The sequence below is a fragment of the Tachypleus tridentatus genome, chromosome 9 (genome assembly GCF_004210375.1).
Source record: "Tachypleus tridentatus isolate NWPU-2018 chromosome 9, ASM421037v1, whole genome shotgun sequence".
Taxonomy (NCBI): domain Eukaryota; kingdom Metazoa; phylum Arthropoda; class Merostomata; order Xiphosura; family Limulidae; genus Tachypleus; species Tachypleus tridentatus.
The window spans coordinates 43,305,363-43,593,720 of NC_134833.1; the positions used below are offsets into that span (position 1 = coordinate 43,305,363).

The 288,358-nt window shown below is 33.4% G+C and overlaps 4 protein-coding genes across 28 annotated transcripts; all 4 read right to left on the reverse strand.

Annotated features, from left to right (window-relative positions):
* Positions 1-1,674: 1,674 nt before the first annotated feature.
* On the reverse strand, positions 1,675-113,191 carry LOC143225154 (transmembrane protein 220-like). 24 transcript variants are annotated; one of them, XM_076454074.1, is made up of 9 exons: positions 111,739-112,349; positions 88,563-88,657; positions 26,192-26,297; positions 25,001-25,030; positions 22,669-22,729; positions 9,005-9,143; positions 6,325-6,390; positions 3,218-3,322; positions 1,675-2,437 (listed from the first exon to the last, which is right to left on the reverse strand). In XM_076454074.1, exons 1-8 carry the CDS (start codon positions 111,910-111,912, stop codon positions 3,247-3,249), a joined length of 747 nt encoding a protein of 248 aa, XP_076310189.1. In that variant the 5' UTR covers positions 111,913-112,349; the 3' UTR covers positions 1,675-2,437; positions 3,218-3,246. The 24 variants fall into 24 exon arrangements, 23 of the variants coding, with proteins under 23 accessions (XP_076310189.1, XP_076310201.1, XP_076310193.1 ...); XM_076454082.1 differs by lacking the exons at positions 1,675-2,437; positions 3,218-3,322 and adding exons at positions 4,871-5,190; positions 112,793-113,191 and having other exon boundaries at positions 111,739-111,765; XM_076454081.1 differs by lacking the exons at positions 1,675-2,437; positions 3,218-3,322 and adding exons at positions 4,871-5,190; positions 112,548-112,656 and having other exon boundaries at positions 111,739-111,765.
* Positions 95,152-106,409, reverse strand: LOC143225153 (adenosine receptor A1-like). Its single transcript, XM_076454071.1, has one exon. The coding sequence runs from the start codon at positions 97,674-97,676 to the stop codon at positions 96,675-96,677; it is 1,002 nt and encodes a 333-aa protein (XP_076310186.1). The 5' UTR covers positions 97,677-106,409; the 3' UTR covers positions 95,152-96,674.
* Positions 113,192-148,865: 35,674 nt separating the features above from the next.
* LOC143225152 (xylosyl- and glucuronyltransferase LARGE1-like) lies at positions 148,866-232,230 on the reverse strand. The gene is made up of 14 exons (XM_076454070.1): positions 232,185-232,230; positions 222,326-222,503; positions 214,443-214,571; positions 212,684-212,751; positions 200,071-200,234; positions 195,143-195,263; positions 192,418-192,582; positions 187,500-187,622; positions 180,909-181,062; positions 175,921-175,999; positions 167,049-167,166; positions 164,333-164,422; positions 161,104-161,185; positions 148,866-152,023 (listed from the first exon to the last, which is right to left on the reverse strand). Exons 2-14 carry the CDS (start codon positions 222,389-222,391, stop codon positions 151,928-151,930), a joined length of 1,455 nt encoding a protein of 484 aa, XP_076310185.1. The 5' UTR covers positions 222,392-222,503; positions 232,185-232,230; the 3' UTR covers positions 148,866-151,927.
* Positions 232,231-253,248: 21,018 nt separating this feature from the next.
* LOC143225157 (coiled-coil domain-containing protein 137) lies at positions 253,249-288,265 on the reverse strand. Of its 2 annotated transcripts, XM_076454098.1 has the most exons (6): positions 288,021-288,262; positions 279,992-280,140; positions 276,353-276,593; positions 271,384-271,466; positions 261,110-261,192; positions 253,249-255,800 (listed from the first exon to the last, which is right to left on the reverse strand). In XM_076454098.1, the coding sequence occupies exons 1-6, from the start codon at positions 288,191-288,193 to the stop codon at positions 255,594-255,596; spliced, it is 936 nt and encodes a 311-aa protein (XP_076310213.1). In that variant the 5' UTR covers positions 288,194-288,262; the 3' UTR covers positions 253,249-255,593. The 2 variants fall into 2 exon arrangements, with proteins under 2 accessions (XP_076310213.1, XP_076310214.1); XM_076454099.1 differs by lacking the exons at positions 253,249-255,800; positions 261,110-261,192 and adding an exon at positions 261,213-261,963 and having other exon boundaries at positions 288,021-288,265.
* Positions 288,266-288,358: the final 93 nt, after the last annotated feature.

The window sequence follows — 288,358 nt, forward strand, 5'->3', positions numbered from 1 at the left end:
AACCCTATGCACAAGTAAGTCATTGCTTTCTTGTTTGTGTTTAATATTAAAACTTTTTCATTGGTTGGCTACTGTAATATGATAATTATTTTGTTAGCTTTCATATAGTGCATATGGAAATATTAAAGTCCTCACCGCAACGAAAGTGTTCAGTATATATGGACATATTCTGATGCATATTGTTAAAGCTTTGTGCCCTAGTGACAGACTTGTTCTTTTTTTGAATATCAGTGTTAATAGACTCTGATGTTCGATGCATTTAAACAGGTCACTAAAAACTGTTCTTGATAATGATGCTCTTCTAAGTAATCACTCAGTATCATTTACAATTTTAAAGTTCTAAAACGTTTTGCTTTTCTTCGTTGCAAATGGCCAGTCGATGCAGTAACGCAAATACAAACATTGCTAATCTATATAGTAGTAGTAATAATCATTTTTCTGTCTTATAAAACTATATATATTTGTGTCTGTGAAAGACGTTCACTAGAGTTGACACTCCTGGTGTGACTGAATAAACCAATTCGAGAAAAGCATGTTCTCTGGCGTCTGTTACATGTATAACTTGAGTATTCTGAAGTTTATCGCTTAGCTTTTGAATTTTTCCGAAATGTTCTCTCCCCTTCTGTCTCTTCATTCATTCATTCCTCTTTCTTTCAGAGGCTCAGCTTTACTGAATGCTACCAATTACTCCTGTTCTCAGCAGTTTTTCTTACATGTCTGTATCAATGTTCATAAACTTTATGTCTGTCTTGCAGGCATTTTTGAAACAAAGGTTGAGGAGTTCTTTTGATCTTTTTCATGTAGTCAGCTCACAATATAAAATATCTTTGGAAATACGTACATCGTTTATTATTCGTAAGTAGCCAAGTCTCTTGGGTCTGTGCTGACTGAGAAGCAGATACATGCCGCACATGATGTTCAACATATGAAAGAAGAATCTCAAATGAAAAATACTTAATCATCTTTTTTGAGAAGAGTACACTGTCCATGTTTTACTTCCATGGTTTACAGTGATGAACGCATAAGATTGATATACCATGATCTTCATACTTGTTATCAGTTTCTTTTATAAATGCTATCTCCCATGCTGTTTCTACATTGCAAAAAGCTTGGTCACTTGTTAAGGAGGTTCTGGGTTGCCCATACGTAAAGAGTTTCCTCTCGACCTGGCTGATTTACTCCAAAGGAAAGGAAAAATCCAACACTTTTAGAGCCAAGCAAGTTGCAGGAATTAGTGGACCAACTTGGGGAAATTCGCTTGTATGCCTAATAAGGATCTGCTCCTTAATCAATGTTAAAGAGCTTGGTTTTCCCTGTCATGCCGTAGTACATTAGTACGTGTACCTAAACAACATTTCCTATACTGATGGTAATAGCCAACCGATGTATTAATGGAAACATAAACATGGCCAGTCAGTATGGTAGTGGAACTAAAACACGGGCAGTTAGTTTGGTAATAGAACTTGTTACGTATTATAATTTATTCCGGGCAAGTCTCCGATTTATTATGTTATGTGCCTTACCTATTATGATTTCCAATAACAGAAATTCTGATTTGAAGTTAGAAGTTAATTGAATGTCGATATGTATCAAATTTATTATATTTGTTAACACGATTGATACACACAATTTTCTTTCTTAACACAAATGTACTTTAATATATAAACAACAATACAATTTATAATAACGTTTATTACAAATAATGGTTTATATACAAAAGTTTTACAATCATACAAACAATACTGAGTCGTCTATTTGTTCTAGAACTGAATATTTTACTGGCGGTTAACGAGGAGCGAATTATTGTTCATATTGTTACACTTCAATTAATGGCTAGCCTCATGCTGTTTACAAGCTGACTTTTCTCCGAAGACGATATCTAATGTCATCGTAAAAATACTAACATCCGATATTAATTCACTGAGGTTAAACGGATCGTAATAATAGAAATCTTTTAACTTTCCCGGGTAGTTATCTGTAGTTTTCCAATTAAAAAGCGTTTGTAACAATCTGTCCCTCTGTGTGTAGCGATGGTTACCTTTTCTACTCATTAGGCGATGTTCTCAAAAGTTCAGTTGGCCCAACAATACTTGCATTTGCGTACATATATAGACGTTGTTGATTCGTATACTTGAGAATCTTCTACAAATTGAGAGAACAGGCGAGTTTTTCGCAAGACACATTTAAGAATATACATTACATGTATTTCTAAATATATATTAGACTGACATAAACACATATATTAAGATAAATGTTTAATAGTAAATACATTACAAACTACAAACATGTTCATTCCGTTTGGTAATAGAACGACAAACATATATGGTCAAATGGATAATAGAACTACAAGCACGGCCAGTCAACTTTGTAATAGAACAACAAACATGGACAGTCAGTGTGGTAATGGAACTGCAAATATAGTCAGTCAGCTTGGTAACTGAAATACAAATGCGGCCTATTAGTGTGATAGTGGAACTACAAAAGTTTGAAATACCTAAATGACCTTAAGAAATGCTTTTAAAACAATGCTTTATACCAACGCTACAATATTCTCTACTAAATGTGACAAAATGTGTTTACATTTCCCTTCTGCAAAGGAGCGTATATAAGAATTATTTGCACTGTGTGATTGTGCGTATGTAAGGATAGAAAAGCAATAAATAGGTAGCATATATATATATGTATATATAATAAAACACTGGAAAATCAAACTGTTACGTTTCTCTCCTCGTGACGTCAAAGGTCACTTTCAGAATGTAATTTTCATGAGAATCTATAATTATAAAAAAATTCATAGAACGCTTTCCAACTACATATAAATAACCTAAATTAAATGCATATGCTTTCGAAATGTACAACTATGTAATACACTCCATGTATGAATTAAATATATTAACAATGCTCAAAAGTGAATAAAATTAAAGTTTATCCAGTATGTTATCCTTATTATAATAGAAATTCTCTTAATATTACAGAAATGTAATCTGTTATCCTATAATTTTTACCTCCTTAAATCTTTATCATAATTCTTACTAGCTTTGCATAACCAATTGCTTCTGACCTCTTACTTTTATTTATTTAAAGTATACGGTATAAATACATGTACTATTGAAGAAAGTAGGACTTATCTTGACTTTCTGGGAATTTCATTTGCTAGTCGTCAAACTCTTATATTTGGCACAATAATAATTCGCAATATAAAACAAAAAGTATTTACTGGTAGTTAAGCACAAAGCTACACAATGACTATCTGTTCGCTGCCCACCATGGGTATCGAAATCCAGTTTCAAGAGTCGTAAATCCGCAGAGATACCGCTGTGCTCTAGAGGAATGAACATAGTAGTATGAATAGATGTGTAAAAACTACGTCAAAAGATCTTCCACGTAACAACGCCGTACCGCTACAACACAAATCATCAATCATATTGGACTGGCATTACTCAAAATAACAGCTCTTTACTGACCCAAAGATCTTATTACCCTGTGTAAACTACCATGATTTCGTGTTCCAAGTATATTGATTCAATAAATTTCCCTTAAGACTACTTCTTGAAGTTGTCTTCCAGCAGCTTTACTTCTGTTATTGTGAGATACGTACAACAAATCTATTTTACATGTTTCTATACATAATCTACTCCATGTTTCAACAGTTCCTTTTTTTATATGAAATGTCTTCTCTCACGTGGTTAACGTCAGACTTCGCCCTAATATTCCCACTTGTAAAATGAATTTATAAATACTCTTCCTGCCAAATTGGGATGATGTGTTTAAAACAAGACATTGAGTGTCTTGATGTATCTGATCATAAAAATATCACGCAAGAATTTATAGAAAACTAGTAATAAAATTTCAATATAATATTATTTCAACTTTCTTGTGTCCTTCAATCGTGCAGGTATAATTTAAGTTAGTCAACAAATCCACTTCCCTCGTCGAAGGTTACAGAAATCGCCATTTGGAATTAGAATAATATGGATATTTCGTCAGACGTTATTGACTCCATCTAACATAAATGCAGTGATGCGTCACAAGTAGTATACTGAACCACCAAAATTAGCAAAGAACTCACGTTGGACGATAGCTTAAATCATTGGATCAGATTAAATCTTTAATTGTACAAAAAGTGAACAGTGATTTTAAATGTTTCGTTTGAAGAGGGGCTGGAGTGATATTGTCACATTGAAGGATACAAAGTTTGAGTAACGTATTAATACCTTTCTAGTTCCCCATGAACGCACAGGGATAAGCGTAAGCATTAGTGAGCACTGTACACTATTGAGTTTAAAACACGCATATCAGCACAAGGCAATGGTGCAAAGTTTGGAAAATCTGAAGCTTTCTTCATGTACCACTAACTCCGTCTGGTAACGTGTAAAATGGTACAAAAATTAAATGTGTATCTTGACTGATAACCCACTCTGTTCAAGTACCACGACATTCATGTTCTACATATTTCGTTCCCACAAAAGAACTTGCAATGAGATTGAATAATTCCGGTATTTAGAATATGAGAGGAAACTAGAGAATGTTGACATTGTAGTGACAAGAGCTATGCAAGTGTTTTGTTTTTTTTAAACGGATATCATTTGCTAATGAAAACAATGTATGTAACTAAAAGAATAAGATGTTTTAGCAAACAGTTAAAGAGTATAAGTTGTATTAACCACAAATATTTGATTTGTACCCACAACTTTGGAGCTGTAGCGCCATTACGGCATAAATGAAAGGTGTGCTCCAATTTAAACCTGAAATAACTCAAACATGTAAAAATATGCGAGTGTGTTTCAAGAATGTGTTAATGATATGCAACAGGAAATTACAAAAAGAAAGAATTGATGTTGTACCCGAACACAGTAACTGACAAATATCATTAAGATTTATAGATTTATTTGTATAACATTTGCATTTAAGACATTAGTACTCTTTTCATAAACAGCATCATGAAGTGCAAAGTCGAAGTAAGATTACCCTCGAAGCTTTTACAGCACAGTCCGTCATGGACTACTAGTATAAAATAAAATTACTCTCAAACTATTTCCAAGCTCAGTCTATAATGGAAGGTTAAATCATAATCCAGCATATGATGGTAGGTTCTCTAGATAACACAGAGCCCAGAGCAGCAAGAGGAAGAAGCTACAAATGATAAGGAACGCAAGAAGTATGAAGTTCTGAAAGAATGGTCCCTGCAAACTGTAATAAAAGAGACAATTTGTAAAGATACGTATAAGTGTGAAATTTGGTATTATTTTAATTTATATGTTATTTTTAAATGTTATTCAATTGTTACATGAAGTAAATTTTAAAATGTTTACAAATTTAGAAGATCTACATGACTTATAATAATAATTTTTGTTTTCTTGCTCACTCTTTTATCATGAAACGTGTTCCGTCATTGTTTGTAAACTTATCCCAAAAATAAAGAACACACTGCTGGTAGACGAGAACAATTACACTTAGGGATAAGAAAATAAAACAGGCTAGCGTTATGAAGGCTTTATTTACTTGTTTGTTTTCAGTGCATAATGGGCTACCTGCGCTATTCTACCTTGTCCTGAATTCTACCTCTATAAGCCTGTAAATCTTCTGTTGACGCACTAGTGGGCGATTAGGAAGAAAAATATGTATTTGCTCAGGGATGAATCATAGGTGACGTAGTGTAAAAAAATCAGCAAATATATATCAGCAAAGAACACAAATATCAGGAATAGAAGTGTATTTTCATAGAGCAGCTAATATAGATCTGGAAGAAAGAAAAATAACAGAATATTTAAACAGGTAAAGACAAGGATAATGAGTATAAACATATGGGAAGCAGGGAAATATAAGTGGATAAAAGAACGTAGAAAATACACATGAGAGAAGTAGGAAGAAAGAAAAATAACAGAATATTTAAACAGGTAAAGACAAGGATAATGAGTATAAACATATGGGAAGCAGGGAAATGTAAGTGGATAAAAGAACGTAGAAAATACACATGAGAAAAGTAGGAAGAAAGAAAAATAACAGAATATTTAAACAGGTAAAGACAAGGATAATGAGTATAAACATATGGGAAGCAGGGAAATATAAGTGGATAAAAGAACGTAGAAAATACACATGAGAGAAGTAGGAAGAAAGGACACATATATATGATGTAAAGACCTGGGAAGCTAAACGCATTTATAAACATGAATATGGTAGAAACGTTTAAGTAAAAATTAAGACGTAAGAAATATGTACATAACATTAAGTTAAGTTATGCTACAAGTGTAATAAAAGTATTGACTAAAAACTCTTTAAATTACAGAAAACAGAAACTCTAATAACATATTAAGCAAAATATACCTTGAAATAGGAACTTCTTTACATAATCTCAGCCAAACCATGATAATAAACACACCACATAGTTCTCTAGAAAGAGAAAACAACTTCACCATCAGGACGGATTATTCTGTGTGAAAATATATGCATGTATGCAGTGTATTTTTACATATTATATAGCATTAAGTGTTCAAATATCTTTTGTTTTTGAAAGGAAGCGATGATAAATAAGTTCTGTAAAATGTTTATTCTGAAGTGTGTTTTTTTAGAATTCAGTTAAAATTTATATGTGTATTCAAATATTATAATAAAAACACATTACTTTATACTCATAAGTTTACTTGTTTACATTTTGAGATATTATTACAGTCATTTTTCATTTTATTTCCACATACAAGTAATGCAGTAGTCTTATATAATAAAAACGTACTGTTTGAAGGGATAAACGTTCTACAGAATATTTGTTAAAATTCTTATACATCTAAACTTAAATGAAAAGCATGAACTGTACCAGCCACCTGATAGGTCATCAATTTCTTTCTTTCTACGAGTGAAATTAAAATTTTAGATAATAAAACATTAAGTAGTTATCATAGCCATAAAGTTGTGATCTGTCGTTCATATTAAAATCGTATAAACAGTTTTACTAATTCTACGTATTAGTAAATTTTGTTAGGCTCAACAAAGAGAGACGGGAATGTTTAAGTATGAAAAATGTATTAAATAAGTAACATAAAACAGTTACATTTTTGTAATGTACAAAACTTTATACTGAGTAAATTATTTTTCCCATAGAAAGTGTACTGCTCTATTGAACTAGGGTTTTAAAGTTAAAGATCTCAGAGACGACTGTTTGATGGAAATGCCATCCCCAATACTTATACCATGTTTTCTCCATATTGTCTTCATGAATTTATCATTTAATACTTTTTATTACGAAAGTTTTCTCAACGGTTACTCAAACTGGAAAATTTAATGTTTTTTAAACGACTTATTTACCGCAGCTACTGCATAATAGCTTTATCGAACAAAATCTGTAGTAAATTAAAAGAAACTTTAACTCAAAGTATTCATATTTTCCATAAAGTAAATTATTTTTTTAATTTTACTTTCGTTAATAACACAATGTAACACAAATTTTGTTCCTGGATAGTATGTGTTATTTCTTAATTGCTTATGTTGTAAAAGTACAGAAACTGGCCATTATTCCCTTCAAACTTTGCTTTTGTGATCTGGATAATGAAATTTAGAAATTAACCTATTTTCTATGTAAAAACTAGCAAATTTGCACATTTTCATTTACATAAGGTCTGAATAAAACAACATATGAATCAAGGTTTACATGTATTTATGCTAAAGTTATACAAAAATGAACAAAAAAGTTTAGAAGTGAGTAGTTTTTTTTTTAGATTTGCGACTGTAATGTAAATTACTTTCACATATCATCCCCCAAATATAGTCTCTTATCATGTTTCGTTATACGCTCCCAGGTCAAAAAAGCAAAGTTTGAAGAGAAAAATAGGTCTTTTCCATGTACTATAGGCATAAGCAATTGGGAAATAACATTTTCTCTCCAGGAACAAGTAAAAGTAAAAATTTTGTTAGTGGTTAAAAAAAATTATATATGCTTGTATTACCAGGATTATTTTACACTACCTGAAGTACTTATCCGTTGGACAGGTGAAATAAAACCTCGTTTGTAATAAATCATAGAAAATTGTGCTTTTTTTTTCTTAACATGTTAAATATATAAAAGTGCAATACAAACACATACATATATCAATACTAAAAAGAAAGGCAAACTGTTTTCAATAATTCTATTAATATGAAATTAAATGAGGGTCACCCTCCCTCTCACGACTTTACTCATGTCATTCTGTATGTCAAAGTTTGGTGGTAATTGGTCAAATTACGTAGAAATGTATAAGGAACAAACACACACTCATATTGATGTTTATTTATAAATATTATTTGTATATATGGTTGTACCACGAGAGATACTACTGGATTACAGCCGAACGATCGCTAATTCGTGGTTTGTTTATTTCTTTTGTTGTTATGCACAAAGCTACACAAAAAGCTACTTTTGCTCTGCTCCTTGGATATCGAAACTCGGTTTCTAGTAAGGGGCGCTGTCACTCAAGCACGTGTATGAAGCTGATGAGGTAACGTGTTTTAATATTTATAATTATTAAGCTATAATCAATACCAGGTTGAGTTTTGGTTACTATCTACGTTCGTCACTTGCTTTGAACAGAAATTAATATTAATTAAGACTTCAGGTTTGACCCAATGAAAAGATGAAAGTTATAAGACAATGAATAATCTAAAAGCAGTGTTTCTAGCTGTATTTTTTATTTATATCAAACCTACTAGGACAATCTGCCACTGGTATAATTATGAGCTACTGATCAAAGGGTTTGCTTGTTTCTTTGTTTTTTTTTCTATTTCACGCAAAGCTACACGAGGGCTATCTGCGCTAGCTGTCCCTAATTTAGCAAAGACTACAGAGAAGACAACTACTCATCACCACCTACCACCAACTCTTGGACTACTTTTTTACCAACGAAGTAGAGCAGCTCACGCCCAAGATGAAATATATGGGAAGTAATTCATTTCTAGCGATATAATTTGTTTAGAGTTTAAGTAAAGCAAAAACAATGCAAAAAACATAATTAATACGTGAAGCAACTACAAGACGTGCCTGCCTTTTTCGTAATTCACTGGATTGATTCCGTAGAACTGGGGATCCATTACTCTGGCAAACTGAACAAGTAGGTAAAGAAAAAACCCAAACGAAGTTATAAAATGTAGAAAACAAGCTAACCTCCACATGAAGTTACCTGTATTCAAGAAAAGAAAAAAGACATTTAATATGCAAGCAGAGAATGGTCATATATTATCTATTTTTCTAGATAAGTAGTACAACATTTTTTCTCAATCTAAAGAAACAGACACCATATACCAACTTCCCTATTATGCATTAAGTTTTCTCATAACAATAACTTAGGACTTAAAACAAGTAAAAAATAAAAATGCCTTAATTTATATGTACTAGCAATTCGATATATTAAATTATATATAACACATTGCTCATAGAAAGATAAAAGCTTTTATTTTCAGTTAGTCAATTTAGCTACAAGTTTTGTCTCTTCAAATTTCTCTTTTCTTATAACTAGAGAGAAAGATGAAGAAACACCTCTTTTGAACTTCTAGTAAAAACATCCTAACAAAACAAACAACACTTCAGAATGTATAGTATATCTTTTACTAGAAATTAGCTTAAGAACGAATTTTGAATAAAAAGAAGAACCAATAATACATTTTCAAGATGGTAAGTGTTATCAAATGCATATTGAGCAACTTATCATTGTAACGGATTTACCATTATGTATTTTTTTATATTTGATGTTTATTTTAGTTAAATACATATTTATACGTGTAGTCTTTACTGTTAAATGTGTATTGTGAAAATCCCGCCTATTCTCTAAAATTGTTGAAAATTCTCGAGCGTAAGAATCAATAAAATATATATCTATGTAAATACAAGTATCGTTGGGCCAACTGAACTTTCTATAACCTCGCCTTAACCCTATAACCCTAAGCGTCAACACGGATTTAATCAACGCCATTTTGAAACTACTATTCATATTACATTTAAAATTTATTTAAACCACTTTAACATGAATGTATTTTAATGACATTGTTATTACCATCAAGTACTTTATGACCTTATTTTTATAATATCTGAGTTTTATTCCTGTATTTTAAAAAGAAACATTTTAAGACTGCAGGTTTTGTCAGGTGACCAACTAAACTTTATGAGCTATTATACATGATACTGCGAGAATATAATAAAAACTGTTGGAATCAAAGGCAAATTAAAGTTCCACCTGCCTTTCACCTCTCTGGAAAATTTCCAAGAATTTTTCGATGGGAAGATTACATTTTGTACAATTTAATATTTTTTAAGCTTAAGGTCAGCAACGCCCATTAGCAAAGTGTTGCTAGATGACGGTTTAAAGCTCAATGACATGCGTACAGCCAATAAAAAGAGGAGATTTCACACTATTCAGTTATATCCTGAAGAAACCTCTACCAATGCACGGATTTATAACATGAGATAAACGTAAGCTTAGTCCATTGTTTTCTTAAAGTTTACCTAGTGCTTGAGAAGTGCTTCTCGCCTTATATGCATTAGTTTGTTAAGCAGTTAGACTGCATTTAGATTTTGAGTCTGTATTTTAATTAATTATGTATTATTTATGTTTATCAATGTATATTTGAAAATGTTACTTCTTTTTTATACTTAACTTGATGTAGTTTGACTTGTGAAATAATATGGCATTATTCGCGTTTGCAAGCTTTTGTAAAAGAGTTTGTGGACGACCTTGCCCTGTAATAACTATTAATAACAGTGAATTCATGCTAGAAGGAATTAGACTGGCATACATGCATCAATAATAAAAGACAAATAATTGAAAAGAGAAATTAACAATAAATTATAAGTGAAAAAAAGATAAAATGTGAAATTGTGCATATAAGAAAAATGCATCTATTCTAGTGAATTTCTACAAAGAATTGAATGGTACATATGTATTTTCATTGGTTTGCACTTTATGTTGATGATAACAGATAAAGTTAAATATAGTAGAGAACATGGAAAATAAAAAATTACTTTTAAAATATTTAATATAATTTATACATCACCACACGCGGAGAGATAGTAATACTGGTTTTCTACAGTCATTATACTATAAATATTGGAAGCTATAATTGTTATAAAATCTTAATAATTCGAAAACAAACTACAGATATTTGACCAGAAACAGTTAAATATTTCGAGCATTATAAACCGTTCAACTTCAGATAATTAAATTCCGACGTTAGTATTTCTCCGAGGACATTTGATGTCTTCCTTCTTGAAAAGTGAGCTTATAAACCACGTTAGGCTAGCCAAGAGTAAGACTATCTAGCTATTCCAGTCAAGACAAGTGTACCCGTGTATCAACATAGAATTAATTTGCTCTCCGTGAACCGTCGATAAAATATTCAGTTCCAGACCAAATAGAAGACTCAGTATTTTTTGTAAGTTTGTAAAACTCTTGTGTTGTTTGTTTGTTTATGAATTTCGTTCAAAGCTACACGAGGGCCATCTGCACTAGCCATCTATAATTTAACAGCGTAAGAATAGAGGGAAGGCAGATAGTAATCGCCAGCACCAGCAACTCTCGAGCTACTCTTTTACCAACTATCCGTTGTAATAACCGTTATTAAAAATCGTATTGCTGTTTGTATATTAAAGTACAATTCTGTTATAAATAAAATTGTGTGTATGAATCTTGTTCGTCAATATCATAAAATTGTTACATTACTTCTAAATTTGAATTAAAAAATAAACTCGTTTTCGGGCTATTTGAAATTGTAATACGTAACACAATAAATCGGAAACTCGTTCTAAATAAATTATAATACGTAATAAACAGTAACTGTCTAATTATTATCATGTTTTATTTAGGATGCACAATCTCATTGGATGTAGTTCACAACGCTTGAGAACGAGAATCTTCCACTCAAGCATATAGGTCCGAAAAAGTCAACACAAGAACACGCACAAATACTTTACGTTTTCAGCACAGGTCCAAGTAAATCAACACAAAAACAAACACAATTATTTCACCTTATCAGCACAAGCCCCAAGAAATCAATATAAGAACATGTACAATTATCTTACCTTATCAGAAAATGAAGAAATAAACTAAATAATCTGCACAATTTAAAGAAACCAACTCAAGAGCACACAATTAAATATATTACCTTATCAGCACAGATCTGAAGAAATTAAAGAAAACACTCTCACTTATTACTTTATTAGCTCGGATCCGAAGAATTCGATACACACACAAATATCTTACTTTACCAGCACAAGTCAGAAAAAATAACACATCAATACTCACAAATGTGTTATCTTATTAGCACAGGTTCAAAGATATTAACACAGTTTCGAAGAAATAAACACAATCATCATCACCGTTAAATAAAAATAAGAAACCACTATAAGACATAGGAACAGCTTGCTTCCTGATACAGGAGTGCTACAGAAGTATGTTCTTTTTTGTGATTTTAATATGTTTGCTTGATGTGTTGTTTTTCTTGTTATAGAAGAAATCAATAGAATGGTTAAAAGGTTATTATGTATTACAATTTCAAATAGCCTGAAACTGAGCTAAATGATAATTTGGACTTAAAAGTTAAATAAATGTTAATATGTATTCAATTTATATTTTCCAGTAAGATTGATACACACAGTTTTCTCTTTTAATACAAATATATTTAAATATACAAACAGTAACACAATTTACGATAACAGTTTTCACAAATAATGATCTATACACAATAGTTTTACAAACCTACAAGTAATATTGAGTCCTCTATCTGGTGTGAAACTTCCTTGATATCTTATCGAGGGTTCAAGATGAGCAAATTAAACATTACTTAACAGGGAGCTAGTTAGCTCTGCGTTCGTCGTTCTTCGCTGATCACATGTCGAGTTTTTCACCACTGAAGTTATATAATGTCTTCGTAAAAATACTTAAGCCCTATGAGAATCCATTATATAATGTTCGAAATTTATAAACTTTCCCGTCAAATATCCGAAACTCCCCATTAATAAGCATTAATCACAGTTGTAGCTTCTGAGTTTTATAACATACTAGCTGCAGCCAACCAATTATATATACTGTCCTTTGGCGCGTCACTTTGGTTATATTTATTGGCGTGAGACGAGTTTCTAGAAAGTTCAATTTAGACAATAATATATATGCTACACTACTTTTTACGTATACACATATGTTGTTTATTCTTACACTAGAAAATCTTCTACATTTTAGTGAATAGGCGGGAATTTCGCAATACGCATTTAACAGTATACGTTACGTACATTTCTAAATATAAATTTAACTTAAACAAACATCGATATTAAAATAGATGTATGATAGTAAATTCGTCACAAGTTAATCAAGTGTATCATCCTGCAATAGATTTGTGTGTGTATGTCACTTGTCGTTTTTCATACGTTCTTTTTTCTGTGTGTTTTGCATATTTCCATCCTCCAGTTTGTTTGCCATATGTTGCTTCACTTTTGCGAGGACGTTTTCTTTATTCGTTTTTAGGTAGTCAGTTCTGATAGCACTAATAATATGAAGACTATAGTGAGGTACTCCTGGGTAAAACATTTGATTCTAAGGTAAAGTACTGTAAAGAACTAAATAAAACAAATAATTTGTTAAGTCTCAGAAACCTGAGCCGTCGATTACACAGATCTGTTGTCCAATTTTTTATGGCACTTCAAAACAAATTACTCAGTGAAATTCTTTTTAACTTTAGAAGAACTTTATAAAGAATATGTATTTTCTGCAGAGTATGTATTTTATATGTAATATTTATATGAATTTGCGCTTTCTAAATTTTGAAAATATTTCATCAATATATTTTTAACAATCAATCAAAATACTTACCTCTGTCGCAGCTTTCGAACGCTGATATTTTATAACTTCCAAAATCTTTTAAACCTTTCTTCTAAAGTTTCTGTTTCCCAAAATTGTAACTCTTATCTATGTTTTAATTTGTAAAACCCTGCACACAGTTCTACTCCATTTAAAACTACTGATATACACTGTACAATGAAAATCACTTTTTATCATACTAAGATTATAGGTTTGTTTGTTTGTTTGTTTGAATTTCGCGCAAAGCTACTCAAGGGCTATCTGCGCTAACCGTCCCTAATTTAGCAGTGTAAGACTAGAGGGAAGGCAACTAGTCATCACTTTTGTTATGGTTTTCTAATCATGTACGCTATTTAATCACTTTCATTTTACTTTATGTTGATTTATTTAAATAATAAAATGTAAGGTGTTTTTGTATAAGACATTTTTAATGACGTAATAAATATACACCCATATCTCTTATTTAAATTTTAATGAACTTTAATAAAGCATCCTAATAGTGTGAGGAAGATTGTTTATTTGTTTTGAATTCCCGCAGAGCTACTCGAGGGCTATCTGCGCTTGCCGTCCCTAATTTAGCAGTGTAAGACTAGAAGAAAAGCAGCTACTCATCACCACCCACCGCCACCTCTTGGGCTACTCTTTTACCAACGAATAGTGAGATTGACCGAAGCATTATTACGTCCCCACGGCTGAAAGGGCGAGCGTGTTTGGTGCGACGTGGCTTCGAACCCGCGACCCTCAGATTTCAAGTAGAGCGTCCTAACCACCTAGCCATGCTGAATAGAATGAAGTTTGAAACAACTCAGGGAAGTTCATTTTGTTTCACGAAACCCATACTTCAACCTCACAATTGTGAGGTAATTGTGACACAAATTGTTCACAAATATCCTTTATTCTAACAAGATATCACCAAGTTACGTTTATATCACTGAGTTCATATTTCCATATAAAACTTTGATAAACTAGAAATACTTTAAACAGTTAGGAAAAGGCAAAATAAAAAAGTGTTGTCTTCACTTGACAAAATACAAACAGATTGTGTCAGTACTAAACTGTTACATCATACCAAAGAATGAGAACAGTATCCAACAGTCTTAAATTACTAAAATGAGTTATTATTCTTATTAGAGTTATACTCAAAACTAATACCCACTTCACTATAACTTGTATGGACTTCTGTTCTTGAGCTTAACCCATATTCCAGAACAATAATGATAAAGACATGGCTAAGTAAGTGTAAACTGTCCGAATTATACACCATGACATGTAACTTCAGTAACAGAAGAAGGGGTTGAAAGGGCAGGGACTCATTGACGACATTTTCAAGTGTTGTAAGGCGGTGCTTTTTTCTTTCAGGAAGAGAGTGGTGTTAAAGGTGATTGTAAAAAAGTTGGGTTGTATCTGGTACACATAATTAAGCCATAAGAGACAAACAGATGTTCCTCTTTTATTCCTAATTATATGGTTTTATAAGATGTTGTTGTTTTGTTTTGAATTAAGCACAAAGCTACTCAATGGGCTATCTGTGCTCTGCCCACCACGGTATCGAAACCCAGTTTTAGCGTTGCAAGCCCGCAGACATGCCGCTAAGCCACTGAGGGGCATAGTTTTATAAATACTTTTAAAATATGAAACAAAGAAAATGAATTATTGTGCATTAACACTCAATAACATATCACAACTATTATTATTTTCTTATTGAAAATACCTACAAGTTTCTGTACGTCATTCATATCAAAGATGAAGTTTTTTTTAATAGTTTTTGTTGTTAATAAAGATTCCAGAAATATTTTATATTTAATTATCTAAACTGTTCGAAGAGCATATAGTAAATACTATTTGCATAACACATTTAAAGGTTTCTAGTTTCTATCGTACGGAGTGCGCGGTTTCAAATTAAGGCATTGTTCAAAGTTTTAGAAGGTTTGATGAGGTTGTAGAGATAATGGAACTTCGGTATAAAGACTTTAGAAATCAAAATCTGCTACTTGTCAATGAAATGTGGGATGTTTTTTGTCCATGTTATCAGAGCTTTTGTATGCTGAAACAATCCAAACTGGATATTTGTTAAGATCACGGTTAAAGAGAAAATAGGTTGGCAACAATAAACGCATTTTCACAGATGTGTTTTGTGTATTTTCGGCAGTACGTAGAGCTGACGAATTCTACCTTTTGTGCATTTTAACCAGTTTCTGAGTTCTTGGGTTATGTGACCTTCTTAAAAAGTGTGTCCATTTGTTTTATGTATGGATTGTTGAGTTTTTCACCTATTTTTAAGTATTTATTGACGTTACTTGAACCTTCATTCATTAGTGAAATGTGCAATGTTTTATCCATTGACACTATATTTTGGCCTTTGTTTCTCAATGATTAGGTTAAGATTATTACGTAGCTTTATTAATTTGAGATTTTCGTTTTTGAATTAGTTTTGTTTTATTTTTTCACGTTTCTAAGTGTGTGTTTTGTTGCTGTTTTTCAGTTTAGTGGAGAACTATTCAAGAACCTCTTTTATGTAATTCATTTGAGGTTTAGGGGGAAATACACTTATGGAACTTTAGAACGAGTGTTTGTATTTGTCTCAGGTGTCTGAACCTGTTTATGCAAATCGATTTATTGATCACTGGCAGTATTTTGGTTCTCATGAATACGGTTCACTCTCAAAATTAGTTTTCTGCTTTGTTCTTGAAAACTTATATGTGTGTCATTTGTAGGTAGTTTAGGTTGTGTAATGGCAAAATTTAGACATTTTTAAGGCATGCAATATGATATTCATTCAAGGATGCGTCAAATAAGCTGATGGCATTAGGTTTGTAAAATTTGATGAAGAATTTGACGTTTCGCTATTTTCGTTTCACATTTTATAATTTCTTGTTTATTTGTTGTTGTTTTAGTTTCAAGTTCTGTTTGTAAACATTTTTGTTAATAATTTGTTAAACAAATTTTTGCGAGATCAGTTTGTTGTGTCATCTTAAGTTATTTTATTTATTTGAGGTCAATAAATTTCAGGAGTACGGTGCATTTAAGAGGTTTGTGTTTTGACCTGCGTTAATTATGTTTTAAACTTTAGGTTTAGGTCTGTTGTTTTGAGTATTTGTAGCAGTCTCAATTTTAAAAACGTTGACGTGAGATGGTTTCTTCAACAGACCTATTCCTTCCAGCTTGTTTTACGTAATCTGTGTAGTATATGAGGATGGTGAATTCTCAGCGCTTGTTTTAACAGTCTAGTTGCACCAAAATGCATTGGTACAGCATCCAACAACTTCACCCGTATGTTTTATATATAATAGCATGAATTCTCGCAATATTTACTACATGCCTGAAATGCAACAGTCGAACAGATATATTGTGGAAGCAGACGGTGTACACGTGAAATGTATCACCTTTCCAAACAGATCTTTCTCAGTAATTTTGTTTACTGTTGGCTTGGACACGCTTACGGTTTTGCTACTGACCTTTGTGTTTATGGTTTCTCACTTGTTACTAGACACCACACTTTTTCTAACCGTAGCAGGGGTGCAGCTTTTTGCAGAATTTATTCTGTATAGTCCTGATGTCCTAACATAATCCATACACCCTTAATAACGTCAAAAAGTACAGAAGAAACCTAAATCTTACATATGAACACATCTTTATGGCCTGAATGTACGGATGTTTTTGTATTGGAAAATGCTGTTAAATACCGTTCCCAAAAGCAATGAATTTTTGGTGGTACTACACTCTCTATGAAATATCAAACAATATCAAAATGTATTTCTGATATATTCTATTCTACCAGAACTTTATATTCGTTGTAGGTTTTACTTTCTTCACGATTTCGTATTCATAATTGTTTTACTATAATGTATTGAACCTTCTCAATACATATTTAATTATTACACATATCTATGTTATCATTTTACCCCTTATTTTTTCTTTTTTATTACTCTTTTATACATTTTAACATAATAATCTCAGTAAGCATAAGTAAATTTTCCGACTTTCTAACACACATATATATTCATTTGTATGCACATATATATTAGCTTAAATTTTAAGGACACCAATTTCATGTTATTTTTTGCCATAAATGTTGTATTGTCTTTTAAATAAATGTCATTGTTTCAAATATACAAGATTTATGATATTTAGCTTCATAAATGTTAACTCAGTTTATGTACACGAGTTCTGACTCGTGAATTGTTTGTTTGTTTGTTTTGGAATTTCGCACAAAGCTACTCGAGGGCTATCTGTGCTAGCCGTCCCTAATTTAGCAGTGTAAGACTGGAGGGAAGGCAGCTAGTCATCACCACCCACCGCCAACTCTTGGACTACTCTGTGTACCAACGAAAAGTGGGATTGACCGTCACATTATAACGCCCCCACGGCTGGGAGGGCGAGCATGTTTTGGCGCGACTCGGGCGGACTCGTGAAAGGGTCATAATGTCATTCTTCGTTATTGCAAATCAAACATCAGAGAAACGAAATTGGCAAAATCACTTCTTATTTCACAAATAAATCCAAAGTTATGTTCATGTTGTCCACACAAAAATTAAGTAATAATGTTAAAACTAGATGTAATAACACAATACTTATGCAAAACAGCTACCTTGTTCAAAAACAATATTAGGATAAAACATTCAGTAAATGAGTGCAAAGTTCAAAGACAGTATAATTTTAGATATAAGCGTTATTTCTGTATCAACTGTTATAATATGACGCTTAATCTCACTATTTGTTGGTAGAAGAATAGCCCAAGAGTTGGCGGTGGGTGGTGATGATTAGCTGCTTTCCCTCTAGTCTTACACTGCTGAATTCGGAACGGCTAGCGCAGATAATCCTCGTTTAGCTTTGCGCGAAATTCCAAGACAAACAAACAAATTAACATGTAATTAATAAACCATTAATTCGACATTAATTATTAATAAGCATATCATTTCATTAATTATGTTTGACATCACACTTCCATCCTCATGGCTAAAAGGGCGGACATGTTTGGTGCGACCGGGATTCGAACCCGCGACCCTCAGATTACGAGTCGAAAGCCTTAATCCACCTGGCCATGTCTGGCCCTGGAATTACTGCAACTTTATCACGCATACATCTCAGTATTCATGCCAAATTATTTACCACAGCTTTAGTGTTCATATGTATTTTAAATTAATACACGTAATTAAATATAAAAAAAAAAGGTTTCGTGCATAGTGCAAGATTCCCCGGCGTCAATATTTAGTGCTAAAATCCGGGTTTCGGTTTCCTGGTGTGGACGGAATGCAGTTAGCCTACTGTGTAGCCTTGCTTTGAAGCAATAACAACATAACCTTAGATACGCACTTAAGCATTGCATGTGAACCAAAGTATTACTTCAATACATGACGTCATCATCCAGTGGCAATCCGGTAACTCGACGCCAATGTCGGTGGCTCTTCGCATGAATAGAACAAACGTGGGGTTTTCAGACATCGTCTATTTAATGAGCACAACACCAGCGAGAAAACGATATTACGAAAGTAAAGCAACCACAGAGAGGCATCATAAAAAATGACTAAGTCTGACAAAATTCACTATCCAGTCGCAGACATCACCAGCAATGGTTTCTAGTATAATTCGCTATCCAGATGACAAATAGACATTACCAGAAGTAGCCGCTCCTGATAAAATTCATTGTCAAGATAACAGACAGACATAATCAGAAATGGACATTGCTAGTATGATTCACTATCCAGACCACACGTCGTGCTGTTAGTCTTAAAATATTCGTTTACACGTACAATCGAGTATAAAAGATGTACTAGTGAAAACAGTAAAATTACTTTCACCTTCATAATAGAGCAGCCAGCTAGAGTCACAGGACAGTCTAAAACACTTAACGTCGCTTAATAATGTGTTTAGATTCAAACCCTTCGCATATAAACGCTGCATAATTCAAGGTAGACACGTACAAATGCCTAACATAAAAATAACTGGGCATTTGCAGTGAAGAAACACACTAAAAAAAGTCATGATAATACATCAATGTAGCTTTCCGAGAAAAAGGTTTAAAGTGCTTATATTCAAATCTTTCACATAAAAACATTGTACAATTCATCGTAGGCCCAATATCTACAGAGAAAACAAAGGAAATTTTCACTTAAGAAAACAACAATTTCGATGAGTATACAATATTTCTGTTTTACTTTCTCTCACTGACAATGTCAACGTTTTATATTCAAATAGGGCTGGAATTCTCTGCAATAAGTGTCTGTGATTTGTTGGCGATAAATTCGAGCAATAAAGAAACAACACCCAATCCACTTGTTTTAAAATAATATATTCAAAACAAGTCAAATATATGTACAAAAATGCTTTACACTGTAGAATATCTGAAACTTCAAATAATTCTCCTTCTTGTTAAAAGTCCACGCAGACTCATTCAATTGCCTTGTGATCTAATTGACAAGATAAATTATTTGTGTCTACTTTGTTTCTTACTGTATACTCAGCAGATAGCCCAATGTGCCTTTGCTATAAGAAAACACACATACTCTGGCTGTATAATCTTCGATATAGCAACTTGCATTAGTCTGTGGGCTTCTGTAGTTGTATCTTGAACTTTAAATAATTGTCTCATATTCTTTAAGATCCACAGTTACTTTAAAACACCTTTTGAAAAGAAAATTATTTTCCTTACCTCTGTTAAACTGTGAAACGCATTTTAAAATATCACCCATTAAGACTAATCAGGCACACACCACCTAACTTGGCTTTTGTTTTTTTCTGACTGAACTTCACTTTTATTAACTCTTTACTTGACTTGAGCTCGCTTGGTCACCTATATTTACTTGTTTTTTTACTGAGGTTTGGAACTTTATATAAATTACGTGAACGACGTGATAAGAATACACACTTAAAGTAACGATAAAAATAACGAAAATTCAAGTAAACCTGGCAGCAATGAAATTACTAAGGCCTCGTGCAACACTTCAACTGCATACACAATTTACAACTCGAACAGAGTTATATTGCGAAATTTGTCATAACTGGCGTTTTTAAAACAATCAACTTTCAATACTCCTGTCATGAAAAATTACAATAATTAAACGCTAGCGAAAGCACGCGGGTTTACTCTGGTTATTAGGTTAATAATGAAAGTATTCTAAACCCACTTTAAAGTAACAGTATAACCTATGTATTATTTTAAATCATCAACATGACACGAAAGACATTGTTGGAGCTCACTCTTACCAAAATGCACTGGTTTCTATGTACATCAAAAGATGTTATATTAAAAACACTTATTTTCTAGGTGGTTTTTGTTTGCTATCGTCATTAAAAAGATGCATGCACGTGCATTAATAAAATGAGAAACAAAACCCAAGTGCACACCTTCAGTGTCCATTTCGTGCTGATGGTAAATTTTAGATTTCTAGTTTCTTTACTCTTGGAGCTATGACAATTACATATACTTTTATATGTGGTATTTGACTAGCTTGCCTCATAAAAAGATGTGCACACGCATGAATGTACTTACGTAGCTAATAATAGATGCATTCTCAAAATCTACTTAATACGTATGTAAAATTTAAGGTTTGTAGATTCTTCTCTCTTTGAGCTATAGCGACCACACACAGAAAGCCACACGGACCCATAGGCATGTCCTTTTATTATTACAGTTGACTTCGTTTGGATTATTAAGTTGATTATGTGTTTATTCTAAACCCGTTTTAACATAAAAGTATAACCTATATACTTTTGTTGCTAAGCAGTATGGCATGAAAACCAATGTTGGAATGCATCATTACTAAAATGTATTGGCTTTTCTATATATTAGAATTTGATATATAAGGAGCCAATAATTTTCTGTGTGAGTTTTCGCTATCGTTTCTCATTAAGAAGATGCACGGACGCACATTGATAAGATTAGTAATACATAGGTGCAGACGCTCAGGGTTCACTTAGTACGGATGCAAAATTTCAGGTTTGTAGATGTTTTTCTCTTGAAACTATGGTGATTACACATACAGAGACATGCACGTACGCAAGCACATACACACACACATAATCCTGCAGTCTGTGCTTCTGTGATTTCTATTTGTAATATAAGGAACCACATCTCTTTATGCGGTTTATCGGAAACTCGCCTCATAAAAATGATGAACGCACATGGATAAGTAATAATACCCAAGTACACACCCTCAGACTCCATTTGATATGGGTGCAAAAATTCAGTTTTCTATGTTTCTTCTCTTGAAGCTTTGATGGTCACATATTCTTTTCTATGTGGTTTTTCGCTAGCTTGGCTCACAAAAAAGATGCGCACCCACACTCACATGCACACATGAGGATAAATAATAATATTGAAGTGCCCACCCTTTTGGTCCATCTAGTATGTGTGCAAAATTTTAAGTTTCTAGGTTCTTTTCTCTTGGAGCCTTTTATAATATATATATATATATAGAGAGAGAGAGAGAGAGAGAGAGAGAGAGCGTAATCTATAAATTACTATTAACTTCTGTGTGTAATGTGAAGTATTTTTGTATGGTAAATACGAGAAGTTGAAAGATGCTTCAATAGATAATATCTTTACAAATATAACTTGTTATCATAGTACGACCAAGAGATATTTCACCTTCTTGATTCTCAAACAGTGTGAATACAATCGCTGCTGAAAGATTATTACACTACGGATACACTATATAGTACAACAAGAGATGGATAAGCTGGTGCAGTTTATATTAAAATAACAACAAGCAGAAGATCGAATAAAGTCGCTAAGTATTTGCAGCACATACTTTTGAACATAAAATAGATCTGTACTTATACATACATAAATAGAATTTATACTCTATAGTACAAAAGTAATGTTTGAGAATAAAACAGGAATATAAAGAAACGCGCTACCTACCAGTCAGGAAGGGGTGGATCGCTAACAGCAGGCTCAAAACGGAAGGCACAACATACACCACCTATCAAACAAAAGCACGTGAAAAATCGATAAGTATACTGGATTGTATTCACTAAAATCATGCAATACCCTAATGAAAATAAGCTAATATATGCACGTTTAGATGATTGGTTTAATGTTGAAACTGCCATCATTCTGTTTTGTTTTGATTTTCAAAACACTTATTTATTTATGTCGGCGTAAAATACTTATAGGGTAAGTGTTAAATATATTTCCCAAGTTTTGTTCCTAAGTGGAATTATAAACGGAACTGTAGATATGAATTTAGCAAATTTAGTTGTTTTTTTAACTAACAAGATAAATGAAGCATTAAACCTTTATGTGTGACTTCTAGATTTGATTTGATTTCTAAATGAAATACATGGCGTCAACAAGACAGACCTATGCAAAGTTTCATGTTTTCTAAAATTCAGGTTGAATGTATTCATTAAGGATTATAACAACAATTTGTTAGATATTTTGACCAATATTTGAATTTAACATATATATTCACGGAATGAAAACAAAATATATATTATTTATTTATTTCAATACTGATATACAAATATTGTTAAGAAAAAAAACTAGTTCGCATTCTACTAACGCTAAACTGCGGCCCACAGTGATTATATTATTCGGTCTGTATTTGTTCACTGTTGGTTGTTATGCAATATATTAATACCATGCAGGCCTCACAAAGCTTGATAAATAACGACAGCTATAGAGAAATCCCTAGCATGTGACGCTGCATTTTAGTAGAACCTCAAGTACAGAATAAGAATTTTACAAAGGAATTAAATATCAGAATTGAAGTAAGAGTGTACTTTAGGTAATTTGAAGGTGAGTGTCCTGTATTTATAATGGTAGAAAATTACAGATAAACACGCAGTTGATAACCCGCTCTTCATGGCTAAAACACAGGCTGCGTTGTGTGTCCGATGTATATTATCAGGGCAATGAAAGAGCTAAACCACCTAATGTATTACACAATTGTGCTTCAGAGTTAGTTTAAAAGAATCCCTGTGAAATGAGCTGTATACGTCCGCTTGGCGGGCTCTGAAAATGTTCATAAAGTTGATGTCAATGTATTTCATTGTTTTCAGAAGCATTTTATTTTTCTGGAAAGAATAGCTTTTCTTTCAAAATCAGGTTTCATCAGATGAAGCATATAAGATAGAAAGTTAATACAAACAGGTCAAAAACGGCCTTATATGATCATATACAACGGCAATGAAAGAAAACAAAGAATGATCATACCAGTTAGTACATGGCATAAGCAGACAAAACCTCCAATTTTGTTATTAATTTATAAAATAAATAAACATATAAAAGATAATCAAACACTCCAGAGATCACGCCTTCTTGCCGACGTTTTCTTTTAATACTTCGTCAGAGTAACTAGTGCAATATTTGAATTATTAACGCAGACTTATCTTGAGTTTAGTTGAGTAGATATTCTATAATGTTTAACACCACTGGTTATCTCTTCCATAACGCACTTTCTTAGAATGATACAGGGTATTCGGAAAGCCACTGTGCAGTTTTGTAACAGCATTTATTCAGTCTATTTCAAGCCAGCAACTGATAGCGGTGTTTAGAAACAAAATAAGAAGGATCCAAGCCTGTATTGATCCCAACGGGGGGTCACTTTCAACATTGTTTATAGTTGTCATTCATATTTACCTCCTGTATTCTATATTGAAACATGTCTGTTAATAAATATAGAAGTGCACAGTGACTTTTTGAACACCCTGTAGAATATAACTAAACTCCTTGAATCAAGTGTTTTAAAGAAATACAGTAGTAATTTCCCTTCGACAAATCACGTGATCTTGTTCATTTCTATTGCAATTCTACAATTGTAGTACTGAAACTTGTGTTTTGACTAGACTTTGTAGTAATTTTAAAAAATGAATATAAGCAATACCATGAACTGTCTTAAGACAATCTTCGACTAATTTTCCTTAAACAGACAAAACTAACTACAATGTGACAATTTCATAAATAATTATGTTTGTTTGTTTGTTTGTTTTTTGGAATTTCGCACAAAGCTACTCGAGGGCTATCTGTGCTAGCCGTCCCTAATTTAGCAGTGTAAGACTAGAGGGAAGGCAGCTAGTCATCACCACCCACCGCCAACTCTTGGGTTACTCTTTTACCAACGAATAGTGGGATTGACCGTCACATTATACACCCCCACGGCTGAGAGGGATAAATAATTATACTGAACAATTTCTCATTTTAATTAATTAATATTTTATTCTGATAATATGAACTCTTGACGTGAACTCACCATCCACAGGAGAGGATCAGGGTCATTTACCTTCAAATAAGTAAAAAAAAAATAACGGATTAATATTTTAAAAAATCAACCAGTAAATGAAGTTCACATTTATGATTCACATGCATCAACGATGTTTAAAAATCGGAATGTTATAAATGAACACAAATACCCAATGTATCAGTCTATCTACCTACATAACTTGTTTATTGAAAATTCAAGGAAACATTGAAGATAATAAAAACTCAACGTTAGTACTTAAGAAGCTACATAAACTAAATCATTGAAATCATGTGGTATAGAAAGAGATTGACAATGTTGAACGTCTTTTTGCAAGAAATTTATAATTTCTATTGTAAATTACATCAAGTTTACATTCATGAAGCATTTAATAAATAGCATCATATCATGGTGCACTCTCACACTGATGATATACGTACAGGATATCAACACAAATGAATGAATCAAGCATGAGCTCACGCCTCTTTGTATGAAAAAAAGCACATGAAGAAGTAGAAAAAAATGTTGTTTTTTAAATGTAAAATGTAAAATTGGATATTGGATATGTTGCACATAGGAAGTTTTATTAGACCATGTTCAGTTTTAGTCTTATCTATTAAACACTATATTGACATTCTTGTCCTTGAGTCCATTTTAACCTGGGTTTTCAAGGTTTGCCACAAACAAACCAAGCCTATGTATAAAGAGGACACAGCAGCAACTAACATTATGTTAGTGAGTTGCCAATGATAACCCCACCATTAGGTAAAGGAAAATCTTTACAAGTGTATTGTTTTTGTCAAGCGGTTTCATTCAATGCTGATATATCAAATAATTTGTATATACCGATTTTCGTCTTTAACAGTCAAAAAAATTAAAATATTTTTCTTCTATAGAAAGCTACAGCATTCATTAAGAACGTATTGTAAAGTGTATACAGTTTTATACTGACTAACTAGAGATCTCACTTGTCGCTGGATTAAAACACAACTCAAGAGTAATGAATTTTATTGACAAATAGATAACGTTATACTTATACTAATATATATACACATTTTGAGTTGTTACGTAAAAACATTTAATGCATAAGAGGAAATTTTGACATTTCTAAGTCAAATTACTATTATTCAAAAAAATCTAATTAATACTTAAATAGTAAATACTTGAAAATGGTGCCAAGGAAAATAAGAATAAAATCTATACCTGGGCACATGTGGCAAAGAAGAAAAACAATGACATGAAGAGGTTGACACATCTCCAGATCATTAATCCACAACTGAAAGGAGTTCTCTGTTTTGATGATGCTTTGCTGAAAGAAATAATGGATCTAAAAATACAAAGTGATTTAAAATACATATTGTACTAAATATATATATACTTGCAAATGTGAAAACAGTATATAAAAATTAAAAACCATTAAGTAAGTTGCATTAATTTGAACAAGGCAGTTCCTCTATATGTAATCATGTGACTTTGAAGAACTATATCAATAAATTCTGTTGTGTGTTTTCTTGGGTAGGTGTCTACCAGCCTTATACAATAGGTTAATGTGAGTTTTTTCACCCATTCTTCCTGTTTTTTCGCTAAAATTATGACAAGTTCTTTGGGATCGTTGATGGACTACAATCTTCAAGTCTCGCTGTAAATTTTCAATTGGATTTAAGCCAGAACCTTAACCGAGTCATTCCAGGACTTTTACTTTCTTCTTTTGAAACCACTCCAATGTGGTTTTGGCCTCAACTTCAAGCCATTGTCCTAATGAAATGTAACTTTTAACCCAGTTTTTGTTTCTTGGCTGCCTCAGGAAGGTATTTCTCTAGGATTCGTCTGTACTCTCCACCATTCGTCTTAAGTGATAAGCTTCCCAATTCTTGCTGAAGAGAAGTGACCCATAACATCACCTGGCTTGACATTTGGGATGGTATTGACTGACTGATGTGTTGGGCTTGTGCCAAATGTAACATTCTGAATTTAGACCAAAAGGATCTTTGTCTTGTCTGACCACAAAACTATCTGCCACATGTTTACAGTATCAGTTACATGCTTTGTCGCAAAATGCGTACGAGATTTAAGATGACTCTTTTTTAGTAAAGACTTCTTTCTTGCAATCTGCCCATACAGTACAACTTTGTGTAGAGACCGGGATATTGTCGATGTATGAACACTGACTTGTGTTTCAAACACGAAACTTTTCAAATCTTTCCAAATCACTACTGGAATGACAGTGGCATCCCTAACCAATTTCCTGCTTGCCTGGTTGCTTAGTTTCAAAGATCGACCTGATATAGGTAGTGACCGAGTGATATAAAGTAGATTTCACTTTTTAATGATGAATTTTACCATACTGAAAGGAATAATCAGCGATTTTACAATTTTGAAATTTTCTTGTAACCTTCGTCTGGTCTGTGTTCCTCTATCACTTCAACCCTGACTTGTTTGGAAAACTCCTTTGTCTTAATGATTGATTTGTCGTATCACTTTGTAAGTTGTGGCTTGAACAGATGTAATTACTCTGAAGTCAAGTTAAACCACTTTGATTACACACAGAAATAGATCATTACACTAATCTGATGACCTTTCAAACTAATATTTTCTACATTAATTGATTTGGGGTTGCCGTAGCAAAAGGGTTAAATACTTATGCAATTGAAAAGATCCTAATTTTCTTTGAAGAGTTAACTTATTTACATAATATCAGTGTTTTTCTTTCCCAGTTTGAAGTAGATTGTGTAGGTTCTAAATATAAAGACACATTCGAAAATTTCGTGATTGCACGTAAAGTCGGCAACAAAATGCAGTAACTTTGCAAGTGGGGGTGAATATTTTTTGCAACTCATTGTATTACTTGAAAAGCAACTCCAAAAAGAACATTAAGTTTATAATAACGTTGTTATTTTACACACACACACCTTAAAAAGAATAATTTTTATCAACTACCTTTTGCTATCCACTTGTGTGGAATAAACTTGTTTCTGTTACTTTTATCTAAATTTTGCTGTACATATATTTCTCAAAATTCATCGTATTTTAAGGCAAAGATTGTGACATTCAAAACCCTAAATACAGTAATATGTATACTACGAAGAAATGGCTTAAACTATTGAAAGTACAAAATGCAAAAAGAAAAACATCAAGTTATCAGTAAGAAAACAGAAATTTGTGAGAAAATGAGTATGATATGATCTAAGCTACATTTGATGTGCATACAACATTGGTGAAGTTTAATTTCTGATTACATGAATCACAAAGCAAGGAACTTGATTAACTCTTTTGTTAGTCGTAGCTTACTTCTTCGAGGGTGAATTAATCTCTGAGACTATATTGTGAACAAATACAGAACTTGTATTTGAGTACGGAAAAAAACATATATATAAAAACTAGAACAGCGGAAAAAGCACCGACTAATATAAATTTCAACAAGCCAACGGAAAGAAAGAAAAAACCTAAACCTACGCGTTTATTGGATCAATATTAGTTATTAATAGCAATGTAGTCTACAGCTATTAATCTAGAAATGTTGTTATATTAAAGGCAAATAACCAGACAAGGATAATATTATAAGTATCCCACGATGGTTCATGAGATGTCATAATCACATTTTTTTAGCAAGCCAGTCGTAATAAGTAACGACTATTTGTATGATAACCACCATGATTTTGTCCCAGAGCTATATTAGTACATAGAAATTTGTCCCTTGTAAGTAGATATGTAACTATTAAACATGCGTTTAATTTGTCCCTTCTAAGTAGGTATGTAACTACTAAACATGCGTTTACCTAAGTAGACTTTGTTTATTGCTTTTTGTTATTGTTGTTTTACATTTCCGTAGTTGTTTATTGTATGTTATTATCCGGTAGGGATGATCTCAACAAATAACACTGCTCTTTAAATTCCTCTATAATTGTCATCCATGCCCTGCACCTGACCTTCTCTTTTAAAAACGCGTGACTCATAAGTAACTGACAAAAAATGAAGATGTTGAAGCTAGTATTCACACAATATTCACGTTCACTCTGAACATAACATTTTATTTAAATTTTATATTACTAGAAGAATGTGTCTAAAATTCGACAACGTATATAGTATATTCGCGCTCTTATCTAACCACAAGAAAATCGAGACGTGTTCTTTTTAAGATTTCTCTCTGACAGACTTCTCAGAATTCATTAAAACACTGAATGTATTGAATAACATTTTAGAAAATTGCACAAAAGCACCTAGTCAGTTTTTCTTGTAATTAAGTACAAATTTACACAATGTTCTGCTTATCGGGATATCAAAACCTGATTTTTAGAGTAGTATGTCCAAAGACATATCACCGTGCGACTGTGGGCTAACCTATTCAAACCACAGAAACAAAGCATGTTTAAACACGCTAAGTGTACGTTCACTGTCTTTAACATATAATATTATAACTTATATTTATTAGCATAAAACAACAAAAACGATACTCTGAAAATTTTCTTTTACAAATCATTTTGATGACACAACATAAGACGAAGATTATGACTTTTAAAAAATTACAGTGGCAAATTATTTTCAATTTTAACAACGCATACACACGAATCCATAAAAGTAGCTCTTGGTAGACATTGCACGTATACGTTTGTTTATCGCGTATTTGTTTTTCTCTTCTTTATATTCATAGCAATAACGGTTCATTTGTTCGTTTGTTGCTAAGCGCAAAGATATGCAATAGACTGTCTGCTGTGCTGTGCTTATTACAGGTATCGAAACCCTGAATTTAACTTTATATGCTTTCAGAGCTACCGCTGAGACACTGGGAGAGGGGGACGCATTGGACGGGCGAACGTAAGTTTTTATAAATGATATTTATGTACTAGTCGAAATTCTACAAAATATATAAAATTATGGTTTTCAAGCCACGCCCTAAAACTAAGGGCCTTAGAATTCATTCTAGAAAAGTTTAAGAAACTTCCTTGTAAAGGATATTTTCAATACTTACATTTTCAGAAACATTCATGTTTAACGGATCGGATAAACGTTTCCTAAACGAAGCTACTTACGGCTGACCCTGAGAGAAAATTTTCCAGATGGTATTATACGTATATAACATGTCTGTACGTCAAGAAAACCGGTGATTATTTACTCTACTGAGCTTTGTGAAAGACTCGCATAAAAATTGAGAAATGTAAAATAACATCTCTTATCATTGAGAGAAAATCTCCCTTTAACCTTTATTCATTTTTGGTTTAGGTTTCACTACAATCCTGTTTAATTAACAAAACTTCCTGGATGGAAGGTTCTAAAACAAACAATATCAGATAACCTCGCTCTCAACCTTTGTTTTCTTTCTTTTTTTTTTTTTTGTCTGTTTCTCCAATACGTTACATGGATCATAAACATATGTTTAAATGGACCAACAATATGAAAACGAAGGTCCACAATGTACCTAAATATATCCAGAATATCTCCCATAAAATCCATCCATAATTAGATATTAATGAAGTAAACAGATATTACTCTATACATTTGGTAAACAATAATCCACTTGAATAAGAGATTTACTTATAGACAGTTGTAACTGTGGTTCTCAGCCTATGGTCCGTAGAACTCTTGGGTTCGCGACAGTGAAGTTCGTGCTTCCATATAGTTTAAAAGAAGGGAATATATGAAATGGAAAGAATGTTTTATTTGAGAATTTCATTAACTTATATACTTATGCCAGTACAATAGCACACACTATAAAATCAGTTTTCACATATCGATTTATTTGAGCACGACGTTTTGACAAATTGCTCTTTGTTCAGAATAAATAAACTATATGATGAATCCACTCATATCAGAATATGATTATAATATCAGCTAAAAAACTAAAACTGATTTAACCACTAACTGCATAGAAAACTACGGTTAGAAAACTACATTTAATGTTATGAGAAAGAGTTTCAGTTTTACAGAACGACAAATTAATTTCTCTGTTTGTTTTGTTCTGCCACTGAAATTAAAATATTAATTAATGCACCCAAAATATGGTAACAATCAGTAGCAGTTTTAGTGATGTTCCTAAACACAACTACTACGTATGTAATGAATATAATTTATTTCAATCACAAAAACCTATACACGACATTTACTTTCCACAATTCAAGATAATCCAACTTACTATTCAGTTATCATTTCAAAGTGTTGTATGGTTGCAGAACACATTACAGAGTATTAATTTTTTTATCTGCTTTCCGGAAATTTAGGCAGTGAATATTATACAAAAACTTTTATATATATGAACCCTAGGTACACCTTTGACTTTGAACTTGGAATATTTGACAAGGTTCTAGATTTACCATTTCTTTCGAACTCGGAATACTTGAACAAGGTTTAAGGTAAAGTCATGTGAAAAAGTCAGGACACCCTATGAAAGCCTGTGTAGTTGTGTAACATTTTTGGATATATAAATATTTAGTCTTAATTTCAACAATACTGAGAGATTATAGGAATATAACTAAACAATTAAAACTGAAGAAAAGACTTTTCAAGATATTCTGTAAATGTAATTCTACAAAAATGTATATTCTAACTGAGGAAAAAGTTAGGACACCCTACCCCCTTACAGCTAGTGTTACCCCCTTTGGCTGAAATAACTGCAGTGAGACGCTTCTTGTAGCTATCTACCAGTCTCTGACATCGGTCTGAAGAAAGTTTGCTCCATTCCTCAATGCAGAATTCTTTCAGCTGTGAGATGTTTGAGGGGTTTCTTGCATGTACAGCCCGTTTCAAGTCACTCCACAGCATCTCAATGGGATTAAGATCTGGACTATGACTTGGCCATTCTAGGACTCTCCATTTCTTAGTTTTCAGCCAGTCCTTGGTGGATTTACTGGTATATTTTGGGTCATTGCCGTGTTGCAGGGTCCAGTTCCGCTTCAGCTTTAATTTTCGTACAGATGGTCTCACATGATCCTAAAGCACCCTCTGATACACAGTAGAATTCATGGTGGATTCTATGATTGTGAGGTGTCCAGGTTCTTAAAGCAGCCCCAGACCGTGACACTTCCGCCTCCATGCTTCACAGTAGGTATGAAGTTTTTTTCCTGGAATGCCGTATTTGGTTTACGCCACACATGTCCTCTGTTCTGGGTCCAAATAATTCAATTCTGGACTCATCTGTCCAAAGAACATTATTCCAGAAGTCCTGGTCTTTGTCTACATTCTCTCTGGCAAACTTCAGTCTGGCCTTGATGTTTCTCTTTGAGTGCAAAGATTTCCTCCTTGCACACCTTCCACGCAAGTTAAACTTGTGCAGTCTCTTTCTGATGGTAGAGGTATGCACTTTTACATCAACAGTAGCCAGAGCCTGCTGTAGGTCTTGTGATGACATGTTAGGGTGTATGGAGACCTCTTTTATCATCTTGCGGTCTGCTCTCGGGGTGAACTTGCTTGGATGACCAGACCTGGGCATGTTGGCAGTTGTTTTGAAAGCCCTCCACTTCTTGACTGTTTTCCGGACAGTGGAATGGCTGATTTCAAAATCCTTAGGGATCTTTTTAAATCTCTTACTAGGTTCATAAGCTGCTACAATTTTCTTTCTGAAGGTCTCAGACAGCTCTTTTGCTCTCACCATGGTGCTCACTCTCACTTCAACAGTCAGGAGCACACCGAACTAAATGTCAGAAGTTTAAATAGGGCAAGCCTCATTCAAAATGCTGCGTAACGATCTTCTAATCATATGCACCTGGTGTGATACACCTGTGTGTGAGTTGAGCCATTTTAAGTTGGAATAAACGTTTCCTCAGTTAGAATATGCATTTTTCTAGAATTACATTTACAGAAGATCTTGAAAAGTCTTTTCTTCAGTTTTAATTGTTTAGTTATATTCCTATAATCTCTCGGTATTGTTAAAATTGAGATTAAATATTTATATATCCAAAAATGTTACAAAAATAGCTTTCATAGGGTGTCCTAACTTTTTACATGACTGTATATCCTTGAATTTGAACTTGAACTACTCGAACAAGGTTCTAGGCAAACCTTTGGCTTTGTGCTCGGGGTGTGATATCAAAGCTACACAGTGAAGGCCAAGCTGTTACCTGCTTTCTTTCACAAAGTTTTCGCTCCATTTCTCACTTTACCAAATCAGTAGTAAGTCTAAGGGCTTATGTCTCTAAAACCCAGGTTTAGATAGCGGTGGTGAGCACACACAATGTGTAGTCTTATGCTTAATAATAAAACAAACAATCGATGAAAGTAGTTTTATTTTATTGTTTATATTAAAAGTAAGAAAAACAGAATAATGTCAGACAACATTTTATTATCATTTAGACACTGCACTAAAATTCGACAAGTTAGATAGGTATAGATAAATAAAGATACTTAATTAGTAACAGTGTAAAACTACTTATGTAACTGTTAAATTATTTTTTTCTTTTTAGCAAATTTAACATTATATACCATGTTGATTATCTTTCACGCTACCGTAAAGTTTGTGTTTTTAAAAAAGTAAAAATGAGGATATGTGTATAACAACACTTTTCTAAATTATTATTTTACCTTTGCTCCCTTTCTTCTATGTCAAAAGTGAATGTGCATGTGCCTCAAAATTTTGTAAATTTCTTTGTAACTTAACACTCTCTTAAATTCTTTCTCTGTAACACATGGGCGGATTGATAAAAAGTATCACCTCATTGATATATAAACGCGTTCTAAGGATTTTATATAAAAATACCAATCTTCTTTGATATAACCTAAACTTAACTAGCAAACAAGTCATAAAAAACATTTAAGAGCATTAAAATAAGCATTAACTTACTTAGAAGTACATAAACTCTCGTTCATTGTTTGTTTGTTTTGAATTTTGCGCAAAGCTACGAAGGCCATTTCCGCAAACCGTCCCTAATTTAGTAGTGTAAGACTAGAGGAAAGGCACTTAGTCATCACCACCCACCGCCAATTCTTGGGCTATTCCTTTACCAACGAATAGTTGGATTGATCGTCACATTATAACGCCCCCACGGCTGAAAGGGCGAACATGTTTAGTATAACAGAGGTTCGAACCCATAACCCTCGGATTATGAGTCGATTACCCTAATCACCTGGCTATGCTGGACCCTTCCTCGTTTATAACGGACTGCAAAGGCAGCTAACAGAAAATTTCTGGCAAATTATAATGAAAACTTCGAGAAGTTAAAAAGAAACAAAAAAAAACACTACAAATAACAATAAAAGATTCCAGTACATTACACTAGAACAAACCATGCACTAAGAAATAAAAATAAACCCAAACTAGAAAAATGACAACAAACTATATATTTCATAGAAATACTAGTACTTACTTCAGATTACTACAGTCAGTTCCTTCCATGCCTTTTCTTTTCAGATGAATAAATAACATGTATCACGTACTTCATTTAATATAACAACACCAAATGCGTTCCGTAACTATGTCTTTTCTGTGTTTTTAAGTTGGGCAATACTTCTGTCGGTTTCAGTCGAAGACTTTAACACGACGCATGCGCCCGAACAGGCTAAAGAACCTAGAAATGCCGATTTGAAAAATCGATGTACATTAACTCCATACAAATATGTTAAGTCATTTTAATCAAATAAAAGCTAATGGAATGTTTGTTTACAAAAGCACGTTTTTAAACATTAGTAACGAAGTTGTGAGAATAGTTTTGTAAAGACTATACTTATGTGCAAGCGTTTACTGTTTAGTTTATTGGGGTTGGGGAAATCCAAAGTGCTTAGCTTCATCTATACCATGGCTTAATAAACTTTCACCATAGAATGATTGTCTATACTGTTAGAATCTGTTTCTTTAGCGAGCATGCGACAACTGCTAAGTAAATGAATATCCAAATACTGATACATTAATATGTATGCGTATTTTTATAGACCTCCAGATGTAGATGGATATTGTATTTGAGAGACATACACTTATACATATGTTAGTAGGTTGATAGACTGTGTATTCTGAACCCATTTTGGCATAAAAACATAATCTATATATTTTTGCTAACCAACACGGCATAAAAGTTATTGTTGGAGTCAATTGTCACCAAAACACACAGGCTTTTCTATATATGTTGCAAGCTGTTATATAAGGAACAACTTCTTTTCTCTGTGGGTTTTCGTTAGCTTGCCTCATTAAAACGTTGCGCACAAGCGCGTTGATAAGATTATTAATAATACTCAGGTGCACATCCTCAGGGTCCATTCAGTATGGGTATAACATTGCGGGTTTCTTTCCTCTTGGAGCTATGGCGATCACACACAAACACATAGGCTAACAGACACGCCCTTTTATTATTGTAAACTAAGCAAAATACACAGCTTTACTCGGATTATTAGGTTGATTTATTCTGGAAGATTATATCAGTGTATGTATTCTGAACTCATTTTAGTATAAAATTATAGCCCTTTTATAGCCCTTATAACCCTTTATGGGATATGACCTATTTATAAAGGTAACCTTCCTTCTGTCTTGCCCTACGATTTTAAACTTAATGAATGGAAATAAATAATAAAAAACTTCTTTAAGTAACGAAGCCTCTAAATTGGAAAATAACAAATATTTCTATAATTTTGTAGTTTATAAATTTCATTTCATATTTCAGCAAATAGTCTCTTAATAACAATATTAGGTTGTACATTTATTGCAAAGCAACATGATATAAAAGACATTGTTAGTACGCATTATTACCAAAATTCGCTGGGGTTTCAACATATTAGAAGTTATTCTTTTCTATGTGGTTCTTTGCTCGATTGCTTTATTAAAAAGATACATACGCACGCAGCGCGTGTCTGTCTGTGATTATATCTATGATTTCTAATATAAAGAACCACTTATTTTCTTTTTTTGCAAGCTTACCTTATTACAAAGATGCTCACGGGCATGCATGCGAGCACACACGTGGATAAGATAAGTAACAATACCTAAGTAGGTGCACATGGTCCACGTAGTATAGATGCAAAATTTCAGTTTTCTGGGTTCTTTCCTGTTGTAGCTATGACGGTCACACATATACAGACACGTTTGTATCTGTCTGTGATTTATATTTGTAATATAAGGTCCCACTTCTTTTTTATGTGTGTTTTTCTACCTTGCTTCATTAAATAGATTCACATGCGCTCATAGACGTGGATAAAATAGTTAATAATATCCATGTGCACTCACTCATGGTAGATTTAATAAAAATTTCAGGTGTCTAAGCTCTTTGCTGTTGGTGCTGTTTTGTTTTGTTTCTAGATTGTTTGCTTTTAGAGCTATGGTTTTTCACTTGCTTACCTCACAAAAAGCTGCGGTTGCACGTGAATAAGTAATAATACCCAAGTGCATACTCTCAGGGTGTGCAAAATTTCAAGTATCTTGGCTCTTTTATTATTATAGATTATGAGCTTTATATCATTATTAATTGGAAATTGAATAAAGACATAACTTACTTACAGTTGGCTATGGTGTTAATTTCTAACTATTTTTAAATTAACAACCTATGTATATGAAACGCATTAAAATAACTATTTTTTGTAGTTACAATGTAGGCTACAATATCAGGTTTAAGCGTTATGTCAATTACACTATTAAGTTCAACGTATAAAGGTGAGAAGGAAAATGACAAACTAAATAACAGGTTCTACAAAAGTGATATCGGATACTGCAGGTAAAGTGATAGGCTCTACAGGTATGAACATTGCTATACAAATAATGAATGGATTAAATGCCAGGCAAATACCTTGATTTAATGCTCAACAAGTAAGCAAATTGATTATTATAAAGTTAAAATGACATCTCGTCCAGTCTGTGTAATTCGCTACAGATAATATATTGGTTAAACTATGAGATGTTATAGATTATACATGAGTTAAAATAACAGCCTTTGCAATCCATGGATGATGTATGGGTTAAACAATGAAGCACTGTTAATAATGCATGAGTTAAAATGACAAGTCCACATACATAGTACGGATGAAATAGTCGTATTTTACAAACATGATGAACAAGACAAGCATTAGTTATAAAACACATTTTAAAAATGACAGGTCTTGTGTGTTCTAGTTGTTGAAATTACAAGTCATAACCTGTGTCATAAGAGTTGCAGGCGTACACCCATCAAATTTGATACAAGTGAAAAAATTTATCTTAAAGCACAATGAAGATTAAGTTAGCAGGTTATGTGGAAGCAATGCATATACGTAAGTACAGTGGAGTGCCCCACATATAGTTAGTGTCATAATGGTAGATATAAACTCTATATACATTCCACACAACAGCTTTTACTCCTACTAAGGTTTTTCTTAGCATATCAATCATTATAATTGTGAATTTGCAAATCAGTTTTTGAAGTATCTCGTTCGTTCCGGCACTGGGCTACCTCATGTAGCCAGCATATCTAGCGGAGCAGTACAGCATGGCTTGCTGTGCCCAAACTTCTAGCAGTTTTAGTATAGTAATATTTGTCTGGAAGGTGTTTTTATGGGTTTGGTTTTGTTATTGTTTTAAAATGTGCAACCGTCTTGTAATAATTTGTCATGTTGTTCACTTATTCTGAGGATTACTTTGACTAGTGGTGTATTTTGTTTTGTGTTAAAAGAAATGATTCATTCTATTTAAGTTGGGTATGTAACCTAGTGTTTGAAGCCAATTGTGATTTCGTTACCTTCAATGTCGAAATCGATATATCTTATAACGATGGCTGGCTGTAAAGTGGTAATCTTAGGTATTTATATTGTGGCGTTTTTATGACAGTATTTGGCCAGTGAGCTAAAATGTGGGCATAGTCCTAGGGAAAACCGCACTTAAGTATGATTCTTCCTTTCGGAAGTCTTCATATATCTATAAATCGCAGATCAGTGAAAAACGTTTTTGTTTTAGTAACCATCTCTAAGTGACTGTAGAGCCATCTCAATAATTAAAGCAGGAATATCGCATTTTTTTCTTTTTCGTGTTAAGGTATATTGTATCTTATGTGGTTGGTGTTTTTTATCACCAGTCTTAATACTATTATCAGACGTTTTCTTTACTGACGCTGTCTTCTATTTTATTTATTTATTTATTTTATTGTTGGGAAACCGTCGTGGTTATTATTTTCTGGCAGCGGTTGTAGTTTGAAGTCAGTTGAGAAGTTTGGGTCAGTCAAGTCCTTGATAGAAGGATCGTTCAAAGCGGCGGCGTCACTATGGTTTCTAGTATCATGGTCAGTTCGTCAAGAGTCAGAAACTGACCCACATATCTGGTTGTTGCGCCCGGTATATTCCTTGAAATTTAAAATAAGGAGATCAGCTTTAGGATGTATTTAATATTCTCTAACTGAAACTTACTCCAGCGTATCAGTAATCTGCCTTCCCGATTATATGCCATTCGTTAGACCCATCAAACAAGAGTGCAGGACGCAATACCCTTCATTTTATTTTTTATGCCTGAAGAATTAGAGTCTGTCACTCTTATGATGGGGAGATACACGTGGTTTAAAAGGTTTTATCATTTTCGGTTATACATGTTATAAAGAAATAGTAGACTATAAAGTAGATCTCGTAATCCTTCTGCAACCCTATGCATATAAAACGAACCTCTGTTTCAGTATTTGCAGTAAAAATAACCCGTATATTAACGTGTGCACGCAAACCTCCAATCTTAGCTTTGTTTATTAATAATTCAGTTCGCTCGAATAATTCACATGTGCATAATTACTCTGATCCTTTAACCACATTGTCCACCTGTTCTTCAGGCCTGATTCGAAGAAAAGCAGCTGTGTTTTTAAAGTGCAACTATACAAGCAAGCTAAAACGAAAAAGTGATACTGACTGCACTAATAGAACCGGACTGCATACTGCCAATAAAACAGTGGTTAATGTATTATAATATTAGCTTTTATGATGCTGTCCACTTCAATGTCCTTTACATTATGCACATGTACAAACAGTAGACTAGTGAAAAACATCTGTTAATTGGGTATGAATCTTTTAGGCTGAAACTGACTGTGGCGTATACTTTTACCAAATATTTACGTACAAAAGGAAACTGGTTTGAAACTGAATTTTCTTTCTCTGTTACTTTAAAACACTTTTCGACAGTACATCTTTTACCTTGGTGTCAGTTTTTTCTCTTAGTTTATATAATTTAAACTATTTTCATCAAAGTGAGTAACAAATTTACCAACCATAGGGATTGAACTGAACTGTGAATCGCATTAGATATAATGACGTATCGAACATTTCCAACAGAGTAGAAAAGTCCGGAACCACCAAAATAGAACTTTCGCCTAGCTTGTATGCGGGTGTATTTCCCGATAGGTGTGATTGTTGGGCCAGAAAGGATAAGACAAGATACAGGTTTATACGGGAAACAAATACTTAATACAAATCTTCACAGTTTATAAAACAAATAATAATATACTATTATATAATATGCAACAACATAAGTTATGGTAGGCAAGTAGACGTATATTTTTTTCGTGTGACCAGAGAAGGGTGTGTGGCTAGTATCAGCAAAAATAACTTTTTGACTATAAAGAGACTTACTAAAACAGAGTATCCCGAAGTTCAAATGTGACACAATAAAAGTAATAATTGCTTTAACTTCTGAAAAACCCAATTTTCCGCCCGGATGTAATCTCAACGATAACAAATCATATTTTAAACATAAACCTATGGTTCGCTGTCCTATGAAGCAACTTCTAAAAAAAGCATTCGCTTACTAGCGAACTCAAACAAATGCTTAATTAAATTACAGACAAAAGTCAAATGGTTCTCACACAAACAACAATGGAAGTTAACCCTAAAGTCGCGAGGGAACTTGTGTTCCCGAAGAATAAAATCACATAAAAAAATATCAGCAGTGAACTTGAATAAAAATTCTCCTGTAATATTTGCTTAACCATTAAGAAAACTGTTTAAGATAAGATGAAACTAACTGGTATTCTATGTAAAGATCTACAAAAGTCCCTTTAAAATTCGTGTAGTTGAAAAGTCATGTAAAATGTTGTATCTGTATAAAATTCTCTCGAATATCTAATAAAACCATTATGCCATACATGCTTTCTCAAGAAAGCAAGCAGCATATTTGCTAGCTTATACCTCTGTTTTAAATTAAATATAATACTAAACTCTCAGGTCTGACACAAGAAAACGGGATTGGTGTCTATTAGATAAACTGGCCAATGAGCAGAGGAAGTCGTGAACGAGTCCACCAAAAGCTACTGCCAATTCGCTAATAAGAATAACATGGCATGTTAATTACAGGTACATTGTTGTTCTTGCAAGAGAATTAGATAAAAAGGCCTAATCGTCACTCTACTCAACTATCAACTAAGGAAAGTTGAACTTGGAAACTTAGTTGAGAAATACTATGTTCCAGCCTTGGAAACTGCAGAGAAAAAAAAAGATACATTTTGTAAACTTATTGTTTAAGCTAAAATGAATGGAAAATACTTAGTACAGCCCAGGATCATAAAATTTATTAAGAACACCTATTCATCCATCTGGATGTTCCATGCTTTAATACGTTTATAAGAATTTTATGTGGTTTTCATATATTCTCTTTTAACTTTTTCAACTATACTTCTCCTGTTTTGTAGATGCTATATATGTTTGCTTCTGTAGAATACACGTACCCCATCTTTCCTGAGACAATCAATCTAATCCAAATTTCGACCATTAAATTTTGATATTTGAAATACAAAGATTTTCTGTGATCGATTTACAACACATAAAATAACTAATTTTAATACTATAAGAATCGTTTGTGAGCCCTCCCGCCCCCCAGCATCATATCCTTCTTAGGCTGATTTATCCTAAACAACAACCATTTGGTCTTTAAAACAAATGTCTAGCACATAGAATTATAAATCAATTCTAAGCATAATATTACAGTATTTCAATCCAGATATCAGTGTTAATTATGCATCCTCAGAATAATCCATGTAATAAGCTCACCACCAACCCATAGAAACACACACACAAGCACAACTTCTGTTCCGTTCTGCTAATGGCCCGGCATGGCCAGGTGGTTAGGGTGCTCGACTGGCAATCTAAGGGTCACGAGTTCGAATCCCCGTCACACCAAACATGTTCGCCCTTTCAGACGTGTGGGCGTTATAATGTTTGGTCAATTCCACTGTTCATTGGTAAAAGAGTAGCCCAAAAGTTGGCGGTGGGTGGTGATGACTAGCTGCCTTCCCTCTAGTCTTACACTGCTAAATTAGGGACGGCTAGCGCAGATAGCCCTCATGTACCTTTGCATGAAATACAAAACAAACAAGCAAACAGATCTGCTACTTTCCTAAGCGCCTGGGACTTTTAACGAAGCCAGTAGGGTAACTATGAATTTGACCTATTATTAACTGTTTTTATTACATACCGGTGTGAGATACGTATGCATGTTTCAAGAATATAAATTGATAATCATGATACTTGTATAATATTACTGTTAACTTATTAAGTCGCCAGAAAGTATGTAAATATGTATGGGTTTAATTTTATCTGTAATAAAAACAGTTAAGTGTGTTCAACTGTTATTTGCCTTCCGTTGGCTCAGCGGAAAGTCTGAGAGCTTGTGACGTGAGGTATTGAATTTCCAAACTCACGATGGACAGAAATGTATAGTACATTTTGTAGCTTAAAATAAAATAATACTCACAATAACAAATCGAAATAGCTTACTCTTAAAGGTTCAAGTGATAATTAACCCATTACATGCACAAGTGTGTTGTTTATTAAAACCATTTAATAGAATATAGAATAAATAATCAGGTTTAAATAATCTGTACATGTTTCAATTGGGCCACCAAATATCCCTCAAGAGAACAGTAAATTTTACTTCCTTTTTTTCTTTCTGTTTTTCTCAGTCCATACCCACTTTATTAGTTCAGGGTTGTTCAATTTTCACTAATATAAAAATAATACTAGTAGTAGTATTAATAAGTAGTCCCATTTCCTTGTTAATAACGTTATTTTTAAATCTTTTAATTTCTGTACATTTATCAAACATTTCATTGATTGCGAAATTTCATTTACACTTTTCCTACTGTGTGTTACGGTCTGTGTTTATATAATCAGCTATGGTTGATATTTGTTTCTATCCCCTTTACAGTGCTCTTGGTGTTATTTTATTGTCTATATTAAGGATCGATTTGTCTATCTAATATATACTTTCCCATATGAGCATAGAATGCTATAAATGTCTTTTATTTCTTTTACTGAAAGTACTACTCAATAATTTAATTGGTCAAAAGATGATTGTACTATATAGCTGTACATGTGAACTGTGTGATCCTACGAACATTGTTGAAACATGTAGAACTGACAGAGAAAGAATTAACAAATACCTTCAAGTTATACCCACAATGAAGTCAGTGTTTTGGTTAAACGTTTTGTCATTAAACATGATATCAACAGCAAATCATCTTACTCTCTGTCACAGGTTTCTAGATAGAAAATGCAAAAAGTTCTATCAATTTCAGATAATAAGCCACAGTAAAAGAAAAAAAATCGTCATAAAATTTTAATTATTATGCTTTGATCCAATTAGTGTAACAACATATTATACATGTGCTTTAAATTGTATAATTCTATTCGTTTGCATGTACTTTCAACTTCTCAATGTACAAAAGTATAATTTTCCAAAAAATTATGTTTATTTATTCTCGCGTTAAGTCCATCTTATAACACAAACTCGAATTATTTTGAAACCTTTTCTACAAGTCTAAATCAGTTACTAAGTGTCTTGTTTTCCTCGATGAAGCCATAATACCAAAACGTTGGCTTCAATAAAACTAATTATGTTTTATGGTGTAACAGGTCGTGTTTTATTTCTGTTTAGGCTTATCGTCATAAACACACAGAGGACTCGTGTTTGTTTTTGTTGTTGCTTGGCAACTTGAAATTATAACTGTTCCCTAAAACCGTATTGTATACTAAACGTCTCGAAACTGTAGAAGGTTCACGTAAGTGAGAGCGAAAGTTGAAAACATAAAACAGCCTTGAGATAGTCCAAACAAACTCACTGTGTGCACTCTATTCTTGTTTCATTTTCAAACTTCATTCTCCAATACCAATACTTCAAATTCGCCATTGAGTAAGATATAACCAGTCTCTCTAACTAAATTTAAATAGTCCTCGAAACTAACAAATAAATTGTCGCGAGCAAGGCGAAGGGAGATATTAATATCCCTAATAACATAATTTGACAAAGTTTCTTTCCTTTAGAAACTAAATTCCCTTCACGAAAATTTTTGTTTTTCATCCTGAGACAAAAATCAAAATGAGGCTTTTAACGCATTGCGTACAGACCAATGGTATACAAGCAATGTCAACTGCAAACAAAGCCTGAAGTGTAATAATAAAGAAGATGACGGTTGGTAAAGCACAAAACATTTCGGAATTTCCACACTATCTGAAAAGCCGTAGAGTGTTGTTTCGACACCGGCTGGTTAATAAAGACCATTGATGAAACACAAAACATGGACTACAATGAAACAATCTTACTTTTGTTAAAACTAGAACCTATCTGATTATTTCTGTGCTCCAAGCACCATTACCATTCAGTGGAGTTTCTACATACCAGTATAAAGAAAGGAAACTCTCTCCCCATCTGAGCTAAGTGCCCCAGACCCCAACCCATTGTGTGTTCAAATTGGTTATGTGAGTGAATGATACTACGTTGATGAAAGTTTCCTTAACCAGTTATTCTACCTACATACGGCATTTCATTTGTATTTGTTTAATAAAACTGATCACTTGATCTGTTATATATTTTACAGTAAAAAATTAATGAACAAGGTTGTGAGTCGTATGTTGTAAAGTACAAATGCTTCCAGTCACAGAAAGAATATCATACTCCTTGTGCTACAAGAGTACAATTAAGTATTTATGTCTAATAAAAACCAAGGAAAGTTTTGTGTTCGGAAGCGATACTTCACAATAACTATTAACACAGTAATATCAAAAACAAATTTAACTTACGGAGGTTTCGGAATTTCCCGAACTTCCATCATCGGCATTGAAATCTCAAAAAAAGAAGTTAGTTCGTACATTCGAATTACAAAAACCAACATTAACATTGATTGAGTTTTCTTATTCAATCGTAAATTTAAGAAGAACAGATACTGTAACAATACAAATAAATATAGAATAAAACATGTGGCATATACATGTTTAATAAATAAATTTATAGAGAAAAATTTAAATATAAGTATAAACCCTGTATCTTTAAAATAATAATAATTATCAAATAAAAAGACTAATAATCTTGAATGGATCACTTTAATGACAACAAGGAGGAACTGATGTTATTATTTAGTGTTGGATGATTATTGTTTGTTTGTTTTGGAATTTCGCACAAAGCTACTCGAGGGCTATCTGTGCTAGCCGTCCCTAATTTAGCAGTGTAAGACTAGAGGGAAGTCAGGTAGTCATCACCACCCACTGCCAACTCTTGGGCTACTCTTTTACCAACGAATAGTGGGATTGACCGTCACGTTATACGCCCCCACGGCTAGAAAGGCCGAGCATGTTTAGCGCGACGCGGGCGCGAACCCGCGACACTCGGATTACGAGTCGCACGCCATACGCGCTTGGCCATGCCAGGCCGGGATGATTTTTGGAAAGAGAGAAACTTTCTTTAATAAAGAGTTCGTAATCCGTGATTCCGGAATCAAGAATTTTAGAATCTTCTAAATGTGTGTGTGTTTTTCATAGCAAAGCCATATCGGGCTATCTGCTAAGCCCACCGAGAGGAATCGAACCCCTGAGTTTAGTGTTGTAAATCCGTAGACTTACCACTGTACCAGCGAGGGTCTTCTAAATGTATAGGATGGTTCTTATTCTCACCATGCAATCGGACATTAGTCAGGGTTGGATTAGCTTATATCCGCTTCCAGCTGAAATTCTCACGTATATATATTTATTTGTAGTTGACATGTAGTTTTACCAAGAAAGGTAGCTTTGCAGCTATCAGAAGTGCATTAAGTGATAGAATGTTTTTGGTTTTAAACATATTTTTGATTCTAATTGTTGACATAAATACAAAACGTAGCTTTATTTGTAATTAATATGTTTTGAATATTATTTGAATTTGATATTTGAGTTAAACAATTTGTTTGCCAATGAAAGGAGTGATGAGAACTAGTAGGTATTTTTAGACTGTGTGTTAGAGGATAAGAAATTAACAGGATAACCATTACTTGGTAATATACTATGAATTATTGAAAATCTTATGTGAAGATAGAAGTAATCAGAACAGATACTGTACGCTTTATTTAGAAAACTAAGAAGAAGATTATATTTGAAGAAGACTGGTATGGAACTGTCGAAACGAACGTATAAGCTAGTAAATGTTTTACAGTAAATAGATGAGGCAAAGAGACTGTTTGTTTTTTGAAGGTTTAAATGAATAAGTTATTGTCTTCTTCCTTCTTACATATAAAGTTTATACTATGCATACATTTTGTTAGTTTAGGTATTCTTAAAACTTCTTGGGGTGATCAGTGTTGTAAAAAGAGTAGACAAGTGTCATTAACGTACCTTCTACATACCGTGTTTCTCCGAAAATAAGACAGGGCTTATATTAATTTTCACTCCAAAATATGACACTAGGGCTTATTTTCGGGGGATGTCTTATTTTGATATATTAAAAAATGAAGTTACAAAGTAAAACTATTAAACTAACCATTTAAAATAAACTATTATTAAACTATTAAACTAACTGATTAATACTTAAAGAAACTAATTAACTAACTATTAAACTAATTAATAAAATAATTTTTTTTATTTGTTTCCTCTTCCTGCCACTCTTAACTAGGGCTTATTTTAAGGGTAGGGCTTATATTAAAACTATCCCCAAAAATCACACTAGGTCTTATTTTATGGGTAGGTCTTTTTATCGGAGAAACACGGTAATACTGGTTGGTAACAAAGCTCTCTAGACATGAAAACCCAGGCCATCAGGCCTGGGATAAGTGAATTCTACTTCCTTTTTCCCCTCTCTTTGTTTTCTCACCATGTTCCACTGCTGTGCAAGGGTAGACGGTTCATAGCACTTTATTAGTTAGAGTTAATCAGCCTTCACTAATATAAAGAAAAAAGAGTGCCAGTAGCTGTGTACATTAATTTGTCACGTCCCCTTGTTGATAGCATTAGTTTCAAACGTTAGAATTGTTATAGTTTATCGAACGAAATTGTGTGCTACTTTTATATTTTTAACACAACATTCTTCATTTAGTCTCTTAAGGATTTTCAAGAATTAGAAATTTTTATTTTTATTGGTAGTTAAGCATAAAGCTACACAATTGGCTATCTCTGCTGTGCTAACAACGGTTATCAAAACCCGGTTTTATAGTGTTATAAATCCGCAGACTTACCAGAGTGTATAAAAATGATATTTTAATTTAAATATATTTCTCATATCCATTACTATTATTTTATACTCTTCTATTTATTGAAAATCCAGAAGGGCCTGGATAAAGCATGTAGTGTTAAAAATATAATAGGCCTAATATTAATATTTAATAACAGGTGTAAAAAAAGCATCATTTGATTTTTAATATTGAAATCGTGTTTTAAGGTATTGTTGCACTGTCAACATTCTTGCTCTGTTTGACACTGTGTTTATAAGAGAATAATTGTAGTGGTAGATAGTTTGATAATAAAGTTAAAAAATCTACCTTTACGTACCATATAATTATAATAGAACTTTCATTGGAATTGACGTTTCGCCTTTGCGGGCTTCTTCCGTGTTAGTAGTACACAAAACTGGTAGACATAGAAGCCTAAATAGTGAGTGTATTATTATTTTTTTAATTCAACCTCATTTTTCAGTTTTCATTATTTTTATTTCTGAACGTGAGTGATATTTTGGATTTTAATTTTCAATTCTCAATTCTCTTCTAATTTTTGTTTCTTCTTTATTTATTGTTACCGTAGTCTTTTCGTTTTACGCCGTGTGACATGACGTTGGCAAAATAGGCCGGTCGAATGCTCGAAGAAACAGGTTTATGTATTACGTTACCCACTTTAGCTGTTTTACATTTTGCATTTTTTTTTGAATTGTTTTTCTTTGAAAAAGACTCGGAATTTTACTGCATTTCTTTTGTGTTGAGTAATTAATGGGTTTTTAAATTACTTACCTAGACAGAGTATTTTCTTTTATCCACCATCATGACCTACGTTGAACAAAATCGAGGCCTAACTAATTAATTAATGAATACTTGCTATATAATTCTTATCGATACTACAAGTGTAACTACCAGTTTAGTCGCCAACTTTTGAATTCATTCTCTTAAGTTGCATGCTCAATCCTTTCTTTTTTATACCTTTTATTCACACCTGAGGAATTTTTCATTAGATTGTTGCTAATCGCAAATGCTTACTATTTCCACAGGTTTTACTACGTACTAAATAACAGTATGAAACAAAGGTGAAAATCAACCTCTCGCTCCTTTCAAAAAGCGAAGTCTATAAGATACATACAGACACTAACAGTAACCAAACAAACAAAACAAAATAAATAACAAAAAGTCCTTACTTACAACACGTGATACAAAACAGAAAAACAACTTTACTGATATAGTCAAGATCCAATTTTTCTGTTCCATTTTTTCATTAGTTCAGAAACTGTGCAATCAAACACAAGTAAACGAAAGGCACATATTGGCCAGGCCCCAAGCTTTCGATTTAGGTTGGTCCTCAGCGGTCCTTTTCATCCTCTGACAAACAAGCACACAAACATAATTTAACTTGTTGAGTTGGTTTTTTTTCCTACGTTTTGTTAAAATTTCATACATGAGACTGTATTTGTTAAGGAATGAGATAAAACGTGGTTATAACAGAAATTTTGCTATCTTGGTTGCTACTTGTTGAAAACAAGAGATATTTTAAAATGTCCGACTTACTAGCGATTGGCTCTTTAGTATTTTAAAACCTAGCATCGAATAATAGTTAGGACACATTATTTATAATTTGGAAATCGTGGGTTCGAATCTTATCACCAAATATATGTATCCTTTCACGCGTTTGGGTGTTATACTGTAACGGTCATTCGCACTATTCGTTGGTAAGTTTTATTTTTGTTTGTTTTTTAATTTCGCGAAAAGCTACACGAGGGCTATCTGCGCTAGCATTCTCTAATTTAACAATGTAAGTGTAGAGGGAAGACAGCTAGTCATCACCACCCACCGCCAACTCTTCGGCTATTCTTTTACCAATGAATAGTGGGATTCACCGTAATATTATAACGCTCCCACGTCTGAAAGGGCGATCATGTTTGGTGTGACTGGAATTAGAACCCGCGACCCTCAGATTACGAGTCGACTATCTTAACCACCTGGTCATGCCAGGTCTCGTTGGTGAAGGGAAGTCCAATAATTATTAGAAGATGGGTGTTGACTAACTGAACTGCCTTCTGACCCGCTCGACACGTAATCAGAGGATCGCGGGTTTGAATCCCCGTCACACCAAACATGCTCGCTGTTTCAGCCATGGGGGCGTTATAATGTGACGTTCAATCCCGCTATTCGTTGTTAAAAGAGTAGTCCAAGAGTTAGCGGTGGGTGATGATATCTAGCTGCCTTCCCTCTAGTATTTCATTGCTAAATTAGGGACGGCTAGCTCAGATAGCCCTCGAGTAGCTTTGTGCGAAATTCAAAAACAAAACAAACAAACAAAAACAATAACTTTGTAATTAGAATCGGTACATATAACCCTCTTGTAGCTTTGCGCCTAACTAAACAAGTCTATGTATCTTCATTGGGATATTTATAACTTCACCAACACGTTCATAGAAATGTTCTTTGACTACTGAATTTTATTCCTGATTTCTTCCACCTCTTGATTAACGATTTTTCTGACGAATAGAATCCACACTTATCTGTTATTCACCTATCTCATTATATTCGTAGTTTCCCTCATTAATGTTGACAGAAGCAAAGTATTCATATTCCACATTCAAAAAGAATGGTCTTGCGGACACTTTTTACATCTACAAACGCAATTAACATCTATTGTAGACACAGATGCTTAATCCGTAGTTCAAAAGAGGCACTTACTTGCCCTATTGAAGCATAAATAAGGAATATAGCAAAATATATCTTTGCCATCACTTTTTTTCACTCACTATTACGCATATTATACAACCTTTTCAGTTCTTTCTCTACTTTAAAATGTTTAAATCAAATACGCGAGAAGTAGTCGAACGCAGAGTAATATTTCAAAGGAATAGTCCCCCACTGGGAAAGCGGTAAGTCTTAGGATTTACAGTGCTAAAATCAGAGGTTTGATTTCCCTTGATAGACACAGAAGATAGCTCAGTGTGGCTTTACTATAAGACAAACACAAACTCAAAAGAATAAAATCATTTTCCATCTGCATTAATATATTGGTATGATCCAGGCAGTGACTACAATTAAACAAATTGACAAAATATGGAACGAAGGGGGCGAGAACGAGGTTCTTTACGACTTAGCACATACTTATTCAGTACTGGAATGCGTTTTTTCTTGTTTAAAAATATCGTTTAAAAAAGGGCAAGTCTGATAGATATTAAGATTGTTACTTAATAATGAAATGACACGCAAGTCGAATAATGCTGCTGCTGCTCTAGAAACAAGTTCAATTCGTAAGAAAATATTTTGTTATAAACTTAGATGTTCTAATTATTCTCTAGTTTTTAACAATCACGTATGGTTTTGATTATTTAAAGAGAAATTTACATAACAGATATATTAGTTTGTAAGTGTAGACCCCCAGTGGCACAGTAGTATATCTGTGGACTCGAACTCCTAGAAATAAAGTTTCGATACCCGCGGTGGGCAAACACTAGACAGCTGCTTGTACAACATTATGCTTAATTTCAAAATAAACAAAATCACAATTGTAAAAATATATTTTTCGTATTCTTGAAACGAATTTGAGGGCATTTAAACCTATTTGGTATACTGCTTTCCTTGGGTATAATGGAAGCCAGACCAGCAAATGGCATTTTGTCACTCTTGTCGAATAGCTTTGCATATGTCTTATATCATTTTCCAAATGTAAAGAGAAAGCAAAGATTAGTGTCTGTTGCCTTCTGCAACTGGAAAAAAGGCCATGAGAGATTCAGTTCACATGAAAAACACATGTTCATAGAGAAGCTGTGATGAAAGTTAGTAACTACACATCAGTAGCAGTGTTTTCAGTATTTTGTCTACTACGTTAACATAAACGTTTTTGTATACATTTCAGAATCATTGCAGTTTTTACCCAAACGTTGGCACCGTGTTTTCTCTACGGACTTATAACACTGGAAACCGATAGCCCATTGTGTAGCTTTGTACTTAATTTCAAACAAAACCAGGTCAAAGTATGTCAAAAAATAAAAGAATTTCTGATGTAAAGAGCAACTTCTATCAAGTGTTTTACTTTCGTATAGGAGACTCAGATGACCTCCAGTTGGGTGAAACAGAAAATAAAATTAAATATTAGAAGTAATGTCGAAAATATCTTGTGTATGAAAAGTTGAATGAATCAACGTCACATTACGTCATTTCGCTACTGGTGTTTTATTTATAAAATCTGTTTGTTTACATAGCACAGACAGAAATAGTGCTGCTACATTGATAATTTGATTAGGGAAACGGTTAGGAACAAAAGTATTTTAGATTTACTGTTAGCTGGGTTAAAGTGATACTTGATTAGATTTGATGTTTCCTGCATATGAAGATAAGAAATGATAAAATTTTGGAAACAAGTTCCAAGAAAAGCAAATTTTGAAGGCATGCAACAAAAATTACCTGCTGTGAATTTGGCTAGTGCATTAAAGTTAGATACCGATCTTTTGTGAAAATTTTAAAAATAAAGTTTTAATTAGTTAAGATGGGCATATTTCTCATAGAAAAGAAGTTGTGGTTGTAAGTAAAAAAAAGGTTTGTTCACAAAGGGTATAAAGGGTGAAAGTGAAGAAAATCAATATAAGAAGTTTAAAATGATTATAATGACAGGAGATTTGGAGGACTCTTCAGCAAATCCATTCAATGGCTGATCTTCCAACAATAAGCCCTTTAATATGATGGAGATGGCATAGCCTGGTGATGATTAGAGCGTTTGACTTGCAAATTCTTGTTCGATTCCCATCACGTTTGTCGACAAAGTATTATAACAGTGTTATTAATGCACAAACCAAGAGAACTAGTCAAACGTAAAATCAGGAAGTCATAAAAATATCATATCAGAAAGTTGGCTGAAATATAAAAGTTTTTAGTAAAGATTTCTTCCAGTATGTTAGGGGTAAGGAAATGCTATGATGGTAGTAGGGCCTTTAATAGTTTATACAGGAAGGATGATAGCTAAGGGGTGACCAGGTTAGTAAATACTACTTTTTCTTCAATTTTTACTCTTGAAGATTAAAGCATATTCCTCATCCTGTAGAGTTGTTCAATTTAGAAATCAGATTGAACAATATGATTATATTATTTCTGAAATTCTTAAGAAAAATTTGGAAATGTTAGGGTTGATAAATTTCCTGGGCCAAATAATATTTAGATAAAGGTTTTGAAAGAAGTTAAGGATTTGTAGCTGTTTTCTACTGATTTTTTTTCTAAGTTTCTGAATAGTGGACAGGTGACCAAACAGTGGAAGTTGACTGTTGCTTCTCTTTATCAAGTGAGCTAATTATAGTCCTATTAATTTTACAGCACTAGTGGAAAATATTTTTGAAAGTCTGATAAAAGGTGCTCTAAAAATCATTTAACAAAATTTAAATTTTTTTGATAGTCAGTATCATTTCACCAGGGGAAAAAAGTTTTAACATTCTTTGAAGAGGTTACTGCTTACACAGATGAGATTACGAGTGCGAATTTGGTGTATTTGGATTTTGAAAAACCAATGTGCCATATAAAAGTGTTGTTAAAAGTTATTCATTTAGGTTTTAGATGTTAAGGATAGATTAGCTCATTGGATCGAAAACTGGCTGGATGGAAGAAAGCAGAGAGTTGATGTAAATGCATTTCAGTCAAAATGTATTAACGTTATGAGTGGGGTACTTAGGGCCCAGTGTTAGGAGACTTGCTCTTTTATGAGTTACGTCTATAAGACAGAAGAAGGAATGGTCAATAGAGTGTTTAAATTTGTTGATGATATTAAAGTTTATGGTATTGCTAGCTATGAGTAGGAAACTACTATTTTAGAAAAGGATTTAGATTATTTTGTAAGTTGGGCAAATAAATTGCGGACGGCTTCTAATTATAATAAATTCAAATTAACGCATGTGAAACATCACAATTGGTAATATGTGTATAATTTTAATGATAGTAACCTTAGCAGTGGTTTAAGAGACTGATGAAAGTAAGCATAAGAAATCTTTCTTTCATAGCACTGGTAAGGTTATTATCATTAAAATAGATATGACCTAAAATCCTATCTACAGGAAAATTGAATAAGAAGCTAAAAAAGTTATAATATCATTGTTTAGGTCATTGATTAGGCCACATTTGGAGTCTAAGTTTAGTCGTTGGCTCCTTACCTTAGGAAAGACATTGAATTGTTGGAAATGGTTCAGAGAAAGTCTATTAAAACGGTACTTAAGACAGAGAGGTTGTCATACGAGGAAAGGATAAGTTCTCCGAACATCTGTTCTCTTGAAAGAAAACATATTAGAAGGAATTTGGTTGAGATGTTTCAAAATTTTTGAAAAATAAATGGTGTTGATGCATTATCTTTTCCATATTTAATGGTGAGAGTGGTAAGGCTAGGGGCACACGTATAAATGTTGACAAGGTCAGAATCATCAGCAGCTAAGACAACCTAGTTTCCTAACACAGTAGTTGGAATTTGGAATGGATTGCCATCATAGGTAAGTTACTTTAAAGGAGTATATAGGAAAGCTTGGTAAACATTTGAATGATAAGGGCTGGCTTGGAGTTTTTATTAATGTACACAGGTACAAAATTATATATTAAAAAACGATTTTAACATGCATTTTCTGAAGAAGAGCTTTGGCTTTAAATGTTATCAAACTAAAGTAATCCTAGATTTTTTTTCTCATTGTATCTAGTGGAATTTTCTTTCTTAAACTGTCCCTATTGTCAGAAATACTATATATTTTGTACATGACATTGCAGAATTTTTGTGTAGTTTCCTCCAAATACCTGGCAATTTTGTCAAGCTAGCAAACTGAAAACCATTCAGCATAACTGACAAAACTGTGTCCGACCATATGAAACATGTATAGCTTGTTTGTAAGAAACATGTTACAAAATAATAAATAATTTTTGACAGGTAGTATAGCGAATATCAGACCAAAGGTAGTAAAACAGCAGGACTTGTTCGAAAATGTGAACAGTTCCAATCTTTTATATATCAGAATCCAGTTCAGCTTCACAAAAAAACTCAGAAATTAGTGTATGCAAAACCATTATGATCACTAACTGTTGAATAAAGACACTAGAAAGTTTAAGAAAGTAGATTCAATTCAAACTCTGTGTGGTGAAGCAATAGAAAGAGCAGAGTATTTTAATTTGAAGGAGCCAAACATGCCTCAGAGAATAAAAAACAACCAAAAAAGTTGAGTGATAGTTTAGACAACTCTTTTGTTTTGCAAATTTAGAAGAAATGTTTAAGAGTATTACCTGGCTACTATTAACTAACATCTTAGTAAGTGCAATAGACCAAAGGTATACCAGTCTGGAGACATCAGTGGCAGCATTTCTGAAGCAGTTATCTTGAAAGGATTAGGAGAAAACAATTTTACTTTTTAAAGTTAATGTAATTGAAGACAAACTATTCAACAGATGTCGAAATCTCACGCCTTTAAACCAAACTAATCATGCTTCTACAGTTCTAAAGAGTTTACTGGTTTTACATTCCTCATCTATCTCAGCTGTAAGAAGTCTCTCAGGATTAAATATATCCAAAACACCTGAAGAGCAGATTGTCACAGTAACAATTAATCACTCGCTATTTTTACACACACGCCAAAAAATGACTGGCTTCCATGACTTTGAAGTCATAGAAAATGAGTTTCCATGCTGCATAGTAACGTTTGGAACTTTAAATACAAGATATATTAGTGATTTGATTTGATTTGATTTTCACCTGCAACATGAACATTTAGGTTATGAAATAAAAATAATCTAACCCGAGCACTTTCGAAACGTGGACCTTTCTTCTTCAGGGGTAAATTGGGAGTGGTGGGGTTATTCGTAAAACATTTTTAAGTTTAAACCTCTTATTATTACCTATCAGTTTAAACTCAGAAACATTTCAGGAATTCTGAAAAAACCCGTTGTCAAACTTGCAAATCTATAAAAAAACTACTAACTCATTTTCTGGCAAGTACAATAAAAGAAACTTTAAAATATTTAAATAAATCACTTATGAAAAAAAAACATTTATCTTATACACAGTAAAAAATGCAGACACCAAAATGCAGGACGTACACAAACAATTCTGAGAGAACGTTTCAACAACCATGAATCTCCCTGTTGCTCAACACTTTAACCAACCGTTCATTCCATTAACTATGTTACTCTCATTGGCACTGAAACAGGATTCAAAACTAAAGCAGTTAGAGAAATAAAAGAAGATTATTGGATTGCTAATCTAAACACTGTTCAACCTTTCAGAATTAGTGATCTCCATTCATTGGTTTTATCTTTCTCAGAAAAAGAAAAATAACTTTATTATTTGCTTATTTTTTCCTTTAATATGAAAGCTGAATTTTCTAAACTTGCTATTTGTTTAAGATAATTTTTCATAACTGCGTTTATAAATTGGTTAGTATGACATATGTTTTCCATTCAGTCTACAAGTGTCACATTTATTTTACTTAAATACCTAAGTATAGTTTTAAATATATATTTAGCCATTTCTAAATTAAGATATCTCTAACACCTTTTCACATACACTCTCGCCGTCGGATACATTGTACTGGAAATGCATAGCTTACAATAGTACATAAAGAAATAAGCATTTCCTAAAAAACCAGATGACCTTCATGATGTCACTAAACTACCTCTCTATATATATATCACTCGTTCGATTATACCACCACTCCCAGTTTACTCCTGAAGAAGAGAGGTCCACCTTTCGAAAGCCTTTGGGTTAGAGGGTTTTTTTATTTCATTTGTATCAAGACTTTTTGGACGTACGTGTTTTTCTAACATTATGAACATTTATGCTAGATTTTAATGATAATAAAGGCTTTGATTACAGAATTGAAACACCTAAAAACAACAATGATTCTGACATCCTTAGTTTTTGTATTTGTCATTCCTAATGTGATTTTAATGCTTCCCTTTAATAAGCTATATGCTAGAATTACAGGCATAACATTTTATAGATATGCAACTGTAATTTAACCTACCAGCTGCTGCTACTTGTCTTTATGTTCAATAAATACTGTTAGTACCATAAGCTGGCAGTTTATTTTAACTGCGTATTTACTTACGTTCCCCAATTCTCATGTTTAACGATAACAAAATTTCTCCAATATACTGCATAGCCCTTAACACTTTATAAATTGTTAGTTATAAATTTTTCTAATAGATCGTGTTTATCTTTTGGATATACGAACGTTTGCTTAAGAGACGAACATGGTCTGATAGAAACTAATATTAGGTGAGGAGAAACTCTAGTAAGCATTTTGTTTAGTCCTTCGATTTAAATAAGATAATGGAGTTTAATTTCTTTAGATGTTTTTAGGCAAGACTACATATTCTTGGAACGCCTAAGAATATACATTTTTATTTCACTGAGTTTGTGTGTTTCTTTTTAAGCATAATTACAAATAGCGTCTGCTGTATAATATAAATTAAGAACTACTTCTTTTTGAAAACGTGGATGATGAGAGATAAAATCCTATAACTTCTTTCTATGTGTAGTTTTCAAAGAGTCTGAGAGGTCAAAACATCTTAAAAAAGATATATAATTATTTATTTCTCTTTTCAAAGTAAATTATTTTGATTAAATTCGATTTTAGCATTTCAATGTATCGTAAAACTTGACACAGCTTTCTTATCAATGACTGCAAAGAGATTATGGCCAGGTGATTAGAGCGCTTGATTCGCAGTCTCCACTAAACAGGCTCGCCCTTTCAGCCGTGTGGGCGTTATAAAATTACGGTGAATCCCACTATTCATTGGTAAAAGAATAGCCCAAGAGTTGGCGCTGGGTGGTGATGACTAGCTCTCTTCCCTCTAGTCTTTCATTGCTAAATTAGGGCCAATATAACCAACGACAACTCTTAGGTTACTCTTTTACCAACAAATAGAGAGATTGTTCATAATTTTATAATTATTCCCACGGCTGAAAGGGTAAGCACGTTCGGCTACGAGGTTCGAACCCCGGCGTCCAACATTTTTTCAGATCGATTACCCTATACACCTGGCCCATAACTTGTAATATCGAAATACTCAGCGCCCTTTACCTCACTGTGATTGATTTTCGACAACTTGAAAAAAGAACAAACGCATCAGCTGCCCTTTACAACTGGTACAAATGTAATCTATAGAACTGTAGATTATGCAAATCACAATATCCTGTGTTGATTTCCGGTTTACGTAATTGATGTTAACGACATTATTAATTTTATGAAAACAAAACACGGGCTTAATTTCTAAGGTAAGCAAATAGTGGGTACCAAATTAGACAATATAAATATGTTCGTAATTTTATCAAAATGATATGGGAAGATAAAGTTTTGTACTCGTTTTCCCGAAATTTTGCTAACAATGCATGAAAGATTTTTTTTTTCCAATTTAACGCGTTTGTACATTAAATGTACTCAAGCAATAATAAAGTGATTAAAGACAGGCGGAACATAATGTTACTAGTTATATTTTTGATGTTGTAGTTTAAATGTTAGAGAAAACTGCGGGTTTTAATGGCAAAGTTCACACAAAAAGTTTAATTCGCAGGTTTAGAACATCTAGAAAACTTCAAGAATGTGGTGTAAGGTGTACCATTCAATTCAAAGTTAGATTATAAATGAGATAGTTGTGAAGATAAATAGCATGCTTTCAAAATAAAGAATGAAGTTAGTTTATACTAAACTAACAAAACTCTGAACTTCTTCTTGTTTCTTGTAAATGTAGCTGTCCCATCAGAGAACATCCCAATAAAACTAGTTCAAGAAAGATTGTCTGTGGTAAAAAACTCACCAACAAGATGGCTTTCTCAGTAGCTCTTCCTTCCAGTGCTTGGCAAAACAGAAACTATTTACACATTTCCTCTTCGTAATACTATAGTACAAATACCAAAAGCTAAGATAAATTTGTAACATCTCTGATCCGATCAAGTAGTATGGCCAATTTCGAACTTTTCTGACTTGTATTATCAACTGTTTGTTGCAGTAACTTTTATGATGTGAACACCATTCACGGTGTGGATGAAATATTTTTCTTACATAATTTTTTTCATTCTTGAAAATTCCTAAAGGATTAGATAAATAAGGTAGAGTTAAAGATATAATATGCCTAATACTAATGTTGTAGCCCCCCGCTAGTACAGCGGTAAGCTTACGGATTTACAATGCTAAAATCAGGAGTTCGATTCCCCTCGGTGGGCTCAGCAGATAGCCCCATGTGGCTTTGCTATAAGAAAAAAATACAAATACAAATGCTACTGTTGTAAGACAAGTACAATTAATAGTGTTATAACCATGCTTTACCAGGTTGTTTGTTTGTTTGGAATTAAGCACAAACCTGCCCATCACAGGTATCGAAACCAAGTTTCTAGCGATGTGAGTTTGTAGACATGCTTCTATGCCACTGGTAGACTTCCCAGCGTGTAAAGGACGTTCACACCATAAAAATTGTAATATGTTGAATAATACTTCCGGTTTACCGTTTCTAATGCATCTCTGCGCCCTGAGCATGGGTTTTTGAATGATTCTGGTAAAATTATATTTTTAAACATTGCACTTGTGGTGTTTAAACAGTGTAAATGGCTATTTTACAAACCAGATTTCTTATTTAGTTAGCAGCAAAAATAAAATATGCACAAAGAAAACAATAAATTGATTAGGTACATGGGTTAAACAGGTTGAGGAACGACGGATCAACGCTACCTGTCAATCAGTTCCACTTATAAACTAAACACTCAGTGTTTTGGAGGGCAGCTATCCTTATTCGAAAATCAAAACTTTAAAATATAGCCGGTAAACAATGAGGTGTAGTATTTTGAAACAGCCAATATCCACTACCCAGAAAAAAATAACAGATTTCCTTTTGCCCATTTGTTCGAAGCTGTTTGAATGCAAAACTTTATGTATATGAGAAATTTATCGCGTGCTGAAAAGTCATAAGAAAGATAATAAAATACACAACATTTAGGCTGTGTAATTAACCTTTACGTTTTCCTTTTACAGCTCTGACATTGATACAGTTCCTCACTCAAATATATTTATGTACGTACCGTACATGTCACGTTAATTGTTGTTACATTTACACAACCGGTATCAATATTTATATGGTAGTTTTTAAAATATCTTTATATTCTAGTTTGTACTTTCATTTATAGTTTATTTGCTTCCTCGGTTGGTGAAAGCACCAAAGCAGAGAGAATTAGCTGTAGTGTCAACATGCTCGTTCTCAATTGTACTCTCATATACAGTCATAGTTGCACCCTACAGTTTATACACCATGGATCAATTGTGCAGTTCTGCGCTAATAAACAAATAAAATAAATTATATTTTTCAGTATTTCGCTTCTTTTTGGGCTGTAAGCTTATTATATTTTCATAACACTGACTTTGCTTACTTTCATTATTACTCTATACCACCTCTGAGTCCGTGTGTGTGTGTGTCTGTCTGTGTTTCGGCGCGCGTATCTTACAAACTAATATACCCATTATAATGGAGAGATAGGACATTTTCGCGGTTTTGGATGAATAACTCTGACTCTGTACCCAACTTCATAGGCACGTTGAGGCTGAGACTTCCTATTACACTAGAAAAAAATTATCTGGATCGTTGATCATTTTGGATCTCAAAAGAACTTTCTGAGTTAAAATTTGACGTTATCCAATATAACACCACAAAAGGAGTGGTAAAGCAAGTGTATGCTTTACAATGAAATATCTGTTTTCAATCATGGAAAAAAATATATGTTTTCAAGTTAGGTCAACTGGCAAGTGGATTTAATTTGCTTTGAGGATAAGCCAGCTCTAAACTGGGATGACAATGATCTTCTTATGAGCAAACTTACATTTAAAAAGAGGCTAGAAATAAAACCTAGAGAAATCCAAGATGACCCATTTAATTTGATACTCAAGTTTCTTTTATTTTTTCTTACAGAAATATTACAGGCTAACCTTAATAGTTTCGTTTCATGGCAACAGAACTGATTTCTGATTTTCTTATAGGACTGGAAGTTCGATAATTCTTGTTAGATTATGTTTCACCAACAGCAGTATTATATGACTAAAGAAACACACGATCGAAGGCCTTAAATTTTATTTGAAAGACATTTAACATTGTCGTTAACGACGTAATACAAGTAATTTAAAGGATAATAACCTAAATAATAATATCAGCATTAACAACTAAAGTAATAATGTTTAACTGAAACAGAACAGGAAATGTTAATGGCAAAAAAGTATTACGTCCTAGAATATATTACGTAGACGTAGTCTAAGTATTAACAACAAAGTAGGAATAATTCGTATTTTAGCACTTAAAATCATTTTTGTAACGTAATGTATCACGATCTAATAAATAATTACCTTTCAATAATGTTTTCGTGACACTTATGTTTTAACACACAAAAGCAGGAACATTAATTATTACCCTTAGCTTAACAGACAAAATATCTAACAGAATCAACATTATATACAACAGTCACATAATGCATTCCAATCGTTCATGGAGGAGAAACAACTGTGGACCAGTACTTGTTTGCTGATTAACGTACAAAAAGTTGAATCTTTCAAAGAAGTTCTCTAAAATTTACAATTTTTCTAATGAAATCGTCTGAAAGACTTATGACCTCATTCTTTTTAAAAAACCAGCTTGATTTTCATTTTTGGTAAACCTAACTAACGTTAATTTAATTCATAAACTGACGTTCGCTAGAAAACCTACATTGCGTATTATGGGCATATACATCCACAAAATTACAAGTTACTTAATTTTTCGAGATTTACTGTTAACTAATGGCATTTGTCGGGAACTTTAGTCCGCCCTAGAATAGAAGCTATTTCTAACCGTATGTAATGTGTGCCATTAAGACTAAAATACAGAATAGTCCAAACTTACCTTCCCTTTCTCCCCCCTCAGTGGCATAACAGTGTATCTGCGGACTCACACCGCTAGAAACCGGTGCCTAATTCCAACCAATCACACTTTTCCTGTTTTAAATTCATTTTCCATGACTAGAAAAAATATTTCATTGTCAAATAACGTAAGAAAAAAAATCAATGTTATAAAAATGGAATAAGCTTACAGCCTGAAGAGTATCAGAATATTGAAAGAGATAAACTATATATAATTGTTTGTTTGTTTATTTTCTTAAAATTATACAATAAATCCAAGGTGCGCAAGGTATGAGGCGTGATTCCCCTGTGGGTTTGCAACTACGACTAGAGGAGCATATAAACTTTTCTCAATGTGGATTCCTGTACGTATTGAGGGGACCTCCCAGGGAAAGTTCTGTATCTTCAGTCTACCGCCTCTGAGATCCAAGCATCCATTCCACGTGTTTGTAGCATCCCATGAAGGAAAGGAGAAGTTCCTGGTGAATGAGTGGTGTTATTGATGGGTAAGTTTGTGCCAGTAGCATTTTACGACATCACATTGCTATAAATTCCTGTGGATGGGTGGCCTTGTGGTGGATTTCCTTAAGTGAATACACTGGCTCTGTTGGGCTAGGATCAATTAAGTGCCAGTCTTGGACATTCTCCGTGTTGTGGACATGTTTAATGCTGGTATTTGGTACAATGCCCACAAAACTTCGGCATAGCTACACTGTCAATGTGTGGTGTTTTAGTATATCTTTTCATATCAGTCAATGGCACTGATTTTTCTTCATTTTTATAGATCATGCACCCAGTTACCTAAACAAAACATTAAAAGTCACTGATAGTAAAGCGACCACATTTGAAAAACCTTCAACAACAATCCCAACCCAATCTGCCCTTGTACTTCATTATTTTGTTGTATAATTTTTATCTGACAAATCTTTAGGGTAAATGTCTTCCTTTTCCATTCAGAAGACATTAGAGGGTCTTCTTAGATCTTGAAAGTCAGTTAAGAAGCTACGTTCTAGGGACAATTTGGTGGAAACATTTACATCAAAACACAGTGCTCCTCCTGAAATCAAAGACTGTTGAGGATATACCTATTGAGGTTACTCCTCATGATACCTTGAAGTACTCTCAAAAAGTTATCAGTGAAGGTTATTAAAGAAACATCCGTGTGTAGGATATCCTTGGATGGAGAAAACATACGTGTGACGTATCTCCACTTATAGAAATGGAATTATGTTGTCTATCAGTGTTCTTTTATTGTCGCGTACGTCACCATGTGTGTCTCCACTTTTAAGGTAGGTTATCTTAACTGTTAAGTACAGCCTTACATTCATAACCCTCTCTAATGTTTTCAGTGTCAGTGGTTTGGACATTTTAAGGCATCTTGTTGTGGTTCTTTGATATGTGCTTGTTTTTTGTAGCAAAGACCATGATGCCTACGAATATAAATTGGCCCCTACTGTGTCAGTTGAGATTAGGAAACCCTTCCTACTTTGGTTCTTGCACTAAATGTGTGAAGAAAAATAGGTACAGCGTTTAAGGACTGTAAAAAAACAACAACTTTTCTTTCCTTGAGGCTCGGAAGTTGTTGTCCGCTGTTCCATATTGGACATGCGTTGCTATACATCTTTCTATTGCTACAGTGAGGTTGCAGAAAGATCTTGCTGTGCCTCTATCAGAGCCTTTCTAAAATCATATATTTTGCCCTCTGTGGATGCAATAGTTGACAAGTCTAGTCCAACTCCTGTCTTTGTAGCCAACGTCCCTTTCAGTGACTGCTAATCTCCATTTTTTTTCGGCCTCGAGTTGCAGATCCATTATTTGGTCATGTACTCTGTCACTGGAGCTTCTCTCTTCCAACTCTAATCTCCTAAATCATCCTAAGACAGATTACGTGGAGGTCGATAGAACTCTTTCTAGTAAAGAAAAGCATCGTGATCATGAACTAAAGATTTCACTGCTTAGTTCTCGTCTTTCTAAACAAAAATGTTCACTTTAACACAGTAGAACTGTCGAGGTTTTCTTTGTAATTTAGATAACATTAAAACCTTGATCGATAATTATCATTTTATTTGTCTTTCCTTGCAAGAACAAATTCCTTCAACTTGCTGATACTTTCACCATTTGGCAGTTTTTCTTGTACAGGAATTACAGGTTGTGTGATAGTCAAGTTTAATGAAGTATAGTGCTGCTGGTTGAGATGCACATATACACCTTATCTGTCCTAATCAGTACGCCCCTGGAGACTGTAACCATCCATATTTCCGTAGGCCATACCCTCATTGTATGTTCTTTGTTCCTGTCTCCAGGAGAGACTTATAAATCAATCACACCTCAATTATTTTATCAGACAGTTACTGTCTTTCTTATTTCCTGTTGGGAGACTTTAATGGACACAGTCCCTTCTAGAGTTGTGCTAATATTGATGAGAGGAGTTGTTCTGTGAAGCATCTGCTCTCAGGGCACAACCTTTCTCTCTTCAGTACTGGTTCATTTTTCTATTTACATGCATGTGGTCGGTCTTTTACTAATATTGATATAGTTTTCTCTTTGCCTTCATTATGTTGTCTCTATACCGATGACTTCTAAATTTCTTGTCAATAATTGAACATGGGGTTTAGTGAGTGGCAGTTTGGGTGAACAAAGCAAGTGGTTTACACCCTGATCCTGAGCCACATCTCAGTGGTGTTGTTCCCATGGTTTCTGATGCAAAGTTCTTCGAGCTTGTCTTTTACCACAAACTTACTTTTATTTCTCATTGTCCTCCCACTAGTACAACGGTAAATCTACGGACTTACAACGCTAAAATCAGAGGTTCGATTAACCTCGGTGAGCTCAGCATCACTTCTCATTTTATGGCAACATGCTGAGTTATTCCACTTCTAAAGTTATCTATTGTTTATGCAAAAGTATTAATGTTCAATATAATTTTTTGAAATTAAATAGTATGTAATATTCGAAATTTATAAATGTTTCTGGTCAATTATTTGACGTTTCCAATTAATAAGCGTTAATCACAGTCATAGCTTACGATATTTACAGTATACAACTAACAGTAAACCAATAATAAGTAGAGACACTGGCCGCGTCGTTTTGGTTACATTTATAGGCGTAAAGAGAATGTCTAGAAATTTTAGACTGCACAACAATACAGTAGTGTTTACGTACACTCATATAATGTTGATTGTTACACTTGAGAATCTTCTACATTTTAGAGAATAGGCGGGTCTTTTGAAATACACATTTAACAGCATAATTTACGGTCATTTCTAATTATAAATTTCACATGTTTGTTTTTGAATTTCACGCAAAGCTACACGAGGACTATCTGCACTAGCTGTTCCTAATTTAGTAGTGTAAGACTAGAGGGAAGGCAGCTTGTCATCACCCCAACTATTACGCTACTCTTTTACTGTCGAATAGTAGGATTGACTACACCATTATAACGCCCCAACAGCTGAAAGGGCGAGCATGTTTGATGTGACGGGGATTCGAACCCGCCACCCTCAGATTACGAGTCGACTGCCTTAACCAAAATGTCATGTCGGGCATAAATTTGACTTAAACAAACAGCGTTATAGAATAGATAAATGACAGTAAATCCAAAATTAAGTTAAAAAACCTTGATGCAGTAGGTGTTTTTGAAAGATGACCACTGTTATTTAGTCTAGTGTAGTGTAGCGAGTGTTGCTGTGGGCTAAAAAGTTTACAATGTTGATACGATATTTACAAGATATTATGGTGGATTACAAAAATATCTTTTATAAGAGGGTTATCGTAAAATACATGAAAATATTTGAGTATTATGTATGCAACCTTGATATATAGCAAGTGACGGCAAGTTTTGTTCTGTAAGCATAAAGAGATAGTCTGTATAATTTCGGTTCTGTGTGTTATTTCTTGCATAAGGTTTCTGGTGTTGTTTAGAATAGCCACAGTTACGGAAAATCGTTTCTACGTCCATTTCACGTGAATTTTATCCATTGTTTTCGATACAGATTATTCACGATCTCGTAAATTGTGATATCGGGATATTATATTTTGTGTGAGCTGAATGACATATGTAAGTAAACATGCGTATCAGCGATTTATAATATACAGTAGCGTTAAGTTTGACGGTGTTAACAAAGAGGATTAGACCAATAAATTGTAATGATGGGTTGAATATGTTCGGTGTGTGTATTTTGTGAAAGATAGTGTCTGAAAGTTTTAGATTCGACTAAATAACATCCTAACACATCATCAATGTACCTTTTATCATGAAGTGTTGATGACTCATGACATCGATTGAACATACATTCCTCGATATAAACAATGAAATTATTAAAGAAATGTTGTTGGTCCATTTGCTTATCCAATGGCTAAGCCGCAATCTGTTCACGGAATTGTCATTCGAAATAAATCTGCTATACATTTTAAAACTAGTTCCACAAGTAGGATTAGTGTTGACATTATACACAAGTGTCAAGAAATAATACTCTTAGGATTAGTGTGTCAGTAAAAAGATCAAGTACGAGACATTGTTTTAAGGCAGTCAAACTCTCCATCAGAAGTATGACATACTACAAGGGTTTGATGTCAATGGCGAACAAAAGAATATTGTGTGAGATAAGGTCAAAGATTAGTGTATGGTTACTATCTTTAATACAGTTGAGGAGAAATTTAACAAGTCGATACATTGACTCTGTTTGGGTGGTTAGGTTGTACTTATACGCTAGTATTTGTATCAATGGCTCGAACTATTAGATTCTCAGCCGATGTGGGGAATTTCTTTTTTTTTGTAGGTGAGGTTATTTTTCCAGATCTGAGTTTCTAAATTTTTTGAATTGATGATAAAGTTTGCAAAAAGTTAGTTCCTTATGCAGTGTATTATTAAGAAGTGTAGTTTCATTATGTATACCACTAGAGTTATAATTGTAGAAGTTTGGCTTTGAGCTTTAAAGATTGGAAAAGTAGTTCGCAGGTTCGTTTCGTTGAGAATTTACTAACACTTGAACATTACAAAGTTTAGACCATTTTTCAGTACAAATTTTTCAACGTTAGAGAAAGGGAATATCAAATGGAATAGCCACATTTTTTTATCATGAACAGCTTTGTTTCTTGTTAAGCACAAAGCTAAACAATGGGTTATCTGTGCTTTGCTTACGTTAGATATCGAAATCTGATTTTTATCGTTGTAATACCTCAGATACCGCTGAGCCATGGAGTGTGTGAACAGCTTTGTAGTGAAAATATTTTAAAGTAATTAAAAGTGCTATGTTTTAGAGTTCGAATATATAAAACGAGATTTTCTAATGCACAGTTAAAGAAAACGGAAAACCTAAGATCAAAAAAATAACTTTGTGATTTTCAAACACCTTCATAACAAAATTTCAAAAACTTAACAACCAGAGGCGCCACTAGGCACTGACATACGGGCCCATATCCCAAACCCTATTTGGTATACATTATTTAAAAATTAAAACAAAAAATCGTGTTGGATATTACACTAAAATGCCGAATATTCCTGCACCTAAGGGACCAAGCTGTGAATATTTTAGGTACCTAGTGACGCCTGTTTACAGTCTGAGTGAGGAATTATGCATATACTGAATCAAATTATCTATATATATATATTCACGCAGATACTCATTAAATGCTCTCTAAAACTTTTTCACCAAGTTTCATGTAATCTACTTCACTATTTTCATTTCGAGGACGTAGAAGACCTGTAACTTCTTCTGTGGTCCGTAAAGTGTTATGGAGTCTATTAGACACAGCATTCATGAGTGAATTCAAACATTGCTGTAACAGTCATTCCTAATGTCCTTTTAAAATTGGGCGTATAAGTCCAACTACGACATACACTAAATGACAATATCCGTACCAAAATGTTTAAAAAACAAAAAAAAACTATATGAATCCAGACTATAGGGCGGTTTAGTTTATGTTTAGAAAACCTACCACCGTTTGATGACATATGTGTATTTTCTTCAGACTGTCATATTTTAAGATGAACTAGCAGAACAACAATAATGCTCTACTATTACATTTTAATGGCCAGTGTATGAGCACATGTATGACAAGTAAAATTATACTCACTAGATGTAGAATGTTTCCACAAACATAACATGTTCAATAACTACATTTTGCGTGATACTTCGACACGTGAAAATGCATGTTATGGTATACTAACAGTTATAATAAAAGGCTTGTGATCAAATAAAGGATTATCACCGAAATATGGACAAGTAAAAGTTAACACCAAAATATTTATTACTGCATGGATAACCTGTATCTAGAAGTTTAATTAAAGTATTAAACATCAATTCCATCAGAAAAAAAGATGATAAACACAGTGGCTCTAAGTGGAAAAATAACAATATATATAATAACATACTTGAAAACAAATGGCACTCCTGTAGTTGTGCTAATAAGAAATGAAATTGAAACATTTCCGAAAAGATTTTTAATTATGTCGCAAAATTAAATAATGGACTATCTACTCTCTAATCACCATCAAGAATTAAGTTCCAGACTTTATCGTTGTAACTTGGTAAACTTACCTAACCCACTGTCATCTCAGCTAGTTTAAAATTATATCTCATTCCGAATTGCCTTTGCTTTCATTCAGTTTTTGTTACATATTCTACACTGAACACTAACTTTTCAAACCTCATTGTTAAAGAACATATTAAATCAATCCTGGTAAGTTCCAAACGAACAGCATTAAAACAGGTATAAGAATAGGTAGGCTATAAATTCAAAGAAAATACACTGATGATTCAATTAAGATCGCGCATACAATTCGAGTAACCAAGAAAGACACTGTGTTAAAATATTTTAGTAGCTTCTGACGTTTTTGTTTTATTTGAACCTGACTCATCACTATTTAAAAATAAGAAGAATTACAACCTTCCATTTTAAACCATTCAGTTACTTTAATAACACTAACATATTTTCTAAGTATTCTTACTTGATTTGTAAACTACTATCATGTACAAGTATATATATAATAATTTAAACAAAATTTTACAGTTGATCATAATAATAGTTAATTAATATTACAGCGAATCAGTTTTAAATACAGATTATTTAAAACCCATTCAAATAATCTGAAAATGTAAATTAATATTAATAGTTATTCATTAATATTAAACTGATTAGAATAATAGTTCTTTAATATTGAAGCTGATCAGAATAAAAGTTCATTAATATTAAAACTGATTAGAATAATAGTTCATTAATATTAAAGTTGATCAGAATAATTATTAATTAATATTAAAGCTGATCAGAATAGTTGCTCGTTTATATTAAAGCTATGCCTCAGTCATACTGATACTAATTTCCAATGCACCAGTTGTAGTTCCATATGTGCTAAATACTCGAGAACAAACTTGATATATGATACTACATGCTTTGTCAATAGCAATGAAAAATATCAGTGCGCTAAGTGACAATGTACACTGTACTCATCAGTCGATACATATAAGAGGTAATGAATGTCTTTTATTGTTGAATTATTCCTTACTGTGTTAGCTATCATTAGTTTAAAATTTTCGTAAAATTTCAATGCTAGTGTTGTAGATAGTATACAGATGTTTGATACAAAAAAAAAAGTACAGACTGTAAGATTTAATCAGGTAGACGTGGTAAGCAAACTATTATTATCACCGGAATTCGAACCCGCGACCCTCGGATTACGAGTCGAACGGGCCCAAGACGAAAGGACAACAAAATTTTAGAATTTGGTTTAGAAGAATATGAAATACCTTTTCTATTATTTTTTCTTGTGCAAACCCTATATCATTATTCGAGTATTTTTACCAACACACGTAGATAACGAAACAGCTATTAGAGGCAAATAAAATTACCTGACAAAGTTTTGAGCAACATCTCTTGCAGAATGAAAGTAAATAAACCAGAATACGTATTATCAAAGTTTTATAAATATAAAATATAATAACTATAAATGCCTTAAAAGCACTTAACAACAATTTTTTTTTATATATAATGTCATTAATATGGTTGGCAGGCTAAATCGATTTTTGTTAGCGGGTGTTACATTCAACAAAAATGGAACAAGGAAACCAGAAGCAAAATCTCAGGGGACTTTGTCATCTTGCTCAAATATGTCCAAAATTATTATCGGTGAGAATATACCCAAACCTAAGTAATGGCGTTACAGATGATTTTTTCCAAACATGTTTGGTGTCTTGTGTAATCAGTAGGAACATGACATTCACGAGGACCCTGGGTCCTTTCCATTTTATTAAATTTCAGAAATAACACTACATGAATTTCATTCAACATGACCGCCACGTTAAAGCCATGTTACCACACAATGGGGTTTAAGAAGCTTTTGTCCAAGCTGGGGACACTTAGACTGAAAATTACGTGTTTTTTTTCTTAATGTTATAACGAGCCTGTAGATTATCATTGCTAAGGTCATTGTTCCATGATGGAAGTTGACGGAATAATTGCATAAAAGAAATGCAGTAGTGACCAAAGCCAGGAAAGAAACCTTGTAGATTGATACTATTATTTTAGGTACTGATGGAGGTGTTTAATGGGTTTTATTTACTAGACACAAAACCATGCGATCGAAATATTTATTGTAATTATACTCGATCAATCAATCTACTTAAAGAGATCCCTTATGATCCCCTGGACGACTAGAGATATACTGCTATACTTCACTAGTATCCAAAAGTACATATCCGGGAAGTTTAAGCAGTGCCAGTTTACTGATAATTCCGGATGTTGTGTGGAGAAGAGTAAGAGATGTGCTCAGATTCTTCAGTGTGGCTTATAAAATGCGTTCGATCGCTTACCATAATTCCACAAGTTTCTGGTTTCAAACTCATTCAAATAATCTGAAAATGTGAATTAAATCTTACCTGTATAAGCCTAGCATGGCCTGGTGGCTAGGGCGCTCGACTCGCAATCTGAGGGTCGCAAGTCATTAGACATCCTCGCCCTTTCAGCCATGTGGGCATGATAATGTTAAGATCAGACCCACTATTCGTTCTTGAAAAATGGAACCCAAAAGTTGGCGGTGGGTGATTTTCTTCTTCTCTAACACTGCTAAATTACAGACGGTTAACATGGATAATCCTCGTGTGGGCTACTCGCAAAATGCGAAACAAACCAAATCAAACTTACCTGTGTGGTAAAATGCTAAAAACATTTTAACGTAGTCATTTGGATTAAAGTATATTGTCGGAACTAAATTTAACAGAAGTTGCCAGATAAAAACAAATAAAACTAACTTTTACACAGAATTAATAGGCGCATGAGTGTACTGGTTGATCAATATCAGTTTCAGTGAAACTCGTAAGTTTTATAGGTATAAGTAGATAGAACAGTTGGAAAGTGCATGTTAATATCCTAGGGCGTAAAATTTGCCCGTTAGTTTCAACTACTAGTGTTATTATACACGTTAAAGTATAGATTTATTTTCTTCTTTTTTTTTATTATTATTTTATTGAATGTGATAAACTAAAGAAAAGGTAGCTAGTCAACACTCCCTTCCTAACTGATAGGTTACCATTATCAGGAACGCGATTTAAATATCTTTTCGCGATAACGGAACGTGAGCCTCGGACTTCTAATTCAGTCCGCGCACTAACCACTGAGCTGCATTGGGGAAGAGGCCCTGCATGGCCTAGTGTGTTAAGGCGTTCGATTCGTAATTCGAAGGTCGCGGGTTCGAATCCCGGTCGCACCAAAACATGCTCGCCCTTTCAGCCGTGGGGGCGTGGTAAAGTGACGGTCATTCCTACTGTTCGTTGGTAAAAGAGTATCCCAAGAGTTGGCGGTGGGTGGTGATGACTAGCTGCCTTCCCTCTAGTCTTACACTACTAAATTAGGGACGACTAGCGCAGGTAGCCCTCGAGTAGCTTTGCGCGAAATTCAAAAACAAGTAAACAAACAAACAAGCATTGGGGAAAATAATTTGGTTCTTGGAGATCAATGTTACTAGACAGAAGTAAATGACAGCGAAACTGAAACTTAACAGATATTTAATTGACGTAGTCTTTCTCTCTCTATCGGAATGACCGAAAATTAAAGGCATATTTGAACTGAAATGTACAAAAATACTGCGCTTTTTTCGCTATTTAAAAACATATTTTTGTTAAATCGTCGAGTTACGCCAGAAAACGTTTTCCAATCTCAAAAAGAAAAAAAGTATTGAAGAGGCGGCACTTCCCGCTAATACCATCTTTCGTCATGAACGTGAACAAATCTCAAGGGCAGTTCTTCAATAATGTGGGCGCGTTCTTGCCAGAGCAGTGGACAACAATACGTAGCTTTCAGCAGAACTCGAAATCAAGAACGCGTGAATGTTCCGATTGGTAATCACGAAAATCAGGCAACACTCATTGCAAACCGCGTATTCACAAGAAATGTTGTATTTAAGAAATTTCTGAATAAAAATTGCGTTTGTGCAATAACCATTCACGATTCATATGTCCATTTCCTTCTCTAGCCATTTTTGACATGTATAACGTTAATGTTTTTTATGATAACTATAATAGGATCACAGTTAATTTCGTTCGCTCGCTTGAACCCCTTTCAAGGCCGTATTAAATGTAGTCAAAGGGAAACTGTTTAAAGCTTTGAAAGTAGCGCTGAAAGTTATAATCGTGTTACCACTGGTTATTTGACTGTTAGTTGGGTCATAGCGGTTCTGACCACAAAGTAATCAAGATATCTTCTTGATTAAGCCGCACAAAGTTTTTTAACGTTCTCACAAGAACTCTTTACATTTCGTACATTTTGCAACGACCATTTTTCTCCGTGCTTGTTTACGTTCGATTAACTCAATAGTGTTCTTTTCTGTGACATAATATGATATCCTAACGGCAGATCACTTTCGACCAAACCCACTTCATACCCTGACAAGTCTAAGGACTAAGAAAGTCGTGTAATGTAACTTGAAAATTCAGGACAAACCTATTGATCGTGATAACTTGGCAACGTTAAAATAAAGTAATCTAATGCGTCGGACATCTTTTACACACGAATTAAAGTTTGACTTTAAAGACCCTATGTAATTATTCCAGTTGCTATAGTCTAACCACTTCATCCATTGAGATTTCGGTTTGGTTTTAAAACGTTTTTAGAGCTTTTTTATAAGTTCATGGGTCACTGACTTCGCGATTTCTTTCTCATTGATAATAATACTGTAATTAGCTGCCTAACGTTTCATGACACAGATCCGTTTTCTTCTCATTCAACAATAGCCTTTATGTTTCTATCTGCTGAACTCGCGTCCATATCTACTCGCCAGCAGGACCTTTATCCAGTCATTCCAACCTGTAGTGACAGAGTACGTGACAGTTAACAGTAAAAAGCATTTATACAGTTTAATATATTTTTTAGTTTTTGTTAAGCTGATAATTTTATTCTGAATTTAATCAACTGTTGCTTCTCTTGTTAAACAATAACGTAACATTACCTTACAACATATTAAACGCTTTAAAACTGACACTTTGCCTACAGTATTTTCTTTAAGTAAGGTTGACCTAGTACACGCTCATTCCATCAGTTTGGTATGTTTTAGATTGTATATATCTATTTTCGAAAATCGCTTGGTTTGTTTGTTTGTAGTTTAGCACAAAGCTACCGATTGGATTATCTGTGATCTGCCCACCATGGGTATCGAAACTCGTTTTCTAGTGTTATAAGTCCGCAGACATACCACTGTGACACTGGAAGGCTCGAAGATCGCACCTAACTAAAACGTTTATTCAGCAAATGAAATACTTCCTTCAATACTTGTCAGTAAATATACAAATTGAAGCATCAGATTCGCTGGTTCTTTTTCTTTCCAGACTAACAGTCCCAGACAGAGCGATTTAATTTTAATAGCATAACCATGCCTAACTGAAGTGAACCGGCATGCATCATTTCCCTTATCATATTCCAAAACCTATACGTGATAGCCGAACGCAGCCACACGTTGTGCATCACAAAGCAACGTAAGTGTAACTTGATCTACCCAGCGTGTGGAGGAGAAACTTGGTCTGTTGTAAAAGCGCCGCCACTCGTGAAACATTTGATAAAGAGCACGCTTTTCAGCAGCGTCCACTACCAACATCATAAAACACTACAATACTGAATTGCACAATCGAACTAGCCAATGTATGTTTTGTGTCAGTCTACGAATGAATAGGCGCAAACACTGTCTGGGTGAGGAGGGAATGTTCTCTGTCGCAACTTTATCAAGTGCCCTTTCTAACTCCCTTACAATTCAAATACCCGTGTCAAAAAATCCGTTTTACTTATTTAACCGAATATACTGTAATTACTTATCGATCTTTCTACATGGGGGTGTTAAGTTTGTTTTTCTTTAATTATTTCTAACGGTTTGTATAAAGCGTGTATGTACGCATTGTAAGCACTGTAAACTTGCCGAAAAAGGTGCGTATATACTCAGTTGCAGCGCATTCCGTACTCTCTGTATAAATCGTACATATACACTGCAACAAACTCCATTCTAGCAGTATAAATTGTATATACACACACTGCAAAACACTCCATACGTACTTTATAAGGCGCGTATGTATTCAGTACAGCATATTCCATGCTTTCTGTATAAAGCGCGTATATACACAGTATAGCAAATTCCATGCTTGTGTACAAAGCGCGTACATGCACTGTACAAGTCCACAGTTGTTTGAAAAACCGCTTTTACACATAATGCATCAAACTCCATGCTTGCTAAATAAAGCTCATATATACACAGTACATTACACTCCATTCTTCTTTACAGGGTGTCAATAATGAATATATCAAAAATAAAGTTGAATAACTTTATTACTATTTGAGGTTAACAAAAAACTAACTGAAAACTTACTACTATATAATGGTGCGAGGGATTGAAACAGGAGTTAAGTATCTTATTGAAGTTATTAATTCACAGAATGTCCTGTGAAAAAGGATATACGTATTTTCAACACACAGGACTTCATAAAAATTTGTCTCTTCTCTCTCCTTCCCACATTTTAGCTGTAATTACACCTAAAATAATTAATGTGTTGATTGTTATTTGTTTTTTTCTGAACTATTTTTATTTTAAACATTATTTTTAACTTATGAAAATTACTGTAGATGTGACAAAGATTTGTTTTCGCTCGGAACTGTTACTCATTGTATGATGTGAATAAATTACTAGTGTTCATTATTAACTCTTGTAACATAAAATCCGCTACCAACCGCCTGAGTTTGACAAGCGACTGAGGAAGAGAAGGGCATAATTTAACTTCAGTAGAATCTTTGTTCTGTTACTAGTGTTTTGTCTCTGTGAAGAAATTAAACTTTTAGAGATAATTTACCTTAACTGTAAAGCTGGATGTTATTTCCTTGACAAAGTAACGAGCAAACGGTCATCTTCAAACCTGTTGGTTTATTACACCTAGAAAAACGTCTTTTTCTCAAACCAGGAACATGCCTGTTGGTTAATTGCAACTAGGAAAACGTTTTGAAAAAAAAAAAATACACAAGGACAGAACGTAAAACGAGATTGATTCACAAGAATTTAACAATTAGTAATAAAAATTAAAAAAAACCGAAGAAATGAGCTATTGATTAAAATAAAGTTACAAAAAGATTTAAAAAATACAACTGCAAGTTTAAAAAATTGAAAGAAATAAGTTAAACAATTTTAGTGGCAATAAATGATAGTTATTTTAAAAATAATAAAAAAACTGAACCGTTCTTTAATACACAAAAGCTTCCCCCCCGTGGCAAAGAGGCATGTCCACAGACTAAACTACACTACAAACCGGGTTTCGATACAAAGATAGCCCACTGTGTAGCTTTGTGCTTAACTTCAAAAGAACAAATAATACACAAAAGACTTAAACAACCCAGTTTGAAAATGATTTATTTTTCTATTACGATTCTTTCATAGAGGTTGGAGGGGTCATGCTGTACGGTAAGTACGTTGATATTATAATTCTTTGGTTGGTAATGGATGGGTCATGTTGTAAGGTAAGTACGTTAATATTATGATTATTTCATTGGAGTTAGAGGGGTCATGCTGTAGAATAAATACGTTAATATTATGATTCTTCAATTGAAGTTTGAGGGGTCATACTGTAGGGTAGGTACGTTGATATTATGATTCTTTGATTGGAGTTAGAGGGTTCATGCTGTAAAGTAAATACGTTAATATTAGGTTCTTTGGTTGGTGATGGATGGGTCATGCTGTAGGGTAAATACATTAACATTATGATTCTTTGATTGGAGGTAGAGGGATCATGCTGTGGGGTAAGTACGTTAATATTATGATTCTTTGATTGGAGTTAGAGGGTTCATGCTGTAAAGTAAATACGTTAATATTAGGTTCTTTGGTTGGTGATGGATGGGTCATGCTGTAGGGTAAATACATTAACATTATGATTCTTTGATTGGAGGTAGAGGGATCATGCTGTGGGGTAAGTACGTTAATATTATGATTCTTTGATTGGAGTTAGAGGGTTCATGCTGTAAAGTAAATACGTTAATATTAGGTTCTTTGGTTGGTGATGGATGGGTCATGCTGTGGGGTAAGTATGTTAATATTATGATTCCTTAATTCGAGTTAGAGGAGTCATGATGCAGGGCAAGTACATTAATATTATGATTCTTCGATTGAAGTTTGAGGGGTCATGCTGCAGGGTAAATACGTTAAAACTATGAATCTTTGATTGGTGTTAGAGGAGTCATAGAGTATGATAAATACCTTAATATTACGATTCCTTGAATGGGGTTAGAGGGATTATACAATATGGTAAGTATGTTATTGTTATGATTCTTTGATTGAGGTTAGAGGGGTCATGCTGTAGAGTAAATACGTTAATATTATAGTTATTTCATTGGAGTTAGAGGGGTCATGCTGTAGGGTAAGTACGTTAATATTATGGTTCTTTGATTGAAGTTAGAGGGGTCGTCCTGTAGGGTAAATACGTTAAAATTATGATTCTTTGATTGGGGTTAGAAAGTTCATGCTGTAGAATAAGTACGTTAATATTATGATTTTTTTTAATTGGAGTTAGAGAGATCATACTGTAGGGTAAGTAGGTTAAATGATCAGCTTTGTTGAAGTTCGAGCTACAGATCTATCTTGATCTTCAATGAAGATGCTACATGTGTTTTCGTGTACATACAGCGAGCATTCGGTTGCTTTCTCCTACGTAAATCTAGTCGAAGGTGTTACAAATAATACAATAAATTAAATATTTAGATGTGCCGATGAAATGGCTATACACAGAATACGCTGACTTAGGAACTCTAACAGATGTTTTATGATTAGTGTAAGGGAAAATTTTGAATTTGCTCGTCTGATAACTGTAAGTACCAACTTGAGTAGCAGATGATAGTTGTATGTTGTTCAGAAGTTGACTGTGAATGAGAAAATATTTGATGTTAATGTCTTGTTTGTAAGAAATTGGAAGTTTACAAGGAAACATATAACTGAAGGCATTTTCCTGTGTTACGGTATGAAAGTTGTCCAAATTATGGTGGTGATCAATGGAAGTACAATTGTTCGTTGATTTGAGGCTGAACACATGTCACTGGTGATTTTAAATTGTCTTTGGTGTTTTAATGACTGATGTGACTTAAGCTAAGCAACCTCTGAAAACTGAATTCGAACGTTTATAGTAAGAACGCAGATAATCTTTAGTATGATGAAGAAGAGATGTATTGTAGTCACAGTTTTCGAAGAAATGGAACATGTTGATAGATTTAAAGTTATAAACTTGGTCGTTACTGAAGAGCCTACATCATCTGGTGAGTTGTTATTTCGAAATATTCCTCTTGATGATTGGAGGATGAATGGAGTGAAAATGTCAATAGCTATGTTTGTCCGTCAGTTTGTAACGTAGAAATGTTGCTAGGTTACCAACACTAACAACGAAATTGTTTGGAGTGATAGCGAAAGGATTTAATGAGCTGAAGACAATACCAAATTCATCATTAGTGCATGTAGCCATAATGAACATATCAATATACATAAAATATAAGGTAAGGAATGGACCTGTGCAGCTACGAGAAATACAGTCTTCGATGTAACAAAGAAATATGTTGCTAAGGAGGTACTCATTTTGGTTTCTATGGCTACACTCTTCACTTGCTTTTTTTGCTTGTTTGACGTTACGCACAAAGCTACACAATAGGTTATTTGTCCTCTGCCCTCTACGAGTTTAGAAACATTCAGTTAAATCATTTGGGTTTTAACGAAATCATCAGCTTTTTTAGAAATTTTAAAATAACCTTCATTTATTGGTGAAGTAATTTATTTCGACGTTTTTAAACTTATTCTTATTGACTGTTTTATATTTTAATAATTTTTATTAACTTATTTTTATTCACTAGGTCTTTTGTTCAAGGAAATCTAGTGTGCGTGACACACACTGGCTTTTATATAACTTTAATTTTCATTCACTAACTTTTTCTTCGACTTTAATAAGTTGTCATTAGTATCTACCCTACAGGTTGTGGCAAATAAACAACAACAAAACAGAAAAACCAATGTAAAGTCACTTGATAGGATGTTGGGCCACTACGTGTGGACTGTATGTGCCGTGGCACAGACAGAGTCTACCAGTGTTTGAAATTCTGCTGGAGGAATACGACCCCATTCTTCCACGCGAAAGTTAATCAACTTACATCTAGCTGATGGAAGTTGAAAATGCTATTTCAAGCGTCGTTCCAAAATATCCCGTACATGGCCGATTGTGTTCAATTTGTTTATTTGTTTGTTTTCTTTAATTTCGAGCAAATCTACAACATGAGGGCTATCTGCGATAACAATTCCTAATTTAGCAGTGTAAGACTAGATGGAAGGCAGTTAGTCATCACCACCCACCGCCAACTCTTGGGCTACTCTTTTACCAACGAATAGTGGGATTGACCATCACACTATAACATTCCCACAGGTGAAAGATCGAGCATGTTTAGTGCGTCAAGGGATTGTATTCAGACCTCGTGACTGAGAAGGTCATGACATGTGGATAACGTCAATGTCATGCTTATCAAACCATTTGGCGACTTCTTGTGTTCTGTGAACTGGAGCATTGTCATCTTAAAAGACAACCCTCTCTACAGGAAAGAAATGCTATAATATGGGGTGACGATAATCACTTAGTACCATTAAGTATGAGTGAACCCAAATCATGGCAGGAAAATACGACCTACACCATTACGGAACTTTTAGAACCCTTCATTGTTGGAACAAAGCACTCAAGGCTGTAGAGATATTTTGGTTGGCACAAACATATTTGTCAAGAACAAAGAGATTGATGATTCATCTGTCTATATCACATTTTTTCACTGTTCGGTAGTCCATAATATGTGTTCTCTACGTCACTGGACCCTCAACATTTCATTGCCAGGTGCAATGAGAGGTTTGTGGACTGCATACCGACTATAGTATCCCTCCTGTGGAGTTCTTGGCGAACCGTTTCTGATAAAACCAACTGCTTTCACCCTAGGTTGAAATTTACGGTCAACTGATCAGCGATTGCTCGCCTGTTTTGGCTTGCAGTTCGAACTACTGCACGGACATCACGATATTATAGTATGCTGGTGATACCTTTCCCTCGGGGTTCCATGCTGACATCACATTAGACACCGCTGCTTATGGAACATCAGTAAGAATAGCTGTTTTGGTAACAGAAACTCCCGCCAAACGAACCCCAAAATCACTCCTCTTCCAAAGTCAGTGAGGTCCCCTTTTCCAGCATGCTAGCCGTCATTATAGGCAACCTGGCCTGTCCAGCATTGTTATACATAACCCTATGCATTGTGGGATATTATTTGCTTAATTAATGGATGAGCCACACTTTTATGGTAGCCTTTGTATTATATACACTTCTTGACTCTAAGGTGTTTCAATTTTTTTGTCACTGCCTGTATATAAAAAGTCAGTGTGTGTCACGTAACGCTTAATATCTCAAAATAGGTGGAGTTATAAAAGCCAAAATACCTTTATCCAAATAAGTTTCGATTACGTTCTTCCTATTACGATTTTAATGGTGTGGTGCAGGGAAGCCGTGAAGAGGGTGTGTTTGCCGCGAAATCTTAGAAGTGTAGTGAGTGTTATTGTAATAAACCGAAAGAAATAACTTTAAATTAAGAAAATTCATAAAATAAATTCGTGGCGTATTCATGGAACAATTATTGACAAAAATCAGATAGATTAACGACTATTACTGTTTTGGTAACACTACGTTCCAACAATTGCTTTTATGTCATGTCGCTTAGCAACAAAAGTACAACGTAATATTTTTGTTGCTCTATGTGCTGAAAGTATAAAATGAAACGCATAGGCAAAAAGTGGAAAAAACTATTTCTGGATTTCTTAACTTAGAATCTCCGTTAATTAAAGAAGTTTGGGTGTTTTTAACTAGAAATGTTGGTGGTATAACAGAAAACAAAAACGATTTAGTTTAAACTTTTTCATGATAAGTTTTATGCACGTGGCTCTAGGCTAGGTGATAACACACTATACTTTTCTTCAGGCTTATCATACCACCACTCGCTACAATTATATTGTTTCATGGCACATACATACACCTCACGGCCACCATTAAAATCGTAATTGGCAGACAGTAATTGAACTATTCTATCTGAATAAATGCATTTTGACTTTCATGACTTCTATTTCTATAAATCAGCGCTACGTGACGTGACACACACTGGCCTTCATATAGGTTAGATCATTTGTTTAGAAAGATGATTGTTTTAAAACAGAAAAAAATTCACACAAACACACGGTGAATCTTACGTTACAAGGCTTATTTGGTCTACGACAGAAGCTTCCATAAGAAGAGTTTAATGTAACATAGAGGCATATTTTATCATGGTCCAAGTGCAGCTCGGTGGCTGGCGAGCGTGTCGAACAGTGAAGTTAAAGTACCGTGTTCCACGTGTTATTACTTCTAAGAACACAACTGTTTTTTTTTTCACTTTTGCTGTTTCTTGGAATATCTGTACATCGAAGTTAATCTTCAAAAAACAGTATTAGTATGTACTGTAATGAACCTGGAAACAAGTATTAATAGTCAAAAAGAAAATATTCTTAGATTTAAAATAAATATCAAATCCATTTTATCATTTTACTCACTGCTTATCGCCAAGATATACCAGTTTCGGAAAATTCTACTGCTCATCAGTAACTTTGGACAAAGGCAAATCAGGACAAGACTAGGCTTCAGAAAGTGGTATCGTGTATATTATATTTAGAGACTGTGATGTTTTAAATTGTCTTTTACTCTGCAAAGTCAATCTATATATACTGGATTTTTAAAGAAAAATGTGAAACAAGCAAATCATTTTGTTGTTTAATTTATTTAAACAAAATAAACTTCTTTAAACTCAATACACTTCTTCCAACGAGTTGTAAGTTTATAAATGCCATCTTTAAAGAAATGGACGTCCTTTGACGCAACGAAGTCTTCGAAGGCACTTTCAATTAACCTTTGGTTTACAAACTTTTTCCTTAAAATAAAGTTCATATATTTAAAAAAGTTATAATCTATAGGAAAAAGATCTAGTGAATATGGCGGAAGAGGTTAAGCTTCGTACTGAAGTTCGTTTAGTTTTTGGACAATAACGCATAAGACATGAGGTCGAGCATTGTCATGAAGTAGTACAGGTCCGCTGTGATTGACTATTGCTGGATGTTTTCGTGACAGCTTTGATGCATAATTTCATGTTCACAACAATACTTTTCTACCTTGATTGTTCCTCCTTGGTTTAAGAATAAATAATGGATTATACCTACTGACAACCATCAAACACTGACCATAAGATTCTAAGGGTGAAGAGCTGGTTTTGGTGCTTCTTCGCAGTCAAACCACTGTCCGGATCGTCATCGATTGTCGTAAAGAATCCATTTTTCATCACAGATTCCATGGAGCAATGGGCCGTTTTTTTGTTGTTGTTGTTTTTTTGGTGTAAAGAGTGAGCAACAAATTTCAGCTCGTCTTCTTTATTGGTTTTCAGTCAATTCGTGATGTACCTATTTATCGAATCTTTTCACTTTATCGATTATTTCAAGATGTCGGGAAACTGTTGAATAATGAACATTAAATTTGTCGACAAGTTCTATCACAGTTTGGAAAGATTCTGATTCAACCAAGGCTTTCAAGGCTTGTGAAATCTCTTAATCTAACACTGTGCTGTGCGCTCATTAACTGTGCCATCACCAGATAGATGATTGATATTACGAATTGCTGTCGCTGCAATGTGAGCAAGCTTGAATTCGTACGAGAGAATTACACGAATATCAATTTTATCCATGTTGAAAAAAATCAATATAAATATAATTTAGTTTCTGAAATAAAAAAAATAAAGTGAACTTGAAATGAACCTGACAGTATACTATATTATTTCAAAAAATTTTACTGATGTTTCTCTTTCAGCCACTAAACATCGAATTTCAAATTTGAACATGAAAATCCCACATTTCATATGCAACAACCTGATACATCCTGTGTAAGTACAGATTCACTGTGGTGAGTAAAGGATAATTAGAAAAGAAAATGCATACGTAAAATACATATAACTTCCTTCATGACGACAATACCCTGTCTGGTCAACTGCGTAAAGTGAGAACTATCTCGAAGATTTAATTCATGAAGTAAGGCCACATAATGTGTATGGTGACAAAGTCGTTCGTAGTCTTCGTCCTTTATGAAACACCTACGATGATGACTTCTATTGATAAACAAACGGGTAGCATATTCACCTATTTTAGTAAATCATCTAAGATAACTCACGAAGGGCAGTTTGAATCTACCCTCTACAAATCATTCTAAATAAAACAAACTTTAGATTTTAAAGGTTCGTAAAGTATTTAACTAACTGCGTTTTACCATTTTCTGTAATTGCAGTAATAATATAGATAAAAAATTTTACATTCATTTTTGAGGAATTAAGACTTTTACATCAGTTAAGTGAAAAGATTACACATTATCAAAATGTATCTCGCCATCCCATGATATATATATATATATTTCATAACTGTAAAATTAAAAACAATAATTAAACTAATCGGTTGAGAACATGTAATAAATTCAGTCCTACATTTTGTCTTCTGAAGTAATATCCAATCAAGGAAGTTCTAGAGTTTCATTGGATGGTATCCTACTTTACCTTACTACGACAATCAAATGAAGCAAAGATATCTCCGGGCTCTTATAATCTAATTTTCTGATTAGTCAGGTTCAAAGAGAAGGGCAATTATAAATGTAATATTCACGTTTTCTTACGGATTTATAAGAGTCCAGGCTCGCGGTAACTATATTCTACTGTCAGCTGATCGTGCGAGTAGCATTTTTAGTTCACTCTCAAGTAAAGTTTATTTTAATTTCTTTTATTTAAATACAGCTTTTTTCATTCATTTTTCCCAGTGAATCTGCGGTAAATCTCCAGACTTAGAACGCTAAAATTCGTACCTCGATTCCTTTGGCGAACAAAGCGCAAATAGCCCATTATTTAATTTTATACTAAAACATATAATTATTGTTTTTACTTGTCAGTTGATTACAGTTATTTATTTGCTTCAATGTTCATATTATATTTCAATAGTCCTACCACTAATAGCTCAGTTTTTTACCCATCAGTTCTTCAGCATATAGTTTCAGCTTCATATCGTGTATTATTTTTTAATTCCACCTACAACAAATCGCTGTTCTTATCTCGACATGATATTCGATGTATCTCTTTACTTTAGGGATCAGATATCTTCGAGCACTTTTACCACTGGATTGTTGTATCCGTATTCAGTTTTTTGCACACAGTTACCAAATTCTAACGTTCGTATAGTGTTGTTGAGAACCTAAGTTAATGAATGGTCTTTCGTGAAAAAAATAAATGAGTTCGTAACTGACATCTGCTATACTTTTCTTTTTTTAGCGTTTCGAACTTACATCACTGCTAATCATTTAATTAAAGTTTCACATGCATCAGGTTCTCCGTTTCATCATTTGGATTTCGTGGGAAAGAAGTGAAAACTTTAAGCTCGTAACGAAGCAAATTCACGTGTGACAACTTTTTTTCTTTTAAGACGAAAGGCGGAAGACTTTCGAAACGTCGTCCTCTACACTTGTTTCTCCACAACATACAGTTGTTGTCCTTTCTACAAAGTTTCATCTTTTTTTTATTACCAAGTAGTTCTAAATGGATGTCTTCCTGCATTTTATCAAATCAATCACTTGAGCATCAGATGCTTTTCCTACTCGGCTTCCCACAATCCTCATTAGTTTTAAAATGGGCGTGTAAATAGAGTTTTCGTGCGAGATTAAATTTAAAAATAGATAGTTAATTTCATCTACGCCACACAAGTTAAATCAATTAACCATCGTCTTTACCTTTACTGCAGCGCAGATAGCCCTCGTGTAGCTTTGCACGAAATTCAAAACAAACCTTTATTGCTAAAAAAGGACCTGAGCTTTTACTGGTAATTTTTTCTAAAGATAATATTCGACATTTCAGCGACACTTTTGTCTTTTGCTGAGATAACGAATGATACCAATAGATGTTTGTTGATAACTTTTAACGTCACAATCTTCATATACGTATATGCATCATTCTTCCATAACCCAAAGTGTCTAATCAGGACAAAGAACAGAAATCAGTTGCTCTTAATTAACCATTATAAAGTTGCAAGAGTTACGGATCACCTTAGAGAACATATTTCGCAGCTGTAATAAGCTTTCAAGATTAGTGCAGACGTAGATGGGTCAGAAATTGTTTTCTGAGCACTCGGGAGAAATTGTACGACAAACAGTGATAGATAATATGTTTATGCTAGAAATCACGTAAACTCACTTGTGTGTATGAAAACGCTTAGCTTAATTTAAATTCTATGAACACGTATGTGAGACTTCTATAGATGATTTTAAGGATGAAATGTGATAAATCTTAGTGAAAAAGTTCTTGTTTCAGTAGAACTTGCCTGTATTAATTTTTCCGTGGAGCTTATTTTAGTGGGTGGATCAACTCACATCTGATAGCATTATATGTGAACGTTAGGCTGCTGTGTTATGACAGTTTAGAAGAATGACTGTAACTTATTGATGAACCAGTTGGAGTACTCATTCCTTGAATGGAAGTTATGTAAACTTATGATTAATGAAAGGTTATCTTAGTCCATGAAAAGTTGCTTTCCTTACATGCAATTGTATAAAACGCAAAAACGCCTATAAAAAGTGCAAAACACAAAATGTGAAGCCGCAAAGCCCATAAGCCCAATAAACCTTCATGCTAAATTTGGTGAAAATCCATATACAGGAGGCAAAGTAGTGCTGGAAACGCCCACAAAAATCGCAGAACGTAAATGAAGAGCTGAAATTGTGTAGGTATCCCCACATGGACCTAATACATCTCCGACCACACATTGCAAAGTAGTTACAGGAACATATAACAGACTACTATTACGATCATGTACATATGTATTTAGTCTACGCCAATCTTGGTGTATATTAAAGTGTCAAAATAAATCATTAAAATTCAATGTTTTACTGTAAACAATTAAAATATGTTTATCAGAATTGTCAACGGCCTTCACTTAAAACTACTCATGTTTCAATGTAATTACGTCATCTTCAGGAGTAATTTACAAGACAGGTTTCATTATTTATACTCTTAATACAAGTCATGCAAAATTATTATATTTTCCTAACTTACTGGACAATCTTTGCAGTAAACTACGCCAGATACCAATACGATGAATAGCTGGATCTTAATCTTTAAATACCAAGTTCCTTTTTTCTTTTTTACTATTATTGTTCACATTCTTAATGATTCTCGAACATTTTTAATAGTCATACAATGAGACGAAGTTAGAATTGTAAAAAAATACAAAATTTTAAAAGTTTATGTTGTTCTAAGTTAAATGGTTAGCTCTTGAAAACAAGCTATAATAGTTTCATCCCATGAACTTGTATTACTGTTAGTACATGTTCTGCCATAAATGAATTTTCTGTGTTATTATTATTCCTTATGTAAACTTTATATTATTGTAATATTTAGATTCTTTTAGTTTGACCTATATAATACATTCATATTCCATTTTAGAAATCTCAGTTTTTGTCTTTGGCCCGATTATTTTTCCTCAATATTTACTTAATCTTATTCAAAGGTATGACAATGAGATGGGGGAAGTCCAGTTAATCCAAGAATGTACGATAATTTTAAAAGTTCTTTTTTTAGTTTTCTTATGGAAAAATATTAACACAGTATTTTTAACTTATACTAAACCAATACTAGATTTATTAAAGGATCATCATAAAATACTGCCACACTAGTAACTTAGCGATAATTCTATGCATTTACAACGCTAAGAACCAGGTTTAGGTATCCATGGTAGGCACATCACGCATAGCCTATTGTCTAGTTTAGTGTTTAATTACAAACGACCTAAAATATTTGGATTAAATCGTCTTTCAATTGATAAATGTTTAATTAATGATAATTAATCCCTTAAATATTCTTCATCATTATACATTTCTGGGGTGGCTCAAGTCTAAGTTTGAAGACTTTTAACGTTAAATACCGGATTTCAAACCTACGATGGGCGCAGCACAGATATCCCATTGTGTAGTTTTGTGTTTAACTGTAAACGAACATATTTTTAAATCTCTGTAGACAAATTGCAGATTTATTGGCGTATGTATGTTTGTATTCTTTTATAACATAATATCTAGTGTGTCTGGATGGCAATTACCTAATCCTGTTCATGAAATATTATGGTATATATAGCACCTAGACCATTGTTATACCTGTTGTATCTCAGTCAGCCTAATAAGCATGCATTATGCGAAAGGCCTCATAGGCATTGTTTATGGCAGGTGTAATGTGGTTAACGTGTTATATTTCTATTTATTTTCACTCATGTGTTCTTAGAATTATTAATATATTTTTGTCCTGTTCACGCTGCTGTTGCCTCATCCTCTTCAGGAACAAGAAGACTAATCTGCAGTTGGCTAGTTCTTGTGAATTATAGTAAAGTTATTCAAATAAAATTATAATAATAAATATATGATTTATGTCAAAAATAATATAAAAAGTTGTATTAACAATTATTACCCTAAAAATCTGATTTGTTGATGCTTGAGGAGAAATGGTAATTCACTTGCCTAATCTAGTACACCCCATAATAGTTGTTTATGAAAATTGATGATAAATACAGATAAAATGTTGACCACTACTTTGTCTTTCATATGCCAGCCTGCCTGAAGTGCTTTGGTACAGGAATAAAGGACTTATCAACAGTGGATATGGCAGAGGTAGTATGGTTGACATATTTTAACATACTTTCCTTTTCTCTCCAGTGGCGAATTATGGCTTGGGCGACCACTGGGGGCCCAAAGAGAAACATAAAAATTGTAAATCAGATGAAATGTTTAAATGTTATTATGCTAATAGATTAAAACTCTCTCAACACGGGATCGGTACCAGAGACTGACCACGCATCTAATTCGTACTAGTATATGGTTTTAATGTTACAACATTTAATGCAGTAAGTGAATATCAAAAAAATTTGGCAGTTTGTACCAAAAAAAAATAAGATTTTTTTATTGATTTATTTTTATGAAATGTTTGCCCATGAATATTTATAGTTTTTTTTTTACTACTCCGAGTTCAAAGTATTGTTCATATTACGAATAAAAATACTTTTATTTGTCTCACATTTCGATTGTATAATCTCTAAAACGTCAAAAATAAATTTTAAATATTTTAATAACTGAAACTTCCTATTTTATCTGTTATTTCTTCTACCCTCTACTCTATACAGGGCTGGTCAATTTGACACACCTCGTAACCTCCCCCACAAATCGAAATAAATCTAAATAAGCCTTAATCTTTCTAGAGCGGCTTCAGACTGTAACATGAATCTATATTTGTTTAACCTAAATTCTGATAAACACGTAAGAATATATATATATTTACATTTAAATATTATTGTTTTATTTCCATTTGAACTGTGGGTAACCATTATTGGAGCCATTATAAGTCATAAATCACTGGCGAACGTGAAACTCATGTTACACTTTCGAGTTATACTACGCATGAGCTACTTCCGAGTGTACCTCGTGAAATGTTTCTATTATATTCTTATTATTTATATTACTTAATATAATTTTAAATAATTCCACAATATAAATCACTTATTAATTAGATGGTGGTTGAAAAATCTTATATAGACCTAAATTAATGATCCTCAGCATACATACACACAAAAAGTTTGTTCTGAATTTCGTGCAAAGCTACTCGAGGGCTATCTGCGCTAGCCGTCCCTAATTTAGCAGTGTAAGACTAGAGGAAAGGCAGCTAGTCATCACCCCAACTATTAAGCTACTCTTTTACTGTCGAATAGTAGGATTGACTACACCATTATAACGCCCCAACAGCTGAAAGGGCGAGCATGTTTGATGTGACGGGGATTCGAACCCGCCACCCTCAGATTACGAGTCGACTGCCTTAACCAAAATGTCATGTCGGGCATAAATTTGACTTAAACAAACAGCGTTATAGAATAGATAAATGACAGTAAATCCAAAATTAAGTTAAAAAACCTTGATGCAGTAGGTGTTTTTGAAAGATGACCACTGTTATTTAGTCTAGTGTAGTGTAGCGACTCGGGCGCGAACCCGCGACCCTCAGATTACGAAGCGCACGCCTTAACGCGCTAGGCCATGCCAGGCCCTACACATAACGAACAGTTCGGTTTATACAAATCATACATTTCACTCATGCTTAACTTACACAAAAACAGTTTACGTGTAATAACCTTTTAAATCTATATATAATTTTATATTAGTCCAAAACTTGTGTGAATTTTATGGTTTAGTATTAGGTTTGTTTATTTGTTTTTGAATTTCGCACAAAGCTACTCGAGGGCTATCTGCGCTAGCCGTCCCTAATTTAGCAGTGTAAGACTAGAGGAAAGGCAGCTAGTCATCACCACCCACCGCCAACTCTTGGACTACTCTTTTACCAACGAATAGTGGGATTGACCATAACATTATAACGCCCCCCACGGTTGAAAGGGCGAGCATGTTTGGTGCGACCAGGATTCGAACCCGCGACCCTCGGATGACGAGTTGAACGCTTTAACACGCTTGGCCATGCCGGACCCCACACAAAAAGAGAGCAAATTACTGTACATACTCTGAAATATCTGTTAATACAATATTTGTTATGATCTCGCGAACATCTTTCAGGTCGGGACTTCAGTTTGAAAAACGTTGGGGTAGAGTATTCTGTCACATGGGAGGGAAGTTCTCATTTGAAAAGATTCAGGTGGTGTTTGTTTATAAACTTTTTCATCGACACACATACACACTTAGGAGAGCCCAAGCCTCTTATAAACCCCATAGGATTGTCAGGTACTACATTTTAATTATATCACTTAAAAATGTGTTTGAAAAATATACTTTTAACAGTAGTAATAGGGCTTATGTTTTTTTCTCTTTCATAATGTGTGATTAAGCGTACACTTGGTATTTATAATACTTAAATTATATTACGACATTATATAGAAGCCTTACCTGGTACTTTAATACTAGTAATTGCGTTAATGGCATACTACTGCTAGGATTTGCGTCCTAATATCCAATAATTAATCTTGGTTTGAGATTTTGGGTTTTATCTGCACTCGCAGATTCCTTTTACATGATTGATTCTGCCGATATATTGTGAAAATCATAGTGTTTATTTTATTTTAATTGTGAAAACCCTAAAATTTAGTATGTACGTGTATATTTTATGTTATATATGTTGCTTATAAATAAAGTTGTACTTTGTAAAACCAATACTCATACTACCTACGTCATGTACTTTTGGTCCTTCTCAATCTTTAATGTTAGGCAATATTATATTTCGGTTATAATATGTATGTGCACATTGCTGGACAGTAGCAAGAAGGTGACCGCACGCTTTTGCAGTATCTTCTCCCCCCCTTCTGAAGCCCCCCCTTTTGTTTTTTTGGCCAATAGCTGGAAGATAGCCACATACCCGTATTTCAAGAGATATCCAGTTTTTTTGTTGTTGTTGAGACTGATTGAAACTAGGTCTAAATTGGTAATAAAAATATAATAAACTGTTGATTTATTATCGTAAGTTATGGAAATCTTCTAAAAGGTTGGTTTCATTATGTTTCCTTGTACGATGTTCCACTAGTGTACTTAATACCCTTTGATGTTATCCCAGACAATGGTTAAGAAACGTATCCGTTTAATTACTGTATATTTTGTTACATTTGTAACACATTGAATGATTTTATCAAATACGAATTTGTTGTAATTTTTGTCATTTAATATGAAATAACAATACGTGTGGTATACTTCAGTTTTCTTCGACTAATGCAACTGGCTTATTAACACGTTTGTTTTTTCTTTCAAAAGACTACTGGCTACTTTAGCCTACCTATTTAAGAAGCCTCCAGTGCTTTGATGGTGGAGAACAAGTAAAGGAAGACACCCATTCCTGAGTAATTCCACTATACTTTCATTGCTTTCCTGCTGTGGGAAGTCATTACACAAAGGCAATAAAAACATATATAGTCAGAGGTACAATTTTCTTAATATTTTGTCAGAATTACAACCTAAATATTTATACAGTATTCCCTCGCTATTCGCGGGGGTTACGTTCTTACCCCCCCCCCCCGCGAATAGCGAAAAACCGCGAATATTGGATGCAGTTTTAAACTTCTATGTATGAGATTATATACGGTACTAAATGCTTCCCAGACACTCTTACTCATTAATACAGTAATAATGTAGTAATATTGCATGCAGTCATGTATTTCACTAATGTAGTAATGATAATGTAAACACATTTTAATTTTGTACTGCAACAATATTTTAATCGAAAAGAAACGTAAGTACAGGAGGACAGTAACACCGCATAGTATAGTTACCCATACTGTATTACTGTACCGTAAAGTCATTTTCTATGCGTACAACACATGTATTAGAATTGACAGAAAGTGGAACAAATTTAAAGGCAAACTTAGACAGATAAATACAGTACGCACAGTTCAGGTAATAATAATACAGTACAGTACAATCAGTAATAATTGTTCGATAAAGACGTCAATCGATAAAACTACTTGAGAGAGTAAATACAGACATACCCTCGAAAAGCGCTTTTAGTCTCTATGACCTACAAAAACCCGGTTTACCGAGCATTCGTTTTTATGACGTTATGACGCTAGCCCGGTATACCGGCATACGATGCGATAGGGTTAAGAGCCTAACCCGCGAATATGGGGAACCGCGAACAGGTGAGGGTATACTGTACTTCAGTTATTATATTTTAAATACTACTCACATTGTTAAAATATGCTGAGTTAAGCACAAAGCTACACAATGGGCTCTTCTTACCACAGCACATCCTTGATTTTTGCATTTGAAATCCATAGACATTCTGCTGTGCCACTTGGGGGCAAAATATTTTGTGTAGTAGTAATTATTTTGACTGAAGTTTTACTTTGTACAACTGCCTGTTACATAGCAGTAATGGCACATACTGATGCATAAAGTGGTGGGATAAGTGTACCACTCTTCATTATTTGTATTTATTAAAACTTTTTTATGTAAGTAAAACTAATATTTTGAATTATATTTAAGCAGCTTTGCCAAAAACGTTTTTCTAATACTTGTATAGTACATTTTTGCAAAGAAAAGAAAATGTTCACACCTACATTTCTGTACAGCCCAGACGTTTCACCTCTAAAATTTATTTTTTAGAATTTTCTATCTATCTCAAACTATATTTTTATTTGCTAAGAAACTATGACTTTGTAAGAGTGCAGTTAGTCAAGTATTGTTTCTAATGTAAATTTTCGTTTTCAGTTTCACATTTTCATATTACATGCTTCCATTCCCACTCCTTTATGACCTCATAGCATATAACTGCCAATCAAACACAGCTAAGAAAATAGCAACTAAAAATAGAACAGACTATAAATTATTTTGGTTAATTTAGAGTAATCAAAGTGGTACCAGAAATACTTTAACAGCTTTATGAAAAGTATGAAAGATACTGCAGAGAAGAAAAGCAAAATTCAATAAGAAGTTTGGAATATTTAGGAACAACCACAGATACTGAAATTTATTACAGTTTCTTTTGGTACTATTTTCCTTCTGAAAATGTTTATGTGTTACATTACATTTGTTTGGCTGTTACTTTAGCAAGATTAATTACCATTCCAGTGCCATCACATTTACTCACCCTGCTAAAAGATGGTTGCATGTTGCTTTCAGTTTCAACTTTGCTAGAGCCTCTGTCATACAGCAGAATTTATTCACCAAAAATTAGCAAATGTGATTTGGTTGGATTTTCCTAGTAGGCTAGGTTAATGGTATGTATGTTGAAAAGGACTAGCAATACTGTAGATCCTTGAAGAAAACTGTTATCAGTGGTTGATCTAATCTCACTGCCAGCTTCCATGCATCATGATACATCTTTTGGTAGTTAATGTAGCTCTTACCAATCATACATATTACACTGATTCCTATTCTGATTATTTTGTCTGCAACAATGGGGAGTTGGGCTCTAATTTAGGCATTTTCTAGACCTAAAGCTACTGCCAAAATGTTCTGACCTGGTTTTTCTTCCACAACAATAACCATCAAATGATGATGTGGCAGTGGTTCAATGTGATAGGCAATCTTCTAGCTATAACGTCTTTGGGACCTTACCAAAATGTTTTGTAGAATGATGATTTGATAATTTTTAAGACAAGAGTGATCATTCATTGATTCATTAAGGATCTTATAAAGGCATCAGTCCATCTTTCTAAGATGTTACTGTTGCTATGCTATGTTGATACTCCAGCACATACTTCTACAGGCTACTTTTTGCCAGCTTCTTAAAAGTAGAGATTTTTTCACCATCCAGACCTGCAGTTCCATATTTAGATGTATTTAAGATCTGATATATTTGATTCAAGATATAGATGAGTTCAGCATATTTACATGTAATTATAGCTCAGAATGGGATTGTTTTAGCCTCTTAAAGAGGCTATATTATAACAAAGCATGTAGATAGGATAATCTATGGAGTAAACAGGGAGAAAAGAATTAGATTATACTACCCAGGGGCACAGCTGAAGGACATAACTGACAAAGTAGGAGATATAATAAAGAAGACTAGCAGAGATGCAGTTTTGGTGGTGCATGTGGGGACTAATGATGTTGGGAAAGGTAGACCAGAGGAGCTAATTAATAAGTTGAACTGGCTGACAGAAGCATTTAAATAAAAAGGATTTAATTTTGTTAGGCTCATTGAATTTGTGATATCAGTTCTTTGAAAGAAAGGAGCTTTTTGAAATGATTTGATTTGTTTTGAATTTTGCACAAAGCTACTCGTGGACTATCTGCATTAGCCATCCCTAATTGAAAAGTGTAAGACTAGAGGGAAAGCAGCTGGTCATCACCACCCACTGCCAACTCTTGGGCTACCTTTTTACCAGTGAATAGTGGGATTGACTGTCACATTATAATGCCCCCATGGCTGAAAGGGTAAGCATATTTGGTGTGACAGGGATTTGAACCCACAACCCTCAGATTATGAGTCGAGTGCCTTAACCACCTGGCCATGCTGGGCCATTTTGAAATTGATAGTTTGCATTTACATAGAATAAGGGCTGGCATGTTTGAAAGGACTATTAACTCAATTGTAAAGGAAGTATTAATCTACAACTAGACAGTGGTGAGGACCAGGATAAACTAAATGCAAAAAGGTATAGAGAAATGTTTAGCATAGGAAATTGTTATAAGTGTAGGCTTAAATTATTTCTACTGTAATGCTAGAAGTATCAGAAATAGAACAGGTGACTTTGGAACACAGGTAGAGTAAAAACATTTTGATATAATAGGAAGAACTGAAATGTGATTAAACATACGTGCTTTTAGTAATAGAAATTTCTTTGAAATACAGGGTTACAGGTTATTTAATAGGGACTGAGTACCAGAGATAGGGGCATAAGTGGCTTTATATGTAAAATGTGGGTTACATCCTGTTGAGGTTGAGGATATCAAGAATAATAGCAAGGAGATTGAATTCATTTGGGTTTCTATTAGTGAATATACAGGAAAGAGGCTTTTAGTGGAAATTTGTTGCACACTGTCAGATGATACTGTTAAGATTAGAGAAATTTTACAATTATATTAATATTTCACCTGTTAATTAAGTCATAATTATGCATGATTTTAACTTCAGTCACACTGACTGGAAAATTCTAGAGTCAAATTTTGAGGAAGAAATGGTTTTGGAAACTGTTCAAGTTGGCTTTCTTTACCAATTGTTCATGGAACCTGCAGAAGAAATGCTATTTTAGATTCACAGTTAACATCTAATACAGAAATGGTTAAGAGAGTGTTTATTGGGGAATATTAGGGGTGCAACTGATCATTACTCTGTGATGATGTAGGTTGCCTAACTGTTATGTGCTAAAATATGTATTAAGTTAGAGCAGGGATGTGCATTTCTGTGTCATGTGGTAATGTTCAATATAGATTAATATTTTTTCACATTAGACAAAACTGCAGATATTACTCAGACTCTGATGGAAAGAAAAAGTAGTCTTAAACAAGTAGAAATACAAAACAGAATTTAAAGGTTACTATAGCTAGAATTCTGCCTCCAGAACCACCACTAAAACACACCAGTAAAACCATTCAGGGCATCTTCCCTGGTTTCTGCCACTTCTTTCCAGGGCTGTCTTTCATACACTTTCCATTATTTAGGAATTGTTACTACTAGCAAAAGTATTTTTATTTTAAGCATTATGCTAATTTAGTAAATAAAAGAGAAGTTTATTTAAAAACAACAATAAAAGTAGTATTAACTGTGTTATATGAAGTTCTTTTCAGTCCTGAACCAAGTCTTTTGAGTTTCCTTATTAGTGATACATATTTTATTAGATCTGAGAATAACTTGTGTTCCAGATAACAAAGTTTGGCATTATTTTGACCCTTGCAAAACTACTTTTACTTTTAAACTTATCAATAATACTTACATATTTTTATTACCTAACATATCAAAAGGCTTTCAGGGAATTGAAATCTAGGCAGATAAATGTAAACATAAAAAAAATCCAGTAACTGGTCATAATATTTAATCTTAATTGAAAAATAATGCCCAACTTACATGTATTCCCTGAAACCTTTCTTGTATGAATAAGAGATTTAAGACTGAAAACTAGTAAAAAATATATTTGGTGTATTCACAAACAGATACAGAACTATCAGATTACTTATTATTCATTTGTTACAGAGCCTGTTCAGATGAATTCAAACTGAGATTTTCAAGCATTAGTATGCACTTGTGCTGATATGTTTTGTATTTTGCTTTGAAATGAGTGTTTATATTAGATACTTAACAGATGGAGCACATAGATACTCAGAACATCTTTGTTGATAACTATTAATATTACCATATTAGTTACTGTTATTTTTTATTCAGCAAATGCTCCTCAAAGACAAGTGTTACCAACAGATCTACTGTAGCACATTCTACACTTTTTTCTTTTTGTTTTGGTCAGCATAATAATGTCATTTGCTTCATTTCCAATGGGTACATGCAAATCTCAAAATAAGATATTCTTTTCTAACTGTAAATTGTCCTCGTATGATATACATTTACATGAAAATAATCCATTTAACTAAAGTTTGGTTCTCTATACCGAAAAAAGAAAGTGAAAAGTATGATTTACACGTGTTTTGAAGCTGCGTATCTGCTGATAAAATAAAATTGATGATTTGTACTGTTGTATAATAAGCAAGAAACTTGCAAGATATCCAAAACATTTACATGGGAGTAGGGTGAATTATTTAGTTATGATATAAAAGCTAAATTAATCTAGTCATTTCTTAAACATACAGTACTGTGATGAATGAATGTTCACAAACAGAACTACATTAAACAACTTAAACAGACCCTCTTTAAGTACTATTTTGAATTTTTATGAACTGCTATATCAGTTATTGTAATAGTAATTTTTTTTAGAAATAAATAATGATAGAGATAGAAAATTTAGTATTTTAGCATTTACCTACTGCCAGTATAATACTCAGAAAATGGCATATTGTTTGCATTATATATTTAACTATCAGGTTACTTTTGTTTATCTTCAGTCCATGCAGTGGTCAAGATTTAGAAGAATTGTTCTCAGAACATTTGTGTAATCAGTGGGTTCTGAACAAATCACTTTTCACTAATTTTATACTGTATTCGTGATCTTTACAAATAATGACCCAAATTATGTCTTCTATGAGGTTTCTCATATATTCAACTAAGGCAGAATGAAAGTTTATGCGAAATAAGAGAATTGACACATTATGAGTGTACTAATCTCATACACACCTGTAGCTGCAAGTTTCTTAATATAACCAGTTAGTTGTATTACACAATTATTACAGAATCTGTGATGAAGACATTCTGGTTAAAAAATTTATCCAAAAGTAGTTGCTTACTGTGCAATTATTGGAAATAACAGAAGAATGTGTATGAGGAGAGGGACAACTTTATTTTCATTTGTATGAGTACCATTAGTCTATAAATAGAACACACAGGAAGATATTCATAAGTTAATTCTATCCCTGACGATACTGTTGCAGCACTGATGAAAAATGCATATGTTTTTGATGATGACAAAATGACCATTACATTAGCTGGTCCACTTTATAGAACCAACAAGTGGAAATATAATAATCTTGTTTACATTAAAGTAACTTTTTTCCCATGTGATTAACATGATTCAGATTTATGTTTAACTGTATGTGTGAACATCAGGGGTTTGTTATATTTCCTAGTTCTTCAAAACATTTTTAAAGTAGCTTAAAAATTCACTGGTCAAATTAACAGTCCTTCAACACATTGCCACATCAATAAACAAATGCAACTGATACACTTCTGGTGCCTTTAATTAGTTAGTATATTACAATCATTACTCAAGATTTTTGGAGAGGATATCCCACTTTGAAAAACTTGTACCATCTGGTCTGTATCAAGTTATATCTACAATATTTATTACCATAATTAACTCAGGTGTAAATTAAAAGTTAGATATACATTTAGCATTCATAACAAGTTTATCAGGACTTTGTCAAAGAGTAACTGAAAGCTTGTTAATAACAAACAGAATCATGTCACTAGTATGGAATATTTTATTCCTCCAATTTAGAGAAAAAATGCAAAAAATATCTTAACTTTTTTTTTTCCATTTTGTTTGAACATTTTAAACATGAAATGAATAAACAACAGTAACATTTTAGAGTATTTGTCAGCTTTAATAATTTCTACACATTTTTCTTCCTGGCATTGTTTAAAAAATACATACAAGAGTATACTGTCTCAAATAAATAAGAATTAAATAATCTTAATCCCAACACTTCATGTTTATTATATCAAAAATGTAAATGTAATCATTATCTAAATGACAAAAGTTACTGCCATAAAACAAAATTCTATACTGGGAAGAAATAAATAAGTTAGAACATTACATGTAATAACAATGAGATTGGAAGATAACATCACAACTATTACAGTTTTAACCTCAGACTAAAATAAAAGACGTGTAGAATAAACAGCATAACGTTAATGAATAATAAATAGTTAAAACTTGATCATTTGTCAAATGTACTTATAAAAAAATCTATAAGGTAAGGATCTTTTCAAATTAATGGTCATCATTCCATAAGATCAATTAAGTGATCAAGATTTTTCCGACAGCTTTTGTGAAATCTTGTTACAAATCTTTTCTGATGATAAAAACCTGAAAGTGTGTGTATACTTGTCCATCAGATTTAGCCATGAGTCTTAAACAAACATGTTTATGCAGATAAAACACAACAACATGGGGTTACTACACACGTGCATATATACTCAAAATTCATTACCACAGATTCACTATTAAGTTACACCTTACATCCAAACAAAATGCCACATTATGTTACTGAAACTAAATAAGAAAGCAGGTACATATACAATTGTACTACAGCATATGTGTACATATATCCAAATACCTCTGTACAAAATATGAAATGCAATTTGGAAAAACAAAAGGTCTTCTTAAAGAAACTTATCAGTTGTTATAACATATTAAAATATTAGCCATATTCTTTTTGTAATAACCTTTGTTTAGCTACAGATTTAATTTATTGAATGACCATATTTTTTACATGTATAAGTTATATAAACAGAAGACTTACTAAATTTTAATGTGTGGTATCAGACTCATTTCAATTAAAATTTCATTACCCTAATTAAATATTATTTAAGCTACTGAATATTAAAATGGAACATTTCAGAGTTTGTTAAACAATGCACAATGAACAGAGATCAGGAGTTTGGCAATAAAACAGAAATATCATCAAAAATTAAACAGTAAATGATGAGATCTGATAACTGACTAAAATTTCATAGTAGAAAGTGATAGTAAAATGTATCCTACCAAAAAGTGGATATAAACATTCAGTCTATGATTGCTAAAAACAAAAGCAATTTTTAGTCAGGTAAAACAGTTTATCATTAAGAAGTGGATACTTCAGGAGTCAAAATTTTTGCTGTATACACAGGTCTAAAAGTTAGTTGATGTCTGGAAGATGATCCATATCCTAAAAGAGAAAGGAGAGCTTGTCTGAAATGTCTGTTTCTCCAAACATAAATCAAAGGGTTAACACATGGGTTAAGAAAAGTCAAAGGTACCAAAGCAGTGTATAGCTGATGTAGTTTCTCACTCTCCATGCCAGACAAGATCACTATCAAAACCATATGATATGGAAGAAAGGATACACAGTAACTGATAACAATAGCTATCACTGTAACAGCTGTCTTGATTTCCTTCTGTAGACTATACGATTTGTGAATAATAGCAATGGTATGATGCAGCAGTCTTCGAACTTCAAACCATATACGTGCATGCACAAATGTTAAAAAAGCAAAAATTATAAATGCAGGAATGACCATAAAACAGAGAATATACTCTTTTGGAGCCACTTCAAGGTAGTCACACTTCTGGTCAGGAGTCCACTTGTTCCACACCAGTAGCAGTAAGGCAAGTATGGTAGATAGAAACCACACAAATAACACAGCTGACTTTATTGTACGAGGATTGGTCAACTGAGTGTAGTGCAAAGGGTAAAATATAGCCAGATACCGATCCAAGCTTATGGCAGCAAGATTATATGCTGTAGCATAGGCTGGAAGCAAAACAAGAACATATCTGAGCAAACAACAGTATTTGCAGCTATCAATATGGTCAGGTACAGAAAAGTATGCAGCATGATAGGCCATGGATACTCCAAATAATAGGTTGGCAATACACAGACTGACCACTAGTTGACTTGTGACTGTCCTGAGGCGACGATGAAATAAGATGACCAAAACTGTTAAAATATTGATGACTACTGTCAACAGAGTCCACATTATTTCCACACCCATAACAACAGATGTTTTCCATTCCAGTGTTAAAGTACAACCATTACAGGTGCTAGATGTGTTAGAAGTAGGGAGACTACTGTTGGAAAGCATATCAGAAAAGTTAATGAGATGCAAAAACTGCAACCTAATATTTCGTACTTCTAACACTCAGCGTTTTCACAAAAATATCTTCTTCAATATTGTAGCAACAAATCTTAAAAATCCAGCATGAGGAATGACTGTTCCTTATGATAAATGTAATTAGACCATGATCAATTCTCACAATATACAATCAGTTTGGCTATACCTACTATGAAGTACTAGTCACTTGTTTCCTACAGTATTCATATAGTTGCTCTAAAAGTCCCTCTCTAGTTAACAAGCATGTATTCAACTGCTCTTACAAAAACACACACATAGGTTGTGATGAAATAACCAGTCAGTGCCCACTGATTTACGAATACAGTCTCTTGTAAGTTCTTTGCCAGACTGGTTGTGCCTGGGTCTGGGAGAGTTCCAATGAGGATATTTGATAGTACCGGCTAGGTCTATAAGTCAAGTAATTTGACACTAGAATAAACATCACTCTTCAGTGCTGCCTGGTCACAGAGGAGCTATTATATACTATAGGTGGCATGATTGCATATAAGAAGAGAGCTTCAGCTCATCTACGTGAGTAGCTACACGTGTGGTTTTATTTTTAAAAATTATACTTCTTTATATATTATAGTACATTAACATGTGTGCAGCTCTCATAGTCACTTCTTAATAGTTTATAATTCACTGTGTATCCAAGTTAGTTGGAAAAAGCACCTACCCACAATCATGTCAAAGTAAAATTTGTAATCCTTGGAATCTATTTTGTTGGTTACAAGTGCTTACTCACAACTTTCTATTAAAATACAGATTCACAGAAACACCCACACATTTACTTTCTTAACTGTATGTCATCAGTATATTCTATCCACACACAAAAAAAAACTTTTCCTGATCTTTATCAATATAAATCTTTGTGGTTACTTTATATAAATTTTTTGAGTTTTGCAGATAAAAAGACATCACTTTTTTTGCAATTTTCTACACATTTTTATAGAAAACATTTTATACCAGGTCTGAGTAAGATATAGTAATTCCATAATATGAAACAAACTAGAATGTCCATCCAACCTAACATCTTGTCTATATATAAAATTAAATGGGAAAATACCACAAGATAACACTAAAACATTCTTTTTTACAAGAACTAACAGTGCATTAACAATAGTAATGTTTTGTGTTAATGTAAAAGTTGAGCATTCTGACTTCTGGAACATGGTAGGTACGATTTTTTGGCAAGGTCCATAATTTAATTTTCTTTCTTTAAAACTATATTTCATTTTAAAGAAAATCAACCATATTTTTAGTGGATGTAGACTACTTTTCTTAAGCCTGGTTACAAGTAAAGTGAATAATTAAACAAGTATCGCAAATGAAATGAAATAGATTTGCCAGTAAAAGTACAGATATATTTATTCATGACAGGTAAAGCAAGTTAAAAAATTACTTGCTAAGTATTGCTCAAACAGAAACTAGACACTTGCAGCAAGCAAAATGAACACTGAAATTAGTAAATTGTAGTTTACAAAATTAACAATACAAGTTTATATGACTTATTCCTAATATTAATGGAAACTGAAGTTTATTATGAGATAAATCTATTATGTTAAATAAAATAACAGTCTATGTTTCCATATCTTTATACAATAGTTCACTCTTACAGCTTCATGAAGCACCATCTGTATTTTACATGTCTACTCATTTGAGTGAATTACCAAACCTGTACGATATAGATAGTTCTTGAAAAAATTTCTATAGTAAAAGATTGAGTTAATTTAGAAAATATTACTTTAATTATTACTAGTGTGTTATAATACCTGTAAAAAAAATAATCAGTGATTCAACACAAGATTAACAATCTTACATGTTGTGATGAACATTATACTGTAAGCAAGATTTAAGCATTACTGGAAGTATGTTCGGATGGCTTCTTAAAGTAGCCATACATGCAACTCCAATAAATTTGGTTTACATGTTTCTCTGCTCAACAAGTACATTGAGAAGTAATGAAAACAAATGCAAATGTACATGTACCTCTTGAGGTTGGTCTAAACATTTACACAAGTGTCTTGCCCTCTTTAATGCCCCTCCCTCACACACACAGCTGAAAGTCTAATAAATCACTTTCAGTGTTAAAAAATGATGTAATACAAATTGTGTGTACAAGCGTGTATTGTAATACTTTTTCATCAACAAAAAAAGTTAAATACAGTAACTGAAAAAATAAATACAAGAGCACTTTCTTATACAACATTTTCCAAGAATCTATAAAGTTAATGAAAATTACAGATAGTATACTCATGAAAAGCATTATAAAATTCAAACAAAAGTGTAACAATACACATTTATTTCACGAGACAATCTTAATACATTGGGTTTATTTTTTACAAAAAAGTAACAATTTTAATATTATTTTTTCTATCTTATTTTGTCAAACTTGTAAGCCACATAAATTTACTTAAATAAAGCAAGAAAAGTACAGATACAGACAAACTGAAAGAAAGAACTGCAGTTACTAACACTCAGCATTTTATGCTTTTATTTCAAACCTGAACTAAACACTGATACATGCATGCAGGTTTGAGATAAACAACCAACTTACTACAAGTTTTAACAACAGTGAATAACTTGCATATTTTATACACATAAAAATGAATGACTTTATACAAATATACATATATTTTATTGTAAAAGGCTGGGCTGTCAGTTTTAGTTACTGAAAAGTAACTGATAATTAAGTTTGGCCTGGGTCACAGGAATAAGAGGAGGAATTTATACCAATAATATTTCCAATATAGTGAAAGTTATTTTCTATAGTGAAAATATATTTTTTGTAAGTACTTTCCTCTTCTCACAAAATTAACATTTCCTATTTCCTGCTACCATCTATATGCAAACTTTTCAAAAAATTTATAGCACAAGCCTTCTGCACCACCACTACTGTCTTCAGCTCAAGCCTTCAGACTGTGGATGTGAAGAAAACACCTATTCCAAGACATAACACAGGATTAGCATCGAGTTAGAGTTCAGGAATGTGTCATCTGGTATCCAAAGGGAAGTCTGTTCCATGTACTCAACTCCCATGACTGTATTTTAGGTGTTTGTAAGCATTGTTATACACTTTCGTTTGTTACATTGTCACACAGCCTTTCATTTAGAATGTTTTCATTTACGAATTTACTGTTCAGTTTGTGATACTTGAAGTAGAGCATTGCCTGAAATGCTGTATCAACAACAGTATATATATTTAAAATACATGTATGTGTGTGTATGTCTCTGTAGTTAACTTCTTGGTTGTTTTATCTTCAGCATTTTTCTTTTATTCCATGACTGTGAGACTAGTCCAAAACAACCAAAGGTCAAAAACATCTCATGTACAACCTCTGTGACCCACTACAAAGAAGAAGGATGGACAACCCCAAATCTGTGCAAGTTGATTGGTTCACTCAATATCCAAAACCAACTTGCGGAGTACTGACATTTGTGAGAGGGTAGGATGAGGGCACTCAACTGAAGGGGAGAACTACATTGAGAAGTCTCACTCTATGGCATGTGTCACTCATTCTCGAGGATGGTATGCTTTCTACACTGGAAGAACACCACCACCCTACTCTGAACTGAATGGTTATAGCCATCTGTGTGGAACCCATTCAGCAAGATGTCTCCATGGGGTGGTTGACCACTTACCTGTTCCAAGGACTCCCATAATCACTGGATGAAACGGGTAAAAGAGTATTGGAGAGTCAGGAGGAATGGCTACACCTGAGAATGTGCAATGGGTGATCATGAAACCCTATTTTGAAAAGCATATCATACCGATTTATTCAATTGAGATATAGTAGGGATGGGAAGTTTTTTCCTTCTGCTTTACCCATGTAGTCTATGGGTAGTACTGTCCAGGATGAGCCTATTTATGAAGCAAATACCATGAGGTTATTGACCATTCAGTAATCTTGTAAAACTCCCCATCTCAAAGATGAATGTGTGGAACCATGAAAAACAGCATGGAGTCAACAAGCTGTAGATTAGTTGGTTGGTTTGGTGTTTTATAACACAATGCAGCTAGACTATCTGTGCCAAATATCTGGTAAAAAGTTAAAATTAAAGTAAATTTAGTAAAATTTATAAAAGGAAATTAGGGTAAAACAAAACAAAGTTTAAGAAAACATAAATAGCATTAAAACCAATGTTTACGTCTAGCCTACAGCAGTAAGAGAAAAACTACAGTAGTACAAGTTGAAAAGACCTTTCTGTAGCATAATTCTAATTATCATAGCTTGCCAGGAGAACTAACAGGTAAGTTCAAAAACCACTGTCAGTCACCTGAAATTGGCCTTTCCAGTCCTGGTTCCGAGTTATTTGACATTGTGGCCATTTTCAGAAAGTAAAGTAATAAAAGTTTTAAAACACTTGCAGCTAAATTTTAATTATAACTCACCAGGATGACTAACACGTAGTTCAAACAGCAATGTTAGTCACTTGAAGTTGGCCTTTCCAGTCCTGGTTTTGAGTTATTTGATGTTACAGCTATTTTCTGATTTCAAATCAAACTAGATGGACTTTGATTCTCAAAAAGGAATCACATCAAAAAAGGTCTAATGTATAAATTAAAAAGATTAACAGCCTTTAAAAAACTAAAAACATTTGCAAGGTGAACAGTGTCACCATCGCCTATAACACTGTATAACATTATGGATAAACCTTGGAACAGAACATTTAAAATGGTGCCATTGTTGCAAGTCATAATGACAGCAAGACAGTAAAATGTGGCTTATTGTGACCTAAGTGTTACACAGACAACACATTGGTGCATCAGTCCCAAATAAAAGAAAACAATGAGTTAAAAAACTGTGACCAATGCATAGCCTAGTTAGAACAACTTCCTCTTTCTAATCCTTATGGAAGCAACACCGGAAATATCCAATATAGGGTTTCATTTGGAAAAGCTTGTTTTCATGTTGCTCACTCCAAGTCGACTGCCAACTGGCATAGATCCAACCCTTGAATACAGGACTATAGTCCATGTATGGAACAGGAACAGTGGTGATAGTACCAGAACAGATAGATTTAGCTGCAGTGTCGGCAAGTTCCTTCCCACAAATATCAATGTGGCCCAGTATCCAGAAAAAAGAGAAATGTGCCAGTCGATTTTGAAAATCAGCGAGAACAGGGTGTGAACTAACATGAAGCGATTCCAGGGTCAGAAGAAAACTAAGCGAGTCAGTATAAATAGTGCAGTTTGAGTACTGCTTAGCTTCTGTGATCCAGGGCAAGAGAAATGGTGTATAGTTCAGTAGTGAACACAGAAGCTGTATATGGGATTCTGTGAGCAACCACAACAAACCATGGCAGAACCCACACAGTCACCTGATTTCAAACCATCTATATAAATAGTAATGGTGTGAAAGATGTTCAGCAAATAGCAGACAGTGTTTCCAATCAGGAGTGTCTGCTTTTCTCATATGGCTTACAGATAGGTCACATTTTGGGTCTGTAATAACCCATGGTGGGACAGGCTGACCAGTGGATACAGCAATGTTATCCAAGAACAAACCCAATTCATCTAACTGCACCTGGATACAAAGACAAAAAGAAGCAATGGCAGATCATCTGTTCTGAAAATGCATCGCCCACCAAGGAAGGTAAACACAATCGCAGGTGGGATGCTTTGGTAAGGAACGAAGTTTCGAAGCATATAGTAAAGACAAATGCAAATGACAAAGAAGGTTCATGAGACTCTATGTATAAGCTCTGAACTGGGAAAGTGCAGACAGCCCCAGTGAAGAGCTGAAGTCCTTGATGATTAATTGGGTCCATCATCTTTTAGGCCAAAATCCTGGCAGAGCCAGAGACCAGTGATCCATAGTCTAGTTTCAATCAAATAAGAGCACGATACATCTTTAGCATAGAACATCAATCCACTCTCCAACTGGTGGAAGAGAGGTCATGGAGGATGTTCAGTGCTCTTGTACATTAGATCCAAAGTTACTTCATGTGTGGTATAATGGTAAGCTTATGGTCAAAGATAAGCCCCAAGAACATTGTCTCAGGGACCATAGGCAGCACAACTTCTCCAATATGGGGTTCAGGATCAGGGTGAATACCCCGTTGCCAGCAAATGTGCACGTTAAAGCTGTTTACTGTGGTCCACTTCAGTAAACAATTAAGGACAGTCTGTAGCTGCCGCTCAATATATATCATGTTTGACGACCAACATGAGATGTGAAAGTCATCGACATAGAGCCCATTTGCAACAGTAAAAGGGAGTTGTTCAGTTATAGCATTAATCTTTATACTGAAAAGTGTAACACTCAAAACACAGCCCTGTAGAAAGGAACGGGAAAGTGTCAAACCCACACAAACATGGAATCTCCTGTCCATTAAAAAAATTTTAATAAAAATAGGGAAGTGGCCAAGTAAAATATGGAGGTCTCACAAAATGCCATACCTCCATGTTGAATCAAAAGTCTTCTCAATGTCAAAAAATATTGATACAAAATGTTGTCCTTTGAAAAAGGCTTTTCTGATTGACATTTCAAGTCGAATCAGATGGTCCATGGTGGAGCACTGTTGTCGGAACCCACACTGGGTGGGTGAGAGGAGGTTGTTTGATTCGAGGAACCAAACAAGATGAGAATTAAGAATCCTCTCTAAAGTCTTACAAAGACAGCTCGACAAAGCAGTTGTATGATAGTTTGAAGGAATCTTGGAATCCTTCCCAGGCTTAGAGAAAGGTAGGAGAATAGCCTGGCATGAGTAATCAAGAAAAAATATTCTCCTGCCAGATACAGTTAAAAGCAATCAGAAGAATAGCAAGAGAAGCAGGACATAGATGGTGCAGCATTTCATAGTGTACATCATCAGGTCCAACCGATGAAGAGCCAGTTTGAGTTCCACCAGTATAAAGGGACAGTTACAGTTATAGAGACAATCAGCTAAGAGGTGATCACTCTGCCTGAGTCTTGAAGGCTAAGAAGGTAGAGAAAGAAGCAGAAGTGCTAGATACCCAGCAAAAGCTTTCACCTAGAGTATCAGCGATGCTCTGGGTATCAGCTTCTTCCTGGCCAGAGAACAATATCAAAATGGGGACAAAATTATGTTGTCCACTGACCTTAAGAACCTTGTCCCATATGACTTTAGAATTAGTGGCAGTTTGTGAACTTAATCCTAGATTGCTTCTGGCTTTGACATCTTAGCCACTGAGCATGTGCAAGGGCCTGCTGAAAAGTGATGAGGTTTGAGAGAATGGGATACCTACGAAAAGTATCCCAGGCCCATTTTTGAGCCTTCCGTGCCATGTGGCAGGCAGAATTCCACCACAGAGGAGAATATCATGGAAAACATATTGAGGTTTTAGGAATACATTAAGCAGCTGCTTGTATAATACAGTTAGTTACTGCTGCCACACAGTCATCTATTGATGGCAGGAGCAAGCTCTGCAAGAACAGTGAAAGAGGGCCAGCTTGCTTGATCCAGCTTCCACCGGGGCACTCGTGTCAGGTGGCATTGACCACAGCCAGTCTCTCTCAAAATTATAGGAAAATGATCATTGCCTTGTGGATTATTGTCAACCCTCCATGAAAAATGGGAGAATAGTTAAGGGAAGCAAATTAAGAGATAGTAGTAGTAAAGGACTGACTACATGCATGGAAATAAGTATAAGAACCAGTATTGAAAAGAGAAAGGTTGCAATCTGGGAGCACATGCTCTGCAGAGCAACCCCTCCCATCAATGTTGGTACCTCCCCAGAGGGGTTATGTCCATTAAAGTTACCCAGGATTAAAAGGGGAGATGGCAACTGTTCAACGAGAGCATCAAGGTCTGATTGATCATTGGTCTCTTCAGGAGACAAGTAGAGAGAACAAATGGTGATGGTACAACCAAAGGAAATAAGGATGGCTACAACCTCCAAGGGTGTGTCAAGTGGCAAAGGCACAAAGGCAGAGTGGTTACATGCTGGTCAACCAACAGTGCCACCTCTCATGCACTCATTCATCACACAGCCTGCCATTTCTGTACAAGGAAAACTGCCAAAAGGTGACTGTATCCCAGTTTCAGAAATGTTTCCTGTAAGGAAAAACATACAGGATAGTAGGAATCAATCACTGCTTTGAGGTCACCAGATTAGAATTCAAACCTCAACAGTTCCATTGTATCAAGGCAGCCATTTTTGTTTATGTGTATACAAATTGGGTGGAGAGCCCTTTCATTTCTGAACACATCCTTTTTCTTTATTTGAGGGAGATCTATCAACCTCCATGGACCCTGCCCTGGAGAGGATTCCAGTGACTGAGGATGTGAACAAATGATCGTTTTGCATCTTGGGACAGGAGAAAAGATGTACCTGAGGAAATGTCTGTATCCTGGAACCAAAGGAATTGGATCTTGGGGTTTGCTGGAATGAATGTTAGAAACAGAGATAGGTGTTGACGTTGATTCATCAACTTTTTTAACCACAGAGGTCAAGAGACTTTTCATACGGTTTGAGAATGATTCTTTTGGAGGCATAAAAAGGTCCATCTGAACTCCCTCTGTAGTAGTGAAACAAAGTGCAGCAGCATACATCCAAGATAAAGTGCTGGACAGCACCCTTCTGGCCTCAGAGTAAGTAATATTTTGAATCATCTTCAAATGCAGCACCTCTTTCTTCCAACCACTTTGTGCAAGAATGAAACTAGGATGAGTGAGAGGCATTGCAACTGATGCAATGAGGGTCCGTTTCACACTCATAGCCATCGTGGTCCTTGCCACTGCAACGAGCACACGTCAAGGAACCACAATATGAAGTCTTCGGGTGACCAAACTGCTAACACTGGAAACATCTGAGAGAGTTTAGAAAGTATAGCTGTTCTTTGCAATTAAGATAAACTGTCTTGATGATGGCAGGTGGACGTGGTTATGTAAATGTTAAAATGAGGACATTGGTCGACATCATAATCACATCTTTGTGGGTGGAGATATGCCTCACTGCAGAAACTCCTTGGGTGGAGAAACCAGCGAAAATCTCCAACTCAGGGATGTTCTTCAAATCCCTCTCAACAATAACTCCTAGTGATGAATTGAAAGTACCATGATGCATAACCTCAATGGGTATATCCCCAATTGCCTTTGAATGTAAGAGAAATCCACTGTTTTTAGTTGTGAATGTTTCCACCAATGTCACCAGAGCAAAGCTTTTTGACTGATTTTAGAGAGCCAGCAAGTCCCTCTAGTCCCTTCTGAGTAAAAAGGGAGACAGTTGCCCTAAAGGTTTGTCTGGAAGAGAATGTAATACAAGAAAATGACGTATAAGTGTTACAGATGTTGAAGACTGATGGTCAGAATCTTAAAGATGTGGTCATTTACCTACAGATTGTTTTTCATTATTTTATTTAAGTTTTTATTTGGAGGATCCATAATAATAAGACACTATTTTGATGCCCATTGACCCTATCCACCCTACAATGGAGCCCTACAAGAAGATGCACTACAACACCAAACAAGGACACTGCAGCAATGCCAGAGTTTCATAAGCAATATACCCAAACACCAGCATCAGATACAATGTCCACAACACCTGTTGAGAACATCCAACCCTAGCACTTGGTTGATCCTAGCCCAAGTGGACCAGCTGATTGGGAGCCACCCCAAGGCTGCTGCCCGTCTACAGGAATTCAATGCCAAAGTGGTGTGTTAGGGTTAGACTCCTCAACCACGAGGATCCTCTTCTCCCCTTCACAAGTCACCATGGCAAACACAGTGGATGTTTAGATCCCAGAGAAGGTAAACTGAAAGAACAGAACCTTCCTGGAAGGTCCCCTTGCCACGTATAGGAATCCATACCAAGGGGGGATTTGTTTGTGTATGTAAATAATATCTGATCAGGCACCACTTGCCAGAGAGCAAAGCCCAGGAGACGAAATTCACAGCAAGGGCCCTGGAAAGAGAAGAAAGCATTAATAAAGACTTAGTGGCTTAGCTACACCAAAGTCTGAAATGTATCCATAGGTGGTAGGCAACACCCTAAGGAAGCAAAAACCACAAAATGATACAAGTAATGGCAAATAAACATCTGAGGGGTTGTCTACATGCTTGAGTGTAGAATCTCCTCCACAGGCAGACAAAGATGAAAAATAAAGGAAAAGGTGAAGAGAGGTATCTCAAAAGTATTGGCATGGTAAGACCAAAATGGAAATACTGGGCATTGGTAAGATGAACAGGAAATTCAGGTCCCTTCCACCAAATGAGCAAATCTGAATACAACAATTATTGATCCAAATATGGACAGTCCACCCTATGATAAAGAGGGTGGACTGATCCTAAGCCTACAGGAGATGAGGCATACTAATGCCATTACCTAACTGACAGGCAAAACACTTTGTGAGAACTTGAATATTGGGCATGGGAAAACTAAAAATGGTTGAAAGGCAGAATTATGTAACAGGGAAGGACGTGGGTCATCAAAATATCACATGGCTGATAAATGCAAACCCAGAAAGCCAATGAGGGCCTAAAAGAATCATCAGGTAGGGTTTGGGTAGGCATAGTAAGCTCCAGGGAATAAATAAACAAACAAAATCCTCAACAGCCTGGTGGCCAGGCTCAAAAGATTCAGGAGAAAGAGGAGCAACAATAGGATACAAAGGCTGTCCCATATAACCCTCAATCTCCCCGAGAATAAAGGCCGATAAATCCCTTGACGTCTGAACTCAAATGAGAAGTAATGATTTGGTAGTGACATCATATGATAGTAGTGCTTTCCTATTGGTGGAGAGATGGCACTTTAATTTGCATGAGAGACATGTTGGAATCTTTAAATCCAATAGCAGAGTGCAGAAGGCTTATGACATGTGTTTTAAAAATGTTTGCATACAGGGAGTAGCACAAAATGGGAAAAGCTAACCTTGTGAGAGGAGGAAAGTACCATATTGGAATTATTTATTTTTATTAACAGATCTCACTTGAAACACTAAGTAGCAGCCCACCAGAGATTTCCTACTGACTATTATTAACAGTCTACTTCTGGTACTCTCAAAGTACATTAAATAAGACTTTTTTTCAACTATTTACTAGTTATGCACAGACACATATACATATGTAATATTATACATTACAAAACAACTGTAAAATTGTGGTTATATCAACATTTATAGTCATCCTAACCATAATTATATTTTTATTCTAAAACATTCCTGGCGAGCAACCATTATACTGCAACTTTTGATAACTTTATTTCTTTATCAAACTTACAATAAACAATAACTTAGGCTATGCTGATGTACCACTTCATAAAATTTAAAATTACTAATGAGCATTCAAACACAGAACTTTCTGTAGTTTGTTTATATATGTAAACCATACACTTCCACATGTCAAATATCAAGCAGCTAGTTCATTTATCAATCACTCTAATTTAGCCAACAGCAAAGAATAGTTTAAACCACTCTGAACTGATATCAAACAGACTAAATGGGTTTAAACCACTCTGAACTGAAATCAAATAGACTAAATTGGTTTAAGCCTGTCTGAACATACATTAAAAAGGCTGGATTGTATAATAACATATACATATAGCTTACTAATGTAAGGTTTTAATTTTATTTTTTATTTTATCCTATTTCAGAATACACACTGTATAAAGTTATTTTAAGAATATATTTTGTGACTAGCCAAACAAACATCAAGATGTGGCTTACAGTTGCTGAACCTCTATACAGACATGGATTTTATTAACAAGGACCTTTCATCTACATATACACAGTAAATATAATGAATTCTTGACAACAAGAAACCCACTTGAAATAAAAATGTATCTCAGAACGACTGGTATGGGTATTAACACTTTTATTGATAAGGAGAGAACAATGTTTTGACCTTCCTAGGTCATCCTCAGGTTAAGAAAGATAACATTTTAACTTAACCTGAATATGACTGAGGAAGGTCAAAACATTGTTCTCTCCTTATCAGTAAAAGTGTTAATACCCATACCAGACATTCTGAGATACAAATATAATGAATGTCCTAAATTAACAACTATGTATCTGTATGTGTATACATAAATGTGCACATATATATATATGATCCATGTTGATCACTTTACTTAAAATTATATCAACATTTTTAAAACAGCGGACTATTGTATGCCCTTCTTTTACCTACCGAAATGTAGAATTAACCAATATTCTGAGGCATAAATTAGTTTTGAAAATAATTATATAAGCTATCACTTTCATTTAACAAATAACCTTACATTTACATTGATATTATACTTATGGGAAATTATTTTAGAAATATTGATTGGGATTATATAAAATCAATTAATAAAAGAAATTTTGTAAAGGGATTCAAGATGGTTTTCTACAAGTTTACCAAATGTTTACAGAACCTTGTTGTCTGTCATTTTAGATATTATTAATTACAAATGAGGGTGCTATTGCAAGAGTAGAAGTGATGAAAGGCAAGCACCCTAACCACTTGGCTATAATCTCATTCCAGTGATTAAAATTATTCATAAGATGGAAAACAAAATATTACAAGAAATGTTAAAATCCTAGTAATATTAAAAAATATTTGCAATTATAGACGTTTTTTCAAAATTTTAGAGCTACTTAGTAAAAAAACTGAAAATATAAATTTAAATTGTACTATATTCATCATAACTTTACAAGTTATGAACCTAAAATAATATGGTTAACATCCTTTTTTTTTCTTACCCTTTTCAGTTAAAACAAAACAACAAAAGTAAATATACATAATAATAAACATTTGTTACAACTTGTATAAAAAATGTTAAAAGCAGGAATATATTTTACTGATTTATTTTATAAATGTTAATTAACAAGTCATGGTATATATTTCATTCTACATTAAGAAAATAATTACATCAAAAGTTGTTTTTTTAAAAACAAACCTCAAACTTGTTACTAATGTGGAAAATAATTGCTATGTTCTTGCCTCTAAACTGAACAACAACCCTTTACAGCTATCATGTTTCTGTAAAACACCTGGTTACATTTACAAAGTGGTATGTGTATATCCCTTACTATCATTACGGCATCCTTAAAGTGCAAAATAAATCATTGTAATATGATAGCGTTGAAGTGACAAGTTAAAAAGAGATGGTAAAGCATAAAATATATATAGATAAATATATAAATAAAATTTAAAATGTCTAGAGAGAGGCTTCAGTGATGATTTTGATCTTAAGTTCTTAACCTAAATACACTTACGAGAAGATGGGTGATAACATATTCTTTGTTTTCAATCTAGTCAATAAATAATATGCACATTCATTGGTTTACTTTAGAAATGACAGTCTATACAGAGCATGAAACTGCAACTACCGACAGATTTATGAAAGTTACTTTATTTTAATTTATTATTTTAATTCTTCATTGTATTCTGATGAAAGTCACATTCTATTATTTAACAGTTTTTGATACCAATACTTAGGTCATAAATACATCAAGATATTGAGAAAGCTTTTCAACAATGAAAGCTATTATTTTACAATTTTATTTTTAATAAAAAGTTTACTATACATCACTTATAACAAGCTGGTAAAACACAAAACAATGTACAAGTTTTATATTTTTTAATTTATATGTGTATACAGAATTAATACTGAAACACAATATAGCCCTTTATAGCACAGCTATAGCTCATGCTACTAGAAACCAGGTTTTGATATATGTGGCAGATAAAGCTTTGCACTTACTTCCAAGTATAAAATATACATGCAAATCACACTTTTCTTCATATAATATAAATAAAAATTAGTTTATAATATTTTCTAAACAAATATTTCACTAAAGTTTGTTAACATGATCCAAAGTGATTGATACTCTATAAAAGTCATAATTAATTTGTTACTAAAAGGCTCTGGAATTTCCACAGACAACCTGTATCTGTTTATTAATTCTGAAAATGTTTCTAATTCTTTACAAGACTTAAAGTGAAATGACTCAGAAGACACAATTATCCTTAATATTTTTTGAATCTTGCAATTAGGAGTTTCTGTAACAGTATGTACAATTTAAGATCATCTTTTACATTCTGACACAGTACATAGAGAATTATTTGAAAGTAGATTACATACCCACATTTCATGCTGCATTACTTGAAGCTGAAGGTAGAAAGAAAGATAATTATGGAAAGAGTGAATCTGTTTGCTCTTTGGCGACTTTGTACAAATAAGTTTACATTGTACAGTCCTACACGTTACAACAGTGTTTGAGCTTGTAATAGAATTAAAAGAATAAACTCTTTCCATTTAAGTTGAGTAGAATTATAATTATTTTTCACCTGATTAGTTGCAACACATGATTCATGTAAGTTCCACAAACTTGTATACCAAGTTCGTGTCATTTTAAATTATTGTATAATTAATTCATGTCAACCTAATAACCACATATCAGTTGTACATGACTTTTCTTATTATACACAATTATTGCTTATCATAACACTACCACATTCATCATATGTAATTACAAGCCTAGTAATGTAATAATCTAATATGCTTTGATAATCTTAATATTAATATGAGTAAACAATAAGTCTCTAGCAAACTGCATATTCCAACTTAAAACTCGTAATGGACCAAAAAAAGAACCTTATATGCATTTAAAAATTAAGTTAAAGTTTAGGCCTCATACAAGTAAAATGTTATTACAAATATGCACTATAAATTAAGTTTTCACATCAACAACAACGTACTATGTACTAGTAGTACTCCATCTCAGAAAAAAAAAAAAAAAGTATACAAATAAACTAATTAAATTATTCGGCCATAAACATAGCTATATTCCAATACAGCTATTTCTTAAGCATATCTAACAATTTTTAAACGCTTCCGTAATCACACTTTGCATTTTATACAACTGTAATCTGCATTGCTGTTACACTTACAGTATTAGTTGTGAGAACAAGCAAAGCGACCAAAAGCTTACTTGATTTAATATAAGATTTAACTCAATTTATATCATGGCCAAATTACCATTCATTAAGGTTTAGTGACATTTGCACTCTTATTTTAAACCTTAATCATCCAATTAACGTGAAAATGTACCAATTTTAGGCAAGTTTTAATGAATGATTATAATAAGTATTAAAATTTGAAAATTAAATACGATGATAAGGAATATATTTCTTACGTCTTTAAAAGTGTCTCACACAAAACATGATTATTTTTCACAATAAAAATAATTAATGAGGTACACAGTGGAAAAACAATTAACAATGTCCATAAAATAATCCAAATCTATGTTTTGTAAACCGAGAAAAAATATTTCAAACGCTGTTCTGTAGCTTAACGTCCGTTGAGTTGGTCACTCAGCCAACTCAGTTAATAAAGTTAACTCGGGTAAGGGATAAAAAATCTCGTGTCCATAAATTAAACTTCGTTATTCCATAACTGATAACTTGCTGGAGAGTAACGTATTATTTAAATGAAAGAAACAATTATGGTAAAACACAGACTCCAAGATAAAGTGGGATTTTGCGTTATTAAAAATCAACACGGTCGATTACAGATAGGTAATTAACTACCTTTATCAGTATTACTACTAATAGAACTTGAAAACCCAGGGAACGACAAATGTTCAAGTAATTTCAACACAGATTTGAGTAACGTGTAAGAGTCAGATGAGCTTTCAAAACCAAACAGGGTAATTTTAATTAATAAACCTAAATGCGATGTGTCATTTCAATACTCTTCGTCTCTTCAATAATAATCTAAGAAAACTGTGTACAGATTAAGTATAATTTGTGTTCAATATCACATAAAAAACCTCTTAGACCAACATGTATTTAACCAGACTGGTAGTTATTTTAAACTAAATATTACACGTATAAATGTCTCTCGATTATTTCAACTATATTTTACAATGCAAAAAAATTAAAGTTTCATCTCCAAATCCGCTAAAGTTTTTTTCTGTAATATGAAAAAAAAAACTTTATAGGTCAACAAAAATTTGTCCGCACAGGGAAATTAATTAACACTGATTGGTACAATTCTTATTTCATTCGATCACGATAGTTCTTCCTTACACATCCCCATCGTACCAAACATGCTCGCCCTCTCAGCCGTGGGGACGTAATAATGCTCGATCAATCTCACTATTTGTTGGTAAAAGAGTAGCCCAAGAGGTGGCAGTGGGTGGTGATGAGTAACTGCTTTCACTCTAGCCTTACACTGCTAAATTATGGACGACTAGCGCAGATAGCCCTTGTGTAGCTTTGCGCGGAATTCAGTCCATTACATTATAATTTTTAGCAACGGTAACTACATGACATTTAAGTGTTATAATTTTTTAAAATCTAGAAGTTTGGAATTTCGCACAAAGCTACTCGAGGGCTATCTGTGCTAGCCGTCCCTAATTTAGCAGTGTAAGACTAGAGGGAAGGCAGCTAGTCATCACCAAGTAGCCAACTCTTGGGCTACTCTTTTACCAACGAATAGTGGGATTGACCGTAAAATTATAATGCCCCCACGGCTGGGAGGGCGAGCATGTTTGGCGCGACGCGGGCGCGAATCCGCGACCCTCGAATTACGAGTCGCACGCCTTACGCGCTAGGCCATGCCAGGCCCCTGAAAGTCTAGACATTTTACCGTGTAATCCAAACCAATCAGAAATAGTTTCACTTTAGTTCTTTATGAGTATCCCGACAGTGGTATGTCTGCGAACTAACAACGTTATAATCTGAGTTTCGATACTCGCGGCGAGCAGAGAACATATAGCCCATTGTATGGTTTTGTGCTTAACAGGCTGATATTACATACAATTCTGTGGAATAACATTCCAGGTGCCAAGAGTGATCACCCACTTTTCAATGACTAAATTCGTACTGTGTTTTCTCACATCAAGTCGGAACAGAAAAGACGAGCAGGAAACAACATGGTTTAAATTCATACACGCCGTCTGGCAATATGTATGGGTTGTTTTATAAGTCCACTAGCTTCAGTTTATGTAGATATCGCTGCCGATGTTTTCCCTGCCGATCTTTAACATTCTGAGGTAATGTCAATGACAAAGTATTTGACATAATTTATCACACTTTCAACTCTCTTGCGTTGATTTCATATGCAATTTATAAGAGTACTGTAGACTCTAGTGTGACGTCTGAAATGATGGATAAGCGCGCATCACGTGATTTTGGTCACATGCATGTAAAACGTCCTTACATTTAAGGTCATGCTGTTCTTGAAAAACAATGATTTGCACGTTTTAGATGTTGTTTTGTTTTCTTTTTTTGTTGTTGTTGTTGCTAGTTTACATTTAACACCCATGAGGAACGTGTACTTACGTTGATTTGAAAATCTTTAAAACTACATTTGACAGGAATACCATTATGGTTTGATAATTAGTTTGTCGAATTAACAATTCCAGTCGTACTTTAGCCTGGTTAATATAATCCTTTCTATTGTTTTGGAAAACTACATCTTTAATGACTCCAGAGTAATTAACTTGTTCCCAGATTAACTATCTCTGCACTTTGTTATGTCGTCAGAAAGCAGCACAACACATGCCCTAAATAATTGTTTGTTTGTTTTTGAATTTCGCACAAAGCTACTTCAGGGCTATCTGTGCTAGCCGTCCCTAATTTAGCAGTGTAAGACTAGAGGGAAGGCAGCTAGTCATCACCACCCACCGCCAACTCTTGGGCTACTCTTTTACCAACGAATAGTGGGATTGACCGTAACATTATAACGCCCCCACGGCTGAAAGGGCAAGCATGTTTGGCGCGACGGGGATACGAACCCGCGACCCTCAGATTACGAGTCGCACCCTTAACACGCTTGGCCATTCCGGGTCCCCTAAATAATTTTCAAGTTTTATGTGTGAGCTGGATGCAGGGGCGTAGATTTTTTTTACACCCGATTGGGGGGATGATTTTTGCAACCACTTATGTGGACTGTTCAATTTGCAAATTGGTAATCTCTGATTACGTGAACCTGAAAGCTGTAAACATGCAGTCATAGAGTAATCTTGTTGCCACGATACTTCAAAGTTTCCATGTAGGTTTGTATAAGTGAGGTGTTGTGAACAGTTTTCAAAATGTTAATAGAATAAAGACAAATGTGTCACAAATTAACTGCCGCATGAATTTATTCCTGCACACTGCACAGTATGAAAGATGGCCATTATACTTAACAAGGTTACTAATAACTTTCATTGCATGAATTACGTTTTCAAATATTAATAAAATTAGTAATTACCCTTGATAAGTTTATATCTACTGAAAAACTGTTCATGTTGTTTGATAAAAATAATTAAAATGTCTTTGCGAACTCTTAAAATTACATATCAATACAATGTAGCACATAATTATTCATACTTTTCATTGAAGTAAGATTCATTTAGTCCTCTAGTCTACACATTCCCAAACGTAGACCTCCTTTGTGATGATCAATTTATGAATTATTTTATAAGCTCTTCTATATTTATTTTGTCGACCTAATCTTTGTGGGTGTGACAAACTGCCACATGGTTGAGGCGGCACTGAGACATAGTTGACCTTAACCACGTCTTCAACAGTTTAATGCAGAAAAGCTGTGTTCACATTCGCAGCTGGATACTGGACGTGCAAGCAAAATTTTCATGAGAAGAAACACTTCACTGAACATCTGCTGGCTTGTTTCATGCATTTTACAGTAAGCATCTTTCGCACCTTACAGAGATACTGATTTTGTTGTTCCTTTGAACATGGGCAACTGAAACTCGAGCCGTTGTGCAGAGATTTCTGAATAAAAGCTTATAACCGAGTTGTAAATCTTGCCAGATGTGATCATGTTCTCAAGTGCCAGATATTGCCTCAAGTCATTGTTGTCTGCATTGAATCTAGTGTTCGTTGGTGTTTATTGAATTTCTGTTTTGCCTTTTTCCAGTTGCAAAACTGGTGGATATGAAGGTATACTCCACTGGCCTCTCCAATTTCCCTGTAAAAAGGCCTCTATTTTCTGCCTTGGCACAATGAAAGCATATGACTTTTTGAGTCTCATTGTCGAAGTGCAGCCATGGGAATTCATCAAACTACTTGCTCTGGAAGTTGGTATTTTGATATTTTGCTTTCGGTCGTGGTGTTAATTGTGCGTCTGGATGATATGACTTTCCACACTGTATCTGTGGAGTGTCAGATTTTTAATTACTGCACAAACTTGTTTCACAACTATCTGGTGGCTCATGATGTGCTGTAGTTGCACAAGCGTTTTCAGTCTCGTCCTCAAATGAATATGGTATTTCCTCTGTATGGCAAGTTTCTATTCCTTTGCTTGAGGTTGTTGGATTATCTGCATCTGCATTGTCACTTGTAGTAGTAGTAACTAGCTTGCAGAACTGTCTAATATCGGAAAGTTTCAGACGCTTGCTTGTCATAATTGGAATCTCTTTCCCAGATGACTCAACAGGCTAAAATACAGTCTTTATTGAAAAACTCTAATGTACAACGAACGAAGATAGAACAGAATGGAAGTAGGACTGAACTGTACAATGTATTTAAGTCGAACGCACGAACCTCACAGTGACTACCGAGCCGACTGACCGTCTGGGCATCGCTGGGACAATAATGTGTGCTAGTTAGAACACAAGTAATTGCAAGTTTATCGAAAAATACTTAAACAATCACAAATATATTATATTCCTGTTAAAGCTCATCAAAAGGTAAACACGTTGTGATATAATGTCTATAAGCACGTCTATTAAATAAAAACACCTGAACAAAACTATCAATACAATTCAAGTAGAGGCTTCAGGTCGTTGAAATCACTCCTTTTGTGTTCTAATTATACAAGAAAATACAATATTTTTACTATCTATGATAAGAGAATATATTGTTATTTTACCATAAAGCACCAGCACTTTATTAGAGGGCGGTGATAATCTGAAATTTCATGGATTAATGAGGGCCACAAACACAGATCTAATAAGCCCTGTTGTAAAATCGAGGCTCAGACTAAAGGGAGCGGAGGGGGATGATGTAGGGCGCGTCTGGATCCGAGCGTATTGAACCTGTCGTTAACTGTACACTAAACGTACACTATGGTCAGCGAATTCGGCAGCTAAGGAGAGTAAGGCGTTCGACAATAAAACCGGCTAGACATGCATAAGAACAAATGGCGTAGGAAAACCGCACAATATACACATAAGATTGATGCAGCTACAAGCTACAAATGGCCTGCCAGATCTTGATCACAGGAGTTTACGCTTGGGAGTAATATTTTCGAATTTCATGCTCTGTTCAATCTGTTGCGATGAAAATTTTACTTAATCTTACACTACGTACAAGACGTAGGTAGATTCTGTGATTGTGCTTGCAAGCCTTGCATGCATACTTAGCCCTACTGACTGATACTTACGAACTATCGCTTAGATCGAAAAGCTTAGAAGCACGCGTATATTAAAGATGTACATTTCGGCTGCTGAAAAAGCCAACATCTAGGCCTAACTATGTAATTCGATTGGTGAGAACACGAGAATCACAAGAAAAAACACACAATTTGTAGGCCTGTGATGCAATAAAACAATTCAACAGACCAAACTGTAGGGGAGATGAATGTATGCACCATACTCCCCATCTAAAATGAAGGGGGATGTATCCCCATCCCCTCAGAATCTATGCCCCTAACTAGATCATTTACAGTAGGTGTCTGTGACTTATTGTCGGTAAATGTCAACAATAAACAAATAGTGCTCAGTCCACTTGTTTTAAATAATATCTTAAAACAAGTCAAATGCTCATTACAATGCTGGTCAACAGAGTTATATCCCGAGGATTAAATAATCGTGTTTGTTTGTTTTTCCATCAAAGTCTACACGAGCTGGTTGAGTTACGTTAGAACACAATTTGAAAAGCTGAATTATTCTTCTCTACTCTGTTATTACAATACAATCTATGATAATATCACTTTAAAAATCACCATTATATGCTCTTTATGACTAAACTCACAATCACAAGAACTAGAACTAATTATCTTTACACAGACTAACTCGAACTACGTTTTGGACGCATATTTATAGCCCAACAAAGGTCTAGAATTCTCCAAACACACTTTAAACTATTATAATGTAATAATATTTAATTAAAACAACGAGAAAAACTTGGAAGGTTGCAACTACTTAATGCAACAATACAACAATTAAAATAAACAATGTATTATTCGAAAATAGTTGCATAAACAAACCTGTGATAAACTATTATTTCTATAAGTAACTAAGTTTAACACTCGTCCATGTCATAATTCCAATTAAACCTACATAGCCGCATATATCTTAAAATAAGCACCTCTTAAATTTCTTTCAATATCTACATCAAACCTAATATTGTTCTTCCATGCAATATCTCAAGAGATGTAAATCTTTACTCGATTATGGTAATTCTAAGTAAGCATATAATACTGCCTGCATGTGCCTGTCTGGGTCATGTGATCTCTTCCAGCACATATTTTAATACTGTATTGACTCTCTTACAAAGTTTATTACATCTGGGATTTTACAGGGTAGTAAAGAGTTGTTTAGTGCTAATGAGCCGCATATGTTTTGCATCAGTTCTGAGTTAAATGGGATCCCTCTCACGTTCAAGAATTCTTTTGGAAAGCCTAATCTGCAAACCCTTAGAGAAGAGCTTTTATTACTCCGTATGTCTCTGTCTTTGGCAATGCTCTAACTTCTGAGGAATGTGTCGCATAGTCGACTATTGTCAGCATGTAGCAGTCACTCTTGTCAGATGCAGGTGCTAGTAGTCGAATCATTTCCACAGCTACACTGCTAAATGGTTCATTTATGAGAGACATCTTACCCAGTGGTACCTTTGCTACCCTCTCTCTAAGTACTGTTATTTGGCAGACAGAATTCAGTAACATCTTTGGTGATCTTCAGCCGATGGTGATTCTTTCTATCTTATTTTTCGCTATTAGTCTTCCACAATTGACTCATGAGTCAACTTCATCATTTGATGTCAGTATTCTTTTAGTACTATGATATGTTTAACTTCCCCAGTAGCACTGCCTTGATAGCTCTAGTACAGCATTCTCTTCTGGTTCTCTATAATGTTTTGTGCTTGACTTTCTTCCAGGCACTATTCCAGTGTTTTGGCAGTGAAGAGTCTTTCTTCTGTACTTTCGTCTGTTCTCATAAACTCACATTTGGGATGCTACTTTTAGAGACGTGCATGGCGCTTTATGTCTTGATGTTCTTCTTTTCTTTAGCTATTGTAGTAACTGCAGATGCCTCATCAGTTTCCTCTCTGTCTGGTTCCTCTAAACTTCTACTGTCTACTGTCTATTGCTAATCACAAAGTCATAGTTGGCTGCCTGCAACTTTATTCTCCTCATGGGAAACTTTCTTACTATCTCATCAATCATCATGTAAAGATATATCTTTTCCGTTATCTTGTAATCAGATACTATATTGTTTCTCACTGCACGCCCAGCATCCCCTAGGATTTTCACTTTCTTTTCCCCGATATAGCCTTCACCTATTGGCATGTTGTGGTTTTTCTGGTGCATCGAAACGTTTTTCATATGCTCTAATCACCATTGGCACTGTTGACCCATTTGCTAACTTGAGCTGACCCTCAATCAGGTACTGTTTAATCATGGTGATAGCACTTCTTCCTTCTAATGAATATGACGAATTGTCTATATTCTGTTATATTTTTCTGGCAGCAACGTCCATGGTAGCAGTCATTCTTTTCTTGTAACTTGTCAAAATCATCTTTGTAGGAACCTATAAATGCTAATGTTAAGATTTCTGCAATTGCTTGTTGGTAACAGATTCAAGCACGATGTATCTCATTTTATAAAAGCACAGCATCTCTTTTCCTATTTGTCTGTTGATTTCTTGTCACTCATGGTAATATCCTTCTTCTGGTCAGCCATACCTGGTTTCGAATTTCACCGGCTGTTCTTGGGCTCGCCAGTTATACTACCTATATGGACTTCTATATACTGTTCTGCTACTTGATCACCTCGTACACATCTTTTGGTGCTCGCTCTTTTAAAAACAGTGACATGTCAGTGAAGCACATGACCATAAACTATTCATGTATTAGTAGATCTGCCAGTGGTTCAGTACTGTCTTCAAACATGGCTATGTCAATCCACCTTGTGAACTATCACTTTAGACGTGCCACAAACTGAAATACAGTATCAGGTTTGACTTCTCTGACTTCTAGAAAAATCCTTCCTTGGTAAGTTCATAAAATTTCAATAATGTTTATTTTAGCTTGTTATAGTTTAGTTAGCTATCACTATTAGATTCCATCTAGGAACATAGGGCCGCAGTCGCTTACGGATTCTTCAACAAGTATTTAAGTGAGCAGGTTGTTAGTCCACTGTACCGAGCCGTCCCTAATTTAACAGTGTAAGACTAGAGGGAAGGCAGCTAGTCATCACCACCCACCGCCAACTCTTGGGCTACTCTTTTACCAACGAATTGTGGGATTGACCGTCACATTATAACGCCCCCACGGCTGGGAGGGCGAGCATGTTTGGCGCGACGCGGGCGCAAACCCGCGATCCTCGGATTACGAGTCGCACGCCTTACGCGCTTGGGTCTGAGGGTCGCGGGTTCGCATCCCTCAGGCAATTATTCATCACTTTTGTTACGGTTTTTAATCATGTGCGCTATTTAATCAGTTTCATTTCTACTTCATGTTCATTTATTTAGATAAGAAAATGTACGACGGTGTTTTTGTATAAGACATTTTTGATGACGTAGTAAATATACACCCATATCTCTCATTTAATTTTTAATGAACTTCAATAAAGTATCATAATAGTGTAAGGAAGACTGTTTGTTTGTTTGTTTGTTTGTTTTTTAATTTCGCGCAAAGATACAAGAGGGCTATCTGCGCTAGCCGTCCCTAATTTAGCAGTGTAAGACTAGAGGGAAGGCAGCTAGTCATCACTACCCATCACCAACTGTTGGGCTACACTTTTATCACCAAATAATGAGATTGACCGTCACATTATAACCCCCCACATCTGAAAGGGCGTGCATGTTTAATGTGACGGGGATTCGAACCCGCGACCCTCAGATTAAGAGTCGAGTGCCTTAATCACTTAGCCATGCCGGGCCGCTGAATATATGGTTCCCTGTTGTTTTATTGTGCTGCATACTTTAAAGGAAATTGAGTTGCGTCTTTTCTGTTTGTTTGTTTGTTTGTTTTGGAATTTCGCACAAAGCTACTCGAGGGCTATCTGTGCTAGCCGTCCCTAATTTAGCAGTGTAAGACTAGAGGGAAGGCAGCTAGTCATCACCACCCACCGCCAACTCTTGGGCTACTCTTTAATTAACGAATAGTGGGATTAACCGTCACATTATAACGCCCCCACGGCGGGGAGGGCGAGCATGTTTAGCGCGACGCGGGCGCGAACCCGCGACCCTCAGATTACGAGTCGCACGCCTTACGCGCTTGACCATGCCAGGCCATAGCGTCTTTTCTTTCGAATTAATTTACTACTAATGTAAATAATCTCAAGTAAATTTGGTGTGTATATATTTTCTTTATTTGGAATGGAATCACAAAATGGAAATTAAGTTTTTAATATTACCTCATTATTCTCATGTCTAGAAAATTTTGCCCCTCGGTGGGCTGAGCAGATAGCCCGATGTGGCTTTGCTATAAGAAAAACACAAACACAAAACACACTAGAAAATTTTGAAGGGGCTTCTGGACTAGAACATTTCACACTTCACCACTGATTGCGCCGTAAAAATGCTTTCTTTCATCTTCAAAAAAAATATTTTTAATGGGTGTTACGTTGCGGTTTTAGGCCAATTTCTGTAACAGTTAAATGGAGCGTGGACTACAATAACAATAAACAATGGAATAAACGCTTCTGTGTTTAAACAAATATATACATAGGTGTGTGTGTATTGAAAATACAAGTATTCATTTACGCTAATATGATTAATCAGAGTTTTTTTTAGCCAAGTCCCTATATATATATATATATTATATCAGTGATAAATGAGATGTTGTGAGAGATCAGTAGATTCCTATACACCAGGAAGAATTATACTTCAAACATATTACATTATCTATTGTCTTGATTTACAAATGGCGTGTAATTTTTCTGGCTTTGTTAATTTTAATCATTTAGTCGAGAAAGGAAAGACGGTGTATTAATTGTTCAAAAGTAAACGGAATGCCAAGATTTTGTTTGTTCATGTGATGCTAAGAATTATCTAATTGCTTAGAAAAATGTATCCAGACACCACAAACATCACCAATACTAAGAACATAAAGGTTCGATTGTAGAGAGGTGTTATGTAAATTCTTTTATTTCAGGACTTGTATGAATATTATTGCAAACGGGGGAACAAAACGATTTCCCAGTTGGTACAGCAGATGTTTGCATGCATTAGTTGTTTCTAAACTAAAATATTTAGTGGTGAGAACAAATCTTAGCATGCTTTCTGAGTTTGTTAAATTGAAACCAATAGATGTTACATCAGATTTATGTAAATTTAAAAATTATATAACATATTTTATTTTCACCTGTACTGCTGTCACCCGCTGGTACAGCGGTAAGTATAAGGATTTACAATGCTAAAATTAGGGGTTCAATTCCACTTAGTGGACACAGTAGACATCCCACTGTGGCTTTGCTATAATAAAACACACACCAATATCGTTTTTTGTTGGGGGTTTTTTTTTTAGAGTACTCTAAACTGAAGAAAATATTTTCCTGTGGACGGGTGTTAGGAAATTTCTTATGCTGTTTATCAAGAAATTCAGTTGAACGTTTTATACATGTAAGAATAAAATGTAACAACTGCGTTAAAATCTCCTCAACCAATCGTGAGATATATTCGCAAAAGCTGTTAGGGGTGAAGAAGATTGGTCTTAAAGGTACGTCTTCCTTACGAACTTTAAGTAAATCATTCTTTTCAGAACGTTGTAAACGTCCAGGCTTAAGTATATGTAATTTGTCATCTGTTTGACTTTTAATGTTAGATGTTAATGAAACTTCCTCTAGATTTTTTTAGTTGAAAAATTATTATAAAGTTCAAAATCATGTGTATCCAAAAGCAAATAATTCACTTTATGGATTAATCTTTTGTTCATAAAAAGCAACACCCTTCCCTTTATCTGTTCCTTTGATTATGAGAACTGTTAATCTAAAGCAAAGTTCTCTTCTCTGTTGAGATTAGATTATAGAGTCAAGCCAAGACAAATGGGTTTACGTTAAATCCTGTTTACGTCAAAGTAATCGCCTTTCGATGCGATAATAATCAGCCGTTGGTGATTGTTTGGTAAAGTATCTGAACACTTACTATCAGTAGAACTTGTATCCGTTAAGTCTACGTTATTTGCGTTTATTTTGGTGATATTTTTCTGGTCTTTATTCATTTAAATCTTAACAGTTAGCAATTTTTTCAGAGCCTCTTTCAATATCAATAAGAACATTTGAGTTTGCATTACAAGTGATGTTACAAAAGGAACTCACCTGGCGGTAGAATCTCACTACAAAATCTCCATCTTTCAATCCTTTTACAATATAGTTAACTAACTGTGAATAAAGGAACATTCGATTGTTTAAACAACAGTTTCTTCCTATCCTTGTAAAGTCCTTACATGTTGTCTGGCATTTTGAGTATGTTTTCTGTGCTTGGCATTTATTTCCCATCAAACAGGCTTTCACCATGTATTTAGGCACCATGAGGTGTCGAAGAAAATTATCTTGGAAGTATTCATCTTCATGTAGTAATATTTTAATATCTTAAATCGCAGTTACCAACTCCACATAGTTCCTTTTTTCAGATAAGATGTTTGAAAAAATACAGTTTACAAGCAATTACATCTGTGGTGACATCCATCCATTTTATTAATCGTTTTAGCACAACATTCATGGTTTCTGGCACATTGGTTGTTACTGCACCAATGATTCTGAAAACCCAAGCCTTCTACAACCACCCACCAAGAAGCAACTTCTTTATTTGGTCAAAAACACTGGGGCACCCACTTTTAAGTACATTTCACTACATTAAGACCGAGTTACAATATTATACAAATTGAGAAAATTAATTCGTACTTGAAACAACTGACATGTATTTATATGCAATATTTCATTTAAAAAACGTTAAGAGAGCTGACTTTTCAAACAGAACGTGATAAATTATACATAAACAATCTACTCTATAGCAGTTGCAGTTATTTTGTAGGACGATAGTGTGATAGTATTGACCATTTTGTTTTTTCCATATATAGCAGTGGTCTGAATACTAGACCCAGCATGGCCAGATGGCTAGGGCACTCGACTTGTAATTTGAGGATCGCGGGTTCGAATCCTCGTCACACCAAACAAGTTCACTATTCAGCTGTGGTGACGTTATAATGTTACGGTCAATCCCACTATTCGTTTGTAAAAGAGTAGCTTAAGAGTTGGCGGTTGATGGTGATGAGTAGCTGCCCTTCCTCTAGTCTTACACTGTTAAATTAGGGACGGCTAGTGCAGATAGTACTCACCCAGATCTACGCGAAATTCAAAAACAAACAGACTGAATATATTACCGAATAATTATAGCTTTAAGATTATCAGTAAATGTTACCTGCAAAATTAATGAAAAGTGTCTGAGTACGCACTCAGTAATCTAGTAAGGAACATTACATGATGTAAAAACTTAACTTGTTTTTCGTAAGAGTAAATTAATATTCACTGAATAGATACTTAACGTTGTACACTAAAATTAATAGAAATGCGTCAGCAACACAAAGATGGAAGCACTATGCTGCTGAAACATGCAGATAGAATCATCATACTGCTGAAACACAAAGACATAATCGTCGTACTTGTGAAACACATAAATAAAAATACCATGCTGCTCAAACACACAGATGCAAACGCCATGTTACTGAAACAAACAGATGGAAGCACCATACTGCTGAAACATACAGGTGGAAGCACTTTTCTGCTGAAACACAAAGATAGGATCATCATACTGATGAAACACATAAATAAAAGCATCATTCTGCCGAAACACACAAATGGAACCACCATACTGCTGAAACATTCAGATGGAAGTACTTTGCTGCTGAAACACACAGACGGAGGCACCATGTTACTGAAACAAACAGATAGAAGCATCATACTGCTTAAACACACAGGTGGAAGCACTATGTTGATGAAGCATATAGATGAAAATATCATACTGCTGAAACATATAGATGGAAGCAAATGCTACTGAAACGCACAGGCGGAACTATTATACTGCTAAAATATACAGATGGAAATATCATAATGCTGAAACACATAGATGGAAGCGCTATGCTGCTGAAATATATAAATGGAAGGACTATACTGCTGAAACACACAGATGAAGGAAACATTTTGAGTGTTTTATTTAAGGTGTTTATTGGATGGTTTGTAATAATTCAGGAACAATATATTTCTCCAATAATCCGACATAAAGAACTATCTGAGTGTTACAAATAATTAACTTTCAAGAGTTGTCGTGAACATGTTGCTTGCGTGAAAAATCTATCGATTGCATATCTGTGATAGAATCTAACTAATTTTAGTTTAGTTTATTAATCTTGTATCTCACCAAATGTGGTAAAGCCAGCACATGTTAATTAAGGAAAATTGGCGTGCATTAATATAAAATAAAGATTGAAAATGAAATATTTATGAAGTATTTAAATATACTTTGGTTGTTGTTAAACACAAAACTACATTAAGGGATATCCGTGCTCTGCCAGTTACGTGTATCAATATTTAAATATGACAAGGGAATAAGTGAGAAGATAATAAAAGTTGAGTTTATTAGCATTTACAAAGTTTACCACACTAATGACTTGCAAAGTTTTAAAATATCCAATACATATAAGACCATTGTCTGAACATATCAATAACAGAAGTTCTTTATTAAACTGTATAAAAGGAATGTGGTATTTTGAATTAATTCAGCCATAACTAACTTCAAAAGTTGCTGCTAATATTTTGTTTAGTTCAAAAGCTCTCTAATGTATCTTTAGGATATATAGAGGTTAAATAATTGCTTGAAAGTTTCATTTTTCACAATGACATTCTAAGTTTTGTAAGGCCATAATACAATATTTGCGGTTGTTTTTTTTCTTGGAGAACAGTAAAAGTAATTTTTTTACTCTTTATTTAAATTTCAGAATGGTTTCTTTGATATTTTTCCAAACCAATTACACTCTTGCCCAGAAAGGATGTCTGTTTTCTGATATTACAGGAAAATGGCGAATGATATGTATTAATTACTTTTGATAACTATAAGGGACAGGCAGAGCAGTTGAATTACATGTGATATGTGTCATTTAGCGTGTCCATTCGTGGTAATACTTTCTAGTTTAAGAAGGTGTTTGTATATTACAGAAACGTACAAATATTTAGCAATATTTTTCTATGATATGCTCGTCCGTCTTTTTACCATTTCCTGTTGATAACAGGCAAAAGCAGTTTAAGCGAAGTTTAAGTTCATATGAAATGTGTTGCGAAGAGAGAAGTTGAATAGCATGAGTAGATTGTTTTAAATGAGGAACATGAAGAATGGTATACCACTCCTTGTAATATTCTCTACATTTAGAATAGTTTTTAACTCCAGTTTTAAATAATATCCTTAAGAACCTAGATAAAGAAGGAAAGATTACTTGAAACATTTCAATCAACTAAATTTAAAGTTTTAGTTATGTATCAAAAATTAATCACTAGAAAGATACACGCTTATAACGTGCAGGTTTATGTGTACAGTGCTTTAACGTCATGGACACATTTTATTTAAAATAAATATGTTATGACTTTGATCCTTCAATCTTTTCAAGAACTTTGCAGATACTTGCATAAAGAATGATTGTCTGAAAAGTGATTGCCAAACCTAGCGTGCCTTGGGAACTGTCAGTATTGGTGTGAGTGGATGTTTCGTTATCTATTATCAGAAGACTAGTAATTTATATTGAGACGTGTAAAATGTTTACCCTTAATGTTAATTTTATGGCAGTTAGATTCCATGTGTTTAGCATTTAGGCCTCCAAGGATTACACAGCATATAATTTGATTTAATACTGAGTAGAAAAGTACAATGTCGATGTAGATGTGACATATATTGTGTTCGCTGGTATCGTCTAATGTTCCTGGGGAATGTTACTTTTAAATCTTTTTCTTTTTGTATCCCTCGTGTAATAATGGTTTTAAGTTTGGATATTAAGTTAAAATTACTGTTACAGTTAAGTAGTGTTTCATTAATTGTTATTATATCCGTTTTATGTTCACTACTTAAGTTAAATAATGTGTATTTTTTTGTTATGTAAACCACCTTGAATAACAAAGTGTAAAAATCTGTTCACTTTACCTTTTCTTGGGTCGGGGTGATCGCTTTCCTTTGATTTTCTTCACTCGATTAACACTTCTAACGTTCCTGTGTTAGGTTTCGCAGATCGGAACAAGATTCTTTAATTAAGTCTTCGGATATAGTTAAGTCTCTCTACACGTAACTTGTAGAATCGTGTCTCTGATGAATGTGATGGTCTTTATGTATGCGCTGGGTTGGTGACTTCATCGTATGTTCGGGTACATCTTGAGTCCATGTGGGTATAGGTGTCTGTATATCTTTTGTTGATGTCAAGAGGTTGTCGCTGAGGTTTTTGATTGAATGATCCTGTTGTCTTGGTATTTAGAAGACCTGAAGGTACGTTGAGCATGCTTGATAGGAGGCTGTGTGTGATCTTTCAAAGTTAGCAAAGCTTTTGTCCCCTCCTCCACACATACATCAAACGTGTCCTACCACTGACATATAACCAGCTCAAGTATATACAACTGAAGAATTGGTGCAGATGGTGGTTTCACTACTTCTACTTTAATGAACAAACCAAAGGTTTATTTTGTTCTTGATTAAATCTTCTGAACCTTTTGATTCAGTCGCCGTTACTCTTGTGAGAGAAGTAAATTGATCAGTCTCTGTGGACTTTATTCGGCCTGCTTCTGTGACTTGGTATCCTTAAAATCGTTTTTCGTCCAAAATTTCATAAGAAGTATCTCAATGGACATTACGACACAACCTTCAAGGTACCAAGCTTGCGTATGGCTATGGAGTTAGTAGTTTGGCATAATCTTGGGTGTGATTTGTTTTGACACACAAGCCTTCTTTGGGGATAGTTCTTTCCAGTTCAGCTACTATTTCTGGTTGCATGCAGGTTACTGTGATGTTTTCAACTGTTATTGGAAGTGGGATCTTTATTTTCTGGATGGTGTTGGCTACAGCATTTGTGGAAGCAACTGTATTGACGGATTCGGAAATGGAGAGTGATTTGTTATGCTTATACATGGTTGGTTTTGAAGAGTGTGAAGTGAAAAACTAGAAGCATGCCGATTTTTGGTCAGAATTGAATGGATCTAAACTTAACACATCATTTGTGCAGTCCTTAAGTGTAATAACCTGCGTTGCCTGGAATAGAGGTAGGATTATCGACCTTGTCTTGGTCAGATAAGAGAGTAACATTAGACGAACACCTTTTCATGTCTGCTTTTCTGCTCTCTTGTCTTCGGGTATTTTAGATAATGGCATTGTTTTAAATATTATGGTGAAACTGTTTCTAAAAAGGTCCAGGAGCTCGCTTCAGTAGCATTTGTCTTTTTGATAGTTGATCTAACAGAAACTGAAATACATCTATTGCTTAAATAATAAAATTTTAAGTCAACGTGCTTGAACATCATTACACCTTCATGATAAAGGTTTGGTAAATAATTTCATATGTTACATATTAAAATTTATTTCGAAAGAGCCTCCAATTTATTATGTTACGTAGTACAATTTCAAATAGTCTGAAATATTTATTTAAACTAAGAAGTTAATTTAATTTCGATATGTATCATATGTATGATATTTGACAAGACTGATATACACAATTTTCTTTCTTACCATAAATATATTTTAATATACAAACAACAATACAATTTATAATAACGGTTACTACAAATAATGATTTATATAAAAAAGTTTTACAAGCCTATAAACAGTATTAAGTCTTCTATCTGGTCTAAAACTGAATATTTTATCGACAGTTTAAGATGAGCGAATTAATTATGAGTTGATAAGCTAGCTAACTCTCTATTCTTGGCTGGCCTCACGCCATTTATAAACTCACTTTTCTTCGACGAAGATATCTAGTGACTTCGTAGAAATACTAACGTCCGAAATTAATTCTCTGAAGTTAAATGGCTTATAATGAACAAAATCTATGAACATTCCTGGTCAATTAGCTGTAGTTTTCGATTGATAAGCGTTTAATAAAGTTATAGTTCCAGAGATTTATGTTATATTAACTGCAACAAACCGACAATACAATGAAAACTGTCTCTTGACACGTCGATTTATATACTTTAAGTGAAGTTCTCGAAAGTTCAGTTGGCAACATTTCACTTACACACATAATACATTGTTGATTCTTACACTCGAGAATCTTCTACATATTTATAGAGTAGGGGATAATTTCACAACACATATTCAATGCTATAAATTACATGCAATTTTAAATATATATTCAACTAAAACAAACATCATTATTAAAATAAATATATGATAAATAATCCGTTACATATGCTAAAAACTTGAGATATTAGCTTGGAAAAAATTTGTGAAAGATACTGATGAACCACTTCTTCATCCTCAGAAGCGTTATGATATTTAGGAAATACTGGATGCATATCATGTGCTAAAATTATGTAGAAATACTCTATCAGATTTAATAGGATTCACAAGAAAAATTGAATGGAGGTACTTGCAAAAACATTGTGAAATCAAAGAAAAATAAAGCCTCAGTTTCAGTAATTGATTAGATGTAGGCTTATACAGGAAGTTGGGCAGAAAATGATCGTTTCTCTTAGTTGCAAGACGTTAGTTATTCAGTGGCTGATGATTTTATTTTTTTAGGTATGATTTTAAACATTCTAATTTTGATATATTTTTACTCACTGAACTTGACCCGTCGAGGAGGTTTATCTATTGTATTATTGACATTATGATGTGATATATTTACTACACATGTCTATTTCAGTGTTCATAAATGCAAACACTAAACCTACAAGCATTAGTTTTACTGTTTAGTTTCATAATTTTAGTATGAAATATAAAATATGTTTTTCATTGATAGCTTTCTTTTCCTTTACATCCCCCGCTGGATAGGAGTAAGTCTATAGATTTGCAAGACAAAAATTAGGGGTTCGATTCCTCTACGTGGACAAAGTAGACTGCCCGATGTGGCTTTGCTATAAGAAAATACACACATACATACACTTTTGCTTCAGATGATTAAAATTAATTCAGACTATTTTCACTATATTTCACTTTTCATAATTTCGAAATTGCATATTATTTAATTTGACCTTCTTTTTGTTTGTTTGTTTTTGTGAATAAGTTGTAAACCACACAATTTCTTCTCTGTATAACTTTTGTGCGAGATTAATAACTAGAACATATCTGACAGTATCAGTTTTTTTATTGTTCTATTGACATTAATTTATTTATTTCTGGGTTACTTTATTGTATACGAGCTAACAATAAAAATAAGCATCCGTATATGTTTCAAATTAATCTCATGCTTGTAAGAATAGACAATTTCTCAACTATATTCAGTTTTGGTGTTTGTGTATTCTGGGACTAATTAAACAGTATATATTTTTTTATTTGATGTCATAATACAAATGATAATTTAGAAATAACGTCTTATGAAATGAATGGCCAGGTGGGTTAAGGCGTTCGACTCATAATCTGAGAGTTGCGGGTTCGAATCCCCATCGCAGCAAACATTCTTGCCCTTTCAGCCCTGGGGGCGTTATAAGTAACGGTCAATCTCACTATTCGTTGGTAAAAGAGTAGCCCAAAAGTTGGCGGTGGGTAGTGATGACTAGCTGCCTTCTTTCTAGTCTTACACTGCTAAATTAGGGATGGCTAGTGCAGATAGCCCTCGAGTAGATTTGTGCGAAATAAAAAAAAAACTTATGAAATTAAAATTCTCAATTTCATATTAAGGTGGACACTGAATCAAATATTGTACGCTCGATAGATATCAAAACTTCATGCTTCAGAATGGCACAAAAGTACGATTGAGAACTGATCATGCTAAAAACATATTCTAGAGAAAAATATTACGCCCAATTGATCTATATTGTGCAAACGCTATATAGATGGTACGTTGTTTCTTAAAACTTACAGGTTCCCTGCCTCTCTCAATGTTACTGTTTACCTTCGCAAATATTCGTGACATTGTTCTCAAATACTGACATTATACCTATGTTACACATCTGCAATTTTCAATAAGAAATTAACAATATTTTGTGAAAATTCTAGAAAGTTAATGAGTAAACTACGTTAGATTGTTTCGTACGTATTACGTGTGATCATTCTTATGTAGAGACGACATCTCTGGGATGATTACGTCAGCACAGGTGCAATGCATATATATTACAAGATATCTATGTCAGACACTGACAGCGTGCTTTCAGTCAACGATTAGTAGTTGCCCTTGACCTTAGAGAGAGAGCTCAGTGGTTACATGCGCTACATATTCAGATACTTCCGTAACTTCTCTATATATTGCATTACTTTAATTAATTTATTATATGTATTATTTCTCAAAGCAATTAATTAGTCTGTTGTTTCCATAAATATTATCTGTTCATTTTCTCATACTGGTGTCACGGGTGTGTAAAATAGTCAGTGACAGAAGAACGATATATTTCGTTCGAGAGGTGGCTAGTGTTAAAGACATGCAGGCGCACAGTGTATTAGAATATTAACAGACGAAAACAGGATAAATTAACTTAATTATGATTGAATAGTTATATATATTACTATATGTTAATTTTTTCCTGGGTTATTATGCAGGGATAATGTAAATGTCATCCCTAATATGTTGTTTACATTATTTTTGAAAGATAGATATTAACGATCCCTACTTTTACTTCCTTTTCTGAAGAGTTTTCTTCACTTGTGTTATATTTGTTCATGCTTCATTCTTCGTACATTGATAAGTTTTGTATGCCTAACTTTAAAACAGTTGATCTATTTACGTCCTTTTAAATAATAAATTATCCCATTTTCAGTTAGCTTCGTTAAATCTAATTGTTGTAATGTTTAGATAATTTCTTTAATCATAATTACGCTTGTGAAAATTATTTTTATATTGTTTGCTTAGTGAGTATATTTTGATAAACTAGCTAAATAAAAGGTATTTTTCAACTGAAAATGATATTAATACGGTCATGATGGCTCATTCATTCAGTCATTATAAGTTTTAGTTTCATAATTTATTCGTTCATAACGTTAATTACATCTAGTCAGTTTCTTGAACAGGATCTTCTTCATTATCCTGATACACGAGTTTTACTGAGCTTTAATTAAATACATTTTTCAGCTAGTGTAAGTTGATGTAGCATGGGGGGTCAATAGAAAATGCATTATCTTTCTTTGAAGGGGGCAAAGGCCGTATGCACAGCAGTACAGCAGTGTATTGTCTATCATTCAGTCCGTATACATTAAAATGACGTCACATAAGCGACGCTTAACATTGTCATGACGCCGGTAAAACGTGCACATGCTATGAATCACGAGAGGAACTATGAAGTCTATAGGCTACAACACAGGATGACGTGAATTTCAAAAGCAAGAATTAAGAATATTTGTTGCTCTTGATTTGGGTTTTATTCATTCTTTAAGCATAGCATCTTCAGGAACCCTGCGGAAGTGCTTCTAAACTTATATGTGTACAAGTCATCTTGTATAATTTGCAATATTTTGAACTTTTGGCTTATACTTTGTTTAATTTTACTAAATGATAGAGTATAGGTGTTATTTACCGTTACATTTACTTGTGATTATTCTAATAACGATATAAATCTCATATAAATGTATTGTTAATTTATCGATTGATGTATGAGAAACAGAAGTGTGAACCAAAATGTACATCTCTTCCCTTCGCTAGGAAGTACGTATAATAAATCTCAGCACTAGCAGTATTTGTTTGTTTGTTTATTTTTGAATTTTGCGCAAAGCTACACGAGATTTATCTAAGCTAGCCATCCTTAATTTAGCAGTGTAAGACTAGGCAGCTAGTCGTCACCACCCACCGTCAACTCATGGGATGCTCTTTTACTAACGAATAGTGGGATTGACCGTAACATTATAACGTCCCCACATCTGAAAGGGCGAGCATGTTTGGTGTGACGGGGATTCGAACCCACGACTCTCACATTACAAATTGAGTGCCTTAACCGCCTGGCCATGCTGGGCCCAGTAGTATTTGTGTATTTACTTTTAGCATTCTCTAAAGAAGCGATGAAAAGATTTACTTTCTATAAAGTTTAAGGGTTCATACTTGCACCTTCGTGAAAATAAGTTTCAAGTTAATTGGATGAAAGTACACCAGCCAATTTTAACTTTTGTTTTTGTTGGAGAACATCGATATTAACATTTTGGTCTCTTTTTTTTTTTTTTTAATTTCATGAAATATTTACAAACATTCTCTGACTAGTTAAAATTTTCCTGATTGAGAAAGTTTTGTATATTTAATAGCAGAAATTATTCAAATGCAAGAAAGTCTCTTATATTTAATCGTTGAAGTTATTCAAATGCAGTAACATTTGATTTTTAGCGCAAAACTACACAGTGAGTTACCTACGTTACGTCCATCTTGGAAAATCGAACGTCGGATATCAGTGTGTAAAAGTCTGTAAACGTACCGCTGATCTTCAAGGTACATTTTTATACGTAGTAATTACAGAAACCATAATTCTTTTTTAAAGTTTGCATGACCTATATTACAAATATTAGTCTTCTTGATTTCTACTGCTTCGTCAGTTTCAGCAATTAAACCTTACCATTATTATATTGTTTATATATGTGAGTCCTTCATCGTCCAGCTTATGAATTATTGTAGTGAACAAAAGACCTCTGAACAGTGACTCGTAGGAGGTAAGAAATTGGTCTAAACTGCTTATTTTATACATATATAATTTGAAGTCCCAGATGGACAATTTAAGAAGAGGAATGGTATATGTAACATCTGCAGTTTACGTTATTCCTGTCACAAATACTCAACCTATTGATGTCAAAAGTTAATTTACAGGGGCACAATTATAATCTAAAATACACCTTCATTGATGATTTATTTAACCATAAGCATCAACTTCTTTCCTTTTTTTTCTTGGGAGTAAAAGAATTGAAGAAGCATAAGCATTAATTGAAATTTGTATGTGTGTATCTTATAACAAAGCCACATCGGGCTATCTGCTATGTCCACCGAGAGGATCAAACCCCGATTTTAGCGCTGTAAACCTGAAGACTTACTGCTGTCCCAGCGGGGTACAACTGGAGTTTAGAACGCGAGTCCATTAAAAAACTTTCAAACTATTTCTTACTGGTTAAGTAAAAGGTCTAATTAAAATGTAATCGCAAAATAGAAGCGCCAGCACTTGCAAGCGAATGCAGTATGTCTTCCCCCCCACCGACCTTATTTGATAAGATTTTCAGAATAAAACGGATTTCAAGACTGAATGTGTTCAAAACAGAGGAAGTAGAAAAAGTTTATACTTCAGGGGGTTAGACATTTCACACAGTATCAACTTCACACATTTTTGTGAGGAATATTGACTGAAAGGATACTAAAGAGTGACCTCATAATACGTAGAACCAGGAATGGCTCTAGGGGTCCCCAAATTATAGTCATAATAACAAAAAATTATCCAATGTTAAGCATTAGGAAAATGGATTATATATATTCACCCCTGAGTTACTTCGCTAAAGGACAAGTAACATGAAATGTTTGAAATATCACTGCATGTAGAGGCCAAAAAACATGCACATATGATACGACTCCCCCCTTCGAAGCGTTCCTGCATAGAACATTTAGTTTATATGATATATATTTATCCACAGTGACAAAACTGAGCAGATAATTTTTGTGCAGGTAAGACCTATTCTTTGATATGTTACAAGAAATTCCGTGTATTTATGAATCAAAACACTATTAATGTCATTAAAGTTGGTTGGACAACAATACAATCAGCTTATTATTCATTATTACATCTGGTTACTCTTGAAATTATTTCGAACTGAGCCATATATGCATCCCATGGTACTTTACAACATAGACTGTTGGTATCTTAGTCGGAATTAGTCAACCAAATTCTGGAACTGGATTTGGTAGAGGCATGGCTGTGGTAGGCGAGGAAGATCTTCCAGACTCACAGCTTCTGCAAAAGATTTATTCACCTCCACAGTTATATTTTAATTTCGTCACCTTTTGATACATGACGCCTTATTACACCTCATTTATACAAGCCTAGTAAGAAATGATACAAACTAAAGAATATTCTAGCACATTTATTTATCAACTGTGGAATGACATTTTTACAATATTAAACAAGTTTTCTTATTAATATTCATCCACTTGTCCTCACTTATATAGATGAATTTATAAATGTATAAATATTTTTACAGATGCACAATTTATCATTAACTACACACAAGGAAAACCTCTACCTGCAGTAAAATATGTCACAGCAGTAGTCGTAAGAGGTGTAAATCAAGTAAGTTTTCCTATTCCATATTTTGTAGTAAATGGTACTTTATATTGTAATTCTTGGGAAGCTACAGAAAGAGTTGTGGTTTATTTTGATAGTTGCATTTACTAGTTCATTTTTCAAATGTTTTAATCTGTCATTGATTTCTTTTTGTACTTCTTTGAATTTGTCATTAGAGCCTTTCTGTACTTCGCTTATGTGTATTTTTTACTTCTTCAGTTATGCCATTACAGACTTCCTGTACTTTGTTGCTACCTTTATTTACTTCAGTATTATTGTGACAGTTTCTTGTATTTCTTTAGTTTTGTTGTAATACCTTTTGTACACTTTAAATAGCTTCATCGATTTTGTTTCAATCACCTTTATTTCTTACTTTAACTCTTCTACAAATAGTACGTCTCTTATTTAAACTCATCTCTTAAATTCCAGTTTCGTTCCTTTAATTTTCTGTATTTTTCTTCGTGATCTAATTTTGTTTCTTGTTATTCTGTTAGTTTTCGTTCTCTTTCGTTTTCACCTTCTAACTGTTTCATCATTCCTAGCAAAGTTTCGATCTCGCTTCATACCCATGTCAGTTCAAATTCCACCAAAATAATCTCATTTCTGATACGAATGTTCAAACGTGTTCAATAGCTGAGCGTTTTTTGTTTTTCGTTTACTTGATAAAAATGATTCCATATCTAGTCCACATAACGATAACAAATTAGTTTGTATCTCCTAAAATGTTTTTGAATGCAAGTTGAAATTATTTTTAGGCTTAAGTCTATACACATCATTGCAACTAGACTGGCTTAAAGATACAAAACTTGCATAATTTCCTCTCTAATCGTTCAATAAACTGAATAAACATGATAAATCTTACTTATAACACTGAGCTGCGAGACACTTTTCATACATTGAAATTACAGATTCACTGACTGATTAACTTCGTTAACTGATTACTTGTATTTATAAACAATGTACAATAGTATCTAGATATCAGACGTAATTTCTTAATTTTTATGTTATCAAGGTTAGAAGTTCCCTTTATAAACAGTTATATTGAAACACTGAATGTACAGTTACGTTTCTTTCTACCTATGGGATAAGCATAGTAGATAAAACACAAGCTCACATGCTTTATACACTTTTTAATGAATCGCGTTTGGCCGTAATATGTTCTAAGTTTGTGTTTCTTTTTTGAACTTTCAGTTTCAGTGAAAATATGACATTTTGATACTGAGTTAAATTTATTTCCCATCTTAGAAACATAAAAGGAGTCTACATAAAACACTGACTTTTTAATTTATTATTGATAATACTATTATCAAAGCCAGCAATAGTTTAATTGGCATCCTAGGCATAAATTAAGATTGCGCCACTACTCACATTGGAACCCTTAAGTATTCGTTAGGCTTAACAGTTAATTTAAACGCAACAGCACTGTTTCGACGTGTAACTACGTTGTTTGTTTAAAATACAAAGCTACACAAGAGCTAATTTGCGCTAGTCGTCTTGGAGAAAAAACTGCTAATAAATAGCACCCTCTGCTAACTCCTCTATTCTAGTAGTTAGATTTGACCATCACTCTTATAATGCATCCAAAGCTCTAAAATAGATAACAGGGCTTAGTTGCAAAATCAAGCAGATCACGAACCATTGGACTCACGGGCCATTACGTTAACTGGTACATCACGCCCCGCCCTTGATCATTTGAAAACATTGAAGTTGTTCACCACAGGTGATACACTTATAACTTGTGGTATTTCCTGTGTAATTACTCACACCTCCAGAGGTGTTGTTACAATAAAAATCATGGGGGGATACTAGACCATCTATAAAAACTTAATCCCATACTAAAACTAACAAAGTAAGGTCAATCATTTTACACTATTATCACGAAACTTCAAAGAAAATTGTCCGCAAAAATATATTATATTGGGTTGAGGTATAATTCGTGAGCGTTTTTTCAAGTTAAAAAAAAATATTCATAAATGAAACGCTTTCGCAAAATATTTCATGTCATTTGGTAGATAATTTTTTGCTCTAATAGATGGTGTGTTTGATTTTCATATGTCTTTAATTTTTGCTTTCATTTTCAGCTCATTAAATGGAATGTCAAGTGGACAAAATCGAGCATTTTCGACACCATCTGCTTTTCGCATTTAATTTCTTGCAATTTCGTTTAAAACAATGCATACTATATACCTAGGTATTACATGAAATAAAGTGTCGTAATAAATGTTTTGGGTGTAATGTGTTCATGGATTGAAGTATTGTATAGTCTTGCATGTAATGCTTGAATGAAATTATTTAAAAACGCTCACGAATTATTCCTCAACCTAATACAATATAACAAAAACGTTTTTCAGTATACTTTTAATCGCGTTATTCAACTACATTAAACTTATTTTATTTGAAACAAATACAATTTTTGTTAGTAAACATGGATATTGATGGCAATGTAAATCTTCAATGAATAAAAGTTAATAACGTAAATTAAAAAACCGTGATATTTACAGCTATTAAGAGTGTGTGTGAATGTTACAGATTGACGACATTTTATAGCCAAAAGACAAAGAAATTACTTCACGTGTAGCCCTGTAGTAATTATAAATGCTAACATTTTGAACCAGTGGTTTTGTGTGCAAATATTTTTCGTTTCAGTTAATCTGTTTCTGCTAGGAGTCAGCTGTCGCAAACATACGCGGTACAGAAGTCGCAAAGAAATTGTAAGTGTTGGAAATATTTCTTAAGGATCGCAAATGCCACATCTGAATACTTATTTCATGACAAAATCACTCAGCTTTCATAAGGTTTGGTTTGTTTTCAATTTCGCGCGAATCTACAAGAAAGCTACCTGCGCTAGCCGTACATAATTTAGCACTGTAAGACTAAGAGAGAAGACAGCTAGTCATCACCACCAGCAGCCAACCCTTCGACTACTCTTTTACCAATGAATAGTGGGCTTCAACGTAACATTATAACACTCCCATGGGTGAAAGAGCATGTTTTGGTGTGACTGGAATTCAAAACTGCGGTCCTAAGATTGTGAATCTAGCGACCCTAACCACCCACCTGACCATGCCGATTCCGCTTTTATATGACATTTCACAGTATCTTAGTGCACAGCTATATTGTTTTATGACGGAAGGTGATTGAATACTGTATTCTATGTATTGATAAACTAATATAAAGATGTTATATAAAGATCGATTTAAAATAAAATATTAAGTAAACAGGGAACTAAAAAGGAAAAAAAAAATTAGAAAATGGTAATAAATGAATAATAATTATCAAGAAATATTAAGAGTAAAAATGAATTTACACTATACGTGAGAAATGAAAAAAAAGTTATTTGTAAGAGAGAACTAATTAATGATCACAACTATTGATTACAGGATCTAGATTTATTCGACAAGGCTGAACAGTGTTTAAAGTGGTAATCCAATATACTCATTTTATTTCTTTGTCAGCTTTAGTTTCGGATTTGGTTTCAATTCATATGAAAGTCATATCATTAATATATTTGTCGGGTTGTTTCAAGAGTTGAGTCAAATTCTTATTTACAATCGTCGTTTGTTGTTTATTAGTTTGACTGTCCTTGCTGTCAACAATGATACATCGATTCCACTAAAAGATGATTAAAAGCGCCAATGAAACAATGTACTAACCTTAAATTCAATAAGAGTACCTGAATATACCCTAATAGCACGAGGTTGTAGTCCAGCGGTTCCCAAAGTGGGCGGTACCTCCCCCCTTGGGGGCGTTGGGAGAATCCATGGGGGATATAAAAGAAAAAGGTACATTCAGAGAAAAGGGGACTGCAGGTAAATGCTTAAGAGCAGCAAATGTTTTTTTTTTTTAAAGTTATATTAATAATTGAAGAATAATATCATAAAAACAATGCGTAGAATTGATAAGTAAATGATTATAGGCATAAAATGCGGTTTTCTTTTGTACGGCGCGGTGTGAAGGGGTGTTTCTTGGCCGGCACCACTGTTGTGCGCTGTGACGTTAGTGGGTGTGTTTCGCACCGCACAATATTCGTGCAGCGTGACGTAACTAAAACCGTTTGTTTTTTTTAAGAGAAATATACCACTTACACAATTCCATCTGCAGTGACGGTGCCAGGATATTTTCGTTGGGGGGTGGGGCTGAGGTAAACTGTGGAGGGGCTTCCTAAAATACCATCAATATGAAGTACAGATGGTAAATTATAATAATGTAAATACCAAGGTACATTTCAGAAAAGTGTGCTATTTTGAACTGCGTTTTCAATGCAGTTTTCATTGGAAACTCATACTCTGATTAATAATTCATTATTATAAATTAGAAATAATCTGTTTATGAAAATATGCGTATATGTAAAAGAGGAAGCTCACCTAAATTCCACCCAAGGTAATACATAATAATAAAGAAAATCAAGATTAGCTTAGATTGAACATTTAATATACCATTAAAAATAAAGCTACAAATCAAAAGAAATATAACGTAAAGACATAGTTTACACAGCAGAAACGAATTATCCCATGTGAAATTAATACACTCTGAGGAAAAGTAAGGTCACTATCAGGCTAACTATCTTTCATCATGTTGTGTTTACAGTCAATATTACTTCAAAACAATACACCTGTTCTGGTGATTGGCAGCAAATGTGTCTATAACAGTATCAATATCGAGTTGTTTTGCCTTCCTGGAGTTTACTGATATGACAGCAAAGTTGCTGGTGCGGTTGTTACCACTGCTGTTGCGCAAGTATGACTTGAGAAGCTTCAGACATGAGAAACTTCTCTCACAGGCAGCTGAAGTGACAGGCAGGGTCACAGCGATGCATACAAGTTTTTTGGAGATCCATGAAGGCATCCTTGTATGGCTCCAGCATGGTTGCAAGCTCCAATGGTGTGGATACTTCCTGCCCCTTGTCTTTCTTTCTGGCAATTAGCCGGTTCAACTGGTGGACTTCCACTGAGAGGTCATCCTCTGCCACACCACAGTTTGCTGCCATTCCTAAGAGTGCTTGCTTGTCCAGAAATGTGAAATGTTTGGGGTTCAATGCAGTTGCACCCATCAGAACACTGCAGGCATCAGAGGAGAATCTCCTATTCAGCTCGTTGAGCATCCTGTCTATGATGACATAGAAGGTGTGTCTTCTGGCATCTGGTGTTGGTTCATCTCTTTGGCCAGTACCAGATGTGATTATGAATTCGTCCAGGTGTCTGGGGGCAGATCGCTGTCCACCTTGACGCACCGTCTCAATGCGTATTCTCACTTTCTTACATATATCCTCAACAGACTCTTCCAAGTCTTTCCATGCTGCTTCAGGTCTTATTTCCGAGAGACCAGAGATGACAGATTGTACTAGGTCCTCTGCAGAGGCCAGCTGCAGGTCAGGTGACTGGAGGTGGTCTGATAGCTGTTATGTCATCAGCAGTAGTCTTTTTATGGCAACTAGAGTGGTTACAAACTACTGATCTAGGAGGATGCACAGGCCCTTTGATTCAGTGGCTATGTGGACATTGTCTCCCTCCACAAGACGCTTTAGGGTTGTCATAATGGCAGGGAGGGTTCTTTTCACAGCCAGACAAGCAGCATGTTGGCAGACCCATCTTGTGTCTCACAGTCGCTTCAACTCTATGTGCTAGTTTACGGGTTCAGCTCCTTCTGTACCTTCAGAAATTCTTCATGCACAACCGATGTAGAGAAGAATTTGTACAGCTTCTGAATTGCCACAAATAACTCTGCTGCAGCCTGGATGTTGTGCACACAATCAACAAGCACAAGGTTGAGCGTACACCATGGTCAGCGGCTCAGCGATCATACGCTTAAGGCGTTTGAGGCGGGAATCGCGCGCTCTTACAAAGCAAACCCGCAGCCTGGATAATGAATGGTCATAGTAGCACCAAAACAAAATGTCTAAATTGCAGTTGACCTTCACAGAAAGGCTGGTTTCTTCATAAGTTCACATTATTCATACAGGCCAATCTGTGATCGTGATATTGTTCTTATTATCATAAGTGTGACAAGCGCGTTACAAAAATGTAACTACTATATTACATTAAATTAGGCACTTCTAAATAGCCCAATGACAATTTCAAAATTCATTCTAGAATTGTTTAGAAATATTATTTAGTAAGTTAACATGTAAGGTTATTATCTAATAAGTATAACATTAATTGGATTGTAAGTCACAATTTTAAGTGTATGCCACAATCATCAGTACAATTTTCGATGGCTAATACACAATGCAAAATGATCTCATAGAGGTCACAACACCGGCTAAATGCTTCATAATTTTGACCTATACACAATACACTTATACATGCATGCTGTGTTTAACTTTTCAATAAAAGATAAATGAAATTAATGGGTAAATACCTGTGAAACCTTTGGTTTATCAAGTAAAATCCCTGATGATCTGTTGTAACTTGAAATCAACGTGGTTGTCTAATCTTCGTCAAAGCACAAGATAGAATGGCATTACACAAGGAGCGGCAATACAGCACAAGAGTTTCAGCGCATTTAGTACGTTGCTATGGGACGTATGACACATACTTCCGTCTTAATGAAGACGTTGAGTTATACAGATCTATGTCTCTTTGATGTTAATTGTTAAGCAACAACGACGATTGTGTTTTCCATATTTTATGAATATATGTAGGTAACAATATTGTGGGGGCTTGGCTCATTTGGGGGGGTCAAGCCTCCCTTGGCGACGCCACTGTCCATCTGAAATATTTTCGTGTCCACGCTTGAATGTAAGCGACCGCTTAAAATTTTAATTCCTTTTCCTGTCGCCATTTTCTGGCTGCCTTCGAAACAATATGGTGAGATTTTTCCTCGTTTATGTTAATTGGTTTGGTTTGTTTTGAATTTCGCGCAAAGCTACACGAAGGCTATCTGCGCTAATCGCCCCTAAATTAGCAGTGTAAGACTAGAGGGAAGGCAGCTAGTCATCACCACCCACCACCAACTCTTGGGCTACTCTTTTAACAATAAATAATGGAATTGACCATCATTTATAACATTAACTCTCACAGTTGAAAAGAAGAGCATGCTGCGAGAGACGGAGATTCGAACCCACGACCCTCATATTGATAGTCGAGTGCTTCTAACAACCTGGTAATGCCGGAACTAATATATTAATTGCATAAAGTGAGGTAGTTTCAGAAAAAGTTAATATGAATTTACAACACAAATTTAACAAAAATATATAGAGAAAAATAAAGTTTAAATAAAAAAATTTAGATTGAGTGTTATTCTAATATCACTTTTTGTATTTTCACATAATATATATATACATGCAATGCAAGTAAAATACATAAACTGAGTAATAAGAACTAACAGTTTCAGATTTCTAAAGAAGTCCAAAGTCATTTTGCTACTGTCTGGTTTTGTAAGCTAGATTCTTTACTGTAGGTGCCTGTGATTTGTTGATAATAAATTAAATTTCAACAATGAACAAACAGAAACGCAATCCATTTGTTTTAAAATAACATATTAAAATAACCCAAATGTGCACACAAATGTTCGTTACATTGTTGGTTCTAACGGTTGTATCCAGACCTTTATAGAACTGTCTTTTATTTTTGTCAAAGTCCACATAAACTGGTTCAATTACTTTAGAATACAACGGACAAAAGGTATTATTTTATACTTTGTCATTACAATACAATTCATGATCATTTTACTTCAAAAATCGCCACTATATGTTCTTCATTGTTAAACTCACGCTCAAGCAGTATAAATTTAAATAATAATATTTCGACACGTATTCATATCAGACAGAGGTCTAGAACATTTCACACAATACTGTATATTCTGGTGCAATTATACTTAATTCAAATAATTAAAAAACTTCAGAAAGATCTATGAACATGACGCAATAACATAATAACTAGTTAAAAACAATTTAATGCACACGCTACACAACATATGATTCTTAAACAATTACATGAACAATCTTATCATAAACTATCGCTTCTAAAATTAACTAAATATAACACGTGTGCTATATAAATTATCCAATTCATAACACTTGTATTAATCTTGACTTGAAACAGTCGTGTATACCTAACATCTAAACGTGGTCTTGAACACAAACAAGCTTATTTGTATCAAGAAAATAGAGCTATAAAGGAATTGTGGTTTTAAGATTTACGATTGTACAGAGTTGTTTAAGTTAGTAACATAACTTAGCAGTTAATATCTACTTCGCATGTAGACAATAAAATACTTTATGTAATACAACTATAATTTATGCTAATTAAAGTCTAGCTCTTTATACAATGTTACAATAGAATTATTTGTTTACTTTTTACTAGATGTTTATGGATTGTATGTGAACAGCAATGCAATTGTTTAAGTTTTTTTTTTTTTTTGTAAAATTGACCCCATATCTCCTAATACCTACCCTTTACAAATTTTCTGGATAGCACGCGCAATCTCTCTGTATACTGGCACAGTAGATTTTGTTCCTCTTTTTCCTGCTTGCCAGTCACTTCTTCACTGATATTAGCACCTTTGTACATCTTATCTCCACAAAATGGTTTTAGGCCTAATAGATCTTCAAAACTATGCTCACCCGATAACAATTAACGATGAAATCAACAAAATAAAACAACCACTCATCAACATCGACAAATTTCCTCCAGAAACGTTTAAAAAATTATACAAACACAACAAACAAACAATTATAAAACTCAAGAAACAACAAGCTACAAAACTTTACACTGCTGCATACCATATATTCCGGACTCGGCATGGCCAGGTGGTTAGGGCACTTGACTCGTGTCGCGTGTTTGAAACCCCGTCACATCAAACATGATCGCCATTTCAGCCACGGGAACATTATAATGGGACGGTCATTTCCACTATTCGATGGTAAAAGAGTAGCCCAAGAGTTGGTGGTGGGTGGTGATGACTAGCTGTCTTCCCTCTAGTCTTACACTGCTAAATTAGGGACGTCTAGCACAAATAGCCTTCGTGTAGCTTTGTGCAAAATTCAAAACAAGCCATATATTTTCGATATCAGCAATAAAATAAGCAATATTTGTAAAATGTTATAACAAATTACAACATTCCAGTAAACACCAAATTTATTCAAAAACAAGGTACAAAACTAAAGTCCATACTATGTAAAAATTGCACTAACAAATACAACACCAACATAATTTATAAAATACAATGCAATATCTGCCACGACTTCTATATGTTATTGGAAAAACAAACAGAAAAATGAAAACCAGATTCAAAGAACAAAAAACACCTTCACACGTTTTTGAACACTGCAAATCAAACATAACCATAGAAAACGCCTAGATATTAAGTAAGGAAACAAACATAAACAAATGCAAAATTAAAGAAACCCAACTTATACAACAACTCAAACCAAAATTAAACCAATATAAAAGAATCCCTTTATACCTACGCTATTTAATAACCTAATATATACTGCAACGACGCCTACAATCCATTTACACTCTCGTTTCTCAGACATGTGCCCGGCAACGATCAGTTGCAAACTCTTTGTTAACCTGAAGATGACCTAAGAAAGTCGAAACGTTGTTCCCTACTTTATTTTAATAAAAGTTTTAATACCCATACCAGCCATCTTGAGATACAGATCTTCATCTTCTATAATGAAATCGATATCTTCAGCTTTCACTTCTATGACAGCCATAATTGTTACGATATCTTTAGTTCAATAACTGCATCCATGAGGTTTGTTTTTCTTTAATTCTCAAAGTACCTCTTCAACAGATTGGCATAACAGATTTTGGTCATCCCATTCACTTTCATCTTATAGTGCATTCTATTTACCACTTCCTATTCTGCAAACAGTCCTTTGCACTGCCAAGTGAGTTTCTTGTTGGTTGCACGTTGCATAACTAAAACCATTTGTCCAACCTTGAAATGTCAACCCTTAGACTTCTTGTTATAAAAGTGTTTTTGACTGTATTTGGTGGAATTGGCTTACCCAGTAAAACTTCTTTGGTAGATCTGGTTACATACTTTCCATTCCTCTGTTCTGTAAGTATCTTCCTTCTTTGTCTGTGCCATACTATTGATCAGGAATTGTCCCAAAGTTTGTGGGGTGAAAGTTCTTCCTTCTGCACTTCCTTCAGCTTCCAGAAAACTATATGCAGGGTGCCACTTTGAAACTTTAAGAAGTTTGACATCCTGCTTGCTCTATTTTTCCACCCTGAGCTCTTGTGATGACTGCAGATGCCACATCATATTTTCTTCTCTCTAGTTTCTCTAAATTTCTACTATCTGGTAAGTTTCCAATCACGAAGTCATATATTGGTGCCTTGATACACATAGCTTCAATGTCTTCTACATAATTTGAATTATTCACCTTTGTATTTGGTGCAGAAATATTCCTCACTGTCCCATCAATCAACACACATATGCATACCTCAACTGTCATCTGATTTTCAGACACTATACTAGTTCTCACTGTTGCACTACAGAATCATCCAATATATCATAAAAGCCTTGACTTTCTTGACCATGACATAGTCTTCATATAATTTCTTGTGATTTTTTGGCATGTCTCAATATATGTAGCTTGCTCCAATCACTACTGGCACTGTTAATCCGGTGTCTAACATCAGCTGACCATTAGTTGAACACTAATCAATCTGGAAATTGGCACTTCCTTCTGACGTGTTTCCTTGATTGTTTCTTTGGCAGCAGGATCTATGGGGACAGTCACTCTTTTATTGTTTCTTAGCAGCACTATCATTTTAAATAGCTCCAGCTGCTTTATGTTGATATTTCTACTGTTGCTTAAAGGTAATGAACATGCACTCTTTTGTGATAAAGCCTGTTTTATAATAAATATATCTTTTGTCCCTTTTATCTGTTAACTTTTTGTCACCTTTGATGGACTCCTGCTCCTGGTTAACCATCACTGGTTTCAACTTTAATTGGATATTCTTGGACTTTTTATTCAACCATGTGACAAATCTCATATTCATTAAACTTCATAGTCCTCTGAATCAAAACTGGGAACCAGATGACTCTGTACACAATGACTTAGGTGTCATTATTCAGCAATTAATACATGAACATATGTAGCCAAGTCCAAAGAGCTCACTGTGGACCAAGTTTGGAAGTTCTGTTAATAAGCCATCCAGAAATTCAGAAGTTCAAGATAAGACAAAATTAATTTTCTATTTTAACAATTTCAATTTAAAGCTACTATTTCTGAAATATGTTTTATGTATGAAGTAGTAATATGTAGTAACACTTTTGAATTATGCTCCTTCACTTTTTTATTTAGCACAATGCCACTGCAACTGACATTAAGATCTTTGAAGTTTATTTTACCATTGAGAATATACTGCATTTAATTAATGTAATTTAGTTTATTATAGTTAACAACATCTGTACTTTTATTAAGTCAGGTAACAAAAATATTCCTTTAAGTTAAGGTAGAATAGTCTTCATAAGTGATGATAAATCAATTTTATGGGAGTTGTAATGAAAATGAAGACAAAACAGCATCTTAGAATCTGGTTCTTGCAAAGCTTTCTAAGTTCTGGGGACAATATCTATTGAAAATAGGATAAGATTTCAGGGCTTTATAAGTGAATGCAAAGGGGGACAAGTAATTAAAAGATTAAAGTTTATGGAAAGGAAAGCACAATTTTAGGCCCTCAGCTAGAGCACTTGTAGAGGGTTCATCAAGTACAATACATTTTACCCTTATTCAGTATGGCTTGTTGAAAATGGAATACCTATTTCCTAACCATTCAAGAATTAAAAGTTTATTACCATCACAAATGTGCCAATTATTTGTTTTTCTTTGGGTGGTATTCATCATTAAATAATTATGATGAAACTTTTGTTCAGGAAATAAAAAAATAATCAATTTTTCCATATTCCTAGAAATATTGAAATCTATCAACTTTTTTTCCTTGCAATGTATATAAAAAAATTAATTTTATTTGCAATTTTTATATCATCAATAATGCAAGAAGAAAAGTTTTACTGACACATAGTTTACACAGGTTATGTAATTAAGAGGAAATGCAGAGTACATTGTTACATAGGTTATGTAATTAAGAGGAAATGCAGAGTACATTGTGGACTATCATTGATTTGGCATCTACTGAGGAAAAATACTGAGTTGGAATGTTGTAACCAGGGGGTTTCAGTTGTTAAAATGTCTTGATAAAAGCAGTTAAAGGGAGGAAACTGCTTAGATAGGTTGAGACCACTCACTTGGTAATAACAAAAATCCTCATTCCTATTTTTGTTTTGTTAATATGAAGATTATTCCTATTAGGTTTATTCTTTGTACAGTTCCTTCTTTGATTACTATTAATTTATGTACCTTCCATTATCTATAATACTGTCAGTGTTATTCTAATTTACCAATATTTCATTTAATGCTATTCTAAAGCAAATATTTTCCACAAATTTCTTACACCTTTTATACTTTTGGGGCAGTGTATTCACTTTTCAGTGCTACTCTTTTTTTTTTCTTTTTTTTTTCCTTTCACAACTGACTTTGGGTTCAGTTTATTTGAGTTCAGTATAGTGTAACAGTCCTTGGTTCTTACAGTAATTTTCTTCTACTGTGTAATTTAGTGAAAGATAAACATTATTAACATTTCTAGAACACCTCCTTTATAAATTAGGATATACTTCTTCAAAGATACATGAACAATAATGTTTTACTCAATAATTCAGAATGCTAAGATACATTTTATTATGACCTTAAGATCAAATACTGTTAAGGATTAGAAAGAAATACTATCTCATGAAGTATAATAATTTTACATTAATTATGATTTGAAATAAATTACCAATCAAAAATATAATACATACATTTCTTTATACAACCAATCTCAACTTCTATACCAGAATATTAATACATGTACAATGTTTAAGTAATTAACATTTTAAAATAATTTTCAAGAACTTATGCAACAGAATAATTGTATAGGCTATATTTCAAAAAAATATGTCAATTATACAAGTAACTTTCAAGTGCATCTTTGAAACACTCAATTCTTAAAGATGTAAATAACTGTTAAAAAATTTTCAGTTATGCTATATTTAAGTTAGAATCTTACTTACAATGTATTTATGTGAAGGAAAATGTAATCTAATGAAAAACAATAAAACTACAGAATAACTGTACTTAAATCTCACTGAACTCTTATATAAATACTAAATATAAATTCATCTGAGAGCTGTCTTTAAAAATGTATCACATAAATAATTTTTTCTTCCATTCAAAAAGACTGACTTCTGACCCACTTTGACCAAGGACAATTTCATATAGGTGTAGTAAACATAAAACTGCCTATACTAGTAAAAGAAAATCAAACTTCATTTAACTGTACACATCCATAAATACACAAAAACTTCCTAAAGAACCAGTCACCTTTTATCATTTCCCTGCTCCTCTGCTATCTTCACATACATAGTCAAGTTACTGGACATATCTCCACAACTGACTTTAAAGGTTTAGCTACAGGCTGCAAAGTCTTGGAATTTATCATTAAAGAAAGTCTACTTACTAAAAAAATCTTCCTAGCATAAGTAATAACTCAACTTCTGTTCAATTCAGCTTGTTTTAATTAATTCTTACTAGCTATACAGATACATTTACTAAATCAATGTGGTTCTTTATTATATTCAATTCATTCACTTCTTTTTGCTGTTGGTTTTTTAGAATCCCTCTCCTATTTCAGTCATAACATGGTCCTTAGAAATGTTTATCATAGATCTTATTTAACATTCATATAATTACTTGTAATTAATGCTTTGCATGCTGTAGAAATTTGTGATGAAATCTTTATATGCCAAAACATCCAATAAACATGTTTTTATTCATCACTTCTGTGGTTATAAAGTTCATCATACATTGTTACTTAAATCAAAATACGAAGTTGTGAGATAGCTGTTTGTTGGATAATAGAATTCCGTAAAACATCTTGTCTCCAACAGTGAGACATTATTACATACAACATTTAACGTACATTTAAGTCAAAAATACATCTAATCATATAACTTGGTTTACAATACTAGTTCTCTCTGATTTTAGAGGTAATTACTTTAATAAAAAATATAATGGCCTTACCTATATTTTATTAATGTCAGGTTTTAGTACTTTGATTATTAGTGCTTTCATTTTATATTTTTGGGTTTTTTTCTCTATATTCAGTATTTTTAATATTTTTAAAGTTTATTTCATGTTTTCTTTCAATTATATGTTCATTTACATTTGCTCCTTTTCATGTTCCTTACATCAGGTCATTATTATCCTACCTGTTTCTCCTATCCTATTACCCCATAAACAGCTGTCTCACAATTATGTACTTTTCATAAGTGGGTACCTCTTAAAAATTTAAACCTTGTTATTTGCATTGTAAAGAGTCATTACACAGCAAACTGAGCTTACAGCTCTTTTGTGCTAAGATGATTAAAAATATTATAAATTAAAAATTTTAAAAATATTGAATATTAAAACCTTGTTACTTGCTTTGTAAAGAGTCATTACACAGCAAACTGAATTTACAGCTCTTTTGTGTTAAGATGATTAAAAATATTGTAAATTTATTGTTAATTTATTCATTTTTCTTGTAGATTTACACCTTACACTAATTTATGGATGGTGAATTACATAAAGTTGATAGCTCAGTTTCTGTATCATTCATGACTGTAAATTTTAAGAAGTATAAAACATATCATTATGATCCAAACATAGATTAAACAAGGTTTCTAAATAATGGTTATCCAAAATCCCATTTAGCTACAAATGTTCTAATTTTATACACATAAAATAGCTAATTCACAAAAATGATAAGTTATCAAAAGCAAAGTATTTCTTCACATGTTATGGTACAAGTGTTCTGAAAAGTTTAAATACTATTTACACAGACATGCACATATTGCATGATACTAAGTGATGATTTGACTATAACAGATTCATATCTACAGACAGCAGTACCATTTATTACATACATAATATATCTATTTTTCTCATAACACCAAGGATCCAAATAAAACATCCTGCTTCTTTTTCTACATGTACAAACAGAAGTAACGAGTATTTTTTTAACCTCCATGCAAATATATTGATGACATAAAAAGCATCAAAAGGTTTTTTCAGGATTCTTCTATACATTTTTTTTTCTGTTTCTTTGTTTCAGAATTTTCAAACAAAGCTAAAAAATAGCTGGCTCTGATTTTGAGATGATACACTGGACAAAAAACAGCTAGTTGCAGTGGTATACTACAAAAGATGGACTCCAGCATAAAAAGTAATTAGGCCCCTACAATTTCCCTACAATTATAGTTACAATTCTGGCTCATTTAGCTCTGTCTTACATACAATTGTGAGGGCTGCAGGAGCATATCTATGCCATTGGTTAATTGGAAACACCAACTATCAACTTTTGAGCTACTCCTCTGACAGAATAGTGGTATTTCAGCATCACTGTTATAATTCATTCACAGTTACAAAGTTCAGAGCTAATTCCTGTTATAATGAAAGGCAAACCACAAGTTTTCAAATTCCAAGTATGGGAATGCTCACCAGTAGGTCATTACCCCCCATGCTTTTTCTGTGTAATAGATTTCATGATGACTTTAAAATAAATTTCTTTACAAAAAGAAGATGAAAGGCAAAATAAATGAGCTGTATATTTGAACTGGAAATATTATAACTTATTAAATACCGTGACAAAATTACAAATGTCAACATACTTTGTATTGTATACAATTTCCTCTAAAGAACACATCACGTTTTACTCTGATAACATATATGATACTTTTCATGCACTTCTTCAATAAATTGAAACCGTTCCAACCTGTTATACAGCCTACGCTGAGGATTCTAAGGGGAAACAAAAGGCAAAGCAATTAACATCATATTTTTTGTAAATAATATTATTTTAAACTTGTCATAAACAACTGAAATTTTATAAAAGTCAATTGATATTCAGTATTTTATGAAAACAGGTTATTTTTTTCTTGATTGTAAGTAAGTCAATCTAAGTGGAAATCTCACTATGAAAATTCTCAAGTTCATAAAGTAAGTTTATGTATGCCTTTTACATCAATTCAGAATTCAGTGAAGAATTCTAGTGGATTTCTTGAAATTGAAGACTGAAGTAGTCCTCATAATGAAAACCTCATTCTCAAACAAACAGTGATAAAAGTCCTGGTGTTTATTAGGAAAACATTACTGGATTTATTTTCAAGAACAGTTTATCTTTATATTTTTTTAAAGAAAACATTTTTTTATTTCCTATAAAAAGAAAAAGACAGCAAAATATTATATGTTCTACTAATTGTACTTATGTAATATTTATGCCTAAAATAAGTTAGTTGCTGCTACTGTAAAGAAAAAAACCTCTAAACTTGATGAATTGCAAAATAACAACTAGGAAAATATCTAGAATTTTCATGCCAAAAGTTAAAAAAACAAAGATAACCACAGAAGATTTCAAATAAAATCATCAGCTGAAACTCTATACATAATTCTATGGCTATTTAAGATGAAATGATATTACATTAAAAATTACTAGAATAATAAGCTAAACCTACCTTCAGAAAAAAAACGTTTATGGGTATCTAACAAGCAAGTAAGAGAGATAACAATGTCACATGAAGCTTTCACTATGTTACATCTACCGTACCTACTATTATTAAGGTACATTTTATATGTCTTAAAACGCACACACATACAGATTATATAGTATCACAACATTTTACTGCTGACAAATAATTATGTTTTCAAAACAAAACATTTCCTAGCACAATGAACAACTTTATTCTCAAAATTTAAAACAACAAACAACAACATATAGCTAAAAATTATTATAAACATAAAAAGCATTATGACTTTGGCTAGTTATAGTATTTTTAAAAAAAACTATAATTTTGCTGCTATATCTAGTGTTTCTGTATCATTAGATTGTGTATATGCAGTATACCTATATCTTGTTGAAAACAGAATCTGTATTAGAAGCAGGGAAAGCTATTCATACACATTTTTGTGACTACTTTTATTTTCATAATAAATACTGCCTGAAAGCTGTATGTTTGCTCCAATATATGAGAAGAATGAGAAACTCTTGCATTGGCTGCCATGGAATCATGATGTCATTTACTGTGAGTATGCATTGTTTAATAATTTGTTTACATAGACAGGTATGTGTGTTACTGTTTGCATACCTTATTTTATATATGGACTACTTATGCACACAGATTTAAAAATATACAACAATAAAATATTTCAGGCAAATAAAGTATTTGGCTTGAACATTGAGACTTGTGCATATACACAGAGTTAATTAGGTTATATCAAAATGTTTTTCAATATACAATTCAATAAGCCAAGTGACCACAGTCACTATAAAATTGAAGTGAAAAAGAATGTTTCAAAACTAGATTTACACTTTGACATTTAATGACAGTAAAATGTCAGCTACTACTGATCATTTTTGAAAAATGTGTGTAACAGCTCTTTCCTACACAGAATATTCATATATTCAAATCATAAATTTAGACACACCTAGATCAGGGATTTATAATTTCTAAGATGGGGATATCTATTGTATTTAATGATATTGAAAAACAATGGAAAATGGCTAACTTGAAACACTAGAAGCAGCCACACAGAGACCTAAATAAGATGTACCCCTACCATGGTAAACAAAGTGTGCTATATTGTGACAGGTGAGAATCCAGAAACACAAAGGTTAGAGACAAAAACAAAAACTGTTTTCATGTTCCAGTAAAATATACACAATATAATCAAAAATGATCTTCATCTGCAAAAGTAACACAAATCACATGTACATAAATTGATTAGATGACATACCAATTCAGCTATCACATATCTCTGATGGCTAGAAAATGAAATTAGTAAAGATATTCCATACAAAAATGTATCAATCAAGTTGATATGGTCTATGAATGTGTATGACTAAACTGCTGAAATAGGCACTGTGAAAACTTAAACTAGAATAAATATTAAATGCTAATAGAGATGTGTGGTAAGCTTTGGGCAAGACAGTCTTCTAATCAAGCTGTTATTAAGATGCAAAATCATCAGATAGTGTATGTTCAAACAAGGTAGCATAGGTTGTAATGATGTGGTAAGGTTTTGCAATTACTGTAACATAACATACTCAACATCTATAATAAAGGCTGCAATAATTAGCTTAGATCACTTTGAGAGAAAAGTACAGTACATTTACTTATTAATAAATATGTACAGTTTGGTCCCAAGCTGAAACATCTGCAGACATATGATTTTATGAAACACAAAAAGTTTAAAATATTATTGAGAGTCTGTCAAATAAGAAATGTGGTAAACCCACTATTTCCACTAGAGTAACTATTACGATATTTATAGATATTGCAACTTTGTCTTTATAAGGTAAAATCATGACAATTAGTTCATTCATAATAAAGGAAAACAGTATGCATAAATGGCATGAAATAAGTTTAAGTATCAAACCCTAGGCAATGGGAGAATTACAAACCTACAGTTTTGCCACTTGGGAAAGGTGTATAAAAACATAGGGTCATTCCATGCCAACTCACACAGATAAAAAGAATGTTTCCCAATTCGTGTCATAGATTTTCTTGAAACAATTCAAGCAAAAACTTCATATTGATTTATTCATCCATGTAAAATCCTAAAGCTTCACTCCAAATATCTTTAAATGTGATTTTTTAAAGATTGCCACTCTCAAGCAAAAATCTGACCTTGTTTTTTATTGCAAATCTCTGCATCTGAAGCCTTTGTAAAACAATAGCTATTACTACTAAATCTATGAATACTGTTCTTTTGTAACATATCCCAAGAATAGGGCTAGAAATTTGCTCCATACCCGTATCCCTGCATCCAGTGGCTTGTAGCGAGTGTCGAAAAATGGCTACAAAGCTGATTTTCCTTCTTTTCTTTTTTTTAAATTGCACATTAAATTTTAACTTTCATTTTTTGTTGTTCATTTATTACCAGCACTTCGTCATCTATTGATGAATTTTCAACAAATTTGGCATGAAGGTTTATAAGGTCAATGGAAATATACACACAAATTTGTATCTTAACATTTCGTGTTTCTGCATTTTTTTCTACAACTAATATCAAAGAGGGAACTTTTCATGTCTTAAGCTGAAATTTTTATTGGTTATAAATAATATTTCACTTGCAATAAACTGTTTTTATTCTAATAAAATTATACTGCAAGTTGATTCAATGGATAGTATCCATTTTTCATACCTGAGTGTGAAATCTCGTATTTTTAAAATTTAATATCTTAGTCATTTTTGGATATTTTCAAACAAAATTTTGAATATATGTAGTATTACCAAATTGTATCAAACCTGCAAGTTGTACCTTGTTACATATATTATTCAAAACTATATTCTGACTTGAAAGAAAATGGCTTCAGAATGGAAAATTCTTTTTCCAAGGGGTTATTCATCCTATATCTTGAAAAAACAAATCCTATTCACTCCAAACTTTTCCTTAGTAAGAACATTTGCTTTTCTCCAATATATCCAAAAATTACAAATATGCTAAAACCCCTTCATTATTTGTTTATTTATTTTTTAATATAGCATAACATCAACAAAAACAACATGGAAATTCAAGAGATTCATCAATAGTAAATTATATGAGTGTCCATTTACATTATGTTAGGGTTCATAAGTTTGTGAAGATAAATCTCCAGTTTTTGGAAACGTACAAAATTTACATGAGAGTTACTGCTATTAAACACATTTTGAAGAAGCAATGTTGCTGTGGCAGATTATCACTGATAATGCTCCAAGAATTCTTCATCCTTTTTTGACAGGTAATACTGTTTTCTATTTTTTGTTGTTGGAAGATTTGTCAGACACAGAACTTCTTGCAAAGACACCCAACAAGTATCTTATCTTGCTTGCCATTTAAATGATTTTGTTGTGCCATAAGAATATGGGAAATTTACCAATATGTCACCATCATCATATAATGTTTCCACAATGGATCCTAGCCACCATTTTCCATCATACAGGTAGGAAACAAACTTTTCTGGGTTGCACAATCTCTGACTAATTACATTTGAATTCCCAGACTCTACAGCTGGTGCCACTTGTGTTTTCAAGATCTGGGCAATGTATGAAGTGTTGTCTCCTGATGTTTTCATAACTTTCAATGTTCTAAAGTTGGTATGTAACAATGATGACTTTGAGTACCAGTGACTGTTTTGGCATAGCTTAAATTCATGGATAATTATATCCTCTTTTGGAACATAGAATAACTGCATATTTGTGTAGATTACACCAGCCCCAGTCATTATTGCTTTGGAGTTAGTATGTGTCCAGTAGTAACAGCCTGAGGACTTACCTTTGCTGCTTCATGCTGACTTTATCCCTTTGGCTTACAGTGCTATGTTTCAGAAGAAAAAATACAGCAGATGTCAGGCTCTCATTGAAGCTCTCCACTTTTAAAGCATATAGTGATGGCATAGTTGCCGCTTTATCTCTGCTGGCTGTTGAAGTTGGTTTATATACTTCCCAACCAGTCATGTCTGCATCATCACCATCATTTTCTGTACTAGTAAAGTCTGAGTCTTTCTGAACACAAGAAGGGCACCACTTCTGTCCTGGTTTCACAACTTTATCTGTTTGTGCTGTAAGTTCCTTGGCCTTTTCATTGTTTATGTTCCTCAGCAAACCACTACGTTTGATATTGAGATGCAGATCAAAAGCATCACAAATGTCTTTGAAAAAAGTTGTACTTCACCAAAAATGACTTTTGGTGGTGCAGACAAACTGTGGCATCATCCGTAAGGTTAGCATACCCATTTCTCCACGTCAGTAGTTCTTTTCCTTCTGATTCCAATTCTGCTAAACTTGAAAGAGCAATTTTTCCATTGGTATAGCTTGTCTTGTGACAATTGTCTTCCTTTTGTAGAATTTTCCCAACAGAGCAGGGTTCCATGATCTGATCTTTGCATTATAACACTGAATGATGTGATTAACAGAATCTTGTTCTTGTATACTGCATGGTATTTTGCAGTCTCTGGAAATCTGTCAAAATCTGCTGTAGACTAGGATTTACCCAAACTTGCTGAGCATGAAGCAGTGGACACAATGGTTGTCCATCTTGTCCAGACATGTTCAAAATGATTGCATCACAGTGAACTAGTAGGTGATAAACCATCCTAGGATGAGCATTTAACTGGTTAAAGTAATCTAGCAAATGAAGCAAAATTCATCATAATGAACAACAAGCTACAGCCAGCAAAGGGTACCAGAATGCTGTATTTTCAAAAAATTATTAAATCATGAAGGAGTCTTAGCACATTTGCAATTTTTGGATATATTGGAAAAACTAAATGTTCTTACTAAGGAAAATATTTAAAGCAAATAAAATTTGTCACTTCCAAGATACTGTCAGGTAAATAACCCCTCAGAAATGGAATTTTCCATTCTGAAGCCATTTACAAATCAAAGTATAGCTTTGAATATTAAATGCAGAAAGGTATAACTTGTAGGTTTGATACAACTGTGTTAATACTACATATATTCAAAATTTTGTTTGGAAATATTCAAAAGTGACCAAAATATTGAATTTTACAAATAAGCGATTTCACACTTGGGTATGAAAAATGGATACCATCCATTGAATCAACTTGCAGTATGATTTTATTAGATTGAAAGCAGTTTATTGCAAGTGAAGTATTATTTGTATGGTTTGATTTATAAACAGTAAAAATTTCAACTCAATACATTCAGATTCTAGAATTCTGTGAGCAGTTAAAGTTAAAATGTAATATGCAATTTCAGTAGAAGAAAAAAAGGAAAATCAGCTTTGTAGCAATTTTTAGGCACTCACTACAAGCCACTGGATGCAGAGATATGGGTATGAAGCAAATATTTGGCCCTACTCTTGAAATATATTATAAAAATCAGTATTCATTGTTTTACAAAGGCTTCAAATGCACAGATTTGCAATAAAAAAGGTCAGGTTTTCACTTGAGAGTGGCAGTCTTTAAAAATCATATTAAAAAAAAAACTATTTATGGTACAGTTTTAGGATTTTGCATGGATGAATAAATCCAAATGAAGTTTTTGCTTAAATATTTTCAAGGAAATCTATGACATCAACTGGGAAGTCCTAGGTGAGTTGGCATGGAATGACCCCATATGTGAAACAAATTATTTAATTCCTGTAATGCATATTAATGTATAGAAGACATATCAATGCCAGTAATAAACAACCTTATAAAACCAAAATGCTGTTTTTATTTCATTAGATGCTCAACATTTCACGTTACAGCTTCTTCAAAAGTGTTCACCAACACACAGACTGGTGAACACTCTTAAAAAAAACTGTGAAATGAAATATCAAGTGTCTCAATAAAAACATCATTTTGATGTTGTAAGATCATTTATATCTAGTATTAATATGAAAAACACAAAATTTATTAAAAAAGTGATCACAGTCACATATAAAACCAAATGAAGGAAATAATTTATATATACTTCAACATGTGTAAAAGGACACCTTGTGATAAAGATGTTAGCATTTCCTGTTCAGCATAAAATGAAAGAACAATGTGGACAAAGGACACTACTATTAAGACATTTGTAGCCAAATATAAATAATTTCTCTGTCTTGATAGCAGTTACACATAGTGCTAAAAATTACCTTAAGCTACACAATTCTTTATCATGTAATATCATTAGTAATTACAATAAGTGTGAGAAGTCACTCACTCATAAAACTTGAAACTGCTACAACTATCCAGTGTTAAAATTTGAGAAAAAAAATTCAACATTATGTATGTTACTAAAGATATGCTTTGTGCTGTTGTGTAGCACTTCTTATTCTCATACACTGTTTCTGAAATAGGGGGCTACTGAACATTTGATGTGACTTGCATTGATACTGCCACATTCTTGATATAAATTTCTGTCTTTCAAGGTCATCTTGCAGCACCTATGATTATTTTCTTTATAAAAAATGTTCATCATATGTTTTTATGTATTTTTAGAAATTGGTAAAGCTGTATATTTGATAGTTCTTTGATATACATACCATGATTGTTGCCATGTGAATAAGAGCAGGCTGGTGAACCAAAACTGGTCTATCTAGTGAAATTAGCTCTGGCTGCCTCTAAAGGCATTATCTAGTAAGTGGTATCCACAGTATTGAATGCAAATCTCTATGGCTTGCTACTGAATCCAGATCAATTAGGTTCAATAAACCTACAATTGACCATACCTAAGCAACTTTTCTTCTGCTTTTTCAAGTTCAGCTGGTCTTCTTAAGATGGGCAGATTTGACCACTATTATCTGACAAATTACAGCATGACTCGGCCATCTCAATATATAGAAAAAACTAGACCATTGTTCTTAAAGCAGGGAAACATTAAAAACAATAGCAGCCCCCTCTAAGTCAGTTGAGGCTACTATGTTTTCACCATTGGACTGAAATTTATTCCACAGTACAGAGGCATCTCTAAACAAATTTATCACAAGAGCACAAGAGACAGATAGGATGAAAATACTGAGTATACAAATAATTTAACTAATACTTCTGTTCCCAGTAACAGCACCAATACTTATTTCATAAATATTATCTGCAGTTAGCCAATCACCACAAAATAGGAGGTTCTTGAATAAAATATGCTGAAGAAAACTGATCTGTGACAAATGAAATGAAAGAAAGAAGACATGATGCTGAAATCATGTCAAAATGGAACACTACTTAACAAAGACTGAGAAAGTTGAAAATAAGCACAAATGACTGTCTAAGCCAGAGGAATAGGAAAGAAGAATATATTACATGATTACCAGGGAGAAAATGTATTAACACAAGAACAGGACTTTCACAAGTGAGTCTTGATTCTTTTAGGATGAAAAATGATCTGCCCTCCTTTAAAATCAGACAACAATCTCTCCTAAATGTTCTAGAATGACATAAACAAAGCACATTTTCTCTAACTATCCAATCAGAAAAATATAACCAGAAGTGAGAAAATATCTCTGCTCCATGTAAAAGCCACATGGTATCCCCCCCAACATAAGATCAAGAAAGACACAGAAGAACTATTCCATGAAACAGAAGCTGAGTTACTTGGCCAGTCCAGCTACAAAGTACATCACCTCAGGCCACAATTTATAATATTATATGAATTAGGTTTATAGAGTTACAAAACTAGATCTTAGTAAAATTTAAGAATTCTTTAGATAAAGAATATACACTGTATAAGAGTAAGATTATGGTACTTCTTATTACACTGGAAAGGTGGTTCATATAATGCTAAATAGCTCAATTATCTTTGTAATTCAACATATTTTTAAGTAGCAGCAAATATTAATGTTTAAGAAATGGTTTCTATCAACTTAATTTAGTTAACTTATTTTGTTAAATAAAAATGGAAACACTTGAAAACAAAATAAAATCAAGCTGAAACAACTACAGACTGGTATGCAAAACTGATACAACTAAAGAAGTTCTGTATTAAGCATAAAATAAGAAAGAAGTGATAGACTTCTTAGCTTTACAATTTCTTTATATAAAAGTAAAACATGCAGAAAGGATAAACTTTCTTGTTTCTTTACAACTGTTACACACAGCCATCCTTAATTTTGAACTGACAGGTTAGAGTGAAGGAAGAGAGGCAAAATATACATACTTCCATCTCTTGGACTACTTTTGACAGATTGTGTAAAGGGCCCTGATTGTTGCTCTTACAATGTATTCATGGCTTCCAAAGAGTGATGCATGTTTTTATCTAGTGGAATGTGAGCCCTCAGATAGGGAGTTCAGGAATGCTAACCATTAGCTGCATCCAGTCCAACAATATCAATGAAAAATGCACTACTTAAATGTCCATCTTCTATTAGTTACCCTGTTAACTTACAGTTCTTTAAAAGTGAAACTATAATACAAAACTGACCTGAAGAAAGTCTACTGATGGTATTGATGCACGATGTGGCTGGTGGATAAGCCAGACATTGGGCAGTACAACAAATGAAAAGCTAGCAGTACATAAAAAAACAAAGAAACTATGGTTATGGAAACATATGTTACACATTTATGATATAGGATCATTAATTGTTGCTAAGTTTAATAAAAAAAACATATAATCGAATGTAACATAGTATGTACAATACTTTTCAATGACTTCACAGCCTGATCAACTTAATATTATAACATGAAAAATATATTTAATTAACAAAGGAACTATATACAAAAATATAAGCAATTGAATGAATGAGAAAACAGGAAAGTAAATAAAGTTTATACAACAAATATTCAAAAAATATCATTAGTTTTAAACTAAATTTGTAATTCCAGTATTACTAAATGCAGTCAAACAATAGATTGTTTTTTTAATTTTATGTACATTTGTGTAATGGTATGACTCCATTTTATGCAGAGGATATATTAAAATAATTTTGAATATGCAAATAGGAAAACTACGTAACACAGCCAATATACAATCATGATGAAATGCATGTATCAGAAATACATTTTAACATTTTTTAGCATTTTGTACAAAATGTGATTCCATTTACCCTCACATTAAATTTAAAATTATGTTTAAGCCATTGTTTCATTTAAGTAATTATTTTAAATATAAAGATAAGATCTCAGTTATGCATTGCTCTTATGTCATGTATCAATTTACATGTCCAGTGCATAACTTTAGTTATGTGGACTTTCAACACATTGTTTGAGCTCACACATTAAGAGAATGCATAGAATACAGTATATAATCAGTAATCCATTCTTCACCACTGCTTACAGGACTGTGACATAAATGTCCTCTCTAAACACTTCAACATCCTGAGGAGTACATATCGTGGAGAGATGCCACACATAGAAGAAAGTTTGTGGATTCACAAGATACATTGTGAATTAAGCATTAACCACAAACTTCATCTTTCTTTCTTTCTAGAATGAACGCAAGTTGTAACTGGAAATCACAATTGTTTATCTTAAATAGATTAAAGCTCATAACAGCACACCTCTTTTTATACTTACTTTTATAGTTGTATTGACTGTCAAATCCTGTCTACCTAATAATCCTACCACACAAGTTGTAAATCATTTGGTGAATATACAACTCACCATATCAAATTATGTAATGTATGATTTTTTCATTATCTTATTAAATCTAACTTTATTTAACCCAATAAGTTCCCTTTTTTTCATTTTAGTTACTTTTATAATAATATTTAAATATTACAAATGAAAAACAAAAAGATAAAATACTTATCTGGGATTTTGTTTTTTTCTTTCAATTAACAAAGAAACTTAAGCCTTACCTTTTTCTTCTTTATACTAAAGGTACTATTACACAAAATAAATGAAACTAAATAACAAAATATACAATGCCCTTTATAGAAAACAATATTGTATACCATTTGCTAGACTGACTATAATGTTCAATGAGTTACAAATAAAACTGTATAAATTGTCAAAAAGATGGCTCCATAAAAAAAAAAAAAAAAATTGACAGTCATAAAAGTTATGTTTTGCCTGACTGATATTCATATTATGATAAGTAATTTACAATAAATTATGTAAGTCTTGGAGGAATGGTAAATAAATTACAGAAGGAAGACAGATAACAAATGTCATAATTCTGATACTAGGGGAGATTGAGGATATTATAAACATTTCCTTTTAAAATGAAGAGCTTAAAATTTGCATAATATTGACATCCTGTTTATTAACTATTCTTTGATGCCAAGTTTTTTTATGCACATTGATAATAAAGTAGTTTAATTAAATTTGAATGTAGCAGGTTGTGAAATGTACACTTTGACATATCCAATGTGAAACAGTTAAGGTGAGTTTTATGCAATCTCTTGCCCATTTCTTAGATTTAATTAATGTCTAACAAACTTTACTTCTCTTTGCATTAGGTTACCTTTATTAATGCTCTTACACTGAACTCTTCCAAACTTTGATGTTTCCCAAAAACACTCCCATGATGTTATTCACAAAGTTTAATAAATCATAATTTAAAAAATCCAAGGTAAGCTTTCCTTCTTTTTGGACAGGAGAAGAAAGGTCTTTCTGAAAATACTTTTTCAAATATTAAAAATTCAAGTAAATAAGATATGGGTTCCCATTTCAAGCCCCTCATTCTACATTCCATTAACCATTCAACTGAATCCAGACAACCAGAGGTACAGATTGAAGACAAAAAGAAAACTATTTATCCTTTATGTTTGAGATTCACTTCTTACAAGTGCAACTAATTTGCCAAGTCAAATAAACCTTTAATGGTATATGGCCTTGATCATTATATGGTAGGAAAAAAAACAACAGTACCTTATCGCAACTTCACAACTAAAAATAACTGAAAAAAGTTAAGAAACATCATTATATATAGTTGGGAGTCACATAACATTTCTTTCATAAGAAAAATATACATTTTAAATATTAGGATGAGAAACAAGATACTACATGGTATTCAAGTAAGTTAATTTTAAGTATTTTTAACACTCAAAATGTTTTAACTGTAATAATTTAAACAATTAGAAGTATACCACCATCTAATGAATAATAAAATGATGTAAAATTTTCTCCTTTAACATTTTGCTTAATATGACTTGCACTTTTTAGGTCAGACCAAAAATAACTGAAATATAATGTTCTAAACATATATTTCACTTATCATAAAAGCTTTTAAATACTTATTTAAAATGCATCTTTAATGTCTCATTTACCAAAAGCAAACTTTTACTAAAATTTAATTGAAACAAATTCATGAGCTGATAAATTACTAACCATGCTTCAAATCTAGTAAATTCATTAATGAATTTTACTTTGAATGAAGAGTTTAGTCAATGGTTAATTACCAATCCTAACGTGTTTGCTTTTGTTCAACATGTAATAAACAACACTGATAAATAAAAATTTTCACCAACATTCTCAACAGTCTACCTGCAATGTATGGAAGATACTGGCAATGATGATGAAGCATTTATCAGAAGAGGATTAACCTGATTTTATCAGGTTTATAAAAAAGTTTGCAATTATAACATATGTATATGTAAATGTATCATAAAAATTTTGAATAATTGATAAATATCAATAAATTTATATTAGGTATATTTTAACCTACATATAGTAGCTATTAACATCAAACATATCATAACTGTTCTTACCCTTTGAGGTAAAGTTCTGTAATGTGGGTGACTTTATTCATTCCATATCCAAAAAATCGTTCATCATAAAGAGGAAGTCTGTCATTTTTTCTAAAATAATATTCATAATAAAAACATTATTGAAAATAAATGTTTAGTTAAAATTTCACTCTGTCTTCAGACATACGTGATTTTTGGTTTTACAATGGTAACAGCAAAATCAAAAACTTAGTTCTACAAAATAAGCCATATGCTCTTCAGAGCTAGAAATAACAATTCTGTCAAAAATATTTACAAATTGCCTATCTAGGAAAAAAAAATCATGAAGTGTTTTCTAATTTTCCTCACAAACCTGATGTGGAATAAAAGTAACTTTTATACTTTTTCAGAGGATCAATACATATTTATTATTTATAACATCTTTAAGCAATGGTACATTACAAAAAAGACGTACTATATTTCTTACTTAATTTGTTAAGCATATTCATTAGTCTAAAAGGAAACTAAAATCAGCACATATCTTTGTAATTGCAAGTTTGATAGATTTAGCACTGGCCTACTATCATGTTGAGCTAAGTTTAATTTCTTAAATTTAGCCCTTAGTACAAAACACATACAATGTTCAAATAAAAAAAAGTGTAAAGATAAGAGAGTTAATGTTGAAAATGATTAGTAAAGTATTGGATAAATATAAATCTATAGTATTTCTGATAATTATGAAGACAAAGTAAATGATGTAATGAAACAGTGGTTTGAATCCTCTAAATTTTCTTTAAAAAAATTAATTCAAGAAAATAGTAATTCAAGGCTCAATTATTAAAATCTTTGAAATTTCAAGAAAAAAAAGATTAATGGAACAGAAGAGTGGAAAGTAATATGAAGGCCTTAGGGATTTAGTAAATAGGTATTAAATTTAGGTTACACAGACCAGTGTAACATGTTTTCATGTATCTACTAGATAAGATTTCAATCTATATAATCTCAGAGATGTGAAAATTTAATCTACCGACTCTGACCAAAAGGCTGAATAATATTTCTTATGTGAAATTGTTTACTGAAATCAAATCTGCAAGTCTTAGGTATATTCAATGGGAGAAAAAGCTTACAATTTGACTTTGAAGTAAGATACCATCATATCCAAGCCAAATTTGTCTGAAAAATACCCATTTCTGTTGTAACACCAGAACTCAAAGAAAGCTTGTAGTTACAATATAAATGCTTTTTTCTTAATGTCACAATGTATCATTTTAAAATAAATCAATAAAATTCAAATATTACCCTCAAACAATTATTAACTGTGTATGAGAAACACATACACTCTCACACACACACACACACACACACACACACACACACAAAGTACCTAAATACTTCCTCAATAAAACTCTTTCTATTCACAGTTTTCTCTATCATTTTGTTTTTCACTTTCAGAGATGCCCAAAATATCTTCCTGTATTTGAATTGTGTGAAAAGGAAATAAGGCACTAACTTATGCACAAAATGACTAGTTAGCCTTATATTAACAATGAGAAATTTCACAGAACCACTTATAACAACATCTCAAAATCCTGAAGCATTTAGCTCTCCACATTCCCTAGGTAAAATGACAGTCATATAACTTTGCTGAATTGTGGAGAGAAATATAAAACATCTAAAATAGTATTTTACAATCATACATTTATAAAATTATAGTCTCTGTCTCTCTCTGGAGGTGCAACATCCAATTTGAATGCTGGCAATCATGGTTCTCCACAGGTTCCTGTCTTTTGTACATTTCAAAATCTGAGTCACACTGACATCCATCAGTTTCCTCTGTGTCTCTGCTCTTTTCAGTATTTCATCATTAGTTATATATTAATTTCTGTATCACTTATTCCATCTGGTGTTATAATACTACCAATATATTTAAATCTTTCCACTTGTTTTATATCGTAACAACTGTCCCTGCACAACTGTAACTTTTATACTTCCATTGATCAGTCAAACTATGCAACTCTGAAGTGTCTCAAGTTCTTGATAATTTACATTTAGGATTACAGGTGACCTTACATTCAAAACTATGGTAGCATAAAAATATTGTATAGCTCTGTTTAAAGCAATTAAAAATATGTCAGAGCATTTTACAGATTTTATTTGCTTCTATTTTTTTATTTTTATATAATAGAGTGCTAATAATAAATTGACCTTTTAGTTTCAATTAGTAATTGTTTATAACTCCTGCATAGGTGTTTGCATAATCAATTCCAATATTGTATACCATAATTTACTTCAAACATTTTGTTTCTAGAAACCACAGTGGATCTTAATCGTAAGTGTCACACTAATAGCTATTATTCTATTTTCAAAAAAAAACAAAAAAAAACATAGATAATAAGAACACAGAATAAATATTAAACAAATACTTAACAAATAACCAGAACCAGACTATAATTTTAAATAAACTGAAATTAATTTGTTTGTGTTATAGCAAAACCAGATTAGGCTATATTCTGTGTTTACTGTAAGGAATCAAACCCCAGATTTTAGTTTTATAACTTCATAGACTTATTGCTGTCTCGCTGGGAAATAAATTAAGTAACTGCTTATATATATTATACATACACTGATAGCATATTTTAAACAAAGCTATTATAATTACTAAAATATTTGTAAAACAGTTTTGTAAAGATAGGTTGTTTTTAAACAACAATGTAGAGTAACAGTAGATTAAAACAGAAAAAAATATAATTTTACTTACTCAAGCACAATATATGGTTCAAACTTGTCACTGAATGTATGTACTTTATATGGCTTGTCTGTTCTATACCACTTCCAATAATCAGTCAAACGATGTGATTCTGAAGACTCCGAGATTCCTGATAATTTGCATTTAGGATTACTTTCATAATCAATATAAAGTTTATAGAGATTATCTTTAATGTATTTCATATCATAATTTGTATTTTAAGTAAAATGACCTTGAATTACAGTTGTATATGCAAGTTTAATAATTAGAACAGAGGTAAACAAAGCATATTCTGCTGGTTCAAAGTGGACTTCATACTCAAAGAATTTTTAATTCTTGTTGATCCTTAGCTAAAAGAACTATTATTAATTGTTTCACAGAATACCATGAACAATTCCAGACAGAGTTTTATAAAAAAGAAGTTTTATTTTACATAAGTAGATAACTAGCTGTTAGTGGGTTCCTTTTTGTGTGGGCTTTTAACAAAAAAAGATGAATAACTTAAAGCTCTAAATTCAATTGTAGTAAACAATTGTGTAATTATTTTTTTTGTATAAAAATATATTCAACTTGTTTTGGATACATATTATTTTAAATAAATGTTTGCTGTCCTTCTATCGCTAACATTTATCTCCAACAAATCACAGACATCTATTATAAAGAATTATAGCCCTATAAAGCTTGACAAGTAGTATTAATAATGAATCAGTTTAAAACCAATAGCAGACTTGTCCAACCATAATGCCTAAAATCAACTCAGATTTTACAGGAATGATTTTAGATATTGTACTGACCTCATCAGTATGCACCTAAATAAAGCCTTATATATTTTTATTTGCAAAACTTAGTTTGGAAATATTCACCTTCTGAGTTAAATTTAGAACTCAATTTTTATTTCACCTCTCAGTTTTGTCAGTTTTAAAATGAAAATATATCAACTTGCATAAAGTAAGAAAACTGTATCATGATTAGCTTTATAAGCACTTATCAACCAAACTAAAGATCATCAAATGCAGCTCTGTATCATTTACATTTTCCAACACTTAAAATGTCTTTATGATAGATAATTACCTCTGCTTACATAATGAGGTTTCTAAATTTGTGCAGCTTTCTATATTCTCAGTTTTCACTCACCACTAGTCTTGAGGCTTCCACCTAAATTCATGTGATTGCACACGGTATAGCTGCATTGTAGCATACAAATGGTTATGAGACATAGCCTCCTAGCACAGCAGACTTCCTCTAAATTGTATAACATAATCACCACTTTGAGATTAGGCAAGAAAAGGAGCACCACAAGAGTGGAGAATGGATGGATAGTATAAATAAAGATGTCTATTGAAAATACATTTTCATTCAAGGAAAATGTTAACTTTGATATAACACCATACCTCTTCTCATATAACAGCTAGAATCCAGAGTGAAATAGTGGAAAAGACTGGTGCAAAATTCATCTAGATGAGCTCCCCTTCAGAAGGCACTCAAATAGAACCTATTAAGCATGATAACCTAAAATTAGAAGGTTATCTTTGGTAGATTGCACCTCATCTATTCCAGTGTATACTCTTCACTTGAAAAGAAGTTATACATCTCAAAGCATGGTACAAAAAACAAAAATTCAGGTTTGGAAATGGACCCACCAAATGGTGTAGAGTGGCTTGGGTATGTCAGACCATACTCAGTAGGTCAACTCCGGTCCAAAATGGGGCAGCATCGGATATTTGTCTTCCTGTCAGTGGTAGAAGGAGGGTCCCAACCATATTCACCTCAAGACCAAGAAGCAGAAGAGAAAAGCAACTTCTGTTCTAACAACCCAGACAGGGCACGTATGCAGACATAATACACAAAAAACACTAGGCCACTCAAGAACCCAACATTCTGATACTGATAGGAAATGGGGATGAAAACTTGATTGGTCAACATGAATCCAAATCCATGAGGTGTCAGAAATTCTCCATCCAGTCTGTGGAAAAAAAAAAAGAGCCCCAAACAACCAATGTATGACAACTTACTTATATTGGTTGGTGCTGTACAGAATATATATCAGACTACATGCAGAGATGGGATGAATACTAAAGAACAAATAAAAATACTTCATACTTTTTTAACATACGAATAGAAAAAACAAATAAAAGCCAAATGTTAAGTATTTTAATATGAATATATAGAAGTGTATTCTTGAATATTTTGTCAGGTATATGCAAATAATGATAAGACAGCAAACAGTGAGACATCAACACTTTTATGTTTTGAAACAAACTTTTCAGAAACTGAATCAAACAAAATTTGAACAAATAACATTTCAGTACTTTTAATTTCAAATGCAATAATAAGATTTTATAACAAAAAACCTATTTTTTAAAGGAGACCTATATAAATTATAACTGTCCATCTATGTCAGTCTTTCAGATGTTTCCTTGTTAGGGAAGCGATAGTAAATATCTCTTAGGATTTTGCCTCCAATACCAATTAAATGCTCAATGGAGGCAGAGGATGCTGGAACACTCAGGGTAGCATTTGACTAGTAGAAATAGGGTAGAAACGTTTTGACATGTATCTACTATTAATCTAGAGAGTTTTTTTTATCTGAAATGCAAGGACTGTCAATGTAGATGTTGATCTTTATATCCTCTGAAAATGAAATGACTGGTTTCTGGGAGGCAGTAGAAAAACTGAAGAGATTACTTCTTTTATGAGGGGGAGAATATATACAATCCTCCTTCGGTTCCATGGTTGTAGGATTATTTCTTGAAGCTTTCTTGATTTCTTGCTGCAAGGAAATTTGATCAGATTTATACACCATAGGTGCAGTGAAACACTAGTCAAATTTAAATCTGGAATTTGATGCCACAAATAAAGAGAAAACACTTTGTTGCTCATACATGACGAGTCAGGTGGGCATGACCAGATTTTTTCAATGAAGAGACAAGACTGAAATTATATCTCAACTACATGCTATCCATCTCTGTCATTAACCTATAAACATGTCACACTACATAACTGGAGGTAACAATGTTCTGACTAGTTGAAATCTGTTACCTCTTCAAAAAGTGTCAGTATTTTTGCAAAATTTGCAAACACAGTTCATTCATGAAAAGTAAGGTTCAATGTACCAGTATCTAAATTATATAATGTCTTCTGTGGAAACCTCAGTAATGATTTAATTATTTTACTTTCTGAGTTCCATCATGTTGATTTTACCAAATGAACTCTGGTTTCTCCCTCAAGTAGATCAGTTGTATGTGTTGATTTCTGAATGTACAACACAATGGCTGATGCTTTGGAAATTGCTTTCAGCAGTGGTCCAGTTTTGTTTTTTTCATGCTATCCCTGACTACAAGCCAAAGCACGTGGAAAACCAGGGGTCATGTTCAAGGGAAATATTTGGATAAATTCTCTGCTGATTTAGATTCATCCAAATGTTCATTTTCTGAGTCACTACCTGTATGTGAGCTACCACCATCTTTCATACTAGGTAGTGTTTGCAGTTCAAATCCAGACAAACAGAAACTTTGATCATATTGGATACATTATCAGGTGTCAAATATGGCATCTTGTTAATGTTAAAAGATTTATTTCATCATACTGAGCTGCATTTAATCAAACCTGCTCTATAGAAAGACACTTGCAACTGGGAAGAATATATTGAGAATACATAGTTGTCACTAGATCCTTAAAATCTTTTAACTCCACCAATGAGAAGTGTTGCAGTGTACCAACAATAAAATTGACAAGTTTGCTAGTGATATGCTTCTGGCTTATACTTAGTTTATTCTGTATAATTAGTTTCTGTTGTAGGCTGCTTCACCTGGTCAGAAGTACCAGAACCAGATGTAGATTTCTGCAGTTGTGCTTCACAATTACACTAGAAATAGAAACATGTATATCAGATATATATTAAATAGTATAGTTTATAATAAAAACAATACAGATATATAATACTAAATAAATGAAAATAATAAAAAAATATTGTTTAACATGCACAAGAAATTTTGTTTACATATATTACATTGTATATTTTATTTAGAATATAGTTCATATTAATAAATAGCTTACTTTCAGATATGTCAGTTGGTCAGAAGCGGCTTTTTCTAAAGTAGAAATAGTATTCTCACAATATTTACACTGTTTCTGGATGTGATCAGATCTAGCAAAAGGAAGTATGAAGGGTTTATGTACCACTGAAGGCATTTTAGTAGCCATCTCAAATTATCTGATTTGACTGGATTAATAACCATGGAATACGATAATGAGGTAGCTGAAGAGTAATGACCTGATTTAATCTTCTCCTCGTAAGCAATTTTGCTCTGCATGTCATGATATTTAAGTAAGTTACACAAAAATTTAATTACATTACCTTTTTGGTCATTTTATACATGTATCATGAAATTGTAGCTGATAATCCATATTTTAAAAGTTTTAAGTTCTTAATTCTATAAGGCAATATACTAAAAAAATTCTGAATTTACCCTGGTGTGAAAAATGACTTTTCTTCTTCTATAATTTATCACCCCTCCAAGAAGACAGAAAATTAACATAAATTATGTATTACAATATTGTCATCACTCACGTATAAAGAGACAGAACCTCCAATACAGCAAAGGAAGGAGTGTATATGGCATTGGAAACTAAACACTCCATATTCCTCAAAAAAAAAAAGAGAAGGCTGAGCCCTATGAAGAGGTAAACTAAGAAACATCCAAAGAATGAGAAATGACCAATCAACCCACAGGCACTCTCTCCCAAAGGAGAAGAGGAGGATGGCTGTAAGAGGATCATTGGGATGCAGCCAAATGAGATAAAATGCTTCTGAGATAACCACCTCAGTTGTAACAAGAGTGGGACAAAAGACAACTGTAGTATAAAATAGTCCCCCTAGAGAAATTGAGGAAAGATGAGAAACTGAAAAATGAAAGACCAGACACCTATCTACAAATTCCTTGGGAACGACAAAAAGACAGGAAGAAAATCCTGGAAAAATATGAGAAACCCATCCAAACAATGACTATAGCCATTAGAAACAACATTGCTACAAACAAATGTTGGCAATAAACAAAAAACTTGTAGGAAGAAAGGTAATGGGAATAGGAGACAATAGAGAAGTAGGGGGAGAAATGAAAGTTAAGGCTCTCTGACAGAACTCCTAGTAATTAAAATTTGATTGCAAATGGATGGAACAGATATGTAAACCAAACAAAAAGGCCCTCTTAACACTGAGCCTAGAGGACAGTTACCTTCAAGAATGAAAGCACTGAAGTTCACAAGCAATGGAAGAATGAATGGAAAACAGAAGAATGGAAAGTAGTGACAGAGCAAAAAGAGGAAGCAGAAGGATAGGACAGATAGTAAACCAGTGAGGATAAGGATTAACATTAGAATACAGCCCCAACACATGACACCAGAAAATCAAACACACCAGTAAAAGTGCACAGGTAGATGAAAGGAGCTTATGGAGACACATGAAATAAAATGAAAGTAAAAAAGAAACTGAGTAACAATGTCATCACACACTAACTAACTCCAAAAACAAATCAACAATATGTGAAGATAAGAGACCAAGAAAAGAAACATACCACTGTAGAAAGAATAAGTGAATTAGAATCTGCTAAAAAAACCCACAAGAGAATGGTTAGTTATCGCACAAAGGAGGATAAAAGAAGAAAAAAAAACAGAAAAGGGAAGAAACTAAGATTAAGGTAGGAAAACCTGAGCCTAAAAAATATGAAGAAAAGACAGAGGATCTGACCCTCAAGTTTGAATAAAAACATTCCATAATTTAGAAATTAAAAAAAAATACACAAAGTTGTGCCAAGTCATATGAAATACTAAAGGAAGGAGGATGAGGCATGTATGTCCCAAAGCAATGGTTAAAAGTAATTGAATATGTACTTGTATATCTGGATAGGAAGTACAAAAGTGTACCTGGGAAAAAACAAGCAAAATCCATTACTTCATGAATGAGAAACATAGGCAGACGTATGTCAGAAACAAAAGAAGGCTCAGGCCACATGAAAGATTTCACCACTCAGCAACAAAAGCCATCACCTCTCCTAACCAACAAAGATCAACTGGACACCAATGTAGTTATTAGACCAGTAGAAACAAAAAAAATGTCATGTTTTTTACAACACACAAATTGAAAGTTACTGAAACTCATAAAAGGATAGTGTGTAAAGTGAAGGACACAAAACCTGCAAGTGCAGAAAAAAAAATGGAAATCATAAATCCAACATATAATATTTCCATAACAGGTGATGTCTTTGCAGAAACTTCCACTAAAAAAACACCTTTATTCGAAAAATTCTTGAGTAAAACAGAAAAACACAAAAGTGCCAAATCAAAAAGTGATGATTGTGCTCTACAGCATGTATGTAAACAGCTGTGCTAGAGGGGTGTCTCTCATTCCTATTTGTAAAGGGGTCTTGCATGGTCATTTCCATGATATGATGCAGCTAAACCATGTGTATTTATATGAAGTTAACTGGCAGCCTCAAGGCTAGTGATGAGTGAAAGTTGCACATACAGAGAGCAGCACAAATTGAGGAAAACTAAGATGTAAGGGAGGATAATGTACATCAGAAAAGGGTTTGTTGTAGTTCTTTAAAAATAAAGCAATTGAGCATAATTCAATTATTTAAATGCACAAGGTACATTTACAAAACACATACTTAAAGAAATCATTAACAATAAATTTAAATAAAACAATATAAGTTCCGTATTTTACACTATTGGTCTTATGTGATAATACGTTTTATAAATATATGATATCACATTTGTATAAAATCTTTTAAACTAATGTTTTTTTCTTTTAAGTGTTCAGTCTCTAATAAACTTACTGTTGTCTTTTAACATATCATCATCCTTATAAAAATGATAAGTAATGCATGTCCCTTACTTGTATTGGTAATAATGAGATAAAGAAAAGTTTTATATTCTTCACAAGATACAGTTTAAGATATGATTGAAAGTTCATGTTATTGAAATGTGACAAACCACATCAATACAAAAAGAAATTTAACCATCTCTATAAAAGAATTAAAAAGAAAACAAGTCTTAGCAGTAAAGAATGATATTAAAATATTTTCTATTAATTTAAATGAAACAATGGTCTATATCTCTATAACATATCTTTATTAACTCAAAATTTCACTATGACATGTTTCTAGGAGCTATTGATTGAAAGACACTAAAGTAAATGTTGTTGTTTTTTAAAACACTTATGATCACTTTGCCTTGTAAGTTTTCCAGCATATTTGTACAAGACCTATTAATAAAGAAAACTTAGTGTCAAAGAAAAAGGCTAAGCATAAATTTGCACAATAGTTACATATGTAGATGCACTGATGTCATAGTTATACCTTATTATTAAAACTTTCTTGTCAGTACTAACTATTTATCTGTCAGATTTTGTAGACATAAAATAATTTCACTAACAGATTGAAAAGTTATTGTTATGTTACACTTTACTCATGGTTTAAAGGTGTTTGGTTGTGAAGTTTATATACATATATCAAACTGTTGTGACAATGTATAGAAACTTAATCACAATTCAAACACATAAAAAGTGAAATAATGAGCTAATAAAAATACATCTGCAATATAGGTTCTTGTTTTGTTTACAATAACAGAAATGCCTAGTAATAAGCTCAAATTTGTGTTAAACAAAGTTAGGTATAATAGGATATTAAACTACTTCTTTAATAAAGATTCAAAATAAGACAAGCCTCAGGAATAGAGAGAGATGTTAAACTATCTTTATAACACAAATTTAAAAAAATAACAATTACATCTCAAAATGTCACTTTTAAGTAGAAATCCAAACAATAAGCTATGGATTAAAACTCTTATTTCAATATTGCTAAGCTAATAAGAAGACAAGAGAACTATGATTTACACTGTCTAGTTTGTTTACAAAACAGTGATCATACTGAAGAATAAAGATGAAGAAAAGCAAAATAATATAAAAAGTCTTAATATGAACATTTCTACAGTCTACAGTTATTCTTGTACTGAAATTCATAAACCAGACTGTCTTATAAGTCCAACAGCATCAAACAATAACCTGCAAAAATGTAGCATGAAACCTTGTTGGTAAAATTTATTCATTATACAGGAACTAATTTTATTATTAGAAAGTTTCGAGATTTCACATTTTATTCAGAATCTGAAGTACTGATATTGTGCATAGAGCTAATTTCACGTTGAAACTCTGTAATTCTATGTTAACAATATAATTATAAGAAACTATACATTTATTTAATGATTTACTACTTTCTTCAAATGCTTTTACAGACCTAATTTTACATTAGGAGATAAAGGATTGTACTTTAAGTTTTTTTTAATTAATGATTTGTTGATGGGATCATTGAAAATTTAATTCATTGTGTTTATATAGCTAAAGAAATGCATTTCATTGCATGAAAAAATAAATCAAATTAAGAAGTTCTGGAAATTTAATGACTTAATAATTTAAAAACTAATATTCTGAAATGCTCAATATGATGGCCAGCTTTAAAATGTTTGCACGTGTTCCTTCTAAGAAGTGTAAACCAACAAATCATTTAAAAAGAATAAATTTATTTTGTGTTAATGGAGTGACTCCTAATGATAAAGAACATTTAGTATACATCATCACATGGTTACCTACCCATGTAAAAGACAACACTTCAATAAAACCTAGAAACATATGAAGTACTACTCTTCACATTCTGATAAAGTACATAATTATTAAACAAACAGTTATATAAAACATAGTTTAGTTCAGGATGTGCAAATAGGGATATGTGAAAAGTCATATGAAAGCTAACTTGAAGGTGATTTTAAACCAACAGAATTTATTCCACTGTTAGGTTCAGGAATAATTTTATGATTAAGCAAAGGATACTAAAGGGTTGAACAAATGCATCTTCTCTGTGAAGCAGCTGAAGAAGTTCGTATTTGCTTTCTGGAACACCATCTTGTTTCTACAACAATGAAGAAACCAGTTAAAATGGATACACATTCAAAATGAATTCTATCACCTTAAAGCATAAACTATTTGAATATGCACCTGAACATATTGACCATGTTGTTTTAAGTATGTCATGACAGCAACTGCATGTGTGCATCCCTAAACTATAAATTTTTTCAGTTTAAACACACCCTCATAAGAACTGTCTAATTAAACACCTAAACTATAAATTTTAATACATTAGCACAGCACATTTTTAAGATTTTTTAAAATAAATACATAATATTTAACATCAAACTGTAAATCTGTTATAATGTAATTGTGACACAGTACAGGAATAAATTTATTACAAATAATTGTCTTTACAACAATATAATTAAGAATTTGCAATAATAAAACTTTATTTTACATCCTGATGTCCAAATTTTAAGCCTCATAAAATGCCTTATTGAATTTGTTTTATAGAAGAAAAATGTTTTAAAATAATTATCACTACAAAAAGTATTAACATTTCACATTAAATTAACGAATTATTATGGTTATTTTTGTTGTTGTTGTTCAAAAAATTTACATACACTTTGTACAAAATCTATTTAATAAAGGATACTTGGTATCAAAGAAAAAGGCTAAAGCATAACTTTGTGCAGTAGTTATGTATGTAAATGCACTGATGTCACAGTTGTACCTTATTATTAAAATTTTCTTGTCAGTACTAACTATTTATCTGTCAGATTTTTGTAGACATAAAATAATTTCACTCAAGCATTGAAAGGTTATGATTGTTAAGCTACACTTTATTCACGGTGTAAAGAAGGTGCTCGGTTGAGTTTTTGATATTCATAATTTAGGAGACATGAAAGGTAGCATAGCACTGAAGCTTGTTACCTAATTAATGGAAAACTAGAATATTTACATTATATAAAAGTAATGGGAGTTCAAGTTATCAGCTTATAAATGTAAAGTATATTGATATGTTGTATCTATTAAATATGAGCTTATTTGTGTCAATTGTGCTGATGAGCTATAGCAATTAAAATAGTTTATTCATGCAAGTTGTAGAGCTGGGCAATTTAATATTTTTATCAATATAACTTATTACATATGAGAAGTATTTACATAATTAGTGTTACACTAAATATCTAATTAATCAAAATTATTATTTACAGTCATTACTTTTTTTCATTATTCCAAAACCAATTAATCAATTTATTGCAATTACATTTGTTTGAGTTTAAGCACAAAACTGTAGAACAGCATGTCTGTGTTTTGCCTACTTGTAAGCCTTATATGTGATATGTTTTTTAAAACTTCAATTTTATTCAGCTTTCAGGGGTTCAGGAGCCATTATGATTTGAGGGTCATTACCACTACATAAAGTGTAAAGTAACAAAGTGATTAATGAAAACCACTTTCTTGCATCATTCAAATTCTAGTTTGTTTGTTTCAAAATTAATATTAATATAGTTTAGGACAGACAAGATTTACAACTAATCTAAATCCCATAAAGTGAAAGCTTGTAGAATGATATTGAGATTATACAAAAGTTAAAGTTTTTCTTAAATGAATGTATTTCCAATAGATACTCATCTCCCTCACAAAAACTGTTTTCAGTTATACTGCCTTCTATTAGTGTAAATATTTGCTCACCAATAGCCTTGATGCTCCCATTTATCTATACATACTAGCATATAAATTATCATACAGCAGCCTTCTACCTACAGGAGTGCAACACTACCCCTATTATAACTAGGGCCTTTTCAAATGGAGGATGGAGGTAAGTATCTATTGGAAATAAATTTCCAGTTTAGAAACATGTCACCTTCTGATATTATATATCTTACCTCTTCTGACAGAAAACTTGAGCCCCACACTGAACCAGTGGTTGGCCATGGATAAGATGATTCTCTTGTAGAAAACACCCAAAGGAAAACCATGGTGTAAGAAGGAATTAAAAACAACATACCCATGGGAGACCCACACCACTTGTGAGCCAGGTGTATTCTTTGTCCTTGAGTAATGCATTACCAAAATGGTGGAAAATTGGACTCTGACTTAGAAGGAAGGTACCTTCCAAACACATCTGAGGACTTATATGGCTAGTCCAGCTACAACCAACACCTGATCCCCAGGATCCAACATCCAATTGATGGTAGAAAAGAGCATGCCTCAAGCAGGAGGGGCAAACTGCAATATATATCAGAGTACTACATGCACTAACTGGTGGCATCTGGAACTCATGGTAAGAAGACCATCATGCTATCTACACCAGTAGAATTCCACCTCTATATTCTCAACTGAGTGCTATTGTACACAATCAGGAGCACAGGCTTCCATGGTCCAGCACCCCAGTGGCTAGGAACTGGTAAATGGCAAGAACTCCTAAACTCCAGTAGAAAAATGATAGAAAAAATGTTTGAGAGTCTGAAGGGCCACAGCACTGGAGACAGTGCAAAGTGTGACTGTGATAATCTAGTTTGAAAAGCAATCATGTCAAAGGAGTCAATCAATCAATACCTGGTAACATCTGGAATTGCTTTACTCATGTTTGTCCATGAATGTACAGTTCAGTACAAACTTATTTATGAAACAACAGACCATGAAGGATACCTACAAGTGGCCCTGTGAAACACCCCATTTTAATGGTGTGTGTAACATGATCTTATGATATGTTCTAATAATGTATTTTGATGTACAGAGGATACCTTAAAGAAGTTGATCAAACAACAGCTAACAGTATCTCGAATTGTACATCAGCTCCATGGTAATGAAAAGCTTCAACCTCACAGTAACGTAGCATGGTACACAATCACAGGTTGAATAGTGCAGACTTAAGACTAAGCATACATGGTCATGCAACACTTGCAGTAACATAGGAACCAAATATGTAATAAAAGCCCATGCAAAGAAAAAGAAATGGATGGAGTACTTAATAATGATGCTCCCCAAGGGAAGAAGGTGAGTTGATGGATCTTATAGGAAGAAAACAGGAGAAAAGAAAAAAAAAACACTAGATGAATTAACTGGTGAATTGAATCTGGAAAGGTAATGGGAAAAAATCATGGGAGAAAGATTTCACAAAAGAAACAAAAGGATTCAGGAATCATGCAAGGGAGCAGTACATGAACATATATCATCAGAGTTCTCTGACCACACAAAAGAGGCACCCAGGATTAGAGTGGTCACAAAGGTGGTGTCAGAAACTTTTTAATACTATACACAGTAAGGTAAATATATTATAGTGATGTAAGTATATGGGTATGTTGGACCTAAGAATTATTCTGCAGTAAATGTCTGCAACTTGTTGGTGAGAAATTTAATAATAAAAGAACAGCAGTCACTTCGTTTGTTTTAAATAATATATGTATTCAAAACAAGTTAAACATATGTATAAAAACTCTTTGCACTGTGTACCATAGTTGTATCTTAAATATTATACAGTTCTCTTCTTTTGTCAAAAAGCCAATTAGGCTATTTCAATTGCTTTAAAATTCAGTTAACAAACCAAGCTAATTTTTCTCTATTTTCTTTCACAACTTTGTCAGTGTATCAGGGTTAGCAAAATACAAATTCAAACAATTGTTGTCCATAAAGCTAAAATCATGGAATTAAAAGAAAGTGGTTCTAATTTGAACATGAAAGTCGCCAAAGTATATAAAACATACTTTGTGTTTTATATATATATATATAAAGTATATAACAAAGTATATAAAACATATGTGACATTAGAGCTAAGAACATCCCAGTTTCTCTAAAGTTGATCCATGATAAGTTCGTTTAGATGAAACACAAACAAACCAATTCTACATTATCTTTACTGAACCTCTATCCATCATAAGTATTATTAAACCAATCTGCTTCCTTATCTAATTACCTATACACATATTATATTCAAGCCTTGGCACAGCTAGAACACGGCCATTTATTATCTGGTTATTGATCCTTTAAATAACATCTTCCCATCAGATAAGACTTGTTTATCATAGCAGATAGGTTGGTCACATCTAAAAGGAACTACTGTACATATGAAGAAATGAAGAGTAAAAAAAAAAAGAGCCCATATAAAATTGAGGAAGTGCACATTGGATAACATTTAAATGTTGAATAATCTGAATGATGATGATTGGTTAAGATATACTAATAGGAAACAATATGAAATATGTGATGAATTGTGTAAATCTCCATAGAATGAAGCTTAAACAATACTAACTGAAAAGATTAAAGTAAAGGAAGATGAGATGAAGAGAGAAACAAAAGATTTATTTCATGGCAAGATCATAAGAAATAACATCAATATTTCTAAAAGGCAACAGAAATACCCAAATATTAAAACTATCAAATTATGAAAACTTGAAACTTAACTGTTATGTACACTAAATTAATAAAAAACAGCAAATAAAGAATAACTAACATGGTGAGAAAATAAAATAAACAAGTCTACTTATAATACTTGACAAAGGCAAATGCTAGAAAGCACAGCTTAGTAGTTGATGGATTAAGAGTTGTCTAAACATTGTTTATCACAGTTAGTTTAACTGGTCAAGATTTTGGTCACTGGCTATGCAAAAGAGCAAAAGAATAGAGTTAAAAAAGACAAGAGATCTAACATTGAAAACATAGGACGAATAAGACATTTTATGTGGTTCCAACCAGTTATATTAAATTTCTGTTAAATTAAGATTTGCTGAAACTCACAAAAACAAAAAAAACACAAACATGAACTAATATTAAGTTTTATTTCACATATCTAATGAATACTTACTTTTACATTAACTAAATATCAAATTTCAAATATTTTATACAAATACAAACACGTCTACAAATATTTGTGAGAATAATATTTAAATATTGGTTGAACTGTACTATTCTAAAATCTTAAACTTTAAAATCTGAAATAAATTAAAAATATAATTGATGGTATTTACCTGTGGTTGTTCTAAATACTCAAATGCAGGAACAATAAATGCAGTTTTTTGGTTAAATGAATATTGTTTCAAAACAGCAAAAAATCTTTCCTTAAAACCAGGAGATGTCTGAAAGTCTGCATCTGTGAGGAGAAGATACTTTGATTGGGCTTGCCTAAAAGAAGTTAGAGATTACAATATAATAAAAGTATCTATTAGCAAGTTTTTTTCACAAATATGTGAAAGAAAATCATTTAGAAAAATTACCAATAACTATTCTCAGATTTTGAGCTTTTTAATATACCTGAAAAGCCACCTCCATATTACATATTTACATAGTAAAACACAGAAAGAGTTAGACAATTGTTTGATTATGCTCACCTTACAGAACATTTAATAATACTTTTAAACATGTATTGCAGCACCTTGCAGTTGTAAAATGGTTTTAAAAAACAAGAGGCTGAATAACTTGATACCTTCCTACAATCAATAACCTGCAGTGATGTTTTACTAAGTTACAATTTCAAACATAGATCTAAAAGCAAAATTTAAAGTGTATACATGTGTTCATGGGATTATGGCAAAAGCACACAAATATACAACACCTTGTCCTGCAATTGGAAAAAACAAAAACTTCATTTCTGTGCAAATATAAGTAAAGGAAAAACTACAAAATAAACTAAATACAAGCAAAAAACTTCCTTTAATAACTACAGTATTCTACCACACCAAACATCTCACGTGTAAATCAGTATCCATCACCTCTCCATCAATAGGTCAGCACTACTATCATTAATGCTTGTGACTCCTTCTATGCTCTACCACAGAACCATCACCTCAAAGTTGAACAGAAGGTGCAAGCACCAGAAATATGTATGAAGAAATGGTAGGAAGTGTGAGTGGAGGGAAGTATATATCAGAAATACATTTTTAGTTAGAAAAATCATAACTTCTGATACAATACTATCCCTCCACTCACATGATTAGCTTGAATGGCATATTGAATTGGAAGAGGGACCATTGTGAGGGAAGCACAGACATATCACCTGAAAGTGTCCAAAGAACACCCCTTAATTGAGAAGAACATATCAGAAAATCTGAGGAGGGACACTGCACCACTTTTGAGCCAAGTACCTTTGCCATTAAAACTGATAAGGTGAGGGGGACTAGAAAAAGAACGCAACACATATGGGTGAGAGAGAATGCTGCAACAAAGAAACATACAAGAAGTAGGATTGTTCAATTCCATGATGAAAGATTGGTAAGAGATGATGTGCTCCGAGGTATAGAGTGGCTATGGTGCAACAGACCTCACTCGGTAAGTCAACTGCCTCCAAAACCTCACTCACTGGGTACAGATATCCTTGCAACGATAGGATGAGAACCTATAGCATCTTCACCTCAAGTCCTAGAGTCCAAAGGAAACCTATCAGAAGACTTTAATGAACATACAGGAAAATCTAATGAGAGACACAGAAATATATCATCTGGAATCCTGTGGAAGGCCATCACGTGCACCTAACCCCCACGACAATGAACAAGCCCAAAACATTCTGAGTCACCAAACAATCTTATAACAAGGAAAAACCCAGGACAGAAGCAGAAACATGTCACAAAGGCATTCTGCAATCCACTGCACAGAAAATCAATTTTAAGGGATAGATGAATAACCCAAAACCTGTGTAAAGACTTATATGACTGGTTAACTCAGTCTCCAATATCTTACTCACTCACTGGGTAGTCATATCCATACAAGGATAGGAGGATGGCACCCAATTAGAGGTCATTTGGACAGCTCAGCTTGCACATCAATGCCTTGTGAGTGGATTGTGCCATCCAGAGGAAAGGGACACTTAAAGCAGGTCACAGACATAGACTTCACAAGTGTCACAACCACAAAAACTAACTGAGCAGTCTACAACAGCATGCTCCCCAATGACTGAGGGAAGAAGTAAAGGCATGCTACCTTGCAATTCAGAACACTGGAGTGAAGTCTGGCTTCCTTTATTGACTAAGGACTATGCAAGACACTATGTGCCTGCTGCAGTATCAGTGCCATTGCCACAACCATTGACACTGCTGCAGACATAATCCAATATCAGTGGAAGAGCTAAACCAGGTGTGTGATGACATTTTACTTCACTGACGATTAGTGTTGAGGAAGCAACAGCTCTTGAGAAGCTGATCAGACAGCAATGGAAAAGTAGACTATGTTCTTTTCTCCTTTTGGTCACTTCTTTCTTGTTTTCATATTTACACAATTCAGCAGCTTTCCTTCTCTTCAGGGGAGAACGTGTAAAATGAAATATGGAAGGTACATAGTCAGGTGATAGGGGATCATCACTCTTCATCCCTGAAACAGAGTACAATAATTTAGTTAAAATATAGATCTACAGGCATCATCAGTTTTTATATATATATATATATATATATATATATATATATATTCAGTTAAAAGTGTACAGTGTATCTGTTATATATATAAATATTATCTGATGATGCCTGTAGATCTATATCTTAACTAAATTATTGTACTTTGTTTCAGGGACGAAGAATGATGATCCCCCTATCACCTGACTATGTACCTTCCATATTTCATTTTAATCATCTTCATCAGGAAAACCATTCATCTTGAAGATCAGGTAACTCCCTCTACTGTGGGAAAACACTACTGTCCTAGTCTGAACTGAATGCTTATAGCCATTTTTGTGGAACTCATCCAGCAAGTTGTCTCCACTGTTATTCACTGCAGCAGCTTGGAACTGGTAAGTGGTAAGGACTCCCACACTCTACTGAAAGAAAGATGAAAATTGTATACTGGGGTGTCTGGAAAAACTGCAACACCCAATAAAGTACAATGGATAATAACAAAACCCTATTTTTAAAAGCAGACCATTCCAATGTATTCAATTGAGGCACAACAGGAATGGGCAACAATCTCCTGCTTTACTTATGCCATCTATGGGTAGTGTAGCCAGGAACAGGCATATTATAACACAAGTATCACAAGGAATTTATAGCCACGTTATCTTGTGAGACACTCACAAATGTGATCATACACAGTCATGGAAAAACATGAATAAACATGGCCTACTGTGTGAATTTGATGAAAGGATGATTGTAAATGATTATAGTCATTTTAGTGAAACTCATTCAGCATACAGACAGAATACCTGATTAGGTACCACTTGCCACAGAGCAGGACCCAAAGAGAAGATGAAGTTGAGTTCCCCTAAAAAACACCCATACCAAAGTCAGGAAAAAAGCCACATGCAGTTGGTGATACCCTGAGGAAGCAAAAACAGTGATATGGTGTGGTAGTGGAAAATAAACATGTGCAAAATCCTCCATATTCCCTATAGTAGATTCTCCTCCAGTAGCCAATGAAGAAGGTAGGTGACATAAGGAAGAAGCCACCTGGATCAAAAGTCGAACCCAAGTGGTTAAGCTGTGCAGAAACAGGAAAAATGGAAGACATGGGATAATACCACCCAGCACCTGAAATTTAGGAGACCAAAGAACCCCTCTCAAAGGTTTACATAAGACACTTCCAGGACAAACTAATACCCCACTTTCATAGACAGGTAGCCAAAGAAGGGCAAATGGAACAAGCTAAATGTGAAGCTACTTGGCAAGAGAAACTGGAAGATCTAACCAAGAAAATGATGAAAGCTAGGTGGGAAAATGGAGAAAAAGATGGTGCAGGATGGAGCACCAGTGACTGGGTTGATGGAGCAGGTTAGGACTGAAGGGATCATCTGCAGTTGAGAAACTGAAGGAATCAAGGTTCAGTAGACTAGAAAGGAGCAACCAGAACAACCATGCATGAAGTAGCATCAATGAAGGAGACCACCAAAAGAAGGAAACAGGTGGGAAGATAAATATAAAGGAACAGAAGAGACCAATCATAGCTGAAGGCACTGACAGCCAAAGCTGGAGTAAAAGAAACTGTGAACCAAAATTAAGATAACTGAGATTGAGGGCAGCAGCAAAGGAATCTATATGTGATGCACCCAAGTGCAGACAGAGCCATTGAAAAATGGCAGGATGCAGGGACCACACCTGGGATAAACAAGATGTGAAAAACAATCAAACAATTTGACATGTGTGGGCCCATGTAAACAGATGTAACTCAGGCCCCAGAGAAGAAAGTGAGACTCCTGCCAACACCAACAAAGACTGGCAAGCAAGGGAGAGAGAAGATGAAGATGAGCACCCAAGAGATCCCACATGAAGTTCCACTGGTCATAAAGGGCCCACTGAAGCAAATTCATACAAGCCCTTCCAAGATTTATGACAGGTGTCGGAGGTGACTACCACAATCTCAAGAGCTATAGAACCTCACAAATAGGAAGTAAAGGAACAGACAGCACAGTCCATAAAATGGAGTCTGAAAAGAGAAAATTGAGCTTGACTTAGATGTTAGATGAGTGTTGAAGAAAACACCCAAAAGAACAAAGTATTGGAGAGAATGAACAAGGACCTCTCCAGAGTGATCAAACATCACATACACACATCTTTGAGAAGGAGCTGATAGATAAGTAGGACTGGCAAACTCCCATTTGGAAATATAAAGAAGAAGCCAATTGTCCATGTACATGTTGCATTACAGTCCCCAGGGTATTATTATGCTGAACAACAGGGCAAACATTCAACAAAAACAGATGACACAAAAACAAGACTGAAGGACAAAACCCTAAAGGTATAACATTTCATAATAGGCAAACTGGCAGCAGCAAAACCTGTGTGGAGCAGACATGACACCGGTTTGGGTATGAGGACAAAGACTGCCTAGGATAGACATTGATATGAACAGAAACCCCGAGATGGAAAAAGGAAAAGCCATGTATTGCCATGAAGTATGTCAAACAGTGGTACTGCAGGAAACTCTGATACTCAGTGTCTGCAAGAGTAAAATCAGGAAATGGAGCTCGGAGCCATGCCAGGAGAACATCTCACAAGGAAAAACAAGGAGTCCCATCAGACAAATACCACCCATGACAACTAGGACAGAGTAAACCCAAAATGTCATAAAAATGGGGCCATGAGAATAGCCTTTATAAACAGAACCAAACAACAGGTCCACAAAAATATAGCATCACAGACAATAAAAAACCTAAAGAGATGTGAATCACCTGTGTCAAGCCATAGCTAAAGAAAACACCTAGCCAACAAGGGAAGGGAAGAGGAGTAAATGCCACCAGAAATCCCATAGGGTTCCAGCAAAAAAAACCTCAGTTGGGAAGAGGAAGATCAATGCTGGAAAATGAAGAAAAGTAGGATAAACTGAACCAATCTAGTTGTCCAAAATGTGGGAGCTCATCTGAAAAGTTACAAGAGTGGACTAAATGGACAAAAATAGCAGGAAAATGGTGTATCAATACCATCACCAAACGGGATAACAAAAACACAGTATAAACCAAAAAGAAGGAAATGAAAAAAACAAAAAAACAACAGAAAGAAATAAAACAACACATACCTGAGATTCATGCTTTAAAAACAACTGACTAGGGCTGAGCAGAAGGTGTGGAAGGGCATGGTGAATACTGCCAAATGAGAAATGATAGTCTGGTGGTGATGTGTAGAGGTAGTCACACATGTCACATGTAGAAGAAACAGTCTTATGACCTACACAGGATTTTTTTTAGTAGGTTTGAATAATATATTCATAGATGTTTTTTATATAGACTTCTGAAACAAAAATTACATGAACAATTATAATACAAAGAACAAACTGATGAATTTTATATTTTTCTAACCATTGAAAAAATCAACTTTTTTGTTACTGTCAATATTTTAGCAGTCTTAAGCCATTGAGATAGGAGATCTTGAGTGCTGTTTCAAAAACAAGTCTTTTTTTTTCAATCTATTTTCTTTCCCATGTGTTATTGTAGATTTTTTTTGAAATTCCTGGGCAAACCCAATTACAAACCACTATAATGATTCATGGTATTTTTCATCTAATTGAATAAGCAATAACATTTTTAGCAACAATATAATGAACCACATAAATTGCAAACTTAAATAATTAAAACTTAGCAGACAATAGTGATCTTTTATTAAAATTAGATCCAAATGTAGGTTTAAATATGAACAGAAGTATGAAGACCTCTGTTCATTTTATCTTTTTGTTCAAGCCAGCAGAAGAAAACCAGTATCAGTAGAATTATTATACAAAGTAACAACACAGACTAAATGATTACACTTTTTTTTATAATAATCCTGTGTTATAATTAGATCACATTTAATTTATCAAGTGGTGAATATCAATAACTTTATGCTATTGTAAATGGTTCCTCTGTATTCCTCTGAATGAATGACTGGAAAGAGACAAAATTATTGAAAGCTAATATTACCATATACTTATCTGCATACATTGTGTGCATGCATGCGTGTGTGTGTGTGTGTGTGTATAAAGCCCTTAACATTAATGCCATAAAAAGAATTTCTAAACAGATCTAAAATGGAAAAAAAATGGCATTAGAAGGATTAATGCTAATTCATCTAAAACTTGATTGTGTTATCATAATCTAAAAATCTCATACTTTAAGCATATAACATATATATAAACAATGCATTCATTAACTTTATTTAATTCTTTCCTTCACTTACTTAATGGCAATGTTTCTGAGTGTATTAATTGGATAGTCTTCTAAGCTTGCCAAACTTGACACAACTGTTACAGAGCTCCCTGGATGTAAGCTCAATTCATTAACCTTCTTCTGAATATATAACCTTAAAAAAATATATATATAACCACTTTATTTCTTTACTCCACAATAAATAATAAATGAAAAATACAAATAGATGACATTACAAATGTGCCATAATAAAAGTTCTTGGTTCTAAACATTGCACATAAAGTTCTTCAAACTGAAGCATTAACAATCAATTAATTTTGCAAATATCTCAAAAACGGAACTAAACAAGTAATACAATTCAACTGATTACTTCCAAAAGTAAATAATAATCATAATACAAACTGCAAAATCAATAAGTATTGTATATACTGGTATAACAAATGACTGCCAGCATGATTAAAATGAATGCCTGCAATAAATGATTGACATGACAAGTGATCAGTAACAAACTGTTCATAGCAATTGTCAACTAAATAACAATGATCATTTATCACCAACCCCAAGGCCAAAACTTTTATTTGAGGGAATTCTGTTCCTCAGAATGCCTCTTGCTGAATATTTACTCAGTTTTAGTGAGGTATTTCAATTTTTTTTACACATTTTTCTATCTTTGCTATTTTTCTGGCATTATTCTACCAATGTTACTTATTTTCTGACTTATTTTTCACTACTGTTGATGATGATGGTGGTAATAATATTCATAAATGTGATAAAAATAATTATTTGTCATGGTCATCAGTTACTAGCTATATATGAAGCTATATATAACTACTGTCACAAAGCCAATTCATATTCTTATTAACTTACATAAGTCCAGCTGAATGTGCATCTACTGGCAACTTATCAAACATGGATACACAAACACAAGGCTTACAGACACACATCATGCATGTATATCACACACTAACATTCCAGGTTAAGATAAATTTCCAAGATAAAACTATATATTAGTTCACCAATACCATGATAAAGAAATAATATTCTCTTTGAAAGTTTATTATGTAATGGTAGATTGGACAAAAATCAACAGAACAGTTAAAATATCACTCCAAATTAGGTATACTTATCTCTCAAAATTTAAATACTAAAAGCTATTCTTGTTAAGTTTGCTCTTGTGCTGTAAACAACCATATGACTTTAAATTCTGACATCCATGAATATGATAAGGACAATTATTTGTCACGGTCATCATTACTAGTGACGAGGTGCCAATTGTCACTTGTCATGAAACTATATACATTGTACAAATACTGTTACAAAGTAAATCCAGCATTCATTTCTCAAAATGCTAGGTTTTTCTCACTGCACTACTTTGGCCAACTCAACAATGGTTCCCAATTACCTCAATTTCTGTACTGGGAATCAGTATCATTAATACCTTGGAAACAATTTCTATGACAACCTTAAACTTACATTTTTTTGCACTGATATTTAATGTCTACATCTTCAAAACTGTCTGCTCTTTAGCCCCTGTCTGAGAAGCTAGATTGTCTTCTCCAGTGAGCTACTACAAGCTGCCTGCATGCATGCCTCATGAAACATTTTTTATTATATTATCATTTATTTTACATAAATTAATTTTAACTTACCTAAAAAGATTCCTTTTTTACATTTTAGTTACTTTTATAATAATAAATGAAGAATAAACAGGAAAACCAAGAAATATATTTACCAAACCTGATTGCTGTTGATTGTCTAGGATATGTAAACCTACTATTCTATACTAATGGTAGTAATGAAATAAATAATTTTTATTTAATTAAATATTTAGCCAAGTTTTAACATCCTAAAAAGTAAACAATTTCTCATAACTCCTACAATTTTTCTGGCTTTCTAACTTTGTGACAAAAGCTATTAAAAATTAATCTAAGATAACTGTTAACTTTCCCACAGAAAAAAAAAGGTTGTATTCTGAGTTAAACTGATGCTCACCTCATCAGAATACAATATTATACAATACATCACATGATGGATAAAAAAACTCGATTTTCTAATGTTAAAATATAATTAAATGTATGAGATAGCCATTAACAACTTCTGAGAGAGAAGATGTGACAGAAGGGGTCTAAATTTTCCATTTGATAGCTCTGAACACAAACAAAATTGAAGGCTATAAAAAGTTTGGTTTGTCTGAGCAATAATGATTTTATCATGAGTAAGTTATGTTTCATTTTATACTTTTTGAAGGGGTGGTAGATCAAATAGAGGAGACTAGATACCTCAAGAAAATGTGTCACGTGTCATACTAGGAGAATTTAAGATTTTTTAAAATAAGTCCTTGTGGAAACTTAAAACTTGTATACTATTAAAATATGGATCAATTGCTTATATTTTATGCTACAGTAATTGGTATAATATAAACATAAAGTAGTTTAATAAAATTTTGAATGTAAGATGCTAAAACTTTGTGTCATGCACAGTAAAGGATACCCAGGGTGACAGGATTAACCCAATGTCAATGTTACCATTTTTAAACCTCTTCTGTACATGTTTACTGAGTTACATTCAAAATTTAATTAAACCACTCTAATATGAATGTATTTAATGAAATTATTATTGAGTATGTTATAACTTAAAGTTTTGTATTATCAAGTTGTATTCCTTTATTTTAAAAAGAAACATTTAAAACTGCAAGGTTTTGCTGTCAAATGATCCACCTACAGTTATAGGTCTAATCTTTACAAATTATTATGTGATACTATGAAAATATAATAAAGACTGTCAGCATACAAAGTCAAATTGATGTTCCACCTGTTTTTCATTAGCTTCTGGAATATTTTCAAGAATTTCTTATTGGGGGTTTTACATTCTAATATTTCTGAGCTTAAAGTCAGCCATGCCCACTTGCAAAGTCAAAGCTGTGTTGCTAGGTTACAGTTTAAAGTTGAATGACATGCTTATAATAACTAAAATGAGGAGATTTTCCAATATTCAGTTTTAGCCTGAAGATACTTCTACCACTGTATGGATTTGTAGCACGAGATAGAAAATTAGTTCATTGTTCTCTTGAAGTGTACCCAATGTTTGGCAAGTGTTTCTTACCTTAAATGCATTAGGTTGCTAAACAGTTAGATTGCATTTAGATTTCACATTTATATTTTAATTAATTATTATTATTTGTGCTTACAACTGCATATTTGAAAATTTTATGGTTGTATACATTTAACTCAACAAAGTTTGATTTTGTGTGTGCAAGAGTTAGCAAAAGAGATTGTGGATGACTTTTGCCCAGTAACAAATATTACAATCACAGGTTCATGTTGGCAAAAACATATTGACATACCTATAATTAAAATAAAAAAAAAAGAATCGGAGAAGAGAATTAAAAATAAACTATAAGTGAAAAGATAAAAATGTGAAATTATTCATATGAGAAAAAACAAAATTATAAAACAATCTATAAACATTTAAAATATATATACATATTTCCTTTTCTTAAATTTAGTCATTTCATTGCACTGTATGATCTAGAGTTAATGATATAACAGAAAAATATAAACATTTACTTTAGAAAATACTTAATATTCATTTAGGAGGCTCAAGCAATTAAGCAAATAAAATTTGAAATCTATAACATAATAAATAGTATTTTTACACTCAATAATCACATTGCCCATGACCTATTCTGATTCTGAGTGGATATAACTACATTAAATAGCAAATATTTTATAATAAATAGTAGAAAAATTCAAAATTAAATGTCTTATTTTCCTAAAAACTTCATAATATTAGCATCATGCAAGACAAATTTAAAATGATTTTATCAACTACTTTCATTTTTATAAAGAATTTCTACGAAAATTGCACACCTGCTTACATTGTAAGTAGTCATTATTATCAGGTTAATAACCAAAACAAAGAATTTGAATACCATATAATCACAACAAACTCAAGTTCTTATTAATTTAAGGATACTTCAACATATAATCCTAAATAATTTAATTCATAATCTTCAAATAAATGAATTTAAGTTCAAAATGCAAAAGCATAGGACAAACTTGGTCAAGTCATGATACAGAATGTAACACCTTCAGTTGAACAATCACACCTAAGCAGACTTACCATACCCTGAATTAAAATGCTGTAAATTTTGTAAACATAAATATACACTGTAGGAAGGTAAGATATGTGGTATCTACATACCATAATAATTAAGTATATTATAATTCAGTCAATTATTAAAAAATAATTATGTACTGAATATTTTGAACCTTTCAGTTATTTGTAGTATAGATATTACTTATTATTATACTTACTACTATGAAATTCTACAATTTCATGAACTACATAAAAATAAAAAATAGTGATATACTTTTTCATACATTTTAGTTCAGGTCAATTAATTAAAAAAGCTAAGAAATCTTATATTTTAGTTTTACTAAGAGAGATTTCTTTATAAAATTTTCTCATAGTTTTTTGTTAGTAAAAAATCATGCAATGTTTTAAGTTTTTATACTGCAAAACTGTTTCAGTTAACATCATTTAACTCACATAATCCTTTTTCTCTTTCTTTCAGTTATTTTTGAAGCTTTTCTTTTAATAAATTTTAATGAAAGTCTCTGGCTATGCTATATTCTAACTTACACAATTAAAGTACAAGTTATCAGATTTTCACATTATCCCAGTTATATACAGAAGACATTATTTTATAATATAATCAAACTCAAAACAAAAAGCAAACAGAACTAACCTGCAGTAATTATATGTCAAATAACTTTAAAATAACAAAGAAAGAAAAACTTTGATAAACCAGAAAATGGCAGTAACATTGTCATACCAAAAAAAACAGTACACATTATTACCTAAAATGTTAGATTTCAGCTATCTATCATCATAAAATTACCTTCATTACTTAAGAACAAAAGGTAAGCAAGTAATAAACTAATTACCTTTGCCATTCTATGTTACTTTCTTTCTGACCTTTCCATGAAATATAGATTACTAAAGATACTGGCCCTTCCCAGGAAGACAAGCTTCTTTGTAGGACTCCCATTCTGTCCATTGATATCTGTGTTACAAGTGTTACATCTTTCTGCTTCAAATTTGTATTATGCCTGAAATTGGGACAATAACTCTTATTTAACTAAAGTACCACCTAAAACCTCTAAAATAGCTAAAAACATAGATATTGAAAGCATTTTTACAATACCTCTACTCAGTCATATAAAAAATAAATGTCCTTATGAATTCCCAATTTTCATGCTACCTATTCTAGTAAATACATATTATACTTCCCATTCAGTTATCATTGTATTAGTTTTACACATTTATCAGTTTTATACCACAGACTAAGTAAAATTTAACCTCTACTAAATTAAGTGAGTTTTTAAATTAATCCCCTTGTTGCTTTAATCACCAATGTATTATTTTGTGCATAATATGATGGTTGTCAAAGCATATCAATCTTATGAATACATGGTTAATTAAACTTTTTAACAACAATTTACATATAATTACTCATAATTTTAGACAAGAACCTTGACTACAGAAATGGCATGTTTAACATCTATATATATATATTTATCTGAGAGTGAATTCTCAATCATAAAACACTGCATATCCACCATGGATAGAATTAATGCTCTTCAAATTGCAGAGGTAAGTCTGCTTGTTATGTACCATTATTAACAGTGCTCTAATAAAAAAAATAAGCACATAAATAGAGAGAACGAAAAACAACTAGAAAGGATGACACACTGTAACAGGCACCATACTGGGCTCCACTTGAGACAAATGGACAAGATTGGAAAGGATAGTCTATTGTTGCACTGATGTAACTTGTGACAATAAGAACTCAGGGATCATGTTAAACATGTAATAATAATAATAATAAATTTATTAAGCAATAAATTAGACACAAAAATCAAATAACAATATAAAACCATCAACAAAGAGTTAACTCGTCCTGTGATGGTTAAACACATAATAAAGTAAAATCAAAACTTACAAAATCAAAATAAAGTTCCCAGAATATTATCATCAGTATTTAAGATCCATTGTTTTAAGTATTTCTTTTGATTAACACGATTAATAGAAGATCTTATACTATAAGGAATAAAATTATGAATCTGAGGTGCCAAATAAAGATATTGATGAAGTGTAACTGTTTTGTGTGGGTACATTAATTGGAAAAAAAGATTGAAGTCGTGTAAAATATGAAGTGACTTTAAAAGGCCTATTAAAAGAAACATGCATTGTAGATAAAGCTAAAAAATATAAATAAAGTTTATCATATGAAAGAGGGGAGTTAAATTTACTGAAATCGGTATCAAGCCTATGAGTAAAAATAAGAGAGAAAACACTTTTTGCAACTTGTGAATAGGAATTAAAAAAGTCTTATATGTGCCACCCCAAATTGAAATACAATATTGTAAGAAAGATTGAAAGAGAGCATAATATACACTTAACAAAATATGATAAGGAGCACAATGACTAAGTTCAAAATTAGCATAGAACTATATTTTAATTTATTAACTAAAGAATTAATATGAAATTGCCAATTTAATTTTCGATCTAAAATAATTCCTAAATATTTAACAGAGGAAACTTGAGTCAATTTGGGACACTTACAATTAGGGTAAGTATAACAATCATTGGAATGATAAAAAATAGAAGGAAAAGCTGGAATGACACCATAAAGGTTAAACTGAAGAAGAAAAGATTTAGATATATTTAAGGATAAGCCATTACAGAAAAGCCAATTTTTAATTTTATTAAGATCACTAGAAATAATGGCTTCATTAATTAGATTTGGCTTACTATAAACAACAGCAATATCATTGGCATAGGCTTGGATATCTCCAGAAAACTGTTGGTAAAGAATATCATTTATATAAATGAGAAATAATAAAGGGCCCAGAACAGAACCTTGTGGTACTCCAACATTAATTGTAAGCCAATCACTATAATTATTATGCTATTATTATGCTGCAAAAATAGGGCCATATATAAATCCTGAAGATAAAATGCTGGTAAAAGGACAACAGTTAAGGTCACATTACAACTTGGAAGGTCCCAACAACATAGAAACCACACATGAAAATCCAAAGCCAAAAAACAAACAAGCCAATAAGGAGGAAAGATGGGAAAAGATGTCACCAAAAAACCCCTCAGGATTTTGATAGAGACCCTCAGAGAGAATAAGAATGGCAAAGAGATACTGTTAAAGAGTTATGAAGGGAAGACAAAGGCAGGAATATTGGGCAAGCATAATTGCATATAGAGGAAAGTACTATATGGAATCACTTCTTTTATATGTGGTTTTTCACTAGCTTACTTCATTAAAATTTCCATGCACATACATGCACACACATGGATAAGTAATAACATCCAGGTGCAACCCTCAGGATACATGTGATATGGGTGTAAAATTTCAACTTTCTAGGTTCTTTCCTCTTGGAGCTATGGTAGCCACATAGATAATTTTATTATAGATTACATCCAATTTATGTCTAATTTATTTTACATGTTCTCTTAAATGTATGTTCAATGTTCATCTCCTGTTTAAAATCTGTATACAATCTGATATTATAAGTACTCATGTTCATTGAACAGAAATTAGAAACCACAAACAATGCATTTTATAGGTCTCTATTTTCAATTTTAAAAACTTACCCCTGTTTTTGTGGAATAACAATATGAACCTTTTTGACACGAAACTTGTTACTAGTTTCATGTGAACCAGGGCAAGGATCAATAAAGTCCACAGATGTAACTTTTCTTTCTTGAAAAAGAGCTAAGGGTAAATTTACTGTACAAATTAGTATATAAAATATTTATCCTTTCCAACATGACAATTTTATGCTCCAAAGTTGATATATTATTTGATTCATACTTTGCATGAGTAAATATACATTTATTATATAAATAGTTTACTTTCTGTCAAAACTGGTTCATAATTGACAGTAAGTTACCACTGTAAAGGAGACATAAAAACAATTTAAGAACTTGTATGTTAATGAAAGTAATCCTGTATACTGAAAGAACAAAAAATACTTCAAGCCATAAGCCAAAACAACAGGAAACTAAAATTTAATAACAACAAGAATGTGCTGCATTATCACTGACATACATCAGGTGATAAGTCTAGCTTAATTTTAAGTTAGTCAGAAATGTAAGATAATCTTTATAAGTATAATACTAAAACATCATTAAACATTAAAACCATCAAAAGTAAATGAAAATAATTATAAATTAAACTTGATGAAAGTAATTACATGAAAACACAAATCATTTGGTTTTGAAGGTCAACACAATATATGAAACATAATGCACTTATGAATGAACATCTATGTATTGCTCAAGTATATGACACACTACAATAATAACACACACAATAGCTGTTCACCAAGAAAACTGTGTCAATTCTCTGTTACTCATACTTCAGAAAAATGCAACATTAGTATAACGTAATAGGTTTAGTATAGTAAAACTAATAAATATTACAAAAGATTTTCTAAAGTTTAACTTCACAAAACATTTAAGGCACTTTACAGTAGAATTGTAAATCACCATATCATATTGTCATGTGTTATAATTATGTGCACAAAAGAAATCCAGAATCATGATATCTGACATAGTGGCATTATAAGCCTAACTAAGTTCTACATCAAAGTTCTACAGCATACATAAAAAAACATTAAAGAATTTTGTAGTAATAACATACTTTGGGTTATGTAAGTGAGTCACTGTATATAGAGAGAGATTAATTGACCAAAATTCAAGCAAATACTGATCAACAGTAGTGAATGGATAAGTTTTGGTAAACCACAGAGTCCTGGAAAATATTATTGGTTGGACTACTGTTTAAATATTGTCAGTTTACATTTTGGTACTCAATGCAACAAAAATAAGAATTAAGTACATGGTCTAACAGCTTATTTAAAAACCTAAAAAAAAACTGGAGAGCTCCTTACAACATAATTTAAAATATAATACACAATACCTAAGTCAACTCTGAAAGAAGAATTACTTGTATAATTCTAATGTTTCTTTTTCTTTAACAAACTATAGAAAATTATTGTAAAAATACAGTATCCAATGTTAAAGCATACACTGACACTGAGTTAATTACATTTTAATGAAATATTTACACTGAGTACAGAATCTCGTATTATGTGAAATAAGCAATGATATAATATTATAGATAAGAAGATCAAATAAAGTAGGTGAGAGAAGTAACTGAAGGTAAAATATCCAATGATATTTGTACAGATGAAAATTTACTGTAGATACATATTATATACTACTTAAGTGTCTCATGATTTTACAAGGTAGTCACTACTGTTACAATATTTTAATTCTGATGTAGTTCAAAGACCAAAATGAAAGCAATCTAAAAACTAAAATACTTCAAAGAAACAGATGACCAGTAACTCAGAAAATTAGAAAGAAATATCAGATCAAAGCAAAAGTACATTTCCAAATACATATAAAAGCTCTAAACAACAGTACAGAAAAGGTTGATTAACAAAGAACTAGGTATCCTATTAATAAAAAAAGAAATAGTACAAGTAATATAAAAAAAATTGAAAAATGTATAACTATATATATACTAATTTTTTCTTAGCTACACATTTAGGACACAAAAAACATTCAGTAAGATAACTGAAGCGGTCTCATGGAATGCAATGAAAATAAATGTAAAATAATTCTATATACAATGCATAATTTACAGAGACAAAAAAAAAGTATTTGTTGCCAAGTGTATAGTTAATTTCTAGTAACTTACCTACCTTCTTCCTTGCAAGTATTACAGTCTAACATCAAAACACATGAATAAGTAATTTGCCATTGTAGCTACACCTTAGAATAAAGCAACACAACAATGTTGGACTCATTGAGTATATGCCTACTAAACCTTTGACAATAATTACTAAAATACTTAATTACACATAATCAATGTATACAGGAAGTAACTGAAAATACAACTTTCCCCACTTTCAGCTTAATGATTCTTTATGTTTAAAAACCAAAAAGTAAGATTTTACTTAATCATAAACATCAACTAAAATCTTTACCAACTCAAAATGGGAAAAAAAGAGAAAAAGAGGAAAGAAATGATACTTAAGCATAAGTAAAGAAAGCAAAAAATAAAAACAAAACTTCTTGAGTGGTAGCAAGAAAGGAAAGAATTCAGCATACAAGCAAGGGTTAACTAAGCATTACTAACTTGAACTGTACAAACTCAGTAATTTGTAACAGTACTCTAATGATATTAAAACCTCAAAATATCACCAGAATTCTCGAAAATATTAGTTAACAGAAAAGTGAAGTCTAGTAACCCTGACAATTTATAAACAAAATAAAGAAACATTTTGGTCAGTATTTCACTATTACATAGTTTTAAAGTGATTAGTTTTATAACCTTCAATAATTTTGGCAAAAGCAAATATCATCTTCCTTATCTTAAATCATGTCAAAAATACAGCATAAATAATTTTAACTACAAATAATTTTTTTTCAATAATTCAGAACAGCTTTACTTGCTACATAAAATTTCATTAGGTTCAAAATTCATATTTTAATAATATTTATTAATTAATAGCTCAGTAGCACCCCATCATTACTGAGAATCATCACACATCTGACACCTCTCTCTCTCTCAACCAAATTTCACATCTTCAATTACAAAGTAAAATTTCATTGCAATAGCTCACAGCTTCACGTTTTTATGGTAACCAGTAATCATGCTTCTAATATATAAAAAATCTGAAATCCCTTTTTTTTTTTTTTACCTTAGCATCAAGTGGTCTTACTGTCCTTTTACTAAATTATTTACTAACTTGCTGAACTTAAAATACCTAAAGTGAATTTTCACCATAAAATAAAATTTTTCATATCCTGCAAATACAAATTACCTCCAGATAAGTTGCATCTCAGGGAAAAAGAACAGTAAATGATTTTTTTTTATATCCATCAGTTCAAGAAACACTAAGAAACATATTTATCCAATAGTAAAACATTTGCTATCATACTTAATCTAACAAACAGTTTGTTAACAAGAAAAAGTGGATCATTTCTACATTGAAGTAAATTTACATTTGATTCCTTGCATAAATATGTTATCTGTTGTTAATATACTACAATCATAAAATAAACTTAAAAAACAAATCATTCCACAGTTACTTTTTAACTCATAATGTTAAGGATGGAGTTACTAATTCCCTCACTTCTCAACTAATTCTCTAAAGTATGTCATTATCCTGTCCAAATTCACTTTACTTTTAACCCGTACAAGGACATCCCATGTTTAAGTATATTATTATTTTCGAACTGCCTAATGTTCATAAACATTTGTACAATCACTGTGGATGATTGCAAGATTACTACAAGTTAAGCTGCTGTGCATTTACAAAAATTATATTATGCAACAATGGTTTGAGTGTACAAAAGTAACTTTTTCTTCAAAGTGAGGTTTCAGTCAAAGCTAATCAGATTGTTTTAGTACACGATTATTGTACACAAGAAGCATTTTGTCAACTTATAAACAAGTTCATTTTCTACATCTAACACAAAAAGACTGTGTAAAATATAAGATTTATTCAAATGTGTAACACATCAATTGAAAATTCTTACAAATAATTAGAAAGCCCACATTCAACAGAAAAAAATGTTTTATTGAAGTTTACATAAGGAAGCATAGCATCTCAAGCAATAACTTAAAATCATTGGCTGAATAAACCTGTTTTATGTATTATATCTCAGCAACCAATAAAGTATAGGAAAATTAATGCAATATATTTATTTATTTGTATTTAAACATTTATTCAGCCATTAAGTGGGAAAATTTTAACACTATATAACATCACAAATGATCAAATACCAGTCCTGACACACAAACTGTCATAACCAAAAATAAGCTGAAACAAAAATAAGAAATGCTACACCAGTTCAAAGAATCCCAGGGTACAGGCTATAACATGCAATATAATATATACCCTAGGTTTTGGAGGTGACTGTGCAAGTATGACCCACATTGTGGTGAGGATACACCATCTATCAGTCTTAGTTTCCATTTACCAGCCTCACATAAAGAAATAAAATAAAGGAATAGCAATAGAAGTTAAAATTAAAATAAAAAAATAGAACTTAAGAAAGTGAGATGTGGGTGTCTAGGTCCACAACTTCCCACATCTATATCACTCTTCACTGCCTGCAGACAGTTGTGGGAAGACAACTGCTCTTCAAAGTGAAGAAGAAAGTAAATAAAAATGAAATGAAAAAATAAATAAAAAATAAAAATAAGGTATAACCATGTAGGGGTAAGTAAGCTAAATAAACTTACATTTTGAAGTTAGCATTCCAGCCCCCATTATGGTAGCAAGGTGGCCCAATAAATGAATTATATTAGCATGAAGGGGAGTTATTCAGAGCTTTTGATTTGTTGTTTTTAACTCAGTCCTTCCTTTTGATCTTGTTTTATTTTACTTATCTCTTCAGTATTGGTATTCTCTTTACAATTAAAGTTCATTTCACAATGCTTTTATTCCAACACTAAAGTTTTTATGTTAAGATACAAAATAATTGATTAAACTCATTACCTGAAGGTTTTGGAAGTAACATGACATTAGCAAAAACTATATTTCCAGTAACTCCAAAACACAGCAACATCACAGTCATACTAATAATGCTCTCATCATCTTTACTTGTCTTGAAGTCAGTACTTTTCAGTGTCATAGGAGGCATATCTGTGCTGAATTCTAGTCTTAAAAGTGTGAGTTATGCTATTAATGACCATTTAATAAGAAAATATTAAACTTGAGTAGCATTATTGTACAATTTTACAAAATATAATACAATTAGATAAGATATTGACTTACTAAAATACAGAATAAATATATTAATATTTGAAAAAGTAAATTGCACAGAACAAGAAGAGTAATCTAAATTTGTAATATATAACTATTACAAAGTAAATCCAAGACAATGCCAAACACTCCTCTCATTTAATCAGTATACAAATCAAGTATCTGATGATCTGTTATGTAATGTGAAATGAATATAACTGATAAACCATCTCCCACTCATAAAAGAACATCTGACAGAGATGGCTTTGCATCTTTATAGTTCATGGTATTTCATACCAATACATACTATGGTCACCACAAACAGCAAGAGCATCCTGATACCTGTGTTACATTTTTAAAATCAGTGCTAATGTTGTTGTTTGGGGCTTTATGGAATAAAGTTACATGGGACATCTATCAACCAATTTCTTTTTGAAGCAACTGAAAAAAAAACAACTTAAAGGTAAATTAATAAAATAAAAAACGCCATGTATATAGTAATTTTTTTATATGTGAAAAAAGATAAAACAATATTCTCCAATATGAATGTAATATCATGAGTTAAATTTTGTCTAAAACAGTGTTGTCACTAGTGATTAGGATAATGGATTGAAAACAAGGTACATATGCTATTGTAATTTAGGTACCCACTACTTACACACTGATAGATCATTCCTTGCATTATTTAGCATTTCAGATATGATACCAAAAGAACAAAAGTAAAAGATCCTTTAACATTCACTTAATTTACAAAGCACTCAGTCAACCAATGCAGCAGTAAAAAAATCCTGGACACCCATTCAGTGTTAGTTGATTCATATTTTAATGTAGGAAATGCCAGTGAAGTAAATCATGCATCAGACCTTTATCAAGAAAACACTAGGTTGATTTCTGGTCACTACCAACACAGTCTTTCTCAAGACCTCTCTGGAGATTGCAACAAATCAGTAGATTAAAAACTAGTAAGTAATTATTATTTGGTTTTAAAAAATGCTAACTAATGATTGTTTTAAAAAATGTTTAATGTGAACTGCAGTAGTACATGATGACACCAAGCTGCAATAATAGCCCTCCACCAGTAGAATAATGAAAAAATGGGTGGAAAGGTGTATCTATTGGAAATATATTTTCATGTAAAGAAAATGTTAAGTTTTGATTGGCTGGTGGTGTTTCATGACACAAAGTAGTTAGGCTATCTGCACCAAACATACAGTTAAAAAGTTAAAATTAAAGTGAATTCAGTAAAATTCATAAAAGGAAATTAAGGTAAAACAAAACAGTTTTAAAAAAACGTAAATAGCATCAAAACCAATGTTTATATCTAGGCTACAGCATTAAAGGAAAAATACAGTAATACAAGTTGTAAAGTATTTTCTGTAGCATAATTGTAATTATCATAACTCACCAGGATGACTAACGGGTAGTTCAAACAGCAACATTAGTCACCTTTCCAGTCCTGGTTTTGAGTTATTTGACGTTAAAGCTGTTTTCTAATTTCATATCGAACTAGATGGACTTTGATTCTTAAAAGGGAATCACATTAAAAAAGGCCTATTGTATAAATTAAAAAACTTAAATAGCATTAAAAAGATAAATGGACTTTAAAAAACTAAAAACATTTCCAAGGTGGACAGTGTCACCAACACCAATAACACTGTCTAATGTTATGGATAAACCCTGGGACAGAATATGTTTAAAATGGCGCCGTTATTATGACTCTCAACAACAGCAAGACAGTAAAATGTGGCTTATTGTGACCTAAGTGTTACACAGACAATACATTGATGCATCAGTCCCAGATAAAAGAAAAAGGTTGAGTTAAAAAACTGTGATCAATGAGTAGTCTAGTTACAATAACTTCCTCCTTCCGATCCTTACAGAAGCAAGAAGGCCAAAGTTCAATATACGGTTTTATTTGGAAAATCCTGTTTTCACATTGTTCACTCCAAGTCAACTGTCAGCTGGCACAGGGCCAAGCCTTGAACACAGGGCCATAGTCCATGTATGGAACAGGCACAGCAGAGATAGTGTCAGAGCAGATAGATTTAGCTGCAGTGTCGGCGAGCTCGTTCTCACGAATGCCAACATGACCCAGTATCCAGAAAAACTGGATATAAGTAGATTTTAAATACAAATAAGCCAGTCAGTTTTAAATAGCAGCAAGAACAGGATGTGAACTGACATGAAGAGATTTTAGGGCCAGTAGAGAACTAAGTGAGTCAGTATAAATAGTGCAGTTTGAGTACTGCTCAGCTTCAATGTGATCCACAGCAAGAGAAATGGTGTTTAGTTCAGCAGTGAACATAGAAGCTGTAGAGGGAATTCTGTGAACAACCATCAAACCACAACAAACCATGGCAGAGCCCACACAGTCAATTGATTTCAAACCATCTGTATAAATAGTAATGGAAGGGTGGTTTGAACAATGTTCAGCAAATAGCAGACAGTACTTCCAATTGTGAGTGTCTGCTTTTCTCAGATGGTTTAAAGATATGTCACATTTGGGGACTGTAATGAGCCATGGTGAGACGGGCTGACCAGTGGATACAGCAATGTTATCCAAAAAAAGACCCAATTCATCTAATTGCACCTTGATACAAAGACCAAAAGGAGCAATGGCAGATCATTTGTTCTGAAAATGTATGACCCACCGAGGAAGGAAAACACAACTCCAGGTGGAATGCTTTGGTAAGGAACGAAGTTTCAAAGCATATAGTAAAGACAGATCCAATTGGCAGAGATGCAAAGAAGGTTCATGAAACTATGTATAAGCTCTAAACTGGTGAAGTGCAGAAAGCCCTAGTGAAGAACTGAAGTCCTTGATGACTAATGGGGTCCAGCATCTTTTAAACCAAGGTCCTGGCAGAGCCATAGACCAGTGATCCATAGTTTAGTTTTGATCAAATAAGAGCACGATATATCTTTAGCATAGAACATCAATCCACTCCCCAACTGGTGGAAGAGAGGTCACGGAGGATGTTCAGTGCTCTTGCACATTAAAACCCTAGCTGCTTGATGTGTGGTATAAAGGTCAGCTTATGTTCAAAGATAAGCCCCAAGAACTTTGTCTCAGGGACCACAGGCAATACAGCTTCTCCAATATGGAGTTCAGGATCAGGGTGAATACCCCCGTTGCCAAAAAAAGTGCATGTTAAAGCTGTTTTCTGTGATTCATTTTAGTAAAAGATTGAAGGCAGTTTGTAGCTGCCGCTCAATATACCTCATGTTTGACAACTGACGTGAGATGTGAAAGTCATCGATATAGAACCCATTTGCAAGAGTGAAAGGGAATTGTTCAGTGATGGCATTAATCTTTATACTGAAAAGTGTGACACTCAAAACACAGCCCTGTTGAAAAGAACGGGAAAGTGTCGAACCCACACAAACATGGAAACTCCTGTCTATTAAAAATTGTTTAATAAAAATGGGCAAATAGCCACGTAACCCATATATATGGATGTCTCGCAAAATGCCATACCTCCATGTTGTATCATAAGCCTTCTCAATATCAAAGAATATTGATACAAGATATTGTTGTTTGAGAAAGGCTTCTCTGATTGACATTTCAAGTCGAATCAGGTGGTCCATGGTGGAGCACTGTCGTCGGAACTCACACTGGGTGGGTGACAGAAGATTGTTTGATTTGAGGAACCAAACAAGACAAGCATTAACCATCCTCTCTAAGGTCTTACAGAGATAGCTCATCAAAGAAATTGGACAGTAGTTTGAAGGAATCTTGAGATCCTTCACAGGCTTGGAGAAAGGCAGGACAATAACCTGGCACCAGGCATCAGAAAAAAACAATCTCCTGCCAGATCCAGTTAAAAAAAACCAGAAGGATAGCAAGAGAAGCAGGAGATAGATGGCGCAGCATCTCATAGTGTATATCATCAGGTCCAACCAATGTACTGCCAGACTGATGAAGGGCCAGTTTGAGTTCCACCAGTGTAAAGGGACAATTATAGTCATAGAGACAATCAGCTTGAAAGTCCTGATGGCTAAGAAGGTGAAAGAAGAGGCAAAAGTGTTAGATACCCAGCAAAAGCTTTCACCTAGAGTATTGGCAATGCTCAGGGTATCAGTTATTTCCTGGCCTTCAGAGAGCAAGATCAAAAGGGGGACAAAGTGATATTGCCCACTGACCTTTTGAATCTTGTCCCAAATGACTTTGGAACTGGTGGTAGAAAATATGCTGTCTGTGAACTTAATCCAAGATTCCCTCTGGCTTTGACATCCTAGCCATCGAGCATGTGCACGGGCCCGCTGAAAAGCGATGCAGTTCTAGAATGTGGGATATCTACTGAAAGTATCCCAGGCTTGTTTTTGACCCTTCTGTACCATGTGGCAGGCAGGATTCAACCATGGACAAGAATATCTTGGAAAATGTGTCAAGGTTTTAGGAACACATTAAGCAGCTGCTTGTATAATACAGTCAGTTACTGCTGCCATACATCATCTATTGATGGTTCACAGACAATGGCAGGATCAAGTTCTGTGAGAGCAGTGAAAGAGGGCCAGTGTGCCTGATTCAGCTTCCATTGGGGCACGCAACTCAGGTGGCATCGACCACGGCCAGTCTCTTTCAAGATTACAGGAAAATGATCATTACCTTGTGGATTATTGTCAACCCTCCATGAAAAATTGGAAAATAATGAAGGGGAGCAAACTGAGAGATCAAGAGCAATAAAGGACTGACTAGGTGCATGGAAATAAGTAGAAGAACCAGTCTTGAAAAGAGAAAGGTTGTGATCAGAGAGCATACGCTCTACAGAGCAAGCCCTCCTATCAATACCAACACTTCCCCAGAGGGGATAATGTCCATTAAAGTCCTCCAGGATAAAAAGGGAGATGGCAACTGTTCAATGAGAGCATCAAGGTCTGATTGATCATAGGACTCTCCAGGCAACAGGTAGAGAGAAAAAACAGGGATAATATGACCCAAGGAAATATGGATGGCTATGGCCTTCAAGAATGTGTCGAGTGGCAAAGACAGGGTGGGCACATGCTGATCAGCCAACTGTACCACTCTTCCATGAACTCATCCATTACACAGCCTGACATTTCTGTACAAAGAAAACAGCCGAAAGGTGACTGTATTGGCAGGTTTCAGAAATGCTTCCTGTAAGGAAAGACATACAAGATGATAGGAAGCAATCAATGTTTTGATGTCATCCAGATTAGAACGTAAGTCTTGACAGTTCCATTGTATCATGGTGGCTATTTTTATTTATATTTAAGCAAACTGGTAGAGAACCCTTCTGTTTACTACCACATCTTTTTTCTTTAGTCTTTATTTGATGGAGGTCTATCAACCTCCATGGATCCTGTCCTGGATCGATTGAACAGGTTGGAAGAGGATTCCAGCGACTGAGGATGTGAACGAATGATTGTTTTGCACCTTGGGGTGGGAGAAGTAGATGTATCCGAGGAAATGCCTGTACCCAGAACCAAAGGAAGTGGGACAGAAATGGGTGTTGAAGTTGATTCATCAACTTTTTTAACCATGGAGGTCAAAAGACTTTGCATTTGGTTTGAGAATGATTCTTTTGGAGGCACAGATAGATCCATCTGCATTCCCACTGTAGTAGTGGAAGGAAGTGCAGTAGCATACATCCAAGATGAAGTGGTTGACAGCAACTTTCGAGCCTCAAAATAAGTAATGTTTTGAATCATTTTCAAATCCTGCACCTCTTTTTTCCAACCATTTAGGGCAAGAATAAAAGTAGGATAGGTAAGAGCCATTGCCATTGATGCAATGAGGGTCCGTTTCACACTCATAAGCATTGTGGTCCTTGCCACCATAATGAGCACATGTCAATGAACCATGACATGACATCTTTAAGTGACCAAACCATTGACACTGGAAATATATGAGAGGGTTTGAAATGTATGGCCATACCCTACAATTAAGATAACCTGCCTTGATGGTGACAGGTGGACATGGTGATGTAACTGTCAGAATAAAGACATTGGTCATCATCGTAATTCCATCTTTGAGAGTAGAGATATGCCTCACTGCAGAAACTCCTTGAGTGGAGAAACCAGTGAGAATCTACGAGTCTGGGATGTTCTTCAAATCCCTCTCAACAATAACTCCTTGTGATGAATTCAATGTAGCATGAGGTATATCATGAGGTAACCTCCACAGGTATATCCCCAATTGCCTTTGAATGCAAGAGGATATACTCTGCCTACAAGATGTCAGCAGTCCAAGAAGTATGTGGTTAGAGTGTGATCAGACAGTACAGTGTGTGTGTCACATCAAATAAACTGAACAGACTAACTACATGAAAAGACACTAGTGGTTTTAGGGTTGACCACATAACACAGAATATATTACCACTATCCTACTAACCACCAGTGCTGTTTATAGTCATGAGAAGCTCTCCAAGGTCCACCACCCCATCAACTACAAACTGGTAAGCAGCAAAGGTCTCCTATACTTCACTTGACTGGAGAAAAGGACTGTTAGTTGAATAGGTAGAAGGAGCAGGCCAGTGTCCATGAAGGACACTCAACACAGTAAACAACTGCTGTCATGTCTTCCACAGATACGTTTCTCCAGTAGTCATAATAGACATAGCTCTAATGTTAGGAATAACGTTACTATTACAACATGAAGCAGAAATTACCATCATTTGGGAATACATAATGATAAAGTAGAAAAAAAATTAAATTATTATATTTGCAGTTGGAAAAGAAACCACCAACCCAAAGAAAGACCATGGAGTGTGGGAATAAATAGAAGGCAACACATCTGTGGGAGGCTGTACCAGTTCTGAGTCTGGTGCATTCTTTGTCCACATGAAAATGTGTCTCAAAGGCAGAATCAAAGGAGGGACTTCAATAAGTTAAGTAAATAAAAGTATGGGACCCTTAATATAGAGTGGCTATGGCGCACCAGACTGTAAATAGGAGGTCTATCTCAGCCAACACGAGACATACTACAATAGGAATATCCAGCTCAGAATAAGAAGGTCATTTACCTTTAACCTTGGATACAGGAATTAGTAGAGAAGGTGAGCCTCCATTACAAGAACTCATATCAAAACATGTGAAAATCCAACACAACCATCACCATATCTACCAGCAACTGACATCTAATAGATGGTAGAACGGTGGACAACAAGGTGGACAAAGGTGGTAGTGTTAACCTTCAGTTCAACACCAGGCAGCATTGAGAGTTTATCATCCAATCTGCAGCAGAACAAGGATGCCTAGCCACACACGTATAAGGATTTGTGTTACTAATTCAGCTAGAGCCACCATAATATCTACTGGGAACTGACATTGGGAGACAATAGGAAAGAAGTTGCCTCAATCAGAAGAGCAAACTGTATGGTGACAGAAGACATCATTCATCACCTGACAAGACCTGGTCCACAGCAGGATGAGCACTAATACCATCCAAAAAGGCAGAACATCACCACCATACTCTCAACTGTAAGGAGTGAGCACACTCAGAAGCAAGTCTCCATTCCATCACCCCAGCAGTTAGAAAATGGCAAGTGGAAAATCCTCCCACACACCACCAGAAGGGTAAAAAATTGCATTGAAGAGTAAGGAAGAACAATGTAGAGAGTCCATAGTACAATGGATGACCACTACCTTATTTTGAAAAGCAGAATGATCCAGTGACTACTATACAAATATAATCAGCCCATCAACTTTATTGTTATTATAATGTATGGGTCTGTGGTCCAGGGTGAGCATCTTTATGAAGTAAAACACCACAAGGAATATCTACAAGCAGTTTTATGGAACATCTCATCTCAATGGTGAACATTATGGTCACACAGATCTTACAGTGCAGATTTAAGGATAAGTATACTTGAATGGGCAATGCTCACCACAAAGCAGAATCCTTAGACACAAAAATAGTCCCTATACAGAAAAGGTGGACAAGTGGAACAACTATCCACTCAGAGAAACTGTGGAGTGTAAAACAGTGATGAAAGGATGATGAAGACCCATAGAACAGCTCGGTGTTGAAAACAACGATCAGTGAAGGTATGATTAGAGGTCCACATACTAGCATAATTGATGTCCTTCAATATGTGATGGGAATTAGCAGCCAGAGACATGGCAAGGTGATAGACTTGGTATGAAGAGACACAGAAAAGATGCCAATCACCCAGTGAAAAGTAACAATAAGCCAGGCAAATGAATTAGTCAATCCAACCCACAAGAGTAACAGGAGGAAGATTACGAGACTAGAAAGGGTTCTAAGAAATAAACAAATAGGAACCATGTAACAAAGCAGTGCATGCCATGTAATAGTGGAGAGCCCTGATAAGAGATGGAGGCAATCAAAGTCAAAACAGTTGTAAAGGTGTGATAAAGAAGAAATGATAATAGGTGTGAAAGCAGAATTACCCTCCCAGGTGGCCAAAGATTTGGACATGAAAGATAATAATACAATAAGATGAAAGATAATAAGGATGATATTCACAGTATATGAACTAACTACAGTACTTATATCACTTCTGTTGGTATGTAGCCATGAAGGCAAGATAAATGGAATGCCACTCTATAAAAAGCTACCCAGTGACTGAATAAAAGAAATGTGTGATGACAGAGTATGTAAACAGAAAGATGATGCACACCAAAATGTGGCTGACATAGAAGAGTGGGGGAAAGAAGAAGCATAAAAGGAGAGAGCACCATTTGTCAATACAATAGTAGAACCCACAGCTGTGCTGGTGAAAGTTACAAAAAGAACATGACACAGAGTGGTCTGGATGATGGGATGAACTTTGGAAAGCAGACAAATTAGAGAATGGGTATACAGGTAGAAGCCCACACATTTCTGACTGATAATCATATACTACCCCAGCCAATGAATGTGAAACAGGAGATCAAAACTGTAGAAGCTGTGAAATCAAATGTATGGCAATGGCACCAAGTTCTGAAACACCCCATTTAGAACAAAGCTATCAAACCATGAGTGGGTCCAGTTACCACTCAAGAGGGAGAATCTTTTAATAAGATACATAATCAGTGACCAGAATCAGGTCACCCAGAATAAAAAAAGCTACCATATGAAATAGAAATAGGCTCAAGACGTGTGGTCCAGTATCTCAAAACAGAGATCTCTTAACAGAGTGTCCTCTTGGTTATACATATACAAGACTACAGTTGAGTTGTCAAGGAAAAAAACCATCCCTGAAGGCTCAGAAAAAAGTAAACCAATATGCAACAAACTGCAAGGAGCTCTAAGGGACTGGTATGAAGAGAAGTATTTAACATGGTTAACTTCCCCAAGACATCCAGAGCATCCAGGCAGGCACCTCAATTAAAAGGAGAGACATCTGTAAAGAAGCGATGTTCAGGACAAGAAAGAAGAGGAATACTCACAGTGGTATTGTCTCAATCCAACCACCAGGTGAAGTTGGTCTGTAAGGGGTATTCAAGGGATCCCATATAAGGTTCTACTGGTCCCTCAATTTCCATTGAAGGTGATATATATGGGCATGAGCAAGATAAAGAAGAAATTCCAGAAAAGTCCACACAACCCAAAAGAGTAAAATTTCTAGAAAACTGACAGAAGAAGAAAAAGATAGGTTGAAAACTAGTTGTTCCACAGCCTGTAAACAAAGGAGAGATGATTATGTCCAACTGAGTGGGAAATTGAACAACAGCCTAGATGAACAAGGTACTGCAAAAAGGGTGAAGAACACCTTATCCTGCCTCACTAACCACCTTACCCAAGCAACTTCTCATAAAGAGGAACTGAGTATGAAGGGAAGAGGCAGCCTGCAAGAAAGCTAGAAGTTGCCAGCCATCAATACAATGGTGGAAACAAAGGCTCAGAAATGATGATCAGCAAATGCTCTGATCACCTGATAAAATATAGGAAGCCAAGGTGAGCTTATATGACTAAACCTAGAACCATGAAATACAACACTGATGAATAAAACAACAATAATGTCTGGATGCATGGAAGATTAAAATGTGAAGGGATGCATCAAACACCTTGACCTCCTCCAGACCAAGAATAAAATATCATTGAAACAATTATGACTACACAATAAAATGAGGTTGGACCAAGGAGCAGTTCAAAGATTAAAGATCAATAATAGGGTGTCAGTCTCCAGTCCTGTTGAGGATAACAAACAGACAGAATTAAAAACCCAGACAAGAGTAATTCCCCCCTTCAACGGTACTCTTGTGAAGCAAGTCATGAACTGCTTCCAAAAGACATAGCTTGGAAATAAATCAAAAAGGGAAGAGAAAGTAACTGGATGTTGGAAAACAGAGGAAGAGAATTGAAATGTAGAACCAGACCTTCTGAGAAAACCCACAGAATGAAATGGTTCATGGCAAAGGATCTCCAGATGTAAGCAAAGTTTTTTAGACTAGGCCCAGCAGGACTCAAACTCATTATGCAATCAATTAGACTATCAGTTGCAACTAGAATGGTGCCCCAAGTACTGAGGGTAAACTTCAGAAATACAAGAAGCTGGAACCTGTAAAGAACAGGAAGAAGGAATGGAAAACACAGGAGAGGTTCATGAGGAACTGGGATAAAGAAAAAGCCAAGGAGGAAATGAAGGTATGCAACCATACCAACTCAACTCTGATTTCCATACGGTTGAGGATGTCTCATAAACCTTCTTGTACATAAAAGTAACCATGGGCAAATCACACAGTAAGAAGGGAGACAAAACACCCATTACAAAAGAACATACCAACCTGAAATATTCCAATAACAGTGAAGCCACATTTGCAAGGAAAGGGTGAAAAAAAAAAAAAGAGACATGTCAAAGTGTAAAACTGGAGATTCCAAGTCTCCACTGAGAACCCCTCAGAGGAATGATGAAGAATCACAGATGACAGGTGTAGGGAAAACAGGTGATGAAGAATAGAGAAGAGGATGAGGCAAATTTGGGAAAACTGGGGTTTGGTCAAAGTAACCAAAGTATTAGGGTCCAAACCACTCCACCAGAGAGACAAATAATTTTAAACACTGAGAGTCTAAGTAAGGAAACTTAGACTGACAATATGTCAAAGCATAGTCTTCCAGAGTATTTGGAGCCATGGCACAGTGATCTCAAATGCAACTGGTCCCTACAATAATTCATGCAAACTCCAATAACTTGTAAGAAAGGAAACATCAAATACTTCCCCAACAGATGGTTCCAGAGCTGTTACTTTCTGAGCAGATAAAGTATGTCCTTGTGCCACTGAAGTGACAGGAAGATCAGCAGAAGTAGTCACAGCAACAGTATTAGGTGCCATGCATAATTGCAAGTGCCTGGCAAATGGCATCGGCTGGGAAAGGGAAGAAGTCAAACTCCTAAAGCAAGTTAAAAAAAAAAGTGAAATTCAAGAAAATGTTGTTTGAAAAACATGTGTAACACTGATTCCAGAATAATATTTGAAACTTGTGCAAGAAAAACTATGGAACTAGTAAATGAAAAAAAAAAACTTCAAAAAAGAAACAATCAGATGGAAAGCATGGGTGAAAGCATAACCTAACAGTATGACCACCAATCAAAAAGTTACAGTAAGAGTTCAGTCATGATCCTTTTGGTGAAGGATTCTTGTATGATCATTTGCATTATATTATGCAGATGTCCCATACAAGGTAAGATATAACATCAGAATTTACATTTCTTTAACTATCATAAATTTCTCATATTTAATTGTTTTTAAGAATTTGTTTATTCTAAACAATGGTGAGGAAAGACTGTAGTTATTTCTAGCACAAACACTTAAGAGGCATTAGTGCACAAGGAACCTCCTAATAGTGAAGGGCTATGATTAGATGATAATGTTATCAAGCATTATCACAGTTCACATTTAACATGTGATTTTTAAGTGGAAGGTATGTGAAAGCTAGTGGCATGCAAACCTTATAGGCAGATGTGCAAGAGGATCAAGCTATTTGAAGATGAAGTATCATCTCAGAATTTCAATCATCATTTCACTGTTTTGTGCAATGCGAGTATGACAACCTATTTTGTAATCGTTTTATTTGTTGTAATGCATATGAATCGGTTCAATATTTTTACTTTCATGCAGAATTAAAGGTGTTTTTATGAGAAACAATGTTTTGACTTGATCTGTTTTTACTGTTACAACTTAACATAGTCTGATATTTTACTCCTTGTGAATTTGAAAAGTAATAGAACTACACACTTCAGAACTACATACAATATAATTATGAAACACTTAATACCCATAATGACATTGTGGGCATTTTTTATCACTATAAAACTATGATACCAGTTCTGGTATTATACAAAATTAGTAAGTTAAAACAAATAAGTTAAAAATGCATGGAGAACACACATCAGCACTATTACATTTAATTATATCACCATATTGTTTCCAATGCTTACAAGAGAAAAAAATCAATTACCTCACAGTGCTATATTTTCCAGAAGACAGCTTTACTAAAATATATGCACCAAAAGTGGCACCTGAAACCTGAAAGACACATTTATAAGGTATACCCATATAAAATCATAGTGATAAAAGAGGAAGACAAATAAATAAGTTAAACAGTAATAAAATTTTCATCTCAAAGTTTTCTTATATATAAACAACTACATGTTCAAAATTCAACAAACCCTTATTTTTTATGGTGTGTAAACCTTTTTATAAGCTAGCAAATACTGATTACAATTTTACTTGTCATGTGGCATAATTATTTGGCATACTATTATCAACCCTTCTGATTCTTAAAAATTCCTAAAGGACTAGATTCAGAATGAAGTATTTAAAAATGTAATAGACCTAATACTAATGTTTCATGACAAGTAAAATTAAAACCCTTATTATGTCCATTACTCTGCATCATGTTTGCCATAAAAAATGCTTAAAGAAAAGCATACCAAAATTAATATATTTCCACAAAATACAGCTCACGCATCAAAAAACCACGAAACCATATACTGCTGTATACCATATATTCCTGACATCAGCAAACAAATAACCAACATTTGGCAAAAATTAGTAACAAAATATGACATTCCAGTTAATACCAAATTTATTCAAAAACCTGGCACAAAACTGAGGTCTATACTATGTAAAAACTACACTGACAAACACCACACCAACATTATTTATAAAATACAATGTGATAACTGCCATGACTTCTATATTGGAGAAACAAGTAGAAAAATGGAAACCAGATTCAAAGAACATAAAAAGTCACCTTCACATTTTTTCGAACACTGCAAGTCAAATAAACACAACATAACCATAGAAAACACTCAAATACTAAATAAAGAAACAAACATAAACAAACGCAAAATCAAAGAAGCCTTACTTATACAACAACTTAAGCCCAAAATAAACCAATATAAAGGAACGCCTTTATACCTATATTAATATAATAAATAAATAAAATTATATATTCAAACATCTAATACCGCCCTCTACATTTCGACACACAGTTACACAACCCCTTTCAAACATGTGGTCAGCTTCCGGTCAGTTACCTCTTTCTTTGTGAACCTGACGATGACCGAAGAAGGTCGAAACGTTGTTCGCTCTTCTATGTAAAATATTTTCTCAACCCAAACGAGCCGTTTTTGCATATAAATTTCTCAACAAGTGGGTTTCTCGACATCACTGAACTCTTAGTGATATTTGACTCACAAACCTCTCCACCTAACTCAATGCACCCTATATCCTGGTATTGTATATAAAAACCTTATTCACATGATGTTACCACTTTTTTTAAGATAGGCACAATCTGCAGTCTCTAACACCAGTTCTTAGTCAGGAGGAAAGGTAGAATAGTGTGAATGGAGGGGCCAGTAAGAGCATTATCCATACAGAAATCATTTAGATAAATGATGGTCGTGTCAATAAAAGATTGGCACCTTTGTGGGGAAACCACACCACATTCATAACAAGTATGCTCTTCACCCATAATGTAATTTGTGTACTGTGGGTGGAAAAAATTAGCCAGGTCTGAACTAGATAGCTGAGGTTCCCTTGATCAGGGTTGGAAATTATAGGGCCATTTTTACATATATAGAATTACTACAACAATAGTTTTTTTAAATGCTATATATTGCCAGGACCCAAACCATTAATTTTTCTAATATAAATATTACAAGGTTCTATGATAATTTCTGAAAATAATAATAGACTCCTTTAATAAATACCTGAGAATCAAAATGATCAGATGTAGCTTGCAAGGAGAAATTGAAACCTTGAAGTTTGACTTCCTTCTTGATTGCAACATGCTGGTAAATAGCTCGAATTTTGTCAGGTTTACATGATGTACTTAAAACCTATAAAAAATACATATATTGCATAAATTATTTTATAAAATACAATACTCTGTGTTTCACTAATAAAAGTTGCATTAAATAAAAGGGTAGAAAAAATGGTAAATACTTCCTTCTTCATTTATCTTCAGGCCACCATAGCCATTCCTAACTTTAAAATTTAAAATCCAATTAAATAAATCATTGTATTGGTCAAGAAAGTGGTAACTTACTCTAGCCTCTGAAAAATACCCAGTAACACGTAGTACAACCACTTAACAATGACTACAATTTGCTCTTTATATTTACAAAATCACAATACAAGAAAAAACACTATAACATTGATAAAAGTTTCAAATACAGAAATAAATATACAAGTCAAATTTGAAATACAAAATTTAAGTAAAAAAGTAAACAGTTCAATCAAGAATAGATTAATCTAATGTTTCACAAGAGAGAACATAATGTAAAATAAAAACCCTTTGGAATAAAATATCCTTTCATAATAAGCTGTTATTTTCTTAAAACATGACATATAAAATACAAGTCAATACGTTCTTCAATACATCTTAGAAAAACAATAAGAAATCTTTAACATGAATGAATGTTAAGAGAGAAAAGGTATGTAAAAACCTTTTGATACTGATGCAACAGACTTTATAATCATAACTCAGGGGAAAAGTCTCACTTTCCATAGGAAACATCTTTTATTGTCATATTTTGTATTTGAATTCACAAAGTTTATAAAATATATATGTAGAAACGACTGGTATGGGTAGAGAAAGCACTATATTGAGGAGCGAACAACATTTCGACCTTCTTCGGTCATCGTCAGGTTCACAAAGAAGGAAAGAGGTAACTGGTTACAAGAAGGAAAGAGGTTACCTCTTTCATTCTTTGTGAACCTGACGATGACCAAAGAAGGTCGAAACATTGTTCACTACTCAATATACTGCTTTCTCTACCAATACCGACCATTTTTACAAAAATATTTTTCTCTACAAGTAGGTTTTCTCATCATCATGGATTAAAGTTTATAAAAATTAAAGGCAGTAGCATGTATTTTAAGTAATTAAAAAGAGTTAAGTGACCTGCCTTGACAACCCACATAAGGTTCGATAAGGTTCTGAATGTGGCTATTTCAATTATTGTGATATCAAACCTGAGTGGGTTAAACCTATTCCACAAAACATGATATCCATCAAACACCTCTTGTACTAAATACATTTTGAGTCAAATGGTTTGGTCAAAAACAACAAAATGATTGACTTAACTAGTAAGATACAACAAACCCAATGAAACTTTCAAAACTTAGGTATCAGGTGCAAGAGTTGAAACTCAACACAGTGATGGTACCTGGACTCTGAATGAGTATAAACAAATAAAGAAATTTACACACAAAACTTTGCTATCTGCAATTATGCTCTGAGTAATGACAGCTCCATTCCCCAAATACCTTTACCTTTGCAAAACATAATCATGAACCACAGAGGTGGTTCATAATAGATATCAACCAAGTGTTTTTCTTTATTAATATTTAATAAGCTGAAAGACCCATCAATTTATAGGAAATGTTTAAACTTAATTTTTTATTAAAACAATACAAATTTAACAACAATCATAGATTTTAAAGTAATAACTTGAACATAAATTTTCTTTCAAAATGTTTTAAATTATAACAAATCTTCTTCATAAACATTTGCAGTTTACTTCTCATCTACAAACAAATAAACATTTTGAGATGATTCAACTATTTAACCTTTAACACCCTACCTCTCATCAACCACAAAAAGGAGCATGATTATTTGAGATAAAGTCCAGCAACTTTCATACTTTGACCTTGAATCCTCTCAGAATATTCAACATTGTATAAAGTGTCAACAAAGATTGTTTGATATTGACACAGTAGGCTGAGAGTAAATAACTAAAAAGCTTTAAAAATCAAAACAGGGTTAAGTTAAATTCTGACACCTTTGAGCATTCCCCATAGTTCATAGTGTTTGCTCACAAATTTTGATTGAGACCCACCAAATAGACTTAGAGAAGCTAGAGTACAAGCAAACACACATTGTTTCTTTATAATATAGATACTGCTCCACCATTGTTTCTTTATAATATAGATACTGCTCCACCATTGTTTCTTTATAATATAGATACTGCTCCACCAGACTATAGTAAAAATGGCTTTGAGTATTGTAACAAAATCTGGGCAACAGCACTAAACACACAATACACTGTGTTGGGTAGTTTTTACATTTATTTGACTACTTATGAATACATATATAACTGCACTGAGACTGTTTATGTAATTTAATGTTGATATGACAGGCATGACATCTACCACAGTGATGATTAAATTATTGTTGCAACTGTAATGAGGTCATGTATTATTTGTTTATGCATAGATTTCCTGCTTTTCTAGATATGACGATTCTCACTGTATTACAGATTATTTTACTACTGCATGATCAATATCACTCATGTAACACAAACATCTAAAACTTTATAGAAATGTCTAGTCTATCCCCCACAAAAAAAATCTTTAACCCATAGTTTAAGAGACAGCAACAAGTTCAGTTTCAAGCATCAGATTGGTAATCATGGTGAAGGCTGGTGGTAAGTGTCACATTATAGTGAACACTGCGTGACTACAAATTTTACAATAAAAACACATTCAGATATAAAGAAAGGAATATATATTAATATAATCAATTCATAATTGTTAATTACATGATTTTGACTTTTCAAAGTGTGCACAATATCACTCTAAGGGGAAATCTGCAGCAAAACTATGACTAACATAAATCTATAAAACTTGAAAAATTCATATGACTATCTATATAAACAGCTTTACAACTTTAAATAAAAGCAATTATACATCCTGCATGTACGTTTATAGCAGTAAATACCAGCCAACATCCATTGCATGTGTATATATGTATAACACTCAAAATTAAGTCCATGCACTGTTCCAGTACAGTTTAATAGTTCCTCTAATCAAGTGTTTACAAGCTCCCCATACAGCTACACAGTATAAATATAGTAGCTATATTTATTTTACAAGCATGTACATAACCTGGTACATCGAACATCATGTATCACAGTGATCATCCATGCAGTACTACTATCAATGATAACATTATGGCAACAGTATCATCAAAATAATCAGAATGAAGACAACTGAAAGATTTTCTTTGTTTTCAGAGAGAGACTATTATACATTAACTATGTATTTCATTAATCTAAACTGTTGCAAATAGGACAGAATTCCTATTATACGGATACATGTCCATGATGGATATAAAAAAACTAAAGCAGCAAGATCATTAAAAACTGTTAATTTAAACAGGGAAGCAGGGATCTTCAAAAAATTTACAGAAACAAGACAGGTAGCTTGAAAAATTAAACTGCATAAAAGGTAAACAAAAGAACTTGAGGTTTGAGACACATGTTGGCATTGTTTCTTCAAGCTATAAATCCCTATTATGACTCTTTCAAATATTACAGTTTTTAGACATGGAGTCAAAATAGCAATTTGTAGCTGGAGAAAATGTCAACACCATGTCTCAAACCCTAAGCTTGTTCATTTGCTTAATTTATGATTGCATTTTCACTTTGAGTTGCCTATCTTGTATCTATTATTCTTTTAAGATCCCTAACCTCTCTTTTTAAATTAACAACTTTTAATAATATTTTACTATCTGAACATCTGTGTATATGTGATACCATTTGTACTTTTGACTCTTGATTTTATTTTTGCACAAGTTTAAAAAGCTTTCCATCTCCACATACACACACATTACTGTTTTAGTTATACAGATACACACCATAGTAAAAAATTAAATGATAATATCCATTTTTGAACATTATTATATATAAATATCTTTGTGTATTACACAAATAACCCCCCCCTTGGTAACACAAAACACAAATAAATAAATTATTAAATATAAAAAACCCTGCAGCATGCAATAACTAGTATTTATTCAAAATACAAATGGAAAACAAAATATGATAAAAAGAAAAGTTTTAAACACTGAATAAATGTGATTGATGCAATAAACACATGACAAACATCAAACACAATAACAAAGCAAACACATATACACAAAAAGATAATAATTAGATACAGCATTTCAACAGGGACCTTTTTATATGTTAAACATAAAAAATAACCTTATGACTTTTAACATACCTCAGATGAATTTCACAAAATATAAAAATTCTAATTATAAATATATATTTTACTTGTTCATGAAGATAATAAAAATTTAAGATGAAGGTGGAGTAATATCTTATATTTTACTTGTGCCCAAAGATTTAGCATAAAAATAAGAATTTAAAATGTTGCACACTAATGATTCAATATGAAAGAAATGTAAAAGTTCATACTTTCTGTATACAAAGATCCACCACAAACAATAAATCAAAATGCCTCAGATTGATGATTCAAAATGAAAGAATGGTAAGGTTTTATGTTTTTATCATACAAAAGCTGATGTATTTTATAAGCTGAAGTCTTATACCAAAGCCAAACAGTCATCAGACTTAAAGTTTTCATCTCTTCCTATTTTCTTGTGACATCTCTCTTGATTTATGGTTCCTTTACCCATTTACTGATGTGGACATTCAAGTGTGTGTGGTTTTTCATACAGCAAAGCCACATAGAGCTATCTGTCATATTCACTGAGGGGAATCAAACTCCTGATATTAGCATTGTAAATCCATGCCTTACCACTGTCCCACAGATCAAGAAATTCAAATGCATCTCTACTGTATAATATAGCCACTCCGTATCTTGCTGTGGACAATGTGAAACATCTGTACTAAGAAAGGGGCTATTCATGTATCAGATCCATTAATATTTGTAGTTATCACCTTCAGGAACATCAGAAGATCGCCAATATGAAAAAAGCTGATAAAATTTTCACCTCCAGTATTTCCCTTTACACTATAACCTAAGCAGTCAAAAATATGATACCTAGTAAAAAATGCAATCCCAACCTAAATGCATGGAAGCTCACTCCCAAAATCCTCAAACTAATTACTGAAAGGAGATATCTCAGGTGTGTATTTATCTGCTCACATGATCCCTACGTAAAAACCTTAAGTAATAATGCTAACAACCATATCAAAAAACTCAATAAACTACAACAAGACAAAAACTGGAAAAATCTATACAAATCCATCAATATGTCTCACCCTGACCCAGCATCATTCTGGCACAAGGTCAAATCCATCACTAACACTTAATCCAATAGTAGCATACCCACAATCAATACAATAATACCACAAGCTCAATTATTCACCAAATACTTCAAAAACACATTTGTTACACCAAATCTTTCATTGTTTGACTCAATTCACTTCAATCTCATTAACAAGTTTATAAATAACAACATGAGCATTTTCATGCCTTAGTTCTCTGTTGAAAATAGTCAAACCAACATACCCTTAACTATATACACACCCAACAACATTAACAGAAATTAAACTGCTGTTAAAGTAAGTTAAATGTAAGGCACCTGAGAAAGTTGACATTAATAATATTGTGCTAAAACCTCTCCAACTTTAATCCATATCATTTAGTCTCAATATTTCATCTCTTGTTTTTATCAGGATTCTACCCCAAAGCCTAGAAATCAGCTATCATTAAGACAATACCTAAGAAAAACATCAACCTCAGCAACATGTAAGTAGTGCAGCATTTTTATTTTTATTTTGGTTTGTTTTCGGTCATAACAAATTAATATAATTAGTCAGAGGTTTGGATTTCCTGTTTTTAATGCAGTCCTTCCTTCTGATTTTGTTTTACTTTAATTTATTTAACTCTATCAGTATTAATTTTCTTTAAATAAATATTCACATATATATATAGTTATGTAGTTAAAGACTGCATTATAAGCTGATGATCTTAGTGTGATTTTATTTCTCTTGCTAGACAATTCGAAGGATTTTGATAATGGAAGTACAAGTGACCACCCAGGAAACAGTAGAATGAGGGATTCCATCTGGAAAGGTGAGCTTTATATGGTAGATTCATCCAGTTGAAAGTCAAGCAACTCTGGGAATTATACATTCAGTTGACAGTAGGAGGTGAGTACACACCATATACACTGACAGACCACCACCATCTTACTATCAACTGAGTGAAATTGGACACAGTCAGGAGAATGTTTCCATGGTTCACCACCTAAACAACTAGAAGCTGATAAGTAGCAAGGAATCCTGTCCTCCATTCAAGAGGGAAGAGGTTGGAGGGACTGGCAGTTATTCTAACACTACTTTACTCACAATAGTCCATGTTTTGGTAGAGTCTAGCATGGACCTTATTTATAAAGAAAAACACCACAAGGAAACTTCTAAACTCATGTAAAACCCCTCATCTCAACAGTAACCCTTACAGATCTTAATGGCTGGACAGTGTAGATTTATGGATTAGTATACCTGGACAAGCACCACTCACCACAGAGCAAGATCCAACATGTTAAATGGGCCACTGTAATGAAAATAAAGAAATAGATAAAAATACTCCCCCACTCACTGTTGATAGCCAGCATTGGTAGACATAGGTGAACCATAACTAAACATCAGGTAGAAAAAAATGTCCTTGAAAATATGGAATAGTAAGACAGGAACCAATGGCAGAAAATACACCATTTTCACTGATTAACCAATAAGAACAAAAGATAGATCAAGTGGAAAAAAGATATGCTACCTGTGTGGAGAGTCTGATCTGCCTTGTAAGTGGTTGCCAGCCTATCATACTCTTGGTGGTATGCAGAGACTTTTTTAAAAATATTAAAAAGGAAACCATACCCAACTAAAAATTGGAGGGCAGTCTCAATGAATGTTAGGGTGTGAATGCTTTTGGCAAGCTGGTAATGAATAATATTAATTAATTTTACTTGTCATAAGACATTAGTATTCAAGCTATTATATTTATAAACCCTAAATGCTAATGTCTTATGACCAGTATAATTAATTATAATGATGCTTTGCCAGCTTGTAAAAGGTATTAACACCCTAACAGCTGTTGTTGTAACAAAATGGCTTATATAAATACTTGCTGTATCCTGGCTGGCCTGAAGAGCACTGGGTTGAGCAAAAGATATAATCAACAAAAGATATGGCAAATAAAATATGGTTTAAATACTATTAGTATACACTCTTCTAATTCTTGAAAATCTCTAAGAGATTAGATAAAAAATGTGATGATTAAAATTATAATAGGCCTAATATCAATGTCTTATGACAAGAATAATTAATCTGAGTGAATTACCAACATATTACACTAGCCAGAACTCAAACTTTTTATATCTTTATCTCATCCTTGAATTATTTCTCATCATTTAACTCTTTGTTTTAAAAATATATAACAAGTACACCCCTGATCCAAAGATCTGACTGTTGTTACATGACATAACAAGGTTGTGAATCACTGCACTAGTGTGTTTATACAAGTAATATAAAACATAAAGAATCATATATCACAGGAATATTTTTTTAGACTTTTTGTAAACATACAATTTCATTTATCTACATTTGACAAAATAATGATAATTTAATTTTGCCCCAAATTAGACTATACATATTAATAAATGCTATCAATGCAAGGTATTCATTATTTTTCAGTTAGTTCACTTCAAATAAATGTTATCAAAAACATTTTAAATGTTCTAATCAATTATGTTACATTATCAGTGAGTGCTCTAACAATATTAAATCATTAAAGCATACTAAGAGGAAAAAAATGTAACAAGTTATGTACAATGTACCTTTGAACACAAAGTCTGTTTCTGGTTAAAACATTTAATTCCAGTCTCCCATCTTGTATGATCCATCCACCATCCTCTTGAGTCTACTTGGTTTTGAGGGATAATTCCTGATGAAAGTAAATTTAGATCTGAAATATGGTTCCAAGAGAACCCCTTCAGCACACTAGATGACTGTTTTCTGTAAAAATAAGCCTTCCATGAAATCACTGTGCAAAATCAACTAAAGCTAACAAGATATAATTAAAAATTGTACCATATAATAATGTATTTATGTATACAATATAGATTAATCAATGTGATCTTAGTCTTCCATAAAAATAAGTTTGAATATACATCACTTCATGAAACAAAAGCTAAAACCATTTTAATTGCTTTCTTTACACATTTGACAAAAACTTTATAATTCATTATGTAATTTGCAATTTTTTTTGGAAATCACAATTTTATAGCCCATTTTAGTTATAATTATTAAAATGAACATTTTATCTTACATGACTTAGTTGCACAACACTTTAAAAGAAACTTTAAACTCCTTTAGTTCCAAAATTATTGTGTGGTTGCACAACCTTTGAAAATATGAAAATTAATGTATAACAAGGCATACATACAGACTTGTAGAATTCCTATTAAACCACGTATTTGTGCTCTGATTAAAATAATGTGAAACACATTACTTCAGTCAAACCCAGAAGTCAATTTCTTTACTGATTTGTATGTTGCACAGATGAAGGCCAATTTTGTCCTTTGACCAATCAAAACTCCACTTTACAAGTGTTTTAATGTGACCAAAATACAAGTAAAAAGTCAACATAACCAGTTTTTAAAGATGTGCAAGATAATAACACAATAAATATATTTCTTAACCTAACCAATTTAACCTTCAATTGAGATGTGTTGCATGGTCTAGAGTAGGGAAAAAAAAATACACCATTTGTAGCAGCAAATTAACATTACCAAAAATTTGTATACTTTGAGAAGTTAGGACATACTGCAAATATATTTCACAAGTTAAGCAAATGGCACTGTAACACATGGACTTATTCCACCATATAAACAGAAAATTAACTTTAGCTTGACCCATGTGGTTTTATTTTGGTCAGAAGCTGCTACGACTCTCTTTTTTCTTTTGTTAACTAGTGGAAACTATAACTGGCTAGTATTCTAAGTTCTGTGTGGTCCGAGCTGAAAGTAATGCACTATTTCCCTTTAACTGACAAAAGTCATCTTTAGTGCTACTCTATATGGTTTTGTGGCTTTAAGTCACTACTACACACAGTTTTTTCTTAACAAACAAAAACTTAATTTCACCAGTGTTTTGCAATACCTCCACATTATGAAAAATGTTCTATTCTGTCAAATGAAAAGTAAGCCAAGTTCTACTTATTTGTGTTTTGCAACTCAAAACCACTGTGACACACTATGTTTCAGCAATAGACAACACTTCCTAAATGCTTTTCATCCTCCTATATAAAGAAGAGACATATTACTTCTATCAGAACCAATGGCAATTAACAATATTAGTAGCTTTTGTGTTTTAAAAAGAAGCTGAAACAAACATTCATCTTTTTACTTCTGTTTCACATGCTATTCACAGAGAACTCTAAGACACACCACTACAGTTAAACAGTTGGCAAGTTCAAGTCAACTTTACCAATAATGTGCATACAAGAGCATAGAAACAAGGGTAATTAATGGTTCAACAGTGCCTCCCTTACTTGGGGTGTTATGAAAAAGACTCAATGGTTTGAAGTATTTATGATTTACATATCTGTCAATACCTCATGTACACCAATATGAATTTGAATTAATTTTTTTCATTTTAAGAGACAAAATTTATACATTTTGCTAGACTTTTAGTGCAGTTGCAATATATTTAGAAGTAGTTTCTGTAAGAAAATAAGGCATCAAGAAAATCTTTCTTCTTAGTGTTGGAGTCTAAAAAGCCTATAGTAACCTGGTTTAGTTCTTGGTATTTTCACTTTCAACATTTCATAGTAAGCTTGTTGGACCCATTATAGCAAGGACTGAAGTTAAAGTATTTTATAACTTAGAAATAAATATTTGCTGGTGCTGGCTTTGTTTTATGAATATGCTAGTTAAAATAAACAATAGGTTTAACTGACCACAAACAACTAACTGATCATTCTTACATCAGACTAATCTTCCAATTTTGAAAATGTTTTAGATTTATTAAAAACATTTTCAAGTTACCTTTATTTTAATATGATGGTCAATGCAGGCACAACAATTTACCATTAAGTTACTTCTTAATTCTAAACTGTTGGATCAAACAAAGTTAGGTCACTTATGTAAGCAGTAAAAATTCAGTATCTAACTGAAACAATGATTAATACCATCCTGCAGATCTTTCCATAAACTTTTTCAAAAGGCTGCTCTACTAAAACTAAATGAACTAATATTTGTTAAAAATTAACTATCCTTATATTTCATGAGATAAAAGTAGTATAGAGTCCTGTCATAGTGTATAATACATAATATATAATTAATTGAAAACAAATTCATTCTGATCCTATAAAAACAAAAATATTTTAATGTTTACTATTTGACATGAAAAATTGTGATAATACTAGACGATTCTTTTGCAGAAAATAAAATGATTCATAAAGAGGAAATCAAAATATAAGAAATATTAAAATCATAGTAACATGAAAAAATCTTAAACTGCAGACATTTTGGAATGTTTTCTAATTTCATTATCAATGTGTAAAAATAAAATTTAAAAATTATTAAATATAAAAAAAACATGCTTTTAAGCAAGAAATTGTTTACATGGATGGAAGTTTACATTTTTATAGCCAGGCAAGAAGGAACTATAGAAACACTTGATTGCTAAAAAACTAGTAAACCAAGTTTATTTTACCAGTAATTGTTTAAGTGGCATGTCATAACAGCCAAACTTTTGTTTTCTCTTTTTAGTTATTCTTATCTAGCTAGAGCTATTTATAATTAAACAGTTATGTTTGTGTAAATCAGTTAACAACTCAATGATAAGTAAAATATTACACAGTAGTAGACTATCATTAATCCATGTCTAATAACTTTGGACAAACTGAGCAAGTTTTCAGCAATTAAAGAATACAAAATATTAATTTGCCATAAATTATTTTTATTAACATTACCCAAAGATAACACTGGTTTTATCTATAGCTTTCAATAAGTAAGCAATATATTAAGTTACAGTATAATTTAAATATGGAAGGTGAACATCAATAACAAACTTCTCTGTGGCTAGTTATGCAACCACCAGATGACCCCCAAGTCACATCCTCAGATTAAATAGTGGCATACAAGCACAAAACATGCATACTGCTGTGTGCACTTGCACAAACAGAAGCTGTATTAGCTAAATTGTTTATTGCTTGAATAACTGGAAATGTAACTTTCCATTAATTAATAATTTTGTAAATCATAAAACTAATTGATTAAGTAGAAGAACCTTGAAAAAATAGAAAATAACAATGAGAAATCACAATGACAATGAAAATGATCAAAGCATGGCATACAGCCAGAAGTTCCATGATGTTAATATGGTAAGATCTCTTGTTCAGACACCACTGACTTGAAGCTTTCTGCTAATTGACCCATAACCACAGCCCTGAAAAGAAGCCTCTGTGAATACATGTAAATCTGGACAAGGGGAAATAAGTGGAACACCTGATGATATGAGAGTCTTGTCCAACCACCAATGTAGATGAGTCTCCAATACCCTAGTTTTTAGATGCCAAAAAGAGTCTGAAATAAAAACCTGGAGAAGAATCATTAAAAGCTTCAATAACCAAAGGAATATCTTGTGCTGCATTGGACAAATATTGACTGGTAGTAGGATCCCAAGGTAATAAAAAATAAATGGATACCTGAGATAAAGGAGAAAGAGAAAAAAAATGGTTAAAAGGCCCTCAAATAATATGCAAATACCCCACAGATATTTAGCAAAACACTGCCAAAGATAAATAAAATCAGTCAAATGAAACCCCACTGGATGGTCATGTCTATCGGTATTAAATAAAATGATGAGATGAGGAACTCATGGAAGTAGGAACAGATAAGGACTGGTAAGGAGCTGGATGGGAAACAGTTATAGGAAAATGTCTAGGCTTGGAATGAGACAAACAATCCACCAACAAAAAGTAGTTTGTTGTCTCACCAGCTTCACATGAGAATCGATATTCTAAAAAATATTACTACCAGACATTCTGCTGTAGGAAAGAGGATATAAATAAATCCCAAATATAAGTACATAGTTACCAAACTAAACAAGGCTGTACTCCTTCCCAGGAGATTTCAACAAAAAGGAAACCAGATGTGTGAGACTAAATCTGAAGAAAACAAATGTGCCAATGTGGAGTTTATGAGGAAGAGACAAGCCATAAAAAAACCCTTAGGATCTCACTCAATTACCTCAAAAAGGGGTGGATGATACACAAATACTGTAGGAGAGTCAATAGAATAAGTCAATGGCAGGAAAATTTGACATGGGATAAATGAACAGGATGACCAAAGTCCAACACACATATAGTAAAAATTTATTATAATTACTAAGAATGAAGAAATGGACATTCAGCGTGATGGTAGAACAAGGCAAAACAATCCATAGCATAAAAGGTAAATTATGCTGACATCCTCAACAAGCTGAGAAACAAAACATTCAGCAAGAACCTTAATATTCAAAGAAGGGGGAAACCAAACACTGAGAGGAAATATTATATAACAAAGAAGAATGGGGATCATAGAAAATTATGGAAAATAGATAAAACAGAATATACCTGAAAAACATGTCTAAAAAAGCCACATTTGATCTAACTGATTCTGTAGAGGGAACACAGGAAGACATGGTAAAATCAGATGAAGGAAAAAGGATGTCAAAATACTTTTTCACCTGAACAGGTTCAGAATGTTTAGAAGGAACAGGGAAAAGATAAGGAGAAACAGGTTGACTCATTTAAGGATCTGTCTCACAGCTGATAATGCAAGTATAAAGATGAGTCACTCCCACCTGTAGACTAAGTGAGCATGCTGGTAGAAGGTATCTCCAAAGTGGTAACCTCAGCTTTGAAATTTACTGTGTAAAAATGAAAATCAAACACAAATGTTTGATAAAGAGAAAAAAAATAAGTTATCTAGAAACATGTTAACTGCTAACATGTTATAATAACTAAAATTATGAAGTTTAACAAATTTAAAGAACACTACAAAAATATCTCGACAAGCTTACTGCCAAACAAGGAGTGATAGTATGGTAGAATCAAGTAGAGAGAGCCACATTGTCAAGAGAATGTGTCACACTACTAATGGTGGAAGGTTGTTGCACAATGATTTACATGCAAAATTCTTTTCAACAAGTTGATTGTAAGTTATGCTGGTACTCAAGGTATATGGCATGCAAAATTATTTTTTTGGATTAGAAGGCAGCACTAAATGAAAACAGGTATTAATGTGAGAAGCGATAACATACCATATCAGAAACAAACAAATTAGTATTAACAAGTATAGTGAATATCACTTGAGAGTTTGGAAAGCAAGGATCAGTTCCTTTTAGTCAGTGATTCTAAAGGTCAATGACCGTGCTAGCTATTACTATCAGGTTTACTTCTAGTAATATTAATTGGGATACCACTGGTGGTGTTCCATGGATGGATAGTCAGCACCAAGTCTAGCCTCTGAAGCTGGCACTTCCTTATCTAACTCATCCTGAACAGCCTTATCTCCAGAACCAGAGAGAGATAAAACAACTGTTTCATCTTCACTTGACTTGACAACCTCCTCTTTTGGCTTTTGGTCAATCCAGTTCACTTGAGGTTCACTGGTCACATACAGGCATAGCTAACTGATGTGTACTAAATACTTTCCATGTCCCTCAACAACTGTAATTTGTATGTCAATGGAACAAGTCACTGGAACACAGAATGGGGAGATATCCAGCCAGAGAAAAAGAGACTTCTATATTACATATCCACCATATGAAACATTTTACACCACTCAGAAAACAGCTGGCTGTTAAAATTTGTAACTGATACAATATATATGGTATTAGTTTAATTATTATTTAATCTATATGAAACATGAAAAACTTGAATGACTGTTCTTTATATTTATTAACTCATTCAATATATCCCAAGTTCCTTTTTAAATTATATTTTTACTTTGGTACAACTGACTTTTACAATAAAACTTTTTAGTATTCTTTATTTTCCTTTAAATGCAAATTCCTTAAAACTTTTATTATACAGTATGCTATAAATTCTTTAGAGCTTTTAAAGTTCATTAACCACTTCAATTATGCATGATCCATTTAAACAGTGAGCCTTCTATTTCATGGAGACACAATTGTAAGCAACTCTTTTGTCATCAAACATCTGCATTCATAGGCTGTAAACATATGATTAGCTTATGCAATTGCACATTTTATTCTATCTTGCAAGTGTTTGAACTGGTTATTTTGACTTTGCTCCTCATTGTGATGAACAGTCCAGGTAGAAACCAAATAACCAGATCATCCATGATTATAAAACAACACCAGGGTTCATCCATCACCCCCAAACAACTGCCCAAATTAATGATACTTAAGAGAAGAAGGCAGCTCATCTCATTCCTAGTCTTTATAATTAAATTGCATGACACCAATGTACTAGATGTTCTCTGAACTAATTAATGAAACATCACTTGTGTTATGGGGATAGTAAGAATTACTCTCCCATATGCAATTGCGCAGTCTATTGTTTCTAGATTGAACCAAATTGACATTAGATAACTCTATCATAGAAAATAGTTTGCCCAATGAACAGGCAAAATTTACCGGTAAGCTCCTCAGTCTAGTCACTCCTGTATCAACCAGGAACTCTTTCACTCTTTAACCATGATAGGCACATGCTAAAATCCATCTAGCTCTAAGGTATTTGGATTGACCATCACCTTTTATTTTAGTAGATGCTGTTTGTTCCACTCACCACATTAGTGGCCAGGTCTGACATGGACTCCTCTAGTTTCCCAGAACTATAGCTGCAGTATTCATTGCCTGCTTTTGGCTCTCCTATACCTGCTGCACCATTGATTGAAACTCATAGCCTTGTCTACCTTGTTCTTCAGCAATGTATAAGCAGTTCACTTGAAAGTGACCCAATCCTTCACAGGTAAAACACATTCTTTGCTCCTCCCTTCCTAGGTGACACTCTTACACAGGCATAGAATGCAGCATATTAACCATGGGAGGACCAGCACAGCCAGGCCTAGTTACCATTGCAATGCTAGAATGTTTGGATGGTTGGTGGGCCATCAGGCAGGTTTTAACCCAGTTTAATACCACATCATGACAAAAACAGCCTCAGTAATTGTAATAATTTCTCACAATTAGCCATGATCATGACCAAATGAACTCCTTTTTCACTTCCCCACCATCTCCTGAGATGTTGTTAACATCAACAGCATAATGTCAGGGATTGCAATATTCTGACAAGTGGAAAGACTGCATGATGTGCTTGTCAGCTGATCCATGAATTTTGCTTGACCCCAAGCTCTTCAATGGTCTATGGCTATCTGAGCAATAATTCTAACAGCTGGAAGAGGTTCATCACTGCCCCATGATCTACTCACTTCACAATTTAGTACATGCTGTCTCAACTGCTGGTGATATAGCTCTGGTTGGTGGATAACATCCAACAATGAACCTCTAGTCTCTCTCTGATATTCTTGATTGGCTTAAACAAGAGCTGAAACGGACTACTGTGGCTGGGTTAAGTCTGGAAGTCCTATATAGGCTTGCCTCCTCTATTAAACTCACCAGACACCACACCATTGCACTGTTAATCCTCAGTGATATGTTTTCCTTGCGCTGTAGTTAATTGTTGGGGTAGAAGCATGAACAGCCATTCTAGCTCTTCTTTATAAATCATCAGTTGTAGCAAGACAAAATTCATGGACCTTTGCAGCATTGGCAAAAGTTTTACAACCAGAAAAGGGCATCTCTAGATTTGACAATTATCTCCCCTTGGTGATTGATTCCTCTTGAATGTAAGTTCTTCTGGTCAAGGAAAATGCTATATCCTTAACTCTAAAGCCCTTTTATACTTATTACATTAGAATAGGAATGAAAAAGCAAAATATACAACAGAATATTCTACAGTTATTGCACCAAATATTTCTCCTACATATCCACTCTGTTGTCTATTCAGGTAAAACAGAGTTTACCTTGAAGCTATTAAATAGATCCATTTAATAATTGGAAATTTGGTAAAAATATTTTATTATAAAGCAATGATAAATCACTTATTTCTTGAGTTATAAAGTAAAAATAAAGAGAGAAGACACAAGGTAAAATGCAAAATTAGCAATATTTACTATAATACAAAACAGACATGGTTTATGTGCTTGCTTTTATTTACATATGATTATTTCTTTTATTAAGATATCACAACCACTTCTCTTTCAGTCATCCAGAATGACTCAACCTCATGTTCCTTAGCTTGAAAGAAACATCGCATTTAACCAGAATAACTAGCACTAACCACAGAAATGGTCATTCCCATTACAACAGAGGTTTAGTGTGACCATAACATTTAAATACTGTCAGAGTGACTACTGAAGGTCAAAGGTCACTGCTGTTAATAACCTTTTACAATGGACAATACTATGGCAATAATCATCCCTCCCTCCCCAGGTATCCCATGTATAATCCACATAAAAATAACAAAGGCAGCCACAACAAAATTAACTTAATTGCTTTCTTGACCAGATGTTACGTGATACCTGCACATTGTAATGAACAATAAATAGATTTATAATAAATACTATAACAATATAAGCAGTCAGAAACCCTTGGTGTATTCATATACTACTCTTAAACGAAAGTCCAGACACACAGTTTTTCAAGTGCATTATTTTACTTTTTTAAAATTTATAAGTTTTGATCACATGTGATCAACACCAAGTAAATTGTTCTCTACAAATGATTAATAATGACCATACAACAGGTCAGAATGTTGAAGAAAATATCCACTCAAAAAACCTTTGTCTCTGAAATTTTATCTAAAGCATGCAGTGGATTTATCTTCCTTTCATCAAATATACCACCTTTACTGTTTCCATCAAAAACCTGTTTATTTGTAGTTACACACAAAGCTATACAATGGGCTTTATGTGCTATGCTTACCACAAGTATTATAACTTAGAATTTAGTAATATACATCTTTACACTTACTGCTATGCCAAAGGAGGCTCAATAAATTAGACAGATATGAATTTTCAGGTAGACTTATTTCTTCAGCCTGTATATATACTCCATTTTAACAATATTTTTACAGTATTCATTTCATTATCATTTACTTTATATGAAACACATAAACTTGAGTGTTTTTCTTTAGACTTATTAATTTATTCTAATCATTCCAAGATTTTTTTGAAACTATTACTTTTATCCAACTTATATTATAAAATACAGCCTTTTAATACTCTTTGTTTATCTTTGAATAAAAATTCCACAATGTTTTTGAACACCACAATATTTTATTATTTCTATTACAAGTATGAAGCATTTTGAATAAGGAGTTATAAATGAGTTAGTCTTGAAATTATCTATAAACATTATGTATTTATTACCAGCCATATTTACTGTATTCTAATGCACAAGACTTTCAGTATTATCCATGCTGTTAGTACCTTTTCTTTTATCATAATATTCATCATGTAAATTTTCACTAAATTTTCTAATAAAAATACTAGCTAAAATATTACGTTATATATTATACTTGTTATATGTTATACTTTATCCAATATAACAAGATTATGATTTATGCACAAATGTTGATACTTCATCATCTGTTCTACACATACATAATACAACCCTTACTGTTTCAGGAAATCATCAGTTTTTCTCTTGAACAACTGTAAAGGGCTGGCCTCAAAATCTGCTAGCCATAATTCATTCCATTAACTACAATCCTCTTGTTAGAAAAATAAAACTGCACTAACTGGAGCTTAGTCTGTTTTTATCAAATATTAAGTTTGTGTGTTCTCATTCTATTGTCGTCAGAATACAACTAAAAACAAATTAAAAGTCTTAATATTATCAACATCCCAAATAATCTAATAAACTTCACTAAGATCACCTTTCCTCAGGAGATCATAACTCATTCTCATATCATAACCCTTCCATCTCAATAATCATCCTATTAACTCTCCTATGAACCCATATGGAAAGTGAATATATTATTTCTCAAATACAGAGAGCAAAACTACATACAGTATTCTGCTGAAACCTAACTAGTGATTTGTATGGAGAAAAAAAACCTCTTTTAACTTGTAATTAATATATCTACAAATACACCCTAAAATCCTATTAACTTTACTACAAGAATACAGTGTTGTTTCAAATACTTAAGTGACTTATTCATTGCTGTACCACAATCATTTTCTTCAGTCATACAACTATTGTTGTTTCCATCTTTATTAAATCTGATACAAATTATGATAATCCAAATTCGTCACCTTGCACTTAATACAATTAAAGACCACTTACCAAATATTTATGCAATTTTCCAACTGATCAAGTTCAATCTGTAGTAGATTAACATCACATCATCAACATGGCCAGAAATAACCAAGAGACTAATGTTATGTAACAGTTACTAATTTATTAAATATGCCCTTATTAATATCATTCATGTATTATAAATCACGCATGTATTATAAATTTGTTTCTTTTGTTTTCAGAAAAATATGGACGATGTAAGCCCACTTACACTTGAAAATGTCTCACAGAACATGGCGTTGCATAATATTATGCAGTGAGAATGAGGGACAGCACACAGATACACTGGATACATAAGATATATAGATGGGTAAGGACTTACGGGCCACCCTGTATATTTCTACGAATGTTACAACCTACTACATCTATTGTTTCAACTACTTGACTTGCTGTATTTATCCTTGATTTCCCCTTTTACATCTTTAATAAATCAATCAGATATTATTTTCTATGTATCCTTTTCCACTATTTAAAAGTATCCACACATCTTCAATTAAAAGCAATCTGTTTTCAACAATTTATCATATTTGTTCCACATCACCTTTTAACACATTATTTCAAGATACTAATGATCAGTATTTTCTCATGACCTCAGAATCTGTCTTTCTGATAACTATGAACTAAACTTTATTTCATTTTATTTTAATGTTTGACAAAACACTGAATCTAATTATATGCTGCCACTCTTCACTAAATGATATATATATATATAGAACAAGCAGCCACTGAGTTATCCATAAGAAAGTACAAATTTGAAATCTAAACATTACTTTTCAGGAATTCATCACTCCCCATTTCAAACTCCTGTAAAATGTCAGCTTTCACAGCTGCTTACCAGAACTTGTTCCATAAATCAATCACCCTATGAGAAAAATAAAACTCCTAATTTTAGCCTAGCCTGTCCACTCCAAATGTTAAACATGTGCCCTCCTGTCCCAAAATTACCTTCAAAATATAGTACAAAGAAATCAAAAGCCATTCTCTTACTGAACCCCTAGATAATCTTGCATATTTAAAAAATATATCTCTTTTTTTTATATTTTTAAGAAGAGGTAAGAAATCTTAACCTATCCATATAAAAGCACCCTTCCATCCCTGGAATCATCAATCTAGTAGTCTCTCTCTGATCCCTTTCCAAAAGTCAATATCCTTTCTTAAATAAGGAGACCAAAATTATGTCAAGAGATGCCCATATAACTTTGCACAATTTCTTACTAAATTCTACTTACCAAAATTAAATTTTATATTTTTACTAGATAGGTACAAAATTGTGAAAAACTACATCTGGATTCTAAATACTACATATAAATAGAAGAAAGATCAAACCACTTTGCATTTTCATATTTTTAAAGCTTTGACTTAAAAGTGATTTATTTCTCCAGTAACTTTTATATTCTTGAAAGCCAGATATTTAGTTGTTAATAATTAGTTTTCCCCACAAAAAAAATACATTCAGTTATTAGTTTGATAACACAATCTAATATTGCTTAAATTTTAACACTGGGCAATTTGCCACCACAGTAAAAAGATGTACACCATACTCTCTTACACTAGTCATAATCTGGACAAACAAGATTAAATTTACATCATATGAACTATTTCAATAGACTTATTTATATTCATAGATACTGATTGCAAGATTAAACTGGTAATTATCTCTATGTGAATCACTAACTAGGGCTTCATTGTTATACTGTTTAGAGTTTTGTTCTTACATAAGAAATAATACTGACTTATACAGTTATTGGAAGGATTTAGAGCAGGGTTACTAGGATGATTCTAGAGATAAGAGTTATCTCATACAGATTAGTTCAGCTTTAATTTATTTTCTCTTGAGAAAAGAAGGGTAGCACTCACAGATAACTCTAATTTGAAATTCATAAGAATTAAAATAATCCACATAAATTGAAGCTTTTTATTTATTTTTATACATTTTTCCAGTTTTAAATGTGAAATATACTGAATAATCTAATGATAAGCAATATTGAAAAAATAACATATCCAATTTGTCTAGTACCAGTGGTATAGTTTTTTGTTTGTTTTTTCATGTATATTAGGTCTGTCACTACTTAATACTAGGTTTGAATCAATTTCTTTGGTTTGTCAGCTTTGTTTAATTAAAACATAACACAAAAGCTCATTCTACTCTCCAATTATTATTGAAGTTTTCTGACAATGTTGATGTAACTGTAACTTGAAAGCTTAAAAAAATTACAGCTTACTTCTAAACCTTTTTTTTCAAAATGAAATTGAGTTTATACTTCATACTACAAAACTAACTTAAATGTTTCATATTTCTTCTAAACAGTTATATATATTTAATTTAAACAAAATTAACGGTGTTCTGATAAAATAACACTAATATTATTATTACACTAGAGATATCTAATATATTATTACACGGTTTATAAAATTCATATAGTAAATTTATACATTTCCTTACGTGAATTCATTCCTACTAGTACTACTTCTGCTGAAATTCCACGCATTATACCGGTGAAGTATCAATATTGATCCCAAAGAATGCAAAAAAAGGACTAACAGAATAAAATGAAATTTTTCTTTTCCTAACATGTGTAAACATTTCACGAAATTTAACATACTTTTAATTTTCAGTTCTTGCAGAATACACGTACGGTAATAAAATTAAAAGATCCTTTTCCAATTACTGATTCAACATAAGCTTTTATCACACCAAATATCATAAAAAAAAAACAGCATAAAGATACTTCAACTCAGATATATATGAAATAAATCGACTAATCTGATATTATAGCTCATAATGATGAACTGTTTTGTTTTGTTTTGTTTTCAAACTGTATCTAAAATACATCTTAATCAACTAAATTGCGTTAAAAAATGAAAACTAACAATACCAAGAAACATGAGACTCTTAGTATAACTTGTGTATGGTAATAACCAACAAGCTGCTGCCCCCCAGCGGCATGTCTGCAGACGTACAATATTAAAAACAGGGTTTCAATAGCCGTTGTGGACAGAGCGATTTGTTTGTTTGTTTGTTTTTTAATTTCGTACAAAGCTTCTCAAGGGCTATCTGTGCTAGCCGTCCCTAATTTAGCAGTGTAAGACTAGAGGGAAGGCAGCTAGTCATCGTCACCCACCGCCAACTGTTGAGCTACTTCTTTATCAATGAATAGTGGGATTGACCGTCATATTATAACGCCCCCACGGCTGAAAAGGCGAGCATGCTTGGCGCAACAGGGATGCGAACCTGCAATCCTCGGATTACGAGTCGCACGCCTTAACACGCTTGGCCATGCCGGGCCGGACAGAGCCAAGACAGCACATTGTGTAACTTTGTACTTAATTACAAACAAACAAACAAATTGTCAAGCTGTACTTTTGTAAACTATGTAAAATAAGCACTGCTATTAGTTTTAAAATTAAAATGATTTTAAACCAAGTTAAAATTCATTTTAACCATCTGGAGATCAGTTATTTATTTCAGACAAGCTGGGATGCCTGTCCTTTGTCTGGATTAACCCCCCAGTGGCTTAGCGGTATGTCTGCGGACTTACCACACTAAAAACCGGGTTTCGATACCCTTGGTGGGCAGAGCACAGATAGCCCATTGTGTAGCTTTGTGCTTAATTCAAAACAACAACAACAATTGTCCAGATTGTGAACTTTAAAAAAATCCTAACATTCTCACAATTTATTTATCACATAACATATTATTATAATATTCATTATTATTCTACCAAAAGTTTTGTTTGACCATTAAGAACAAAATGTGTATCTATTTAAAACATAGTATATACTGTGCGTTGGTCAGGATGACTGTGTAGGATGGAAGAGGTAGCGGTCAACGTTGTGATGGTAAGAATGCCTTCTGTTACTCACCTTCAATATCCAGCTGTTATGTCCTTCCATAGTTTTGACGTATTTAAAGATAGTCATTGGCCACAAAAGTGTTTTATGGGCAGAAGTTGAAAGATCACGGGTCAATGTAACATTTTTCTTTTGTTAATTTATGAGGATGTTCTCATTGTTAAATGGTTTCATTTTGTGATATTTTTTCTTTTAAATCATTGTCACCAGGTGTGTACAAGTACAGTTGTTTAAAAAAACTTCTTGTTGTAATTGTAAGGTATTCAGCCGACTTATTACCATATACGCCTTAAAATGAATATTTTTAAAGTTTTAAACCACGCTTTTGTGAAATTTTTACTCCTTTTTTTAAGAATAGTTTTATTTAGCGAGTATTTTACATTACGGTTAAAATAATTATTTTGTTTCTCAAACAGTAAATCGTTAATGTTTGATTTTTTTTCAGTTTGAAGTTCTAGACTCAAGAGTCAAGGGTGGTTTTATCAACCAGGAAATAAGAAGAGGGTCTGTGGTACAGAAAAGCTTTTGCTAAGCCATTATTTAAAATGTAATTTTTTAAAATTGTTTTGTTTTTCAGAGCTTCCAATCTAGATTAAGAAAATTACTCAAGTAACACTTCATCCCTGCTAGGTTTGGTATATTCAGATAACCGTTCAAAAATTGCTAAATATCTGCGTTATTAGAGGAAAGGTAGCACGTGACGTAAATACAGTTATATATTATGTCGGCGAATCAGACAATAGTCATGGTATACCATACCCTAGCGATTGATTTGTAGTGAACAAAGATGATGTACGCAAGAGTTACATTTTATGTTCAAACCAGAATCTGTTGGGCTATTGTTTCTACATATGAAATCCATAAACAAAAACGTGTTTTCTTAATAATACAGTTGTTACATTTTTTAAAGTTGCAGGTTAACTTAAAGCTTTCTGCGACTTCAATATTATTTTTCACTTTCATGATCCATTAGCGTTTCCAAGTGAGATTAGGTTTACCTTCATGTAACATTATTTGGTGTTCATTAAGTTTGATTAACCCGAATTTTGTTGTTTTAGAAGTAGTTTAGTTTTATTTTGCCGAAGTTATATGTGCTACCTTTGCAATTTGAAATAGTTTTATGTGTTTTCATTGAAAATATTTTGGAGTTATAACTTTTAATGTTAACTTTGGAATTTTGTTTCTTTTCAGTTGTAGTGATAGCACTATGCAACACAAATTTTGTTCCTGGATAGTATGTATTATTTCTTAATTGCTTATGTTGTAAAAGTACAGAAAATGGCCATTATTCCCTTCAAACTTTGCTTTTGTGACCTGGATAACGAAATTTAGAAATTAACCAATTTTCTATGAAAAACTAGCAAATTTGCACATTTTCATATACATAAGGTCTGAATAAAACAACATATGAATCAAGATTTACATGCATTTATACTGAAGTTATACAAAAATGTTTAGAAGTGAGTAGTTTTTCGAGATTTGCGACTGTAATGTAAATCACTTTCACGTATCAGCTCCCAAATATAGTCTCCCATCATGTTTTCGTTATACGCTCATTGGTAACGGCGTTCAATGTCCAATATATCTTGGTGAAAGAGCTCGCCTTGCTCCTTGAGGTGCATCGAATGAGCTAGGGGAAGAGACGGATACTTATTACCGTTATGGAGCAGCACAGCTTTGAGGCTTCTGGATGAGCAATAAATGAAGAGACGCCACTCGTTCGGGTTACAGACAATTCTAATTGCCTCGCACAGACCGAATACAATGTGGCAGAAGCAGAGCCCATCTTGACGAGTGGAGAAGTTTGAAAAATGTCGGTGACGCTTCCTCTGACTTGCGACTTCCACACTTTCATCGAACAAATCCCATTCCTTTAACCAAGATGTCAAAAGCTCGGCAATCGACTTTGTGAGACCAAGATCTTTGATCAAGTCACTGAGGTCTCTTTGGTTGGGGTAGTATGGGTTTCTCTCACTAGCTGCACTTCTAAAATTGTAATCTGAATCCTCAATGTCCACCTCCTCTTCTGATTTGCTGCTCTCTTCTGAGGATGGCTGCTTTCTCTCTGGCAGAGTGGGTACAAGGAGGTCAGAGCAGTGGGGAAATGGATAATTGAAGGTCCGGATACATGATACCAATTGCATTCTTGCCAGCCCGACGTTTGGAATGATCCACCATGCAGAAGTAGCAATTGCTTGAGTGGTCAGCGGGCTCAAATTCTTGAAATAGCGAACTTCATGGCTTTCTTTTCCCCTCTGTACCATCCTGCAAAAGAGCAAAATAAAATTGTTATTTTGAAGAATAAATTTATTTTATCCACAACTAATATGTAAGAGGTTCATACGAAATATTTTGTATGTGATATTTTTTCTATACTATTGGATAAAAAAATTAACATATATTTAAATTTTAAAATGTCGAATTTGTTATAATATAAAATCTTACTAGTCAAGCAAGCAGAAATTGTCCGTTTTACCTTCTAGAGTTTTTTTTGCAATGCTCACAGGTAAAGTGAGGTGCCTAGAATTTGTCTTGATCCCCGACACGCATGCCGAAATATGCCTTGTAGGCTTCACACATTTTAGCAGATGCTGTCGCAGAGTATCTTTTCACTCTTTTCTTGATATATTGGCCACATACATAGCAGAATGCGTCTGGAGAATACTTGCAGCTTCTTAATGCCATCTCTCATAAAATCAGATAGGTCTATGTGTTCACTTAGGCAACTAGAACTAAACTGAAATGGTGAGTGGTGAGCCCCTGAATATATATATATATATTACTATAGAAAGTTCTAGAAAATTCTAAAAGGTTTTTGAAAATTCTTGTAAGTTCTACAACATTCTAGAAAATTCTTGTAAGTTCTGCAACATTCTAGAAAATTCTTGTAAGTTCTGCAACATTCTAAAAAGTTCTTAAAAATTATCTATCGGCTACTCAGCACTGAATCTACCTGGAATATTCTGGAACATGGATAAATTTGAAAATTTCATTACCCAGGTCACAAAGTTTGAAGAAATAAATAGGTCTCTTCCATTTACTTTAGGCATAAGCAATTGGGAAATAACACTTTCTGCTCAGGAACAAGAAAAAGTATAAATTTTGTTACATAGTATAGTTTAACTTAGGAGGGGTGGAGGTATATCGAGCTGATGTACCTCCACCATAAGTTTGTTTGTTTGTTTTGGAATTTCGCACAAAGCTACTCGAGGGCTATCTGTGCTAGCTGTCCCTAATTTAGCAGTGTAAGACTAGAGGGAAGGCAGCTAGTCATCACCACCCACCGCCAACTCTTGGGCTACTCTTTTACCAACGAATAGTGGGATTGACCGTCACATTATACACCCCCACGGCTGAGAGGGCGAGCATATTTAGCGTGACGCGGGCGCGAACCCGCGACCCTCGGATTACGAGTCGCACGCCTTACGCGCTTGGCCATGCCAGGCCCTCCACCATAAGCGTAATGAAACAACCTTTATTCATACACTACTAGAAAGTTGCCTTTGTCTTATTTTTTGTTATTATGCCTTTGTTTTTGTGACTAAAATACTTGTGACGTTGTATCTTTTGGTTTCAGTCTTTCTTTTAGAATACCTCAGTTCGATATCATGTACTCAATATACACCTTAGTGCATTAAGTTTATAAAATTCAGCTAGCGAGCATAATTCTTGCAGCTCTGCTAGGATATGTCCCACAGGTAGTTTAGAAGTTTAAAATTAAATGCAGGAAAATGTTTGCAGTGTTTGAACTCAACCAAAATGTGGGTCGTTAACTCTAGAAACCTATATTTTATTGTAGAGAACTGTCTTTAAGTGGCAATAGTTGGAATCTTTTTGTCTTCCAGGCAAAATGGTCATCTACCCTTCCCACATTTTACTGCCCCTCTTCCTGTCCCAAATGGGCATGAGAATGTGATAACATTCCTTTGAAATTTATGAAAAAATTACCATTTTTCTTTCGCCTGTGATGCATATTAGTCAGCTGGTAAAGTTTTGAAGGGGTGCGATTTTTTACAGTTGGTGTCTGTAACTTGGTGATAAATTTGAACAATGAATGAACAGCACACAATTTATTTGCTTTAAAATACAATATACAAATGAAGTAAAATGTATATATAAATATTTGTTTGTGTGTGTTTCTTATAGCAAAGCCACAAAGGGCTATCTGCTCAGCCCACCGTGGGGAATCGAACCCGTGATTTTAGCGTTATAAATCCGGAGACGTACCGCTGTACTAGCGGGGGGCTAAATATTTGTTACACAGTTAGTCAATACAATTGAATCCAGAGCTTTAAATTGTTCTTCTTTTCCTAAAAATTTCACATGACCCAGTTCAGTTACACTAGAACCAAAACGATAAAATGATATCACAGTGCAATTAATGATGAATTTGCTAACGTTACCTCATGGGTTACCATTATTGTATCCAGAGCTTTTTCTCATTTATGTCAAAAGTTTATAAAAGCTGGTTTAATTATTTTAGAACATACACTGACAAGGCGAATTATTCTAGTCTACCTTGCTATTACGATACAATGCTGTGAGGTTTACTTTATAAATCTTTTGTCATGACTAAACTCATACACAGTCCAACTTCGATTTTATTTTCTTAACTTTTTGCATCTGCACCTACATATGACAAGCGACAGAAAAATATATAAATATTTAGCCTTCTAGTAACAACAGTATTACGTATAACGAAAACACTTAGATAATTCGAGTAAGATGACGTTAACAATATTACAAAAACTTCGTACAACAATTAAGCGATACACACAACATATGGCTCGTACCGTTACGTAAAGAAACTTGTCATAACTATTGCTTTTAAAATAATTAATTTTAACTTGTTATGAAAACTAAATATTTTCTTGATGTTAAATCATTAAATACACTAAATAATAACTTTTAAGCTAAAGAGTCTTGTGTATCCAACACATCTCAAACAGAGAGAACTTTAGTTTCTTTGTTCATGTGAGGATTCAAATTCAGTACTTGTGGTATTTTCTGAACATTAACAGTTGATCGAATAAGAAAGAACATGTTCATGAATTTGTTTGCAATGACACTTTGATAAAATAACTATCTATGAGTTGTTTGAAACTGTTCCATTTGTGTAAGCTCAAGGATTCATTGCAGTTTTAGGCCCGGCATGGCCTAGCGCGTAAGGCGTGCGACTCGTAATCCGAGGGTCGCGGGTTCGCACCCGCGTCGCGCTAAACATGCTCGCCCTCCCAGCCGTGGGTCGTTATAATGTGACGGTCAATCACACTATTCGTTGGTAAAAGAGTAGCCCAAGTAGCCCTAAATTAGGGACGGCTAACACAGATAGCCCTGGAGTAGCTTTGTGCGAAATCCTCAGATTACGAGTCGCACGCCTTAACACGCTTGGCCATGCCGGGCCCGATAAATTTAATCCTCATACCCACTGCTGTATCGAAGTATATCATTCAATACTCTCCTCAGAAAAGACTCGTGAATGGAAATAGTACAGTATTTCTGAAAGCGTTTGTAATAACAAAACATGGTCACATAACATACTTCATATACCCAAAAGCTGTGTTTGCTAATAAGCCAGTAACATTAATCCTTTATGGATCATCAGTTTATGTTTACCATTTTTGTGCAATAAACTCACTTTAACGATAAAAAATATAGGTTTTTAGATCATGAGAACAGCAGGGAGTTCCGAGATTGGTGGACAGAAAAATATCGTGTAATTGAGAAAAAGATAAAACGTTATACACCTTTGCACGCGAAACTCAAATCAAATAATTTAAAATCTGAACGCAGAAGGAAGCTACAAAGACAATTCATCCAAAATAAAGATACCGCACTAAAAACACAAATAAACATAATAATAAAAAATAAGATATGAAATACGACATCTAACACAAGACAGCTAGGACAAATTCTGTTCACAACTAAATGACAAACCGACTCAAAACAATTCTAGACACACTTAAAACGGTTCACCAACACAGGAAATCCAAACAATAACTCCTGACCTTTGTTTAAAATTAAGCACAAAGCTACACAAGGGGCTCTATGCTCTGCTCACCACATATATCGAAACCAGCTTTCCAGCGTTGTAAATCTGCAGACATGCCGCTTTGTCACTGGAGACCCCCGTTTTTTAGAAATAGAAAATAAAATAGCCTACACTAACACTGAAAAGGTAAAAGTATTTAAAGAATACCTCCAAAACATACTTAAAACACATCAGAAATCAGATATAAATACACACTTCATCAATAGCTTTGTAACTCTTAACAAAACCATGTATACACCAAAAATTCCCTATTAACACGCAAATATAATTACAGATACAGATGAAACCGTATCACTCATCAGCTCATAAAAACAATCGCAGAAACAGAAGTAACAGTAGCTATAAAAGCTAGAAAAACAAAGTACCAGGAGAAAATAGCATACAATTTATCCTTCTCAAATATGTAACACTTAAAATAATTTTAGAGCTTAGATTTTAAAAGGTGTAAAAATATCAGTATCAGCAGTCATTACGTGTTTCGAAATTATAAATATATATGGCCCGGCAGGCCAAGCGTGTTAAGGCGTGCGACTCGTAATCTGAGGATCACGGGTTCGCATCCCCGTCGCGCCAAACATGCTCGCCCTTTCAGCCGTGGGGGCGTTATAATGTGACGGTCAATCCCACTATTCGTTGGTAAAAGAGTAGCCCAAGAGTTGGCGGTGGGTGATAATGACTAGCTGCCTTCCCTCTAGTTTTACACTGCTAAATTAGGGACGGCTAGCACAGATAGCCCTCGAGTAGCTTTGTGTGAAATTCAAAAAACAAAAAGAAACAATAAATATATATTGCTAATCGTGGCGTCTCTCTGAGCGTTTGTCTGTCTTCCGTTTGACAATCTGCGTTCGTAGGTAGACTTCAACATTTGCTTTTAAAATCACCAGACCCGGCATGGCCAGTTGGTTAAGGCACTCGACTCGTAATGCGCGGGTTCGAATCCTCGTCACACTAAATATACTCGCCCTTTCAGCCTTGTGGGCGTTATAATTTACGGTCAATCCCACTATTCGTTGGTAAAAGAGTAGCCCAGGAGTTGACAGTGGATGACGATGACTAGCTGCCTTCCCTCTGCTCTTACACTGCTAAATTAGGGGCGGCTAGCGCAGGTAGCTCTCGTGTAGCTTTGCGCGAAATTAAAAAACAACAACAAATAAACACTTTAAAATCACTAAACTCTGAATACATGCCAGTTTCTTGGAAGCAAGCGACTGTTCTTATATTCCATAAAGAAGGAAAGCTACCAAATAAACCAAACAACTACCACCTGATCAGCCTGACCAGCTGTAGAGGAAAAACAAATCATGAAAGAAGAATAACTAATATACTCTCGAATTACTTAGAAGTAACTTCAGAATTTCAAAATGGATTTAGAAAACTTAGAAAGGTTACTAATCACTTGATGAGATTAAAAGAAACAATTATATACAGTTTCAATAAAAACGAATGCACTGTCGTCTGCTTCCTCGGTATTGAAAAAACTTTCAACAGCCCGGTATGGTCGAATGGTTATGGCGCTCGACTCGTAATCTGAGGGTAACGGGTTAGAATCCCCGTCACACCAAGCATGTTCGTCCTTTTAGCTATGGGAGCGTTATAATGTGATGGTCAATCACACTATTCGTTGGTAAAAGAGTAACCCAAGAGTTGGCGGTGGGTGGTGATGACTAACTGCCTTCCCTTTAGCTTTATAATGCTAAATTAGGGACGGTTAGCGCAGATAGCCCTCGTGTAGCTTTCTACGAAATTAAAAAAACAAACCAAGCTTTCGACAGTGTGTGTGTGGCACAATGGTCTCAGGTTACGTATGGAAGAAATGGAACTACATCTGGGAATTATTTGTTGGCTATCCAACTTCCAGGAAAATAGAAGTTTCAAAATAAATATTATGGGAATATTTTCTGGGTTATTTACCTCAAAGACAGGTGTCCTCCTAGGAGGGGTAGTTAACCCTATTGTATTCATAATGTATGTGAGCAATATGCCCAAAACTTTGTGTATGGATCACAATTTGTAGACGATGTTGAGTTCTGGAGAAGTTCCTCTACTCCATCCATAACAGCAACAAATCTGCAACTATTATTAAATAATACAGAAGAGTACTGCCAAAAATATCGCATAAAATAAATATTCCAAAAGTCAATTATTAACTTTCACAAGACAAGTTTGTTTTTTTGTTTTTGAATTTCGCACAAAGCTACTCGAGGTCTGTCTGTGCTGGCCGTCCCTAATTTAGCAGTGTAAGACTAGAGGGAAGGCAGCTAATCATCACCACCCACCGCCAACTCTTGGGTTACTCTTTTACTAACGAATAGTGGGATTGACCGTGACATTATAACGCCCCCACGGCTGAAAGGGCGAGCATGTTTGTCACGACGGGTATGCGAACCCACGACCCTCAGATTACGAGTCGCACGCTTGGCCATGCCGGGCCCTTCACAAGACAAACAAAACGTGAAGAATACCCCACCCAAATTATATATGAATGGAACACTTCTCCAGACCATGACCTCGACAAGATGTTTAGGTTTAACATTCGAACCAAAGCTAATATGGGTGGAACACACAAATAATAAATTAACCCAAATGTAAAAATGCACAAGTTATACAAGTTAACCAACGAAAATCAAGAAATCTCCCAAACAATATCATAAAAATATAAAAAATATATGCCACATTATCGAATATGCATAGATAAACATAGTATCAAAACACATAAAGAAACTGCAAACAATACAAAACTAATTAGTTACTGCAGTATTCAAAGTCACTCGTAGCACATCATCAAAATCTACACATCACTAGGCAAATACACTGCTGGCCAAAATCTTAAGGCCAATGAACATAAAGAAAAAAATATGCATTTTGCGTTGTTAGACTCAACCACTTATTTGAGTAGAGCTTCGAAAGATGAAAATAAGAAAAGGGAAAATAAAAAAAAAATTAATAGGGAAAATGTGAACACTATAAAATTAGCCTAAATATTAGCTGGTCAAAAGTTTAAGACCATACTGAAACGAAGCGTTAATCGGTAAACACGTAACTAAACTTAGTCATTTGTGTTTAAGCATTAGTCTTGTCAACATCTCCCACTGACATCTCCTGTCTTACATTAGCTAAAAACAAGGCAAAGGCTAAAAAGTTGATAGAGTTTGAGCGTGGCAGAATTGTCGAGCCGCAAAAGCAAGGTCTCTCTCAACGTGCCATCGCTGGTGAGATTGGGCGTAGTAAAACTGCTGTTGAAAATTTCTTAAAGACCCTGAGGGATACGGAACGAGAATTTCAAGTGGTCGGCCCAAGAAAATTTCGCCGGCGTTGAGCAGGAGGATTCGACGAGTTGTCCGGCAAGACACCAGTCGATCGTCGAACAAGATTAAAGCCCTTACGGATGCAGAATGCAGCTCAAGAATAATAAGACGGCATCTACGAGAAAAAGGCTTTAAAAACTGTAAACATCTTGAAAGGCCACGCCTCCTTGCACACCACGAAACAGTTCGGTTAAACTTTGCTAAAAAGCACCAAACATGGGACGAAGAAAAATGGATGAAGGTTTTGTTCTGTGATGAGAAACAATTTAACCTGGATGGTCCAGATGGTTTCCAACGTTACCGGCATGATAAGTATATACCACCAGAGACATTTTCTTCACGACACGGTGGAGGAGGATCCATCATGATCTAGGGCGATTTTTCCTTCCATGGAACAATGGAGGTTCAGGTTATACAGGGGCGTCAAACAGCAGCTGGCTACATTGGCATGTTAGAGAGAGCATCCTTATTGACTGAAGGCCCTCTTTTGTGTGGAAATGACACGATCTTTTAGCAGGACAACGTTGCAATCCACAATGCCCGCAGGACAAAGGACTTTTTCATGGCGAATAACGTGATTTTTTTGGACAATCCAGCGTGTTCGCCCGAACTGAACCCAATTGAAAATGTTTTGGGGTGGATGGCAAGAGAAGTTTATAGAAATGGACGTCAATTCCAAACAGTGCATGATCTTCGTGAAGCCACCTTCACCATTTGGAGTAATCTTCCAGCCAGCCTTCTGCAAACGCTTATATCGACCATGCCAAAGCAAATGTTTGCAGTTATTCGCAATGAAAACCATGCAACTCACTACTGAGAACTCTTGTTGGGCATTTCCTACCCTGTTTAGGACTTCTTTTTGATATGGTCTTAAACTTTTGATCAGCTAGTATTTAGGCTAATTTCATAGTGTTCACATTTTCCCTATTAAATGCTAAAAAAGTTTTTTATCTTTATTTTCCCTTTTCTTATTTTCATCTTTCGAAGCTCTACTCAAATAAGTGGTTGAGTCTAGAAACGCAAAAAGCATATTTTTTTATGTTCATTGGCCTTAAGATTTTGGCCAGCAATGTATACAAGTCATAGCTGATAGACTCTTGCGTAATGCTCTAAATTATCATTGACACTTTGAGAAAAATTGGCAAAAGAACAACCTGCTTTGTGAACTTGATCGCTGCTGCATACATGATGAAAGTAGATCTAAGTACCTCTTTCTGTTTTTTTTAATTTGTATTTTAGAAATAGACATTTAATAAGGCCTCCTAATACTATCGACCCGGCATGGCCAGATGGGTTAAGGTATGCGACTTGTAATCTGAGGGACGCGGGTTCGCATCCCCGTCGCACCAAACATGCTCGCCTTTTCAGCCGTAGAGGTGTTATAATGTGACGGGCAATCCCACTATTCGTTGGTAAAAGAGTAGCCCAAGAGTTGGCGGTGGGTGGTGATGACTAGCTGCCTTCCCTCTAGTCTTACACTGCTAAATTAGGGACGGCTTGCACAGATAGCCCTCGAGTAGCTTTGTGCGAAATTCCAAAAACAACAACAACATCGTTATGTGTAAGACTTCACAAGACCGAACATTAGTGACGTTATCCTCTATATAAGAATGTTAATACGGATACCTACAAAGACATTCCAGGTAACGTAAATGGTTACCAACTCTACCTGTTTGTTCTTGGTAAAACAGAGGCTTAGAAAATGGTGTTCTATTTTCATTAGTCTCTAAGTATTTGTAGGTCATTTCCTTAATTGTGTCTTGTGACTGAAACTTCTAGCTCAATGGATTCAAGTTTCCAAACACAAGATAAAGTCCACTTCAACAAAATTTGAGTTGCCGATTTACTGACAGTTCATATCATAGCCAAATTTAATTTCTATGTTTCAGTTAGTTTTGTTATTATAATCTCTCTGTGAACATAATTATAATTTACCAAACTGTTGTACACATTTTCATATCACATGTAGTTTGGCTTACAGTTACTTCATAACTTCTTGAAGACATTGTAGAACATCTGCACTGGGAACCAAATCTACAATAAACCACAATTCTCATCCATCCAAACATAAGCAGATTTAGGGAACAACCAGAAGATTGCTGTTTTATTGTACAGAGTTCCACTATAGTGTGCCCTGAGCTTACCAGCTTTACAAGCATCCACTTGAGAAATTGTATAGCTCTTTCAACACCTAATATTTGCCACAACTTGGTAAGTAGCAGACTATTGAACTATGACGTTTAATACGTGCAAATTTTTTGTGGTGCTCTAAAGTTGGGAGTCCATTACTGACTGTGTTAAATACATGCTGACTTAGCAGCCACAGATTGTGTTAAGTTCATGATGGTGGATAAACTATGTCATCTTGAAAAAGTAATCAGTAATTATCTCTTTTAACTTACCAGCCACAAACTGTGTCAAGTGCATGCTGACTTCTCAGCCAGAGACTGTGTTAAGTGCATGTAGGTGGATCAACTGTGTCCCATTGTCTATTCCTGGAAATGGTCAAGTACTAGCCAGAATTATTCTCTGCAGTGAAATGCACACAGTTTTCTGCCTAAACTTTCTCTAGCATAAACAGTTTTTATCCTAGTCATGGACATATACCACAACGTTCACATCATCTCACAACAGTACTACCACAAGTTGGCTGTAGTATGTAACACTCCATGGTGTTCTCTAATTGTTCATGTATGATATTCGTAGAATATCCTGTCTTAAAATACTCGATACTATTAACTTCCATTACTCGTTCTGTGCTGCATTTGCCATAATGTTAGTGTTCACATGCCAGTTTGTTTCACAATAAGCAACACAGAAGCTGTATCTGGATTCTTAAGTTGCTTCCAAGACTTCAACTGTAATGTGTATCTTTTGTTGACAAGCTGAACAGGGTGGAAGACCAGGCATCACATAAACGGGAAGGCAAACATTTTATCCTAGTAGTAACTGTTTGGAGGAGCAACTGGTGGATCAGTGTTGCATAATATTCTTATGAATACATTTTTCACAGTTAATTTCAAAAGCATTATACATTCTTGACTGCATAACTTGTCTAGCATGTTCGTGCAACTGAGAATAGTGTGGTAATAATCAATTAACCACCAAATCCATATTTTCTGGCATAAGTTGATTGTTAAATTTAGCCCACTTAAATTTATAAATTTTTCCATGTGTGCCAAACCAAATGATGAATTTCTTTAACATATCTGTTATTATCTGGATGGTTGTGTTCACAGAGCATAAGGATCAGCATACTTGATAAGTCAATACACAGTAAACAATGATTAATTACCTCATTCTGTCTGACAGAGGTCCTGCTATATCAAGGGATATTGACTGTAGTGGTGAGCCAGTATTCTATAGCCAAAACTTGTACTAAAATGGTAAATATTTATATTGTACTGGACAGATAATATATTTCCTGCAAAATTTCTTCACATTAGCATGACCAAAAGTAGTACGAGATCTTCTTTAGCATTTGCTTGCTCTGGTATTATAGGCACCATGCAGACTAATAGTTGCTTTATTGCCCTATCATTGGGCTCATTAGTTATAGTATAGTATTCCATTTCATACTCTCAATTAAATGTACTGGTTGAAATCAGAAAATAAATTAATATAATGTGAAAAGAAACATTTAAAAGTATGTAACATTTCATCCAAAGATGATTCATATAGTATGTGTATAAATTACTATGGTAATAGTGTGCCTGAGGAAATCTTTCAGAAGTTACTAGTGTATGTGGGTAGGTATGGAAATTTGAAACCTACATATACATTAATATACTTTGGTGATTATATATGTGTGAGACTTTGCATACATATACATGAAACTTTGCACAAAGTCATCCTCGAGTGGTTGCAACATAAAATGAACCAGTCACTGAGAACACAAAATGGAAACATTTGAATGAAAATGAAACAACTTGATCAAAATATTAAAATGTTGGGTTATGAAGTTGAATGTAGTTACTATCCTATCACATATTTGAAAGAAGAGCAGGCTTGTTTTATTCATCATAGGTACCAGAATCATTTCAGTTTTCACATTCAAAATTTCAGCAGGTAATGGATGAGAAATATAGAAATAGATGAGAGCTAACATATAGGCTTGTGCCACACTTTTAGGATTTTTCTTTTGAATTTTGTGCAAAACTACACAAGGGCTATATGCACTAGCTATCCATAATTTAGCAGTGAAAGACTAGAGGGGAAGCAACTAGTCGTCACCACTATCCACCAACTCTTGGGTCACTGTTTTACTAACAAGTAGTGAGATTGACTGTCACATTATAATGTCCCCATAGCTAAAAGGATGAGCATGTTTGGTGGAATAAGGATTTGAACCTGCAAACCACAAATTATAAATCAAGTCCTCTAACCACCTGGCCATGCCAGGCCTCACTTGTAGGAAAACAGTTTGATCTATGCTTTGAAAGTTTTAGCTGTTAACATCCTAGTTATGTTGAACTTAAATGTGAATGAGTAACATGAAATTACTTGTGAAAACTAAAATTCATAAACAGCATGACTAAACGTAACAAATGTACGCAATATTTTATGTGTTATGCAAGATATTTACAGTCATACAGATTGGCTTCTTTCCAATATACACACTTTTCTGCATATATTAAAATATTTCAGTGCAAGACCAGTTACAATGCAGGAGAATACAAACTGTGTATGTAATGCTGGAGACAAGATATACATTTGGTCATATGAGGTATAGCTCCTATTCTCTGTGCTCAACTTGTTGCTAAAGAAAGTAACATGGGCAAGGATACACAGGTACTGATGTACTTCTATGGTCAGAGGAATCAGGTCAGTATTTGAATATGTTCAGTCTATACTTATCATTATTGAGGTTGTTCCTTCTCACACCCATCAATGCTCTCCTACTGCTTCCAATCTCTGTTGGTATGATAATTAGATGGTAATGGAGGGAATGTATTGGAGTTAAACACTAACTGAAGCCTACCAACATAACTATGATGACCTCAGAGTGCACAGCTGAAGTTCAGGTTAAGCTTAAGACACAAGATTAACCATGGAACCATGAACAGCCCATGTTTTGAAAATCTTGGTACTTTTATTTAAGACTAGGTTTCCCAAGTGATCAAACTTAGAAAAGGTTTTAGCAAGCTTCTTTTAGATATAAGACCACAGTTAAAGAGTTACTGGTCATAAAGTGATTTTTAATTTAAGCATAGAATTTGATTTCAGATAAAGGAAGGATTTTTTTTAACAGTTTAAACATTAACATTTAAATTAACAGTTTTAATTGTTATTTTAATACACTAGGTTCATTTTATTTTATTTTTAATTTGATTTAGTGTAATTTGAAAGGGAAGCACATTAAACTAATAAGAACAACAACTAAAATTTTTCACAACTTTCTTAGCAATTCTCCATATCCACTAAACACACTTGATCTTTCATTTTATTTCTTACTGGATTGTGGTTTTATCTTAAATATAAATTGGGATTGGAGTACTCATATCCCATCTCCTATTGTATCACAAAGTTCGTCAGAGTTCTGAGATAAACACAGTCCATATATCAGTACCCTTGAGGTTGAAGTTGGTCCTAATTGACTATACTGAGGTAAATTCACATGTGAGAAAATATCAAGAGTATTAATGAATATATATACATGTACACTGTTGTACTCAATGTATTTTAAATGCTATAAATGGTTTGTTAACTGAATGAAACTGAGTTTTTGATAATGAAATGTGCCATTAGTTTCCAGTTAGCCACAGAAATATCTAGAACAATGGTTTATTATATAAGGGATGTTCTGTGAAGTGTCAAACAAACTGAGATAAAAAGAATCTTAGTCAAGATAAAAAAAGATGCACAAGACTTTGTATAAATGAGGGAATTAATTGCATGTTACTTTTAGTATTGTTGTTATGGATACATAATGACATTTGTAAACATAAGCCAAAAATATACAACAGTTTATAAGTGGTTTAAAATTACAGAATTATTAAAGGAAAAAAAAATAATTTATTGTGATTAAATGGAGTCGATGTTAACTTATTTTCAGCAAAGAATTTACAGTAGGGTTATTACGTGAAAGTAAAACAGAGTTCTGACTAAACTTCAACTGTTAAACATGGCAACAACAGTGTCAAGTGTTGCAATTCAAACATCACTTAAGATGATGAAATTATTAAGACTTTGTTAGTTTTAGAGCAAAGCTGCATAGTGCTGCCATGTCCACCATATGAAAAATTTAACACCAGATTTTAGTTTGTTTTTGAATTTCACACAAAGCTACTCGAGGGCTATCTGTGCTAGCCATCCCTAATTTAGCAGTGTAAGACTAGAGGGAAGGCAGCTAGTCATCACCATCCACTGCCAACTCTTGGGCTACTCTTTTTCCAATGAATAGTGGGATTGACTGTCACATTATAATGGCCCTACAGCTGAAAGGGCAAGCATGTTTGGCGCGACGGCGATGCGAACCCGCGACCCTCAGATTATGAGTTGCACGCCTTAACATGCTTCAAAAGAACTCACATTACAACATTGTATACAAGATTTATATTACAACAATGTATACAAGAAAGGTGAGCAACTATTTTAATCTTTCTGGTATAGTAATCATGCTTCCCTTCTCTTAAAAAAATTGTTTGTAGTTTAAGCAAAAAACTATACAATGGGCTATATATGAACTGCACATCACGGGTATCAAAACCTGGTTTCTAGTGTTGTAAGTCTACACACGCACCACTGAGGGTGGCTAAAAATTGCAGGTATCATTTACTCAACTTATTGGCTTTGAATATTAAAGGTTGTTAGATTTATAAAATCTGTGTTGATTACATGCATCTAAGTTTACCAAACACTTATAAATACATTCATTTGTTGAAAACATGGTTATTTGACCAGCTATCACATATCTTAAAATATGATACACTACCAAAATCAAATAAAATACCATTTAAACTTTCATGCTCATTTCTTAAGTTGCCTTCTTTTTACTTTTAAATTAGGTTACATATTCCAACTGTTAAAAAAACCAAAATCCTTTATATTTACCATCCAGCATCAAAATTTTTCCCTGATCTAACTTACTTTCAAATTCTAGATTTCTCTTTCTTATCACAGCTCCAAAAGACAGTCTGACTCAATCATTTCATCAATTTTTAACAAGACAGCATTGGACAGGAAAACAATGTTTATTATTTGCTCTTTCAATCATTACACTAACAAGGAATGTAAAAAAAATATTAAAGTTTAAACTTTAAAGTTGAGGAAAGCACTATAAGTTCATCTGGACTTCTGACCAACAATGATGAATGTAAAAATGAAGAGAAGTGAGCCACTATCTTTTCTGCTTTGGTTTGTTTGTCGTTTAACCACAAAGCTATACAATGGGCTACCTGTGATGTGATCACCACAGGTATAAAAACCTGATTTATAGTGTCATAAGTTCACAGACTTATTGCTATACCATTTGGAGCCCAAGACTTAATGAAAATTTAGCCCAAAAAATTATTAATATGTGAACTACAAAGTAATTAAAACAGAGTATGATGTACCATGCCCCACCTGTACATCAAAAGAGCAATAAGTCAGAATTCACTTGGGTTCCATCCACAACTTTTGTATATAAATAACACATTTCACTTATCTATTTTCTTCTTCATATTGACAGTTTAAATTATTGAAAAGTTTAAAGATCTTAATCCATATGACCACCTTACCATCTCAACCTTTTCCAACAATCCAATATCCTTTCTGTGAAAAGGAGCTCAATACTATGTCATTTTTCCAAATATGGCCTACTGAATGACTGACACAATGACATCATGACAACATTACAATTCCCAATTATTGAGACATCAAATTTTAGTTATTTGTAATCTAAAGCACTATCCAAGTACTTTTGGGTGAAGCCATTAATGCATTTCATGTAAATATATTTTTACTTAAAAGCTTTCCAATATTTTCTAATTCCTCATGTAAGTATGGAATATACTTGTATTGTTTTACTTGTACAAAGAATCATGATTTTAACCAACTTTCTTTTGATTTCATCTGGTATAATGCTTTTGAAAATAAAATACAAACCTATGTTTTACAATAGACCTCATATTCATACTTAATTTCATTGTTAGTTATTGAAATACCTAAAGTTGACAGTTTGTGTTCTATTATGCATTGTGTTAAGATTCATTAAAAAGTGGTTCAACTGTTCTAGTTAATTCAAAATAACAAAGGTATCATCTACATATCTATTACAGTAAATTGGCTTAAATGTCTCCAGACATTCTTTTCACAACTAACATTCATAAAAGCAAAGGAAATTCCTGGCAAGTGATGATACCAACTATATCTCATTGTTAGTCTACATATACCTGGCCATACAGTATTAATGAATAAAAAATGCAACCCTCTCTAGAAACTGCAATAGTTTTGTAACAAGTGTTTGGAAAACTTTATTCAATTAACTACCTGGTAAACTAAATCTATGACTAATTGTAATAATATTTCCAAGTGAAATGTTCATGTAGTGATTTTGTATCAAAATCTAATCAGTAAACTCACTTATAATATATCTTTCATTTCATCAAGAGAATATAAAGCCAAATCTGAATTTTGCCAAAGATAAAGCAAACTTTAAATCATGAGCCAATATTTTCTATTTCATTGAGAGCATAATCTGTATAATTTTTATAATCTGAAAGTGCATCATGTTTGTTATTATCTTAGTGTATTCAATTTATTGAGACATATCTGTCTATATTTAGTGAATATTTTGCATATTAATCAAAGTGATTAGACATAGATAATGCAAGTTAAACACATTTTAAAATGCATCTTCAAATTATTGTTTAAGTAATTTATTTGGTTTTCTCACAGTTTAGCCTTGTTGTTTGATTTCCTCATACACATTTAGAACTCTAAGAGCATGAAACCTGTTAGATATAATGAGCTAGAATTAGATCCTGCTATCTAGCTTCTTCAGTAGCTACAAATTGTTTTACATATCAACTGAATTAATATAAGTATTGGTCTATATTCCTTCAGTATAATTTTTTTGTAACTAAAGCATATTTTTACATTTAAGTTTTCTCTCTTTCATTTCAATCACTCAGGTGAAGCACATCTTAATTCTCTTGCTGACAAAAATTCTAAAATTTCACTTTTCTAATACAATTTAATATTAAGGTGTTAATAAAGTGACCAATCACTGCAAAAAACAAACAAACCAACAAACATAACAGTGAAAGTTTTCATAAGATATAAGGGTAGTAAAATTAATATTCAAAGCATCAAGCATACAGAACCGCAATTTAATCTTTTCTGTATTCATGGTTATAAACTTACAATCTCATACTAAAACTCTTATAAGAATGATGAATGTATCATTAAACCTTAACATTTAAAGTATGTATTTATAATACATTAATTCACTGTTAAACATGATTTTAATATTCATAAGAACACCATACAGCATTGCATATGTACATTGTAGAAAATGTTATACACTATCTAAAACTATGTTTTAAGACATTTATGAGTTTTCATCAAACGATACAACTCAATTGCTTTCTTTCTTTCTGCTTCCAATCTTCTATGATCAGAGAAAGACAGTTCTTGTCTTTTAACAGTAAGATCCAGTTTCTTCTTTTTGTTTGATGAAACTAGTTCAGTAGCAACATCCTTTGAAATACAATTTTTCAAGAACAGCTGCCTTTCACCTGCCTGTGAATTCAAAATGTAAAATGATTAATATGAATCCATAAAAGATCAAATAATGACGAAAAATAAGTAAATTTAATACAGAAATTTATAACATAAAGGTATAACATATTTCAATGAATCCAGTATGATCATTTCTAACAACTCAATTGATAATTCTAGTTATGTTAACAGTGGCAAAATGTTTTTCTCTTTTTAAATAATGTATTTCTAATCCCAAGTAAGCTGTTTTTTAAGTTTAAATTTTGGTTACTGATTCAAGTACAGCAACAGATATTTCTTACCAGACTGTAGTAATCTTATCTGTATAAATAAATTAAGCTAGTTGGATGTACACAATTATTACATCAGCACAGATACATACATGTACAGCATACATATTTTCATTTTCTACAAATCATGTAATCTTTAAAAATGTCTTTTTATGTGCATGTTAAGAATTATTTTTAGACTCTCATATTATTCATGCCAGAAAAAGTTAATCCTTCCAACCAATATGCTCAGTTCATGTTTGGATTCTCAATCTAGCATCTTTAATTGCAGCATCTTAAGTATGTTTTACTTTATCATAAATACATTAGATTTGAAATTTCGTTCTTGATCTTAACTTCTACTCCAAAAATAAAAATATATGCTAGCAAAATAAATAAATAAATATACATATATATATATTTACCATCTTAATTCAAACTGGACAAATCAATAATTTTATGTTTGTTTATATGCTTTCTTTTCATATATAATTTACATGTGGTAGACAACTGGATTACAAACTTACATTTCCCATGTAGTTTACATGCAGCAGCTAATTAGCTTATAAACTTACCTTTAACATATAGCTTAGATGTAGCAGGTTTCACATGTTATAATTCACATGTGGCAACTGGCCAACTTACAAATTTATCTTTCACATAGTTTAAATGTATGGGTACTGAGCATAACAGTTTTAAAACATTTAATTAATGTTTTCTTTATTTACAATTATGTCTTAGTTTTCCACAGACAAAAATGAACCAATTATAGGCAAAAAAAGAAAGAAAAAAAGAGACTTGTGAACCCTAATAGCAAACGTATCGAAACAATGATGTCCACTTGGCAACAAAGGGAGGAAAAACAATAAAAATAGGTTAACAGAGATTAAAAAGGAGGAAGAGTGAGGGCATTAATGATGACATTGATGTTCCAATCTGGGAGAAAGGCAGGATTAGAGAAGCAGTTATGCAGAAGGAATGGAACTAAAACTGATAGGCCTCGTGATCTGAAACTACAGGCATAAATTGTAAAATGAAATATGGCTGGCAAAGCCTCACAATGAAAGAGACCAAAAGGCCCCTGTAAAAGAGCCAGATTAGAAAAGAAGTGATATAGAAAAGGGTCAGATGGGGTGCAGAATAACCATAGTGTGTGGACCAATAACAGTACATGTACCACTTTCTTTAGGAGACAGCAGTGTGGGAAGTATCAATGGAAAGAGAAATCAAGGATGCTATACACAGGGACAGAGACTGAACAAAAGCCACACATGAAACTTGAGTGTAGGAATAGATGGGGGCCACAAAGGAGGGTGTGGAAAAGAGGGAGAGGACATAACACCAGTAGTAGGTGCAGAAGTCAAAACCACAGTTAAGCAGGCCAATATAGTTAATAATGGTACCCAATATGAAGTGGCCTGAATGATGCAAAGGGTCTGGGAAGACAGGCATACAGGTACAGACACCATCAATCCTGATTGAGAACATCAACCACTTTCACCAAGAGAATGTGAAACCTGAAACCAAAAGTGTGGAAGTTAATAATTTGGATGAGTGGCAAAGGCATTCAGCATCTCAACCATTTTCATGTGTTAGGACACCACCTCTTTCTTTCAACAACAACAAAAAAGACTTGAAGGAATTAGGTTGTGTCCTTAGTTTGCTCAAAAATTCATATTTTTCAGATCAAAATACAGCTTAGTTACTGAACATAATAAATTCTAATGGAATTCTATGATATCAATACAGTATGATTTTTTAGTTATTCAAAGATATATATAAAACCTAGAAAAGATTATTCCATTTCACATCCTCCATGTGCAAAATTTCATAATGCTCAGCAAACTATGAGAAGCAGCATCGGAGTGCAAACATCATAACTAGAAGAGATGTTTGCTTCACTTTACTATTTACCGTTCTGTATTCTAAGAAAAATAAGTTTAAAACTTATTTATAAATAGTAATAATTTAATTAAAAATATAATGTATTAAACTGAAATGTAACTGTATTTTTACAAAATACTAATCCAATAAAACACAGCCGAGACAGGTCACTTTGTAAAGGTCAGTTTTATATTCTTGGATACAGTAACATGAATGCATATGTGCTGTGTCAATCCAACTTCTATAATATTAGCTAGCAATAGCTTTAAGTTCATAACAGTATACATCTTTTATAATTGAATTTTATTGCTTTATTCCTTTAAGTCATATCTAATTACTATTATATGCACCATCATAAGTTGTAAATCACTCAGAACACATGCAGCTCACATTATGCTATCAAATTACACTACCCACAAGTTACTATGAGCTACATATGTGTGTGCTTATGAATATTTTTATTATTATTTATCTTACCTAATATAGTCTTAAATAATCTAACAAGATCATTATTTTTAAATTTTAGTTACTTTTATAATAATAAATAAAGAAAATACATGATAAAGAAGAAGTAAAGTACTCACTTAATCTTATTTTTTTATTTCTATCAACTGTCAAGAACACTCAAGTCTATTTTTTTAATACTAATGATTGTAATGTGCTAAACAATTTTTATTTAATTATATAATGCACCAAAAAACATAGACTAATAGCAATAAAAAAAACAACAATTTCTCCTAACTCTCAAACTTCTTTCTGGCTTTTTAAAAAAGAGCTGTCATAAATTTGTTAGAGCTTTTTATTAAATTCTTTATGGGATGGTTGCACGAACATTTATCTGTTTAGAACACAACATTACACATCGTTTGACAGATGAAAACCATGGCTTTCTATCAGTTGTAGGTAGTATATTATCAAATATAAGAAAGAAATATTAGCAAATCTTGAAAAGAGAGGAAGTGACAGTTAGGTGTGGGAGGAAGGGTCTAATTTTCTATTTGATAGCTCTGTAACCAAACAAAACTAAAGACTATGAAAACTATGGTTTGTCTGAGCAATGAAAATTCTATAGTGAGTAATGTATGTTTAACTTTATACTTTTTCAAGGAGTGGTGAATAAAGTACAGAATACAAGATTTCCAGAGAAAGTGTGTCAGATGTGTCACACTAAAAAAATTCAGGATTTTTTAAAAATATTGCCTTATAAAATTAGGAACCTAAAACTTATATACTCTTAGGATATGGATTATTAACTAAGATTTTATGTTACACAAATTAGTATAATGACTCTCTGTATCCACATGTATTTATGACATGAGGTAGAAAAATCTATCTCTCTACACCTAATGAGAAAAACTTAGAAACTTCAAGCCACATGACATGTAAAGATTTTTTTTTAAAAATCATCATAAAGCCCATAAAGTACATGATGGCTACCTGATCTAGCTGTCCCTAATTTAGCAGCACAAGACTTGAGGGAAGGCAGCTAGTCATCACCACCCGCTACCAACTCTTGGGCTATTCTTTAACCAACAAATAATGGGATTGACCATAAATTTATAATGCCCTCACAACTGAAAGAGCAAGCATGTTTTGGTGTAGCAGTAATGTAAACTTGGATATGTAAAAAATATGGAGTTTCATAATGAATTTTGTCATAACTATTGTTTTTAAAATAATTAACTCTTAAAACTCTTGTTATAAAAACTAAATACTCCTTAAATATTAAATCATCAAAATAAACTAAATAATAACTCTTAAACTAAACAGATGTACACTTTACATGCTTCAAACAAGGGTTCATATTCAGCACTCATTGCAGTATTTTCTGAACATTAATAGTCAGACAAATAAGAATGTCTTGAATATATTTACTGCAGTACATTGATAAAATTACTGTCAATGAATTGTTTGAAAATGTTTCATCTATGTCAGCTTAAAGGTTTCACTACAATGTTAATTTTGTGCTTGGTAAGACTCCAAGTCTGTTAAAGGGGAAAATAAGTTACGATTTATAAAACCGATGAAGTTTATTTTGTTTGGATATACTGACCTGCCTCATAGAAACTTAAAATTTATAACTTTCTGTGAATAACTTGTACTGACCTAATTTATGTCCTCATATTGTATGCTAATTTTCATCATGCACACATCTATTTGATTGCTTTTCGTTTTCAGCACATACCTGACATTTAAAAAGTCTAACAAAACCACTGAAGGTGGCACAAGTGGGCACAACTGAGAAAAGGATGCATACCAGAAGCATCATAGCTCTAAAATGAAGGGGATAAAGTTTGGTCCACCTGAGAAGGACAGAAAGAAAGCTAGAAGTAGCTAGTTATCCATGTATTAGTGAAAATGAAAGCACCAGGAATGAAGTAGACAGTCAAATGCGCAAAACACCCATAAGAGAATGTTGGGAGCCAAGACAAGTTAAACCTGAAGAGCCCAGAACTGAACCCCTAAAAAAAAACAGACAAATCAGAATAATATCAGGATGTATGGAAAGTGGGAATGTGTTGGTACATACCCAATACATCGACCTTTAACAACCACAGACCAGGAGAATAAAATCTCCCATAGAATGAATTAGGACTCCATGGTGAAAAGTGCAAGAACCATGAAGCAGTTCAAATTTTCTTTTGTTAACAGAAATAGCACTCATTTTGTACATTCACTAGCTCTAATACTTTTCATGGAAACTTATTGACACAACATCACTTTGAAAAGAACTTTCTGACATTCTCCTTGAACAATTGTAACAATGTATAAAAATGTTCTTATGAATAGTTATTTTTACTCTAATAAAGAACTTTATAGACAATATAAAGGAAATGGTTGTGGGAAATATGTACTTTTCTATATACCAGTAAAAAAGTTAAAATTTGTAATTAAAGTTTGAGGAACAAAGTTAAAATACACATTTTTGTTTCTTAATGTAATGACATTCAGTAAACTTCTGAAACCTTCAATTTAAAATAACTAGAATACAGGAATATCAGTTGCATAGGAAAGATTTGGTGATTCAATAAAATGATAACTAAATAAATATTTTATTATAATTATTTGTCACATGATTAGGCTTATAATAATGCTCTCTCTCAAATTTAATGTCTATTTTAAATGTTACATAATAGTATTTTTTATTGCCCTTTCATTGCTATCTTTTAAACACACCTTTTTATCATTTGTCCTTCCCATTTTAGGTCTGATCTTCAAACTAGGTGGATGAGAAGCAGTTTCTCCAAAAGAAACATCATCTGCATTAAAAACAGAAATTAAATTACTAATATATACTTTTCATCATAATTTCTTGCTCTTAATAGTTCATAAAATAACATTACACTGTGTAACACAAATTTTGTTCCTGGATAGTATGTGTTATTTCTTAATTGCTTATGTTGTAAAAGTACAGAAAATGGCCATTATTCCCTTCAAACTTTGCTTTTGTGACATGGATATTGAAATTTAGAAATTAACCTATTTTCTATGTAAAAATTGGCAAATTTGCACATTTTCATTTGCATAAGGTCTGAATAAAACGACATATGAATCAATATCTACATGTATTTAATACTAAAGTTATACAAAAATGTTTAGAAATGAGTAGTTTTTCAAGATTTGCAACTGTAATATAAATCACTTTCACATATCAGCCCCCAAATATAGTCTTGGCATTCGACTTTGTTGGACCAATATCTGATCAAGTCACTGAGGCCTCTTTAGTTGGGGTAGTATGGGTTTCTCTCACTAGCTGCACCTCTGAAATTGTAATCTGAATCTTCAATGTCCACCTCCTCTTCTGATTTGCTGCTCTCTTCTGAGGATGACTGCTTTCTCTCTGGCAGAGTGGGTACAGGGAGCTCAGGGCAGTGGGGCAATGGATGATAGAAGGTCTAGATACATGATAGCAGATGCATTCTTGGAACAGTCCACCATGCAGAAATAGCAATTGCTTGAGTGGTCAGCTGGCTCATGCCAAATTCTTGGAATAGCAAACTTCATGGCTTTCTTTTCCCCTCTGTACCATCCTGCAAAAGAGCAAAATAAAATTGTTATTATGAAGAATAAATTTATTTCATCCAGAACTAATATGTGAGAGGTTCATACAAAATATTTCATGTGTGATATTTTTTCTATACTATTGGAAATTAAAAAAAATAATAATTAAAAGATATTTAAATTTTAGAAGGTCTAAAATTTGTATAATATAAAATCTTACTATTCAAGCAAGCAATAATTGTCCATCTTACCTTCTAGAGTTTTTTTGCAGTGCTCACAAGTAAAATGAGGTGCTCAGGATTTGTCTTGTTCTCTAACAGGCATGCTGAAATATACCTTGTAGACTTCACACATTTTAGCACATGCTGCCACAGAGTACTTTTTGCTCTTGTCTTAATAAATTGGGCATATACATAGCAGAATGCATCTGGAGAATGCTTGCAGCTTCTCAATGCCATCTCATATAAAATCAGATAGGTCTATGTGTTCACTTAGGCAGCTAGAACTAGACTGGATTGGTGAGTGGTGAGCCCCTGTATATATATATATTACTACAGAAAGTTCTAGAAAATTCTCAAAGGTTCTTGAAAATTCTTGTAAGTTCTACAACATTCTAGAAAGTTCTTGAAAATTCTTGTAAGTTTGAGAAAATTCTCTATCAGCTACTCAGCACTGAATCTATCTGGAATGTTCTGAAAAATGGGTAAATTTGAAAATTTCATTACCCAGGTAAGAAAAGCAAAGTTTGAAGAGAAAAATAGGTCTTTTCCATTTATTTTAGGCATAAGGAATTGGGAAATAACACTGTCTGCCCAGGAACAAGAAAAAGTAAAAATGTTGTTACATAGTTTTATCAAACACATATCTCAGCATGATTTTGCTAATTAAAGAAAACAATATATAATTCCTACTATATACATCAGAATCCTATATGCAACCAAACTGTTTAATGACAACATAACATGGATATGATATTCAAATATTTTATTATAACACCAGTAATAATGACAAAAACATAAAATAAATAATAATGACAAAATTTGGAAACACTAAATTAAGGTTTTCATACCTAACAAGGGAAGAAGTTTGTTGAGCAAGCTATCAAGTATCTCTTAATACTGTATCAAAAACCATAGACAATAATTCTCCATATTACATTTACTTAGCAATGACTCCCAAGATCAGTTTATCTTAAATATTCTGTTCTCAACTTGAAAAGGATATAAAGACAGTGAACTACAAAAAGACTTTTACATATGAATTACTTATAAATAAGAAAGTTTCAATTGCATTGTTAAGCCTGTACACTGTTTAACTTTAAATTCACAGTAATATTACATAATCATAAAGCTAACTGTTGCTACTCTAAATTCACATAAAAATTTTTGCAAGCTGTACATCACATATGGCACACTTGCATACAACTGCAGAAGGCCAACTGTACCCTATATGGTGAATCAGCAGTCAATGGGTTGAAAAGTAAATCATTCCCATATCAGTATATCTAATTTGGAAAATTTTTCTAGCTTCTTGTTCACTTTATTTTTTACACCCAATATCACACCATCTACTGATACTACATTTCAATATCTGTGTGTTACCAGGAAAATAATCAACTAACTTAAATTATGGGTTCTAATTATTTTCCATTTGTGATATTTTCAACTATGAAAATAATCAAAATATTGCCATTTCTTTGGCTTGTTGTCAAGCATAAAGCTACATGATGGGATGGGTGCTTTATGACTGGAGGGTTTTGTGTTTGATTCCCAATGTCATTACACTTGCTCATTCCATCCCAGTTATCACAAGGTCCTTGAAGCTATCTTCCATTATCATAAAGTTTGAACTGCTGGTTACAGGGAAAGTAAATGGCTAGCAGTACCCATTGCCAACTCTCTGGTTAATTAAGACTAAAATAAAGCATATACTTACTTGTTTTACATTGTGTTTATGTTTCTAATTTATAATTAAGTACCTGTATTTTTTTAACACTGTATAACCAGATATTGATTGAACAGACAAAGTGAAGAGGTCCCCTCAATGTCCTATCATTTTTTTTTGTTTGTGAATTAATAAAAATATTCCATAATGTTCTATAGGTAGGCACAGATCTAGAGGAAGGGTCTAGGGATCCCCTACTCCCCACACATACACTTTTTTTTTCCTATTAGTTAATAAATTTATTCTACATCAGTCCAATAAAAACATAAGCCAGTAACTGAATAGTTCAATGTGAATATCAGTTGAATGTTGTTTATGGTAACTTCTCCAAATTTGCTTTTTTTCTGGACACTGAAAATGCATCTAGATTTTAGACATTTCTTTTTATCAGCATTAGTCTTGTTTAGGACATCTGCAGCTCTTATAACATAGACTTGTTACAGAACTGAGTTAGTTAGAAGTTAAATTCTCTTTAGAAAGATATTTTTCATAATGTTGATCTCTAAAATAAGTTCAAATTCAAATGATATAACTGCAAAAATAATAATTTAAAAAAAAAATTTGAAAAGACATCTTGTTTACCAAAAATATAATTTTCTTTCTGAATATGATTACACATAATTAAAATTGAAATGATTTATAATAAGTCACACTGCTATAAATAAAGACATAAGCTCTGAAATCACTGGATTATAACATGAATCTGATTTACTAACTTAGGGTACTTTAAGACCATACAATCAGCTTAGATTAATCCAAAATAACTATATTATTTTAGATAGTCTCTTCTTTCATGTACAAAATACATAAAAAGGCAGTTGTTATTATACTATTATTTCAAAGATGAATTGTTACATCAGCTATTGCATAGAAATAGTGAAACATTGTTCCTTTTTAACACATTAACACTATATTATCTGAGTAACTTTGTATTTTTATTCTTATTCATACCAAAGGGTTTTCAAACTTTGTAAGTTAATTTTATAACTACCATAAGTTTTATCTTATAAAATGAATTGAGGTTATCCCAATTCTTATGTTGTTTGACTTCAAATTTAGGCTCCTTAAGAGAATATATAAAAAAATATAAAAAATAGATTTTTACTTTGTCTTAATTCTGGTCTACCAAATATATAAAATGAGTTACTATTATTACTCATTTCCCGTAGTTAGTTGTAAAGCATTTTAGTAACTATATAGTATTAGCTACAACATTTAAGTCCCAAGATTGTTGTAAACACAAACACATAAAGAGATACTGAATTGAAGATTAATAAGTATGGAAAAATGTATACAGTATTGTATCAAAGGTGAATGACAAGTAAAGAAATCTTTGTTTCTAAATGTTAAACAATGTAGTTGCATTTTATGTATGCTACATATTCATGTACAAAATTTAGGATTAAAAAGTAACTTAATTTTGAATTCTTGCATCTAAAGTTTGAAGACAGTGTTTTATCTTAGTTTTATATTTTTTGCCACTTAATAACAGGCATGCCAATGACATTTATGAAAAAAAGAGGAAAAGGTATATAGCCTGGTGACACGGGAAATTTTAAAAACATGGATGCTATTTCGTGTGATTTGGTGTAATCTGGGACATAATTTCTTTATGTTTTTTGACATTGCAATGTTGGAAAAGTACACAATATATATCATATAAAATTACAAAAGGAAAGTAAAAGACTAAATCAAACTAATAAAAACTATAACTTTCATTTACAGTTTTTAGCAGATTGATTTATTCTTTTAATTTGCATTCATTTTTTAGAAGATATATCAAAATACCTAAAATTAACAAATAAAATAAAAAGTAAATAAATGAAAGTTAAGATTGTTTATTTGCTATTTATTCAGTTTAATTTTTTTCTAAATCAAAATATATTAGTAATATGAGTTAATAAAGCCAAAATAACTCAGTAAATATTTCAAATATAAATCATTCATTATTATCCTTATTGTCATCAATAACATCATCATCATCAACTACTGGTATGCTGCCAATTAAATGTTTTACAGTCATTGCCAATAACTACTTCTCTGCTGCATATATTCCATACAATTTTCAAATCACATAAAATTACTCTTTTGACTAATCATGACTACCTACAGTTCAAATTGTTCATCTATGCAATCTTGTCATTATACTACTGGTACCTTAATGTCAGTGAATTTTCCATTATTTCACAAATTGACAATACAAACTAAAACAGCATATGAAGGAAAGATATGACATTGCTTAAAAATTCAACTACTGATATGGTTCAATATTAAACTACTGATATCAGTGATATGCCTCAGAAATTAAATTTTGTACAGTCACTGACATCAACAACTACTGCTCTGCTGCATGTATTCCATTAAAATTTCAAATTACTTAAAATTACTCTACATGACTACCTACAGTAAAACTTGTTCATCTATACAATTTTGTCAGTAAATTACTGGTACCTCAATATCAGTATATTTTTCATTCTTTCACAATACAAACTGAAACAGCAAATCAAGGAAAACTTTGACATTGCTTCAAAATAAAATTAATGATATGCTTTAAAATAAACCACTGGCACTGTATACTGCAGATAATAATAAAATGTTTTTCAGTCACTGATATCAACTTCTGCTCTGCTGCATAAATTACAGTCAAATTTCAAATCACTTAATTTCCTTTAATCAATCTTGGCTACTTTCCTCTTTTTCGAGACAAGGGTTTCCAGTGCTCTCTTCCGAGCTTTTTTTCTCTCCTTCTCTGAATGGGCAGCTCTCTGTGCCTCTGCGGCTTTCTGGACTTTTTCTTTAGCCAAGGTGGCTGGGCCAGATTTCACAGAACCATAGGCCTCGAGCCTTTCTGCCCTTTTCTTCTGATTCTCCCTCAGGTTTGAGGTATACTTTGAAGCTGCTGATCTAATGTCCTTACACATTCTCTTGTCTAAAGGATCAAAATGAACATCTTTCCTTTTAAACATTTCAATCGCTGTTGTTTCTTTGGAGCGTAGAAAATATTGTATCGTCTGGTATGCACACGATACCAGACCACGAGACCTGCAATGAGACAAAACGAGACTGCCTCCAAGATGGCGGTCAGATTTTTTTTTCTGCAATAAACATTGAAAAAATACGATTCCTCCTCAAAAACCACCTAACCGGCCCCCAAATTGCTCATATTTTCTCCTCGAATTGACATGAATCTCGTGGGTGATCGTTGGCCGTTTGAAAACCGCGGAAATCCGCGTTTCAGCGGAAAAATGGCATGCATGTAATAAAATGTTTGAACACAAAGTTTGAAGTCAATTTCTTATGTTATTTCTAACTGTTTGTTAACCCGAAGATGACCTAAAAAGTTCAAAATGTTGTTCTGTACTTTATTTTAATTAAAGTTTTAATACCCATACCAGCCATTTTGAGAATACATTTAAACAGCCAGATAATATAGATAGTGTGTGTGAAAGGTGTGAGAAGTCATCCTCAAGCTTTTCCAACAGATAAAGAAAGTGAGCAACCAACAAGTGAGTTAGATCACAAATCTGATGTGATAACACCTTGAAATGAAATATACTAAATGTATAAGCCATCAGACCAATCCAGTGAGAATAACAGAGGAAATATCCTGAGTATATGAAGAATTCCATGGAAGGATGACAAAGAATTGTGAACTTGAAAAAGAATAAGTGTAGACAAAATAACAATGAAACACAAAAACAGAAGAGGTAAATGGGATCAAAACTAGAATAAAGATGAGAATGGAAGGAAGAGATATAATAGTAAATGCATTATCACTCGACATGCTGCAAATGTTTTAAGGTGAAAAGTATGATCCAGATTGAGAAGGATATATGTCTGATGGAACAGAATGAAAGAAGAATTGATGGCACACACATAAGAACATTAATGATCACAGTAGGAAGTAAGTTTTAAGTGACAGACAGTATAATGAACAGAAGTAAAAGGTTCAAAAGACAGAAGAAAAAAATCATGAAGAACAACATTAGCTTCCCAGTCATATAAGATAGAAGAATGGGAGGAGCTGGAGACATAATGGTAAACCAAAAATTACTCAAGTGAACTGCCCCAATGCAAGAGCTATCTGAAGAACATGGTTAGATGCAGCACAGAAGGAGAAGAAGGTGATAAGATTCAACAGTGACAAATACACCACTTCTGCTTATTGACCTCTAAGAAGACTAGACAAAAAGAATGAAAGAAAAAGAAGACTAAACATATATGAAGAGTCCCAACCATTCTGCAAGGAATCAGACAATCTCCTTGCACAAAACCAGAGTAATAACATAGCTGGAGAGAAAGGAAAAAGAGAATTACAAGACTGAAGAAGAATGGAACAAGAAAGTAAAAAAAGAGGAGAGGAGGTCAGAAGGCTAAGGCAGAGGAAACCACAACTGAACCAGCCAATAAAACACCACCATTACCAGAATATGTTGGACAAGAAGAAAGAAGTGGCACAATACCTGATGTAAATTTAGAAGTTCAAGTAAATTGAGATGCACAGCTCTTCATCTGCTGATCAATGGCCCCAAGCTTCCTGGTGGTTTATCCATGCCCTCCATCCTAGATAGAATGCATCTATGAAAAGATAAAGATCTGGATGCTAGGAAGAAAGCAAATTGCCTTTCAACAAATGGGCTTTGTCCAGCCATCAATGCAGATTGCCGTACAGAAAAAGAGGAATGAAAATGGTGGTGGAAAGAGAATCCTGAGAAAAGTTCCATCATTTGTGAAGCACCAGCTGAAGATATCTTATATGGACATGACCAATATGGGCCAGAGGTGTCATGGAAGACCACATCCCCAAAAGCAATAAAATTTCATAAGCAGTAAGTAATCAAGTCAAAAAGGTACATTGAACCAAAAGTTTCCTTCAACAAAGTTGTAAAGGAAAAGGCAATGCACAGTTAATATTAGTGTCAAAAGAGATCCCAAAATGGACAAGGTATTGAAGGATTTGAGAAAGAACTTCTACTATTTGATCAACCAACAAACCTGAGCTACCACAGAAAGTAGTTGCCATGTATGATTGGCCAATTTCTGTTTGGAATGAGCTAGAAGAAGCCAGTTATTTATGTTATACTGAAACTGCAGCCCAAGAGTATGAAGATGACATACAAAAGCTTGAACTATTTGACAAACCACGTAAGGTGCTGAGGCAAGTCTGTAGGGAGAACCCAAAATTGGTAAAAACCTCAAGATGGATAAACAAAAATAAGGACTGTTGTGATGATCTAAACTTGGATATTCCCCAGGATAGTAAGAAAAAACAAACTGATTAGAAGTTCTCTAGAGAGGAGCACAGCATGGTAGTCCCCTCAGGGAAAGGGAAGAAACCTAAAAAGGGTTGAAAAGATTGTTCATGCAATAAGGAAGGATGAAGTGAGTAAGATATAGGTGAATTGGATATAACATCATAAACCTGAGACATAAAATTCATAAAGACTGAATTAGGTCTACAAAACTCCTCAGGTTGAGAATGGGAAGGAATAGCATACTCTGGAGGCAGAAAAAGGTGATCAAAGTTCTCGTCAGTCTCCATATCCAAAGGTGGAAACAAATTGTTAAGTTTTATAACAAAACAATCCTCAAAAGGTCAAAAAAATAAAAATAAATACTGAAAAAGGTACTTCAATTTTGAACTGATAAAAATTAAATCACAGGTAAAAACAACCATCTGAAACATACAACTTAATATACAAGGCTGGAGCATTGTCCTGGTCAAACCCTAAGAGACATTATGTATCTTAGACATGAATAAAAGGAAGAACCAAAGTGACATTTGGTTCTCATTTTCGTTTTTCAAAAATATGATTAAAAAAAAAGGAATTCATGCTTCATATGTATAAATATAAAACAATATACAACATAACCATTATCTATAGAATAAAATATCAGATTTCCAATATATTACATTAATAGCGCAAAGAAACAAATTAAAATATCTGTGTAGCTTCAAAGGAAAAGTTACAGTAGGCCTAATGATTATGAGAAGGTTATGTGTTGAAGGCTACAGCTGTTCCTAATCAATATAACTGAGAAGAGATATCAATGTCATACAGGTAAACAAGAGAAGTCTAAAAATCCACCTTAAGACATGTAAAAGTATTTTAAAATCTGTAATAGGTATGGTAAATTCAATCAAAAAATAAGAAATATATACAAAGAGCAACAAAGGGAAAAACTTCAATTTATATAAAATTTTACAATTATCACAAAATCTTTGGTTCTTATGAATATGCCAAGATGTTTAAGTTTTGTTACAATAAATAAAAAAGTGAGAGATTTAGATGAAGTAAAAAGAACACAATGATTTGTAAGATTTGTAAGATTCATTGGTGTTTTGTTTAGAACAATGCATTATTTTTGTAATATATGATAAATATCAGAATTATTTAGTAATACCAAACTATATATCTTTAATTACAGAAGTTTTGTAACAGTTTTAAACATCACCATCAGTAATGACATCTGAAAACATTAGTTTGATGGTAAAACATCACATACTGATAAACATACTCACAAGGACATGTGGATATTTCAGAAAGTAGTGGATATGAGCTTACTATTGCACCCAAGTTGCATATTTGATTACACGGTGAGAATAGCAATCATCCTATTCTTCTTGGAAACTTCAAATATTCTTCTGAACACTGAACATACCACAAACTCTTTATTAAAGAAAGCCTTTCAATTTTAACTGTTTATCCAGCATTAAATAATAACATCAACCTTTCCTTTTTGTAAGTAATCACCTTCAGATTCCCAGTGTTCTTAATTATTGTTATTATTTTAAAGATATAGCAGGTTCTAATACTTCTATGTAAGCCTTTTATTATAATGTGTTTAAATTAACAGTATTATTAATCATGTATGCCACATATTTTTCATAAATTCCATTATACTGTTTCTACTTAAGTCTGTATTTGTTCTAACCATTTGTTTTATAAAAAATTCTTATTTAATACATATTTTTTTCTTTGTAGATAAAGAATTGTGAAGTAACTTATTGGGGTCTTAATGCTAATGATGGAATTCGAAACAGTTCCAAAATGTCTGTAATTAAAGATGTTTTTTGGTATTACTGTATTTGTAATATTCATTACAAAACTTCATTTTAAACTTGATAAAATTAAATGCACATACAATTTCTTTTATGCACAAATACTTTGCATACATACTCTCAAACAAAAAAGGTAATTGTCAATTAAGAATGAATAACAGCCAAAATAATTTAAAAGTATATTCATATCAAGTAGAAACTATCATATGTATTTAATTTGTTATTAATGACAACAAGCCTTAAACAGTTGGTTAACCACAATCTCAGTCATGAATACTTATGACAATAGACCATATTTGGTGCAAAAACCTATTCTCAAAGCATAAGGTATTTCCACCTTACCCACTGCAATAATTTACCATTCTTCTTATTATAGATTAATGTAGTCAAAACAGGTAGTAGTGTAAACTACAGAAAGTTCTGTGGAGTAGCTCATACATACCTTTTAAATAGCCAAAATCGTCAATTTTCTCCTCTCTTTTCATTTTCTTTTTTAATCTCTTCTTTTCATGAAAATTTCTTTTCCTGAAATGATTTTAAATTCTAAAACCTAATTTCAAGTAACAAAATGGAAAGTAGGTTATACAATACCAAACCCAAATATCTACATATATATATATATATATATATATACACACACACACATTCATAACCGAAGGTGAATTATATACAAAAATAACTAAATGTCAGAATTAAACATTTTCCAACACAGAAAATATATTTCTGTTACATACTTACCTCTATTCACATGATAACTTCCCTCAATTTGTGCTGTCTCTATATGCACTTTTCTCTTGCCACTAGCCTTGAGGCTCTTACCTTACATCACATGCTTACACATGATATAGATGCATTGTAGTGTTCAAATGAGCATGCAACAATCCTCCACTAACAGGAATGTGACATGCAGTCCTAGCACAGCTGACTCCCAGAAATAGGGAGGATTAGTGGGAATTATGAGTGAAGATAAGTATCTATTATAAATACATTTTCAGTGTTTGAAAATGTTTACTTCTAATAAGATACCTAAACACTTCTCATATAACAACTAGAATCTCACATTCAAATAGTGGAGAGATCAGTATTAGGATGAAAACTCTTTGAACAGTGCCCAAAAAGAACCCATGAAGCATGACACCCTATACTATGATTGAACAGATGCATACCTTTGGGAGACCACACCCTTTCTGTAGCAGGATATACTCTTTGCCTGCAGTGAAGATACTTGTCACCAAGTCAGGCAGAAAAGCAAATCTACTAAAGGAAATGTTTGATGGTGTACAGTGGCTACAGTATATAAGATCATACATGGTGGGTCAACTCCAGTCCAAAATCAGGTAGCATTTGGAATGCTTCATCCAGTTTATAGAAGGAAGAGTTCTCCCTACCAACCACATGTATGAGGACTTGTTGGCTGGTACTACTCAAATTCAACACCAGACCACCTTGGAACTGATATCTGGGTAGCAGAAGAATGGTAGAAAACTTGTAGTGAATTTGTCTAGATCACACCCAGGTGGTACCAGGAAATATTCATCTTGACTCTGAGAAGAGAAGAATACACACCATCTACATGAATAAAACACCACCACTCTACTCTGAATGGAAGTGGTCACACTCAGAAGAAATCCTCCATCTCCTACCACCCCAACATCTAAGAACTGGTAAGTAGCAAGTACTACCATACTCCACTAGAAGAGGGAGGAGGTGTGATGGTTAGTCCAAAGTACAATGGATGACCACACAATTTCTGTTTTTAAAAGTAGACAAATCCTAGTTTATTTTATTAGGACCAAAAGGACAGGCAACAAACCTGATACTGCTTTACTCATAAGAGTCTATGAGTTGGCACAGTCTGCAATATGCTGCAAGAAACCCTTGAGCAGTCTTGTGAAACACCTTATCTTGTCAGTGAGAATTACAGAACTTAAAGGTTGCATAATGCAAAATGATACTCAAGTAGGCACTGCTTGTCACTTAGTAGGATTCCAAGATGTAGAAATGAGCCACTGTAAAGGTAAGGGATATAGAAAAAGAATTTACCCAGTAAAAGCTAGTAAGTTTTATAGAAAACCAACAGGAGAAAATAGACATCCTGAAGAAGAAATGTCAAGATGGTGAAGATAACGTGTGACTACAGTATGAAAAGCAGTCCATACACCAGCCTGTACAAATTCCAATAACAGATGACAAAAGCGAACAGCCACAGAAAGAGAGAGTAAGGTGTCAAATTTAGTGATAGAAGGCCTAAAAGAATTGATATGAATTTACATCCAATGCAGCATAGGCTATATGAATGAGCTGCTGTACCTTTTCCATGAGGGTAATGCTAATATTTTGTGGAGATAAAAAATCCTATAAAATATATAATAAAGAACATGAAGCAAGAAAAGCAGTAGCAATAGCCAAATAACAACAAAACACACAGATGGGGAAGAGAAAACAATCTGGATCAAATCAAGAACATATGTTAGAAATGGAAGGAAGAATAATAAGAGTGAAAGCACTTTCTTCTCCACAAACCACAAATATTTATAGGAAGGAAAGCATAATCAGGATAATGAAAAATATGAGAATAACAGAAAAGAATACAAATATCAATGGCATACAGATCAAATCTGCTGCTGCCACAGCTAAATGTAAAGAAACTGGACTTAAGCAAAAGATGGTATTAAGTACAAAAAGTGAAGGGGTAAATCTGTGAAAGACAATCTTCAAAAAGGTCAACTGGGAAAAAAGGACAAAAGTAGCAAAATAAAAATAAAAAAGCAGAGAAAGTACAGGACAGTATATTACATGACAATAAAGAGAAAACCTAAAAGTATTAGGTCAAGCAATAATCAAAAGTAATAAGTATGGGGTAAACAGCAATGTGAAAATTCAACAACATGTGGGATACAAGAACAGAAAGGGGAGAAAGAATGATTCAGAAACCAGCTATGGAATGTGCACCATTTTTATAGACAGACCAAGGAAAGAGAAAGAATGAACAGAATGAGAAAGAAGAAAGGCACTCATGAAGAGAGCATGCAACATTTTGTAAGGGAAAGGACAAAACTCAAATATCAAGCCAGAGTGACAACACTGCCAAATGGGAAAGAAAGAAGTGAGACTGAAGAAATCAGGAGCATAACAGAGGTAGAAGAAGATGAGGATAGGAGTGGAATAGATTCAGAAAATGAAACCATGGTTGAGTCAGCCAATGCAAAGAAAGCTGGACGACCCAAGTGGAGTAAGCAGAATAAGGGATAGTGCAAGAGGATGAAGAGAAACATGAGAGTAGGCACAGAGAAAAAAGGATGTACTAATCCTAACTGAATGCATCCACAGTAAGAGCTGAAGAATAAGAAATATGGGATTAGAAAGCAGAAGTATAGTGTTTAAATAAATATGAAAAGCATTTAGAAGAAGAGTGCCCAGATGCAAGCACAGCTGCTGGAACACCAAAGGTTCAAGAAACCACTCCATATTGCTGGACCACAAAAAAGAATCTGTGACAAGAATATGATAACTTATTTTTAAATGTATATGTAAAGAATATGGCCAGAAGGACAGGTTGAGAGTGTGGAAACAGAGAGATTGAGACTGGGTACCACCCTAGCAAATAATATACAGTGGAGCGCCATTAAGCCGCAGACCAGTAAACCGCGAAATCGCTTAAGCCCCTGTAGCAAGTCTTGTCCCAAAATTTTTGATGTATTAAATCTACTACCTGGCTTTTTAAAGTTTCTCACACTCTCCTTGTCGTTGACACTGACATTACAAATGTGAGCGAGGATTATCACGGCTCACCGCTAATTTAAAAACGTGTAAAAACGCGGCTTACAAATTTAATCCTGGCTTTATAACTTCAAGGGTATATTTAAAAAGGATTTGCTTTAATTTGGGAAATAAATAAAATATATTACAATAGAAATTGACTGTTAATCTACCTTATCCGCTCTCTATGTCAGCTTTATGGAGGCCGCCATTGTTACCGAATCACACCTCTCCATACATTAAAGTTAATCCACGGTAAATCCGTGAAAAAAGTGATCAACAATTTCAGCTTTTAAGTCCAATTACAGAAAAGCGTTAATCAAGTCCATGGTAGAAGAAGACAAGAGCATCCCCGAGTTTCTCAAGAAGGTATGGGTTAAGCAAGCGCTCTATTTATCAGAGACAACGTGGCAAGCAGTAAAGGCAGAATCAATCCAGAAGTGTTGGAACAAGGCCCTGGGGGGTCCATTCACTGAAGGCAAGAGAAGAAGACTCAGATGATGATGAAGAAGAATTCCTTGGTTTCACCCCAGCAGAAGTGAAAGAAGCAGAGCAGAAGTTAATGAAAGCTGTCCACTCAACTGTTCCCGTCCAAGAAATTCTGTCAGCATGGTTCTCCATTGATGATGATGTACCAGTAGCTTCCTCAATTTTAGCAGAAGAGACCATGAGCGAAGATGAAGAAGAAGATCCTTCCCCAGTACCTCCAACAAGAACTGCAGATAAAGCCGTCAAAGGACTTGAGGTAGCCCTAGAGTACTACGAGCGTGAGGAAGACAAGCTGAAAACACTGCAATTAAAGTCCATGATTAGAGACGCCAAGAAGAGGGCAACAATGAGCAAGAAGCAAGCAACAATAATGTCATACCTTACCAAGAAATAAACTGTATTTGAACTATATTATCTGTATTTGTAATTTTTAAAATTAATAAATTAAATAAAATTTTTGTGATAATAATGTAAAAAGTGGATAAAAATTTAATGTGGTTTCGTATATATTCATAAGAATTTCAAAGGTAATAACTCGGCACTTGTTAAAACGGCACTTGTCAATTGTATCTGAATAGTCTATACATTAATATTATAATGATCACGCAATGGCCCGGATGAAGCTCCTCGGCGGAGCTGTTGGCGACTTCTGCTTTTCAGTCACAAAGGTTTAAGCCGCGGTTAAGCAGGTTGACCCCCCAAATACCACGGCTTAACGGCCGCTCCACTGTAGCAGGCAGCAGATTTTGCTATAAGAGTAATTACTATACATCCAAGAATCATCATAAGAAAATAGTTCAAAGTCCAACATACTGCCAAAAGCTCTTAAGAGAATGGCACAAATGGAAGGATCCTGTTGAAACCACCGACCCAAAATCATTTGAGACTCAAGACATGCCCTTCCATCTCTTCAAGGAGACAGCTGATTACAAATGAAGACCCCAGACAAGAGAAACACACTCTATATTACTGGATGTACCAAGACACCAGATAATGAGTTTGATATGGAAGAACAATGGTGGAAAATAAAGGAACTCAAGAGAGGAACTAGTGATCATGCAGAGTCCATTGCAGATGTTACTAACGAGCCTTCTATTCTCTTTAAAGTAGTTTTGACTACTGAGTTCCAGTGTACATAATTATAAGTGCTTCTGTGTCGTCACCTTTTACTAGATTCTCCATTCTCTTTGGTTTGGGAATTCACGATGGCAAGGTCTTGCTCTTCCTTATTGATTCCATATTTTTCTTCCATACGCACCTCTGCAATAGCTCGTTCTGTTGCATGATGTAAACGTTGTATGAACTGAAACTCACTTTCATATTCTTCTTGTTGGATCTTATAAGGTACTTCTTTTAAAGGACGTTTCATTCCTTGTACATCCCCAACCACAACATCACTTGTTACTATGTAAAAAATAGAAAAAAGAAAGTAATTTTCAAACCTAATATGAATATAAATGCAGTACTAATGTAAATACTGTAATGTAATAGATGCATTTCATTTGCAATAAATATCAACAAAATATAATAAAACATATAAAAGCAATATACTTAAATACAGGCATAGGTCAAAAGTCAGCAGTTCCCAAGGCTCAGTATACAACAAAAAATTAAAAACTGGAATTTCAATATCCCACAATTGTAAAATAGTACAAATGATAGCCTATATGGAAATACATATTTATATTTATTCCTCATGACTGTATATTTTATATGGTCTTACAACAAACTGTGTTATAGAAACTAATACTTTTTAAGTTGTCTTTTCAACTAAGAGGCCATGCATGTTAAGGTGTGCGGCTAGTAATCTGAGGGTTGCAGGTTCGCATCCCTGTCACACCAAACATGCTTGCTCTTTCAGCCGTGGGGGCGTTATAATGTGACAGTCAATCCCACTATTTGTTGGTTAAAGAGTAGCCCAAGAGTTGGCAGTGGGTGGTGATGACTAGCTGCCTTCCCTCTAGTCTTACACTGCTAAATTAGGGACAGCTAGCACAGATAGCCCTTGAGTAGCTTTGTGCGAAATTCTAAAAAAAACAAACAAACAAACAAGAGGCTTCTTTGATAATTTTTTTAAGGCAGAAAATTTATGATCAAAATTAGATGAATGGATGGCAACTATGAATCATAACACAAGCTCCACAACCCACCAGAATACTATAAAAATCATCACTACCATATACATACTCACATGAAGACAAAAAGGTGTAAGACTTTGAAACATAATTTTCTATACCTGCATTTCTACAATAGGTAGCTGCCATCTATACAACTAAACTTATAATTTTCCTATACTGAAAATGTACTTCTGATAGGTACTTATCTCCTCTCATACAAATAGTTATTCTCATTTAGTGAACTGATATCCACCAAGTTCTGGCAGAAAATGAAAGTGCCAGTTTTCAGCGGCGACATATGATTGTAAGTGTGATAAGAGGCAAATACCTATCAGAAAGGTGTTTTCACTATAACAATATTTTTCTTCAAATATAGTACATTATCTATTCTCACATAAATAGCTAAAATCCCACACTGAATAAGCAGAGAGACTGATGTGAGGGAATGAAACAAGCATCTTTCAAACGCACCTCAAGGACCCCCTAAAATGAGAATTCTCACAGTACAGGATCATACATGGGAGAATGTACCACTTATGTACCAGGTATACTCTACACCCAGTGTAAAAAGGGGTGATGCAGACATGGAAATAAAAAGGAAGGAGCACATCCAAAAGGAATCCAAACCATCTAATGTCTGAAACTCAATCTCAGATATAATAGTAATGTTGGTGAAAAGAAAACCAATGTCCCCAAAGGTATAGAGTGGCTAGGATGTGATAAATCATACACAGCAAGTCAATTGCAACCACAACCCAAACACTGTGAAATGGCATCCATCCATGTGGGGTAACAAAGAGGATTTGTCTTTACCTGAAGTTCAGCAAACTAGAAGAAAATATCATACCCACTGATCTGTTAACAGGATATCTGATAGCAAAGTGACAAAAAAAGTGTGAACAATCTAGGAGCCCAACATCTGGATGATTGGAATAATAAAGATATCTCTATATTATGAAATATCCCACTCAAAACCAATCAGACAGGAGCCACCCCCAACACAATATCATCCTTGGTATAAGAAAATATTCAAGGGATAGCATAAGAGGAAGAACTGTAGCAACCTGCACAATCATCTACTGTGACCCACAATCCAGTAGCAATAAACATGAGTCCAATGAAATGAAGAAACAGATACACTAGTATTACATGTGTAAGGACTTTTATGTTGATTGGTCTAGCAATAAATCCAAAACCTCATCATTGGAAGCTGACATCCATCTAGGGCTTGGATGAGCAATACCAATCAAAGAGGTGAACTGCAATTTTGAAGACTCACTTTAAAGGTGTGTCATCCCCTTGAATATACCTCTTCAGAGATGGAGTGTCAAAAGGTTACAAATATTTGTGTCATGTTTGTAGTATATTACAGATTGATCAATAAACAAAATATTGAAGGTAGGATCTCCTGTACATTGTAGTTCTCAATGATTACATTCTTAAATTTTATGTTGACATAATATGTGAGAACTAGAGAATACGATCATTGTTATCTCTTGAGTCTGATCAAAATGATAACTTACTAAGTTTATTCAATGCTTTCAAGACATCATTGAATAACTCAATATGTGATCTGTTGATCTGACCAACTTGGTAACAATCATAAAAAATTAGAAAATAAATAAAAATTACTATTTTCCTAGAATGACTGCAAGTTGTAACAGGAACAGCTTAAACCTTGTAATAATATATATATCTATTTATACTCAATTTTACTGTTTTCTTACCCTTTGAATCATGTTTAACTGATAATCCCACCACATAAGTCATAAATCAGTTAGTAAAGATATTTCTAGTTACCACATTGAATGACATAATGTATACGCTGCTCATGAGCAAAACTTGAAGAATTTTTATGATTATTCTTTTCCATTATCCTATCTAATCTAACCTTAACTAACCTAACAAGTTTCTAATTTTTAAATCTTAGTTACACTCATAACAAGTAAAGAATGCACATGAAAACTTAGAAATAAAGCATTTATTGGGTCTTCTTTTGTTTGCTGTTAGCTGTTAATGAAAATTAAGCCCAGATTTTTGTACTAACGATAGTAATACAGTAATTTTTTTAAAACTAAATTCACCTAAGAATAATAATATGCAAAAACCAAATAATATTCTATAACTATCATAATTTTTCTGGATTTCTAACAATGCAATAACAGCCTTTAAAAATTCAGCTATGCTTACTGATATGATTCCCATGAGAAAAAATTTCAAATTGAATAGTTGGATAAACCAACATCATGTAATATTTCAACTGACAGTTTAAAACTTTGGTTTTCTACTGGTTACAAATAATATAGTATAAAACATCAAAGAGAAATATTGACAATTTTTGGAAAAGATGATGTGATAAGTGGGTATGATTTTCCAACTTACAGTTCCATAAATACATAAATTGAAAGCTATAAAATGTCACAATTCTCATGGTGAAGACTAAAGATTTTTAAAAATATTTCCTTACAAAATCAAAACTTAGGTAATATTAAAACTTGACTTATTAACTATATTTTGATGATAAGTTTATTTATATACATAGATAATAAAGAAGTTCAGTTAAATTTTGAATATAATGTGCAAAGGTAATGGTGTTACATTTATCTATATCTTCATGTTCAGTTTTATATATAAAAAAATGGTAACCAATAAGTCCATTAAATGAAAATGAAATACATTTATCACCTGTAATACGATCATGTTTCTTAAATTTTTTCTTCTTATTTCTCAGTTTATTTTCCTTTGCAAGTGTTTTCATCTTAATTAACTCTTGCAATCTTCTAGGAACTTCTTGGATATCTTCATCTGAAGGTTCATGATTGGTGTGTTGATTCCTGCAAGCAAAATAACAATAAACATAAATGTACCACTAATATTACTCCATTTGCACCAAATACAAGTATATCTAGACAGTTAAAAAATTGCACCTACATTTATATAACGTTTATGTCAATGTTTTATATCTATGAATGTTAATTGCACAATACTTTTACTTATTCATTTTTAGTTTCTTATAGATCTTATACCATAACTACATGATAAAAATATGCATAAATTTAAAAATCACTTTTAATAACTCAATACTTCAGATAGTAGATCAATCAACCTTTTTTAACTTTTTAATTAATTTATAAAAAGCAAATATGGAAACACAAAGACTGGCACTTCCAAACAGTAAGCACATGTCCACAGATATGGTTATAACAAAACTGTATTGTAACATACTAAATCACAATTAAACAGCCACTGCAATCAGGGTTGAAACACAAAAGATGTCAAAAATTAGAATTTTTAAATAATTAAAATACAAAATTTTATCTCCCTAAAACATAATTCATAAGTATGATTCTGTGTAGGACTTGGTAATAACACTGAAGAATAATATTCGATAAATACCAGGGTTAATGTTTCAATAAATAATGTAATTAGAAAAAAAGAACCAGAAAAAGAAACAAACTTTGTTCCAAAATAAAAGTAATCTGTATTTTAACAACTACAAAGTAATTAAAAACACTGAATAATAACCACTAATAATACCTGACAACTAACTCTCCTGAACTTACTTATCAAAACCCATTAGAGTGTTTTTATTCTGTAGTTAGATTTGAGATAAAATTTACATCACCATAAATGTGCGTACACTTCTCTAATGTTATATATTTATATGTTTAAAAACATCTCCCCCTCTTTTGGAATCCAACATGTCTCTCATGTAAGTCATTATGCATCACTTCTCCATCAACAGGAGTGCTCTACTATTACTTGATGCATGTGACTCCCTCTATCAACCACCACCAAACTATCATTTTGTAATTTGGTTGAAAATGCAAGCACCAGAAGATAGTGGAGAAGAACAGTGGGAAGTATGTGAGTGGAGGGAAGTACCTATCAGAAATACATTTTAAGTTAGGAAAATTATAACTTCTGATATTGTACTCTCCATTCACTTACAAGATTATCTTCACTCCTACCATAAAATGAAGGAGGGGCCATTGTAAGAGAAACATATGTGTATCCCCTGGAATTTTCTGAAGAACACCCCTTAATTGAAAGGAACAAATCAGAAGATCTGAGGAGAGCACCACACCAAATCTGAGCCAGGTATTTTTTGCCATGAAAAGTGATAAGGTCAGGAGGACCAGACATGGCAGAGCAAGAAAGGAGCACATCTACATGAGAGAGGATTGTGCAACAATGAGATGAAAAGAAGCGGAGTCACTCAATTCCACGATTGAAGGTGAGTAACCAATGCTGTACCCCAAAGTGTAGAGTGGCCAGGACAAGATAGACTGCATGCAGCAAATCAACTACATCCAAAACTTTGCTCAATGGGTACCAACATCCTATCAAGGATAGGATAAGGACTGATACCGTCTTCACCTCAAGCCCCACAGTCCACAGAAAACCCATTAGAAGACTCCAGGAATACACAAGGTAGCCTAATGCTAGAGAACCAAGAATGTTTCATCTGGAATCCAAAGGGAAGTCAAGTCCATGAACTCACACCCATGACCATAAACAACCTCATTAGGAGGGAAAAAGCCAGGACACAAGTCGAAACATGCCATGAAGACTTTCTGCAACCCTCTACATAGAAGAGCAGCTGAAGGTGAAGCTGGAAAACCAGAAACATGTGTAAGGACTTATGTTATTTGTTCATTCAATCTCCAAAACCTCATTGCAGACTACTGAAATCCACAGAATGGTGAACTGCATTTGTATGCTTCAAATGTGGAAAAATCATCCAATTGGAGGATCTTGTAACTCCCTCTACCCTGGTAGAACTCCATCACCAACTCTGAACTGAATGGTTATAGCTATCCTTGTGGAACTAATTCAGTAGGTTGCTTCCATGGTCAGCCACCCAAGCAACTTTAAACTAGTAAGTGGTAAGGATTACTGTACTTTACTGGAAGAAAAGGGGTAAATGTGCATTGGGGAATCCAGAAGGACTGTAACACCCAAAACACTGCAACAGATGATCACAAAACCACACCAATTTATTAATTCCACGGCATGGATGGGCAGCAATCCTCTTTGAGTTTTACCCATGCCATTCATGGGTGGTGGGACCCAAAATGGGCATATTATGATGCAAGTATCATGAGAAATTTACACTCAAGTGACACAGCCACAGAATACAGGAATCAACATGACTTACATTGCAGATTTCATGAAAGGATATCTGAAAATGGTTATAGTCATCTATGTGTAACCCTTTCAAGAGTACCAACAGAACAGTTGGTGAGGTAGCACTTGTCACAGAGCAGGAACCAAACTGAAGCTGAAACAGAGGCCCCTGAAAGAAGAAAAGCAATAGCAAATACTTACTTCATGCCCTAGCTTCAGAGAAGTCAGAAGACAAGACACAGGTGGTAGACAAGATCTGAAAGAAGCAGAAACATTGATGTAGTGTAGGTAGTGGGAAATGAACATGGGCAAAGTCCTCTACATGCCCTATAGCTGATTCTCTTCCAATGGCCAACAAGGAAAAGATACAAGAGAGAAGGGAAGGTTATGTAACTGATGTGATGAAATAATAGAGTTCACAACATAGGGGAAAAAAGGAAGAATAAACCTCCTGCATCACCAAACCCAAATAGTTAGATGACAGGAAGAGGAAGGTTGCAAAAGGAGGACCCACAAGGAAGTTGAATGAGCAATATAACTAAGGAGGGCACAGACTGACCAGGAGAGTCCATCTGTATCAAGAGGAGGACAGAAATGAGAAACCGAGGATAGACAGATAAAAGAAAGGAGACCTGAACATCAGAGCCACAGAGGTTGTAGGAAGGAAAGCATGATCTAAATAAAGTATAAAGGAGAAGGAGCAGTATAAGGACCTGGTTAGGTTGAGGATGAAATTATCCAATACAACAACTGCAAGTGGAAAGGAAAACAAAGTGCACTATCAAAGCGAGAGGTGAAACAGAAAATACACAGACAGAGATGCAAATGGAGGTGAGGGCAGAAAGGATCATGACAATGTTCCAGATTGGGAGTGATGGATGTTACGGTGGCTGATAGATCCAGAAGGAATAAGTCAACATGGAAAGAACAGGAGAAGCAAGAACGAGGACCATACAGAAATATGAAAAACAGAAGGTATAGGATAATGCCACCCAACACTTGAAATCAGGCAGACTGAGAACAGATGATACAGAATAGGGAGCCAGTGACTGGGGTGATGGAACAAGTTGGAATGGTAGGGAAAAGGAAAGTGAGGGATCACCTGCAGCTCAAAGAAATGAGGGGACCAAAGTTCAACAGACCAGGAAGAAGCAACCACAATGACCATGCATGGAGTAGCATGGAAAAAGGAGACCACCTCAAAGAAGTAAATGAATGGAGAATGGAGAACCATGACCAAAAACAAGGAAATTAGGTTTGAGTGTCATTGCAATGGCATAAATAAGGGTCATACCCAGATGCAGACAGAGTCACAAAAAAAATATAAAGATGCAGGGACCACACCTGGGATAAATGAGATCTGGACAGGAAAATTAATTGGTCAAAAGAGGGAAGCACTCATGACATGACACATCATCAAAATAGTTTGATGTGTGTGGACCCAAGACAGATGATTCATGATGCAAAAACTCGGGGAATGGCACTTTGTACCCACTAGTTGATCAATAGAAACCACCTGGTAGAAATGTTAGAATAGATCATAGCCTGCTGGCAGCTTGTAAGAGAAAACAAATGATCTAAAGCCCAATAGAGAACCAGGATATCTCTACAGATCAATGACCCAAAACTTCTCGGTGATTGACCCATGTACCCCAGCTCTGGAGAGTAGCATCCATCAAGAGATGTAACACTGGCTGCAGAGGACAAAGTGGGAATCCAGCCCATATGTGGGCCTTGTTCAATACCATCAAAGATTGACAAACAAGGAGAGTGAAGATGTATAGAAACATCCAAAGGATCCCATGTAAGGCTCAGTTGGTCATGAAGGGCCCACTGAAACAAATGAATATTAGCTCTGCCAAAGGATATGACAGGTGTTAGAGACAACTATTATCCCATAAGCCATAGAACCTCACCAACAGAAAGTAAAGGAGCAGACAAGGCAGTCTGAGTGGCCAGCTCCATAAGATGGAGTATGAGAAGAAAAGGTAGACCCCAACCAAGATGGATGTTGTAGAAAACAACCAGATGTACAAAGTATTGGGAAGGATTAAGGAAATACCTCTCCAAAATAATCAACCATCCCACCCACACAACTGTGAGGAGATGATGAATAGGACTGATCAACTCCCATTTGGAAAAGGCAAGAATAAGCCAGTTCTCCACAAACATGTAAAATTGCAGTCCCCACAATATGAATATGCCAAGCAAAGAGGCAAAACACTTGACAAAAACATACAGTGTGGAAGTAAGACAGAAGGACAGGGTCCCGAAAAGGTATACCATTCCAAAATGGACAAACTGGCACCAGTAAAACCCATGTAAAGCAGGTACAACACCTGTTAGTATAGAAGAACAAGGCCTGCCTAAGATAGACACTGATATGACCAGGGATTTGGGATAAAAGGAGAAGAAGAAGAATGGTCATAGTGATAAAGGAAAGGGAGTAAGAAGCACCTGCAAAATGCACTGCAGCATGCTATAGTACATTAGACATGAGATGTAGAGAGATCGTGGAGAGAAGTGTGGTAAAGAAGGATCAGGATAGGACAAAAGTGTGGGATGCCAGACAACAAACTCAACACCAAAAGTTCCTTCTCCCCAAAAGTGGATGCAAATAAAAAAAAATTGAGGAAATAAGAAACAAAGAATCAAACAGACAGGAAAAAAGTGGTGTAATGTTGTAGAAACAAAAATAATCCAGAAATGGTAAATAAATTAGGGTTAATATTAAGAAGCAGAGGATAAGAAAATAATAAAACACAAGGAAATAAAAAAGTATGGTGCGTACTAATGCCAAGTAAGATAAAAAAAAGACAATCAATTTCAATGCAATTCTAACCTTGCATTGAAAAGAGTAATAAATGAAAATTCAGGAAAAGTTATACAGTACATCTAAGTTGTTCAACTACTGAAAACGTTAGAACATGAGTAATGGAATATTTAAAGTACAGGGTTGTTAATTTATTATTGTTAACTGCTGTACGAAACTTTAGCTAAATGTAACATCTACTGCATAACAATAAGAGATGCTTTCCTATCTTTCAAATTATGAAAAGTAAGAAACTTATTCTAATTCTAATAATGTTGGAGATTGCATAAACAGAATATCAAATATTTAACTTTCTGTTTTGTGATGTTTCTATGTCAGGAAAATGAACTACACATTATGAACTCAATTCACTGAGACATTCCCTGTTTGGAGTTAGTGTGGAGTTTTACTACATTATCCCTACATGGTGAAATTACACCAAACTCCATCTCTACTCAATAGCTTATTCTGTGCAAAAAGTGATGATATCTCCATTAGCCCCAAATCAAACCTTTAGAAATAACTTGAATGGGACTAACCAAAAATATGTTATTATTTTGTTGTTTCAATAATACATAAAAGAAACATATTCAATATTTAGAAATTTCTATATTGTTCTATAAGATGTACTAACACAAGAAACAAAACTGAAAACAAACCACAAAGGCTGCAATCCATAGCATTTAAAAATTCAAACAACTCTGCACATGATATATTTCATTTACAATATGCACAGTGGCAACAATGAGCTCAACTAAGACAACAGGTTCACATTTTTATAAATTATGTGTCTAATAAACTGCTGGGGTTGTTTTCATTTCATTTTAATTACTTACAAAGTTAAAAATGATTATATGAATATCAAATTCACACATCAAAGGCATATGTTACTATGCCACCACAAAAAGTAATTTTGATGTTATTCAGAAGGGTAGTGTATTGTATTTGTTAGTAATTGTATTTAATGACTATTCAACAATAAGTAAATCCATTTTTATAGAACCATATATCAAAATATGTAAGGAACAAAGTTAAGCTAATTTTAAACTGGGTTACTGTAGCTGCAAATTTCATATACAATTATTTTAAAAACAATGGCCTAGTATCATGAGTTTATAATCATAATGTATAAAAATATTTAACACAAAACAATTATCATAACTGAAATAATTTGCATAAGACATTTTCTCACTAAAATCAAATCAAAGTACAATTGATAAAATAAGTATGACATTTTATTCAATGAACAACATCTGTAATGCATTATATCTGAAAGTTCTTCATAAGCATAGTGATTATGCTTTCATGTACTACAATCTATGAAACCAGAAGGCATTTAAAAACAAGCCAGTTGTTTAACAGTGTGCATGTAACTTGTGAGTGCAATATTTCTACTTCAGTAACTAAACCTAAAAATGTATGAAAGTGATAACAAGTAATAAGTTTGTATTTAAAAAAAAACCAAAAAAACAGGAGTAGAACTGTATGGTACATTACAGGCACACCTTGTTTATATGATATACAATTACTGCTACTTAATTACAAGCCTTGTTCAACTTCTGGTGATCCAGTGTTAATTCAAATCACTGTCCAAACATTTGTTTATATACATATTCAAGATTTGTTCAAAGTTCTTTCACATATGTGCTTATTGGTCATTTCTGCAAGGGGAACTTACCACCAGTACTAAATTTAAGTCTCATTTGAAATACTGTGTATAATTTTGGTCTCCTTAACTAAAAAACAGATTGATTTATTAGAATATTAAAAGGTGATCTTATTGAAGTTTACAGGATTATTAAGAGAATAGATGTTAACCTGAAGTCCTAAGAAGGTCAAATAAACTTTAATAAAAGTTTTAATACCCATACCAGTTGTCGTGAGATACAGATATGACAAGAATTAACTTCTTTCTCCTTTACTTTGTAAAAACAAACATACAAATCAAATTCAACATCTGAAACAAGACAGGTCAGCTCTAGTTAAGACAGTTTTATATTTCTGAAGGATAATTTATGTGTGGAACAAGTTCTTTTTTGCAACAGTAAAGGATGGTACTTTACAAACATTTAAAACAGGAATCAATAATTTCCCCAATAAACAGGTGGAATTTGTTGTTTTTTTCTGAAAGGTGAATGTGCAGAGAAATTATTAAAGATCAAGTTCATTTTCCCTATGTTTTGTCATGTTATAATGTAATCTAAATGTATAAAGTTCTAAACCAGTAGAGAATAACATAGTTAAAAACCTAAATTTAAAGCAACAAACATTTTTATAATAAATTTTTATTGATGACTGTACTGCACTCTTCCCTTCATTCTATGGACCTCAATTTACTTATATATATACTGCGAAATCTAATAAGAAATGCAATAGTTTCACAGCAGGACTGCCAAATTTTGAAAGTCTGTTTGAAAAAAGTAATATTTTAGCATGCTCCCCCAGCAAAATTCTTATCATATTTTATTTGATCAAAACATATTTTGTAATCACATGCGTTTTACGCTCATTAATTCAATACCTAAATGTTTGTAAAACTAGGAATATATTTTTAGCTTTTATAGGCCAAATTCATACCTGAAGCCGAATTTACGATAAAATTTGAACAGTGTATTATACGAAAACAGAACGTGAGTTTTAACAATGCTACCTTATATTTAACATAAAATAGTTAAAAAAAAAAGGCTCTAGCCTAAATTATACGTAAATTATGTTTGCATTTAACAGTGTAACTTGTAAATATAATATACTTTAGTGTACGACGTCACTTACTGGTGACGAAATTCTTTGCCCTTTTGAAATGGATCCACTGATTTTATCTTTTTATGGCGTTTACTTTTTTGAATTCTTCTACCCATTTTAATATTCGTGCGATTACTCAGTAGCGAAATTGGCTTGTTTTTAGATGCAATATCAGTAACAACGCTAATAATATTACAGCACATTGGACATAACACGTCACTGAAGTTGTCCACTTTTCTCGTACTCGTAAATACGTGGTGAAGTTGTCTTTATATTACGGACCGCTGTATTCATAACAAATTCGTATCTTTCAACATTCGTAATTTTTGAATCACACATTTCTTCCAAAACAACTAGTATTATCTAGA

Bases quoted from the DNA above. Each gene is read 5' to 3' on its own strand.
- LOC143225154 (XM_076454072.1), bottom strand. From the start codon at position 111,912: ATGGAAAGAGTTTATTCTTTTAATTCTATTACAAGCTCAAACACTGTT. The intron at 22,730-25,000 runs GTGAGTTCACGT...TTTGTTTGATAG, and splicing joins CTGATCCTCTCCTGTGGATG to GTGGTGTATGTTGTGCCTTC. The intron at 6,391-9,004 runs GCACGTCTTGTA...TTCTCTTTCTAG, and splicing joins GTGAATTACGAAAAAGGCAG to AGAACTATGTGGTGTGTTTA.
- LOC143225153 (XM_076454071.1), bottom strand. From the start codon at position 97,676: ATGCTTTCCAACAGTAGTCTCCCTACTTCTAACACATCTAGCACCTGT.
- LOC143225157 (XM_076454098.1), bottom strand. From the start codon at position 288,193: ATGTGCTGTAATATTATTAGCGTTGTTACTGATATTGCATCTAAAAAC. The intron at 271,467-276,352 runs GTGACGACACAG...AAATCATTTCAG, and splicing joins AATGGAGAATCTAGTAAAAG to GAAAAGAAATTTTCATGAAA. The intron at 255,801-261,109 runs GTGTGTTTAAAA...TTGAATTCACAG, and splicing joins GAAGGACAAATGATAAAAAG to GCAGGTGAAAGGCAGCTGTT.
- LOC143225152 (XM_076454070.1), bottom strand. From the start codon at position 222,391: ATGGATCATACAAGATGGGAGACTGGAATTAAATGTTTTAACCAGAAA. The intron at 176,000-180,908 runs GTAAATACCATC...TCATTGTTGTAG, and splicing joins AGTATTTAGAACAACCACAG to AAACAAGATGGTGTTCCAGA. The intron at 164,423-167,048 runs GTAAGTAAAATT...ATATTATTTTAG, and splicing joins GAACCATATATTGTGCTTGA to AAAAAATGACAGACTTCCTC.